Below are 214234 nucleotides of genomic sequence, written 5' to 3'. Positions count from 1 at the left end.
AGCCGTACAGCATTGGTGGTGGTGTGGTTGTGACTCATCGGCTCATATCTGTCCTACAGTGAGACAGTCTGTCTCTCTTCACCTCTCCTTGACCCTGTGTTTGTTATTGGTGTTGCTTTGTATTTCCTCATCTGTGGTTCAGTTGTTTGTTCGAGCTTTGGGCATATTTTGCTCTTGGTGTGGTATCACTTGGGCTACCACAGGGAGCTAAGTCTGCAGTAGACTTCTCCCTACTGGAGTCTTAGTCAGACAGAAATGAACGCAAAACGTAAACAGTATCCTCCCTGTGTGTTGGGTTGACGTCAGTCCTGTGGCCCTGCCTTTGTTCCATTTACACGCGTCCATGAAAAGCTCTGCTGACTTTGGTTTGCCTCGGAGGAAGGGGGGGACAAACGCAGGGGTGACAGGAGGGCTGTGGCCAACTGGAACCCCACCGATATCTGCTGTGCAGGGTCTGTGAGTTGCCTGATGTGCTTGGGGGAGGGAGAGAGAAATCTAGAGTGAGTTTAAGATGAAGAATGGCTGGCCAGAGCAGTTGTCGCTGACATAGATGAAGTTGCTTCATTACAATACGAGCACAAAGAGGATCAACACTGACGACTTCTACTGTAGGTCACTTTCAACTACATGTAATTGATCTATCAAAAGCTCGAACCAAAAAAGAATGGAAGGGAGACAGTGAAAACAAAAGTCCTTCAGGGTAGCTCCCTACGGTCGCAGAAAATGGGGCAGCGAGCAGTTCCTCTGAAGACAGCATCGCTCCCAGGAGAATTTGTTCCGGTCCATTCTGCTCTGGGAGGAAAAAAAAAAGAAGAAAAAACTGTCTCTGCATGCTGGGCTGGGGCGCTGACCCAGCACTCGCTGGGAAGGGTTGTGGTGAACCTTCAAAGCTCACCTGACACTGTGCCACCGGGAGCACCTACGCCCCCCCACACCCCCGCTGTGGAAATCTGTCCTCAATCTAGGTCACGGCTCCCCAGACTACAACATAGATGCTGGGAACGAGATACTCTGTTTCTGATTTAGCTTTTTTTCAGTCAGCCCACTCTGTAACATTTCAAGTCTACAATGACTTACAAATACAACTGAATTACAAAGAGAACATGGTTCATTTAAAGTTGACATCCGATTTATAGCATTAACCCTGATGGAAAACGACGGCGAATAAATGTGTCAAAGCAAATGAAGATCTCTATTTTGATTAGAACTTATGTGACATGTCAGCACCCCAGGCTAGACTGACGTGTGGTCTGAAGTCTTTCCCGTATGGGAACCCCTGACAGATAATGAGGTCTTCAGGGAGACCGAAGCAGTATCTTAACCTTTCACTCCTGAGTGGCTGTTGCCATGGAGCTGACACCAGACTGCCATTAGAGTCTTGACTCGTTCTGATGGCGATGTGGGATAATAGGGTGTTTGAACAGGTAAAGATAACAGTGAGACAGGTCATGACTGGGTCGCAAGCGAGCGGAGAGGATGAGATATCTCTGAGGGGGAGATGGTGACTGATGCAAGGAGGGCTTGACTTTGTCTCAGAGCCATGGGAGTTAGGGCAGGGCTGGATAGTGGAGGGGGTTCTATCATCATGGGAATGTCATAATTATCAAATTTCGTATTACACTGTTGCCGAACCCACTGTACCTTTAACAGGACTGGATGTCAGAAATGTCAAAATGTTATATCTGTGTATCAAGCCAGCACATGTGGGAGGTCTCAGTTGGCACCTCAGCAGGCTTGTTGAAGAGCGTGCAATGTTTACTACGGTCGTCCAATCACATTTTCCATTTGAGCACAGCCCACCACCCATTTAAAGATTCACTGAAGTTTTACAGGAGAGAGGGGGACTATCAGTAACATGATCCTCTTTTCCTCTTTGGAACATAGTGTTTCATCTTCCTTTTGTCCAGCAACCACCCACCTGGACTGTGTGTGTGTGTGTTTGTGTGTGTGTGTGTGTTTGTGTGTGTGTGTGCATGCGTGCATGTGTGTGTATGTCCGTGCGAGTGTCTGCAGTCTGATTTTGTAGTCAGGAACAGAAGGACTTCTGATCTGTGAACCTGATACATGAATAATTGTTCACAAGCAGATATATTCCCTATTAAACCATGGTCGTTTGTGCCTGCATTGTGGAGCCGACATAGCTTCACACTGTTTTCACTCTATGCCTGCCTCATTCTCAACTGCAGAGTTAGACATTCATAACATGGAATTCCCGTAGTACAATTGCTCAGCAGTATGTGAAGAAATGTGAGCGACGCGATCGATTCGTCAAGTGTTTCTAAATCTGCTGAAAACATTTGGAGACCAATGAAGAAAGAAGACGCGGTCGTCTTTTGAAGTTCCGCTGAACGGCAGCCCTTTCTGTTTCGGCCCGACTTCCGGGATTGAAGTGTGTTTCCACTCAGGCACTGAGATGGACTACCGAGACCAGCGGGCAAGGGTCCAAACATGAGCTGCGAGAGCTCGAGGGATTTTCTGTCTTCATTACCTTCTCGTCTTTCTTGCCTCATCTGTCAGGGCTTCTTGGGAACAACAGAACCTTCATGTGTGGCTGGACGGAGCCAGACAACCATCAGCCCCTATTCTGAAGCTCTCCATTCCTCAGGTACTTGGCACCAAGCTGTTGTTATAGGAATTATGCTCCTGTTCAATTTCCTCGCACTGATATCTCGTTTTTTGGCATCAGGGTCCTTGAGACCAGATAGAGAGACAGAGAGAGAGAGAGAGAGAGATGTTCTACGATGTGTCTTGGGAACTGTGCTCTGAGACCCTTCTCTCCTCATTCCTTCCATCCAAGTCCTGTTTTTTTTTTTTTCTTTCAGTGTTCCTCAGAGCTCTTGCAGAACAAGGTCACTTCAGTCCAGCCTGCTCCTCTTGGATGAAGAACAATGGGGCCTTTCATAAAGCCCATGCTGATAAACAATTAAGTTATCGTTGAAAAAGCAGAGACGTTATAGAAATAGCTGAGCCTGTTTAGCACCATCTAGAATTAAAAAAGATACTTTCCGACCTTTAAACAATCAAACTGGAAAGAAGAAATCATCTTTTACTGTAATGGGATTGAGACGTTGGCAATCCTTGGTAAAAGTTTGTATCGGCCGCACATGTGGGCGTGTCTTTTTCTCTGCACATCTCCAAAGACTTGAACAGTGACAACAAAAACACCATAACCAGGAGTCCATAACCAATGACACATGAACAGCCCCCCCCCCCCCTTACCTTGCACAACCCCCACCCATCCTCCTCCTTACTGGCTGGATAAGCCTCTGATGCCGTACTGTGTAACTGTGACGCTCTGGATAAGAGTGTCCGCTCAACGACTGAATGTAACTTCCCAGCTCGCACAGATAAAAAAGGAACTGCATTGCTCAAATCCTCGAGAGGATCCCCGGCGTCAGGGGTGATCCGACTTTGGGCACAGTACAATCCTCATCGGGCGACTGTAGCTCGGTCTAAAAACAGCTAAAGCAGAGGAAGACTGTTTGTGTTTTCTCTCCTCGTTGAAGCAACATAGAATCCCTGTCTCCTCTTTATTTGGCTGTGTATGTGTGGAACGTGGGCTTATTGAGCATTATTTCAATTATGAAATTATCATCCGTTAAGGCGGGAAAAATGTCTAACATTCTGCCCAGATGTTGAATCCCCTTTTACTCTGATGTCAGTCTTTGAATTGATCTGTGGAAATGGGAAGAGTGTGTTTTTTTTTGAGGTACGTCATTTTTTATCCAATGGTTGATTTGATAACTGGCTAATGATGAGGGGAGGAAGTGATCTTGTCCTGACTGTGAGACCAAAGCACTGTCAGAACCCTTCAGCGAGATGGGGAAAACATATTGGAATATGACAGGCCTCCAGCAGTATCCCGCTGTTTCACTGACCCTTCAGATCTCAGTACTTCAGACTGTGCTCTTGAATCCACATGATGAAATAAGCAAGAAAATGGAGTACTCTGGGTGAGTTCTCTGATATTCAGAACCCTCAGCTCCTTTAACCTCTGGACTGGTTATAAGACAGACAGACGGGCATCTTCGTTTTTGCTGAATCCAGACAGTTAGACTATAACAGCTGGCTCGTACTCACATACACACAAACACACTGCTCTGTATTGTTTTCTAACAATCTTACCGTGTCTCTCCTCACAAAGCTACAGCTGTGTCCAATCACAGCGTCGAAGCAGGAAACATGTTGAAATGCCCACACTGTACACCTTCTTATTACTGTGGAAAAGTCCACTCTAACAAGTCTGATTTACTCAAGCTTCAAAATAAAAAATCAGTGTGTTCACAGAGGCTTGTGAGACCTTGAACGGCGAAGACTTGCGTCTCACATCTCCTCAAGACGCCCTCGTGAAGAAGAGAGGCGACATCGATCACACTCATCGACTCATCAGTCAACAGGAAGTGCTGTTTCCACCCGGCCCTGGCCTCTTTGACTGTCGGACTCTGCCCGAGGTGGGTGATTATTCCCTTCTCTAATCCCTCCAAAAGCAGATGCTATTTATTTATCTATTGTATTTTTTGGGTGACACCTTGTTTATCCGGAGTCCGCTATGAAGGCTTTTCTTTCCACGGCGAAAACAAACTCGCTGGACTCTGCTGGGATGGGCAGGTCAGAGATTAGAGGTCAAATGGCTGGAGGTCATGGGATCGTACCACACATAGTGAAGGTCCGTCAGACCCAAACAGAGGGCTGTGGACCCTTACTTTCAAATGCCATCCACAGTGATGGTCAGAGAGGGTATGCTCTGGCAGCAAGGGGGGTGGGGGGTGGGGGGGTCCAGGCCACAGTAAACAGCTCCCTGTTCAGACTTTCTGCCAGGCACTGGAAGCCAGCTCTTTTCTGTTTGGAGAGAAAGGACGGCAGGAAATCTGCGTATTCGTGTCACAGCAATGTGAAAATGGTTGAAAAGTCTGCCGTCATGTGAGCTGAAGACACAATGCCCTCTCGAGTGATCGACATTTTGCCCACAAAAGATGCGCAATTTGGCTCCATGGCTGACCCATATGGTTTTTCAACGTGACGAATGACGGGTTTGATGCAAATGTAAGGGCTAAAAGCCTTTCCGTTACTGTGAGTGTGTACTGTACAAGGGACATTCCCGGATCGCATGTCACCTGGATTGGACATGGAGGCGTTCCAGTTCACAGGTTGTTAGGGACTCAAGATGCCCTGCAGGCTCAGCTCAGGTCACCATGGGAACCAGGTGGTATGGCAACGCTGGAGACACCCCCAGACAGTCAGCCTCGTCTTCCTCTCTGTCTGAGAACAGAGATCTCTCAATTATGGAGAGAGCTCTGGGCTTTAAGAGGACCATGTTCCGTGAGGAGCTAAAAGTTTGAACACATACAAATGACAAATAACAGGAGTTTGTTACACTCTAACTGTCTAAGCTATAACAATAGCGATAAACGTTTTGCCATGGATACTTTTTCTAGCTTCTTCTTCTTTGCCTTGGTACTCTTTATTAACAGCTGTCACGGTTTAGTGAATATCTGTCGAGGAGTGACAAGTTCTGCTTGGGTGTTGCGGGTGTTGTTGTTTTTTTCAGTTGCATTGTTGAATCCCCCAAACCAACATTAATATCCTGCTTTCCCTGGGTGGGGTTGGTATGTGATTTGTTGTCACAATAGTGGTTAAATGACTGATTTGAAGAGGGATATCCCCAGCATCATCATCCCAAGAAGGAAGGAATCCCAAATCGCTCCCATGTCTTGCGCGATACTCTTGACGTCAATGACAGCCCGCAGCATTAGAATCCACTGACGCACAGGGCCTTTCGTAAAGGCACCAGACCAACAAGCCTTCAGTGATGTGTCTACGCATTTCTCTTGGAATTGTCACCTTTTCTGTATTTGTAGCGAACATGAGGTGTAAAAGAAAACTACTTGGAGACTTTGTCAGATGATGGAGGCTGCTACATGCTGCTGCGTGCCCTGTCTATTCGGTCGATTACGTCCATAGTTTAGATGATGCCCCCAGAAGGGGGAAGGAGACTGTTTTACTCGGAAGCATTGGCCCCTTCCTTCTCCATTCGGCAGAGACACATGAAGCCAGTGAACACAATAGTCTATCCTGTTGATTCTTCAAATCTTATGGTCAAGGAGCCCTATTGTTAATGTGATGGTGGAGGTAGAGTTAGAGATGGTGTACCAACTAGATCATGTAGATGAACTGGTAATATGTCCGAAGATAGATGATCTTCTGTGATGTAAGAAACGTGCCAAGCCCAGGGGACAGTAACAAGGTCCATATGTGGTCACTTCCTGCCTTTGGCCCCAGGTCCTGATTAACAGGAGGGCAGTGGCAGGAAAACGAGTGATTTACTCCCCCAGAGAGAGAGAAAAAGAGAGAAAGAGGGAGAGAGGATATTTGCTCTGAGTCAGTTGTTGGGTAGGGTTCAAAGCAGATATCAAACAAACACAAAGCCACTCAGCTATGTCTGTGTAGAATCTGGTGGTTTTATGCGTCTAGACTGATGATAAAGTGAAAGAAAAACATCTAGACTCCCCTGAATATTTGGCTCATGCCATATTTGTCTTCCCAAAGACAAACCTCCTCTGACCCACACCAGATTGCCCACTGATTTCCCATGGTTATTAAGTGATCAATTATTCATTGAGAAGTGCTGCACTGTACCAAGCTATGCTCACAGTAGGCCTTGTGGCCTAGACAATCTCAGTGTCAACTCAAAGATACACGACAGCACCAAATTACAGGTGACATGTAAACAATTAATTTGATTAAGGGCACTTCATCACAAAATTACACAACACTATTTATGGATGTAATAAAGAAGCAGTGCAATATTTAGCCAGGGAAAATAAACCGATGTTCCACCACATCTTTGGGTGAGGCCAAGATTTCACACAATGGATGTCATAATAGTCTCTAGTCTATTAGGCTCTACATATCAACAACCGTTCTTATTTTCGCACGCAAACAAAAGATGGTATAAATTATTGAACGCGTTTAAGGATTTGTGACAGCAACATTTTAAAAATGAAGGCAAGTCTATTTGTTTACGACCTTCGGCTGAGTTCAAATTGTTCCGGCGGTGTAATCATGAATCGAATTAATGGGCTAGACCAATAAAACTCTTGCACAACCAATTCCCTACTGTCTCATTGAGATGGAAGCACCAGAGCCTGAGAAAAGTTGGGTATGACTACAACATTCATCTAAAAGTCAGGACCGTTTTTTATGAAACAAACTAAAGACATGGAATAACGGATAATTGTAAGGGAGGTTCTCGTCCAAAATCATTTAGATAAAAATGGAAGCAAAGACAGTTTTCTACAGGGCTCTGTGGAAGCCTGATAACCACCATTCATTTAAACGCCCCTGCTTTACAATATTCCTCAACAGCACCATAAAAAACCTCAATACATTCAGTAATCTTCCTTTGCCCTGAAAGGACAAGTAGAATAATGCAACGATAATCTTAAACTGTTTTCTGCCCCGGACCCCCATCCCTGCCTGTTAGTCTGGCACCAGAGGATGGGGGGGGGGGGGGGCAGTACTGTTCGTCTGCAGGGAGAGTAAGGCAGACAGTGGGGGCCAAGGTGGCTGAGGGCCAGTTGAACCAGCGGAGATGTGTTAACATTGGAAATGGGGTTTTAATAGCACGTAATCATCCACTGGCTGGCTTTCATGTGTGCTCGTGTGTACATGCACAGTCAGTGGATGCAGCCAGTGGGCCCCGGTAGTGACGAACTGGACGGCTTCTGACCATTGAATGGAACCAGGGCTTTTCACTCGTTTCAATCCATTGGGTTTCACACGTTTTCTCTCCTTTGTACAGACTCGTGTTCCATGATATCCATGTATTCTACAAATGTACTCCATCCTGGAGAATACCTTTAACAAATTAGTCACAGGTCTAAAACAGAGAAGGCTCTGAAACTGTCCCGGGACCAGACCCTGGACCGGGCTACTCTGATCCAGTCCATCTGTTGTGCTCCAACAAAGTGTCTTTAATGAGGAACACATGTCCTGACCACCACGATGGCAACCAAACAAGAGCTGTGTGTGTGTTTGTGTGTACGTGCGTGTGTGTATGTGTTTGAGAGAGAGAGAGAGAGAGAGAGAGAGAGAGAGAGAGAGAGAGGGAGGGGAGAGAGAGAGAGAGAGAGAGAGAGAGAGAGAGAGAGAGAGAGAGAGAGAGAGTAAGGCAGAGAGAAACATATAATCAACTCCCTGTGATCTGCGTTGGGGTGAATAGCTACACCTCATTCAAACATGTCTGTTGTCTTGCCTGTGCACACGTTTGGCCCTGTCCTTCGTAATGCTGGAGGGTTCCCCTGTTACAGTGACTGGGCAGGTCTCTCCACCACATATCAGTCACCCATGTCCTGACAATTGAATTCTTAGACGAGTTCAGTGGCAGCAAAATAATTAAACTCATGGCCACATCATCTGTTCAACTGAAGTCTGTTCCTTTTTCTTTCTAGAAATTGCTTTTCGCCACAACACGTTTGAATTATTAAATATTGGACTTGGAACCACAATATCGTGTGGGTGCGTGACGTCATCCGTTCGGACAAGAGTTATTCCAGCTGCAGCCTTGTGTTTTAGCACCATCTAGTGGCTTAGATTCAAACATCTCCGTGGTTCTCCCTTCACAGAACAGCCATGGCCGCTAGTTCACTGCTACTGTAGTGAATTAAACATACCTTTGCATAACCTCTCATTCTGGGACACATCTGACCATACATGTGTGCAGACAATGTATACATATGCTTGCACAAAATGTCTTTATGTAAATCATTACTGGGTGACAGTTGTTTATACTTTGCGCTAAAGGTGAGCATTTTCCTTTTCAACACACGTACTACTAGCATACCTTAATCTGAGGCTTATTACAGCTACAAAACAAACATGTTTTTTTTATAAAGACAAAAATGTGGTTTAGGAAATACATGCCGTTCTCATTGTCCCCCACAAGGGGGAGGTGTGTTCATGGCTATCTGGAGGGAGAAGGCCACCAGGTGAATGTTATTCAAGGTTACAATTTGCCCCTGGCTGCATCCTCTGAGCAGGAGAAACAGTGCCTCACTCAACAAGGCCTAGATTATTGTGGATGAACGTAGGAGCAAACGTTACCACGATAACTACAATGTCTGCCATCCTCGCAATATCAGGACGGTCATTTTGCTCGTCTGATTGTTCTCAAAAAGGTCCATCTCCAACAACAAACATTTCATTCCGTATATGTTGCTGCGTCGAGAACCCGGTACATCAATGACCTCCACACGCAGTCTATAACCAGCTCCTAACCCATCCTGCCCGTGTGGAAAACGCGAGGCTCAAGTCAGCCGCACTCACACTCACACACACGCACACCGGCGGTGCCTGAGCCCCCATTGGTCGGCCTCCCCCCACCCCACCACGGGAGTCTCTGAGGGGTCTGCTGCAGTGCTGCGCTCCGGGGGCCCGGAAACGCTGGAGCGAGCCTTTTTTTTCTTCTCTCCTTCTCTCCCTTACTTCTATTTTAGGGCCGGATATCTTTAAGCACAAGACCACAGTCTCTCTCATTCCCCGTCCCCCCACCCCCACCCCCCCCACCCCCCCCACCCCCACCCACCCCCTCCTATTCCTAGCACACTCGTTTTCACTGGGTCCTACACTGCTGCACGCGGGACCCAATCCACCGACGGACGACACACAATGAAGATTCTACAGGAGCACACAGCAGCAGCCCAGAGAGGGCCAGTGGGCAACATGACACCGCGCAGTCCACGGCTAGCCGTGCATGAATAAGAAAAAGGAGGAGACATAAATCTTGTGCTCCCCGTGAGGCCTAGGGGCAGCGACCAAGTGCTCACCCAGCCATGGAGGCAGTCACGCCGCGGCTGCAGAATTTTCTGGAGAAACCCGCCCCCCCCCCCCCCTCCTCCACCCCCCCCCCCCCCCCCTCTCTCTCTTTCCCTCTCTGCCCATCCCCCCACCGTGGAGGAACAGGGTTTAGGCTGCCTCCTCCTCGGCCTAAGGCTCCTGGGCAAGGAATCCACGGCCAGGGTTTGTTTTCTCTCTCTCCCTCTCCCTCCCTTTTTTTTTTTTCTCTCGGGCAAATCAGCCTCAGCTAGGCTTTCTGGCCTCCTAGCTTCCTGCCCCCGTTGTGAACTGCACCTCTGTGAAGCTGTAGCAAAGGCGAAACTAGCACCACTACGAAACAACTAGTGCTACTAAAATTAATTACCTGGAATAGCTTTGTCAGGGTTTCCTGTGGCTGGCCACGGGAGCCATTAGTGAATTGTGCATGTGATTGTACGATATAGGCATAAGAGTACGACCGGACATTCACTTTCATTGATCCAAATAGGTAAATAGGTCAACATGGGCAGCACAGGTTAGTTCCAATGTATGTATTATTTACCCATAAGGCGCAGATCTTCCTAAAGTCATGTTGACCGGTGCATTCAGTATCTGACGATTCAGGTGTAAAAGCAGGTATAACAACTCTGCCCTTCGAACGGAACATACCGGAGCTATACAGTGTTTGACTCAATGGAATGCAATATGGGGGTATTTCCTTGTATACACATCAGAACATCTGCACACTATTTTTTGGGGGGGTGGTTTAAATTGCATTATTGCATCACGTCACTACATCTTACAAATGAGATAACTGTTTCTATGTAGTAGACAGTTCAGTAGACAGACATCAACCATAGCCTATCTCAAACATTCCTGTGAAGAATAGGGACAGCCCACATTCATAGAATAGAGGGCCGGCCCAACTTCCCACAATAGCCTATGGGACTTCAGTTTCGTGTAAGAACCTGTTGGAGGAAACATGTTTATGAATGAATGAGCAGGGTTCGTGCTCTGCTTGAACTCTCTGGTGTATTATTATGACTGCAATCAATAGTATGCACCATTGTAGGATGTCATCATTCGTCATTTTGTCAGTAGTACAACTCAATCAAGGTCCATTAATAGGTTATGCGTAATTACGCGGCTACAAAGAAAAAGTCAAAGACAGAAACGTAGTGTTGTTAGGCTCTTATAAGTAAGCGAACTCCCAACACTGATTATGTAGACTACACATCCAATTTCATAGAAACAGAGGATAGCGGTCTACCGTTATTTTATTCAAACAAAGAATGGACACACTATATGAATTAAATAAGTCTTTATTTCTCTCCATGCCCCCTGAGGTAGGTATCCAGCTATTCATAGTGGCGAATGCCAGCGGGCATTACAACAGCAAGCGGCCATCTGCCAGCCTAGCGAACTAGCAACCCCACCAGCTGCAGTCGCAAAACGCCCTACAAAGCAGGACATGCATGCAGCTTCTGACGTCTGCGGCCACACTGCGCTACAAAGCGTAGAAAAACCAAGAGCGGAAACAATGAGAATGAAGCCTATAGAAACAGCGTGGTTAGGGGACCAGTAAGTTTGCGAGGGCGTCTTTAAGTGTACGTCCGTTCATTTTGTAGAAAGGGATAGTTTTGAGGATCATTTCTAAGCCAAAAAAATAAATAAAAGACTCATGCAGGGACAGTTCAATACCCCGACATGGCGGCAAGAAAAAGGAGAGAGCTTTTTACTATTTTGGAAACTAGCGCGGACACAGAAACTACCACGGTCTCCGACAATGAGGAGTCTCCACTTAATCTATCAGCCGATGTGAAGTGGTTTGAAATTCCTTTCAGAAAGCCAGACTCGGACGAGGAGGAGGAAGAAGAAGTACAGGACGACGGCGAGGGGGGGATTGAAGCCGCGGCGGAGACTGCAGACACGGCCAGTTTCATCGCAGAAGGCGGCTGTAATATTATTCTGGTCACTGGTAATGGAATCAAGCACGAGGAGGAGGAGTACGCAGAGGACTGTTTTTATTCTGCCTCCAACAACTGCTCTGACACCACGTCAAACGACTCGGATATTGATTTTTCTGATTTGGAGGAGGAGGAGCGCACGAGTTTTTTCAGCTTTGATGATGACTTGGATGAGGACTGCACTTCTCCCGACTTCTGGGGAGAGCCCGACCAGGTGATTTCAATAGAGCCATTCTCCGCTGTCAGTGGCCCTCAGCATTCGCTGGGGGATGATGCTGATAGCCGTGACTATTTCCGGTTACTCTTCCCAGATTCACTCTTTGAACACATGGTAGAACAAACAAACAATTACGCCCTCTATCGGCAAAGGAGGAGTGGGAAATCAGATCCTCACTGGCACCCCACTGACCTTAGGGAGATGAAAGCTTACATAGGTCTCAACATCCTCATGGGTATCAACCAGCTTCCTGACTCTGGCATGTACTGGGCCAGCGACATCTTCATCGGCAACGCCGGCTTCAAAAAGACAATGACAGCCAGGCGCTTCGAAAAGCTCACCCAGAACCTGCACCTCTGCGACCGCGAGTCGGAGCCGGGCCGCGGTGAGCGGGGCTACGACGCCCTCTTCAAGCTCCGCCCCCTGCTGGACGTGGTGGAGAACACCATGTGGGACGCGTACACGCCCAACCGCTGCCTGACCATCGACACGTGCGCCATTGCTGTGAAGGGCCGCTTTTCCCCCACCCAGTACATGCCCTCCAAGCCCCTGAAGAAAGGCCTGAAGGTGTGGATGCTGTGCGACTCGCGCTCCGGCTACTGCCACAGGGCCCGGATCTACGTGGGCAAGCCCAGCGAAGAGGGGGCGGCCACGGCCCTGAGTCACCGCGTGGTGACCTCCCTGGTTCGGGGGCTGGAGGGCCAGAACCACCACATCTTCATGGACAGCTTCTTCACGTCGGTGCCCCTCCTCCAGAGGCTGCTTCGGGACGGCCTGTACGCCTGTGGCCCCACCCAGCCCTCCCGCCGCGGATACCCCGAGGTCCTCCGCCCGCGCAACGTCGGCAAGCTGGCGCCCGGCGAGTTCTACCAGTGCCAGCGCGGCAACTTGGTCGCCACCGTGACCCGGGACGCCAAGGTGGTCAGCTGCCTGTCGACCAACTCGGCGCCGGGGATTGTGGGGATCAGCCCGGGCCGGCAGCAGAGGGACGGCGAGGGCGACAGCGTGGATTCGGCGGGAGGGGGCGAGGCGTCCTACGTGGCCATCCCCCGGCCCCTTCCCCTGCTGCTGTACCAGGAGAACATGAGGGGCGTGGACTTGTGCGACCAGCTGAGGGAGTGCTACCAAGTGGGGCGGCCTTGCAAGAAGTGGTGGCGCTACTTCCTGTGGTTCTACGTCAACCTCTGCATCGTCAACGCCTACGTGGTGCTGCGGGAGAGCCGCGGGGGCGCGCCGCCGGCCGGCTTCAACGGGAAGCAGTTCACCCAGCGCCACTTCCGGGTGCGCCTGGCCCAGCAGCTGATCGGGGACTACCAGGGGGCCAGGGGCATGGAGCGGGCGGCGCGCAAACGCCACGCCGACTCGCCCATCGAGTACGGCCACCGCCTGGAGCGCATGTCGGAGCGCTCGCGCCGCTGCCGGAACTGCACCAATAAGGGACTGCGCCACGAGAGCGTTTTCGGATGCAAGATATGCAACGTGCACCTGTGTCGAGGGGGCTGCTTCTCCGAGTTCCACAAATAAACCTTCTTTTCTATTTTGGCGTCGAGACTTGTCAACGTGTGTCAAAAGGACATTGTTTTTTGTTTTGTTTTGTTTTTATACTTAAACAATTTATAAAATCCAAAGGTTGTCTCTTACTGGCGCACAGTATAGCCACACTTTATCCAAAGTAGAAGTAGTCTGTTCTAAGTTGTAGAATAGAATATGTATTATTGCACGAATGACTAGAGAAAAGAAACTGAAATACTGTAGTTCGTTTGCATTACTAGAATGTTTTTTGGCATATTGCCTTTTTATAACACTGACAAACTTGCCTTGTGTCACACCTTTTTATACCATGAAAATGTGTCCATTTTTATATGTACATGAGAAAAGCAAAGGTTGAAGACATCTTTTCTGCACTTAACTTCATCAAATGTTTACTGTGGGAAGTTTATCTCTCCTTTTTTCCAAAATAAATACTTCTTGATGAGGTTCTTAATTCTCACACAGCTTGTGTATAAATCGGAAAGAATGGCCGTCTATGAACTGACGAATGGATGTGGGAAGAACAAGGCACGCTGTCATGACATCAAACAGGATTCACATGGGTTTACCAGGATTTAGATGTCTTCCATCTTGATTCTTCAAACCATGTACGTAAAGCTGTTTCCAGACCTTCAAAGGGGGCACAGCTTGGAGCAATTACAGGGCAGAAAAAGCCCCCTGAGTTGTCCTCCCTGCCAGTGGACACTGTTGCCATTTGGGAGACACTCCAACCTCACCCCGGCAAAGCCATCTGTGAAGCAGCCACCCCTTGGTGCTCTACCCAGGAGTGGTGCTTGTCAGAGAGACCGGTTGGAGCGGAGAGGAAAGGTCAAAGAGAGAGGGCTGCTCTTAGCAAACTCCTTCAACCGTATCCTCTTGTTAGAGATGTCTCTCCAAGAGCTCTCCTCGAGAGATTAAACTAAGGTTGAAGAGAGGTTGCGTCGTCAAACCGGCTCATTTACTCTCGTCTTTATTCCAAGAACTTTGACGTGTTTATGTTGGGTAAAAGACAGTCATACTGACTACCAATTTAGAGTAACAGCAGAATCGGATTGTTCAAACTACAACCTTTCGTTTGGCACACTGTCATTATGGTGTTGTTGTCTGTAATGTTGACTGAGAGGCAGGCAGACACAGTGCAGGAGGTGAAAGAGAGACTGTGGTGCCTGTCGTTAGTGCGTGTTGTCATTGTTCAGACTGTCAGGCCGTCCTCTCATGTGGGCTCACCTCTAGGGGGTTCCGTCTCTCTCCCCCCTTGCTTCTCCTCCCCCGGCTCAACCTCCTCTCCTCCTCTCTCCCTCTCTCCCTCTCTCTCTCTCTCTCTCTCTGCGTTCGGTTGCCTGCCTTTTTCCGGGCTCTGCTGTGCCATGCCACACACGCGTGCACACACACGCTCACACACATTTCTGCCATCCAATCTACCCTCCCTCCCTCACATTTCTCTCTCTCTCCCTTCTCGCTCCCGACCTAGTCTCTCTCTGCCTGTCTTCCAGTCTCTCTCTCTCTCTCTCTCTCCCTCTCTCTCTCTCTCTCTCTCTTTCTCTCTCTCTCTCTTTCTCTCTCTCTCTCTCTCTCTCTCTCTCTCTCTCTCTCTCTCTCTCTCTCTCGGCTGCTCTCTCTCTCTCTCGGCTGCTCTCTGCTGCTCCCCAGCTGGGAGAGGGTTAGTCAACTGGACGCCCCTCCCGCTGATCTGCGGGAGCCCCGCGGGGAGTCGCCATGGCAACCCCGACCGGCAAAGACAGGGAGTCGCCAGCAGGCCTGTACGGTTGTCATGGGTACTCTGGCTACGGGGGCGGGAGACGCCAGAGGCCACACCTCCCTCCCCAGACCGTTCCAAAAGCAGGCTGGGGCTGAAGCTAGGGCTGAGGCTGGGGCCGAGGCTGGGGCCGGGGCCGAGGCTGGGGCTGAGGCTGGGGCTGGGGCTGAGGCATGCACAGGGAGCTCTGACTGTAGGCAGCGTGGTTACCAAGCAGGCTGTGCCTCAGTCGAGATCAGCCGTTATTAAAATAGACTGGCGACCAGACTTTCACATGTAGGCAGAAGAGGATAAATGCAGTGTTAGCTCTGTAGAATAAGACCAGAGTTCAGTTTCACTACAGATAATGACACGCTCTTATAATCTCTATGTCAAGCATGCCCATCCATCCTACTGTTTTCTGGTTCACAACCGGTGCGGCGCATTTGGCGTCATCATGATTCATCGTTGTCGCGAGTGATCATCGACATTGTCAATCCAGATGTTGTGTCATGCGGTGACTGTGTTATGGATGAGCACATGCACACTGGAGCAGGATGGGACTGGCTTCTCCGTGTTTATCACGTGGCTCACTTCCTGCCTTTTAGTTTCACGTTCATCACGCTAGCAGACCCACAGACTGCCTGGCGTGCTATCAGGATGACTAAAATGAGATCTAGTGGTCGTGTGGTGTAACAGGATGCTTTATAGACTTGGGTAGACTCGAGAACCACGAACGATCGTCGAGAAATCAATCGGAAATTTGAGCTGCTTCTAATCATTCCCCCCCCCCCCCCCTTTCATCCCCTGCAGTCCTGCGTTCGGAAAACCAGTCCAGCATCAGTACCGACAGGATTTCGAAGCTCCCAATTTGCACCTATTCTCGGAAAAGGGCTCCTGCTCATGTGTTCCCACGCGTGGCCGAAAGGACTATGAACTTGTTATTGCGTAGGGGAGAAATGAGAGTTGCTCCCTCGCAGTTCTCCCCTGCCTTAGTTAGGATGAACTTGAGAGTTAGGCCCCTGTGACTCTTTCTGCTGAGTCAGCAGAGCTCTCGGTGTGTGCGTGCGCGTGCGTGCGTGTGTTTCCACAGTGCTCGTGTCCCAGTTGCCTGATGTGAGGGTTTCAGCATGGAACTGCGCCATAAAATGTTCAGCAACACACTCTCCTTCTGGGAAGAGCTCCCTTAGTGTCTGTCGAGAGCGTTGGCATGGTTTCACCCCAGGACACTTATTGGGTAACACGTGTCATGTGAATCGTGAATATGATTCTTTGTTTCTTCATGATTTTTTTTTAAACGTTTGATGAGATATTTCTTGGACGTGGATGGTTGTGAGAATTTCCCTAGCCAGCCTGTCAATCATTTTGCCATGAGCCGTATTGAGAGACTGTCTTGTAAAACGGTCTTATCTTATCTCTGGGTGCTCCTATTTGCTCCTGTTCCCCTGAACCACCAGCAGTCAGGTACCGGTAAGCCCCATCTCCCCCTTCACATCCATCCACTTGACATGCATCGTTCACACCTCATCCTGGTAAACAAACAAATGCAGACTTGAGGCAGCAGAAGTACTAGCTTTGGGCCTTGTCTGTCTGTCTCTAAGGAATGAGTTGGACACCGAGGTAGGCTCACATTCGTTTATTGAATCTGTGCCTTGCAGGGGAACCAGGACGTAGAGTCCAGCGCTTCCTGTCCCTGTGACATCACACGAACATGCATACCTACAGCACAAGAACGTAAGTCGACATGTTCATGAACAGACTGATGTCGGTCGTGTTGGTCGGTTTGTCGGACTGGCTCCCCCACCGACATACTGCCGTCATCTAGTGGACAAAGGTTGTAATGCAGTACAGTGCACTCGTAGGTGGAGTTCACACAAATGACCTTTGATAAACGTCTTGGTTTGGGACAGTCATGATATCATCTCCTGGTATGTGCGGCACGCAGGAATCTGAAGCAGATTAACCTTATCTGGACCATCTAGATGTCTTCTTAGGTGCCTCTGGTGTTTTGGATTCATTTAGGAAAAGGACCAATGGTAGTACTATTTCCTGGTTTTTGGCCTGTGGTGCATCAAGAATAACCTATGGATAAAACACATTCATGATGAGTTCTTTACAGGAACCAAGAATCATGATCAAAATCATGAATAAACAAATGATACCAGTCCACATTTAAATGGACTTTTAATGTTGGTTAGGTAACGTTGACCTAGAGCCGTTTCAGTGTGCACTGTAAGGAGGTGATTGATGCCAGAGCTGCAAAACCAGTTCGACTGAAATCTGACCCAGAAGAGGGCCTCTAACGTATGGGGGGGGCCTCGCGAAAAGTGACGATAGATCACATGACATCTGCTCTTACCACGCAAGGGAATGGTTAGGGCTTGGCTAAACCAGGTGACAGTCAATTCCATTCATGGAAAACTTAAGTCATAGGATGCTGCGTCAATACCCGTCAACTGAAAAATATAGCGTACCATCAAAGTATGCAGCATCAATTCCTGTCAATGGAAAAACCCTTGAAGTCAAAGGTTGTAGTGTCCACTTACCGACACCAGGTGGCATGGTGTCAGATGGCCTGTATGTGTAATGTATCCCACGATGATTTACCTTGAGTCTGTACTCCACCTTGATCAGGGAGCAGTTGAAAATGGTGGGATGGAGGTGAGAGGGGATGGTCAGGAGTCTGGACACAGCGAGGCTGGAGGAGGCTGGGACAGGGTCACACGCTCCCAACTGGATCTCATTAGTGTGGACGTTGCCTTTGGTCTCGGCTAAAAAGGTCTGCTTTTCATCCAGGTAGATTTTAGGGGTGACTGTACGCGTTGAGCTGTTGTGTACCTCGACCTGAACTTCAAACGCCTCACCTACAAAAATGAGGAGGTTTTGTTACTTTTCATTTATGGAGGTAAAAATAAGTCCCTCAAGCATTCACTCAGAAAAACAAAACTATGTTTTGAAAACTGTTTTCAAAACTTGTACTATGTTGTGTATGTCTTGGCTAGTACAATCCCTCTTCTTCTTACTGTATGGAGCTGATTACAATTCATCATGACCAAACTGCCTTAATGTTATTTATGTAATTACCTTGAATGAAGCCCATTTTCTCAGAGATAACATTCATTGTGACAATTCCAAAAGGAAGGAAAGACATTTTTGTTCCACGCTGCGGTTCCTGTGTGATCCCAGCCAGAAAGCAGAGAGTCAGTATCGTGTTCAGAAACACACAGCATTACAATACAGATTCTGGAGTAACGTTAGAAAGCATTCCATACCTCAAGTCCTAGGATGGTGATGGGTAAGTCAGATTTTGAGACAAAGGTAAACTCTTTTTTGACTTTGTACACCATCCAAATGGTCCGAGTCAACTTTGCTTTCAGACTGTATGTGATTTGACCCCATTTCCCCTTGAAGGACGAGGGCATATTCCTGAGGAAACAAGTACTGTTACTTTATTGAGTTAGACAGAAATGACTGCTGTTACAAATGAATCCAAACTAAAAAACGGCATCACACACTGATAAATTTGGACACATACATTTTGGGAATCTGGAAGGTGAAAGGGTAAACATGTTTACCAGGACGCATGATCTCAGAGCCTACAAAAGTGGGGAGGACAGCAGGATTAGCACAGCATCCACCGTGCAGGTACAGTACTGGATACGGTCCACTGAGGACCACGCCACTGAACCTACCGTCTCCACCCCTTTCCTGCAAAATGATTTGCTCAAAACAGAAATATCTCTTCTTGTTGCAGTGGATAACAGGACCCTGGCCATCTTGTTCAGACCACATGACCTCAGCCTTGCCCTTGATCTTGATCCAAAAACTCTGCACTTTGGTTACTTTCGAAACTTTCACGGTCACTCGTCCAGAGAGTGTGTCGCCAGCAGAGAAAGTACCTTGGCTGTTCATTGTGTCGTAGTCCAACTGGAACTGTTTGATTGGCATGGTGAGGGGACCAGAGGAGCTGCTTGTAGAATAAATAATGATTCTCATACAGGTCCAGACAGTGAGTCAGTGAATGTAGGTCATGTCATCTTGTCAAGGCCTTTTTGTCTTCTATAACATCCATGCTAACTCACTACCGGAGGAGGTGAGTCCAGGAAGTGTGTATCTGTGTCATGTATCATGTGATCAGGGGTACAGGTGTCCATTTCACAAGGGCAAACCAAGCAACATTACTTCACATCACATTTGAGCTCTACCATAACAAGCTACAGTACATTAGAAACTCATAAATGACAAAACATATGTTGTCAGCTGGATGTTTTTTAATATGTAGTTAGACAAGTTACAATTAAACAGCATGAACCTCATGAATTTAAAAATTCAACCTAATTACAATCAATGATTTTCATGTCCTGCTATGGAGTAAATTATGTTTCATAGCTTTTGTTTCAAATACTCATTGTGTAAACTACTTTGCAAGTGTAAAGTTGTCATTTGTAGGATGTACAAAAGAACATCTTTAATAGAAAAACAGTGTACTATACTAATAAATACATATTGCTGTATACATATTATATAGTCATTATTTCAAGCATTGAATTGATATTTAACATGTTAACTTTTAAAATCTTTTAAAACGTTTTTTTGGTTAAGCTTAAAAATACGTTACGGCTGTGTCTATACGTAGGCCTATATGAGGTTTCTGTCTTTTTGTGATCATAAAAATGCCTTCTCCTTTGTGGAAAAATGATGGATGTTGGGAATAATTATGATTGGCAGCTTGATCATAGGGTTTGCAGAGAGCGCCACATCAAGGAACACCTTAAGAGAAGAAAAACTGATGAGTTCTCAAACTAACTAAATAATTAGCAATGATAGATAGCTAGGTAGTACAGAGAAGGCTTTAAGACAACTCAACGATATACTCGCGAATGGGGCCAATGCATTTGGCCTCTACTGCAATGTACCTTCAGTCTGTACTCTAACTTGATGATGGAGCAATTCAGGATGGATGGAGGCAGATCTGGAGGAATGTTGAGACTCTTGGTCACAGTCTGTCTGCAAGAGCCAGGGATCTGATCACTTTTCTCCTTAAGAATGTCTTGAGTGCTGACTCTTCTCTGGCCTTGCGCAAAGAAACTCTCCTTCTTGTACAATAAGAATTTGGCCTTCACCTTGCGAGTTGAGCCATTGCTGATCTCAGCTATGACCTTTAGTTCCTCTCCTGTAAGGTGGTGGACAACACCTTTTGAAATTATTCGGAAGGAACATTGCATACTGTGTGTTTGGTTCAAAATACCTGTTGAACATTAAAAATAAATCTTACCCTGTAGGTAACCCATTTTCTCAATGTAAGCATTCAGCGATATCTTTCCAGAGAACACAACGTCTTTGTCTTTATCCCCATACTGAGGTTCCTTGGAGGAAAAAACATGGTGAGATTCTAATGAACACTGGGAACAGCGCAAAACTTACCATGTGTTTGCATGACAAGTGTTGGGTGTGGTCGAATCTGTTAGCCTTTTTTCCATTACGACAACAAGCAATGTTAGATGTGTTGTGAGTCTTACAGGTTCTTACCATGAGCTTAGGGACGGTCATGTTAGCTTTAGAGACAAACGTGAATTTGGCACGGGCCGTGACCGGCGCCCTCATTGATCGGTTCAGCTGTGCCACCAAGGAATAGACAATCTTGCCCAGGCAGGCTTTGAAAGTCGACGGCATTTCTCTGAGGCACATTGGATGTTATGGTGAGGGACAAGCATACGACTGGACTCTATGTGTACGCAGTCTGTACAGGATAAAACTCCAGATTTACCTGTCAGGTATTTTGAAAGTGAAGGGGAACACATGCTTCCCTGGTCCAAGGACTTCAGAGCCTAACAACGGACAGAATTCTCATTGTCATCTATCACTATGAAATATAAGTGAAACCATTTGAAACTGTCATGAGGAGACAAGCTAGCACATTTGCTAAAACATCAACATTACCATCATCGGTTCTCCCTCTTTGTATAGTGCGCTCAATCCTGTAGTATTTCTCCTTGGCGTAGTATGTACATTGACTGTATTGCCCGTTATATTCAGTCCAGCAGACATTGGCCTTTCCTTTAGCTTTGAAGATTAGAGACTTAATCTTAATTTGTTTTGATAGGTCCACTGTGATCCTCCCAGTAATACTATCTCCGTTGGAAAATATGTTTGGTGTGTTGATTGCATCGTAATCAATTGAGATTTTTTGAATTGACATTTCTTCCTTCCACCTTCCAGATCACTGCTACTACTGCTAACTAAATGTTTCCTCCAAACACATTGAATGAGTAGCACTGAACTACAATAGATATTCACTTCTCATCAAAAGAATGCAAACTGGTTGTACTTCTCAAACAGGTTATGCAGATCACATTTTATAAAAACACAGTGTTTGGCAGTACATATAGACAGCCTCACGCCAGCCAAACATTTGCCTGCCATCTAAACATCATTTAGGTGAGGACCAGTGCAGTACCATCACCCTGCATGTAACCTGTCTTCTCAGTGTGAACATTCATGGAAATCTTGCCGAACGTAAATCATTTCACGTGCTTTTCCGTGTTCCTATTGCTGCAGTAGTGAGGAGATGAGATGGAGCTGCTCTGATCACATTTGGATCTAAGCCAGCGTCCGGGTGCAAAACAGGCATTTGAAGCTATTCACAATATGTTCTTACCAATAGATCGGGGATCGTCATGTCTGCCCTGCACCCAAAGTGACCTTTATATATATATAATTAATGACATAATTCGTCATTTTATATATATACATTTTATATATTTTATATATATATATATATTGACAATTAATGACATCATTCGTCATTGTATTATTATATTGTTTATTTATTAATAATAAGTTAAACGAATGTTTGGCCCATAATGGTCAGTCCACATGACATTTGCCTTCCCCTTGGCCTTAACAGAGTACGAACTTTAGTTTCATGAGAAATCATGAATACAATGTGGCTGGTGATTGATGATCTCCCCTAGAAAACATATTTAATTCATTTTTCGAGTCGTACTGCACAGTCGTACTGCGTAAAACTGAATCTTTAAAACCCTTTCACTGGGCGGCAACACACTTGTCTTTATATTGTCTTTACACTTTCAACCTATGTGTCCCCCAACCCAAGTTCCACCCATGTGATTTTAGTTACAGAGGTCACCAGGTAAGGAAACGGATGTTAAGTCACTCGCAATCTTTTTTCCATGATCAAAGCTTATCTTATCACGTCCTTATGTTTCGAGTTGTAAACATACAGCTCATTCATAGCTAGTAAATAAGTTGTTTTGAAGTTTTACCTAACCCTAATCCCAAATAACAATTAAATCAATTAATATATCATATCACTTGTTATGAATCCATACAAATTGTAAAGCTGCATTCAGTTATGCATGATGACAACTGCAGGTTTATCAACAAGGCTGAACGTAATCTACTTTGAACGGATACATTATTTATTTTGAGCAAACATGTATTCATATTGTCCACAGTATCGAGAGCTTTTCAACACAAAACTTCAGTTCTGAGATGTAGGCTACAACACATCTGATACATATTTAATTTAAATAATTACCACCAAATTTGAATATTCTATTATTTATTTTTTTACAAACCAAGAGTTAATTGGATAACACACACACGCTAAGCTTTATAAGAGGAGATGAGGAAATGAAAACAATGAGGTATAAACAGTGATATTCACTGAAGCGTAAAGGTGAGTAGTTCATTCCCTGAGAACATTTAGGATTAATTTTACTTTAAAAACTTCAGTTCTTATTTCATTATGATTTCTGTTCATAATCAAATAAGGATGGGTAAACAGATCCATAGCTTGGTGGGGGGGCAGATGTGCCTGAGGTTGGGAACTGTGGTGCTGATGGGAACTGTGGGGCTGTTGGGAACACTGTTGCTCCTGGGTACTGCTGCCCTCCTGGGTACTGTGAGGCTGCTGGGTACTGTGAGGCTCCTGGGTACTGTGAGGCTGCTGGGTACTGTGAGGCTCCTGGGTACTGTGGAACAGAAGGTGAGCTGTTCCATGAAGGCTGGTTTGGGTTCCCAAAGGAATCCACACCAAATCCTGGGTAAGGTGGAGGCAGCTCCCCCTGACCAAGAGCCTGGGCTGCAGGGAGGATGACCACAGGGAACTTGATCTCTGGGTCTGAAGCGTAGGGTACATCCAAGTAGACCTAGAACAGACACAGGTCGCGTAGATAGATAATACAATTATTGACATGTCAGTCCTGTGTAATCGTGAAAATTGACTGAAATATTGTTGCATCAAAATTAATAAAACAGATACATTTTTTAATTAAATTAAAAATTAAAAAATTAAAAACTTAATGGCACAGGAATGGAAAAGGCATTTGCTCTAGTTTCCAGGATGACACAGACTGTTGTGTAACAGGTTTTACAATCAATTGACTTCATTTCCACTCCCTCTCTATGTAAACAATGACAAACAGAAAAGGTTTATGTTAAGATTACATTTGACATGAATGTTACATTGACTACCATGTAAGTGATATTCTATCTATTAATACTAAAGCTGGACAAAATGCCAGGCTTCTGGACACTGGCTATTCATTAGGATTCCTACGGGAAGGAAGAAACCTACTGTATTTGTTAGTATTCTTTATTATTATTCAACTAACCTATTTGGCCCAATAACTCATTGGTAAACTTTATTTTATTTTATTCGGCACATTGATAACTGTGCCATTACTAATAATGGACCTTAGGCCACAGGCCACGCCCCAAAAGTAAAGATTTCACAGTGATGCCATTACCAGACTTGTTGGGTCGAATACTCACCCTGAGCCTGTACTCCACTTTGAGGATGCTGCAGTTGAGGATGGAGACACCAATGTCACGAGGGATGTGGAGGACCTTGGTGACGTTCTGGTTGGTGGAAGGAGAGATTGGCTCTCCTTCTTCTTTCAGGACGTCTATAGTGTTGAGCCTCCTCTTTCCCCTTGCAAAGAAGCTGTGCTTCTGGTACAGTAAATATTTAGGCTTAATCTCACGACTGGAGTTGTTCTGAATGGCGGCCATTACTTTTAGGCCTTCTCCTGCAGAGAGAGGTAAAGCAAATATCTTCCAGTATTTTGGGGGGATGCATGCAATTCTCCAATTGTATTTGTAAACATGTCAATTATGTAACTGAACTGATAATATTTTAAACGGTGTTCTCTCTGGTGCTGCATGCAAAAAAGTTAACAAGCAAATGTTTGGTTCAGCAGTGTTCAATAGAATATTTGTGTACGGGAAATCCCAGAGGTCAAAAGACAATCATTCACCAGTTGTACGTTTGGAATGTTGACCAGATTAAACCTAACAATTACGTTCCACCGTTTCGACACTGAGCCTTTCTTATCATAGCAGTGAATGTTCTCGTGCACAAACTTTAGACTCAAATGATAATCTCAATCTCGAATAGTGTTTTAAATGACTTCCCGACCATAATGCAAGTGTTGTAGACAACTACATTAAACTGAATGTGAAATGGATAAAAAAAAAGGGTTGGAGTATTAGTTTGTGTTTTGTGAGTTCTGCTCCATACCTTGGTAGTAACCCATCCTCTCAATGTTGATGTCCATGGCCACTGTGCCTGAGGTGAAGAACGTCATCTTCTTATCCTTTGTGCCATGCTGAGGACTCTGGGATGAATCACAAAAGAACAGTAATATTAGTACTACAAACTGTGTGTGTGTGTGTGTGTGTTTGCATACGTGTCCCTTTAAGAAGAACATACCAGTATCCCCGGAATGCTGTTGATGTTAGTCCTAGAAACAAAGTTGAACTCTGTTACAGCTGTGCTGTCAATCCTCATTGATCTGCTCAACCTGGCTTCCAGTATGTACATAACTTTACCTACGCTGCCCTTGAAGGAGGTTGGCATCTCTCTGGTAGGAAAGAAAAAAATATGAATAAATAGGTATAAAAGGTCCCCAAGCCTATTTCCACTCCCTATCCATGGCAAAAGATGCTTTGACGAATCGGTAGCAGCAGATATAGACACAATGCACATAGTTACAGACAATAATTAGTCTAACTCCATCTTGGTGTGTTTGCACAATCTTACTGTGGAGGGATCTGGAAGGTGAATGGATACACATGGCACCCTGGAGCTACCACATTACAATCTGAAAAGTACAAGTCATTCAACAAGGCCATGTTGTTCTAGAATTTCAAGTTCACATTGATTTGCCTATTTGAAGGCAAGCTTGTCCTTTTATGCATAGTGGTGTTGGGGTGGAACAGTGTACTGCAAGCAATACCATTATGTTAAATTAACTTACATGCTTGTCCACTTTGTCCCGTTAGTAGGGTTTGGTGGTCACTTCCTGGAAAAAGAACAATAGAGGGTTGACACAAATTATCCGTTTTACTTGTGCCAAAATGTATGAATGTGTTTACAGAATTTAAATATTAATAAAACATGGATGCAAACCATTATCAAAAATGTAGTTTCCCTAAATCCGGATAATCTGCAAGGATACTGTGACTTCTTACAACGTCGGCTACCTACCTTGTCCCTTTTGCTCTTGAATTATGAATTGTTTCATACTAAAGTACTTTTCTTTAGCATAGTATGTCGTAGTATTTTTGCCATGCTTCTCTGTCCACCGAACCTGTGCCTTTCCTTTGGCTTTGATTGACAGAGAATTGATCGTGCAGTCCTTTGCTAATTCTACTGAAATCCGTCCTGAAATATAATCTCCGCTGGAAAAGGTTTTGCTTTCATTTATGGGATCATATATCACAGAAATGTTTTTAACAGTCGACAACATGTTCGAAGCAAAGAATATCTTCTGGTTTTCTTTGACAGTTAATGCCTGGTCTCCAAGTCTAAACCCACATAGGCGTGCCGCAGAAAACTAACATATGAACCCTCCCTACTACAGGAAGTTCAATGGTAATGTCAAATATTAACTACGTTTATTTGTCTGGCCCTATCATATCATAATGATCAAGTGAATTGTGCGACTTGATATCGGCTAGAGCGGTTTAACTCTTGAGCTTGAAGTTCTTAAATACATTATTGACCGTCTTTAGAAATGTTGAAAGGCCGTCCCGCCGTGTATGCGTGGAGAGTGGAGACGACATGGTCTGGTGATTCGGAATGAGGAACACATGAAAGTAAACTGATTCCGTTTCCAATTCCGCTCCCTACAGGTGGAAGACAGTCTTACTCAAAACTTGGTTTGTTGATTAAATGAGAACATGACATTTCAGCCTACATGAACTAACATTATGTGATTCGTTTCAGAAACGCCTGAAGGGGATTGTAAATAACCTTGTAAAGTTTCATGCTTAAAATGGTCTTCCAGGAAAACCTGTGTTCTGATATAGTAAACACACTCAGTTATTTGTACGTTTTAAAAAACAATCAGTTGCATTATGAACATGACAAACAAAAAGGAGACAAAGGAAGCCTTGACTTATATGAAATATAGATATACAATATAATATACTCTGTTATACAAGATTAAATACTCAAACATAAATGGCAGGATATTTGTGATAGTTTAAGACATATCGAGATTAATGGTTTGTCCATTTGTGTTTCACAATGTATAGATTATGAAACTACAGTCGGAGCGTTGACACAATATTGTTTTGTTTTTTTATGTTTGACAAAATGTCTAAAAACATCAAAATGAATAGGTATAATTGTACTATAAAACTCGACTATTATCAGACTGACATACTGGACCACTGCAGTGGTAAAGAGTGGGAGAACCACCTTGTTTAGGGAGTCTGTGTCATGCTCAGCAAGGTTCCCTGACTGAGTTAATCAAACAAATGAGTCAGGAGATAGGAAACAGTGTTGTCTCAAGTCTGTCAACTAATCATATTCATTCATCCAGCCCACTACACAGGTATCTAATGTACCAGATTGGACAAAAGCAAACCTTATACCTGCTTATAGGCGGAAGTGGTACAGAAAAATATAATGTATATGAGGAACAGGAAAGGATGCAAATATATTTGAGTAAGAAGGATTCCAAAATGTTAAAGCAGGGCAAGAAACATGTCCTCCGTCTACTGAAAAGCACAGAGGGTGATTGGGAAACCATGTCACAACCCGCTGATGGAAAATCAGCTGAATCAGATGCACTGCTGACCATTCTGTCAAATTCTGATTGTTGGCAATGAAACAGAATACCTGAAAAAAAGGGGAGCATAAATGGCTTTCTGTGAAAATTGATAACCTCAAAGATCATCCAGTACCACTAAAAAGTTAGCCAATGTTTAACTTTGTAGACTTTTAACAGAAGTAAAGATAATTGGCTGATTCTATGGCCAATGTGCCAACATGTTGCACAAAATGTAATGAACCTGCATGGGGAAGTATTTCAAGACACACCAGCTGACTAATTGAAGGAGAATGGCATCACTGGTGACATGTGGTGTGTCACAGTACCCATGCAACCATACAATATAGTGTTTGTACTTAGTGTACGGGTATTGGGATGCACACCTCTGTGGCCTATACATTAGAGTACTGTGAAGTGTCAAATGTATGGAAAAACAAGATGGTTGCCTTTTCCAAAAATAAGAGACAACATTTTTTCAAAATAATAGTTGGATTGTGACAAAATAGTTTGTACACGGGATAAGATTAAAGAGTGAAATGCCGTTCAGATTCCTTTAGAGCTACCATGTGACTTCCGAAAGCTAGACCAAACTTCAGATCTGATGGAAGATGCTGTGCGATTTAGGAAGTCAAACAGTGAGTGGACGTTGCACCTCGTTCATGTCTGGAAAGCATCTGTTGAACTCAGAAAATGTAGATTTTCAATGGCTCAACATGAGAACGTAAATAAAATAAAAAGTACTGTCAAGCAGATGCACAAGCATGATTAGGGAGAAACTGTCTGTTCAGCACAAAGGGCCCTAACTCAGAACTATATGAGGGGCCTAACTCAGGACTCTAAGGGGACTAGTACTGTCTGTTCAGCACAAAGGGCCCTAACTCAGAACTATATGAGGGGCCTAACTCAGGACTCTAAGGGGACTAGTACTGTCTGTTCAGCACAAAGGGCCCTAACTCAGGACTCTATGAGGGGCCTAACTCAGGACTCTATGAGGGCCCCAACTCAGGACTCTGAGGGGCCCAACTCAGGACTCTGAGGGGCCTAGTACTGTTGTTTGAGCATCCCCGGATTGCCCAGGTTCTGGTGTAACCCTGCTAAATTCGCAAGAATTATGTTAATATTCAGAGATTGAAACTTTATTAGGATGACCACAAGGCACTTGAGTATCTGGAACTGCTCTGCAGTGGTCAAGCTAACAACAATGTTAAACTTGCCCTGAATAAATGTGATTTTCAGTGACATTCTTCTGTGATAATAAAAATATATATTTATTTTGTACATGCATACACTTACATATAACGGTATTTTGAATTCCATCACAAACATCATTTCTGAGACGTACATAAACATAGAATCTACAACATGTTATACTTATTGAGTAAGAATATTATGAAAATAACCCTAAACTAACCCTAACCCAAATTTGAACACTTGTACCTATTTCATTATGATTTCTTTTCATAATCATACAAGGATGGGTAAACAGATCCATAGCTTGGTGGGAGTTCAGAGGTGCCAGAGGCTGAAGCTGCTGGGAACTGTGGGGCTGTTGGGAACTGTGGGGCTGCTGGGAACTGTGGGGCTGCTGGGAACTGTGGGGCTGCTGGGAACTGTGGGGCTGCTGGGAACTGTGGGGCTGCTGGAAACTGTGGGGCTGCTGGGAACTGTGGGGCTGCTGGGAACTGTGGTGCCGTTGGGAACTGTGGTGCTGCTGGGAACTGTGGTGCTGTTGGGAACTGTGGTGCTGCTGGGAACTGTGGTGCTGATGAGTACATCGGTGCTCCTGGCTTCTGCTGCCCTCCTGGGAACTGATGCCCTCCTGGATGCTGTGAGGCTCCTGGGTACTGTGAGGCTCCTGGGTACTGTGAGGCTCCTGGGTACTGTGAGGCTCCTGGGTACTGTGAGGCTCCTGGGTACTGTGGAACAGAAGGTGAGCTGTTCCATGAAGGCTGGTTTGGGTTCCCAAAGGAATCCACACCAAATCCTGGGTAAGGTGGAGGCAGCTCCCCTGACCAGGAGCCTGGGCTGCAGGGAGGATGACCACAGGGAACTTGATCTTTGGGTCTGTAGCGTAGGGTACATCCAAGTAGACCTAGAACAGACACAGGTGACTTATGTTCACTTAAGTCACAGGTTTGGGGTCAAGAAAAGCATGTTGTGAATACAATTCAATATTATCCTGTATCCCATTGTTTACATGATAAAAATCTGCCTCAAGGCAAAATCAGCCCTGCCGTTACTGCCACAAGTTAATAATTGTAACTATATTACATTACTTTTCATTAATATATTTATTTTATAATGTCTTCCTATGAGCATATCCTGTGTTTCTTGCCAAATGTTTTGGTGAAACTAGTTGTATGTGCCTGCAATTGCCCATTCTGGGTCTATGAGCTATGCCAACCAAAACCTAGCAATTCAAAGTCACAGGTGGGAACTACTAGATGAGTGGAACTACTGAGAAGTGGCTTTAATCCATTAAACGTAATCAATTAAACTTCACAAAACAATCTAGGGGGCAGGTGTTGTTAAAATAACCCACATGTTAAGTTATATTTTATCGAGCATTTCAAAGTGATCGACAGCAACGTTTGGTGGACAAGAGTATTAGTACTAGGGTTTCTTTGAAATATATTTGTGTTGTGTAGGGCAGAACCCCCAGAGTGCCTCATATAACAGACGTGTTTGGTTCAATACTCACCCTGAGCCTGTACTCCACTTTGAGGATGCTGCAGTTGAGGATGGAAACACCAATGTCAGGAGGGATGTTGAGGACTTTGGTGACGTTCTGATTGGTTGAAGGAGAGATTGGCTCTCCTTCTTCTTTCAGGATGTCTTTGGTGTGAAGCCTCCTCTTTCCCCTTGCAAAGAAGCTTTGCTTCTGGTACAGTAAATATTTAGGCTTAATCTCCCGACTGGAGTTGTTCTGAATGGCGGCCATTACTTTTAGGCCTTCTCCTGCAGAGAGAGGTACAGCAAATATCTTCCAATAGATCTTTGAAATGCATATAATACTGTAATTGTACTTCAATTGTAAACGTGTAAATGATTTAATTGAACTAATAATGGAGGCATTTGTGGTCTCTGGAGCTGCATGTTTGCATGGAAATGTTTGGTTCAGCCACTAAGTGTTCAGTAGAATATTTGTGTATGGAAAATCCCAATTAAGAGACAATCAGTCGTAGATTTGTAATGTTGACTGGATTAAGCCCAACAATTTACTATAAAACATTTAAACACTGGGCCTTTTCTTATCAGACCAGTGAAGGTTGTCCTGCACAAACTTTAGACTAAAGTCAGAATCTCAATCTAAATAGTGTTTTAAACAACTTCCCCACCATAATGCAAGTGTTGTAGCAAACAATATTACATTGTAGGCTTCAAACACATAATGTACATGCAAATTTATCGAGGCATTTCATGGCTTTACTCAAGAAAAGTGAGTGATGTCTTTTTCCGCATGTCACATGAGATCCTGTTGTAGCGCTTCATTGTAAATATATTGTACATATGAAATTGTTTATGATTTTGCACTTAAGATATCATCCTGGTTTTTGATGTGCCACCATGTAATATTGTAGTTGACATGTTGTATTTGCACTGTGCCTGGTAATATACAGATCCATGCACTTTGAATCCTTGAATTCAGTTGTACTTCAAATATATGCACTATTTGTATGTTGCATTGGATAAAAACATCTGCTACATGTAAAATGTACAAATATAAGTGGATAAAGTTAATGTGTCACTCTTCACCTTGGTAGTAACCCATCCTCTCAATGTTGATTTCCATGGCCACTGTGCCTGAGGTGAAGAACTTCATCTTCTTATCCTTTGTGCCATGCTGAGGACTCTGGGATGAATCACAACAGAACAGTAATATTAGTACTACAAACTCTGTGTGTTTTTATGAGTAGTTTGAATAAAAACATACCATTATTTCAGGGATGCTGTTGATGTTAGTCTTTGAGAAAAAGGTGAACTCTGTTACAGCTTTGCTGTCAATCCTCATTGATCTGCTCAACCTGGCTTCCAGTATGTATATGATTTTACCAGAGCTGCCGTTGAAGGAGCATGGCATCTCTCTGGTAGGAAAGAAAAAAGATGAACAAATGGTGTCTTCCAAGCCTAGATTTACACCTACTATCCATGGCAATTTATGCTTTGGCGAGTTGGTAACCGCAGATAGAAACAATGCACATAGTTTTAGACAATACTGGTAATTGTTTAAACTCCATCTTGGTATTTTTGCAATCTTACTGTGGAGGGATCTGGAATTTGAATGGATACACATGGCACCCTGGAGCTACCACATTGCAATCTGAAAAATACAATAACATAAATAAATTTTCTAAATGTAATAACTTCTCTGAAAATCTCTGAACAAGTCCTGTTCAGATTCAATTTTCGATCAGTAAGACGATCTTACATAATGACAAAAAATAAACGAAATAAAAGGAACTCACTGTTTTTAGTTACTTTTTCATGACATGTAATTCAGCTGAATTGCAGAAGGTTATATAACCTTCTCTCTTCTTTTTTACATATTTCTTTTAGTTATAAAGCTTATCATTTTACGCATAGCCTAGGCATAGCCTAGGCTGTGTGTGTGGGCTGTAATCAAAACTATTTTTCACTTACATGCTTTTTCACTCTCATTCGTTGTTAAGGTTTGATAGTCATTTCCTGGTGAGAAAACAACAGCGTGTTGATAATTTAAAAACAAAATGTTCACCTGTAGGTCTACCTGAGGCTATATTTTTCTTCGGATTAGGTTACTTATCAGAGCATACCTTTTTCCCTTTCCTCTTCAATGAAAAAATGTTTCATACTAAAGTACTTGTCTTTAGCATGGTACACTACAGTAGTTTGACCATGTCTCTCTGTCCACAAAACGTCTGCCTTCCCTTTGGCTTTGATTGACAGAGATTTGATCGTGCAGTCCTTGGCTAATTCTACTGTTATCCGTCCCGAAATAGAATCTCCGCTGGAAAAGGTGTTGGTTTCATTTATGGCATCATAAGTCACTGAAATATTTTTCACAGTCGACATGTTCGAGGAGGAAAACTAAAACAAAGGTTGTCTTTGAAAGTCTTCTGGGAAGTATCGTATAACCATGGGTGTGGCGTAGAAAATGTAACGACACCGAACGGCATAGGCAAGCCAATCATCATAGAGCAATCCAAAAAGTAAGTCAGTATGTCTGTCTCTTTCAAATCATAAAAATAAAATGCAAGCTATTGACTTGACTAAAGACTCTGGCTGGAGCGGTTTAACGCTTTAGATTGAAGTTCGTAACACTTTGACTAGGCTATATTGAAAGGCCACGCCCCGCCAGATACGGCATGAAGATTCTGACGGAGTTTCCAAAGACGGTAAATTACGGTACCGGTTATCCACCCATTGACATCATGTCTATTTATCAATCTGAATATTAAGCAATTACCTGAATAGTCCTAGTTCGGATCCCCATGCCCATCTGTAAAGAGCAACAGAAATAGGCACTCATTCATGGCCATTTCAGGCCAGGGGAATAGGCTATGGTGACGCTGATGATCGACAATGTTTCCCAACCTTTGAACTGAGGATTTTGATTGTTTGTTTACACTGTTGCTTACGTGTTGAATTGTATTTATACATCCACGTTGTAGGCCTAATTATATTAGTGACCTATTGATCTTGTAGTACCGCTGCCCTGAAATTGAGCACTTTATTCCTCTAAGCACTTTTCAGAACTTTTTTTTCCTATGATTCCATGATTGGAAGGTCAATTTGGCACTATTGTTGATCTCCCTCAAGCGTAACATTCAGTATATCCCACCTCCGTTTCATGTGGCCTTTACATTTCAGCATTTGTTATTATTGTATATCTGTTTTCTATGTCTTGCTGCCAAACCAATTTCCCTCTGAGACTAAAGTTATAGTTGAATCAGTTTCCAATGACTCTTCCTAGAAGAGTATGACAGAAACTCAAACTGATAGGTAAGCATAAACACATTTGTGTTGGTCTATAGAATAATAACCCCAATATTAAAGTAGTATACAAACATTTCAGTCAACATAAAGTTACATATGATGTTATAAATCTTTTTCAAGACCCGAAGGGCACTGAAAATATCCTGCCATATTTCAATACTTCAAAATTGCTCTCTAGGAAAACCTTTTTAGAGCCAACTGACACAGGCTTTGATATTTATATAGTAAACAGACTCAATTCTTTTCGTGATATAAAAATCTGTTAGAATAATAAAAACGTATCATAAAATAGTATGATTAAATATTATAATAATACGTTTACAATGATACCCTTGAACACATACAATACTCTGGCATATACATGAATAAATACATAAACAGTAGCAGTTTAAGGCATCTTGATTTGTTAAATTGTGTTTACTGATGTATATCATGGCTAACAATAGGAGTGTTAAAGCAATACTGAAATAAATATAGATGTTTGACAAAATGTCGAACATATAGGCATGAATGTACAGTAATATAAACGTGAAAAATGCAAACCACATAAAACTGAGGAGCGCTTCTCCATCATTGACACGCTGGTGCAGAAACAGGAATATCACACAGCACAATGGGAAAGATCACCACGATTTTCCAGGACCAGCGTGGAGACAGAGTCACCTGCAAGAAGGAAGACAAAACCAAAGGCAGGAAGGCAAAACAAAGCACTAAATCAGATTCTCTATTTAAGGAAAAGGTGGTAATTACCATTGAGCTAGATATGCTCCTAATTGATCATATCGTCAATGACACCTTACTGCTTCAACAACAATAGAAGCCCTGTACCACAAAGAAAATTGCAACTAGACTGCTATTACTTCACACTGATACCTACAAGCACATTGTAGTTCACATCGATGATGGAACAGTTGCAGATGGAGAGAGGTGTGTGAGGGATGGTCAGCGTCATTTCACTGGAGGCCCGCAGGGTGCCACTGTTCACAGGCTCTCCTGTTACTGAAACCAGGGTCTTGCGCTCTGTCTTTACGGATTGATCCAAAGCGGAATACTTCTGGTTCTGCACGAGAGTTGCATTCGGAGTGGCACTCCTCGATGAAGAGTTGCTGAACTCACACACGATTTTAATGGTTTCCCCTTAGGTGAAAGGTCAACTTAGTATCAACAGTGTCTGGTTATTTCAGTGTACTCTCATGTTGTTCAATCAAGGTATAACAATGCACCTATCTGACCTATGGACTTTTTGTAAAGCTCTCTCTTGGAAGTCGCTTTGGATAAAAGCATCTGCTAAATGAGTGAATGTAAATGTAACAAGCGTGTGTCAACTGATGGAACATGAAACAATGGCAGTGAGAAACTGGTAAACTGTACCTGGGACGAAGCCCTTCCTGTCCAGGTGCACGGTCATTTCGACAGGCCCAGAGGCACAACACAGACCCCACACCGTGTGGCTATTTGACCCAGACTGAGGTGCCTACATCCACAAAGTCACACAAACATCATTTTCACACTAAATGTCATTAGTTTGTTTTGTTTTTTCACTCAATTTCAGATATTTCAGTCATCATCTCATCTGTCGTGACTTGAAAGAATGTAATGTATTCTTTCAGGTCACAACAGGTAAATAGGACATTAATGAACAACCAAGTGGCTGGCAAACACTTACCAGAAGCTGTGGGTGGTTGGCATCAATGTGACTTGAAAAGTTGAATTCGGTTTCAAACACCTTGGTTATATGCCATGATCTGTGTATCTCAACCTTCAGGAAGTAGACCACACGGCCATGTACCCCTTTGAATGTGGATGGGAAGTCTCTGCAGAAATATACTTTATGGATTATTTATTCCTATTATCTTCAAGACGTTGTCTTATCTTCAATTGTGTTTGTAAGACTATATTGGAGCACGGATGTTAAGATTGCCTACATAAAAAGTCAGGGCGTTCATACCCTTGAGGCAACTGGAATGTAAAGGGGTAGACCTGAGCCCCTTCTTGAAGTACTGTACGACCAATCGCTGTTGATTTAACAGCTGCTTTGATTAGTTGATCAAAGTTGCTGTCGGTCAAGTTACAGTTTGCAAGTTAAATTATCGATAAGATATGCATACCATACCATTGTTTCCTGCGATGACCGTGAACAAATCGATTTCGGCTTTATGGGTATGTGTCCGACTCCTACGACGACGCCTCGTACGTGTTGTCCAACGAACTTCGGCTTTCCCGTTTAGTGACATGAAAATTGACGTAATGTTTATTACTCTCTTAACGTCGAAGGAGATATGGCCGGTCATAGGGTCGCCACTTGAGAAACTGGCCCTTGAATTGAATATGTTAAAATTTGTAATGAAATTTGAAAACGGATCCTGAAAAAAAACAATTTTTTATTCAGACACAACATCCACTGCAACTACAAGAACCCTTCTGAGGATTGTCAAAGTTTCAGAATAAAGGTCCCACTCTACTGCCATACATGTTTGTGGTAGTAAAACATGATTAATGCATGGTCAACAGATATGAGCATAAAATAATTGCAGTAATATGAGAGCACTTTAAATGCAAATATAAATTAATCAGATCGTTTAGTCACACATATTTGTCACTAGAAATTGAATTGCTCAATTTAAATAATTCCACAACAAAACGACATTTTATATGATTGAAATAAACCTATAAAACGGATAAATTATTCAAATTCAGTTTCTCGTGATATATTTAGGCTACTCATGAGAAACATAATTCACTGATATATACTGAAAAGAAAGTATCCAATTGCTGTTAGTTATCTAGCAAGCACATCATCCATAATTATTGCATTATTTTCTGATTCAAACTATTTGGTTGTTAGTTGGGCAATCCCTCCTTTAATCTATCCGTGTTGGATGCCCAGTCCCTTAGGAAGTCCAACAGAAACACCATCTTCGGTAGGCTACCTTTATTTATACACACTAGCAGTTATATTGGAACTCACATTCAAAAGAATTCAGGAAGCATAAAAAGTTATTGTGGTTTAAGACCATTTGATTTATTGATAAATTGAGTAAAACATCTCTGACATTTCAAACGGACACACCACTGTACGTTTCCCTGTAGAATGTTTTATCAACTTAAAAATGGATATCCAGGAAAACTTCAGTTTAAAGAACACTTCAGTTTTTGAGGTAGCTTTGAATAAATAAATAAATAACTAAATACAAAACATCTGACATACACACATGGTAACATTACCGCAAGCGGCATATCTTACATCAGCTGTTAAAAGTGTATTGGAATGAAGAGTTTTCTTCACGGAACACGATACCAGTGACGTTCAAGTGTAACCAGGTGTAAACCAGGAGTGTTGACAACATTGAAATAACATTACTGATTTTTGACTACATGACAATATTTAATTCTACTCTAAAATAAAACCATCTGACATAAATAATGGATAATATGTGACAGCATATCATGTCATAATTTATAAGCCATTTGGAACTTTTTTATTATTATTAATTATGCACCAATATTTAGTAATGACTACACTGCTAAACTAATACTGGTAGGGACAAAAAGATGAGGAATCTACACTAGCTTTCTGGTCTATTTCCTACTCTCTCGCACACACATCTTATAATTAAAAACATCAAAATTAGTCGAGGTCCTCTAGTTTTGATAAACAACAGTGTCTGGTGGTGTGTGAACAGGAACATCACACATCACAATGGGGAGAGTTACCGAGATGTCAGTGGACCAGTCAATAGACAGAGTCACCTGCAAGGAGAAAGGAAGAGTATGAGTACAGCTGTCGAAAAAAGCCCCGAATCTGCTCCCTTTAAGGAAATAGCTGTCCTGAGTTTAGGAATAGAAGTCCTACACCACAAAGCTTCAGAAAATGACAACTAATCTGCATTCATTTCAGACTAACACTTACCAGCACAGTGTAAACCACCTCGATGATGGAACAGTTGGAGATGGAGAGAGATGTATCGGGGATTTTCAGCGACATTTCACTGTAGGCCTGCAGGGTCCCACTCTTCACAGGTTTTCCTGTTACTGAATCCAGAGTTTTGAGATCTATTTTCTTTTTGGATCGAGTCAAAGTGGAATACTTCTGGTGCTGGGTAAGTGATGCGGTTGGTGTGGCATCCCTTGTTGAAGCGTTGCTAAACTCACACATGATGGTGATGGTTTCCCCTGGAGTGAACAGAAAATGAGTATCCACATTCTCTTACACTACATGTGTGTACATCCTACGAATGTCGACTCAATGGCAGCGAGGTGTTTGTTAAAACTGTACCTGGGACAAATCCATCCCTGTCAATGCGCACAGTCATTTCGACTGGGCCAGACGCACACCATAGACAGCAAACCATCTTGTCCACTGAGCCTGACAGAGGTGCCTACAAACCACACAGTCACAGACATGGATGATGGATAACACATGTGAATTTTACGTTTTAATGCATGTAAGGCGTAATACAAAATTTGAATACAGGGGTATTACAGGTAACCCTCAGTCTTACCAGAAGCTTTGGCTGGTTGGCATCAATGTGATTTGCATAGTTAAATTCCACCTGAAACTCCTTGACAAGATGCCATGGTCGTCGTATCTCAACCTTCAGGGAGTAGACCACACGTCCATGGATCCCATGGAATGTGGAGGGGAAGTTGCTGCGGGGACAGAAAATTATTCATGGATTACTGGGAGTGATCTATATAGATTTTTGTATACCAATTGTGTCTGTCTTAAATAAGCCTATGTAAAAAAACATTGCAATTGCAAAACAAAGCTGTTAAAATACCAATTAATCTACGGAACTGGTTTCCAAACTCTGTAAACCCATGCAGTCTGCTGAAATAAAATTGGGTTTGGGAGAAGATATCACAAACAAGCCGAGAAGAAAGGGGGAAAAAAACAGCTGACTGAGCAATAGCCGACCGCGATGGAAATATTCATGGTAATGCAAGGGGAGTTGGTTCCTGATTCACAGTCTACCCAAAATGTGGAAATCTTACGTAAAAACAAAGCAAAACGATAATGCAAAACTCCCACATCAGAGTAATCTGTGTAATAGCCGACAAAAAACTATTAAAAAGTAGGCCTACGTTCGAATGTTTTGCAATTGTTTTTACCCTTCCCCCCATACACACACGGGCTACAACAAAAGGTCAAATGCTACCATTGGTTTATAAGGTTTGGTTCGCAATTGTATTTTATCTCAATCATTTCGTTGTCCAAAATATTTTGAGAAACCCAGGTCTCATTGATACACATACCCTTCTGGTAGATGGCATGTGAAGGGGTAGACATGGGCTCCTGGTTGAAGTATTGTGGGGCCAATTGCTGAAATTTAACACAACCATTGGTTTGTTGAGTTGCAGTAAATTAAGTTAGAATCCAACAAGTTACTTAATTAAATGTACTTAACCCACCTGCGTTTTCCTCCAACACCACCGCTCTGAAATGGAATAAATCCTTATCTGCTGAATATTTTTTTATCTTGCGCCTCCGAAGGCTACCCGTACATGTTCTCCAAAAAACATGGGCTTTCCCATTTAAGGATATTTCTATAGACCTAAGCTTTGTTATCTTCGACAGTACGAAGGATATTTCACCGGTCATACAATCCCCGCTCGAGAAACTAGCATTTTCATTTAATGCATTAAACTTTATGTTAAAATCAGTGAACGTCCCCATTCTTCAGACTTGCACTATCCACATTCACCACTTAGGAGGCCGGCTTGGTGGTAGGATGGTCAATTGAGAGTGTGCGCACGCGTCGTTCGTATCTTCATCCTTAACCCTTTGTCTACCAAACAGGTCAACATTTAAACATTTCTGATAATAACCGTCAATCATACATTCTACATCTACCTGCCTCATCCAGATTCGCATTACAAATGTTGGATCGCTGTGGGATTTCATTTGGTTAATCAAAATGTGTGGTCATAGTCAAGAAACACAACTAATTTAAAAACGTTTGTTGCATGGCCTGCCGCTATCTTAATGAGTTGTATTTTTCAGTTCTCAACTTCTTGGGTTAAGACGTACGAAGCTGGTAAACGGAGACGTTGCAGTCCCCATCACCTTTCCTCTCTACTCCCAAATTCAGCGTGTATCAAAGTGTAAGTCTTGATGTCCATTTGGCAACCTAGCCATTGATGTTTACCACGTGCATATGCACGGACATATGTCCATAATCTTGTCAATTTCAACCAACTCATTTTCTCCTGGGGGTACTAAGGGATCTCGCAACGTTAAGTTGATGAATGTATTACATTTGACGTTTTCTTGTCAAGTCACTTTCAGACAAAACAGTTATGTAGGCTATATATTTGGTTGGCAAGTATCTCCCATCTCACTACCCAGGATTGTAGCAACTCGAAGCAGGCCAGCAGTGATGACCCCCACACCTGCTGGAGCTCCCAGCCCCCAGACCAGAGAGACTGTTCCCCCCAGAGAGGACAGAACCCCACAGGGTCAAAGCGGACGGCGAGGGCACAACCGCCGCCGTCTGCTCCGGTTCGGGGTCCTCCTGATGAGTGTCAGACGCATGGTCAGCAGCCACAACAGGATGGTCCGACGCCTGATCCCCTTCCTGTCTGCCATGTGCTCCAGCCTGGAGCGCATGGCCGGGGCTGCCGAACGCTTTGCCACTGCCAGCAGCCCTTCCTCCACAAACACTCCTTCCATCGCCCCCTCCCCCTCTTCCCGCCCCTCCTCCAACACAAGGCCGGCCGGCCGCAGTACGTACTCCCGGCCACTGGGGAGAGCCACAGCCTCCGCCGCTTCTCAAACCCGCTCCCACTTTCGCCCGGGGTCACGCACCCATCGCTCTATGGTCCATGCTCGGCCAATTAGAAGGATGGGTCTGCCTCGTCTCATGGCCAACCACCTCTCTAGATCCAGCCACTCAGCCCGCCTGCGCCACAGGAGATTGGAGGACTGATGCTGTTTCTCAAGATGCTGGATCTAAAGCCATGTTGCTCCCCTTGGTTTTTGTTAAATGTTCTCTTGGTTTGTTTTGATGGTCTCAGGGATGGTTTTGACTGTTTTGGCATCCCCAGTGTATCTTTGCCGTAAATAAAATAGTCTGCTCTGATCTCTCTTTTTTTACTGGTTAATTCATCAGCTGATGGCGCACATATTGATAGAAAACAACAGTGAAATTCTTGTAATTATCTACTTTTATCTAAGACAATATTTTTGTGGAGGTAGTGGTTGTTTCTGGTTTGATTGAGGCCCCTTAAAGCACTTGGAGTGGTTCCTTTACAAATGCCATTATTGCCTTGAAAGCATTGATGGTGGAAGATGGTGGTGTGCCAAACCTTTTTCCAGTTATAAAGGGTCGTCACACCACAAGGTGGCACTAAGCCCCCATCACTCAATTCTGTGGCGGCTATCTCCATTTTAATACTTGGAAGGCAAAAGTGGGGATGCTTTGAATACATACAGCACACTACACATAAGCATGGCCAAGAAAACAAGGATTCATACTTGAAATATCAGATTATTTGAGTCCATTTGAAGTATACGCTGAATATTAAAATATTCAGTAGAATTTTTTATCAGTTTAATGGGACATATTGAATTTGGGGCTCTACAAGACAACTAACACAGTCTTAGGGGAACCACAGTTGGCTCATATCTCTCCACCCCCACTGTCTGATTATGTGATGGACTTAGCAGAGGGAAATGTGGTCTTGGAGTGCTCTGGTCTAGCCTCAGAGTGAGAGTCATTCTCACTGGGGGGCAGCGAGCCACAACAGACTGAACAAATGACTTGTCAAAGCCCTGAGCTGGTGCCGGGCTTGGCAGGCTGAGGGGATGTATGGGAGCCAGACGTTACACGACGTAGAGCATGTCTTGTTCTTGTAAGAATGAGAGTTCCTAGACAGCCACTGTGATAACATGGCACCTTGCAATCTTCCACAAAGCCTTCAAGCAGCAGGCATGCGCACCCACACTTGACAAGTGCCCTGTACTCTTCCCAGTGTTGGCCCATTTCTTTAATCCTGCACATTTTAATCTGATATGACACCGCAACGTGTGTATTAGGCACAACAGAATCCTCAACCCATCGCAAATATACCTCAGTGAGAGGTTTTACATTTAGTCATTTAGGAGACGCTCTTATCCAGAGCAACTTACAGTAAGTACAGGGACATTACCCCTGAGGCAAGTAGGATGAAGCGCCTTGCCCAAGGACACAACTCATTTAGCACAGCCGGAATCGAACCAGCAACCTTCTGATTAATAGCCCGATTCCTTAACCGCTCAGCCATCTGAGGTTTTCTGTAACAGTAATGGAAAATAGTTTATCAAAGGTAGCTCGACTTCACACACATGACATTCTCAACAAGGAGGCAACCGCATTTCTATGAGGCACTAATTAAGTTCAAAATCTGCTTGGCTATATGGGTTGGTCAGTATTTCATTCTTCAGAGAGTAGACTGCACAGCGATGGACCCCATGGAATGAAGAGGAGTTCCTTCAGCATACCCTTGTGGTAGTTGGGATGTAAAGAGATAAACATGTGTCCCTTGTTGAAGTAGCATACTGAATTGCCAGTCACTGTTGTTCACAGTAGTTCATTTAGCGAAAAAAACTTTCATCAACTACTATTTTCCATGCTGAGATTGAAAAGGACATCCAGTTTGGCTGAATGGGTTTTTATTCTACATTTGATTTGAGATGGGGCTGATTATGGACCTAATGGACTTACCTTACGACACAGGCAGGGATATTGGAACATTCAAAAAGATGTCAGGAAACATGAACAGGTTACTGACGTAAGCCCATTTTATTTATTGATAAAGTGAGTAAACATCTCAATGACATTTCATACTACATAAACTACGTTGTGACACATTTTATTATCATTTGTAACTTATTGAGTGCCCCCGCTGTAAATGTCCCTGTAGGATGTCTCATTAACTTCAAAATGGGCATCCAGGAAAACTTCAGCTTAAGGAACACTTGAGTTTGAGGTAGCTTCGAATAAATAAATACAAAATATCCGAGGCAGACATGGTAAAAATGTTACTACAAAAAGCAGCATATCTCTAACATCAGCTGTTAAAATTGTATTGCAATGAATAGTTTATCCCCACTGAACACAATATCAGTGAGATTCAAGTATAGCATAATAAACCAGGAGTGTTTACCATTGAAACAAAATTACAGCCATTCGACAAAAATGTCCCAATCAAGCAATCCATAATTCTACTCTAAAATTCTACTATAAAACCATCTAATATTACCCAAATATCTGACACATCCTATGATATGTGATAGTGTAACAGACGTGGTCTTGCAAGTTCCGTCAGAGGCACTGTTCGCTCCGACCAGGAGTCGATCTCACCACCTCTGACTTCCCAAGCGCCACCACTACCAACTACGCCAACGAAAAGCTAGCCATTCGTCCACGCGGGTGGCCTGTTACATACTTGAGGAGTGAGTTTCACCACATACCGGCTACATTAGCATACCGTATAATTTCAACAATATGTTGTTATTAGCAACAACAATGTCAATGACCATGCATAAACTCAAACAATGAAACACAATGCTATGGAATTAACCACAAATAGAGTAATGTCTATATTGGTAACAAAACTGTATATCTAATACCAAAAAACGTATATGTGCTTCTGTACTCTTTGCTAATACTGAGTACAGGTCTATAACACTTCACAATACAGACAAAAACAAGAAGAAATTTGAAATATTCTATAATATTTAGTAATAAACAATAATAATAAATAATAATAATAAATACATAAGTGTTGCTTTCTGGAAGTAAACTAATAAATACTGCACCAAAAAAGGCTGTTTTATCATGACCTTGATTTGGTTTCTGCCACGTATCCTACTCACACACAGTCTTCAAAGTCGTCAGTGTCTGGTGAATCAACCGGAATATCACATATCACAATGGGGACGCTTACCGAGACGTCAGAGGACCAGTTGATAGACAGAGTCACCTGCAAGGAGAACGAAGGAGTAGAAGAGTAGAGTTGTCAAAAAAAAAGCCCTGAATCTGCTTTATTTAAGTAAATAGTTGTCCTGATCATAGCGCTTGTAATGATCCTGACTGACCAAATCTTCATGTGCATGCATGAAACCTTAACGAGGAATAGAACTCAAAACTTTTGAAAATTGCAAGTAAACTGCATCTCATACTGATACCTACCAGCACCGTGTAGACCACCTCGATGATGGAACAGTTGGAGACGGAGAGAAAGGTTGTATCAGGGATGGTCAGCGTCATTTCACTGTAGGCCTGCAGGTTCCCACCCTTCACAAGCTCTCCTGTTGCCAAGTCCAGAGATTTGTTATCCATCTTTCTGGATCCAGCCAAAGTGGAATACTTCTCGTGCTGCATAAGTGATGCAGTTGGTGTGGCGTTCCTCGTTGAAGCGTTGCTAAACTCACACATGACTTTAATGGTTTCCCCTGAAGTGAAAATGCAATTAGTATCCACACGATCTCAGCATGTTCTAATTCAAGGCTTGATTTCCCCTCAACAGGAGTGTGTACGTTTGTTTCCTACACATATTGAATTTATTGTGAGGAGGTTGTTCAACTGTACCTGGGACATAGCCCTTCCTGTCAAGGCGTGCAGTCATCGCGATGGGTCCCGAGGCACACCATAGACAACACACCATCGTTTCTTCTGAGCATGAAAGAGGATGCTACAAACCATAGTCACGTAAACATGCATAACAATCAGTAACATCTCAATTAACAAGCGTCACTGCACAACACTAAATGGGACTTTTGCGTTTCGATGTATGAATGACGAAACATTACGCAAGTTAGCATGATGAAATGGATGAATCCAGGTGTATTACAAATCAGACAGATACTGTGCAGACATCCTACCAGAAGCTTTGGGTGGTTGGCATCAATGTGATTTGCATAGTTAAATTCCACTTCAAACTCCTTGACAAGATGCCATGGGCGTCGTATGTCAACCTTCAGGGAGTAGACCACACGTCCATGGATCCCATGGAATGTGGAGGGGAAGTTGCTGCGGGGACAGAAAATTATTCATTGATCAATAGGAGTGATCTAGAATCAATTGTTCTAAATACCACGTGTCTTTGCCTTAAACTGTTTCAAAATACCGCAATTGCAATCAAGGCTGTTGAAACACACAAGACAAAAAAATAATGTATGTCGGTGGTTTCAAAACTTAGGGTCAGGACCACATGGCCGGAGGTCAACCGAAATCAACGGCGTTGGGAGGGGAAAAGGTGCGTCTGTATCTCAAACCAGGCCGAGCTGATCGAGCTATTCTGTGACCGAAGAACATTCACAGCGAAGTGGGAGATAGCGTTCTAGAATCACAGTCTACATAAAACGTGTGAATCTTTAAATAAGAAATTAAGAATCTAAAATTCCCACCCCTCATCCATTATTTTGTGGGAAAAGGCCATTAAAAATTTTATTCGTATATTTCTGATTCGGATACCGATTTAGCAAACGTTCGTCATTGCCCTTCCCCCATAGGCCTAGACAACTCCACAAAAGCATCATAATTACCAATGATTTAATAAGATTGCGTTTGCGATTTAATTTAATTTTTCTAAACGGGTATGTTGTCCAAAATATTTTGAGAAACCCAGGTCTCATTGATACACATACCCTTCTGGTAGCTTGAATGTGAAGGGGTAGACATGCGTTCCTGGTTGGAGTATAGTGGGGCCATCCTCTGTTAATTGAACACAATCGTTGCTTAGGTTAGTTGAGTTGCTGTAAATTAAGTTGTAGTCTAACAAGTTAATTAATACAGTTTACTTAACCGACCTGGGTTTTCCTCCAACACCACTGCGCAAAAATCGAAAAAATCCACTTCTGCTGAATAGGTTTTTTCAGTTATCGTCCGACGGGAGCGCTTACGTTTCATCCAAAGAACAAGGGCTCTCCCCTTTGGTGATATCGTAATGGACCTAATCTTTGTTATTTTCGTAATTACGAAAGATATCTCACCGGTCATTATGTCACCACTTGAGAAACTGCCATTTTCATTTAATGCCTCGAAATTTATGTTTAAATCATTGAACGTCTCTTGATGTATACCCATTCTTCAGACTTGCACCATAAATTCACAACACCGGCTCGGATGTGGGTGTGATCTGTGATGTTCAATTGAAAGTCTGGGCAGGCGCAGTTCGTGTCTTCACTTAAAGTAACCCTTCACATGCCAAACAGAGACAATACTTTCTAATCATACCCGTCAATCATTCGAAGTCACCCTAGTTGGCTATTTGCCTGCGTTCAGATTCGCCTTCAAAATGTTGGATTGCTGTGGGGTTTCATTAGGTTGTAAGCAAAGTAAGAGTTCATGGTCGAGATAATGAAGTGAGTACTTGAATTTTTAAGTATTCAAATGACGTTTGGATTTACATGATCAATTTAGACGAACGATACATATTCATGTAAAATGGACCCAGAGAGACATTTCATACAACATATTGCACCCCTAGACTTAAATTGATGCAGGGGCAGATTTGTTTTGAATGTTTGTTCTTTCTGCACTAAGTCATCTTTTACAAGGAGGAAGGAGCTGGTACTGTGGAAGAATATGAGGTGGGTCAGAAACTATCGTCAGGGTTTGTGTTGACAGACAGCCTCCAGATGGTCTGAAGGAGGGAGCATTGCTTAACTCCCATTCCCTACAGGGCTGTTTGTAACATATGAGACATTTTGGACCTTAGCTGTAATTGACAAATGCCAAAACCATGCTGTAATTCCGTAAAAAAACAAAAAAAAACACGCAGTCATTCCAAAACTGTCGTCAAGAAATGTGCCTCCCATCTCACTACCCAGGATTGTAGCAACTCGAAGCAGGCCAGCAGTGATGACCCCCACACCTGCTGGAGCTCCCAGCCCCCAGACCAGAGAGACTGTTCCCCCCAGAGAGGACAGAACCCCACAGGGTCAAAGTGGACGGCGAGGGCACAACCGCCGCTGCTATGTATTCCTGGATGTTAAAACAGATCAGTATCTACTTTGGGTAATACAATTATTTTGTGATGGTAGTGGTCATTTTTGGTTCAATTTAGGCCCCTCAAAGCACTCGGAGTGGTTCCTTTACACATGCCATGATTGCCTTGAAAACATTGATGGTGGAAGATGGTGGGGTGCCAAAATGGTTTTCACAGTTTTCCCAAGCAATTATGAAGACAAGCCATGATTATGGACCAAGCCATGGCATTTTCATCAAAAGAGCTTTTGTTTTGGTCAAATATGCTGAGCAGGCGTATGGCTTAATGTCACATTTCTGTCTTGTTTACTTGTTTCTGGGGAAAATAAAGCATTGTTGTACCACTAGGTGGCAATAGATCCCCATCACTTAATGATGTGGCCATAGCAAAGCTCCTTTTCGATACAACGCAGCAGTGGGAATGCCTTAAACACATACAACTATCTATACACAAGCATTTACAAGAAAACAAGGATTCATCCTTGACATATGAGATTCGTTGAGTGTCTGTCGAGTACCATCAAAGTATACATTGAATATTGACATTTTCAGTAGCATTAAAGATCCATTGAATTGACCACCATTTATAGAATGTGCGGCTTTACAAGACACAGTAGAACTAACACAGTCTTAGGGGAACCACAGTTGGCTCATATCTCTCCACCCCCACTGTCTGATTATGTGATGGACTTAGCAGAGGGAAATGTGGTCTTGGAGTGCTCTGGTCTAGCCTCAGAGTGAGAGTCATTCTCACTGGGGGGCAGCGAGCCACAACAGACTGAACAAATGACTTGTCAAAGCCCTGAGCTGGTGCCGGGCTTGGCAGGCTGAGGGGATGTATGGGAGCCAGACGTTACACGACGTAGAGCATGTCTTGTTCTTGTAAGAATGAGAGTTCCTAGACAGGCATAGTGCTCCACAGCACACTACACTGTGCTGTCAGAACAGTGCAGTCTTTATAGATCCACATTTACACGGACAAAGCTTCAAACAGCTAAGGTGTGCTCACACACACACACACACACACACAGATGCTTGACAAGTGCAGCGAACCCTTCTTAGTGTATTTGGCTAAGTCTCTTTAATCCTGCACCTTCAGTCTAGTCATTATGACACCGTAACATCGCGTTTTAGGATCAACAGCATCATTAAAGCTGACACAAAAGTAAGTCCCAAGTTCTCGTCCACAGCCAGCATCAGATGTCATCACAACTTCCCTTCAGCTTCCCTTTACCTTACACCCACCTTACACCTCACATACAAAGGAATCGTTTGGATGTTACAACGAAAGCGACTGGTGTTGTCATTGCACAGACAGAGAGAAACCAAGGTTTGCTAGATGCTCCAGGGTGGCTAGATGTTCCAGGGTGGCTAGGTGTTCCAGGGTGGCTAGGTGTTCCAGGGTGGCTAGGTGTTCCAGGGTGGCTAGGTGTTCCAGGGTTGCTAGGTGTTCCAGGGTGGCTAGGTGTTCCAGGGTGGCTAGGTGTTCCAGGGTTGCTAGGTGTTCCAGGGTTGCTAGGTGTTCCAGGGTGGCTAGGTGTTCCAGGGTGGCTAGGTGTTCCAGGGTTGCTAGGTGTTCCAGGGTGGCTAGGTGTTCCAGGGTTGCTAGGTGTTCCAGGGGGTTCCAGGGTTGTATGCCGTGTTCAGGCGTTATTTTGCTGGTAACATCAATTAGTCACGCACAGAAAACCGAACACACTCAAATTTGACTACAGTAATTTTTTTTTACGCTGAATTAAATACCTCTCTCTTGCTGACTGAGGGAAAAGACATTGATTTACTTTCAGTGAGTTTAATTCCACTCAGTGAGAGGTTTTCAGTAACAGTGAAGGGAAATAGTGTGTATCAAAGGTAGCTTAGCTTTGTACACATATACTAATCCTGCAGAAAGGCGATCTGGACGGTTTCAAAGTGGAAGTCTATTTGTTGTGGGAGAGTGCTTGGCACGTTCAACGAGGAGGCAACAGGATCTCTGACAGTGTGCCTGACACAAACACAGACATGCACACGCACGTACACACATACACACACAGCCCCCAACAAACCCAATGCATCCTCCCCTCTCATATATTTGTCTCTTTTTTTACCCCCTCTTCCTCTCTCTGTCTCTCTCTCTCTCTCTCGCTCTCTCTCTCCCCCACACATACACTCTTTACAGTGTGGAGTCGTAAATACTACACACACGAGTGGCTGTGGCATTTATAATGGACTATGTCTCTGATAAGGGTGGTATCAGGTTTATTACAGCTCACTGTAGCTGGTCTTACATGCCAACTCTGTAAACCAACCACCCAGAATATACACACACCCAAACACACACACGCACACGCAAACACACACACCCAAACACACACACGCACACACACACAAACACACACACGCAAACACACACACACTCAAACACCACACACACATACACACACATACATACATTTCTGGATCCGGAGATCCTATCACACAGTGAGGAACATTAAGTCATTGTTAACAATGACGTGTTGGCTATTATGACCTGCTTGGATGTAGTTTGAGTTTCATCTGGAAACGATGAAGTTGTCACAAACTGCATCTTTTTTTTCTGGCCTAACCTGGTTTGGGAAGCATTGCACTCCTCAAACAAACAAAACAACATTCTCTTTGTGCTGGGCTTGCTGTGTGTCCAAAGCTACATTTTTGCTACAACCAAAGTGGTTTTGATTGACATAGTTGAACTGGACATGTTTGTGCATGGCTTAGTGTGTCAGCCAACACATACAGGAGAGACTATGTTTCTCAGTAACGTGTAAATCTAAAGTGAGGTGAAAAACCCCAGAGGGTGAGGGGAGTTATCGATCTGTAGTTTCTTTTTCTGCCCCTCTCCTCTGCTTCATCCACGGGGTTCAGGTCTAATGACATTGAAGAGCTCCTCTGGCAGTGTGCGCCGCTGCCATTTGCAATTCTGATGGAGGGGGAAAGAGAGCAGACAAAAATGGAGGGGGTGAAGCAGAGTGGGAGGGAGGGAGACTGATAGAAAGGAGTAGTGATGACTGTAGGATTGATGGGGGAAGGAAAGAAGAGACAGAACTAAACAAGTGAGCTGAGAAGAGGACCGGTGTGCAGTGAAGGGACAGAGGGGAAAATAATCTTGGATGGATGGATGGATTGAAGGATAGATGGGTGGATGGATGGATGGATGGATGGATAGTTGGATGGGTGGATAGATTGATAGATGGAGGGATGGGTGTGCAGCTAAATGCTGGGAGGGAATAGGGTCAAGCAGCACTCTATGGCACGCACTACCACATTTGCACACATACACACACACACACACACAAACGCACACACACACCCCCGGTGTTGTCTTTCCCTTAATACTCCACTTACAGCAACTAAGAAGGACAACGGATGAAAAGAGGGGGGGTAGAGAAGAGAGACCCACAGGGGGCTTCTTGAAAATATAATCCAGCCACCTGACCGATAACTACAGTGGCGCCGTCATGCGGCACTGTCTCCGAGAATCAGAGAGGGTCACTAATGCATTTCAAAGAAGCCGTTTTTCGCTACTTTCTCATGGTGTTCTGCGAACAGCACTTTGCATAACTCCGTCTAAGAGACGCACGCAAAACAAGCACATTTATCCCTTCCTTGAATTGGATAGACCGGCGAGATATCCTGCACAGCTGGGAAAGGGTTAACTTCGTCAACATGGGGCGGTGGTGGCCTTCAGCGATTCACACCGAGAATTCCTGCAGCAAAACAGGAAGCCACAGAGGGAACAGTTGGCCACCCTAATCTTTTGCAGAGCCTTTGATAGTTGTCTTCGCAAACAATGCTGTTCAGGGCTTTGGTGGACCAAGACGGGTGTTGAAAGATCCGAAAGGCAGACCTCTTTGAACGTTTTTGGACGCCAAAGCTCCGGTCACGAAACAATTACAGCCGAGCACAAAAGTTGAGTTATCTCCCAATACCTCATGTATGTGCTGCCCTTCTGTCACATTCTCTCCCATTCACACACACACACACATTCACACCGGGTCGATTACCAATCATGCAAACTCTTGCCTTTACCATAACTGTACCTTTCGAAACCTCAAGAACTCACCACTCACCAACCAATGGAATAATTCAAATGCTTTCAAGTGTTTGTGTGTGTGCGTGTGTGTGTGTGTGTGTGTGCATGTGCGTGTGCATACGCCCATGTCCACCAGTAGCCTGTTCATCTCATCCGTTGCCTCAGTAATGTGATAGTCAAACAATGAGAAATGAGATGTTTGGGGTTTCCTTGAGCTTACCACATGATGAAGTCACAGTGAAAGAATCCAGACCGTTAAAGGCCAACGCGGTTCATGCGCTCTGCGGTTGAGCTTTAAAAGCCAATACCACCGCCATGATGTCATGACCACAGCGCGAAACACCAGTGCTAATGAGAGTGAGGCACAGCATGGAAGCAAACATGGCAACATGCACAGACATAAACACCCACCCACCCACCAGTAGACAGAGACACACACACAGGCCTACTGCACACAGACGTCACATATCAAACCCTCTTTTGACTTCTGAAGTTTGAATATCTCGCTAATATGATGACTGCATCGCTGTACCCGCTCAGGGTTCAGAGTTACCTTGGTGAAACAAAAGAGAGCTTTTGTTCTGTCTTCAGGGTAAATCCTTCCCTCAGCAATTACCATTCACCTTTCAAAGACCTCGGCTCGGGCGAGGAGGAGAGCAACACTCTCGCTTTTCAGAAGGCGCACTGAAGCGTGAGCGCAGGGACACCACAAGCGGTGCCAAACCCCTCTCACAGTTAGCAACTGGACTGCTCACACACTGCCTTGTCATTCAGGCACTGCAGAAAAGGCCAAACTTAGACCATTTCCTCTCTTGTGCCTTGTTGCACTGCGGGGGGGAATGGCAAGGAATCTTCAGGGGTAATGCTGAGGCTGCAGCACACAACAGGGGATGATTGTAGACATGTTTTATTGAAGCTAGGTCAACTACATGCCTTGGGCTTGCCTGCTGTTTCTAAACAAATCTGCCAGCATGTGGTCATTGCTCTGCCCATATGGAAGGACCTTGGAACCAAATCCAGCTGACCTAACCTTTCAGTCTGTACTTCAGAATCAGTCTTATTCGCCAAGTAAGTTCACACAACCAAGGAATTTACTGTGGCAGAAAGGTAAACATATAAGAATCTGAAATATAAAAAGTGGAAAATATTCAGCAGTCTAAATAATTCGAAACAACACTATTCAATGTAAAATATAAAATATAAAGGAAGAAATAAAATAAGATGCCCCCATCTAAAATAAGTGCAATATGACTGGGGAAATTGTGCACAATTAAGTAAATTGCCAGATGAACTTTATAAATGCATTAGTGACAGTTGGGAGTCCTTAGCATTGTTGAATCATGAGTCAAGATAAACCTAAGATCGTCCAAACTATTGCTATTACATTTAGTCATTTAGCAGATGCTCTTATTGTCCTGAAGCATACTGATGTTTAAATGCACCAGTTTATTCCCAGTAGGCAGACACTGGAAATTATATTTATCAGACAGACAGACAGACAGACAGACAGACAGACAGACAGACAGACAGACAGACAGACAGATAACTTTATTTATCCCCTAAGGATAAGATAACAAATCTTGCAATGTATGTTGCCTAAAATATCTGGTATTGCTTTGTTAATGTTGAGGAAGATTAAATACAATTACTGCTTCTTCTTACCCATGAAAGATTCATATTGGTTTAAGTTATCGTTTTCATCACATCAGTTGAAGGACGGCCACACTTTGTTTAGTTCATTGACTGAAGAAAAAATCGGATCAAGTCTGGTTTGGGTTCAAATGAAGTTCTCTGCCGTTTAGAAAGTCTGTTTTTGGCTGCCAGCACGGAAAGTGTGCCCCCTCTGTCACATTGCCACACACACACACACACGCGCCGAAACAGTCACGCACAATCTCTCACAGTCACACACATCCCCCATCCTGTTTTTTTGGGTCGGACTCATCTGCAGCCTTATTACCCACAGTCCTCAGCGGCAGCCCGACCGGCGCTCCAGCACTCCAATGTTCCGCCAGGCACATCAGCAACCAGCACACGCTCCCACCACCTCAGATCATCAGGAATTTCACCAACGGAAAAACCTGCCCAGAATTCTGAAGAAGTCTGTGCATACATCTAATTGTGATGGGAGGTTTTCCAGCCTGACTCCTACGGTTCCTTTGCCGTCCCAGGACACCTTGCCATTTCATCTCAGCAGTGTAATTAACGAAAGAAATGAGCTCCACGATAACTGGAAGTATTTTAACTTAAAAAAAAAACAAATTTCAACAAGGACACGGATGGAAATTTCAGTCCCCCTGCAAGATTGCGAGATTGTTTCCGCTCGTCACTATCTTTCAGCCGAAATGATTCAGGCCATCAAAGGGTTTGGAAGTCACTTTAATACCTCAAGCACCGGGGGTCAAAAGGTCAATCTTAATGACCTTACCATTATTACAAAGACATGAAGGGTCATGAGATTGGCTGTTGTGCTCACGTTCATCTGATAACTGTTAATAAAAAAATGTGCAACACCTAAAAGATATTTACTTTCTGCATTTAGGGACTCTATGAAACATTTCACATAATTTACTGTCGCATCCATACTGAAGCATCATCAGAGATAAAAAATTATCCCTATAATTTCTAAGCATCTGTTGAGTGGAACCCCCCCACACACACACACACACACACACACAAGTCCCACCATAATGACTCAATGTTCAACACATGCCTAATCACAGTCGGGATTAGCAAGGATGGGTCATACAGTATCACAGAGCAGACGATGCATTTTTGATCCTCAATCCTGCCCTCCTTACCCCGGTATTGAAGCCTGACCTCTCTCTCTACCTCTGTGTGGAATGTTTTGGCCAGTGAAGGAGAACAACAGTTGAAGTGGAGGGGCGATGGTTACCCAACCACACTGAGCCCCTTCAGGTGGATACACATCGGTGTTGCATGGACTGTTCTAGTAAACAATAGAACGTGGAGCGATCCAGACTCTGCCCTCGTCATGTGTTTCTGTCCCGGTTACCACCCGATTGCATCAGACAAGGTTTTGGCAATGATCTGTCATCTGTCAACAGAAGTCCGTTTTTTTTAATTATCGCAGCTAATGTTTGTCTGTGATTTGTGATCGATATACTGCATAGTCCATCTATGGTTATACCCTGTCCCTGTTGTAGTCAGTATATGGGCAACCATGGAAGGAGTCGAGGAAGAGAACAGGCAGACAGGGAGAAGGCCCTGTAACTTTCCTGCTCCTCCAGACCTTCTGTGTGCTGACTGGAGCCGCTTCCGGCTGGGACCCCCACAGCAGAGGGGAGAGGATGGAACAGCAGTTGTTTAGTGCAGGCAGTTTCAAGACGCCCCAGACTGAGAGCTCCGCTTCCACAGCAAGCCACCGCTCTGTCTCTCTGTCTCTGTCTCTCTCTCTCTCTCTCTCTCTCTCTCTCTCTCTCTCTCTCTCTCTCTCTCTCTCTCTCTCTATTTCTTTCTTCTCTCTTTTTTTCTTCTCTTTTTCTCGTACTCCCTTCTCTCTCTCTCTCTCTCTCTCTCTCTCTCTCTCTCTCTCTCTCTCTCTCTCTCTCTCTTTCTCTCTCTATCTCTCATTCTCTCTCTCTTCTCTCTTCTTTTTCCATTCTTCTCTTACTCCCTTCTCGCTCTTACTCGTTCTTAGTCCCTCATCACTGCCCCTCTCTTTCGGTCTCTCTTTCTCGGCCAACTCCTCCTCAGGACTGTACCCAAGAAGAACTTCTCTTCCAGGAGATTCAGCGAGACATACACAGCAGTTCAAGGTGGTGTGGTGTGCACACACATGTAGCAGATGTTGAATGTGCAACAATATCGATTATGAAAACATTGGTATCGCCTGGCACACTGGGACTAAGAATAAACCCACAATGATATATACAGGGTAAATAGGGTCTACATATATCATTTGCATATATTAAAATGCTAATGATGTGTCTTTACCAATGCAAACTGACAAATACATTCAGAGGGTGTTGTGAAGTGAACTTGGCGCTGTTAAAGGCTTCTAGAATTGACTTGAGTCATTCGAGATTGACTGCAATTAATCTAACATCAAAACACCATACACATACATTTCAATGCGGTGCGTAGATACAGCATATGATCAGAATCCATTTCACATTCCAATAAATCCTCTTTATTGTGAACGTGGACCCTTGAGTATGTTTAGCATTTGGGTCAAAGATAGAAGTGAACACAGCGTCAGCTGTCTCTTTTGTGTGTTTCAACAAATAAAGACACGGTGTGACAAGGTGCCTTATTGTGCACTATCAATTATTTACAGAGCATGAAGCTCTTGTAAACTTCAGTGCCAATTAATCTCAAGAACCTCTTTTGTGTGAGAGCCTAATCGTTGTCTAATTAGCATCTTGCTAAGAGTCAGTCTCGGTGGAAATATCTAGTCGCATATCTACCATATCTGTAAATTGGGACAGTTACCCAAACGTTAAAGCAGTTGTTATGGAGCAGTCAATTGTGTGTGCCACTGTGCCCCCACATCTAAATGAACTTGTTTGTGTGTTTATAAGTGACACTGCGGAGTGTCTAGACACCCTGAAATAGATGACCTCAGACTGGGGGCGCCCAGTGCAAAAGAAGAAGGATTTGTTAAAAGTGAAAGGAGAGAGTAAGAGAGACAGTAACAGAGAGAGAGATAGAGAGAAAGACACAGAGTAAGAGAGACAGTAAGAGACAGAGAGATAGAGAGAAAGAGAGAGAGTAAGAGAGAGAGAAAGAGAGAGAGAGAGCTACAGAGAAGCTGGCAGTATGGGAAGGACAGATAAAGAGGAGAGGAAGACAGCCTATCCCTGGATGGTTAACATCCTTGTTTATTTGCTCGTCCCAATGTAATTTTGGAGGGAGAATCTGGCAGGCAAGATAAAGTGATGTAAATACAGATACACAGATGATGTGGGTTTTTTTGTTGAGTATCCTTGCAGTAAATTTCACCGTTGCCATGGTGCCTGACACCATGGCTGCACGATGGATGTTCCATGGCGAATCTGCAACCCGATGTAAAAAATCATCTATAGTAATTCTTAGTCTGACCCTCCCAAGTGAGGTGAAATGATACTTTCAAATCTCACCAGACAGGACAATAAATGTGCTCAACTTTCCTCCCAATTGCGACTGACGCTCTGGGGCTTCACTCAGCGTGGACATTTGACCTCTTTTGGTTTTCTCCTTGACTCCCTTCCTCTGGATGTTAGGACTCCCCCCCCCCCCCCCCCCGCCCCTATCTTGCTCCCACTCTTTCTTTTTCCCGGGTGGCTTCCTGCTCAGTCGGCGGCTCTGTGATGGAGTGTGACGTGCGGAGGCTTAGCTCTGATCGTCACCACAGGCCCGGGGATTACACAGGGCCACATTCAATGGGAAAGGGGCTAAGTCTCTGATGATGGAGTGTATCTGCAGCCCCCAGACACCCGGCCAGCCAGCCAGCCAGACAGCCCGCTAGCCGGTCAGGCAAACCATGCCTCAGACCATTACCCCAACTGCTGTGGGGCCCCCCTAGGATCTCTGAAGGGGTGATGGTGATCCCATCAGACCTGGCTCTGCCTCTTTGTTTTAGTCCCACCATGGAACCTGCTCAGGGGAGCCGGGGCGAAGTAAAGACTGAAGGAGAGAAAGGGATAAAGAGAGGGAGACAGAGAAGAGAGCGGGAGAGTGAAGACAAAGCGAAAGAGGATGCGCACAGGAGCGGCAGATGAGACGGAAGGAGGGAGGGAGGGAAGGTGAGGTGAGAGGAAAAAGGGGAAGGGAAGAGAGAGAGAGAGAGAGAGGTTAATACCAGTGAACCCCACAGAGAGTAACTGTTCATTACCAGTCTGAAGACCGGGCCAGCACATTGTTAACAGGGGCCACCTCAGCAGGGAGAGAAGGTCAGCAAATGATCTCTCCCTCCTTTACTCACTCTCTTCTTATCTATATCTCTCCATCCCTTCATTCCTCCCCTGTATCATTACTCCCCCCCCCCTTATCTCTCCCTTTCCCTTTCCGAATCTGCCCTTTAGCAACATTGTGTCACAGATCTCTCTCTTTCTCTCTAACACACACACACACACACACTCTCAAACACACCCACGCACACAAAAATACCCAGAGAAGATCAAAATATTTGATGCCATTGCAGGCTGGTGTGTCACATCCGAAACTCACAGGTGTGAGATACCTGAGTCGACGGAAGACTGTAGACACTTGACCTTCGACACGCCGCACGGCAGTCTATGAAAACACAGCCACCCCCGGCATTGTCAGGTCTTGTCCTCCCCAGTGCGTCTTTATGTAACACGGAGCCCTCTCTCCCCCTCCTTTCCCCCCCCCCCTCCTCCTCTCCATCTTCTCCAACACATGGCTGTCGCCAATGAGTGGTTGTCATGGCGATCATCCCCGGGGGACTCATCCTAAAACCGAAAGTTTGGCTCGTCTGAAATAGAACCACCATCTCTCTCCTGGGGGGTGGGCTTCACATGACACAGAGCGAGGGAGGGAGGGAGGGAGGGAGGGAGGGAGGGAGGGAGGGAGGGAGGGAGGGAGGGAGGGAGGGAGGGAGGGAGGGAGGGAGGGAGGGAGGGAGGGAGGGAGGGAGGGAGGGAGGGAGATTAGAGGTGAAGGGAGGAAGAAGACAGAGGAAAGGAAAGAGAAAGAAAGAGATGGAGGGAGGAGACAGTGGGAAGGAGAGAGATGAAGGGAAGAAGGAGACAGATGGAAGAGAGAGAGAGAGAGAGAGAGAGAGAGAGAGAGAGAGAGAGAGAGAGAGAGAGAGAGAGAGAGAGAGAGAGAGAGAGAGAGGAGAGATAGATAGATAGAGAGATAGAAGGAGTGAGGCGGTGTGCATCTACTCCAACTGGGTCACATCGCCGGAGCATTACATAAGCATAAACACTGTTGCCCTGTGCTGTGCCCTTGATAACACACACATACACACACACACACACACACACACACACACACAAGCAGAAAGAGAAGAAGGGAAAATCGGTCCACCTCCAGAATCTCCTCTTGGGTTGCAGTAGCAGTTTGGGTCATCAGCCCTCACAGTATTGAAGACTGAAAAGACAACCATCTTTGTCCCTATTAGTGTGTTAGTACAAAGATAGCTGAGAAGGGCTGTTTACCCGACTAAGCATGACTTGGCACTTCCTTCTCGCCAAACATGCAGTAGCTTCTGGTCTGTGCTCAAGTCAGAGATAAAAGAAAAAACTCCTTTAATGCGTCTTCACAATGCCACAACAGCTCATTGCTTGAACTGAATATGAACAATAGCGACCTGCTCTGACTCCACATAAGTGCAGAGCAGAAAGGCAAAGTAACTGGTGGATATCATTGTTGACTTGATTCGAACAACCCGTATTGTGTTTTTCTGACAGGGAAACATGGCCCAGGGCCGCATATGTTTGTTCAGAAAGTACAAATACAACAATGGTACCACGTTTGAGGCTGTTCAACCACCAACAACCACGGTGGTTGACAACCACAGGCCACTTCCACCTTTCCCGTCCCTCTGAGCACCCCGGGTGAGGAGTCTGGGTGGAGGCCGGTGTGAATTGGCCAGGCCAATCCAGTCCAGTCTTGTGAGGGTTGTTTGTGCAATGCGCTGTCTCTGTGTCGGTAGAGGGTGTGATTGTCTAGAGAAGGAACAGCCAGTTGTTTAAAATCCTACTTGGACGGTTTCAAATCCCCCCTTGCACTGGGAGAGGAAAGTAGAGGGAGGGAGAGCGTGTGCGTATGTGTGTGTGCGTGCGCGTGCGCGGGCGAGTGCGTGTATGCGAGTGTGTGTGTGTGTGTCTGTGAGTGCACGCAAGGAGGAACGATTGCAGGCAGGCAGTATGCCTTTCCAGCACACACAGCCAAGGCAGCCGGAACTAGGCAGAGAGAAAGAGAGAGCGAGAGACAGAGAGAGAGAGAAAGAGAGAGAGAGAGAGAGAGAGAGAGAGAGAGAGAGAGAGAGAGAGAGAGAGAGGGAGAGAGAGAAAGAGAGAGATGCAGGGGATGGGGAAGGAGAAAAGGGGGGGGTTACAGGGAAGGGCGTGGCCAGATAACTGTCAGTCAGAGGCGGCTACCACAGCAAATGGGCGTTCCTGAACATCTCAACATCCAATGGCAAGCGACTGCTCGTGTCACCATGGTGACGGGGCTGTGCCCAGGGAGGTTGTGATGGGTTGACAGGTGCGTGACAATCGGAGCTCTCTGCAAGCATGTACGCCAAAGGCAAGAGTAACAACGTGCCGTCCGACAGCCAAGCCAGAGAAAAGTAAGTTTTATTTATGGGGAGGGAAACCGCGGCAATGAGGAAAGTTTACGAGCGTCCGGGGCAGTCGCAAAGCAAGCTGCAAGGGGAGAAGACGTTGCTTCACTCAATGGCATATGTTTCGCTCAACGTAATACGCTACTCCGAGACAAAAAAAGTTCTCGAATTTCTTCCTGAAAGCTTCGTATTGCTCACTATTAACGTTAGTTATTGGAGTAGAATGCGCGTGGGCGGACACGCCGATAATAACTGTGGTGTTTATAAAACTGTAGTTTTTTCACATAATTTTTAAAGCTAAGGATGGCTGTTTATGGTGCTGTGTTCGTCTTTATTATTTCAAGGGTTTTAAGCTTGTGTGCGGAACATGTTCGTTGATAAAATGTTAGTAGCTCCATGTTGTTTTGAATTGCATTGCACATTTCGCATGCTTTCTTCTTTCAGTTCGGCGACTTAGGCTACTTAATATCGTTAGAACCAAAACTACCTTGTTTCAGTAAAACATGTTAAAATGTCTAACAGACTGCGATTTAAATCTACGTGGAAACATCTAATTTAGGCATATTTTGAGGTTCATTGCTTGTTCGTTCCATATCACCGTTAGGCTGCGGACAACATTCGACTCGTGAGATGTGACCACGTTTACCAGTCTCTATGTTAATTCGGAGGTCGCCCGGTACAAGACAATCTCCTAATAAAATCTGCGACGTTAAAACTATGGTTGCAATGTTGCTTTCTGTGCTCCGCTGTCAATAGTCTGCTGAAGTTATGCAACCCTGTCCTTCACAAAACATAAGACTAAGCGCTTTGTTGTGTGTTGTTGTTAAACTGCTCATACTTACTGTGTATACTTACCTGAGTTGATATTGTTCATATTTTCCACAATATTTGTTTTTGTCAGCAGCCATTTCCTGGTGTCTACAATGAAATGTCACTTATGAAACGGGTTTGCATAGCATCAAATTGAGTTCAAAGTTGAGTTCAGGTGCAAGGTTGTTCGTTTTCTCTGAAACCTATTTCACAAATATTGTTGTTTATCATTGTCATTTATTTTGTAGCTTGCTGACTTAACATTCATCAAAAGTCCCAGTTGTAATTGACTGATGGAGCGTGTAGAGGAACTCTTTATCTGCTTCAAGCCACATCACCTTCATGGACACTCTCACATCACTAAATCCCATTCACTCATGTTTATCACCCTCCTCACAAACTAGGGGCCAGACCCTCACTTCTTATAGAGGAACCTTGAGCAGTCAATACTACCAGAGGCATGGGACTGTGCTATACACGGTGGCTCAATCTCTTCCTTATCGGTCAGAGCGAGGGAGAGATAGACAGTGAGTTTCCCCCTCAGATCAGACACTGCTGATAAGTGTGTGTGTGCTGAGTGTGAGTTTCGTTGTTGACAAGCTCTCTCGAATGGGAACGCACCTACCAGTTGCCTTGGTCTCGGTGGTTCCAGCCTGTGACCTGCGAAGACGTGCAGCTCGTTCTGGCAGCAGACCCTCGTGTCACAGCTGAAGCCGTGCTCTCCAGAAGCCAGAGACTCCTCGTCAGGCGACGAGCCCGTTTTTTCAGTTGTCAGAATGCCCTAAGAGACACGTGTGCTCGGAGCTCTCCGGTTGTGGCGGTGGTGGAGTACGGGGGGCGAGCAGAGACGTGGGGGGGGTGGGGTGGGGTGGGGGGGGGGGGTGGCGGGGGGAGGGGGGGTGGGGGTGGGGGGGGGGGGTTCAATGAGGAGAAGGAACGAGAGCGTATGTGCAACACACTCACACACAGACACACACTCACACACACATATACAGCATTTGTGCTGCATCACAGAGACCCAGCTCACCCCGACTCAAGTCGCCTTTAGATGCTTCTCATCTGCTGCGCAGCGGGGGTCCTGAGAGAGGGAGGGAGAGAGGGAGAGAGACAGAGAGAGAGAGAGATAGAGAGAGAGTGGGGAAGGTGGGGGTCGAGGCAGGAGAGAAGGGGGAAGGGGATGGGGTGGACTAAGGGAATTTGCTGGCTCATTAGTTGACAGTGTTGTAGTATTGACCTCCGAATGGCCCCCTGCCGAGATAGCGCTGGCATCCAGCCCATGGAGATGTAGGCTAGCATTAGCCCAGCCCATGGAGATGTAGGCTAGCATTAGCCCAGCCCATGGAGATGTAGGCTAGCATTAGCGTTGGCTTTAGCATGTCAGACTGGCCCGAGTCAGCTGAGAGCATGCACGTATGGCCTTGGCAACGTGTATCTGCTGTGGGTGGTTCAGACAGTGTTGAAAGCTATGTGTGGGATGTACAGAAGGGGCATGAGTTTGTGTGGCGAGTGGCGAGGGGTATAAACGTGTTGTTTTGGAGGGAAAACGAGTGCGTGCGTGGGATGGAGGAGTGCGTCTGGTCCGAGAAGTCAATGATGTATGGTTTTTTTTAACGTGTTTTTTAATGTTGGTATTGTAGCATGGAAAGTTATGAACGTGTTGAATTATCACACTTCACTTCCTCGTTGTTGTTAATGACTTTTTTTGTTGTTTTTGAGGAGCAAGAAACTGAGCCTTTAGGGCTAAGGCCCTAACGTTGCAGTCAGGGTTCAACTCTGGCTCAAACCACTTCTGTTTCCCCTTCTCTCTATCCCCTACGTTTCCTGTACATATCTAGCCTCAAATATATCTTTAAAAATACATTAGGGTTCTCAGGCTTTCAGTCACTTATTTTGTTTCTTCATCCACGTCTATGGGTGTATGTTCGTCTACGACAAGCTCACACGTGTGTCTCTGTGTGTGTTTGGGGGGGTCGAACCAGGGGGGTTTGGGGGTCTCTCTCTCTCTCTCTCTCTCTCTCTGTCTGTCTCTCTCTCTCTCTCTCTCTCTCTCTCTCTCTCTCTCTCTCTCTCTCTCTCTCTCTCTCTCTCTCTCTCTCTCTCTCTCCTTCCCTCTGGTTCTTGATCTTAATGCAGGCTGGCAGTACATGACCACTGGCTGTGGATACAGGCTGCTGTATCTGTGGTCAACCACATTTTGGTAAGATAGTCCAGAACATTTTGAAATCCAACCCCATGCTTGAAAAAGTAGCCGGCTCTGCTTCATTGTCTATGTGATGCAGAAGCAGGTGTTGCGCCCAGAAATACGTTTAAATACGTTTTTAAATAGCAAACAAAACAAAACGCGCAAAAACAGAATTGAGTCTTCTCAAACAACCAACACCGCCTATTACATTTTCGAGCTGCATTCACCCAAAGCCACACGCCCTGGCTTCGTCCCAGGCAGCAAGCTCCGAAGACCCCCCCCAGATCGTGGCAGGAGCCTGCCGACGCAGCATTGTGCAGGCGCGGGAGAGCAAAGCATGCTGGGAGTGTTTATCCCCTCCGACAGACAGAGCCAATTGTGCCTGCCACTCTGTCTGTGATGTGGTGAGTCACGTCCGGTGGTGCTCTGAAGCATCAACCAGCGCGCTGTAGGAGCTGAGGACAGAGACCGTTTCACACCTCGCCGGCGAGTTTTAGGTGGACGGCAGCCCTGGAGAAATAGGGTTCTTAAACATGCGTGTGCTCACTTTTACACGAGAGAAACGTGTCAGTCGATCTCCGAGAAAGACCGATGCAAGTGGCGGGAGGGATGGGGGGGTGGGGTGGAAAGATGAAAAGAATGAGCGTGAGAGAGTTAAGGAAGAAGAAGAAGAGGAGGAGAAGGGGAGAAAGATCTCTCTGTGTGTTTCTGGTCAGGCGTGGGTAGCTGTTGTCCTGTAGGGGCCTTATGGTCTAATGGTTGATAATGGTTGCCCATCAGACCTGAGCACTTAACGGACATATCACCCTCATGGATCGCTTACACTGAGAAGTGACCACACCTGTTTGTGCCGGAGCTAGTCCAGGACTTGCGTGAGAAAAAAGAGAAAAAAAAAAAAAAACCAGGGCAGTGGGAGCTTCTCACTGACACACAAGTCGACCTCAGCTTCCAAAGATGCTTGTCGAGTCAACGGCGGACACGCTGTGTGTAAACTGGCTGGGTAAGACCGTGTTTGCCGGGCTGCCAGGACCACAACGCTTTCTGCTGCTTCGTCCCTGTGGCCTCGCGAGGCCCTCTCCCTGTCTGCCTCGCAGGCTGCGCGTCGTGACGTTGTCACGGCGGCGATGGTGTCCCAGGCTCCCCTGGGATTCGTGCGAGAGTGAGTCACTTCACAGTGTCGTTCACACACACACACACACGCCCCGCACACAAACACACACTTAACAGTCTACGATTCCCATTCAATTAACCCCAGCATAAACGTCGAAATCCACTGACCCCATAGATTACGGCCAATTTGAGATCAGATTTGTAGAAATCCAAAGAAGGGGGGGAAAGAAAGAATTTGAGCATAGTTTATCAAAGCGGCCTTCGATGGCAGCGATAAGACTTTGACAAGGCTTTAATAGAAAACGGTGTTAACTTGCCACGCCGCCTGCCAAAAGGCCTCTTTTAACTGAGAGAGTCTCCCCGCTTGTTTGCCCATCATGTTCCCCTGCCAGCGATGAAGCTTCGGAGCCCGCCATCAAAGTAACCTCCCCTTCACAGATCCAGGAGAGAGGGCTGGCGGCCTGTGATCCACGCAGTCAGAGCAGGCGAGGTGTCAATCACCCAGAGAAGACCTCCCACATCAGACAGGAATCCCAGCAGGACGCCTAAGGGGCTCATGATACTGTGAAGTCAACCCTCTCTTCCCCACGCTCCAGCGCCCCCCCTCCCTCCCCTCCTTCCTCCCGTCGCCATCGGATAGCTCCAACGGATGGGGGGGGGGGGGGGATCACCGGGTGAGTCCCCTAGGACCCTTGAGACGTCCCCGAACGCCTCCCGTTGTTTAATGAGGACACGCTCCGACTACCCTCTCTGTCTCCTGTCTCTCCTCGCTCTCGTCACCTCACCCCGGCGCGGGCCTCGCTCATCGCCAAGGAGGGGGGGAGGGGGGGGGGGCGTAAATATGAGGTCGAAATCCCCCCCCTCCGACTCACATACACTTGGTGGTTTACAGTGCAAGGGTGTAGGTCTGTGTTGTGGTGTACGCCCCCTCGCCCCCCCCCTCCGCGCCCCCGCGTGTGTGTATGTGCGTGTGTACGGCAGCAGGCTTAAGCTTCGCGTGCGTGTTTGCGTATCACTGTCGCCGCTTCTCTCCATGTCGTGACTTCTGAATCCTGATCCTGGGAGTTAGCGGTAGTACTTGTGGTTTTGGCAGGAAGTTTTGTGTTGCCCCTGGTGACACCAAATCCTCGGGGCTGAGCCAGTAACTATAGTACATCGCGGTACTTGAACACTCCCTCGTGCAGCTTCCTGTAACTTGAGTTCAGCCTCGAAGTAAACGCAACACACATGCACGCATACACATACTCAGAGAGACCCACAGATAGCTCAGTACCACGCTTACAGTGTGTGTGTGTGTGTGTGTGGATGTGGAGGTCCATCTATTGTTTGAGTTTTGCAGTGCTGTTGCTGTTGTTGCTGAGTCCTTTGCTCCCCCCTGCAGTAGTTACATGGGGGGGGGGATCTCTCTCTCCCCGGTCTCTCTCTCTCCCTCGTACTGGCTCTCCCTTACTCTCTCTATCTCTCTTGCTTACCGTCACTCTCCCTCCCGCTTTGTCTCCCTCTGCCTCTCCCTTCCTCCCCCTCGCCCCCCCTCGCTCTCCCTCTCCGCTGATATTTCTCCATCATTGATATGCAAGCCGCGTCGCCCGGGCGCTAGCGCAAGGTTAAGCATGCGTGACGGCCAAGCTTAGGAACTGCCTCTGCCTCGCTCTCTCCCTCTCTCCCTCCCTCACCCTCCCTCTCTCCTCTTTCCTACCTACCTCCCTTCCTCCCTCCCGTTCTCTAGCTCGTTCTCACCCTGTTTCCCTTACTCACCTAACCCTTCTCGCTCTCTTTTTTTTTCTTCTTTTTTCCCCCTCTTCTTCCCTCTGTATCTCTCACAAATACTCGCTCGCTCCCCCCCTCCAGCTTGTTTGGCTCTCCCTCTCCCAGTGCCCCCCTCTCTCTGCCTAACTGCTTCTGTTCTGCGGCTTCTTTCCTCTCCTCTCGTCTCCTCTCCTCTCTCTATCTGCCAGTCCCTCAACCTGCCTCCCCTGCTTCCTCCACTCTTGAGCAATATCAGTTCTTTATTTGAATATTCCCGAAATGCCCTCACATGGTCCTGACACCCCAGCATAGAGAAGAGTCACCCATCCCCATAAACTTGTCTATGACGTTTTCTCCCCTTCGAACCAGGGCTGAGGGGCTGTAAATTGCACTGTCTGAGACCCGAATAGCAGACAGAAAGCTTTTGGCATTTATAATATCCACTTAATGTTATTTCTCAGTCAGGGAGAGAAAGAGAGAGGGAGAGAGAGAGAGAAGCAGGCAAATGCGATGACATCATTGGGTAGAGCCGGGAAACATAGAGTATTGTCTTTGATAAATGGCTTCAAGATTAGGAGGAAAGCACACGCTTAAAAAGGTCTTTAGAACATTCTGGATCTCGAACAACGACCCGTTCTTCTCTTTAATTGTGCCGCTCCACCATTGACTTTGACTTGCTGGGATCTATCGCTAAATGATTCTTGTTAAGTGGAATTTCTGCTAGTAGAGCGGCATAGTAGCAGGCAGGTAATCTCTGATCCCACCGGTGCAATGTCTAGGTGCTTCGGTGGAATTTTCTATTGTGGCTTCAACAATGGCCCTCTGCTCCACCTTGGGGCGGTAGGCCTGGCAGGAGAATGTTCCAGCTGCATTCCACGTCTCGCAGTCTAAGACATAGGCGTCGGCTTGGGTCAGGGAGGGGAATGCACTGTAACACGCACGCACGCACACACACACCCCACAGGGCATACACCGGAGGTGTGTGTGAGTGTGTGTTTTCTCCTCCAAGCACGTGTGGGTTGAAGTGAGATGCCGCTGTCAGTTGTGTCTCGTGTTATCATTCACTTTTCATTCGTTTCAAGATGACTCGTGTGGCCTACAGATCTTTCAGCGTGATGTGCCTCCACGTTTCCTGACTCAAGAATTCTGCAGCTTGCAAGGTTGTTCGTACAAGAGTGTCGTACGATGCCTCCAATATCAATAGTCGTAATTAAACTTAAATGATTATGCTGCAAGTTCATATTTATTGGAGTTGTTGGTGCACTAGAGAGTATATTCAAATTGTTTCCTTTACAAGCTTAACAAGGAAGTCGGCGTTGAATTCCTCTTTTTTTTCTTTCTCTCCTCTCTCTTTTCCTATTCTCTCCTCATCTCCTTTCCTCCCCTCTCCTATACTTTTCTCCCCTCCCCTCTCCTCCCCCTCCTCTCAGATAAGCTGGTATTTCCTGTTGTCTCAGACCCAGAGCATTGTTGTCCAGTCTTCTCGTGCAGGAGGGAGATTGAACCAATGAAAAAACAGCAATAGTTTTTCTTTAAAAACCTCTCAAAACTGCATCTCATTCTGCCAATCAAACACAGGAAGGTACTGGTGTTTTATGTTTTCTCTCCCCCCCCCCCCTCTCTCTCTCTCTCTCTCTCTCTCTCTCTCTCTCTCTCTCTCTCTCTCTCTCTTGCTCTCTCTCGCTCTCTCTCTCTCTCTCTCTCTCTCTCTCTCTCTATTTCCCGTTGTGTACTTTTCCTGTTCCTAATTGCAATTGTAGTCATTGGGGCTTTTTTTCGGGAGGGGATGTGAGTGAGTGTGGTTTCCTGCCAACCAGACGTCCAAGACGGAGAGCTGAGCTCCGGCGCTTCATCACGTCGCCACACAGGCCCCTGAGCTACCATATTGCTTTGGATAACCGGCTCCTGAAAAGGCTAGCCTCAGACTGCACTGTCCCTCTGGCTCCGAGTTCCTATCCTCCTCCTTCACCAAATTGGGAACAGATGAGGAGAAGTCCCAGTCTTTCAACTTCCATTTGAAACCAGCTGCAGATGTTCACATGGCTCTCACAGGGTAGGATGTCCATCTGCGTCGCCGCGCATCTTAAGAAGGATCCTAGCCCCGAAAACCGAAATCGAAATCCAAAAGCCTGAAGGTTTACCTCAGACCAGGAAAACGAGTGTGTGTGTTCGACGAGTCTATCGCAAGGGGCGGCGGAGGGTTTCAGCCGGACTAGAAAGCAGTTCTGTAATGAGTCGAATAATGTAGAAGCCCCGTAATTACTGACCTTTGGCCTCCTTTGGGGCGGGCCGTGGAGAGGGGGTGGGGGGGGGGTGGGGGGGGCGGGAATTGTGGGAGCTGGAGTTAATGAAAGGTAAACAGAAGGGCTGTGCTGAGGTGTGCCAAAGAATACAACGCGCCCCTCCCCCCCCCCTCCCCCTCGCTCAGGATATGAGCTCCATTCTCTCGACTTATGTGTGACGTTTAGCTCCTTACCGTCAACATTCCTTGTCCTTTGGAGTCGGGGGTTTGTGGGTTCACGGCCCCTCTGCCGTGAAGCTTTGGACTGGATCTGTCCTCAAAGGGGATGTCCACGGTGCGTTAAACGTACAGTATAGTACACAGACCGTACGCGCCCCGTGACCGTACCCACGTTCGACCAACTCTAATCCGGTCATGCTGGCTTTTTTAAGACGACGGCTATTTGGCTTTGTAGCGAGCTGTGCTCTGCTGCGCGGTATTGAACTGTGTCGAATGTCAAGCACGGTAGCCACGTCTCCTAGCCTGGCCTCCGCCGCGAGTTGTGCGGGGCCTGTTCAGAGGTTCTGACAGGCCAGTTTTAGAAAGCACCAGCCAGCCAGTCATCCAGCCAGTCAGCCAGCCAGTCATCCAGCCAGCCAGTCATCCAGCCAGTCATCCAGCCAGCCAGTCATCCAGCCAGTCATCCAGTCATCCAGCCAGCCAGTCATCCAGCCAGTCATCCAGTCATCCAGCCAGCCAGTCAGCCAGCCAGCCAGTCATCCAGTCATCCAGCCAGCCAGTCATCCATCCAGTCATCCAGCCAGCCAGTCATCCAGTCATCCAGCCAGCCAGTCATCCAGCCAGTCATCCAGCCAGCCAGTCATCCAGCCAGCCAGTCATCCAGCCAGCCAGTCATCCAGCCAGTCATCCAGTCATCCAGCCAGCCAGTCAGCCAGCCAGCCAGTCATCCAGTCATCCAGCCAGCCAGCCAGCCAGCCAGACAGACAGTCAGCCAGCCAGTGGAGTCTGGCAGACAGGCCTTTAGCCTGTTTGCTGCGATTGAGAGGGATGAAGGCTAGTACAAACATTTACACAGCAAAGCAGTGCAAGCCGCTCTCCGCGGAGACAAAACCCCCCCAAAAAACCTGAGTGGGCATCCAGGCTGATTTTTATTTATTTTTATGAAATCAAAAGTCACCGCCTGTTGGGGTGTGAGTGGCTCTCCTCAGGCTGTTTTAAAAGTGGGATTAGGAACGCTTGCTTTGTTAATCTTCAAAGCTGGAAAGTTTCAGTCTTCCAAGTCTCTACCATCAAGAAGATTATATGATTGAGGGTGCGAGTGACCAACTGATGTGAGTACTTTCGTGTTGCATGGCCTCTCTCTCTCTCTCTCTCTCTCTCTCTCTCTCTCTCTCTCTGTCTCTCTCTCTGTCTCTTTCTCTCTCTCTCTCTGTCTCTCTCTTTCTCTCTCTCTGTCTCTCTCTGTCTCTCTCTCTCTCTTTCTCTCTATCTCTCTCTCTGTCTCTCTCTCTCTCTTTCTCTCTCTGTCTGTCTCTGTCTCTCTCTCCTCTCTCTCTGTCTCTCTCTCTCTCTTTCTCTCTCTCTCTTTCTCTCTCTCTCTGTCTGTCTCTGTCTCTCTCTCTCTCTGTCTGTCTCTGTCTCTCTCTCCTCTCTCTCTCTCTCTGTCTCTCTATCTGTCTCTCTCTCTCTCTCTCTCCTCTCTCTCTGTCTCTGTCACTCTCTCTCTCTCTATCAGCCATTAGAGGACCCTACAGGACTTAAGGAGGTTAATGGCGATTATAGATATAACATGTGACCATCAGCAGAAATGCCAATTAGAAATGCATCAACAGACAGCTACCGCCGGTGAAGAATTTGATGGAGAGCCATTACGCTCACGTCGTTACGAGAAGATGCGAACAAATTGCCAAGCCGAAGCATGCTGACGTACCAACAGGCGTCCAGTTTCTACACACGCTTGCTGCGTGGAAATGGAAAGCCTATCATTTCAACATTGATCAGCGTATCGAGTTCTGGAAGCTTGATGATTGATGGATTTGAAGTTGTGTGTGTGTGTGTGTGTGAATATCGTTTTCAGTGTGGTTATTTGTACAGAGAAAGCCGGCTGACTAGATCAAGTCCAACACCGACCCTGGCCTCAGCAGGTATGAACGTATCAGAATACCGTCCTTTACAGGAAACCCATCATCCCAGCTGTTGACCCTCAGCTAACATAACAAAGACACTCACTGCGAGAGGTTTGGAACTGGGCTTCAATACTGGCATATATCAGCTGTAAACACTGCGACCATTCGGAAGATGTCGTGGGTGACAGTTGCGTCCGTTTACTGGTAGCTTCCTGTAAGCCTGATGTGGCGTCGTTGTGGCGTTCGTCTGCGGTGCGCCGTGGTGTCTGGACGCAGATCAGATTCTCCCTGCTCGCAGACACCGTCCCCTGGCCTGTTGCTGTTGTCGTCCTCTGGTTTTGTTTTTCCCCCCGTGCCCCTCCTCCCTCCCTCTCCTCCATCCCTCCCCCCTCCCTCCCTCGCCCAGGTCCCCATCATTAATCATTTACCATCCCTCTCTCTCCCTCTCTCTCTAGTACTTTCTCCCTCTCTCTTGTTTCGCGCCCTCTCACTGGCTCTTGTTTTTCTCCCCCGTCTCTCTCGACGCTCTCCTTTCTGTCTCGCGCATCGTGTGCCCCCCCCCCCCCCTCTCTCTCTCTCTCTCTCTCTCTCTCTCTCTCTCTCTCTCTCTCTCTCTCTCTCTCTCTCTCTCTCTCTCTCTCTCTCCCCCTCCCTCCCTCCCTCTCTCTCTCTCTCTCTCTCTCTCATGCTCTCTGCTCCTCCCACTCTCCCCCTTCCTATCTTACATCTTTCTTCACTCTTATATTACCCATCTTTGTCCTTCCCTCAACATTATCAGCATGGTGATCTTGCTCCTAATCTTCCCATCTCTCCCTTTAACTTCCTTATTGTGGGTTTTTTTTACAGTAATTTCTCACAGTCTTTGCCTCGGCATCTTTTCGCGTCTGCGTCACGTCCTGATACACTTTACTGTGTGTGTGTGTGTGTGTGCGAATCTGCATATGCATGTGTGTGGCAATGTGTGTGAGTGCATGTGGCTGTACAGTATGTGGTGGCGCGTGTGTGCTCGCGCCCGCGGGGGTTCACGCGTGCAGGTTTCCGACGGGCGCGCCCGCGGCTCCGCGCGCGATCGCCGTGGGGAGACGGCCAGGAGAATTTCTCTAATAAGACAAAGGCGAGGCCCAGCACGGGACTAACGATGCATTCAGCGTCTATTTACTCACTTGTTCTCCCCCCCCCTCCCCTCCCCCGCTCCCTCCTGCTCTCCCGTGGAACAGCAAGACAATACTCTTCCCTCATGAGAAGAGAATAGGGATTACCACCACGCAGAATGTCCCCCCTCCACCCCCGTCCCCTCCCCCCACCAGGTGAGCTTGTCCTGCCCCTGTGTGTGGGCGGCAGGACGCCCGCTTGCCGTCCCCCGCACCCGGGGAGGGGTGGGTGCCACGTCAGCCTCCTGTTGATATACCTCGAGCTCGGCGCGGCTGCCGCCGTCAGCCCGTTGTTTCCTCAAGCCCCGCGCTCGATGAATTATTCAGCATCGTAATGGCTCTATATTTGTCGTTGTTTATTGCATCGTACGTCCCCCCCCCACCACCACCACCACCCACCTTCCATCCCTCCCCCGCGCCAACCATCTCCCCCTCCAATCTCCCACTCCACTTTGCTGCCTGGCCGAGCCACTCCGCCCAGAGAGGATGCTCCACTCTAATGAATGAAGTCAAGTCATTTACTGGGCCTCTTAATGGCACATAAAGCAGCCCAGGCCTGATTAATCAAGCAAAGTGTTTGGCTCTCGCACAGGGGGCCATCCTCAGCAGGACTCTCTCTCTCTCTCTTTGCTCCCTCATCTATACCTCTCCCCTCTCTCTCTCTCTCTCTCTCTCTCTCTCTGTCCATCCCTGCTCTCTCCTTTCTATATTTCTCTCTGTCTCACTGGCTGGCCGTGTCTTCTTTAATGAGCAGGGTCCCTCTTCCTCCCCTGGCTCCCAGCCTCGCCCTGCTGCCAGGTGGGAGGGGGGGGGAGGGAGATGGGGAGCCCTGAAATGGTGGGCCCCTGCTGTTCTTGGGCACGATCACGCCCGGGGAGTTTGGACGCTATTCGGGACCTGAGCGACTGGAGGGCGGGGCTATGCTGGCCTCGTGCGACTTGAAAGTTGTCTTATTGAAAGGCGTGAAGGATTAGGGCCCTCGTGCCGTTGCTTACACAGCTTTTGTGGCAGGTGGGAGTCATGCGTCGTTAAAGCTCACATTACACTTTTGCTCGTTTTACAATACCGCTGCACACTCCCATCCAGACTCCAGTATCTCTATAGATGGTACTGTAGCACTCTGATTTCAAGTCACTTCCTTTATCTGCAGTAACGTAAGGTTGGAGAGGCAGCGGAGATTATGACTATCATTCAGGCTATTGTCCGAGACAAAGACCACGGAGGAGGTAATTACAATGTGTTCCAACTGTGGGGCTTTAATGAGAACAGGCGAGGTCCACCTACGAGTTTCCCCTCAGTGAAGGCTTTTTCACCGAGCTCATGAAAACTCTTCATTCAGACCCTGCTGTCGAAATCGAAATCAGAATCTGGGGATCTTCTTCTCATGAGCTGCCCCCCCCCCCAGTTTGTCAGTGGGTGCTTGTGAGTGCAGGAAATCGGGTATTCTTGTGCGAGGGAGGAGACAAGAGAGAGTTCTCCCCCAGTTGTCTGTTCCACAGCAGATTCGGTGCTCATTTGCACCCAGCCAACCCAGCAGGGGTCCGCCCTGATTCGGAGCCCGCTCCCTCAGATCCTTCACCATTACAATATGAAAGTTTCCAGACCTCAGGAGTATTCATCGTGGGACTCCCCCCCTCCCCGCTTCCCCTCTTCCCCTCAGACCTCCAGAGTCTGTCTTCCCTCCCTCCCTCTAATCCCCAACCTTCACCCCCTTTCCCTCACCACAACCTTTCATCTCGTCGGCAAATAAGGGGGGTAATTCAGCAGGCCCTGCAGGGCTTTTCTGAGGCCTGTGATCCAGCTGTTGGGGCTGGGGGGTGTCCAACCACCCCCCCCCTCCCCCCAACAAAACACACATTCCCACGCGCACACCCTCACACATCATTGAACCCATCCTTCGATGGCGAGGGTCACTTGGGTCCACGTGGCGCTGAGGTCCTCATGGCCTCGGCCCTGTGCCGGCGCTTCAATCCTTCTCGTCGACCAAGTTCTCTGGCGCCCCCAGGCATCCTGATATGTGCCTGGTCGAGAAATATCACGTTTGACCCCACGTCCAGGACGTCCAATAAATGTGATATTGGCCCGAAAGAGCCCGCGTCATTCTGTTGTGATGTGTGGGATATCTCTCCTGCCAGCTTCTAATCAGTGTGGCAGTAAATTGCTTAGTAGCGATCCACTGGTCCCGAATGCTGATATTCTAAAGTAGGTTAATTTCTCCCCCCCCCCCCCCCCCCCCCTTGCTGAGATGTGCCGAAACAGCGGGAGCAATCTCTCCTCCTCCTCCCCCGCTCTCTCTCTCTCTTTGTTGCCGTTCAGTGACGAAGACGGTACGAGGAGTCGACGGTGTTTCATCTCCTTCACCTCCGTCGGGCTCCCGGTCGCTAGCGAGCCGCTCTGACTCGTGCACTGCGGCCTCAGGTCGGTCGCCGGGCGAGGGAACAACCTTGTCTCCCAATTAGTAGAGACCGGAGACACAAGCACTTGAATTTGAAGGGGAAGGGGGTCATTGGAACACACACACTCGCGTGCGTGCTTGCGTACACACACACACACACACACACAGGGTATGAGGTCTGAAGCGTTCTTGGAGAGAAATTCAAGTGGAAGTTCAAAATTAGAAGAGATATTTATGTTGACATGTATTGGTTGTTTTTCTCAAAGGATTGCTTCGGGGACGACTGCACGCTTCCTTTCACAAAGACAGCCTCCAATGCACGTACACACAAGGACACAAGCAGAGGTGACAAACACTTGATCTCTTTTCAATCAGGACGGGCACTGTAATTAATGCAAAGTGCTTATTCCCCGTTCAGATTTAGCTGGGGTAGACGTGTCAGGAAAAACAGTGTCTGCCTGGTTTGACAAAGAAAAGACGTCTCCCCGAGCAACTAGAAAAGATGCTTTTGTGCCGATAGGCTTACGTGCGACTCGAAAATGATTTGAATGTGTTGATTGTCTCCAATCACCTCTGGTCTCACGTTTTCCCCTGAAGCAATCTCAGCAGATTAGAAGGTGAGGCTGGGAGAGGACGGCTTTGTGTTTTCGAGAATCGTTGTGCGTTGCTTTGGTGTGGAGCTTTTATCGTGTTCGCAGTGCCAGGCCAACATGGAGGGAGCCTCTCGCTTATCTCTCTTTGACAGTTTGAGGGGCTCTTATCGAGCAGGAATTGAAGTGCGAGCTCGAGAAATTAAAAAGGATAGTTAGACTTTTGTATCCGGGACGCTTCTCGAATTCTTACTTGGGGAGGAAAAGTTTGGTTGAGTTTTTCCACTTTTGGAAGTGACTTCAGCTCCCGTGGTTTTCTGGAAATCAGTCAAACTTTTAATTCCGCCTAAGTTCGTGTCAATGTGTTTGGTGATGTGACTTGAGTGTGTGTGTGTGTGTGTGTGCTGGCATTCTCTACAGAAAGACTCGGAGAGAGCCAGGTTTAATAAGTATGATTTATAGGTGTATTTTTTTGCCAAGCCTCGGTGCATTTAAACCTTTTTAGGTCGGGCGCAGTAGCTCTGCCGGGAGAATTACCACGTCTTCACACTTCTGCGCACCCCCCCCTTCCTGTTCTCTCCTTTCATCTGTGTTCCTCCACTTATATCACTTCCTCCTGATACCTCCTAATCTCCCCCCCCCCCTTCACTCCTCTCGGCTTACCTCCCATCTGCCTTCCCTACCTCTGTCTTTCTCTCTCTCTCTCTCTCTCTCTCTCTCTCTCTCTCTCTCTCTCTCTCTCGCACCTCGCTCTCGCCTCTCGCTTTGATGCGTGTCAAAGGTCAGCGCTGACCCTTAGCTGCTGATCTGAGGAATCTCGCGGGCCAATCAGTGCTCTTCACGACAGCCCCCAGACAGGAAGCTTGCCATTCACACGGCTCGAAGGGGGAAATGGGCCGTTGTCATCAAGACAGCAATCACAGCCAGACACAGGGAAAGACTTCCATGACAGTATTAGCCAGAGTTCAGACTGTATTTGTGGACCCATCATTGTAAGTTTATAAATCCTATTTTAACATATCCTATAATAACAGGTCATTTAGAATTGATACACACACACACACTTTTGATGAACCACTAGAATATACTTGGCAGCACGTTTGGAGTGAGTGTGTAAATCAGGAAAGCGAGTGACAGAAGAATCATCTTGACACTCAGAATAGTGTCAGACAGTCAGGCAGACCCTGCATGTACAGAGACCTAACACAGCCAGGAGAACATGCCATGTTTTATTCATGTGCTGTCGTCGAGGTGTCAAGAGTTTTGTCAAGCTGCTCATTGTTCTGTTAACCTTGTCCCTTTACCACACTCCGTCTCCCACACTCTCTCTCTCTCTCTCTCTCTCTCTCTCTCTCTCTCTCTCTCTCTCTCTCTCTCTCTCTCTCTCTCTCTCTCTCTCTCTCTCTCTCTCTCTCTCTCTGTCTGTCTCTCTCTCTCTCTCTCTCTCTCTGTTTCTCTCTCTCACTCCGTCTGGTTAAACAGCGCGACGGGAGTCTTTCATAGTCCATCCCTTCATCATCACAGAGACAAGGCCTCTCACGAAAGACAACAGCGAGGCCGAGAGAAAGCGGGAGAACACGTCAGGTATAGAGGCCGAGCGAGTGAGCGTGGAGGGAGGCGGGAGAGCGGGACCAGAGAGGCCGTCTGAGAAAGAGACAGAGGGAGAGACAGAGAAACAGACAAAGACAGAGAGACAGACGGAGGGAGGGAGGGAGGGAGAGAAGAGAGAATCGAGTGTTGGAGGGAGAGAGACGGTCACCTGTGCGGAGCCGGCAGAGGTGTGCAGTCCATCATCTCCAGACAGGCAGACAGGAATGTCTGCTGGGTTATTTTTATCCTCAGGAGCCGTCTGGGCAAGAGGGACCTGCTGCACTGCATACACCTCGACCAATCACGGTGTCGCACTGGTCCCTCAACCAACCCTGGTTAGTTGCAAGTCCCTAAACCAACCCTGGTTGGTCACTGGGCTCATAGCCAACCCTGTTCAGAACAAATGTTCCTACAGGGACATGAAAGTATTTCTTATCTGATCTTATCTTTCTTTTTCTTTTTTATTGTCACTGTTTCTCAGGCAGTCCTGGTTAGTCACTGATTTAATTTACATTTGATCCATTCATCATTTATCCAAGCAATGTTCAAATAGTGTATAAACTAAGTACAGCTGCAGATCAAGGATCAGAAGGACCCAGCTCTACAGTGTTTGGGTGGTCAGAGTCAAACAGTCTACATTTATCAACGCAAAGTAAACCACGTGAACAAAAAAAGAATCCCACAGCGAAGAATAACATCTCAATTCCTTAAAGTACAAAACATATGGACGAGCAGACATTTACATTTGAAATACCCCAGTGCATGAACGATGGGTCACAGAGCAGCGCGTCACGTGACTCCAGAGGGGATCCCTCACCGAGCGTCGTCATGAACCTTTTCACGCCAAAGGATCATCCCTTCTCGGTCACCTCAGAACCGCGCTCGCCACACACCCACAGTGGGACCGGACATTCCTATCAAACGGATGACCCATGGCGTAAACGTGCGCCATAGAGTACAACACTCCTGTATCGTGTTCTGCAGGGGGAGGCCGAGGGAACTGTTATCCAGAGGCCATCCGCTCTACGTCGGTGTTGCGTACAAGGATCCAGTAGATCACCCCCCTCGCCTCGCCTCGCCTCTGTCCATAGCCAAGCGCTGGGTAAAGAATCGATAAGAAGAATCAAGACTGCAATTAATCCCATGTGTGTGGGGGGGGGGGCAGTGTGTTTTAGGGATGGGAGGGGGGGGGGCAGTGTGTTTTAGGGATGGGAGGGGGGGGGGGGGAGCCAGTGTGTTTTAGGGATGGGAGGAAGGGCCCGGGGGAGGGTGGGACAGAGATAGCTATCGAGAAAGTGTGCCTTTCTCTCTCTCTCTTTCTTTTTCTCTCACTCCCTCTCTCTCTCTCTCTGTGTAAGGATCTCAGCATGCTTAGTATAATACGCGCCAGCAAGTCTTATCACCCAGGATATTCACTTCCACCAGAGAAGCTGTTATTAATACATTCTACAACGCAAAACTCTTAGGTACAGTAAAAAAAAATTACGAGTTGAGCAAAAACGCTTTAATGAAATGAATAGACTAAACAAACTTTTGCACTTTGATACTGCCACGCAGAGTTCATAAAGAACAGTACTATATGTCAATGCATAATACAAACCATGAGTAGCATATTGGTGTCAGGGTGAACTGACAGTCTACATCTAAAGAGAGAGGATCCTGTCGATGATTCCAGTCTAGGTGTGTCGCTCCTAGAGCCGCGACCTCACCATGTACCCGGCGACCTGCATGTTGTCCTTCCTACGCGACGCCCCGCTGACGTTCTCTCCCTGTCTTTCTCTCCGCGCAGGTTAGCTCTCTACGTGTACGAATACCTGCTGCACGTGGGCGCACAGAAGTCAGCACAGACCTTCCTGTCCGAGGTAAGATTGTGTGTGTGTGTGTGTGTGTGTGTGTGTCCATTGTCAGGGGGCAGGGCCGGTCCATCTCCTATACAGTGTCCGGTAAGCCGCGGTCTGTGGCGCTAATTGAATGAGGCCGCCCCACAGTGCTGAGCCGGCACAGCACGGCAGAGCGCAGCAGGCAGGAAGGGGAGTGTTCAGGCTCCTCTTTCTGGGATTGGGACGGCTCTCACCGCTGCCTCACAGCTCCGCCGGCCTGCTGACTAAGGCGCAGTCTTTTTAGGCAGCGAGTTCTCTCTCTCTCTCTCTCTTTAATGCGCTCTCTCTCTTACCCTCTCTCTTTCGCTCGCTCTCTTTCTCTTTCTTTCACTCTCTATTTCAGTCCATGTCTCACTTTCTCTTTCTCTATTTTGCTTTTTTCTCTCCCTTCCTCCCTCTTTTTGTCTTCTCTCTCTCTCTCTCTCTCTCTCTCTCTCTCTCTCTCTCTCTCTCTCTCTCTCTCTCTCTCTCTCTCTCTCTCTTTCTCTGTACTGGTGTGTCCCTTAAAAGGGAGGAGGATGAAGAGGAGGTGAAGATAGTGGGTGGAGGAGGTTTTCATCTGGCATGCTCCTGTCTCCTCACACAACACACAAAACACACACACACACACACACATACACACACACACACACACACCCTTTCCTCTCTGGCATCCAGTGGCGTATTACCCTGACTCTTTTCCGGAGATGGGAGGAGATGAAAAGGAATGGCAGCAGGGTGGGGAAAGCATTAGCTGAGAAGCAACGTGTATAAACACAACCACCCACATGCACGCACACATACACACAAACACACACACACACACACGTAGCCATGCAGCAGGGTAAACAGTCTGCCTGAGTAGAAGGGAGGAGCAGAGCGTTTTAAGGTCTGTCATCCATTAAATATGTTGTTTACCTCCTACATGTGTTTACACCTCCAGACTGAGGGAAAACCGACAAAAGAGACAGCCATGGAAATAGATGCGGGGACAGAGACAGGGAGACAGGCCTGGAGACAAGCAGAGAGACAAGCAGAGAGACAAGCAGAGAGACAAGCAGGGAGACAAACAGGGAGACAAACAGGGAGACAAACAGGGAGACAAGCAGACAGACAAGCAGACAGACAAGCAGAGAGACAAGCAGAGAGACAAGCAGACAGACAAACAGGGACAGAGCCAGGGAGACAAAGACAGAGAGACACAGAGACATAAACAGTCACTGGACCGGACGGCGCTGTCATATACCGTGGCCGAGATCCTCGAAGGCTGAAGAATCCTCGCGTGAGCAGTCACGGCGGGTCGTTTGTCATTTTCAGAGACCCCCCCCCCCCCCCTCCCTCCTAGCATTTCTAGACGAACGGTCCACAGAACGACAGTGGTTGAGAGGGGGGAGGCCGGGGCACAGTGAGGTCCGGTGGAGGCTGGGTTGGAAGTGCCCGGCCTCGGGCCCTTACGCTGAGGGTGACGTCCCTCCGAGGGCCAGCCTAAACAATCCCACCACAGTCGCTCCCATTGTGTAGCGCTTCCTCCCCCTGGCCTGCCCGCTCACCACCGACGCCCCGTCATGTGACTTTGCCATGTGACGCCGGTGGCGTGCCCGGCTTGAACTGGCCCACCTCTGTGTGTGTGTGTGTGTTGGGGAGTGTGTGTGTTGGTGAGTGTGTGTGTTGGTGAGTGTGTGTGTATGGTCTTTTCAGAGGGTGACGTCAGTGCTTGCGTGTGGGTCATTGGCTCCTCGCCCTTGTGTCGATGCACAGGAGGTGGTAGTCTTCTACGCCTCCTCTCAAGAGAGAGAGAGAGAGAGAGAGAGAGAGAGACCAGGACAAGACTTCTTTGGAAGTGAACACAAGGCTGACTGTGAGTGGGTTCCAGGTGTGTGGGCTGAACCGGGCCCTGGTGGGGCTGCTCAGGCTCGTACATGTCTGCTGTGTGCTCAGCAGCGAACAATGGGCCTTACAGTCTGCGCCTACTGGTGACTGTGCACGCGCACACGCGCACACACATACGCACACACATGCCTAGTGTACAGACCCAAACTCCCACACCGTGTCAGATTGTGTGGATCGAGATGAAGATTAGATATGGAGTAGCTTTGAGGTCGCATGCATTCTTGTGTAGACATCATTCATCTTGAGATCAGTGATTATTCTGTCGGTGTATGACACGTGTGTTGTGGGTGTGTATCCAGTAGCTTTTCACAAGGTTTCTCCAACGATCTTCGTCCTCCACGTGTTCATCTTCTCCTTTTGTTCCCCCTGGTAGATCCGATGGGAGAAGAACATTACGTTAGGAGAACCCCCAGGGTTCCTCCACTCCTGGTGGTGGTAAGTGACCGTCTGCTGTCCCCTTGCTTGACATCCTCTCCTCCCCCTCCCTCCTCCCCTCTCCCCTCCTCCCCCCTCCCCTCCTCCCCTCTCTTCTCCCCCCTCCCCTCCCCCCCTCTCTTCTCCCCCCTCCCCTCCTCTCCTCCCTTCCTCCCTTCGTGTCCCCCTCTCCCCCTCCTCCCCCCTCCTCCCCTCCCCTCCTCTCCCCCTCCTCCCTTCATCTTCCCCCCTCCTCCCCTCCTCCCCTCCCCCCCTCCTCTCCTCCCCTCTCCTCCCCTCTCCCCTCCCCTCCCCTCCCCTCCCCCACTCCACTCCCCAACCCTCGTCCAAACCCGTCACCATGCAGTTGTAATGAGGGTTGCGCGGTGCGTCTGGTGGTCCGTGTGAGCGTGCCGTCACCTGACGGGGCTCCCCGCTCTGTTGCAGTGTCTTCTGGGACCTGTACTGCGCCGCCCCCGAGCGGAGAGAGACCTGTGAACATTCGAGTGAGGCCAAGGCCTTCCACGACTACGTGAGTCCTCCACGGGGCCCCTCTCCCCTCTCTTTTTGTTTCTCCTGTCTGATTCTCCTTCCGTATCTGAACCCTCAACTTCACTTCCTCGTTCCGGGGCGTTCAACGCCGTCGGTCGGACACGCGATTGGTCGGCACAGGCGTGGGTGAACCCGGCATTCTAACACGTCACTGACGCGCGGCGGTTTTCGCCCGATTCATCTGTTAAACGAGCACGAGGGGGTGCTGGCTGGGGTCGCCCACAGACGAGGCAGAAACTGGAGGGTGGGAGTGGGTTGAGGGGGGGAGGAGATGCGAGATGGAGGGAGGTGCAGGAGGGTGCCAGGGTTGAGATGAAGGAAGGAGATCTGGTGGACGGTGGGGTTTTACTTCTTGGTCTTGGTCTGACTGCTTGTGTTTCAGCGTGGTGTGTGTTTATCCAGAGGTCTCTGTGGGGAGGGACCGGGGGACTGCGTTCTGAGAAGCCCTGCAGGTTTGGCTCTCTCTCTCTCTCGCTCTCTCTCTCTCTCTCTCTCTCTCTCTCTCTCTCTCTCTCTCTCTCTCTCTCTCTCTCTCTCTCTCTCTCTCTCTCTCTCTCTCTCTCTCTCTCTCTCTCTCTCTCTCTCTCTCTCTCTCTCTCTCTCTCTCTCTCTCTCTCTCTCTCTCTCTCTCTCTCTCTCTCTCTCTCTCTCTCTCTCTCTCTCTCTCTCTCTCTCTCTCTCTCTCTCTCTCTCTCTCTCTCTCTCTCTCTCTCTCTCTCTCTCTCTCTCTCTCTGCCTCGGTCCTGCTTAAGTGGAGGATCCTGCTCTGTGGACACTCTCCCCTCTTACTGAGGAGATGGGAGTGTGTTGGTGGGGACAGGGAGACACATTGTAGGGGTTTGTGGTAGAGGTACAGTTTGTGTGTGTGGAGTGTTATGTGTGTGTGAGAGGTGACGTGACTGTGCATGCTGGTGTGTGGTATAGCTCCAGTTTGTGTGGCATCAAGGAACAGGGAGCCAAGATGGGTTGTGGTGTTTGTGTATTAGGGTTTGTGTGTGTGTGTCTGTAAATGCTGCTGCTCATGCTATGCGATGATGATCTGAGTGATGAAGAGCCACTTGGGGAACGAGGCAGCAGCACTGTGATGATGTCATCCTGGCTCCGGGGAACAAGCTGGAGGGCAGCACGACCTCAGAGAGGAGGGAGGGAGGGAGGGAGGGAGGGAGGGAGGGAGGGAGGGAGGGAGGGAGGGAGGGAGGGAGGGAGGGAGGGAGGGAGGGAGGGAGGGAGGGAGGGAATGAGAGGGAGGGAAAAGGAGGGCAGGCGACTGAGAGAGGGAGACAAACTGAGAGAGAAAGATAGGGGGAAGTCAGAAGACAGATGGAGGCTGGAAAAAAACTGGGGTGGAGAGAAAGAGAGAAGACTGAGGAGAAATAATGATCTTTTAGAAAGAAAGAAAGAAAGAAAGAGATGGCAGAGTAAAGCAGGTAGCAGTGTGATGTACAGTACAGATCAATTCAACTTCAACAACTCTACAAATAGATCACAGAAATGCCTCAATTAAGAGGAAGGCCGGCTTCGCTTGATGAATGGGGCAAAGGCCACCAAATCCAACCCACTTTCTCGTTTCCTTGTTTGGAATGTAATCAACGCTTTGTAATTGGAATGCGGGTCACTTTCAATTAACTGTTGTGAGGCATTAGAGATTCTCTGATCAAGTCAGGCCCTCCACAAATATATCTGCAGCTCAATTATAGAAAACAATTATAGAGAACGTCGTTGGTAAAAGAACTAAAACACGTTGATTTGATGGGCACATCGTTTGCTCCAGTCTTCTGAGGCTGATGAAGATTTTAATCAGATATTTACTTGTAATTATTTTTAGATAGCTAATTACAGAGTGCACGTCTAATGACTAGTGGGTGACAGTGATGGCAGTCTTTTACGTAACGGATTCAATTTAGTTTGACAAAGGCTTCGGTTTTGAATTGGGACCACTATCTTACGTTATATCACTGAATGGTCGGATATTTGCGTGCCCTCTGTGTGTGTGTGTGTTGGGGTATGTTAAAATGTTTACTGCTTTGGTAGTCTACTGTACAGAATGTTTACAACAGTGGAGACTGTACACTTCCAGGAAGTGGAACGCTGATCAAGTGAAAAGCAGAAGGGACGAAGCCTGATAAATGAGAGGCCGTACCGTATTGATTTTCATTTTTAGACAGGGCTTTTCAGGCAGGGGAAAAAAAGCATTTACAGTTCTGTTAAGTGCCTTGTAAATTGTGTTCTCAAAGCTAAATGAGCTCATTCCCTTTGCAAAGGGCCCATGCGGTCCTAAAAACAAAGCTATGTTTACATTCTTTCACTTGCCCCCGGAAATGGCTCTGCACTGCAGAAATTCTGCGTGTCGATCCCTTTGACGTCGTACGTTTGAGGCCAACGAGAGCGATGGCTGTCGACACAGAACGGTTCCGCCGACAGCGAACCACGTCGTCGACGTGTCGTGAACATGCAGGTGGCTGTCATCCGCCCAGCTCGAGATGTTCACCTCGGAGCCGTCAGGCTGAACGCGTGCCCACGGGCAGCCAGCTCTGGTGTTCCAGGGGACACTTGGCTCTCGTCTTCCTCTCCCTCTCTCTTATCGGGACTTATCTGAACTCGTTTCAGCCCGACTGCGAGGACCCGACCACAAACAGGAGCCGACGAAACCCCATGAAAAGAGAAGTCGTGCCAGCATGAAATTGCCTGTAAGACCTATGAAATCAACCCATGCATGTTAGCAAGGTTATTTTTCTTCCCCAGCTTTGGGTAGAAATTGGCATTTAACACTCCCGATTGCTCACTGGAAAATGCCACATTTTATTAAGGCTATAAGTTACATGGGACAGTGTGTTTATGCTTTTTTGGGGGGGGAGTTTGTTCAGTCCTGTGTTCTGTTGTGTACTATATGTGTTCTGTGTGTGATCTGTTGACTGTCAGCACAAGTACTGAATGTGAGGAGGAGAGCCATTGGGCTTGAAAAGACACAAACAAGTGCTGATCAGGCAGACAAACACAGACAGACAGGCTGGCTGGCAGGCTGGTTTGCAGGCAGGCTGGCTGGCTGGCTGGCTGGTTGGCTGGCTGGCTGGCTGACAGACAGACAGACAGACAGACAGACAGACAGACAGACAGACAGACAGACAGACAGACAGACAGGCAGGCAGGCAGGCAGACACAGACAGGCAAGCAGGCAGACAGACAGACAGACAGACAGACAGACAGACAGACAGACAGACAGACAGGCAGGCAGGCAGGCAGGCAGGCAGGCAGGCAGGCAGGCAGGCAGGCAGGCAGGCAGGCAGGCAGGGTAGTGCAGAGGGGAGTCTCTGTAATCTCAATGTGGTATTCCTTTGTGGTCTCCCTGTTTGGCATCACTGTGTAGTGTTACTTTGAGAGCGATACAAGTGGATGTCACTGCTGACACTGTGCTGCTGTGGAGGAGAGGGGATCAAGAACGAGTGCCAAAGGCAAACCTCCTCTGACAAAACGATCTGCCTCAAAGTGCCACATGGCAAACATGCACACCAACAGAAATATCCATTTACACACACGCGCGCGTACACTCTACGCGTCTCTTTGTTTCTTGCTCTCTTCCTCTCTGTCTCTCTCTTTCTCTCTCTTTCTCTCTGTCTCTCTCTTTCTTTCTGTCTGTCTCTCTCTTCCTCGCTGTCTCTCTCTTTCTCTCTCTCTACCATACACGCACAAACACGCTGATCAGTAATAACATAATGGCATGCATGTTCCACGACAGTAGGTACATATACTTTTTCTGCAGAAAACTAAGCACACACACACACCCCTACACACACACACACACACACAGGTGTGTATCGACCCTTTTGGCAGGCATCCAGGAACACTGGGGTGTGCCAGTACGAAGGGTTTGGTTGTCTGTCTGACAACCGAAACACCCTTCTAACTGAAAACACCCTTGTCCTGAAGTGACCCCGTAACACACACACGATCCACATACACACACTATACACACATATACATTGACACACACTATCCAGGCACACACACACACACACACACACAGGAAGAGAAACTCGAAGACACACACATACTTGAAGTACATATGCACACACACACACATGCACACACACACTCGTGTTCGTGGGGAGGGGCTATTTTGGCCTGCTGTGCAGTTTTCCTGCCTGCGAGAACGTGTCTCTGAGAGCGAGTGCTTTTCTGCAGCTGAGATTGACCTCATCACTGTTCTCCCTCAATGACACCCCCCGATTGGCTACCAGAACCGGCCACCAGTGTTAGAGAACACACACAGACACACTGCACACCTGTATTCACAAACCCCAATGTCTTCCTGTTGGGGAGAAATGTTTACATGAGGTAATCAGAGTGTTGGACATTAAGGTTCGTGTCCTGCACTTGAAAAGGCTTGTTGTGTCGTCATCAGTGTGCAAGCCTTTCTCCAGCAGGAGTGTGTATCTCTGTGTATTTCAGTGTCTGTCTCTCCTCTGTGACTAGCAAAGGGAGACGTTCCTGCCTCAAAGCATTGTGGGTACCAAGCTGATTCCACCCAGCTTTGGACCAATGAGGGGGGGTCAGAGGGACCCCGAGTCTGTTTCCAGGGCAACAGAGCCCATCTTCCATCTCGCCTCTCCTCCCGCTTCCTAGCCAGAGAGAGGAGAGGAGCAATGTGGAAGGTGACTCACAGCAGAATCATTGCCATGGCGATGGGCGATGGGGAGCGGAGCTCGAGGGAAAGAGAGCATTCAGATGGCCGCGTCTGTTGGTGACCACGCTGTAACAGAAAGCAACATTCTGCCAAGTGAAACGCTCACCATCTTCATCTAAACCCGTACATAGACATTGTTTAGTAACCCCTTTGGATCCAGGTGCTTGTAATAAGGGATAGTTAATAGGTTATAAGGGCTTGGTGAGCTAGTTAGTGTTATTAACACGCAATGTGAATGAGCAGCTTAAGAGGGCCTGATGACCTGTATGCTATTATTAAATCTTACATTGTCTTATCACTCATATTCATGTCAAGAAGCATCTTATAAGGGAATAATGATCTATGAACTAAAACGTATTCCAAGCACCTGGGTCTGAAGCCTTACCAACATGTCTGTCTTTATTTTTGTAATTGCAAACGGAGAACGAGAACAGGAAACGGTCCTCGGTTTTTCCTCCCTCTCTCTCTCCCTCTCTCTCTCTCTCTCTCTATTTCTGTCTTTCTATCTGTTTCGCTTTGGCTCTCTTTGTCTCTCTCTCTCTCTCTCTGTTTCTCATTCCTTCCCTCATCCCTTGTTAAGTAGCTCCCAGGAGTGTGTATTTTCCACTGGTGCGCCCTGTCGAGTGGCGTCACACACATGTTCGGACATGTCGCCCGGGCGCGTGCGCGCGTGTCCGTGCGCGTGTGTGGGAGTGCTTCTCAGGGTTGGAGAGTCGGGACTACAGCGGACAAACCGGCACGAGAGGCAGAGGAGGTGGACGGAGGTGGCAAGGACGCAGGCTGGGTGGAGTGTCGTCTCTTGACCCCAACTCACCTCAGGGTGGGGGACCGCCGTAGGAGAAGACTCCCCCGGTCTTATCAGGCTCTGTCCCTGAGGTTAGAGGAGGCCACAGCAAGCCTCTGACACGACGAGCTTGGCTTGGCCGGGCTACTGAGGAGAGGGAGTTGTCGGCGAGGGGGCGCGGAGGAGAACGTTTTCCGGAGGTCTGTCGTCCTGTCACATGCTCTCCCAAAGCCCTGACGCATCCAGTCTCGCGTGTCGGCATACGACACCGTCGTTCTGTAGCTTAGTTGGAGCTGTCTGAGTTAACGTGATGTCGCGTCATGGAGATTTCCAAGCTGGGTCTCCACTTCTGTGGGACGTCTCTCTTCTCTCTCTGCTCTTTTCTGTCAACCTCTCCTCTCTTCTCCTCTTCTTCTTTCCTTCTTCTCCTCTCTCCTCTCCTCTCCTCTTCTACTCTCCAGGAGAAGAGATTTCTTCCTCTCCTCTCCTTTCCTGTCCTCTCGCCTCTCTTCTCCCTTCCTCTCCTAACCTCTCTTCTCCCCTCCGCTCCTAACCTCTCTTCTCCCCTCCGCTCCTTACCTCCCTTCTCCCCTCCGCTCCTAACCTCTCTTCTCCCCTCCGCTCCTTACCTCCCTTCTCCCCTCCGCTCCTTACCTCTCCTCTCTTCTTATCTTTCAAAGGGTTGGATGGTCAGGTCAGATAGGAGAGCAATACTTCTTATCAGCCTTCGTGTGACTATCAGCTGCTGTAAATCTCACTCTGTCTGTGTGTGTGTGTGTGTGTGTTCTCACCAGGTCCATGGCCACACCTCTCATATTATACCGTCCTGGCTTTACGATCAGAGACTTGTTTATGACGCCGGATAATGACATCAGTAATAAAAGTAATGCAGCCAGGGCCCACACCACATCTTTCAGTACTGCTGACACCGGCCTACCAACGATTACCTGACATTGGCCCCGGCACCCATTGTCTTGTCATTACAGCTGCAGTGACTCTAATGACTCTAATGCCTCATAATAACTCCACAGCAGTGCCTGGTGTGTTTGGTGGGGGTTATTATGTGAAGGGAGAGGGAGGGAGGGAGGGAGGGAGGGAGGGAGGGAGGGAGGGAGGGAGGGAGGGAGGGAGGGAGGGAGGGAGGGAGGGAGGGAGGGAGGGAGGGAGGGAGGGAGGGAGGGAGGGAGGGAGGGAGGGAGGGAGGGAGGGAGGGAGGGAGGGAGGGAGGGAGGGAGGGAGGGGAAGCTGGACATCGTTTTTATTCTTTCTGCTGTATGTCTTTCATCTGTCTGTCTGTCTGTCTCTCTTTCTCTCTCTCTCTCTCTCTCTCTCTCTCTCTCTCTCTCTGCTCTGGTCTCTCCTGTTGATCACCTCTGATGGACAGCCAGCAGATATCTCCAGCAACACAATAATGGATGTCCGTTGTGAATGTGCACAACTGTGAATCCCCATTGTAGACCAACGGAAATGCTGCGAATGTACAACCATGCTGTACGTGCGGGAATGTTGACCGCCGGTGTCCGTGGCCACACGGGACAGGACACACATGGGCACTCGCGCGCACGCACGCACACACACACACACACACACGGGCACATGTTCACACACACCCATGACACAGACTGCGGATTCAGCACTGTACACTAAGTCTGTCTCTCTTAAAAGGGTATCACGCCAGGCATAAAAGGCAGACTGCAGTATGTGTTTTTTCAATCATTTCATATTTTATTCGGTAGGTATTTCTTACTAAACCATAGGTTGGAATTCTAATTCGAAGACAGACTCACTCCGGGGGAAGAGAGAGCGGGGAGGGAGTGTTTTTTGGAGGAGAGAAGCTGTGAATGTCTGGGGTTGATATTCAGGCTTTTCTGCCTTGAAATGTGAAAGTGAGTTTGGCTGTGGATCGGAGCGTGGAGCGTGTGCGGAGACCCGACTTGGTCGCCATGGGAGACGCTGAATAATGCATGGTTAAAAGGCCGAGGAGGACTATAATCTTTGGCAGCACTGGCACATGCAGCACCCCTGCCGTCTCCAGACTCCACGGCTCAAAGTTCTCCAGGTTCGGGTCTATAGTCTGCTTCATGTTCTTCGCGAAAGCCTCTCTGCTCCTGTTCACACAGTATGGCGACACACACACACACACACACACACCAATCCATTATGTATGGTGAATCGTTACCCCGTAGTAATTCAATCCCTTTTGACCACAGGTTGTTAGGCTTAACTTGAATCAATGACACCTGCTTCTGCAGTCCTCTTCATAAAGCCAGGCGTGCGTTAGTGTGTGTAACATGTGTGGGTATGTGCATGTCATAGCCTTGTGTGTGTGTGTGTGTTCTGTGTCTGTTTGCGAGTGACAGCCATTTTTTCCATTTCCTTCTCCCTGGTCCAGGAAGCGGACTAATGGCATTTGAGAGGATGGAGGGTGGGAGGAAGGGAGGGGGAGGGAAGGAGGGAGCTGTTATTGAGTTCCTTCCTGTGCTGTGTCATTTGTGTTTTTTCCATGGTAATGGTGGCCTTGAAACCAGTAAGACCACCAACCCACACCCCCGCCAAAGAGGATTCAGTGACCCTCTCTCTCTCTCTCCCTGTCTCTCAGTCCATTTCACAGTCTGCTGTGGACACGCCATGTGGCGCACGCCACCTTTATTGCACTTCTAGAATGTTCCAGGCTGTTTGTTTGTGAAACTCCCACCCGTCTGAAAGAGCCAGAGAGGAGGCGAGAAGCCGAGTGAGATTGAGGCCGAGGGGAGTGCGAACGAGAGGGATTATTTGAGTGAGCACAGAGAGTGCGGGAGAAGGGGAGAGTGAGAGAAGGAGACAGAAATGGAGAGAGAGATGAAGAGAGAGAGAGGGAGAGTTGCAGGGGGAGTGACAGACAGACAGGCGTTCGGGATGCCTCTCACGTCTCTGTCTCTGTCGTAATGAGAGGAGATGACTTTCTCCCAACGCACACACACACACACGTTTGGGCTATTCAGACGCACACGTACACAAATGCATACAGGCACGATGACAGGTTGAGATGCGTTGTCCAGTGATGCTTCCCTTCATCATCGATTGAGGGAAGGTTAGTTTGATGGATTGATACGCGAGTGCGTAAATGAGTGAAGGGGAAGACTGAGAGGGGAAGGGGTAGAGGAGAGAAGGTTGGAAAGCGCCGTGTCCAGCCTGGCCCTAAGAGAGAGGAGGGGAGGGATGGAGAAGAGAGGTGAGGTGTGGGGAGGGGGGAGAGGAGGGCCGAGGAGGGGAGGGTTAGGTGTGGGGCGGAGAGGGGACGAGAGAGGAGGGGAGGAGAGGGGAGGAGGAAAACAGAGGAGGAGATGGGCGGCTGAATTATTTAGAGAACAAATCCGTTTGTCAAAGAGTTCCTCGGGGGGGGGGGGGGGGGGGGGGCGTGGCCACCGATTCAGGTTTTCTCCCAAAGCGCACCGCCTCTCCATCACCAGGGCGGTCGCCCTGCCAGAATCCACCTTGATCCGCAAGGGAATCCAGCCTGGAACTCTCAGAGTTTGACCCTAACCCTATATCTCACTCCCTGCCATCACGGATCCTCCCATTCCTGAATGACTGAATGAGACGGGGCCCAGTCGTGCTATATAATCACACTTCCACAACAACAGACGATCCGGGAAATGGTTTCCAGTGCCTTAGTGGCTCGTTCACCCTAATGACAGAGCTGGTATCGATCAGAAGGACGCTGGAAGGCTTAAGAGATATCGGCTCCGAGGAGCCTACAAATCCGCCATCTGATCTGGTGTCGAGTGACGATCTCTCGCGGCCTGCCCCGACGTAGTGATGTTTCCGGCCCTCGCGGCCCACTTCTGAAGGAGCAGTGTTGCCAGGGTGGGTGTCGTGTGGTGTCTGTCGAAGTGCCGGGGTAGCGCGAGAATAGCCTGGATTTCTTGTTGTTGTTGTTGTTGTTGCTTCTCTTTGGAAAATGCTGGCTCATCAGCGGGTCAGGTAAATCTTTCCTCCCCCTCACATGCACAGACGTGTGTGTATGTGTGTGTGTGTGTGTGCGGAACTAACACGCAAAATACACACACTCCCTTGCTCCCTCCCTCCAGCTTGTTCGCTCTCTTCCTTATCTGTCCCTCCCTCTCTCACGCTCCCTCTCTCACTCTCCCTCTCTCACTCTCCCTCTCTTCTCTCTCTCTCTCTCTCTCTCTCTCTCTGTATCTCTGTCTTCGTGAGAGCACAATCAGCAGACCTTCAGGCTTTGCCAGTGAGTGAAGAGCATTCTGGGTAATCAAGAGTGGAGCAGGAAAGAACAGGGTGAAATAAAAACCCAGAGAGAAAGAGGGGCGGACACACACACGCGGTGTGTGTATATATTTACGACTACAGTCAGACCCCGCTCTGCCCCGTTGGTCGTCGTTGACGATTCCAGCTTGTGTTCAAAGATAAGCCAGTGCTGCTGCAGGATATGACGTGGCACGGCCGCCTCAAGCAAAAGACGCCCGTCTCTCTAAGGGAGTGAGGGGGGAGCGTTGTACGTTAGATGGCTGGGGATTGTGTGAGCGTGTGTGTGTGTGTGTGTGTGGGGGGGGGTTATCTTGGCTCTGATAAAACCTTATTCCAGTCTGACCTAAAAAGTCAGCCAGCGGAAGCTTGAGAGAGTTCCACTGAGCCTCCGCCTCCCTTGTCCCCAGCCTGGGAGAGAGAGGGGCTGGGGGAGGGTCTGGGTGGGGGAGGGGAGGGAGGGGGAAGGGGCTTGTTGGGGATCGGAGGGAGGGGGAGGGGGAGACAGCTAGGTGGGGGTGGGTTGGTTGAGGTGAAGGAGGTGGAGGGGCTAGCTGGGGAGAAGAAGGGGACGAGGTGGGGTGGAGAGAGAGAGAGAGAGACAGAGAGAGACAGCGAGAGACAGAGAGAGACAGAGAGAGACAGAGACAGTGGCAAGCCCAGCCTGTTTACTTCTCCCTTGTGCAAAACATCATCATGTGTTGTTCATTCAATGTTTGGCCAATGAGTCGACTCGGTGTGGTCGTGCGTGCGAGCGTGCGCGCGCCATGTGTGCCATGCGAAGCCAATAGGAAGGGTGGCGTGCTCTCTGCAACTCAGCACCGTGTCTCATGACACCTACGCCCCCCCCCAACAAAAAAAAGAACTACGACCTCTGACCTTTCACCCCCCCCCAAAAAAACACCGACCTCCCCACCCCCTCATACGATCCCAAACGCACAGACAACTCGGGCTGTAGCGCCGTGCATTAGCGAGGGCTAGCGATGGGTCATTATCTTTAAACAAAAGTCAACAACCAAAGAGACTCAGGAAACCGTCGACAGTGGTGATGAAATGTGCCAGCACCGCCTGTCTGAGGCAAACCAAACAAGAGTGTAAAAATAACCTGGGCGGCCAAGCTCAGCCGTCTGTGGAGAGGCAGGAGAACGGCTGGGGAGGTACTGAAGGCAGACCTGCTGCCGTTTGATGGCGACAGGCTGGGGAAGCGGCGACCAATCTTTGCTTTGGCGCCGCGCTGCTCGTCTGTGCCGCTCCGCAGGTGGGGGCGTAGATACGTGGCCCTGCGTCGCTCCTGACGTGTATTTTCTGTGAGGATTGGTGTTGGGGTTAAAGATGGGTGTGTGTGTGTGCGCGCGCGCCTGTGTGGCTGTGCGTTTTCCGCGCGTCTGCGTGCGTTTCTGCGTGCGTTTCTGCGTGCGTTTCTGTGTGTGTGTTTGTACTCACATGCGTCTGTGCGTGTGTGTGTGCGTCCTCCAGAGTGCTGCTGCAGCCCCCAGCCCAGTCCTTGCGAACCTTCCCCCAGGAGAAGGCATGCCGGTGGGACCGGTTCCCCCAGGATTCTTCCAGGTATACGCACACGCGCACACACATTCACACACACGAACAATTAGTAAATGTGTGGAAAACAAGGTGACAGGGAGACATTGAGCCGTCATAAGAGGTTAATGCAGAGGTTAAACAGAAAAGAGTAGAAGAAATGAAATAAGCTGCTTAGCCCTCGGCACTGTGTGTGTGGTGGCCATTTGTGTGAGCGAGTGTGTGTGCGTGTTTGTGTGTGTGTGTTGCTATCAGATTAGTAACCACCGATTTTTGGAGACAGTACCTGTTGTCCCTGAGTAATAACTAACTCCACAACATCAAGCTTTTATCTGTATTAACTTTCTATGTGTGTGTGTGTGTGCGCATGTGTGTGCGCGTGTGAGAGAATCTCCTCTCCTCAGAGTCTGTTCTCTGAATGAGGGGGTCGGCCGTCTTCTGATTGATTAAACGTCATTAGCAGTCAAACTCTGTAGCCGCTGTCTGACGTCCAGATCAATAGCCTTCACGGCCATTTCTTTGCTCCGATTTCCCAAAACTGAGTTGATGCCAAACGGACCCTGTTCTATGTACATTATACCCCCCCCCCCCCCACACACACACACACACACACTACACACACACACATGTTCTTCTGCAGATCGATTATTGTTCGTTGGAAGCCGACTTTGAAGATGGCTTGTCATGGCCAATCCTAAGACCGTGTGGTTTGTTACTGACTCCAGCTTATGCCCGGCTGGAGTTACACTTCAACGTACCCAGATACTGAGAGCCCCCCACCTCCCCCCCCACACACGCGCACACAAACACAGTACACACGCACATTCACCCTGGCAGTCATTCCTGCACTGTAACATTCACCCATTCATGGCGATGACACGTGTGACATATATTTGCCTCTTTTATATCCTTCTTCCTTCGCTTGTTTGTTTGTATGTTGTTTTCTTGCCTTTCTCTGTGATGGGATTTCAGACATGTTTTGGTTTTGAGGGCCATGACAACCACTTGACAACCACTTGACAACCACTTGACAAACAGGGAGAACATCAGCTTTGGAAAACACTTTGTTATCCATTTGTGCACCAGTAGCCAGTCTCTGTCTGACATGTTCAATCGGGGATGAAGCTTGAAAGAGGGGGTGATGGCCCCGGATCAACTATAAGGAAACACTGCTCTCTAGTGGTGAAGCATAGGTAGTGAGTTTTCAAAGTCAGAAGAAGGGTCACTGAATAGGCAGCTAGCTATCCTCTCATCTCATTCACCTCCTGATAACATCATGATAGGCAATGGGCATACCCTCTGTTCACACAAACACACACAGACTTAACCCACATTACAAGGTCGTGTTTGTGGATTGTGCGTTCATGATGTATGGCTTGCTGATGTGGCATTCGCAACGTGCGCGTAAATTGTGTGTCGAAAGATTTAACTGACAGAAGCTGAACATACTGAAACACGTTTGCGTTTGTGAACGCGCTCCTGAGCGTGTGCTCCTGTGTTTGTTTCCTCAGCCGTTCATGTCGCCGCGTTACCCTGCAGGTCCCAGGCCTCCGCTCAGAATACCCAATCAGGTAGCTGCAACACCGCCCTCATGTGACCGAACCGGGAACAACATCTGCTCGATCCTCAACTGACAACCGACCGTCAGTCGTGCGGAACACAAAGTGAACCCATTCTTTCATGAACACACAGTACATCCACTCCTTAATCCACGATGAACGCATGAAGCATTTCAAATGTAGCAGGGGAAAGGTTTTACCATGGCGGGTTGGTGCTTTTGGGTTCATAGTTTATGTTAACATTTGACCCAAGGGCCTGTTTCTGGTCTTAACAGGCTCTTGGGGGTGTCCCAGGCAACCAAGGCCTTCTACCAAGCGGAATGGACCCCAGTAGACAGCAAGGTGTCTATCACACACACACACATACACACCTACACACAAAACTATTGAGATGGCAGCCTCTTCATACGTCCTTGTTATTCCCAGGACATCCAAATATGGGCGGGCCCATGCAGAGAATGACTCCTCCCAGGGGGATGGTCCCGCTCGGGCCGCAGGTATGTGATTGGCTAAGGCCCATGGGCCCTCTCTCCGCCCCCTTCAGAGTCCAATCTGTGACCCAGTGTTTGTGCGTGTTTTTCTCTGGCGGGTTGGTTGTGACGGGAGGGTCTGGTTTCTCTGCAGAGCTACGGAGGGGGCATGCGCCCCCCCCTGAACGCCCTGGTGGGCCCTGGCATGCCTGGTATGAACATGTGAGTAAGCAATCTGCCCAGTCGCGTCGAGACATGCCCAGGCACGCCGCACACATGCACGCAGAAGCTATAACACAAACACACAGGCATGTACACACGTGTATATATTCACGGACACACACTCACTCACAGAGACAGGCACAGTACACGTGCATTTGAGACAAATGAGCAACAACTGTCAGTGTATATATATAAATATTATATTTATATATATATATATATATATATAACTCCCAAATTATCACGGTTATGTAAGAATTACATAAAGACATGACGTTGTCAGTCAGTCACTTACAATAGTCGCTCTGTTCAGTTATGTTCTTGCCCCCCCAGCCCCCCCCCCCCCCCCCCTTCATCATTCTTCCTGATTTGCTCTGGCAACCACACCATGTGTTGATGCCAGCACAGCCACAGAGTGAACCAGAAAGGGAGGCTTGTGAAGAGGTGAAAAGGCTAAATGTGTGTGCGTGTGCGTGTGTGTGTGTGTGCACATATTCATTTCAGGGGCCCTGCAGGAGGGCGACCCTGGCCGAATCCCAACTCCAACTCGGTGAGTGCAAACCCAGCGTACAGGACATGCAGAAACACACTGTCCCAATGTTGCACTTAATGACTCAGCCCTCTCTCTCTCGCTGTCTCTCTCTCTCTGTCTCTCTGTGTCTCTCTCTCTCTAACTGTCTCTGTCTCTCTGTCTCTGTCTCTCTGTCTCTCTCTCTGTCTCTCTCTCTCTCTTGTTCTTTTGTCTCTGTAGATCCCCTATTCCTCGGCGTCTCCTGGGAGCTATGTGGTATGTGACTGCGCTGGTCCTCTTCATCAGAGCCTCTCTGTGGTTGACAGGCCTGTGAAACTCCACGGTGCTTCTCTCCAGAAAGGTTCAGTCTGTCCTCTCTGTGTGACATCATCAAGGGGCTGACCTCTGGCCTTCAATGTCATTCTAGGGTCCACCTGGAGGAGGGGGGCCACCAGGAACACCCATAATGCCCAGCCCAGCAGGTACATAGTGTGTGTGTGTGTGTCTGTATGTGTCTGTCTGTATCTTAATGTGCCCAGTGGAATTTTCTTAAAGTGGAAAATGATTCATGCCTCAGTCAAACGTGTTTTTTGTCCTGCCAGACTCGACCAACTCTGGTGACAACATGTACACCATGATCAACACCGTCCCGCCTGGGGGAAACAGGCCCAACGTGAGACCATCCTTTGTTCACTGAGTGTGTGTGTTTGTGTGTGTGTAGTAGATGCAATATTGCATGCAAGATGCAGCACCATTACGTTTGTAACGTGTGTGTGTGTGTGTGTTACCCTCAGTTCCCTATGGGTCCAGGTGGTGAGGGTCCCATGGGAGGGATGGCTGGAATGGAACCACATCACATGAACGGTTCTCTAGGTAACCATCCCATAATCCTCATAATCTGTATTCTAGAATCGCAGGTATAAACTCCTACACAGAACAGAACACTAGCTATTTTAATTGACCATGTCCCTCCCTCTCTCTCTCTCTCTCTCTCTCTCTCTCTCTCTCTCTCTCTCTCTCTCTCTCTCTCTCTCTCTGTGTGTATCTCTGTATCTCTCTCTCTCTCCCCCCCTCTCTCTCTATCCCTCTCTGTCTCTCTGTCTTTTCAAGGATCAGGTGACATGGACAGTCTCCCCAAGGTAAGAGAAAGACATCCAGATGACTGTGTTAGACGTGTGAGCTCGTCTCTGGGTCGTAGCGCTGTGTAACCAGCCTCTGTGCCCTGAGCAGAACTCCCCGGGCAACCTGAGCATGAGCAACCAGCCAGGCACCCCCAGGGAGGACGGCGAGATGGGGGGGAACTTCCTCAACCCCTTCCAGAACGAGAGCGTGAGTGCCCGGGCCCAGGCGGTCCAGACGAGGGGGGGGGGGGGGGGTGGAATTTGTGGGTTCAAAACGCATCCCGTTTCAAACACGTCGATACACTGCACGGCAGACCCCCTTAACTGGTTCCTCTCTCTCTCTCTTCCCCTCTCTTTCTCTAGTATTCTCCAAACATGACGATGAGTGTGTGAAGGGGGAAAAAGGGACGGGTTGGAGTGCCGGTCTAACAGCAGAGCGGATTGGCTGAATGCACGGAGACAGGATGTGGTGTTGTCATCTAGGCCGGCGTCTCTTCCTGGATCTGGCCTGTCCAATCAACGGACCCCTGGCCCCTCCTCTTCCTCCTCCTCCTCCTGCTGCCCTCTGCCCGTGTCTGTCTCTTCTCCTCCAATCATTTTCCTCCCTTGTTTCAAGGTGTGACGCCCCCCCCCCCCCCCCATACACACACACACAATCCCTCTCTTCCCCATCATCGAAACTCATCAACTCTCCATGTATAAAGGAACCTAAATCCACTGAGCAGGTGACGACAGACTCTCTGTATATTTATGTATGTATGTGACACATTCCTGTGAGCTGAAATCAAAGCAGAAGGCCGTTCCTTTCCTCCTCCGCCATCTTGTGAAAAAAGACTCTGACCTGTGTAGAGACTGGAACCGCCCCCTCACGACGAGTCTTGAGATTTTGGAGGGACACGTGGACGATTTCTCGATTGGCTGATTTACGGGGAAAAAAAACGAAACTGATTGGATCATTTCAGAGCAACCGGTGACCGTCCCAGCAAACCCCTCGCTTCTCATTGGAGGAAGAAGATGAAGATGTCAATTGCGGTCTCTGGTTGGAGAGAGTGATGAGGCAGCGGGTCCCTTCAGAACTCTACTTCTTTTTTCACCACCCGACCCTGATGTAGTATAGTGTCCAGTGTACAAAGAAGCGGAGAGAAAGACGTGAGCTCTCCCTCTAGAGACCGATGGTCAGCTGTTTTCACGTGTGGTCGGCAAACGTCAGCTCGGTTTGTGTTTGTTCGTTTGGGTCCATTTGGTTTTCCTGTGTTGAACGTTCTCATGCCTCGTATCTCGTTGTTGTTTTTGTTGTGTTCACTGCAGCCTATGAGTTTCCCGAGGATTTTGTGCCTAGACATGGCACATAGCAACGTAAAAAAAAAAAAAAAAAAAAAACTGTTCATAGTTGTTCATGTGAGACTGAGAAGTACAACCTGAGCTCAGACCTTTGGGTGTCTTGTCAGAGGAACGATTGTTGATTGAGAGAATAACAGAATGAACCATATCATACTTAGGATGCGATGGCAGTCGGAGCCTAGAGAAACGTGACATTTATTCCTACATGTGCTAGATGCAGTCAGTCTCTTAATTTATTACTGTCATCCGGAGAAACTGTGATCTTACTGTTAGTAAAGGGGAGTACTGTAGACTTGTTTTTATCATGATTGGAAATCCGATTCTCTGCCCATCTTAGATGACCTAGTGAGCAGAAAAAGTGATTGGGAAAAAAAAAAGTCCTCTTCTCAGACTCTTGGAGGAAAATGTACAGTTCACAAATGTAACTCCATGCTAATTGTATGTGCATTATTTAAATGTCGACAGGACTAAGGGGGATGGAGTTTGGCACACCATTACTGAAAACACAAACAGGATATGTTTGTTTTAATGTTCATTTGAAGTGACGAGTGAGATTACCGAGAGAGGCATATGTACATTTGAATCTGCATACTCTGTTTCTTTGTTCTGCTTTTGGTGGAATTCCATTAGTGAGATGTCCATTTCTTTTTTTATCTCATGTTATGTTTTTGTAAATACACTGAGAAGTACTATATGGGTTTTGAATATGCTATAAAGCTTCTCTTCGCTCAAAAATATGGCTATTCCTTTTTTGTGTAACAAAAATGAAATGGTTTTGTTATTTCGATGCACAAGGTATGGCTGTTTTACTTAATGTGCGGTAAGCAAAGTTTCCTCTAAATCCCCCAGAATTCTGTTACCGGGGTGAAAAAATGCAAGCGTGTACACATCTGTGGTTGGTAGGCGTCATCAACTCGCACTTGATGTATCTAGCCGTTAGGAACAGGACACTCGTCATCCAAATGTACCCGGACGATTCAATCCAGGCGTGGGTGGGGGTGGGGGGTGGGGGGCGTGTCAAGTCTCACCCTTTATCTTCATACCCACCTCTCACTCGTTGACAACCTCATGTCGACTTCCCCCGTACCAACAGCAACCCACGGCTGAGGCGCAGAGCCTGTGTGAACTTGCCTAGGCTGAGCCTCCTCTGGCAGGCTTGCTCGTCTCATGGATTCCCGAGATCTGGTCGTTCTCCTGGCGGTCACCTGCGTGGGCTCTGCCCCGCTTCCCGAGTGCGAAGAGCTGCTGAAACCGTTGGGGCTTGACGACCACAGCACGGTAGGAGGGCCCACCCTGGGTCAAATATCCTTTGCAGATCTCATTTAGCGTGCTGTACTGTGGGGGGGGTGCTTCATTGAGTTGACCTATGGTTGTGCAGCCACTGATGTGTTCGGTTTGAGTGTGATATTGTACCTCAAGGATGATTCAATGTATGCAAGCACAAGTCTAAAGGGTAGGCCATGTATTATTCTTAAACAGCTTAAAATCTTACATACTCTGATTCATACATTTGTTTCAGCTATCAGATCATGTAAATGTTGTACAGCAAGTCCTGTTTAAAGTTCCAACCTTGAATGCGAAACATTTTTTTTGTATCTGAACTAAAGGAAAAAACAATGCCAGTACTCAAAATCTATCAACTTGTGTCCCTCGACAATCTAAGTGCAGAAAGTAGCTAAAATGCCCCTTGTTGTTTTCATCACGCACTTCTAAAAGTGGAATGTATGGAATCCAACCCATTTCACCAGAAAATCAATTTTCCTTCTTTAAGTGAATGCAATGACATCCTCATGTTATAATATGTTCTATTCCTCTTTCTATATTTCTGTCTTTCTAATCTATCGAACCAGTGGCAAATGGTTTGTCATCCTGGCACCCTTTGAAAACAGCCAGTCCTCAGCGTCCTGACCACAGGGTCATGACCTGGCTTGTCAGCTGACCTTAACAATCTGTGGACTTACGCGCTCTTACGCTTGCAGATCTACGGGAAATGGTATCTCATCATCTCAGCTTCTGACAGTCTGCCCTTTCGAGTCAGACATATGTCGGTCAAAAGTAGCTGGATCGATGTGAGACCCACGGATGAGGCGTCAGTCTTGTCGCTACGATGGGGAGAGAGGATGTAAGAACCTTCTATTTGAGGCCTCAAGTCATGGACTGACATCCTCTCGATGTTGACGGCCATCTCGGTGGTTTCTTCCCCTTTGACAGAGATGGAACATGCAGCTATGGAACCACAAAAGTGACCATCTCTGACAACCCATCCAGCTGCTGTAAGTCAACCGTGTTGTGTGTCCATTCAAATCAGACATCTTTTCTTCATGATATTTCTGACCATGGCACTCTACCTTTGACACAACTTTTACAGTGACTTTCACCTCATACTCAACCAAACGGGAAGGCTACTATCTAAGGCCATGCCCCGACTGCCTGCTTTGGATAGACACAGTCGATGAAAGCGGTCAAACTGGAAAAAACATTGACATGTACAGTAAGTAGTGACATATGCAGAGGGTTGAATAAATGAACCCTTAACCCGGGTTAAATCAAGTGGAAATATTCAACCACTGTGGATAAGATGAGATCTGTCAAAATGCTGGCCGGAAATATGCACAACAATTAAAAAGAGTTGACTTTGTTTATTAGAACGAGCTTGGATCAAGTAACCAGTCAGGAGAGAATGGTCATATGAGTAAGGAACACGGTTCACAAATGTCCTTATATACAATGAATAGACTGTAAACATAGTTTCCACCGAACGCGTCCTTACAAGACACAGCATGGTCAGCAAATGGGTACGGTAGAAAAGGCAAACAGGGGATGACATCATCACTCATGGAAGTCCTGTTCATACATATGTCCTTACTGTCTCCCGAGAGTCTGCACATCTTCATGACCTCTTGACCTCAGCAAGAGACAAGTCTCTCGTGTACAAAAACTCGGCGTATCAACTGCCCAATGCGTCACCTCCCTTTTCCAATACTCTAACCGCCACAATAGAACGATGTACTTCTGATCCTTCATCTTTTGCTGGTCTCGTTTCAGGAAGGACCCCTAAACTCGAATCCCTTCATCTGAAAAGCTTCCGGGATCATACCACCTGCCTGAACTTACCCGAGACGTACATTTCCTACGACGGGGTCACAGGTCAGATAATCCACACTCCCCTTTTAGTCCAGTAAGATTCTGACATTTGCCAACTGTCATTGCAGCTGTGACAGTATGCAAATGGGTCACCAGTGTAGAATAGAACCCTTCCAAACACTGGACAGAACTTACTAGAATGTCTAGCCAACGAGCCAGCGTTTTGACTGAAGGGATTCTGGGATGTGTCATGTATAGTTTATTCAAACATGTCTCTGTTCTTCCTTGTCCTTGTGTTCTAGAGGTGTGCTCTGACAACAGAGATCGTGACCTTTGTGATGACCTGCCCAAACCCCGGGCCTTGCAAGACCTCATTCCTGTGAGCAAAGAACTCTTTTATTCCTGTCTGAAACTTGCCTCAGAAATGTTTACAGTCATGTTGAGGTGGCGTCCATGAAAGACAGAATCGATGGCCAAAGAAAAACAAATTCTAACAATAAAAAGTTTGATAAGAATGCTTTATCTGCTTCATGGCACTTGGTGGTCAAATGAATGAAGTGGAAAGGTTACAGAGTGACTTATATACCATGAAGTAAACAAGAACAAATACTCTCCAAATTTCCCGTAGAATATGTCCTTCTAGAGTACAGCAAGAGATAATAAAACTTATTTTACGGTATGCAATCCCTACACGTAAACACATATACCATTAGGATGACTCATTATGTAATACAAGCCACCACGATCTCACTGAGGATCCCTAATAATCAAATTCCCTTTCACTTGCAGATTTACGGGAAATGGATTTATGTTATAGGCGTTTCTGACCAGAGCAAGTCCCAGTATTCTCCGGAAGTGACGCAAAGCAGCTGGATCGATGTGTCCCCGACCACTGAGAGCACAGACCTCACCCTGCGCTGGGGTGCACGCATGTACGAGCCTGTCTGTCTATCTGTCACTACTATTCTCTCTCTCTCTCTCTCTCTCTCTCTCTCTCTCTCTCTCTCTCTCTCTCTCTCTCTCTCTCTCTCTCTCTCTCTCTCTCTCTCTCTCTCTCTCTTTCCGTCTCTGTATCTATATCTCTTTTTCAGTCTCTTTCTCCCTTCAAGGAATTCCCCCTTGCAGAAACGTGCAGCTATACCGTGTTTTAACAGACATGTTGGGGCACATCCAAAACCTGGGTGAAATATCATTTTTAAAAATTCATAGCCGCCTGTAAGGTGGCAAGATTTGGTCAAAGGGTGGGTTCCTTTCCCTTTTAGTGACGGAGAGTGTAAACATGGATCAGCAACAGTGGTGGTGAAAGAACAAGGCTCGAACAGATCCTCTCGTAAGCTGCCGGTTCCTTCTTTATTTTGACCGTTTCATGTATTTTGTAGTTGGCCAAACATTTGGATATACTGAAAACGTTTCGTTTTACCCCATTTTTCCCAGTGGAGTACATCAGATCTGATGAGTCATATCCTCGCAATGGGACGTTTCTTCAACCCTGTCCTGACTGTCTTCTCTGGAGAGAAACTTCCGCCGTGCTTGACGTCCCCACCCGACTCCTGTCCTTGTTCAGTAAGCTGACCAGAATCTCCCACGCAGTGCTTCAATACTGACCTACAGTACATGTTTTTGTATGAACATCGACAGTTAGTCATGAATAAAATGTTGTTATTGCAGTGCCATTTACCATTCAGAAGTATTGTGGCAGAAAGGCAGAGAGAACTTTAGACAACCCCATCTGTTTCCTCAGGAAGAACAGCGAAGCTGGACTCGTTTCACCTGGAGATGTTCAGGGCACACGCTACTTGCCTGACCTTTCCTCAGACGTACAATTCCTACGATGGAGTCACAGGTCAGACATGACCCCTTCCCTCATTTACGTTGTGGACAATGACCCTCCCTCCACAGGATCCTGATGAAAATCTGCAATCACTTTGTGCTGCAGCCAGATGGCCGGTCCTGGTTTATTTCCTGAATGTGCGCTGGAGATTAGACGAGTCTACCAAAGACACGATAGGAACAAGTACAAATCATGTATCTTTACAAACACCGAGGGAAATTCACTTAAACAAGACGTAGATGGGTATTGGAAAACAGGAATACGGACAGAGGGTTCTGATATGCAGCGCAACACCAAACAATAACAGTGTTTATTTCTTCTTCCTCTCTCCAGAGCTGTGTCCTGAAGAACGTCCTAAGTAAACAGGTGGAGCTTTTGACATCCACCCAGCTGCAATCCCAGGCATCTACCAAACGGCGTCAACATCACCCCTTGTGACATGAACAGTCGTACGGCTGAATTTGTAGTATCACTGTTGGCAATGCACCATGTGTACAATGAGTTACATGCTAGGAACTTTAATCCCATTATAATGCACTCTCTTAATGTCAAAAAATGACAGTATCTAAATGTAGCAAAATAAAAATGAAATTAGAAACACAGTAAATGTATGTTGATGACCAATATATTTTACAGTCTATTTTTCCATTGACCATAACAACAAATAAATCACCAAACAGTGTACTTGTTAAAGGACTCATGTACTGTGTATATAGTGATTTAGTAACTAGTATTATACCATAACCCCATGTTTTGAACAGTCAGTGTGTCAAAATGAGCAATTTAATCCTGTCAACAAAAACAAGCAAGAAGAGGAGCACATGAGCTCCCGCAGGAGCTGTATTGTGTTCCCTGGATTCTCAGAAGACAGCAGCTGAAACCATTGCTATGCGACAGTGCCGGTTAAAACTAGAGAGGGGAAAGAAACCAGGCGAGGCAATCTTCCGTGAGTGATCTGGCATCTCGAAAGCCAGTTCTCATGGTCGTCAATGAACTTCGCCACATGAATCAAGAGGCCGACTTGTGCAGACTGGTGTGTTTTGTTTCTGCACCCAAGGAAGAACATAACAACCTCCAGCTGGAGTAATAGTTCGCCATGTTACCATGTTACCTAACTGTAGCCCGGAGGCTGAGGGGAAACTTCATTCATGATCACCAGACTTGGCTGGTGCAAACAAGCATTCATTGAAAGACCAGAAAACGACTAGCTTGACTTGTTGTTGTACTCGAGCGTACAGTAAGAGGATGGCATGCAAATGTAGGTAACTTCACACCCTTAACCCCCCTCTGTTGTATAACTCCCTCAGTAGGACCTTTGAATATGGATGCCTCGATCATATTATAGCTGTCCAGCTAGCTGTATCTCTTCTGACTCTGGCCTGAGAGTCCAACTCTTGAAGCGGATCATGTCCTCAGCTTGGGAATTATGGCTTGTAGTGGATGGTGAAAGCACAAAGCGTTGCATCAAAAGCAAACTGCAGGGGTGCATGCTGTTAAGAGTTATTTGGCTTGATGCAGGTTGAGGTTCGTGTTGCCCAGCAGGAAGGATTAGGTCCCATGTCGGGATAGTGTTTCCACAAACACCAGATGGGTGTACTAGTTGATAGACCAAGATTACTGTAGAACAGCAGTGTAGTAACCAGATCTTACTTAACAGTTGGGTGCAGCCCAGTAGGTTAGGATGTGTACATATGCTTTACATATATATATATATATATATATATATATATATATATATATATATATATATAATATATATATACACATATATATATATATATATATATATATGTGTGTACATATATATGTGTACGTATATACATACATACTTACTTTGTACATATATATATACATATACAGCTTTAATATTAACCTACATAACCCACAGGGATGTGTGTATGTATGTGTGTGTGCAGTCGTTCAGTGCAACGGAGGAGAAAAACGAGCAGGGGTTCGACATGTCCAGAATGTTTCTTATGTTCCTCCCTCCCCTCCAGTGCCCTCCCCTCCCCATTGTCACAACCGTTTGGCTCCCGTGTCTTTATTCCCCCCAGTCAGTGCAGCCATGTCTCTCCAGCTGGTAGCATGTCTTCTCGGCCTCGCCTCGCTGAGCGCCGCGGTCCCTTCCGACTGTGGCGACTTGGTCAGACCTCTCGTTCTGGAGGACCATAGCAAGGTAAATCCAGCTGCCTCCGTGTTTGCATGGAAGAAAAGCTCCATGCAAACGTGGAGCTGTGATTTCGACTTGAAATCAAATCCTCCTCCAGGATTTCATAACTGTGTTTGATGTCATTTACTGAAATCAGCTGAACTGTACTTACTGTGGCTTGTTCCAAGTGATAGTGGTAAATTGTAAGAGTGTTCAACTGAAATGTTTTTTTCACAAGACGTTCAAAAAATACTGAGCCTCTGCATTTTAAACGTTTCAAAGTCCGCACACCCTTTTCTGTTCTGGGTGAAACTTGAGTCACTCAAAAGGGTGTGATTTTTTTTTTCCGATCCCTTTTTGTGTCCTCGGCAGATCCAGGGCAAATGGATCCTCCATGTGACCGCATGGGACAGCCCCCCGCTGAAGAACGATCTGGCGACGTTGAAGAGCTCCTGGATTGAAGTGGTGCCCACATCAGACAGCACCATGATGAGACTCTACTGGGCAGACAAACTGTAAGAGACCAACCGGCTCTTTTGTCACGGACGAGCGAGAATTCCTCCTCTCGCCCTTTCTGACTGGAAATAGTGTTGATGTTCACTGCTTCATGTTTTAACTTTCCAGGATAGACGGCAAATGCCTGCAAGGATATGCTAACATGACCGTCTCAGACACCACCACCCATATGACTTGTAGGTCAAACACCAAGTGGTCCACACATGCTTGTGAGTAGCTGTTATAACGGCTGGCTTCAAACACGGTATGATGACGTCATTCTCCCCCATGTTTGACAGTCACTATCCACGGCCACACGTCTTACCATGAAGGGAAATACTACGAGACGTGCCCTGACTGCATGCTGTCAACAGACACCACTCTGCTCCCAGACGGAGAGACCAAGGGCAGCTACATCTTCCTCTTCAGTAAGTCACACCACAGCCCGGATCAGACGCTCAGTGTCTCTACTCCGTGGTGGGGAAAAGAAAATAAATTTTAAAAAACTCCCTCCTGCTTTGTGGTTGTCCACCTTTCATCTTGCGGGGCTTGGTCTGACTCCTCTTTCTCTCCTCCTGTTTTTCTTTCTTACTCATTTATCTCTCTGTCTCTCTCTCTGTCTCTCTCTGTCTCTGTCTGTCTCTCTCTCTGTGTGTCTCTCTCTCTCTGTCTCTCTCTGTGTCTCTCTCTCTTTCTGTCTCTCTCTCTCTCTGTCTCTCTCTGTGTCTCTCTCTCTCTTTCTGTCTCTATCTCTCTCTTTCTGTCTCTCTCTCTCTCTCTCTCTCTCTCTCTCTCTCTCTCTCTCTCTCTCTCTCTCTCTCTCTCTCTCTCTCTCTCTCTCTCTCTCTCTCTCTCTCTCTCTCTCCCATGCTCACAGCAAGGACTGGGCATCTGGAGGAATCTCAGCTGGAGACCTTTAAGAAACAGGCGGAGTGTCTCAACTTCCTCCCAGACTACATTTACCCGAGCACAGGTCAGGTTCCTTGTTTTTTTAATCATCACATCCGACCACAGACCTCACCTCACACTCCCTGAGTTGGGACCCCCGAAAAACAAACAAAACAAACAAACTGTTTCTCCATTATGTCCAACATGAACTGTGTCTCTGTGTTCCAGAGGTGTGCGCTGATGAGAGGGAGACCACCGGCAGCAGTGACCAGGAAAGCTAAGGCAATATCAACCAATCTTGACCAATGCATCCACATTGGACTGCTGGCACATCCAGATTGGAGTCCAGATGCAACTGGATTGGATTGTAGCTCCAGATGTTTGGAGTACTTATGTCCTAGAAAGTGACACTGCTTGTTTGACCCAATGTCTTTTCTGAGGTCTGCTTTGATGAGTTTTGTTGTGCTAAAAAACAATATTATCATCCTATGAGTGCTTGTTATAGTCCTTTTGGAATAAATGTATCGAACACAAAATATTTAACTCAAGATGTTCTCTATGTAACAATGATAAGCTGTTCCTAAATTGATCACACAGTAGACTGTTGTTTTTGCTTTTACTGTGGTGTCCTACACAATTTGAATAGCTCTCTAATGCTCTCTGGTGGTGCTGATTTAGGTGCTCTCGTTACTAACAATTACAAACTTGTCCTAACTTGTTGAGGTTGGTTTAACACAAAATAAAAGTTCTCACCATTTAGTATTTGGCCGTGGTAACTTTATTTGATATATTTTCTGAACTTGGCAAGGGTGGCCTAGTTTGTGAGTTTTTCTAGTTCTGCCAACGTGTTATTTCCTTTTATGCACACTTTGGACATCGGATTTGCAAACCTATAGGATTTAAAAGGGCAAGTAAATAGGCTGTTGCCAGGTAACTCTTCAGAAAGGAAAAGCACATTTGGAGAAAGGGCCACCACTCACTTGGGTGATCACACACACACACACAGACACACACCAACCCCTTTGACTTTGTGTGATTGATTCGCCGTGACAAAAGCAGTTTCCAATCCCTTTGCAATAGCATGACTTAAACAAGATAGGCTAGGTATTCAGTCTGGTTGTTTTCTTTGAAGGGCGCTTGTCAGAGAGAGCTTACTGTTCGACAAGATGCGGTTGGATGCCAGGAAACAGTTGCCGTTACGTAAGAGAGGTCTGGGTCTGCATGTTCATTCAGGCTCTCACTGAAGACTGTTCACTGATCCATTCATGTGGGGAAGCTTCCTTCTCCACATAATGAAATCCGTATGAGCCACACTTGCAGTCGGACTGTCTGTGGTCTGACAGAAGTCTCTCTCACTCTCTCTCTCCCACTCTCTCTTATGAGTTGAGTCATGGCTGTCCAACAGGTTGTATCTCTCCTGGCCTTGGCCTCCATATCTGCTGCATCTTCACCCAACTGCGAAGGACTCGTCAAGCCCTTTCTACCGGATGACCTCACCCCGGTAAGTTGGAATGATTTTCCATGTTGTTGTTGTTGTTTTTTGTACTACAAGTAGAGTGTGCAGCAGCTGCCTGGCTAGGTTCTTGGGGCTGGTAAGCCTGGAACAGGACTCCACAGAAACCTTGGAACATTGGGACCCAGGGGACTCCAGCAGATGGAGAAGCTCAGAGTTTTCAGCCTTCAGCGGCGTCTGTGAGCTCTGTGTATGGGCGGAATGTTCTGGATCAGCGACAAAGGCCCCTTACCCGAGGGAGAGAGGGGAGAACAAGGAGGGCTGGAGGAGGGTTTGCCGTTACTGAATGGCTCCCCCTGAGGTTTCTGCAATTCGGCCTCTTTTAGGGAGTCGTCTATGAGGATTCGAGTAAGATTGGTGCTCATCTGTGGATTTGAGATTAAGCTCATTGTGACACTGCCTGTAAAAAGTGCTACATTCAGAAAGTTAGATTTGATTTGATTACAGTGTGACAGCGTAACATTGTGTTTGAGTCTGGAGGACCTCACCTACTATTGCGGGTGTGGGAAAAGGCAGCCCCAAACAATCTTTGAGGCTTTGCACTGGTCTTGCAAATAGTCAGAAGATATGGACACTGGCCAGTCATACTGTGACTTAGAGTTTGGGCTGTTGCTTGCAGGTGTACGGGAAGTGGTTGATGGTGCTGGGGGCTGCAGACCCAAAGCCTTACCATGAGGCACTGGGGTCAGTGAAAAACTCCTGGATGGAACTGTCTGCTACCTCGGAGAGTCAGGTGGTGACTTATCGATGGGGGGACCGTCAGTGAGTGGCCGTCCACCGAGAGTCAACACAGTAGTAGGAGAAGCAGTTTTCTAACAGTATCGATTGATTTTTCACTGCCATGAATCTTTTGTAAATAACATGGATTTGCTGCGTAATGCAAACGAGCGCTCTTCCATTTGTCGTTCTCTTGCGTTTGTCGTTCTGCAGATTTGGCAAATGCCACTTTGCTTCGACAAACGCGACCATCTCGAGCGGTGCCACGACTTTTACCAGTAAGTGGCTCTTGGTCAAGGAGACAGACCTTCCTCCTGATCTGAGACCAGCCTCCCAACCCTGATCATCCTCTTATTAAATGTCCCCTAAGTATAATATCTGGTCCCGGATCAGTACTTAGAGATACTCAATGAGCATGTGCTTTAACAACCAAGCAGGGAGCCTTAAAATGCCTTAGGTGGCAAAAGTGAAACGTTATTTAATGTGTGTACGGTATGTTGTAAAGTAAATTAGATGTAGTTCTTGTCAGAGAAATCCTGCTTCATAGAACATGTCCCAAAAGATAGTCGATTTGTCGTGTTCTGATATCTTGGCCCCACAGAAAATTTGGCAGTGCACAAAGGTCAGATTCTGGAGACGTGCCCTGACTGTCTTCTGTGGTTGGACAACTTCCGGAACCGGGACTACACTGGCAGGTTCCTCCTCCTCTTCAGTAAGTCTTCTCTTAGAGCCACGGCCAGAGTCATAGGAGAGTCGATGGAACTAAGCAGTCTCACATGCATGATGTCAACTTGGCATGTTCGAAGTCCCCAGAAAGCATCTCTCGCTGTTTTTGTCTCCCCATCTCCCTCAGCGAGGACAGGGAAACTGGATCCAGACTATGTGGAAACCTTTAAACAGCAGGTGGTATGTCTGAACTTTCCAGAACCCCACACCTATGATGGAGAAACAGGTCAGTTGTCCCTCTAGTTTCCTCTACCTGCTGGTTCTAACCAACATTGGTTGTTTAGTCGCAAGCTAAAGCATAACAGTGAAAGACTATCAGAGACGCATAACGGTTCATGAGGTTTTATATTGGAGTATAAGTAAACATATGTAGATTCCCTACATCGCGGAATTAACAATTTATTATCCTATGGTTGTTTTTAGAGCCCAACCGATTTTTCGGACGATATTAGGCATTTTCCAAACTATCGGTATTAGCATTTATAATGGATGATAAATGAATATAAAAAATTGATGAAACATCCTTCAATCACGTTATGAGTGTTGGCGTTGCATAGTTTGCCCACCAGAGGGTTAGACGTTGTACAACGTCTCCCATCAATATGAATTTAACATGAGAAAATGCTGGGGCTGGATCTAGAGCTTGGTATTGTTAAATATTCATAATCCAATTCTATGTAGAAAAAAATGAAGCTGTTATGTGGACCAACAGTCAATGGACTAATGGACCCAAATCTTAGATCCAGACTTAGCACATGTACGGGCTACCTAAACTGGATCATGACACACTAACAACACTTACCTCCAGGCCTGGACCCAGGCCTATTAGCCAAGGCATAACATAATGACGCTAGGCTAGGAATACTAGCTGTCTTGGCTAAGGAATGCCAGCTGATGTGGCTAGGAGCTAGCAGATTATGGCTAAACAATGGTTGCTAATTAACTGGGTAGCAAGGCTAAGGATGAAGAGGGATATGTAGGGTAACAGAGTGTGGAATTAACATTTCTAGAATTCCTTATGTAGCAAGCTCCAACACAGAGGGATATTATATTTACATTTAGTCATTTAGCAGTCGCTCTTATCCAGAGCGACTTACAGTAAGTACAGGGACATTCCCACGAGGCAAGTAGGGTGAAGTGCCTTGCCCAAGGACACAATGTAATTTGGCACGGCTGGGAATCGGTTGGGAATTGATCCGATTCCCTAACCGCTCAGCCACCTGACTCCCAGGTCAACGTATCTTTGTTGTTCGTCTTTAAACTTTTGGTATAAAATGACAAGAAAACAAATACACAAAACATCTAAATAAAAAATAATAAAAACTACTTGAGTTACAAAAGAGTTGACATCAGAAATACAATAAAATCTTCGTCAGAAACTGAGATCTGAATTCTCTGTATGACGCATGGCACTTTTTTAATTATGTCCAATCTAGGATGCCATCCATGACCCCGCCCTCCCCTCGCTTTGTGCCGACTACACACTTTCATGGCACACCACCTGAGGGCGCTAGCTTGATTGTTAAGGCCCGGCATATTCCAACTGAGTCTTATAGCATATTCCAACTGAGTCTTATAGTTTATTAAGTGGCTCCACATAGACTCATTGTTAGAGCTTTATCTGCTAACTATTTATATTCTGGGGATTGTTGCATTAGATATAGGTGGTGTAGTAGTTTTATTCAAACTCTGTATACAGGGTAACAAGTCAGCCTAGAACAGTATGTTTAATTTCAGTATCTAACAACAGAGCAGGCTAAGGCTGGGCTGGTAAGCTTGCCAACAGTCATGGGACGTATCCATCTATGGGCCTGTTCTAGGGGTCTGATTAAGCAATTAGCAGATTGCTCTGTTCCCTCTGATACTTCCACTGGTCAGACTGAGACGGGGAAGCAGCTGTTAGGAGGGGGTTGGAGGTTGCCCTTTATGAAATGAGTCAACATGTATTAAGGGATAGGCCTATCTGTGTATCAGGGTTCCAGGCCGATTGCCAATGAAATATTTGTATGACGTACATGTCTTGTATAAATATCCCTCTCTGCCATGTAAGTTTTTAGGTTTGTCTCTGGAGCTGAGACAGCTCAGTGAATTTATTTCAATCCCGGCACAATAAAGTAAGGCCTTTGTTATAATCGACTACGACTTTCCACATCCATCATTTGTGGTGGGAGGGATAGCTCAGTGGTTAGAGTGTATGACTGCAGAGCAAGGGGTAGGAGGTTCATATCCCCCAAGGTTCTCCCCTGCCTCCTTTCTGTCATGTAAAACATGACAGTATGTCTTTAACTAGAGGAGTTTTTAAGGATAAATGTTACTATTCCAGGTAGGGGGGATATGGGGCCCCGGTGGCGCAATGGATAAGCATGCGAACCATGCAGGTAGGCTGGTCAGACACAGCGGCATGGCATCGAATCCCAGCTCACAGCTGGAATACAGCTGGGCCTCCGTCATGGAAGGTCCGTGGTTCCCAACATGCTTGGAGTACAGTAGGGCCTCCAAAACACAAGCACCCCACTTCCCATCAGTGCTGCACTGTATGCCTGGACTGTTGTAGGGCCTTCTGACACACAGCAGGGTCTCCGACATGCAAGCACCCCAGTTCCCAGTTTTTTTTTTTAAGCCCATTGTAGCCTTCCATGGGATTTGAACCTCAGACCCTTAGCATTCATGGTACACATGCTTATCCATCAGGGACACAAGTATACATGGACTTGTTGAAAATACATCCTTAAGGTTAAGTGCGAGGTCATTAAAAAGAATGTTTCTGCAAGGAAAGGCCATTGCAGCCTTCCATGGGATTTGAACCCAAGAGCCTTAACTTTCATGGTGCATATGTTTATCCACTGAGCCACCAGGGACACAATGAAAAAACTTCCTTAAGGTAAAGTGTGATATTATTGAGGAGAAAGTTTCTGCTTTCATCAGGGTATATCAGAAAATCCATACATTGGATTTGAACCCAAGGCCCTTCTGAAAGGCTTTAGTTTAAAGGAGCCATGCACTTAACCAGTGAGCTTCCAGGGACCCAGTACCACAGCTTACATGACTCTCCCACTACAATGTCTCCCAGGACACAGCAGATGAACTCACCACAAAAACCTATGCCATTAATATGTTTTTATATATATATCGGAATATTGGATTTTTCAATCACCAAATATTTGTATCGATATCGGCCTTAAATATCCTTTATCCGTCAGGCTCTAGGTGTTTTGCAGCCACAAGGGAGAGATGATGTGTTTAAGATGTGGGGAAAATACTGCAGCTACATTTTAAGCCTGTGAGGCTGAAATGATTGAATTTTTTCTTCTGTCGGGTCTTGACATTATCTGAGGGATACCTTGTACTTTCTTATACGGTTGACAAACTTTTAAAACATCTGAAAAAAAATTGTGTCTCTGTTGGGGGAAGGGGGGCGGCCCCTTGAAGCAAGCAGCTAGCTATGTTTGGTGATCTATGCTGCCAATCAAACTTTAGGATGTCAATGTAAATACACCCCATGAAAACTCTTGCCTTTCTCATAATAATTGAACATTATGGACATTTGATGTTAAATAAACTGCCCCAAGCACACTTATTATCAAAAAAAATATGACTTCTCTTTCATATTTTTACCCTCCCTACTGACCCTCTTGCATTGAGAATTCAGCAAGGGGAACGATTTTAAACAATATACAGTTCAGTTTACCTTGGACTAAGAAACAGCAATGAAAGCAATTTCCTCGTCCCTGACACTGAGGAACACTGAGGAACATGCAGCCTACTCGGGTGCCAGCCATCCGTCTCTCTCTCTCTCTCTCTCTCTCTCTCTCTCTCTCTCTCTCTCTCTCTCTCTCTCTCCCCCCCCCCCCTCTCTCTCTCTCTCTCTCCCCCCCTCTCTCTCTCTCTCTCCCCCTCTCCCCCCCCCCTCTCTCTCTCTCTCTCCCCCTCTCTCCCCCCCCCTCTCTCTCTCTCTCTCCCCCCCCCTCTCTCTCTCTCTCCCCCTCTCTCTCCTCTCTCTCTCTCTCTCTCTCTCTCTCTCTCTCTCTCTCTCTCTCTTTCTCTCTCTCTCTCTCTCTCTCTCTCTCCCCCCCCTCTCTCTCTCTCTCTCTCTCCCCCCCCTCTCTCTCTCTCTCTCCCCCTCTCCCCCCCCCCTCTCTCTCTCTCTCCCCCTCTCTCCCCCCCTCTCTCTCTCTCTCTCTCCCCCCCCCTCTCTCTCTCTCTCTCCCCCTCTCTCCCTCCTCTCTCTCTCTCTCTCTCTCTCTCTCTCTCTCTCTCTCTCTCTCTCTCTCTCTCTCTCTCTCCCCTTCTCTCTCTCCCGCCCCCCTCTCTCTCTCTCTCTGTCTCTCTCTCTCCCCCCCCTCTCTCTCTCTCTCTCTCTCCCCCTCTCTCCCCCCCTCTCTCTCTCTCTCTCTCTCTCTCCCTCCCCCCCTCTCTCTCTCTCTCCCTCTCCCCCCCCTCTCTCTCTCTTTCTCTCTCTCCCCCTCTCTCTCTCCCGCCCCCCTCTGTCTCTCTCTCTCTGTCTCTCTCTCCCCCCTCCCTCTCTCTCTCTCTCTCTCTCTCTCTCTCTCATATCACAGTCTATCTCTCTTTTCCTTTGGGTTGCAGAGATGTGTCCATACACCAGCGAGGACACAGACTGACAGCCACATTCTGAAGAGGAGACACTTAAGGGATCGGAACCCCGGACAACCATGATAACCCAAACACTGATGGTGTAGCAGTAAAAACATAGATATAAGTTTTGTTTTTTACTGTTGATACTGGATCAAATGGTATTAACATAACAGCCTGGGGCTATATAGTGCTTTAACACCACCATAACCACAATAGAGAAATGAAACGGTACATTTTAAATTGTATTCTCAAATTCTGGTCACCATACATTGTTGATTTAGGTGAACATGAAATAAATGGTTTTACTGTAAAACTGCCAGGGTTGTACACTAGACAACTCGTGTTATAGTGAATGGTAAAATAAAAGCCAGATATTGCTAATCTTACTGTAACTGCACTTGTTATTTCAACAGTAAAGAAACATATATCAAGGAACTGCAGTGTATAGTACATATGAGTGCATACAGAGAGCCCACAACAGGAACAATTGGTGCATGGCTACAAATATACTTGATATTAAAAGAGTTCACAGCACAAACAATGAGTAAACAAGGAAGATAAATCCTAACAAGTGCAATAATTGAGTGAATTATTTGTGTTAAGCAAATTATTCATTCCAGTCATCGCATAATCCCCAATCTGCTGTACAAACCTAGATCTTCATTTTCACCTTTTCAGTAAGGGTTTGAACTCTGCCCGTTTTACCACTATACCAATTCAGTCATTTAAGACCTGCCAACTAACAGAATGTCCCAGTCTTGACAATGTTGGTGAAGGTGAGGAGGGGAGGGGGGGGGGTCGGGAGTGTGTTTTCAGCCCTCCTTGCAGCTCCGCAGACTCAGCCCGCCAGTTTCCTGTACTGGCCTCCCAGGGTGCTCGCCAGACTTTCCATCCTGGAGGTCCTGGTGCTGCCTGACTGGGAGCCGTCCGCCGCCCCGCCGACCTTGCACCGGAGCAGGGCCGCCACCTGCCTCTGGCACTGGGACGAGCCAAAGTAGTAGATGAGGGGGTCCAGGCAGCAGCTGATGCTGCTCACGCACATGGAGAGCAGGTAGGCTTGGTAGGAGCCGTCGGCGTGGTGGTGGGACAGCTTGATGTAGTGCACCAGCAGGATGACGTTGGTGGGCGCGAAGCACACCACAAACACCACCAGCACGGTCATGGCCATCACCACCGCCCGGCTCTTCCGCGTGCGGTTGTCCACGTTGGCGGCGGCCAGCGCCTGGACGATGCGCGCGTAGCAGACGGCGGTGAGGATCAACGGGACGAAGAAGAACACGGAGGAGTAGATGGGGAAGAAGTACAGGTAGTAGGCGCGGAGCTTGGAGACGTCCTGCACGTCGTGGCAGGTGGTGATGCCCAGGTCGGGCAGGTGGATGTCCTGCCTGGAGAGGAGCAGAGGGGTCACCCCCCCGGCCGACAGCAGCCACATGGCGCCGCACACCGCCGACGCGGTCCGCGGGCAGCGCCATACCAGGGAGTCCATGGGGTAGACCACGGCCAGGAAGCGGTCGACGCCGATGCACATCATGAGGAGCACCGAGCAGTACATGTTGCAGTAGAACGCCGCCGTCACCAGGCGGCACATGCCGCCGCCGTAGATCCAGTCGTTGCCGTGGAAATGGTAGGCGATCCTGAAGGGCAGCAGGGCGCCGAAGAGAAGGTCGGCGCACGCCAGGTTCATCATGTAGATCGCCGCCGGCTTCCGCGGGCGGATCCGCCGCGCGAACATCACCACGGCGACCAGGTTGAGGGGGACGCTGACGAGGAAGACGACGGTGTACACGGCGGGGACGAAGGCGGTCGCCAGCCGACCCTGGAGGAAGGCGCGGGCCCTCTCGGAGACGTGGTAGCTCTTCTTGGGGTGGGGGTGGGGCTGGACCTTCGCAGGCTGCTCGGCGCCAGAACCACTGTCGCCATGGTGATCCCACTGGTCCACGTCAAGGTAGTAGTCAAGGTAGATGGGCTCGTCAGTCACCGTCAGGAAGAACCCTGAGAACGTTCTCGGGGAAAGTTTATCTTCAGAGGCTGAAGGGAGAATGCATGGGATGGGTTTAGTATTGTTGCCTTACCGACACCTGTTCTGTACATAGACTGCCATACAAGCATGAACAAATGATCATTCATTAGAACAGTGATCTACATCTGTCTCCAACCCTGGTCCTCGGGACACCCTGCCCTGCATGTTTTAGATGTTTCCCTGCTCCGACACCACTGGGACCGAATGATTGTGTGTCGTGTTAATGTGTTTCTGACCCAAGTTTGTACCGACTGAGGTTATTCGTTTGGTCAGTAGCGCCGCTTGTGCGTAATTACCAGTCTGTGCGCTGCGCTCATGGTACTTTTACAAGACAATGAAAAATAAAGCTTGAAACGTTGTCAATATGGTTTATCTCATTAAGAAAATGTATTTCATAGTTGCTATAATTCTATCCTTGTATATGAAAATAATTAAGAAATGTTACTTACCATTGTTTTGAGCATATACTGAGGTATGGAGAAAAAGTGCAGACATCGTAAAAAGTAAATAAAACATTTCTAGAAATTATTTCTATATTCCAAATTCTCTGATAAAAAAGGTGGTCTATGTATGAAGCAAAACCTACTGTTCATACAAAACAACTTAATGGCATTCCGTTTTCATATGAGCAACGAAAAGACGATTGTCGAATTAACTTTCCGTTGTCCATTGGTTGGTTGTGACAGCCGCGCCTACCCCCCCGGACACGAGGAGCTCTCAATTTCCAAGGAAGCAAAAATGTACAGCAGAAAACAGCACGGAAATCTTTGTTATGTTGTTGTTCTAAACTTTTATATGACATTTACATATGTGCATATCATTTTTTCTTTGAATAAAGTCTTAAGACATTAGAAATTCCTATAAAAGCATGTTTTACAGTTGCTACTTTTAAATTAAATATTAAACATATTAGCCATTCCTGCTTAATTAACTAATTAAAACGTGCTGAAATCGTTTTTAATTTATACTTCACAATACATTTAAAAGTTGAGTCTACAAAGAATACATGTTCACTAATAATCATGAAAATATTTCTAATGTGTGTGAATTCAAAAGGCACAGGTGACCTTCAGCAGGTCCAGAACTGCTGGCTAGAATGACACTTCATGAAGCTTCCACTGTAAATTCTGTAAAGTTTGACAGTAGTGCATTGAATGAACAGTCGTCCAAGTCATTGAACACTTTACTTTTTTCAAATGTGACAATGGTGTAAATGCTTTCTTTAAATCTTTATAACGTCTACATATAAAAGTTTCATTATGATATCTTTAAAAATATATTCCATATACAATCAATCACTCAGTGGTCCTGAACAAAGAAACAAAGAAAATGAAGCGATACAATTTGACAATACGGGGAGCTAACATTTCATCGTGGACTGGATTTCCTTTATTAAGTGGTGACCATTGACTCGTCACCAACAGCAACAAACTAATATTATGTCTGTTTGATTTCACCACTCTGATGATCAATGAGCAAACTGATAGACCACCTTCAGGCTGTGTTATATCCCACACCATAACAAAATAACACAGAACAAACATTTGTCGAAAGGCACAATCCTTTCGCACAGACTTTCTCCCTTTCTAGTTTGTTTTTTCTGTCCCCAGTTGATCCCTCACTTTCCATAGAACTTCTTGTTGAGGAGGAAGATGAGCAGGTTGACGTTGACTTTGGCCTTGTCGAACATCTTCATGACGGACACCCCCTCGTACTGCAGCTGCAGAAGGTCCTAGATAAGCACACACACACACACACACGTGCCACTATAACCTTTTTATCATGAAGCGAGCAAACGATCACCCTCAGCACCCGTTTGGCAGTCATGGGCCCGATCGCGAGTTTTTACGTGGTCGGCATGAAATGTGGTCGGCTGGTCAACGCTGGATTCAGGGGTTGATTTGTCGCAATGTGCAACGTGGTTACCTGGAAATGCAGCTGGACCTTCTCCATCTCCACCCCCATGAACTTGGCCTTCACCTCAAAGTCTCCCACCTCCTCGCTGGGCGAGATGTCAAACATCACATTCTTGAACCTGGGAGAAAAACAAGCAGAGAGGTGAGGCTTCGATGATTCGGAGAGTGGAGGAACGGGACGTGGGTGCGGGGGGGGGGGGGCATGACCTCCGGTTCCGCGGCCTCCATTGTCCCGAGGTCACCGAAATGTGAAGCAGAAGCCGCTTTTTGCCGCAAACCTTTCGGACCGCAGATTGCGGAGGCAAGCGAAGCAGACAGCATGTGCTACGTCCCGTCTGACACAAAGCCGCGGTCCACTCAGAGAGGGGGTCGCAAGCGCGTTTCGCGGTGGACGCAAAGACACGTCGACTGCACGGCGTGTTGTGTTGTCGTCGTGGGGTTTTCTGCCGTTAAACTTGGCCTACGACTCCCAGAGTGCAGCGAGGGAAACCCAGAAGCTGCCTCGACTCACCTCTGAGCCACTTTTACTGAAAGCTGTCTCACCATAACAGGAAGAGCACCAGAGGCAAACAAGGGGGAGAGAGGAGACAGGACAGAGGTCGGGCGAGAGGAGGGGGGGGAGAGAGGAGGAGGGGGGGGATCTATGAGCAAAGTCCCTTAATGATGTTTTTCCTTCCGGCCCCAGAAACAACACAAAAAAGCTGACAAGGCCTGCTTCGCTCTCACATCAAAGTCCTGGGCGCTGGTGCCGAACTGCCCTGTCACCCACAACACTCCACACCTCCCAGCCCCCCCCCCCCCCCCCCCCTCCACCCCCCCCGGACCAAACCGGACCAGTCTGGAAACCGTGGAAGCACTCACTGGTTGGTCTGCAGTCCCTCTATCTCCAGGATGACGCCCTTTTCATGCAGCCTTGCCGCCGTGTACTTGAGAGACTGCTGTTTCCACTTCTTGCTGCCCTTCTCCTCGCCCTTCCTGTCCACCTTGATGGACCTGCGCGCGTTCCTGAGGAAACGCAAAAACATCCAGATGTAAAAAAAGAAAAAAAAAAGTGGCAGAATGTGACTGGCTCAGGAACTCCATTGAGGACTCCAATAGGTTCACGCATCAACTGGGCTAGCGCTCCTCATTTCGTGGTATGCGGAGTTACACCGTGACAGTGGCGCCAAGCATTCGCCAAGCATCCTCATATGCTTAACTGGGCTGCTTTGGGCGTGGTTCCGCGGCTGTACTCACTTCCTGTTGAGGTTGTCGAGGCAGGTTTTGATGTAGGTGTCGTAGTAGTTGGTCTGGTCCTGGTAGAAGGCCGTCTTGGAGTTGAGCGCGCTCAGTGTCTGCTGGAGCTTGACAAGCTCCGCCTTCCTCCTCTGTCTGTAGCGTCTCTGATACCGGATGTCCTGTCAATCACACACCCATAAATCTTATTGGACGACCTGGGAACTGTATTTAGGTGTACAATGCAAATCAGCAGACATCTGTGTACATGCGCGTGTACCCAAACGCGTACGCCCATGTGCGCGTGCGTCCGGCCCCGGGTACCTTGGCGATGTCGTTGATGAGGTCCTGGTAGCCGTTGGCGCCGCTGGCCAGGCCGGCCTGCTCCAAGGAGCGCAGGTTCCTCAGCACCTTCCTCTTCTTCTGCTCCAGGGGCAACTGGCGGTCCTCCTGCCCCGCCACGCTGGTCTTCAGGCCCTCGGGCGCCTGGGCGTCCTGCGCCGCACGCCGCTCCACCACCCGGGCGTGCTCCGCTTCCTGCGCGAGCGAGCACACAAACACACATCAGGAACTCTTATGGTCACGGTTCAATGGTTGGGTCGTGCGAACGAACGTGGTTCCGGGACCGTCCCGGCCAATCGCGAGGTGTTTTCTTGGGGGCGTTGATGTGCACGACGGTGTGGAAGGTCACAGGAGGTGGTGTGGGGGGTCGTGATCACCTGCAGAGGTGTGGCGGGGGTCTCCAGGGTCTCTGGTAGGGTTTCTCCTGGCTGGATCCTCACCACGTCCACTATCAGCTTCTTGGTCCTGACGCACACACACAGAAGCACACACACAGAAGCACACACACACAGACACGCAGACAGTAATGAGTAGAGGCTTCGTGACCTCACAAGGGGACTACATGGTTGATTAACTGATGTGACAATGACATTTTCCCATTACAGTGTCACTAACATACACCTACTATAGTAGAAATTTTAAAAGTCATGATATGATTGACATGTTCTGAAGAGCTGCCACCCAGCTCACACCCATGCTGTGGAGTGCGATATACAGCATGACATGTTTTCAACAGGATCAGGCAGGGTTTGTCCATACATATCCACTGAGATAAAACCAGCGTCACCAGCAAAGGAAGAGTTCATCCTGTTCTGAGAGACTCTTTTATGAAGGAATTGTAATAAATACATCTAAAACGAGCCCTCGTCTAATAAGCCAGATAACCCCTGACCACCAAACCGCTTCCTGCCTGGAGAGGAAGTGATAAGCGGCAGGAAGCGGCTGTCAGAGAAGGATTGGGAAGTATGCGTCCAGAATGGAAACTTGACATGTTGTGTCGCAGAGCTGAGCAATAATCCTAAAACTGTTCCACTTTCAATGCTTCAGCTTTTTAATAGCAAAATATCCCTTTCTCATTATACACCGTTGTTATTTATATAGTTATAAATATCATTCAAATCTCAATATGTTTTGGGATTCGTTTTTTGGGGCTTTTGGGATACTTGGGCAGTCAAATTAAGATCTTCAATCTACTACCTTAGATCCGGAGGAAATTGAAAATTCCCAGCAATTCCCCTCCTGTATTTACAAAGGATCCGTGTTAACGCAGTGCAAATGTAATTATCCATGACGGGACTTGACGTGACTACTCGTGTTGCTTTTGTCAAATCATGACTAAATATCATCGTCGTCAAACCTTTATTACGTGACGAAAACGAGGCGAGACGTCAATGCTGGTCATGTGACCACGGTGTCTTACTTGGTCAGCAGTCCCTTCATGTCCTTGTCGTCTCCCTCCAGCAGCTCAACCTTGCTGGTGAGGGTCAGGGAGATCTCCGTCTTGGCCAGCTGGCTCAGGGTGCCCTCCTTGTTGGGGTCGTTGGGGTCCACCGCCCCCTCGCCTGGGTACACGACACACGGCCAGGTGAAGGGGACGTGTCACAGCTCCATCTTTGTGTTTAGCTTTTTGGTTTGCTTCTGAGGGTCTGATTGCGGGAGTGTGTGTGTGTGTGTGTGTGTCGTACCAAGCAAAGCCTCTACGTCTGGTGTGTCTCCCAGATCCTGCAGCAGCTCATGCAGAAGATCGTTGTGGTCCGGGGAGATGGCCTCTAGGTGCTCCAACACCAGCTACACACACACACAAACAGAAAGGAAGAGCACTTTATTGACTTCTTCCTCCATCCGGGTCGTCCTCATCAACAACCAAGGACAGAGATGAGGTATACAACTATGTGAAACATTGAACGAGAAATCCAGGAATGTCTGAGGCTAGACTATCCCGAGAACTTGGCACTGTATGAAGGTGAAACGCGGCAGGTGTTTAACTCGGGTTCCAGAGAATGTGCATTGGTGCGTGTGAAGTTGTTTGGAACAGGCCTGTAAATATATCAACTATTTTGCCGTCGTGAGCAGCACTTAGCGATGGAGACATGGTTCTTCTGAATGCACTAGTCAGTTCACTTCAGGGAAATTCCCCTCGTTACTCATCCCTGTGTTCTCCACCACACATCCCGCACAGGAAACCCTCAAATATGGTAGATGGCTGCTGCAAAACAAACAGTTGAGCAGATGTCTGTCGTCGGTGAGCCATTGTTGTTTTGAGGTCCTCTGGGTGGTGTGTGTGTGTGTGGGTGGGTTGCGAGGGGGGGGGATGACGTCCCTGCAGCTTCATGAAGTTCAGACGTCTGGTTGTCACCCGTCCTCAGATACACTGTAACAGAAGAGCCTCGTCACACAGCTCACCGAGTGCGTGTTGATGATCTCCTCGATGGAGATGTAGATGACCGGCTTGCTCAGGGTCACCATGTCCGAGTATTCATCCACGTTGAACTTCTCCTCTGGCTCTGGGACGTCGCAGGCGGCCTTGAAAAACACCCTGAGGAGGAGAGAGAGGAGAGAGAGAGAGAGAGAGAGAGAGAGAGAGAGAGAGAGAGAGAGAGAGAGAGAGAGAGAGAGAGAGAGAGAGAGAGAGAGAGAGAGAGAGAGAGAGAGAGAGAGAGAGAGAGAGAGAGAGAGAGAGAGAGAGAGAGAGAGAGAGAGAGAGAGAGAGAGAGAGAGAGAGAGAGAGAGAGAGAGAGAGAGAGAGAGAGAGAGAGAGAGAGAGAGAGAGAGAGAGAGAGAGAACACATGTATTTAGACATTCACAGGCTAAAAAACCCTGAACAGGTGCGCTGGAATTACTTATCAACTCCAAGGTGACCTAAAAAGACAATACCAAAACATTGTTTTGTTGAGGTTTCCCGTTTGGCACCTGCTCCTAATGACCAAGAATGATGCGTCAACTGAAGGGATGGCAGGAACAGCAGAAGCTTCTGGGAAACTCCCCCCCCCCCTCCTCTCTTTTCTTATTTTATGTGAGGAAAGCAGTAGGAGTTACTGCTGACGGTGCACTCTCATACAAAGACACTTCCTCCCCTCCCCCAGCCCACCTCCGCGCCCCTGTCCCGACCTCCTCACCCCTTGTTGGCGGGCCCGACGGAAAAAGCGGGCTATTAAAGTGCAAGCGCAGTCGAATCAGAAACAAAGGTGACATGACACACCATGACAATAGAGTTCAAGCCAGGAGGGAGGGCCCTGTCGAGAATCAAGCAAGTGAGGCATTCGGAGAGAGGAGTCAGATGTCCTTCAGGAACAGCGCAAACTACAATGTCAAACCCCCACCGCCACCCCACCTGAACTTCTCGTAGGTCTGGGAGATGTAGTTGTTCATCGGGGTCATGTGGGAGTTCTCCCCCTCGAAGAGCTTGTTTGCGGCGGCGTGCTGCAGCATCTTGGCCACCGAGCCCAGGTTCCTGCGCTGGTCCGAGTGGAGCTGGCCCCCCGCCGACAGGTCGATGATGTCGAAGCCGTCCGGCGCCACGATGGCCGGGTTCATGAAGCGGTAGTACAGCAGGTTCCCCACGATCTGACACACACACGCACACACGTACACACACACACACAGTTAACCTTTCATTGGACGAGATAGCAGCAGTGCTACCGCTAACCCATATGCATGTAATCTTGAAGCAGACCCTTCCATCTCCGGCAACGTACGTGGGGACACAAGGCATACACAATAATGCTAATAATAATAATGCTAACAAAGTGACCATCAACTCTACAGCACACTGTTAGTGAGAAGCACCTACGGAAGTCTGAAAGAGAATTGAATTGAATTGAGAGAGAGAGAGAGAGAGAGAGAGAGAGAGAGAGAGAGAGAGAGAGAGAGAGAGAGAGAGAGAGAGAGAGAGACAGAGAGAGTGTGTGAGAGAGAGAGAGAGAGAGAGAGAGAGAGAGAGAGAGAGAGAGAGACAGACAGACAGAGAGAGAGAGAGAGAGAGAGAGAGAGAGAGAGAGAGAGAGAGAGAGAGAGAGAGAGAGAGAGAAAGACAGACAGACAGAGAGAGAGAGAGAGAGAGAGAGAGACAGAGACACAGAGAGACAGAAAGACAGAGAGAGAGAGAGAGAGAGCAGGGGGCGAGAGGCCGCGGGGGGGGGGGGGCGTGTACCTTCAGCAGCTCGTCCTCCGAGGCGTCGGGGAACTTTTCGTGGAGGCAGTTCTTCAGGACCTTAGCTATGTATCTCATGCCATAACTGCATGCCAAACAACAAACACGGGCGACAGCGATGTGAAACGGGACATGCTTAAAAAGACACAGGAACACAAACACAGGTTATGAACGCACATGACGGGGAGGCGAGGTTATAAAGGTATGGAGTCAAGTTGACCCCCGACCTCAAGCTGTGAGGCTCCTCGTCATAGGACGACGTTCATATCCATCTGTATCCAGTCAAATGACAATACTGCTCTCTAGTGGAGAAGACGGAGTACTGCAGCATTGGGTTGAACTCGCGGCGATGGCGTAAAACTCGTTCAGGCTCGGCTGAAAACAGCTGCAGGCCACCCCACTCCTGTGGAGTCTGATAAGCGATGGCTGCCAGGATGGACGACGGGGGGGGAGAGGGAACGGCGGATGGGGAAAGGCCCCTTGGAACTCACGGGATGCTGTCCAGGGACGACACGATGGAGTTGAGGACCTTGTCCGTGGCCGAGCGCAGCGTCTGGTGCGAGGCCTCCAGCTTGGCGCGGACCTCCGGGTGACACAGGGCCTGGTCGGGGGCCACCTCGTAGGGCAGCTTACTGGAGGGGGCGGGGGGGGGGGGGGCAAGAGCACGGTCACTGGTGTGTGCGTGTGCGTGGGCGTTACTTGGTCTAAACACGTGGGTGAGTGCGTGTGCGCGCGTGCGTCTTCATGTGCGAGTGTGTCTACACAAATGTAAGTCTGTGCGTGGGCGGGTGTATCTGTGTGTGTCTAAATACACGTGTTTCGAAACAAACGCAAGTCTGTGTGTGTCTATGTATGCAAGTGTATCTCTAAATAAAAGTGTGCGCGCGTGTGTATAGGACAAGGCCCTGGGAATATATATATACACTATATATACATCGTCAAAATGAGTATGTGTGTGTGTGTGTGTGAGTGTGTGGGGGTAGTTACCTGGCCTCTCCGGTAGCCGTCTCCAGCTGGTTGACCCAGGTCTTGTACACGTCCACTGGGTTGGTGTTGATGCCCAGGGCCTTGTCCTCGATGATCTCCTTCACCGTGGGGGCCAGGAGCTGACGGAGGGAGTTCTGGCCCCGCGCGCCCCGGTTGAAGCTCACCACCATCTTGATGACCGTGGGGTTCCCCGTCACGATGTCCTGGATCTGGTCCACCTTGGACCTGGGGGGACGGGGACGGGGGGACGGGGGGGACGAGAGCAGGAGATCAGACACAACCCTGCCCTATTCTGGACTGGAGCAGACGTTTGAAAAAACAAAGTTTTCATGCATGACACATGACACATACTTTGATTTCCATTTGAAGGGCTTCACATCAGGCCAATAGCACTGTCACCTGAACCCCATGCGTTAGATTAGCATATTCATGTTTGTTTAGGAAAGAAGTGAAAATGTTCTGGGGTCGTGGGGGTCGTGGGGGGGGGGGGGGGGGGGGGGGGGGGGGGGGGGGGGGGGGGGGGGGGGGGGGGGGGGGGGGCGGTCCTCACTTGATCTCTTCCTCCAGGGCGGTCTTGAAGAGTTTCAGCAGCAGGTACTCCTCTCTCTGGTTGGACGCGTAGTTGTACAGGGTGAAGATCACCGTGTCCATGAACTTGGTGGACTTGTTCTGGGGCATCTGGAAGATGAGCTTGGCCAAGTACAAGGGGTGGGTCTGATGGAGAGGGGGAGGGAGAGAGAGAGAGAGAACGCGTCTCAGTGTGGGTCTGTAGATGGAATGCGAGTGTGTGTGGATGTTTGAGGGGGGAGACCATTTCTGTGTGTTTGAGGAGGACTATTCATGATGTGCTGAGGTGAGTCTGTGTAAGCGTGTGTGTGTGTGTGTGTGTGTGTGTGGTCAGACTCACCTGCAGCAGGTAGAAGAGATTCTGGTAGGCCTCCAGCTTCCTCCTCTTGCCCTTGCTCAAACCCTTGATGCCCTGCCTGTCTCCTGCAGCCAGCTCCTCCTTATTCTTCTTAGAGTTCATTTTCTTACTGTGGGACACCACGTCCTGCACACACACACAAAGAGAAGAAGGGCGGAGCACAAGTTAGTACTTCTATCCGACAAGTTAAACTTCATGATTTATCAGACTTCTATTTGCCAAAAAATATATCGCTTTTGCCCCTGTCAAAATCTCTCTTTCTCTCTTGGAAGTTGCTTTGGATAAAAGCGTCTGCTAAATGAATACATGTAAATGTAAAATGCTGACATTGAGTGCTTGTGACTATGCAATCTCTAGTTTGTTTGGATGTTACCTGCAGAGTGATTCTGTTCTTCACCAGCAGACCGATCTTGATGTCCATCATGTTCAGGTCTTTCTCCATCTGCTGGTTGGAGCGGATCTTGGTGACCACTTCCTCCCGCAGACGTGTCACTTCCTGCTCCTCCAGCAGGTCCAGATTGCTCTGCTCCAGCAGGTGGACGAACTTACGCACCACGGAGAGGGGGGGGTCCTGGGCGCCGGCTAGGGATTCACACACATCAGGGATGATGACAGTTCTATTTTTGAGGCATTTTGGCTTTAATGGTCTCTACAGAGAGCCAGGAAATGTTGGTGCATGGCTGTATTCGAACCCAGGCCCCTGCGATAAGCCTACACAGTACACACTCTACCAGATGAAGACTCACTGAGGGTCCTGTAGTCATGCCTGGCTTTGTTAGCCTTGAGGAAGGCCTGGATCTTCACCACGTCCTTCTCCTGAGCACACAACCACCACACAGAATCAGCACATCAGCGCAGAGGAGCCCCGGTAGAGACCTTCACAATAAGAGTCTTGTGGGACCCGCTGTGCTCTCGGGCTGGCGCGTGGGGGTCTGCGGTACTCACGTGTTCTTGGAAGTACTGCAGTCTCTGGGAATATTTCCTTTTGGCTCTCCACATCTTCACCAGGGCCTGGATCTGAAACAGTGAGTGCACAGGGTCGGGTCCCTTTTTTCCTCACAAAAGGAACATTCATGTCATGTAGAGAGATGACTCTAAACAAACAACATATCTCAACGCAACTATTAAAATGACCGTGAAATATTTACAAAATGTCTTAAAAGTCCACGGTCGTGTTCCTTACCTTCACCACTGACATGACGTTGCCTTGCAGAACTTGTTTTCTGTCTTGGTACACCTTTCTCTGCTTGTAGCCCTTCCAGGAAGCCTGCAGAACAGGAAAGAATTTGGATCGAGGACACGACAGCATCCTCAGTCGGGCGGGGACTGTCGGAGCATAAGCCGAGACACCAAGTTCAGCGAACAGCTGGATTTAGAGTAGCACTGGATCTGATGCGTCCTGCCGTCGCTGTACGGTACCTGTAGCTTGACCACCTGGGGTTCCTGTTGTCGTAGATACTCCAGTCTCTGTGTGTGGGCTCTCCTCACCAGGTAACCTCTAACCCGGGCCTGGAGCTGGGTCACCAGGGCCTCGTTGGCCAACCACAACTGTTCCCTGTTGTACTCCGCCGTCACACGGCCAATCACGCTCTAGGGAAGATCCATAATCCGACCAATGAGCAAAAAATGCTTTACGAAACAAGGAAAGGAAAAGACTAATACACAAAACAAAGTAGTCGTTGAAGACAATATTCATGTGAAAAATCTCGGGTGCCTAAGGCTTGTGCCCAGCCTTGTGTGTGCGCGTGTCGGTGTTGAGGTCGTGTCCGTACCTGGATGTCCTCTCTGGTGAGCTGGCTGCTGTTGTGCTGGAAGGCCTCCGGCTCGTCCCACGTCCCCTGCCTGCTCTCCAGGTTGTAGAAGTACTCGTGGCCGTCCTTGACCACGTGTCTCACCCACGCGCTCTCGCCGCTGCCCAGAGCTGCGGTCAAGACACGGCGCATGGGAGATACCACACAGCAGGAAGTGCTTTCACTCTCGAATTTTGTCATGCAGCATATTAGCATTATTACGATTACTATGAGGAGGAGGAGGAGGAGTTGTGGTATTGTCGGTGGTGTTATCAGACATGCTGGACTGGGGGTTACCTGAGGTAGTGTTGAGGTTTTGTTTCTGGGCCAGTTGGCCCTGGTAGGCGTCGGCACATTCCGGCAGCACGCCTCGGAGCCCGGCGCCCGGCGCCTGCAGAGCCTGCAGGGTATCCTGGGAGTCCCCGTCCACCACCCCCCTGTTGATGCCCGCCACCGCCTCGGCCACTGTCGCCAAGGAGACAAACGAGTGACGCTCTCAACCCCACGGAAATGTACATCCGGTTTGACTTATGTTCATGTCATGGAATACAATCGTAGTCTTATTGTGGGAGTTTCGTGTGTGTGTTGAGGTGACAGGTTGTGTTTGCAACAAGCAGAGTTTGGTTTAGCCTACAGGAGAGAGCGTCCACTTCATTTTGATTGGCTGTGTGTATGGCCTCTTGGATCTGGTCCAACCACAGGACTGAAGACTCATCCCCAGAGCTCTAGAACCACACAGTACACAGTCAGTCCAGACTGCAGTCACACACAGTTCACAGTCTAGACTACAGTCACACAGACTACAGTCAAACACAGTACACAGTCAGTCTAGACTACAGTCGCACAGACTACAGTCACACAGACTACAGTCACATACAGTACACAGTCAGTCTAGACTACAGTCACACAGACTAGAGGCACACACAGTTCACAGTCAGTCTATTGTAGTCTACATTTCACAGAAAAGCAATTGGCAGAGGCTACTAACGAAAAGAAAAAAACGTGCGTACATGCTTGCACACACAAAGCAGTACCATTTCCTCTCTGTCCAGGCGTAAGACCTGCAGGAGGGCGGGGGTTCAAACACTGTTGTTACTGTTTCACCAAAACATCCTCACACGCATGCTGCTGACTGAACTTGTTCCAGAACAACCAGAAAAGGAAGACCAAGATCCACAGAGATTCCCCCCCCAAAAAAGGGTCCATGTTAAAACGGCTCATGTCAGACTTGTTCAGGCACCGGTCGGATCTGGTTCAGGGCAGGCGTGATGGTTGAAGGGCCAGGCGTGATGGTGGGGGAGGAGGGTTACCTTGCAGAGCTGCAGCTTGGTCCTCAGCAGCAGGTCGTGGTAGTGTCTGGCCGTGGGGGGGTTGACCGCCTGCAGCTGGGCTGTAGGGAGGAGCAGGGCGGCCAGAGTCTGGAGAGGGTCGCCCCAGTTCAGCGCCTCGTTGATCTCCGCGATGGCTATGATGCCTGGAGGAACAAGAGGGAGGAAGCGGGGGCGTTAGAACAGACTATATCCATTGTATGTGGGTGTTTATATATATTTTGCAAATGTTTTCATGTCGTGACAATATCTGAGTGGATAGTCAAGAAATATTGTTTGTGCAGTTCAATATGCTAATGATTTCCAACGCTAAATTGTGGTCTCATTGGAGTTTGCACATGAGGTCAAAGTTCAACCACGTTCTCCATGCAGGCGCCCTCTACAGTCTCCCGGCGGTACTTACGTTCGTGCTCCTCGTGCACCTGGAGGTTGACCTTGTCGATGCTCTTCTGGACGTCGTTCCAGGTGAGGAACTCCTGTCCCTGGGCCAGCCCCTCGGCTCGGAGTCTGATGAGGGTGTCAGCGTACCTGGGGGAGGGAGGGAGGGGAGGAGGAAGATGAAGGAGAGGACCACACACACACACCGGACAAAAACCCTAACGCTGTTCGTGACAACCCATATGGGGGGGCTGGTGATGGGTGCTCATGCGAGGAAGCGGGGGTGGTTGTATGTATGTGTGTGTGTGTGTGTGTGTGGGGGGGGGGGGGTCTTGCCTGTGCAGGTTGTCCTGGTCCATGTTGCTGAAGCCCAGGGGGGAGTCACACAGTTGCTCGGTGACGGCCTGGGGGTCCTTGGTGTCCAGCACCTCGTTCAGCACCGCCACCGCCGACAGCATCTCCACGGCGACGCACAGCTCCGCGTGGCTCAGCCCCGCCTGCTGAAAACACCAGGGGGTCGGGGGGGAGGACAGATCACCGACCTGCACGTGCTGGGATCAGATGTGGCACGACGCGCGCGCGTGTGTGTCAGTGCAGTACCCGCGTGCCCTGGATCTGCAGGCTGAAGAGCTCGGCCTGGTACAGGTTGGCGGCGCTCTGGTACACGATGGGCAGCCGCGCCTCGGGGTTCAGCAGCTCCGCGGCCGTCTCCTCCGCGTTGCCCCGGCGAATGGCCGCGTTGACGGCGTCCACGGCCGTCAGCTCTGGAGCAGGGAGGGCATCGCGGGGGGTCGGGGTCAGGAGAACCGTCGACAACACTGACACAACAATGGGAATGCCTGGGACTAAGTGCTTTCGGGGTGCCGGGGCGGCGGGGCTCACTTCTCCTCTCGGCCTCGGCAAAGTCGTTACAGGAGCTGACCAGCCTCTGGATCTCCTCCCTGTCCACGATCACGGCACCTCCAGAGTCCTAAACACCAGGGGGAAACATCTGCCTTCATTTCCAGGCCCAGCCTATGGAGATCCACGCTAGATCTGCAGCGCACGGCCAACTGGTGCATCCGTCTGAGGACTGCACAGTCGGGTCTTTGGATGCATTTATTTAGCAGATACTTTCACCCGGGATTTGAACCCGCCGTCTGTTGTCAAACGCTCTAACCGCCGAGCTGTACCCTCCCCCCTTCTACGGTGGGTCACCTGGGTCTTGTGCTTGCGGTGGGAGGAGAGGTGCTCCAGGTACCAGTGGGCGTGGGCCTCCTGCACCCCCAGCAGCCCCAGGGCCGGGAGACGGAGAGCGGCCAGGAGCGAAGCCTCGTCCTGGGCCGAGACCGCCTCGTTCACCTGCCTCACCGCTGCCTGGCCTGGAGGCCGGGGGGAGGGAGGGGGGAGATCAGAGGGTTAAAGGAGGGTCATTTGCCTCCTAGTAATTGTAATTCAATCCTAGTTCATTGGATCCATCCGAGTTCGACGGAACATCAACGGTTACTGTCTCTTAAAGGAGGGGACAGGGTGGTCGTGTGTGTCTGTGTTGTCTCACTGTTGACGAGCTCGACGCTGGCCTGGATCTCCTGCTGGGTCAGCAGCTCCTCGTACACATCCCTCTCCTCCGACGCCACGGACGAGCGCTGGGGGAGGCAGGACGGATGACGGGCGGGGTGACAGGAGGGAGGGACAGACACGCAGGCAATTAGGTGGACGGCTTTGGTGCGCCCTGTTTGTCCAGCAGGGTTTTCTTGCTTGCTGTCGGGTTTTGCACCGCGCTAGCTACATTAATGAACAATGTGCTGACTGGTGCAGAGGCATTGCGCCAGTTATGTTTTCCTAAAGCCAGCTGGAGTATGGGAGGTTAGGAGGAGGGATGCCAGTAGGGGGGGGTGTGTGTGAGTGTGTGTGTGAATGAGAGAGAGAGTGAGAGAGACAGGGGCACGGGGGGGGGGGGGGGGGGGTACCAGAGGTGCAGAAGGAGTTAAGCTAATGCAGCAGCTACAGGACTGTTATGGGGAATCTCTGAGCTAAACGCTAAAGTGCCAACAACCAGATCTCCTTATTATAAGTCAGTTGTACTAAAGGCTCTGAGGTAACTCTTGATCTTGACCCTGTGCAGACATCCACCTCTAATCCAGCCTTCCTATCCAATCCCTATTGACATCCAAAGCCCCGCCCTCCCTCCCCCCAGGAGGAGGGGTGTGGGCTCCCTCACCCTGCCCGAGGCCTGGTCCTCCTTCCTGGCCTTGGCCTGGCTGAGGGTGTCCTGGTAGTCCTGGGCCAGGGGGTCCATGGTGTTCCTCAGCAGGGCGTTGGGGTTCCTCAGGGCCCCCATGGTCCCCTCGGCCTCGCCGCGATCCACCGCCTCGTTGATGGCAAACACGGCGGCGTGCACTGGAGGAGGGCGGGGCAGGAGAGAAGAGGGGCGGGGCAGGAGAGAAGAGGGGCGGGTCATTAAAAGTCATAACAATTGACACCCATGCTTCGTGGGGTCAGCATGTGTGTGCCGTTACAGATTGGTACCGGTCCACTACTACTTTGCTTGGCAGTTGTGCCCCCTCTGCCCAGCTCCAGTACGGTCGTTGGCAAACTGACTGCGGCGCCGGCTTGGCTGGTACTCACGGGCAGCCTCGTCCACGGAGAGCTCGTTGGCCAGGATGCCCCCGATCTTACTGAAGGTGGGCATCTGGATGCCGTACTTATCCAGCTCCCTCCTCATGTTGTTGATCTCCTCCTCTGCGGAGGGACGAGGTGAGAGAACACGTCAGCAGGGGGGTGGGACGAGGGGGGGTGGGATGTGGATGAGTCTGGTTGAGTTTGTCGGAGGGCTCGGTTCTTACCCGTGAAGGCCACTTTACCCAGCAGGTCCTGGATCTGCGGTGCGATGCCCAGCTTGTACAGATATAAGCTGAAAAGGAGCGGGGCAGGAGTTTGCGGTCAGAGGTCACGGTGGACGCTGGCACAGAATTGCGTTGTCCTACAACAGAGGGCAAGCTCCGGGAGTGAAAGGACCCCCGTCTCCCGCCCTCGTTGACGGTACCTCGCCACGCCGCGACTGCACTTCAACATGCTAAATGCTAACCTTCCTCCACACGCCCACGGTGAAGTAGCCCTATCAACCGCCCTGACATCTCCACAAGAGGGCAGCCCCGTGCTCAGGCACAACTCTTAAGGCGGAGACCTGTTTCAAGTCCGCCCAGGCACACACACACACACACACAGGTGGCGGGAAACGGCATTAAACTTTCATCCTCCCGCCGGCTCCCTGATACAGCGGCTGTAAATTATAGATAGCGCTAGCTGCGTGCCATCAGTCCTTCTGAATGAGGGGAGCGCATAGCAGCATACTGCACTGACATTTGACCCGTCAGTGTGTGTTTAGGCGTGTGTGTTTGTTTGCGTGTGTGTGTGTGTGTGTGTTTGCGTGTGTGTGCATAAACAAGGACACGGGCATCTCTCTGACCAGTGACTCCTCTGGGTGGTGCTAGCTGTGCTGACAGGGGGAAGTGGGAAGGCCGAAGACATTTGAGCCCTGGAGCCCAACACACGGGGACGGTTCGCTTCCACTGTGAACTGGAGCAAAACTGCTCTCTCCTCCTCTCACACTCCACACACACACACACACACTCCACACACACACGCAAGCAAGCATATCAGAAGCACCAGCCGATATCGCAAAATCAACATCAGAGCTCGGTGCCATTTCCTTGAATTTCCTCCGGGATTAACAATAAGGGGAATGACTGGAATTCGGCGTGGGGTCGAACACAAAAGAGCGGCGTTGGTCCTCCCTGGTTCTCTTTGTGTTGACGCTCCTCCGAGCCACCCTGCACTCCCTGTCCGCCCGCCCGCCAGGAAGGAAGAGCACGTGTGCGTGAGCGCCCGGCCGGGGAAGGAAGCCGCCGCTCGCGGCCCTGACCAAACACGACGGAGCGCAATGAAAACAAGGCGCTCAGCGGGCCTTGACTGTTTCGCTCTGTCGCTCTGAAGGCCTGGCCCGGCCCGAACGCTGGAAGCGGAGGGCCCGATTCGTTTTCACCGCTCGTTTTAAATAAACAGTGTCAGAGTGTCATTGCAGGGCTGGCATCCTTGGGGTGGATACGAGTTCTGCACTTTGTCCGCTACAGAGCCGAGGACCAGAGGACGTGCTGATTGGCTGGTGCTCTGAGGATGAGTAAATCAGTGTTCAAGAGGCACAGGATTAACAGTCCAATCAGAAGTGGCCAAACCTGTGACAGGACCTTGCAAAACTATATTGGGAACAACACAAGGCTTCCCAGTGCCATAACTCAGTGGCTTATCTATCCATCTATTTATCATCTGTCTATCACTTTCATCTCAACTGTTATAGCTCAGGGCCAACTTTGAACTGCACGTTGCTCGAGTTAGAGTGGGAAAGAGAGAGCCTGGATTCTGCTCCGGGCGTGACAGAGCCAACAGTGAGCGTTCCCCACAGGGACTCTGCTCTGGGACATGTCAGCAAACACAAGAAGACTTAAGAAGCAAACACACTCTGCGCTCGAGTTCAGCTGAACGAATGTTTCACTTCCTCTTTCAGATCACTGTGGACAGAGTCCACATGGCTATTAAAGGTGTTTCGCTTCCCACCTCGGAACAGGGAGGGTGGACATTTGAGAGCCATGAACCGAATACTGCACCGTGAGATGTCGAGAAGGCCCTTGAAGTGAGACTGGGAGGGAAAGGTAAACTCAGACTAAGGGGCCATCTGGCTTCCTTCTGCGGGCCTGATGGAGTGGAGGGACTATGTTGTGAGTGTGACATCATTCCGGAACCCTCCGGCGGAGCACAGGCAGCGCTGTATCATCCGCTCCGGCAGTATAGATAGCAGCTGCCTGTTGACAGGAAATGACTCAGAGCAGGCAGGAAGTTACCCATCTGTCCAAGAGGGGCGGGGTGTCTGGGACGATCCACGAGTATAGATAACATCCAATCACGAAAGCATGACCGCGTTTTGTAATAGCAAAGTGACGGACGCATTCCCAAATTGTTTCTCGAGGTGCGTACGGTCATTTGAAAGCGTCGCATGCCGATTTCGAAATCAGGTTGCCTTTCTATATACGACTTCCTTGGAAATCTTTCCAATATAACTGTTTGTGTTGTGTTATGTGTTTATTGTACCTATGTACTGTATGTGTTTGAGAGGCTCTGTACAGACAGTGGCGACACATTTCCTTGGAAAAGGACTGTAAACACTATTTTTGGAGTCACATGCAGTTTTGAGGCCAACGGGGCAGGTCATCCAAGGCTGTTGATACATCAAGGACTCCTATAATTACCAGCCAGAGGAGATTCCCTGTTGGAGCGCGAGGGGGAACGAGGGATGGAAATACAGCAGGTTTGCCCGACTGCGAGTAGGGGTTCTGGCTGCGGATTGAGTCGATAAATCTTGTCAGTTCTCTCTCTCTCTCTCTCTCTCTGGCTCTCTTACCTGAGCGCGTGTATGCAGTACACCACCTTGGGCATGTTTTTGCGATCGTACACGTCAGTCGTTTCGGGATAAAATATCTGAAAGCAGAAACCAGAGCGGCCATTAGTCATCCTTCTTTTTCTCAGAGCGTCCCTGACGGTCTTGAATGTGCTGGAACAGAGCCGTCTCTCTCATCCTGCCTGGAAGTACATCTAAATGATTTACTTAGGCCTTGCTAACTAGACAGCAGCAATGTAAAAACAATGACTCTTCGTCCCCAGCCCCAAAAATCAAACACTGAGGTCAGCGGTGGAAATCTTGACACCACAACCCCCCTGCAAGGGTTTATGTCACTTCTTCATTCTATGAAGAGTTGTCTTTAAAAATGTTGTTACTTTTGTAGTAAACTCCTGTGAAAGCTCATACGCCCCCATGTGCACACACACACACAGACACTTACAAGCAATGACAGAACCTCGGGTCACTAAGGTACTGAGAGCTTATCTAAGTTGTGAGAGAAAACTTGGGTTGAATTTGGGAACGCATGATGTGACATCGTTGCCCTTGGGTCTTTGCTATTCCTGATGCTTGTTTTTTTATACGCCTGAGTGCAGTCAACACATGTTGTTGTGTTTTGGTTTGTGTGAAAACGTTGACGGCGATAACATAGTCCCCACGTGAACGTGAATGGAATCCCAAATTGATTTGACAAGGTAAAGACAGGTCCCACTGCACTGCAGTAACAACTGGATGTTGATGATGATTGTACGGTAGCATTTTCCCAGCCATGTTAAACTCCCGAGGGAACATCCTTTGTATTTCAGCATCCATATCCAGCCAACAGACAGACACAGTCACAAAGGAGCACTGGAACACAGTGCTTTACTTAACTGGCTTGGTGAAAGTAATCAAAAACAGTGTGTGTGTTTTACGTTTATAAGAAAGGTGCGGCACCCTTCTTACACACACTACTGATAAGATAATGCCAGGAAAGGACATGCATTTAACTTGAATACCCTTGTCAAAACAACCCGACAATACATATTTATGGGTTGTCATCCATAAGGTTAATGGTGTGTTCGGGGAACAGCTTGCGTGCGCGCGCGTGTGTTTGTGTCTACCGCATGTATCCATTAGCCTTACCTTGGGCAGGCCCACTGACTCCATACCTCGGAGCCACTGGACGGTGTTGTCGGTGTGTCTGAAGTGGAGGCCTGTGCGCTGGAGGTAAACAGACGTATTAGATCCTGGCACACACACACACACAATCTTCAGCAAAGGCACTCACGGATCACGAGGGCAACTGGCGAGGTTGTTGCAGTGCAGCAGCAACAGATGTGGTGGTGGAAACATTTGACGAAAACGTCGTTACACTACCTACTGCCTTTTCTTTTAGAAAAATGAAGGAGAAAAAAAGAAAAAGTCTAACGGGGCGACGCGTGTGTGCAAGTGTATTTTAACTGCTGCCGGTTGTAACTTCATGGGTCCAACACCCCCCTCCCCCTCCCCCACCCCCTTCTCTATCTCGCTCTCTCAGGAGGAGCAGTCGACAGGAAGCAGGGATGTCTGCAATGAATCGGGGGATTACTGGCTTCCTGTCTGACACCATGGAGGTGTGGAGGAGACGAGGGGGAGGGGCAAGGGGCCGAGTCTGAGGGAAAACATGCATCAATGAAGTGAAACGGCGTTCCTAATCGAAGCCTCGACGAGACGCAGGTTAAAACCGAAAACAAACCAAATAGAAGAAGTCACCTCCCGATTCTAATACCCCTCGGGTTCAACTGCGAAGCTCCAGTGAGCAGTCTGCCGCCGCGAAAAGGAGTTTTAGAGACGCACCTTGTAGCGGGCCTGGTCTCGGTCGTAGATCCTCTTCTCGGAGACCGTCTTGGGGGCGAAGAACTTGGCCAGTTTGCCCAGGTACACCCCGTTCCTCAGCCCCTCCTCCAGCTCTGTGGTGGGGGGCAGGTCCTCCTCCAGACACGCCTCCATCCACCTGTGGGGGGGGGGGGGTGGGGGGGGGCAACAGCACAGAGGTCAGGGCAGGTCGAGGACGGGGAGACATTCTTGTGGGGTCACAGTACCTGGGTTAGGGATCGCTCAACGTCGACCGTGACCTTCTCGTCGGGGGGTGGGGGAGACGGCTGAGCAACACTCAGTGCTAGCTACTATCCTGTAGGATTATTTTCCTGGTCTGACTCTGAGTTTGCTGTATTGAGTAGTACCTCGAACAAAGGGGGTTAAATCAGTTCAACTAAAAAGGTCACGCTCCCAAACTAGACCCCCAACTTTGGACACGATGCCCAGCTCCTTTTCTTGGCTCCGAGCTAACTTACCCGTCAATAGCTAAAGGCGGTTGCCAAGGATATGGCGGCTACCAAACAAACAGAACCTTGGTCTGTCGATCACCTCGCAGGGCCTGAGACGAGGGAGCGGCGGCGTGCAAGTCTTATCGGACGCCCATGTTGGTCCTTGGCTGGTCAATATTGGCTTCACTGTCCCTGAGCCGTCATGCTGTTTTGTACATCTCAATTTCGTATCTGGATCTCGTATTAGGAGGTTGTGGTCGACTGTGGTCTGGTTAGACTGCTTTACGGCAGCTCTATTATCTATGAATGAATTTTCGGTTTTTCTATATTGTTTGTGTGTTCACATCTACTTCAACAACCCTAAGCAGGTGAATGAACCCTCCAGAATGTCTGCTTGACTGTCAGGGGTGAGGGCAGAGCCTAGGCATAATGTAGCTGCCCAGTGGGCCACTGCGCTGGCTACTGAAGAGATTGTGCGCAAAAGCACGCTCAACGGTTGGATTGTGGTGCATGTTGCGAATGTTGTGAACAAAAGCCATGAATTATCGTCAACCGTGTCCATGACTGTATGCATCATCCTTCCTGTTGCCTTGCAGTGCTGAAGGATTAGGCCAGTGTACATGAGTGTGTGTGTGAGAGAGTGTGTGTGTGTGTGTGTAGAGGGGGTGGGGGGGGGGGGCAAGTGGCTGAGTTTGTCCTCTGGGACTACAGTACAAGGCCAACTTACACACCTGGTACACAGGGAACATTCACATTCACACAAGACCTGCAGAGGACAAGGACTAGCTAACTAGCTAACTAGCTTCTGAGTAAAGTAAGACCGACACAGAGAAAAGTGTTTGAGCAGTTAATGAGACACGGGGGTTCTTATTTGGAGGGACTAAGTGGCTGTGTTTGTTTCCAGGCCTAAAAATTCACACGAGCGCTATGACGACTGAAGCGAAAGCCTCAGATTTAGCGCCAGTTTCACACCGTATGGCGGGAGCCAGCACCCGCTTCCTGGTGTAATGTCTCACTGCGTTCCATCAGGTCAAACAGTGACTTGATTAACACGGGACTAATGATCCAACACAAGGACAACCCAACCATACGACCATCAGCAGACACAGGATCAGGGTAGGGAATATCCTTGTACACGTGTGGACATTCATTCTGCCCGGTGGTCAAAAGCGGGTCTACTGACTACTAGCCTAGTTCAGTAGACTGGTCAACAAGGTATGCGTTTGTACGCCATTTTTTCCCTGCTTTATGGAGATTCACTCTCTGAGCAGTGTAACGGGCATGTTGGCCTAACGTTTTTCTTACCATGTGACTTTCAATTCACTCTTTCATGGAGGGGGGGTGACCTTCCCTCCTGCGAGTGTGTCATGCTCCTGTCTAAACACCCCCACACACACACACACAGCCTTGTTTGTGCTAATAAGAGTGTGCGGAGGATGTGGGGGAGGGGGGGGGCACAGCAGACGTGACACTGTCTAAACACGCATCAGCATGCTCCGACTATCAACTAACACACCCACACAACACACCGTCCCCTCCATCAACACGAACCCATTTGGTTCCTCAAATGAGCCGGTAGGCTAACCACAACAAACGGCGAGGAGAGCCGGTGATGTCAGGTCAGGTCTTCACACCAGTCTCTGCTACACTTCACCGCCGTGGGTTTGTTGTGGTTGATGTCACTCGCTTTTCTTTTTGTCACAATGACTCTTACCTTGATGCCGTGGCCCAAGATATTGGCTTCTACTGTACTATCAAAGGCCAGAGGAAGGACATGAAACATGGATGGACCGGGAGATCCCTCCTGTCCTCAGCCCAGGTCCTCCACACAGCCTGCAGACGAACTGCTGGCACAGTGGGGATCTATGGGATTTCTTGACTTCACTCTGACAGCATGGTGGGATTCAGCCTCGTGGACAAAAGGCTGGGTATAGCAGCCAACTGTGTTGCTGCAGGCATGTAGGGGGCTTGTGATATTGAGAGGAAGGGAGAGAAACAATATTCATGGGGGAAGTGACAAGAATAGCCGTGCCTCTTGACCCAGGCAAAACATGAAAGAAAACAAAGAAAAGAAACTGGAAAATGAAGTTTAGAACCAAACACATGCAGGTCTGTTTTGGCTGAATCAAGACTTTGTAGAACAGCTACCGGGATCAGCTAGACACAGTGAAATCTGATCCCAAACGGCCTACACGATATGCAAGGCCAGTCTGTCCCCAAGGAAATCAACAGTTACCTTGTGATTCTGGAACTAAGTGAAAAAAGCCCTGGGCTTTGGGTCTTTTTCCATGTTTACGTATCCAGCTCCCATTACACAGAGTTGTCAAGCCTTCACAAATCTCAAATGTGGTCTTCACAAATCTCAAATGAGGGCTTAAAGTAAACAGTATCGCTGCCGTTTAGGGAAGGACAAAGGTTCTCCGGGAGGGTAGAGCGTTGGTGTCCCGAGTTCCTCGGGTGTGTCGGGCGGTCGCACTTGAGCGCTGACGCGACGTTCATCGGAGGACCTGGAAGCGGGCCGCGGCCGCTGGCCGGGACACCCGACTGAGAGGAGGAGAGCCCCAACCAGCCTGGAGCTGGCCAAAGGATGACTAAACCAGGACTCTGAATAGGGAGGTTGTGAGCGGGGAGGTTGTGTAGGAGTTTGAAGGGTGAGGTAAAGCGGAATGCCTTCACAGTGCCTGCCTGATGACCCTGAACCCTTTAGGGTGGACTGGCCGGTTGGACACAGAGGGAGAGCACCCACAGGCCTGCTTTGGAAAACAGCTGATGCAGAAAAAGGAGAGAAAGTGGAAGGGTCTTAGAGGGGCTGCAAGCGAAAGAGGGAGGCAAAGAAGGGGGAACAGAAGCGGTTAAGGAAAGAGGGAGAGGACAGGGGAGAGCAGGAAATAACACCACGACAGCTCCAAGTGGGTCTCTCTCTGAAGGTCCACTTCCTGCCGTTGAACAATGTGGCAGGGTTGCAACAGTCTGATGGTGCACAACCACCGCAGCCATGTTTACAGCCCCCCCCCCCCCCGCCAGGCCTTCCTGTCATTGTAAAACCTTGAGCCAGGCCAAACCATTATGTGGGCCACAGGGAAGCTGGAAATGTCAGTCCCACACCAGCAGTATATTAGGAAGCATGTTACACTGCTAAGCAGATTGCCACTACAGGTTGTTAATTACTGCAATTCTGAAAACCCGGATCCTGTTGTGAGATTTTGAACGATTAGCAAGGCTGCTTAGTGGCAATTACAGTTTTATAATGGCAATCGGATTCAACTACCTAAAGCTGGAAACTGTTGCATGAAAGAGAACTGTGTGTCCAAAGAAACTGGTGAAAAATAAATCAATGGAAAAAAAAGAACTTGATTCCCTATCTGAAAAGAAAAAAAACGGACTGTTTACTCAACGCTGCAGGTACAAAGTCTCCGAAGTTGAAACCACAGACCGTTTGTGTGTGTGTGTGTGTGTGTGTGAGAGTGAGTGAGTGAGTGAGTGAGTGAGTGAGTGAGTGAGTGAGTGAGTGAGAGAGAGAGAGACAGACAGACAGACAGACAGAGGGGGAGAGAGAAAGACAGAGAGCGAGAAAGACAGAGAGCGAGAGAGAGAGAGAGAGAGAGAGAGAGAGAGAGAGAGAGAGAGAGAGAGAGAGAGAGAGAGAGAGAGAGAGAGAGAGAGAGAGTGTGTCGTCCAGATGACGGGTAAAAGTCTGCATCACTGGTGGCACACGCCATGCGGCTACCAGCATCCCCTTGCCACTGCACTGAGACCACGCAACCCCTGTGGTCGCCTCAGCTAGCATACTGCCTTCAGTCAGCCTCTGCAGTCAGAGCAGCGAACCCGGGTCGTGCAAGGAGCACATTACCACCAGTTCCAGATGTACAATCATGGAGAACATGTACAAGGGCAAAAAGACACTTTGCGTTCCTCGAACATTGTGAAGCGGTTTCTCTCGAGGTGTACTCTAACCTACCCTTTACCAGTGACACTTCCTGACTTCTGACTCTGAGAGCAGAGCGGGGTTAGGCTGTGTGGGTCCTAATCCTATGCCCTCTCTCGGAATTAGGCTTATTAGTAGCTAGCGCTGTAATCTACAGCTGTAATCTTAATCCCAGATGACAGGCTTCCCAGAATAGAGGCTCGGCCACAGGCTGAGGAGAAACGGGAAGTTGAGTTTTACTGGGAGGAAACAACACAGGAAGTGAGGTGTGTGTATGTGTGTGTTTGGCATGTGTGGGGGAGGGTCGGTGGCCATTGAGTGTACTGGGAAGGGGTTGAAATGATGGTCGGCATGAGGTTAAGCAGGAACTAAAAGGGGTTCACCACGTTGACTTGACACATATGACTTTCTGTGGCAACTTCCTATAGCACTCGCAGTATCGTCGGAGAGATGCAACTATCACACGGGCCGCTGTGAATTGCAAAAAAGACTATCTTGGTGATGATCGGAACAAGGCGCCATGGAGTGAATCCACTAGAACTGCCTCATGGTGCGACACTGTTCTGTGAAGCATAGCCCTGACGGTTATACAGTCTCCAGGTCATAAAACTACAGACATAGTCTTTTAACAGAGTAAAGTCCAAACTGTTCAGTGGAGAAAGGCTAACTTAATGGCTTTTAGCTGAGGAGGGATCGGAGATTTGGAGGCATACAAGATCTCGAGAACTTTGACCTCACCACCCACCGCTCCCCCATTTCCCCAGGGAGGTAACCATGGTGACAGATAGAGCCCGCTCGCTAGATGAGGTTTGCGATTACTCTTTGGTGCATGAAAGCTGCAGAAAGGGTGGGGCGGTCCCAGACACACCGCGCCAAAACGGGCCGCACTTCCTGTCAGGTGACGCGGCGCATTCGTGGGGACAACAGGACGTGGCAACGGGTGAGCATAAGGACTCAAAGTGAAAGCAGAGAAGTTTCAGGCTCGCGGCCTGAAACGAAACCGCGAATCCGTTTGAAAAACGGGGTTCAGCGCGGTCACGCCGGCACGTTTTCCCCCAAACTCACAGACCTCTCCGTCATTCTCCTCCAGCTTCTCTTCCCCTCCCTCCCTTCTCTCCCATCTCATCCCCCTCCACACACACACACACAGAGGGAACGCCCCCCCTTTAGACCCTCCCCTTCCTCCCAGCCCTGTGTGGTGGAGCCCAGCCTTACCGCTTGGCCTCCTCCAGGTGACACAGGTACTCGTAGGCGATGTTCTGCCGGCGCCTCTCGTCCATCTCCTCGGCCGAGAGCCTCTCGTCATCCTGGATGGCTGGCGGGGAGAAAGAAAAGCAAGCTATGGGAACCAGGCGAATGACTGTCAAAGAGTTTGGATGGATTACAGGAGATGGGTTTTAACTGGTTAGTGTCAACAATGCTGTGGTCTGATTGGGCGGATGCGGGGACCGTTGGGCAATCGGACGACTGCGGCGCGGACTGTGGCACAACGCGTTCCAAACATGACAGAAGGGAGGGATGTCTTCATAGGGGGACATGTTTGGTTTCGGCTGAACTCTCCCAAAAGGTTAAAGCCGAGCAGATGCTCAGTTCTGCATCTGTGGGGGGACGTTCAACGTTCCCCAGCACTTTTGAACATTATGGATGTATTAGAAAGTGTCACTGTGGGACCATGCAAAACCACTTTCTAACTTCCTCCCAAACAAACCAGTCTCAAACTCTGGGGGTCTATCCTTCTGTATTTGACTCCCCTAGCCCTGGGTGAAGGTGCAGAGTACGTCGACATCTCAGCGCTAGGGATAGACCCGCATCTGTCGATGCTGCATGGGAAAGAAATCTGGTTCCCGGTTTCACAAGTGACTTCTGCAGAGTTGACCTTTTACGAGATGACTAATGAGGTTCATTCCCCCTGGCTCTCCACCACCCCCTTAATCCAATTAGATCCCTTTATTTCTGGCTGAGTGGAGCCCTAGTCCTGGTTTTGGTACAGCCCCAGGAGTCGAATCCAGTATACCTTGAGGCCAAGTGGCAGTGTCTATGGTATGTTGGGGTCTATGTGAGTTAATGAACAAACACCAACAATTTTAGAGGCTTCCTTGTGAGTTTACAGATCATTATCAGCAATGAAGAGCTAAACTATGGACTGATTGATCAGCACAAGCCTCGGTGATTGGAGCGTGGGTCAAGCTATAGGCTCCTGTTATTCCCTCACTAGTCTAGACTATATTGACATCAAGATTAGCTCTTAGGACAGCAGGGCTCTCAGACACAGCTCTTTCAGTGAAGGTCCACTTCAATACGTGATAAGACAGGATTCTTGCTGACACGGTGCCTCACTGTTCAATGGGCGGAACCTTCATCCACTCCCCCTGGTGTGCCGAGTCGCCTGTTTACACCCTGGCCAGCCATGCCAGGCTAACAAATCCCCACAGACTTAATTAAGGCCCATCAGTTCTGTCATATGAGAGTCAGGGACTCTGTGGCTAACTCCAGTGACTCACTGGAAGGGTACAACCAGGGTGACATGCAGGAAGCTCTGACAGCAGCAATACAACAGACGCCACCACAACTCTACTTCTCGCCAGGTATTATGGCTGGACGTGATGTAGGCTCGGCCTTCAGGTCTCAAAGAGTCCCTGCCGAACACACACCACGACGCACGTGTTCTGTGACAGGCAGACAGTCCACGATACACACGCACACTGAGCCTGACACACAAACACACATTTCCTCACACGCACACGTCCAGTACATAATCCCCGAGCCTCACACATAGTCCCTGACACACACATGCTTAATCCCCGACAAACACAAAGACACAGTCTCGGACGCACACGCATAAAATAGTCTCTGACACACACATGATCCCTGACACCCACAGACATAGACCCTGAAACACACACACACACACAGTTCCAGACACACACAGACTGTGCAACTCAGGGTTCTCCGTCCCCAGGCTGTGTGTCCGTCACCCTGAAGGCCGCTGGCCCAGCTGTGTGACCGAAGAGGACGTGGCTGTGTAAACACTCGCCCCGGAGGCGTGGGATCCCCAGCACAGCCATTGGACACGCTCCACACTGACAAACGGACACATACTTCTTGAAAGGCCTGCACAGCCAGAGCTATGGACGAGGTTTATATTTGATCTGATGGACTAGCTGTCAGAGCATGGCTGGATGTGATTTGTGAGCACCATGTTGACGTGGTCCTTTGTTTGGGGGATGCATTGGAGTGAACCCAAGGCTACAGGGAGCAACAAATCAAGTTAAACTATGCAAAAGTCTAATGAAGGACTCCATAACCCAAGGTTGCCCCTAGCATAATTAGGTTTGCAGTTTAAATATTTTGGGTTAGGGATAAACCTCAGCGTTGCTCTACTCCCTGGTAAGGAGGTTTAGGGTGGATAAGGCCAGCATTGACCCTCATTGGAGTTTTAAAGGCACTCATCAGCACCATAAGAATCCTGCCAATAACAAACAATCCATTTCCATGTATTAAAAAGACACGCACCAATACCTTGGTCCCATGGAGAAAGGCAGGGTTCATGTTAAACCAGTAAACATGTTCTCTCACTCTGACAAGGTTGAGAAATGTGGAGATTTACACTTTGGATCCAAATTCATCTCTTTGTCAAATGATACCATACTGCTGAAGTAGCTAAAGGCAATCGCTTGATTATAGACTGTACTTTGAAAGCACACCTTTGCAATTTAAGACATTTTAACGATATATTGACTCAAATTCCTGGGATAGCCCACTCATGCTGAAGTCAGGTGTGCTTTTCTTAACGAAGGTTATAGACAAAGTTAATGGTTAACATCACAGAAAAGTTCGTGACTGTTTCACATAGTTGACAGATCAACGAACTTTTCTGTGATGTTATCCATTAAGGCTGTCACACGGCACTCGACGGGCAGAAAGGTAATAAATATGTATTTTCTTGAAAGCAAATATTATGTAGCCTAATTCGGCTATGGGCCAATCATCTATTTTAACATCCGTGTGAGTGTTATGGCATTCTAGCATAATCCACGGAGAACTCAACACACAATGAAATCATCCTGAGATGCGACGTCAGTTTAAGAATTTTTTGAAACCGTAACATTGATAATTATGTTGGCCTTCTAGTATGGAAGATGCTTGAACACCTGTGGCTGGTTTGACATTCCGCTACATACTGCGCCTTACTTGATACCTGCGCTTCCTAACAGACTACGTCTATTTGCCATACAATTTATGAAACATACAGACACCCTACCATGTTTTGTACTTACATCCATAATGTGGCTTGAGAGAATTGGCGTTGTCTTCATAGTACATCCTGGCTTGGTTGAACTAAAGCTATTTCCTAATGAGAATCGCAACTAACTTAGCAGCAAACCATATGCGTGCGCGTTTAGTATAATATGTTTAGCTAAATTTAAAGAAAGCGTCCGAAACGAGGTTAGAAAATAACTTTTTAAAGTTAATGTTCAACTGAAAGCACCATATGTCTCATGTCAATGGCAAAGCATATGCCACCTTATCTCGACTCATGACGGAAAACGTCCTCTTGTCAACTTGCTCCAGTCTATGTAGCCTACTGGATCTGTCACTGTGCGCTGCGCTCAGATCAGGAACAGCAGAACCATTATCAACCCTTACACCACCTGGTGGTCACCTCACCTGGTAGTGAACCAAATCAATGGGCGTCTTGAAGAGGGAGAGGAGAGCCCATCTTCACATGTAATAGGCTCTATGCAAGTTATAAGTTGTAATAGTACATTTTGCGTCTTTTAATACATTTTGTGTCTACTAATACTAAACCTATACGTTTATAGGAACCAAAGATAGGCCGACTAACAACTTCGCCAAGACTAGATAAGACAAATCTGCTGCCCACAATGCAGTGTCTTGATATTGGTACTGATTCGTATTTTTAGTTGGATCCTTTGGAAAGCCATATATATCCCTAAATGTAAGTAGGCCTATTAGCTATAGGTGCGGTATTAACAGGGCATTATGTTATTGATGGTTTGGTTTAGGCTACAGTTCTGCCGCGGCATCACTACTTTAATAAACGGGTACAGGTCAATGGGTCAGTGGTAGAGCATTTGATAGACGTTTGCAGATCAAGGTCGCAGGCTCAAAATATATGGAGCTAAATCAGGGCCATATGTTTTGTTAATTCGAAAAATAAATCTTTAGTCGAAAAACTAAAGCTTGACATTAAAAATTTAAGTTTTGGTCTTAAATTTCAAAAATAAAACCATGTATTCGAAAAGAAATTAGTGTACCAATTTTTTTTCATGTTGAATAAAATTTCGATTAAATTCTGGAATTATTTTGAATAAGCTATTAATTTGCATTTTTCACTTTCATATTTTCACATATTTTCACATTTCCAGATTTAAAGAATAATTTTTATTTAGCCTAATATTAGAAAACACTGAGCTATAATTTACAGTTATTTTGCAATGCAGAAAATGTTCTGGGGTAAACAACACTAGGTGGCAGTAGTATGCTTTTACATTCTTGTGTCCCTTTTATTTCGTCCGCTACCAGTCCCACAACCGAGACTCAAAAAACTGGAATTTGGGTCGCGCTGGACAATTATTAGTTATTGAAGTACACAACAGTTTCGTTTCCCTTGGAAATGCCTTCCGTAAAGGATCTACTATTGAGTTACGATGCCATTAATGAACAGAGAACGTTCTCGGAGGGGGATTGTATAACGGGGAGAGTCACTTTACAATTAGAAAAAGAGACCAAGATTCAAAGCCTTTGTATTAAAGCTAAATGCGATGCAAATGTACGTTGGACACAAAAACGTAATGACAAAACCCACAGCTATACTTCGCACGAAAGATTTTATAAGCTTAAAGATTTAATGATTCAAGAAACTTCGAATGGTAAGGATCTGTTGACGCAATCAACCATATGAGGGCGTATCTTGGGTTATGCCATACATAGCCTGTGCAGTAAATATGCTGGAAATGTAGGCTAATGTATGTCTATGAAATACAATTGTCCATGAAAATGCACAGTATTAAAATAACTGAGATTGTGTGAAAGTTTACCACTGGTAGCCTAAAAGCAAAGAGACTTAGAAGACTTAGTATAGTTAGTAGACCTATGTCTTCCAATGCCTATAGATTTCGAAGTCGGATAGGAACCAGTGGTTAGGCGAAGCCAAATAGGATTCCATGGAGAGTTTGGTGTGTGCGATTTGTTTGGACGGCTAATGCACAACATTGAACCTCTGCTAATTTTAATACAAAACTATCAAGTCAAATATGTAGCCTACTATCGGATGTACGCTATTTACCTCGACAGTGACCGGAAAAAGAAAACAGGTGTTATCCGGGCAAACGGAATAAGCGAGGGGTCATCATCATGCAGCAAGAATCAGTGGGCCTATTAAGCTATTCGTCAAGACGATAAGCTTGTTGGACTTGTTGGAATTTTGTCTATTATTTACTGTCAAGCAAATCATGCAACACCTGCCTGCAATATATAAATATACATAACGTTTGTTTCACAGAGAATGTGCTTCCCCGTGGAACTCATGTCTTTCCGTTTAGCCTCCGAATACCCATGGGGTGAGTAGAAAAGTGAGAAGGGATTAGGACAATGATCACTGACAGTAATCATAAATATCATCACATTAATCTAAACCTGATTGGAGGCATTTACACTTGTTTTCCTTAAACCTTGAACGACCAAGCTACAACTACTGTCACCGTTTTTATATTATTTTTTAACAGAAGCATACCATCATCATTCAGAGGTTGCCATGGGAAGGTAGTACACAAGCTAGAAACTGTACTGAGCAGAAGTTGGAAGATGAACCGCACAGAAACTCAGGAATTAAACTTTGTCTCCAAGTCTAACATGAATTACACTGGCCCACTTATGGTATGTACATTATAGTCCTATTAATAACCCCAAAGTGTCTTTAAAAACACACACAAAATATTGAGTGTTTAGATCATTATTCTATGAAGATGAGTGGATCTTTGGACTGTAGTATTTTCTGTAAATTGTAAATAGTCTTACTAATAATGTTGTCCATGCACACCTCTGAAGTCTCCTCAGGTTCTTGCAATAGAAAAGGACTTCACCTTCTCCTCAGGAAAAATCAACATGGACGTCCATATCGAAAAGATGGGTTTTAAACTAGGTAACACATTCGACATCTCCAGAGTTAACATTGAATATCTGTAGTTATTATTTATTTGCATGGGCCATGCAAATAGAATGCGGACACAGTTCCATCACGGATATGTACCGACATCCACTAAAGTGACAAACACAGACTTGTATTTCACATGTCCCAGATCATCAATTCATCCATTGATTCCTTTGCTGCAGGTGAAGTGGTGCATGTCCGTGCCAACATTGACAACTCTTCTTCCAAAGCACTTACACCCAAATTCAGCCTGACTCAGACAGTGGTGTTCATGGCTCAAGGCTCCAGAAATGTTAATAAGAATACAATCTTTAAAGCTGTTGGGGACTGCATCTCCGGAAACACCCAACAGACTCTTAATGTGGCTTTGAAGATTCCTGCTGACCAACCTCTGACCATTCGAAATTGTAACAACATCACAGTAGAGTACAAGCTAAAGGTAAGTTGCACTTAATGGTGGGGGTCTTTAGGAGTTCATTTCCATGATCCATATCTCAATAGATATCAGAAAACTCATACAAAGATAACTAATACCGTATTTTTGTGTTTGTTTCGATTTGATTTATAGGTGTATTTGGATATCAGTTTTCACCGAGATCCAGAGGTGAAGTTTCCCATGGTTCTCATACCTGTTGACTACCAAGCAAACATGGGTGGAGCAATGGGATCAAACCCTTCTGGGGTCCCAATCTACAGTGACTTCTCCACCCTTGCTGAATTTGGACCACACCCTCAACCACAACAATCCCCTTACCCATTGGCCCCCACATCTCATTCACCACGTAAAGTCATTCATCCACCCCCTGCCCCCATGTATAACCCTACCCCGTATGGTCCAGTGTACAACCCTACCCCAACTGCCCCCATGTACAACCCTACCCCAACTGCCCCCATGTACAACCCTACCCCAACTGCCCCCATGTACAACCCTACCCCAACTGCCCCCATGTACAACCCTACCCCAACTGCCCCCATGTACAACCCTACCCCAACTGCCCCCATGTACAACCCTACCCCAACTGCCCCCATGTACAACCCTACCCCAACTGGCCCCCTGTACTCTTCCCCATATGAGGCATCAAATTTGGAGCTACCCCCTTCTTATTCCTTCCTGTTCAGTCCGTCTACACCTCAGTCAGATCCTCCGAGCTACAATGATGCCAAATAGACTTCTGAACCGCCTCAAAAATGTGTCCAACACGCACCTCGGTGTTGTGACTGTTAAGCAGATGTGTATGTGTCGGTTTCAACAGATGTCATGGAGAAGTTACATTCTACATATGCCTTACTGAAAAGCTTGCCATATAACCCATAGTGTCAAATAACTGTAATTGGTACATTGGTATTGGTATCATTTGGTTAATGTTAATACACTGTTCAGTTTCCCATCTTCCTTTAAACATAGGGGAATAGTTTGGGTTGTTTGGGCAATATTAAAACCCCCACACTAATTAGACGTTACATTCTAAATATGCCTTACTGAAGAGCTTGCCATTGGCCAGTAGAATCTGTAGCAGCTTTGCAGTTTACTGGCTTCACTGGGTACTGTACAGTCTGTGTCAAATGTATGTGTTAACAATACTAACAGGTAAAACATTTCAACTATGTATTTTATTTACTAACAACTAACAAAAGTCTACATTGGATCTTAGTAGACAAAACAAACAAAAAAAGATGTGTTGCACTGCAGTCAAACAAAAGCATGTCATGGGCTACATTGTTATATTTCACTGAAATGTGCCTTAGCTGTACAACATATCTGACGTGGTAGTGTAGCATGGAAGGAAACCTGACTGACGATGTACAAATGTTCAATATCACCCATTTCCAGGGGATCATGTGGCACGTGCGTTTGTATGTAAATACCATTTTACAATGCAAAGAGAAATGCAGCTGATAAATATCAGTCCCCACCCACACTGTGTGATGGTGTCTTAGTGTCTCAGCGTACAAATACAATTTCATTTCAGCTACCAAAAGACTGTGGGCTTTTATGTGGTCATTGGTAACCTTGTTTGTAAAAAGGTCTGTCCAAATACATGGTTTTGACCATTGTAATCTTTATCATAATAAAATAAAGCAACGTAGGCCTATATATTCCTCGTGAGATTTTTTTGCTTTACACCCACTGAGAAAAACATCACGTGAAAGACCAAGCTCCTAAAACTGTCACATTCTTCTTTTCGTGGGTGCCTGTTTTTCACATTCAGATGGAAGTGCTGTGTTTTCCCCTCTTAACAGATTTATGTACTTCAGATCTCATTAGTATTCCATGTAGAGGGAGCACTACTCTTCTCTTTGTTCGACATAGACATCCTGTTCACAAACAACCATGACCTAGATGGGCCTGTTGTGGTGTGATGGTTTGAAGCCATGTGTAGCTACCCCCCACCTAGCCTGTCATCTGCAAGGATCTCGTTGTACTCGGAATGGTTTCTGGACTACACATAAATTATCAAGCCCAATTTAACATTCAGAAGCAGTTGCATGGCTGTCTTTTATTGTTAGGAATTGATTGTCTATCCTATTTGCATTTAAATCTAGCTCCACATATTGGAGGATAGGATGGGGTATGCATAGTTTTGTTCACACGCCCACTTGTGCAGAAATAGACAGGTTGCCAAGAGACCACAGACTCCTGCTCGAACGACCATGGGGAACAGGTTGCAGAATTTCCCACTCACTCTTTTTCTATTCGTTGTTTTACACGGTAAGAACTTTTTGGCAATGTAGTGTTGTTTTGCTATTTCGTCATATCACATACTTAATCGTCTGATTTAGAAATGTAACTTTTGTAACTTTAAACTTCTGCTTTAGCTGGTTAGAGTAGCTATTCGGGCTAGCTAACTAGCCAGCATTGGACCTTTAGCGAAACATGAAGCCAATGCCCCCCTCTGACTGTCTGTTATCATTGTGAAGAATATTTACATCCCAAGCTACTGTAGTTAGCTAGCTAGCTAGCCAACTAGCCGAAATGAGCTAATAAGACCAAACTAAAAGGTAGATAACATCTAGCCAACTTTCGAACTATCTTTATGTAACTGAACAAAGGCAAGCTAACTAGCCTTGTTTCTGAAAAACTTCCATTCAAGTTCTATTTCTAACTCCTCATGCCACCTTCTCTCCTGCTACAGGAGTGACTGGCTTCAGCATCAGAAACGAGCTGCTGGGCAAGTGTGTGCAGGTCCAGGATGGTCGTCCCCGAGTCGTTCTGGAGGAGTGTAGCCCAGACTCCCCCCTCCAGGAGTGGCAGTGGCTCCCAGAGACCCAAGCCCTCAGCAGTGTCTACACCGGGGACTGTCTGACCGCCCCGCGGGTCCAGCAGCATGAGAGTGTCCGACTGCAAGGCTGCAGATCTGGGGCCTATTCTGGGGTAGATGCGGGGGTTGCTGGTGGGGAGAAAGAGGAAGAAGACAAAGATGTTCAGTCGTGGACGTGCACCAGAAAGGGCCATCTTGCCCTCCAGGGACAAGGGCTCCACTTGAGTGTGAGGCAGGACTCCAGAAAGATCTTTCTCTCCAAGGAACGAGGACAGGTCAGCCAGTGGAGGTTTGTGGGAAACGGCACAGGGTGCAACGAGAGGGCCGACGGACATCGCCACCACCCTCGCCATCATCATCCTGTGGGGTCCTCACTTATTGAGCGCTCGCTGAGTCTCTCCACTTCATCCAACCAGTCTCATCCAGGTAATACGCTTTGTCTAGGGTCCCTGGGACCACATGTTGAAAGCATGAACATTGTCGTCAATGTGAAATGAACTGAACACTGTCCTCCACGCTTCACACACCTTTAATCCACGTGTGTTTATTTTAGGACGTGAAATCAACGTTTCTAATGTGCACTAATGAACAAAGGTGGTGCCTACGCCCATGTGGTTTCCAATATAAGCTTTCCTGTCTGTTTCCTGTACCAGGGGGAACTGACCACAACACCACAGACCCATGGTCGGAGCGGTTGCCCGGGCCACAGAGCACAGCGGTGTCTGAGGAGCCCTCCATAATGTACTTCAGTATGGACTATGGTAAACTGGGAATCTTAGACTCTTAAGGTTATTTATCTTGGCATACCATTATTGAATACCACTGGATTTAGGAATGTGGACCAGATGTTGAATTAAGGGGAAGAAAATCGCTGCTGTCTTTCTGTGCATCCGTCACAAGGTGGCGGCAGGGTCACAGCAAACACAAGCAAAGCTAGGAGTTTGTGCTGTGGGGGGGTGTGCTCACGTCAGACAACAACATGTGTGTGGAAGGGAGTCAGATGGCTGAGCGGTGAGGGAGTCGGGTTAGTAATCAGAATGCTGCCTGATCGATCCCCGCTGTGCCAAATGACGTTGTGTCCTTGGTCAAGGCACTTCACCCTACTTGCCTCGGGGGAATGTCCCTGTACTTACTGTAAGTCGTTCTGGATAAGAGCGTCTGCTAAATGACTAAATGTGTGCCTGTGTGCGGTCCCCAGGGATGGGCTGGAAGGTGACGATGCTCGTGCTGAGCTCCTTGGCCCTGGTGCTGGGAGCGGTGATCCTCATCGTCAACGTCCACCACAACAGGTGAGAGAGCATGCACTGCCCCTCGACCCGAGACCTACATTTACATTTAGTCATTTAGCAGACGCTCTTATCCAGAGCAACTTACAGTAAGTAAGGATAAGAGCGTCTGCAAAAATGACTAAATGTAAGTACAGGGTACCCCCGAGTCAAGTAGGGTGAAGTGCCTTGCCCAAGGACACAACGTCATTTGGCACGGCAGGGAATCAATCCGGCAACCTTCTGATTACTAGCCTGACTCCCTCACCGCTCAGCCATCTGACTCCATGACCTGAGAGAAACCCCCTCCGAGGTTCACTCGGACGGTTCACACGATGGCTCGCGAGGAGAACGCTTGAGAGGGCACTCTTCATGGTGCCGTGTGTCCCCCCCGTGTCCCCAGGAGGAAGAAGGTGGTGTGCGTGTTAAAATCGTACACTCCTACCGGGGAACTCAGTCCGCCGGGGTCCCCCGTGCCCGGCGAGAGGGCCCCCCTCACCAAGAACGCCCTCCGCCCCCCTCGCTCTCCCGGCCCGCAGCGCGGAGAGATCCTGATCGAATGGAAGGATGGCACCGTCACCCCCCTGTTTGAGAGCTGCCTCGTCGAGTGAGGCCGTGCGTGGGTTTGTGTGTGTGTGTGTGTGTGTGTGTGTGTGTGTTTGTGCGTCCCTGTATGTGATGGACAGGCCGGGGAAAGAGCCATAGAAAGAGAACGAAAGATTAGGAACCCGAGAACGCCTCATTACGTGGGACAGACAACTCCCTGTGCATCTCATCACTTAATACTAAAAAGCATGTGAAGGTTTGTGGATCGTATCGGATCTCCAACAGGCCTGCGTTTCACCCAGGGTAACCCCGATGGAATTTCAGCAATGCCCGTAGGCAAGCTCCCTCTGAAGGATCTTGCCAGGCCGAGATGAAAGGTTTCAAAGTGGGGGCCAGAGAATACTGACGGACCAGAGAGAGTTACAGTGAACCACACAACCCAGATGGGCTGCATTAGCGTGCCGCACCTTGAAGCTACTGAGACCTGTAGCCAAGGGCTCTGCTGTCCAGGACCCCCAAAAATGTGGATGCCGAATTGGTAAACAACCAAAAGGCAGCGATAACAGTGCAGGCAGTACGCCGGAGATGTACGTCAGTTCAGTGTGTGGAGACGGGATGGCGTTGGTGTTAACGCTAATGTTGTCTTTAGAAATGTTAGTTATGTTAATGGTACTCAAGAATGTAGCTTTTGAAGCCTTTTTGGCACAAATGGAAGCTTTTGATATAGATAACTTACTAATGACTTGCATATCATAGGAAATGCTGATCCACTGAGGAATCTATTGTAATTGCTTAATACTCGATGCACTTTCTTACTACTAAAGTAGATTTCTTGTCATTACAGTTTACAGTGTTTTTTTTAACTCATGCTTTGTTAACAGTTATAACTATTTGTTATTAGTCATTTTCATCATCCACCCTGAGAAGTATACGATGTTGCAAAAACTTCAATAAACGAAGTAGTGTGCATGAAGTGCTTTTGTGTATTTTGGTTACTGTGCGTAAATCGCTGCTCTATCATGACTTCTCTATATCAGGTTACTTCCAGTTAGAGTGGTGCAGCTTTTACCGGCATTCTCGTAGTTGGGCATGAGGAAAAGAGGGGAAATGTAATCCCCCCCAAAAAGCTTGTGAGAAAGGTCTTAAAAGAGCTGTAGGTTACGGACATAATCAGGCTGTGGATGAGGTTTAATGAACCGGATATTTTCCAACAGCACATAAGCTCTCTGCGGGAGGTGTATGTTTACAGTTAGTTTGAGGGAGCAGGAAGTAATGTACAGACTATGTCCTGTTTTATGTCTCGGCTTAATACATACCCAAAGGGCGTACAGATCGAAAGATGTACTGTACAATGTGTAGACTGTATAACAGGACACAAGTGGTAAATAGTGTTTGCTCTATATTCGCGTTTACTAGCCATCTATAAACTTTCTCTGGCCAGCTTCCCCTTTGACTCATGCTGTGAATGTGTGTGTGATTCAGGAGGGCTCTACGGGTTGGCAGGTCATAAAACATCACTGGTGATACCAACACACCGGCTCCCCTCTCCATGACAACCACTCTTTACCGTGTGTTCCTGCTCAGTTCGTTTTATGTGGCGTGCTTGATTTGCAGGAAGGCCACATTTTCAGGAAGGCCTAAACGCTAAAACTTGGTTCATTTAACTTTGCAATTACATTTAAAGTTCCTGTAAAGCAGAACTGAAAATGAGTTTTAAGTTCATCACACTACAGAACAATGTGTTGTTAACTACCCATCCGAGTTTGAATGAAAAAAAAAAACACTGACAAGTATGTTAAATTAGGCTTTGAAATCGTGAGAAAATCAGCAGTCTTCTCTGCTTGAGGCTGGGGGGGCGTGTCGCCTGAAGGAGCTGAAGCTCCGCCCCCTCGAATTTATTGAATTTAGCAACAACAGCAACAACTAGCTAAATCAATTGCAGGTATCAGAACAGACTAAACTGCAGTCTCTGAGTGTTTTGTGTCAATTACTTTGTCTATGCATCGTACCAGCTGAGTAATAGAATGCAAGTTATATAAACATTCTGCGACGTAGATGGGTGGCTGTGACGTAGATTAGGTGGGTTTTGCCCCACCTAAACAAAACCTGAGCTGAAAACCAGTGAGGAACTGTTCAACGGTCTTACTCCACATTTCAGTGCGACAAAGTTTTAGAGCTTTCCACATGCTCTCAGCAACTCATTTCACAAGTATTTCCCTGTATCACATCCGGTAAAACTGTCCATTGTCATTTGGACTTGTCAAGGTTGTCACAGGTTAGGCGATAATTATGTTTTAGTGTCACTCCCAGCACACACCCAGTGTTTTCAATTGTGTTACAGATATTGTCATAGTGAGAGGTGTGTCCTGGGCATGTGAATGAGGGGTGTGTGTGTGTGTGTGTGTGTGTGTGTGTGTGTGTGTGTGTGTGTGTGTGTGTGTGTGGTGAAACTCTGGGGTATGGGGAGGGATTCGTTCCGCGTGATGTAGGGTAGGATAGGATATACAAAGCTAGCAATTACCAGCTTTGTGCAGAAGGTGAGCGTGCATCATAGGTTTCCTTATGAGTAGGTGTTAGAGGAACAAGTGCATCCAAGTCCATTCTATTCATTTCATGTGCCAGAAAAATATTTTGCATATCCAAATATATTGTGTGTGAAATACAGTATGTCCAAAAAAATACCAGGAAGTCCTTTTGCATCCATCAAATGCATTGTGCATGCAGCATACTTCTCTGTTTTTTTCTTACCCACAATCCTCTGAACCAGAGCCATGTGAAGATCCTCTTGGACCTGTCCAAACAGTAAAGTAACAGCAGAACTGTCCTGGGATGCTCTCTGACTGCACGTGTGTCTCCTCACCTCTGTTTTGATTGTATCTGTGTTTTGTCTCCCAGGGGAAACATTTACACCTTTTGCTTTTTCACAAACTGTGACAAAATAAGCGGGTCAAAGTTCAAGGCGCAACTTTATGACAAAGTAGTATGTCGTCATTGTATGCATAGTCCATGCATGCAGGGACAGTGTCACAGCCTGACTGCGACACTGTCCCGGACCAGTTTCCTAGCATAAGTTGCCATAGTAACTGAGCGTGACCCATGTTGAATTTGTTCTTATGAACTGAACCAACTGATTATGAGTCAGATGAACTGAAACATGTCAAGCAAAATAAACTTGCTTTATGGAATCACACTGGAATCTGAAATCGGCCCCATTTTAAAAACTGCCTAACCAAAGAATTGTATTGAACTTTAAGACTAGCAGTATGAACATGTTTGTTAAATAAGGCAGCATTTAGGCATTTATTTTTGTCCTTCCCATAGTGAACATTTATACGAGTGATTGATGTCAAAGAACACAGATATTTAAAAGTCAGAGAACATTGTAAATATTTTGTCAGCAGGCTGTTTTTGTAGTTATCTTGACGATGTCAAGATCTCAAAGTATGTAAGGAGCTGTGCATGTGAACGTCATGGAACACATAGACCAGCCAGTCCATCTTCAATGTTATCTCTTGAGAAGGATGCTCTCTTATAAACATACAATTGCTTCAACAATTTCCTCCATTTTCCTAAATGCTTTCTAGGTTTGGTCAAACATCCAGAATTGCCTTTTCCTCTTGATAATTTCCTCTCTTATCTCATAGCTCTTGTCTCAGACCATCTGGTTCTTGAAGAGCAGTGATCACACTATTGTGCTGCTAGATCTACATAGACACTGACTGATACTAGGCAGTTCCATACCTGTCTAAAATATGGGAATTTTCTGTGAGGAAAAAGTTCCAACCATGTCCCTTCTTGTACGAGAATTGTTAAAAAACATTGTTATTTGATCTCGGAGTACATGGACTGATATAAACATAAGACTACTTGACAACCCAAAATTGCTATTTAGTTCTGCCAAACTAAGCACATCAACTTCATTACTGTCAACCCATCCACCATATGGATTCTTCAAAGCACCTGAAACTGATCGTGGACATTCTAGTCATCCCTTTTCAAATTTCACAGAGAAAAGTGTTTAGTCCTTCCAGTTTACTGAGTTTAGACTTATTTGTGCTGGGAATTTTGATGAGACTACCCAGTATGAACAAGAACAGACAGGACCGAAGACTCTGCCAGGTCAATCCTATCCAAGGGAGTTCTGGGAAGAGAGATCTGACCGGTTTTAGAACAGGTACACATGATCAGACCTGCATTGTGCTGGAGCGTAGAGTCAATCTCCATAACAGAACTGTAAAGCGTCTCCATTTGATAAACTAACATGATGTGATGATATGAGTGGAGCTCAAACCCCTTTACACCTTAGCTGCATACCCAATTCAACATCATCTGTTACAAATCACCCACAAGAGGACACAGAAAGGACACATGATTAAGCACTGCAGTATCGACTCCCGAAAACTATTTTGAAGACACTCTCACATCTGATCCTGATTCCGTGAAAGTTCTGGAAAAAGGTCAACTCGACGTTCATCTTCCTGACAGACCCATTTCACCCATGGGCTCGGCTGGAGGCAGCTTCTGTACTGAACGCTGCATCTTCAGAGGCAGTTTGCAATAGGGGTCCATGGGAAGACTGTTTGACTTCAGCTCTGGGGTCATCTAAGGCTACACAAATTACACTGGGAGAGCCTTCTGCCTGTCCCTGGCTGACCTCAGTCCAGATCACTGCACAGATGTGAAAGAAACAAAGGAACCAATTTGGACTAAATTGTACAGCGTTGATCTGTATGGAGGTCTGGAAATTGACTCATAATTATGGATAGGTCAACAATAGGGAACAGCAGTGGGTATTATGTCCCCTGTTTGTCAGCCAAGTTCACACGGCAAGTCCTGGATTGACAGATGTTCGTCCAGCCCTATACAGCCAGCAGTGGGTCCCTGGAGATTCCCTACCATTCCCAGGAAAGCAGTGTAATGCATTAAGTAGCTTAGCTTTTTCACAATGTATGCTTCATGTTTTGGCTGCTTGCAATGTTTGGGATCTCGTTGTTATGATCAGTGACCTATGCTCTTTTGCTCTCTCTTGGAAGTCGCTTTGGATAAAAGCGTCTGCTAAATGAATAAATGTAAATGTAAATGTAAGTAAGCTGGTAGAAGGAACTTCCCACACAATGCTGTAACATGTTTACTTGTAAATCAAGCACAGAGGTGACAGCCAGCCAAATGAATGGATGAGAGCAATCCTCAGGCTACAACAGGAGCAGACAGGTCTGAAGGACTGGCCAGCCCCGTTGTGTAAAGGAATTTTATTGGCACACAATGAAAGCTATACAGCCTTATAATAACCCAAACATGCAAATAAAAGTAATAGTGTGGGTTGTGGTGTGCTGAATCATTCAGGCCATAAAACATATCCTGAAATCAGTCGAGAGAGCTTCGGAGGTTTTAGCTATTATACCTAGCTATTAAATCACACAATTCACCACCCACACAAGTAAAGATATGAAACGGTGTACTATTCAATTCATTCAATGCAAGACAAAAGAAAATCTAATCTTTGACAGGTGGTGAGCAGTAAAAGCTCCTTCTAAAGATGATGTTGAAATGATTGAAGGTGGCCTACCTGGTCACTGCAGTGAGTCACTGGAATAAAGCATGGCAACACTGCAGTGAGACACTGGAATAAAGCATGGCACAATTCAATTGTACAGCATACAGACAAACCTCTGAAATATTACTGGTCAACAGGAATCACCTGTAAAATGTTGGTAACTGGCAAGAGAAAGAGAGAGAGAGAAAGAGAGAGAGAGCGAGAGAGAGAGAAAGAGAATAACGGTTGTTCAGTGTCATGTCAACCTACTTTTTTTTTGCTCTTTCCTTTCAAACAACCCCCCACCCCTTCAAAAAGAAAGATGAAAAAGCAGTTAACTAAGTTAGTTAAGCAGTCATACCATATCATTAAAATGCAGTGTTGTATTACATGTGGGTATCTTAATAGGCTATAGCAGGGAATTACTACTAGTGTCAGAACATTTGAACGACAACAGACATGAAGGTGGGCCGCTGTACAAAAAGACATTTTTGCATTTACATTACATCTTGCTCTTATCCAGAGCAACTTACAGTAAGTACAGGGACATTCCCCCCGAGGCAAGTAGGGTGAAGTGCCTTGCCCAAGGACACAACGTCATTTGGCACGGCCAGGAATCAATCTGGCAACCTTCAGATTATTTGCCCGATTCCGTTCAGCCACCTGACTCCCACCTGACTTTGCTAAACAGGACAATCATTCATGAAATGGGTGTGGTACAGTTAACATGGGGACGAGGAGGCGCGACCTGACATGCACATTCCAACTGCATTGGAGGCACGATAGTGTCACAGCGATACTACAGAACGGCTGGCCCTCCCCGCCCTACAATCAATAGCCTACCACCTGAATTCACGGAATCAATTAGTCATGATAAGTCCGCGTCACAGTGTTTTGCAAACTTGACAACTCCATGTGCTCCACAATAAATACAAATACATAAAAACATGTTTCTTTTTGGTATGTTTGTATAATAAAGAATAAAGAAAATGTTTTCCCTCAAAATGCTGCCTTCAAGAGAAAAATGTCGGTCCAAGCACCTTTTTGAGGAATGTAGCTGTTTCCTCCAAACCATGCCTTCTTTCTTGTTTTTTTTGTGTATTTTAGGTTCACGGCATTGCCTTTCATATCTGTCTTATTGTTGTTTTGGCGGAATAGAGTATAAAAGTAATACATTAAGAAAACATGAGATAACAAACCTGCTGCTAAGTCTTCATGGACCAGCAATGTATAGAACTGTTACTGTAAGGATTTGATAACAGCTGGCATACAGGCTTTCTAAATAGTTTCCTGTAGTGACATGGGGATGTGTATTGAGACTAATTTTGTAGGTATGATTTGTGAACAGGTTCTAAATACTTGATTTGACCTGAGGATACACAATGTGCTAGTGAGATGTGTAAGTGATTAAAAAGAATTCTGTCTACATTTCAAACGCTATGAGTGGGTACAGGAATGCAATATTCCCTAATAAAAAAGTTGAGTACCCAGTTAAGAACAGGAAATGCAACGCCCCCCCCCCCCCCCACACACACACACACACACTGTCGCCAAAAAATTGCATGACCATGACATTTACACAACAATAACAAGGTTTATTATGGCAGGATAATACAGATCTCCTCAGACTGATACGTTCCTCTCGGTCCTTCCAGGCAGGTCATGAGTAGTTTAGGATTACATTTAGTCATTTAGCAGACGCTCTTATCCAGAGCGACCTACAGTAAGTACAGGGACATTCCCCCCAAGGCACTTAGTCACAAGGTCATTTTGCACGGCCGGGAATCGAACCGGCAAACCTTCTGATTAATAGCCCGATTCCCTAACCGCTCAGCCATCTGATCCCCAGGAGAATTATATTTAGTTACAAACCGTGTGTGGATTCTCATATAGGATACTACACGCTAAATCAAAACTAAATTAAAACGTCATGCATTTCATGCTCAAGCCTAACATTGAACAGATAACCAAAGGACTGCTAAATAATATACAAGCATCGTCATCAATCATCTCAAATTAAATATTAATCAGTGAATATCAAAAATACAGAGTAGTCTGCTCAGTCCAAGGAGAATGTAGAGGAGAATGCTGTAAAATCAAATCCTCAAAGATTTAGGCAAATGTTAAAGTATAATAAGCAAAGAAAGGAAAATCTGATTAGGATTTTCATGTACATCTATACAAATAAAACTAAATTAGAGAAACAACAATGTAAAAAAAAAAAGGTAAAAAAATACAATACTGTCCAAATAAGAGATACTAAAATACAAACTTTCATTCTTTTTAAGAATGAACGTAATTCTGTGTTGGTAAAAGTGTGATGCTGTTGTCTTCTTGTGCACGAGTGACTACGACGCTGCAGTGGCCTTTGGGCGGACGGATTTTCATGACTCATTCCATTTCCTTGGAAGATCCTTTCGACTGGTCGTTGCTGGAGGAGACGTTGGTCAGTTTAACCCTTTCGTCGGACATCCTGGACTTGTCGCGAACCTCCCCTTCCTGATGAAATCCTACCATAAACTGGTAGACTATCACTCCAAAGATGGTGCCAAGGAACGGGGCAAAGATCGGGACCAGGAACCAATAGTCATAGGCACTGAAGGAAAACACAAAGAAGGTTATCAATGAGTGCGCCTGACTACGAACACAGATAGGATCAGACAGACGTCAGAGGACAGAGAGGCTCTAAGTGTCCGATAGTAGCGTTGGCTGACTGACCTGAAGACCTCAGAGCCCCACCCTGCTATGGAGGTGAAGAGGCGGGGGCCCAGGTCCCTGGCGGGGTTGACGGCGTAGCCCGAGTTGAGGCCCATGGACAGGCCGATGACCAGCACCACAAAGCCCACAGTGAAAGCTTCCAGGCCCGGGGGGATGGGGTTGTTGTAGGGGTCCACGATGGCCAGGATACACACGATCAGCGCTGCGGTGCCGATCATCTTGAGACAGAGATCGTTTGAACATTATGTTTAGGAACTTTATCCACTAGCTACCACAGTGATATCACTAATGGTACGAGTAGAATATACCGTGCACTGTATATCGTTCCAAATGTTTTTAAGATGCTTTTTTTCGGTATACCTGGTCAAAGAAGCCATTGACGAGAGTCAGGTGTTTGCCAGGGTACGTAGCGAAGATACCAGCCGTAGCGTTAACTCCAGTTACGGCAAGAACTCCTTTAAAGTCCCACAGAGCATCTGGGAGAGAAAGCACACAAATAGTTCAGACATGACCCGACCACACCCGAGCAAGACTCCAATTCACAGATAATTCTGTTGCCCACATCAAACAGATATCTGTTTAAGGCACAGCTTGGCCCTCACCGTAGTACAGGCCGAAGATAACCCCTGAGCCCAGGAAAGCGCCGAGCGTTTGGAAGGCGAAGTACACGGGGAACTTCATCCAGCGCTCTCTCCCCAGGAGGCAGAGGGCAAAGGTCACCGCCGGGTTCAGATGGCCTCCTAGAAAACGCACAATGACAGGGTGTCACCACGAAGGTATGTCGACCCAATATAAATACATACAAGCACAAAAAACTGACATGATTCTTTGTTCACACTATATCTAGTTGTGTTGGGGAATTGGCAAAACATAGGGATAGCAACCACGCCTGATAAAACTAGAAATATTTGAGACTGATGCAAATACTAGTAGATGACGTTGGTTTACATTGGTAATGGATTACGTTGGTTATTCCGACTGGTAACGTTTTACTAGAATGTTCCTACCTGATACCTGGCCACAGACAAGGATCCCCAGGGTGGCAGCAAAGCCGAACGCAAAGTTGACGGTGAGGAACAACCCGTGGGATCCCCCGCTAAGCACCAGCTGGGCCACGGCACCACAACCAAACATCTGGGGGAGGGAGAAACGACATGAGAAGGCTAAATCCACTTCTGGGACACTACCACAGGCCCAGACATTTACACCTGGGAGACTGGATGAAATTCAGATGGAAAACAGATGTGGTTCAAAGACTTCAATGTTTCAATATTGAATGAGGTGAACTGTAACGGAGAGACAGAGTTTTATGACATCCCTGAAGGTCATGTCTAGACTGAGGAGATAGTCAAAGCTGGATTTGCTTGGACTGAGCTCCATTGTTGCATAAACTTGACTGAGGGAAGTAGGGGGGTAATATGAGCCTTGCTGCAACATGTATCTGATCAAACACCTGATTCAGGTGTTCGCTGTCATGATTGTGAACTCCCCTACTTTGACATGACTAAGCGGACCATAGACATTTGAGACAGATGTGTGTGTGTGTCTCTATGTGCATGTGTGTGTGCATGCATGTGTGCATGCATGGGAATAACAGCAGTGTGTGTGGTCTGTGGTGGGGATGACTGGTTTGAGACTTTTGCTGAGAGAGGATATTTTTCTAGTCCAGACCGAGACAAAGATGTTGGCCCCACAAAGAGGCCCACCATCATTGGGCCCAGTCTGTCCTCTGGATAATAAAACACCCGTTCCTGTGTTGTAAAAGAGAGACGGGCCCCCCTGGTCGAACATACACCCTTAGATGTTATCTTTGGAGTTGCTTGCTAGTCTAACTCATGGCTACTCAAGTGCACGGATATTCCTTTCGAAACGATGACAGCCAAAGGGATCAAACGATAAATCTATAGACATCGTTTAAGCGCGTTGGATTCGAGAGGGTTTCATCCCGTCAAAAGGGAAAGTATTTGAAACACGTCTCTCTGCATGAACGTGCAGATGAAACAGGAACACATGGCTTAAGCCACACAGAGTCACCCAGTTCTCATCCTGGTCCCATGTCACATTCCTCTCACTCCCATGCTGTGTCATTCATTCATGCTTTGTCAAGTCAACGGCACCACTGAATCATCCGACACACCTGGTCACTCATGCGTTCCTGCTCTTCAAATGTCACAGCAGCACGGGAGTGGGTCACAGACAAGAAACTCTTTCAGCTTTTGAATTAGGGCCTACAGTGTAGGAACTAGAAAATGTCCCTATATATTGACATCTCTCTCTGTCTCTCTGGCCCCATCTGTCCAACTTTATCCCTCTGTCTTGCTCCCTCTTTCCCTGGTCACATTATGTGCACCAACACAAATGATCCCTCTGTCGACAGGTCCACCATCCCCACAGTGACCCCCAGAGACAAAGAGAGACTGTTGGCTCACCTTGGACCACACACACAAGCACGCACGCAAGTACAGTTGTGAACACACACTGGCAGAAACACACACAATTGTCAACATACCACAGCGACATGCTGTGCCCAAATTGATGATGTGGTTTCTTCAGTGCTAACAGACACCAGAACACCGAAAAATCTGGTCTCCACATGTGCTGGTGGGGTTTTGGAAGGTGTCGCTTGTGAAAAGCATACAGTACACTCTCACTCCCCGCCCCCCCCCCCCTCCAATTATCGTATTTTTCTCCCTTTTTTTAAAATTGAATTCTTTAAGAGAAATACATCCACACTATCCTGCCCTGTGCCCAGTGGCTGTTCTAGACAAGTTTTACTGGGGGGGGCCAAGGTAGGGTCAGCATTTAATCAGAGGGACACATTAAAAACCTGGGGACCAGGTACATTTTTACAGGGGTACTGGCCCCCGTAGGCCCCTGTGTTGAACCACCACTGCCTATGCTCCCCCTTGTGAGTCACCTGACTGTTCTCTCATGAGTCTACAATCCGAGGAAAACAAAGAGGAGGAACTATCAGAGAAAGACACATCCCGTTGAGGTGGGGTAGCAAGGGGTAGGGGGAAGTACAATACGAGGTATGCGAGGCACTTCATGAGCCATTATTGTGTTGTTCCTGTCCTTCCAGTTGCTTCCGTCCACATGGAACATATCTGTTAAATTAGTCTCAGTGCCCTGACCAGAAAAGCCAAACATCACAAACATGCCATATTATCTCTGACACCAAAGCAACAGCTTTGAAAAGGGTATGGTGTACCAGCTGAAGACCAGGCTTTGGGTGCTAAGACAGTAATCCAAAACGGATAACCCTAATGCAGTATGTACTCAGAAACGCTGTGTTAAACCCAGGATAATAGACTCCTGAGTCACCCCAGCTCCACTTCCAGCCACTGCCAAACGGTGAAAGTAATCCCAAGGTTTTATACTGGTCCGATTGTTTTGAAGCTACTTTCAATATCATCCCTCATTTCCACAATAAGTCATCCATAGCCAGTAGACAGGAAGATACAAGTCCCCACATGTAGGGTGGTGTCTCTGCAGAACCCGGTCAAGGATTGTTTACTTAAATTGTTTTTTGTTTGTTTACTTGTTTATCTTGGTGGACAGCCAGCTGTCTGGATTTCTTTATTTTAGTGATAGAGGGGAAAGTAACTTCACCTACAGAGTCGGTCATCCTCACCAGGTGATAATGGTCTGGACAAACTTGGGCTGTAATTCAGATGAACGTTTAGATACGTTTTTCAGAATTTCAAATTCAAGTTCAATTTAAAGTTCAATTTACATTTTATGTCATACTGTAGGTCTGAAAATACTTTAAAGTGTTGGGTGTAATAGAAGAATATAACTAGCACCAACCTGTTAATTACATGAACTGAAGCATATAAAATATGATTTGTTCATAATCATAAGATAACACACAAAAACTCACTATTTTGGTCTCTAAGGCCAAAATATAACTCATGCCTGCATTAGATCATATGAGGTTGCGATGTGAGTCATGTATCCTGGATTGAAGTACCATCTATTATGTGTTTCTTATGTCCACAAATGGATTAAACATACAATTGACCTTTCACTAAACTGTTCTCTCAATACTCCCTGTCAATATTATACTTTGACACACTTGAGAGTATACAAATATTACCTCCAAAGATTTACAGCAAACATTCTCACGCCATTCAAATGTGGAGGTTATGCTTACACTGGCAGTGTAACCTGTATCATAATGCACACAGAACCCTAATCCTAATAGTGCTCAGCCTCTGCTCACATACAAACCACAGTCGGCACCACTGACTTATTTTGTAGTACATGCCACTATAGCCATGTGTTGCATGCTGGAATGTGCCAGAGGCTACACCGATGGGATCTGAACAAGAGAAGTGAAGAGATATTGAACAGCTGGAGATCGCTCTTACCACCAGGATGAGGGTCCCCAGACACTCTGCCAGGGCCTGGCGAAGGAGCAAGTTGCGGATCTGGAAGGACTGAGACAACTTCTCCAGGTAAAACTTCTGTCTTCCCATGATGTCGAGATGCTCAGCGACTTCCAAGGAATATATGGGAATATATATATGCGACAGCAGTGAGCTGCGAGTAATAGCGATCAAGCAGAGGTATGTATGTCCTCCCGAGGCAAGGGGTCTGTGGTGTCTGATGCAGCAGCCATCCTCCTCTTATAGAGCCAGGACCTGTCTGTCAGTCACCGGTAGAACCAGCCTCCTCGAAACCAACCACCCCACCCTGTCGACCAAGCCCAGCTGTCCCTCCCTCTCTCTCTCTCTCTCTCTCTCTAGGTGCCCTCCAGAACATATCCTCCTTTTCTGGCTCTGTGAGAAGGAAGTTTTATTCAGTTGAAATGACAGATATCGAATCTCCCTGGAAGAGCAATCTCTCTCACTTTCTCTCACTCTTCAGGATCTGACTCGTTCCCCAATTTCTTTCATTGTTCAATGTGTGAAATGTTATCACCTTTTTATTCTTGCTTTGTTTGCTTTGAATGGAGTAGAAGTCATTTCCACATTAAAAACTCAACAGTGCTGACCTCCCAACCCAGTTGTATGGAAATTGCTTTATGGTCATCGTTTTTATTCCCTCAAGATTGTTCTGTCTTTTGTTTCAACGTCTTGGGACATTCTACGTTTTATTATGGCGCTGCCACCGTAAAATCGCAGTGTTCTCTTTGTCATCGTGTTTGTGTACAGGTATTCAAATACTAAGAAGAAACAAACAGCATTGTGTTAAAACAATATCAATATCATCTATTACTGTGTCTCCGTGTTACATCAGATATTATGAATGAAGTCTGACTGAGGAGTCATACCAGGAAATGCATCCCATCTCCCTAACAACTGCCAATTTGTTCAGAACTGTCTGGTCCCTAGTTCTTGGGAATAGACGTGCACAACATCAGCAACCTGTGAAAGTATGTCTTATTTCCATGAAACCATTACTCAATTTCCTCTATTCCAGCTTAGTCTTGCCCAGCCCGTTTTAGGAAGCCCAGCCAGATTGGTCTTTCATAGGGGCAGGGCACTGACAAATCCACACAGGTCAACAGAGGTGACCACAAATGCCAAGGGCAAGGGAGCACGAGCAAACGTCCAAAGCTGATTTTTGACCCCCTCAAGGTTATGAAGCAAGCATTCGGGACATCCACAAAGATGCTCGGGTTTCAAGAACACCCTGTACACTCATAAACCCACCATATCATCAATGATGTTGAATGTGTCCAATGTAATTTGTCATTTCTTTAAACGATTCACCTGCAACCTGTTTTAAACTTGATTCATCAGCATTCATACGAGCGTCTGATTGGCGTATTAGTGTGTCCCAGATGTGCCGGGGGTATTTCTTTCTACGGTCTGCAGATGGAATGCTGGATGCAGATGGAATGCAGATGGGTGAGATGCAAATCAACAGTTCTCAAAAGATTTGGCTGGAAGCCCCTGCTGTGACACTTACATCTGCAAATTACATCGGCAATTTGAGTTGCTGGCTGTTGTGTAAACAACAACAGGGCAGTGCAATTTGTTCGGAACAAAGTGTACATTCGGTGTCATGGGACACCAAATCTCCTGTTTGGCTGTTACTCCAAGTTCGGGAGAGATCTTCAGGCATGCAAGTTCACCTGATGTGCTTTAGGCTAGCAGTGAGTCAGTCCAGGACACTGGTAAACAACCTGGGAAAAGATGGGTTTTGTGATACAGTGGGAAAACATTTGTGGGACCTGGATGGTTGTGATAGGAAATTAAACATTTTATTAGGCTATTGCAATTTGCTCTGATTGATTTTGTGGCACATTCCAGGATCAGGTCAGATGACTTGGAAATGTTGTCAGAATACTAATTATTTGGAATTTATTTAAAACGAGTAAAATAATCCATTGGATTAACATTTATATTGATCTAATCTGATATCTTTTGATTAGCCTACTTCAGTAGACTGTTCATTTTGTGTACCCTATATGTTTTCGTTGCTGCTGTTTTATGCAATTTGGCCACTTGAGAAGAGCAATTGATTTTGATATAAGCTATCGTTTGACTACTTTTATTAGGCTAATAGGCATACGACATAAAATCAGTTACTACGCGAGTATAGCAGGCAAAATTGAGGAAGAGAGACAATGTAAGCTAGTGTGCAGCGGCCAGCGCACATATTTATGGATAATAGAATACATGCGTACATTTATTGAGCACAGAATAGATTTTTGCTTGCAAAATTGTCTTATTATATTTATATTATGTGGTCTAAATCTCCCCTTGCTTGCTCAGGAATGATGCTCAAATATAGCGCTAAAGCCATAGTTCATGCAGTTGAAGAGCCATTTTTTGAAAGTTTTGAAATTTGTTGACGGTCCGTAACCATATTTATTGGCTTCCCGTTGCAAAGATCCTTACATCGTTGTTCTAAACGCCGGATGGACATGATGTAGAGTCGGAGAAAGGAGAGAGACTAAACTGGATGTCTGAACATCTGTTGAAAACAACTTGAAACCAAGCCAGGAGTCTGGGTACAGTACAGAACACAACAACAGCGGATGATAAAACGATCCGCTGTTGTTGTGTTCGGAGCAATGATGTTAAAGGAAGAGTGCCCGGCAGAACTAGCATTATACTTGTGCTGTTGCGACCGCGCGAAAAGCCCCCTTTCGCCTACTACTCACGTCTATATCAATGCGACAGCGGTTACAGAAGGCATGATATTGATCTTTGCTGCTCTTAGTGGCAAAGTGGAATTATGAACTCCACGTAGGTTTGAAGGACGTCTTTCTTTTTTGCATATGAAAGCCTACGCGAGTGGTAAATTGCGACACTGGGCAGGAAGGGTAAAAAAGGACAAAAGGGCGAAAAGGAACCAACGCAACAGCGGACAAAGGGCTGGACCCAAACCAAACCAATGTAGGATCTAACACACTAAGAATGCAAGGATACTAGAATAGACTAGGTAAGTTGACCAATTCATAATAAATATACAACAATGCATGTGTCTCCATTTTGCACCTGTATGGTGTTCAAGCCTGCACACTTCAGATGCAGCATCAGTGTTTGTTTTTGTCTGTCATAGGAGGCAATGGATTCATACTTTCACACTCACACACATATGTATGTAAACAGTTACATAGTTTTGTTTTGTTTGTTTCACAGGGTATGTAGCAGGGTGAATTCCCAGGTTTTCAAGGAGCATGGCATCATTCTAGTGGAGTGGATTAACTTTGAAATGGAAACATCTCAGTCCACCAGGAGGTATAGGTCTGTCTGCCTTGAGGAGTGAACTGGGGAGACATAGTCTGGTCTGTGTGTCTTAGGCACACAGACCAGCCATGAAGATGGAAATCTGAAAGTTTGAGGCCCTGGGAAAGTAATGAAGGTCTCGAAACAGTAAAACCTGAAAAAAAAGGAAGCAATCTTTTGAACAGCTTACTACTTGACCAGGAAAATCAGGCCCTTTTCTGATCACAAGTCTTCATTTGTTTTACTAATAAAATCCTTCTAAATGTTTGACATTGTTTTTCTTTGGGGTCAAATCGACCCTGAACATAGGCTACTGTAATACACGTTACCATCCTTGATAATAAATACTGTTTGCCTTTCCAAATAACAAAAACCTGTGCTTAAATAATACAAATAAAACAAAAATCCAACTAAAGAATTAAGGAATAACTGTAGCTACTGAAGTAAGCTCACAATTTCTTCAAATTGGCAGTGCTAGGTTGTTGGGTTGCCTGTTGTTTTCGTAGAGTTAATGCTGTCTGGACTGCACTTGTGCAGAACTTCACAAAAGCCTCTGTAGATGATAAAACAACACTGAGACTAATGCACAAGAGTTTATTAGAATGTGCGGAGTCGTGAATGTCGGTGTGATCTTGGGCTTGATCACACAATACAACGGACCGAGCAACCTGTCACGGAAGCTTTGGAAATGTCACCAATTTATAAACAAGATGAGACACGAAGACGTGTGTAGGGCAATTAATTTCTAGAAATGTCTTTCATTTCTAGGAAAATCTCTCTAAGAACATGTGATTGAGAACTGGTCATACAGGCTGTTCCAATTGCAGTTACACAAGTTGAACAAATTAACCTACCGTAAAACCCAAACAATAACACTTTATAAAACAGGTTCCTGTGAAACGGTGTACTTTCACAACCTTATTCACCCGGCTGAGCATCTTTTCCCTCAGTACCCCTACTATACGCTGGGTACAAACAGTGTACACAGAAAAAATATACCCCCCCCTGCTGGTCACCAAACACATGACCTATACCAACAGTTGACCAAGTCCTTGGTCAAATCCATACTTATATATCTTACCCCTATGGCAATAAGTGTTATTCCATGATATGTACTCAAGAAGTATTTAATGAGATGTTATTATACACCAACATGGCCAAAGATCACATGGTTAGAGGCATGCATCTTCATTATACAAAACGGGAGACCAAGTCTTATATAGATAAGGGATTAAGTCTGCCTGTCTGTGGTGGTATATCAATACCACCCTTACAAATATGTCATTGTGTCAGTGGTCCAAACAGACAAGCAAGGTTTATGTATGCTTGTGTACATCTAGTGAACATGCACACGTATGCTTGCATCTGTTCATCACAGCTGGGTAAGGCATAGCTTCCAAGTCTACACTATCCATTTCTCTGTCCTGGCATCCACTGACTTGACCAGGCCCTTGCCCATGACTTGGAAGTCCTCCAACATGGCCTCGACGTTGGGTACGCTATGGGCCTCGTCCCCGATCACCTCCACGTGGCGAGCGGCTATCAGGGAAGTCTGGGAGAGGTGTTTATATTGGAGGGTTAGCAAAGAGAGAAAGACAAATAACAAGGAAAGAGACGGTAACAAAATAAATAATCTAAGAGAAAATCCAAAACTGATGTCATAAATGTGTCAAGTCTATCATCTATCCTACCTTGAATGGCTGGGGGCTGAAGGCTTTTGGTTTCCACAGGACCGCGATCACTGTGCCGCCATAGGGGTCACAGAAAAACAGAGCCAGGTCCCCAAATGCGTCCTAGGAGAAATTCAGGAGAGTATGAATGGTGGGGGAAGCGGCGGTTCCATATATACACACACAAAACACAATTTCCCTTAAGTAATTGCATATTTCTCCCTTTGTCATTTAGTTTTGGTGGTTTCTGTGGTTCATAACCATTCTTTTGATTCTAATAAAGATTAAATTCATTAAAACTGTGTGGTACTGTAAAATGAGTCAAAACAGGGCTGCCACGTGAAGGCTCAGTACCGCAAACACCTTTTATCGTTATGTGTTTTATTTATTTTTTATATATTTGTTATAGTGCATTTTGTTATTGTGCATTTTGTTTTAAATACTTTTCCTATTTATACACATCTTTTTCAATTTGCTTCAGTTGTTTCCTCTTGTTCTGGTTTATTTTGTATACTTTTTTGCACTGTGACCTTCACTACATTTACTATTAGTCGTCACACTCTTCCTCCCATAGAGGTTGATTATAGTGATTCTCACAATTCCCAACTTGACATGGTCCACAAGCAGGAAAGCATGGTGGTCATATGCCCTGCAACTGCACCATTGTGTTCAGCAGGGAGTTATGCAATTACAGTGGATCATCTGCAGGAGGCTTTCTGGGGCAGCAGTCTTACTGCTCATAATTTGCAGGAAGCAGTTATCCACCAGTTTCCATCCCCAACCCACTGTTTTCATGTCACCTTCCTTTCCAATCCACACCATAATCTGGAAGTAAACCAGTAAACCTTTGGCAGTGGTATTTGGTTGAGGACTCATTTGGAGGCAGACGTTCTGGGGTAACAGATGATTTGGTGGTAACGATTTTCTTGCTAAAAAGGTTGTAGCGCAAAGAGGCAAGTGAATTGGGTACTCTATCCGCCAAACAACACTGCTGCCTTGGTCCCATGGTCCTCTATGACATGCCTTGCTGGATGTGGGAGCAGAAACACATTGGCACAGGACTGGATGGTTGATTCACCATTCCCAAGTTTCTGAACTGTTTGCCAACACAAAAAATGCGGGTAGTTGTATCACTACCTGTGAAGGGGTGAATAAACAGCAACTGTGAACACAAGTCACTACCCAGGACTCGTTTCATCTTGTACGCTAGCTTTGGAAAATAGAGGCCTCCATTGTTCGTCCCAGCATAGTAGAGGAGAAGAATGAGTACGTCTGTATCGTCCCCTATCAAGGTTGTGGGCTGATGTTCTGAGGCCTTGACTGCAGCATGTCCAAGTCAGCGTCACCTGATGCAGTGCAGCCCTTCTTCTCCAGCTCCTTCTTTGCTGCAAGATCTAGAAAGGTAATCATCCTTTCTTCCCACAAACTCAGTCTCTGCATTGAAGTTAACGATGGGGTGAGTGTTTTCACCACGTCTCTGATGCGTATCGTCTTTGATGGAAGGACCTTCACTATAACCATCACTATAACAACGACTGTTGCTTTACCATAATGGCGTATGGTAAAGTCAGCACAGGACGTATGTAATATGTAACTGTCACCCTTTTTCCATGCCAATCGGTGGACCAGGGAGCCACCGTCAAGGACATAAGGCTCAGTTAGTGGGATGGAATCCAGGATAGTTTGGTTAGATTTATTGAGAACTCTGTGACTGCCAGCGCTAGTTGGAGCTTGTTGGCTTTACAGAAGAAGTCCTGGCCTTTGAACAGGGCTGCGGGAAATGAGTTCATAGCTCATTACATCTTCCAGTGAAAACTGTTCAGTTTTCGACATGTTCAGGAACCACTGGAACAGCAAAGTAGGATCAAAAGTTTGGTTTTGGACAACTTTGATGGAGTCATCTGCAAGGGTTTTTGAGCAGGAGTTACATGACATAGGCTAAATTGTTTACCTCTCTGGTTCACCTTAAAAATAAAACCTTACAGTAATCTCACAAAATCATGTATTCCATAAGTATGTAATCATGTTAGTGCAATTTAGACAAGCCCAATGGATTCATAGATGAGGTGGGGTTAGACACCAAGATTACTTGGCTCGGTCAAATAATGAAGGTGTTAGGATATTTTTAGGGCTTCCTGCCCATCTTGAAAATTACACATTTCTAGAGGTCCAATTTTGGTAAACTTTTAGTATGTTATTAACACATGTTATAAACATAATACTACACAAACAGCTGAGAAACCTTTCATTAGAATTTTTTGTAGGGTTAGGTGTTTTTTCATATATGCAGTCGCCTTTGCTGCAAGAGACACAACTAGATGATGAAGAACATTTAGCAGCTGAGGCATAATTGGATTGGTGAGATTTTTTCCTCTTTCAGAATTTGCAACAGAAGGGTTTTGCCATTATCATTATTAATAATAATACTCCATTCAAACAGATAAAAAGTGATAAAGACCATCTTGGCAGATATGTTAACATTAATGGATCTCAATACCATAGGCATTTTTTCCACTCTACTTATCTTATCTTGACCAACATGCATAATTTGAGGAGACTTTTACTGCTTGATAGACCCCCTATGGATAAATGGCCTTTTAGAAATACATTTCAGACCAGGAAGATCAGGGCATTAGCTGCTTCCTAGATGTTTGGCAAGCTTTAAAGCCTACAAAGAGGGATTTCACTTTTTACAATGCACCACATCAGTGCCACACTAGAATTTACTACTTTGTTGTTAAGCTACTCCTGCTACTCCTGTGTGGCGTCCTGGAAGGTGGGTAATATCCTGGTTTTGGACCATGCGGCATTATTTTTTAGAGATATTACCTAACAGTAGTGAGCGCATTTGTGTACACCTAGCATCTTAACTGTAAGTAATCAGACTTAGTTTCATTTATTGTGTTTAGCTAAAACTTGGGTCTCGCGGGCAGAGCTTAAGGGTATAGCAGCCAAATACGTCAATAAGTAGCTAGCTAGCGATAAAGTTTCTGGCTACTTGCCGCCGTGCGAGACCCGGCTTTGTTGACATAATGAGGGTCTTTGTCAGCCGCCCTTAGCATATTTAAGGGGGCTAGTACAGCAGTGTGGAAGCCTTGGTGCACGAAGACTTGGTCGAATAAAGACATGGAGTCTACCTTCGGGAGCATGGGCGTTTTTAGCCCTATTTTGGGGGGCTGGAGCCCCACCAAAAGTTTCATTAGCCCCCCAAAAAAGTATGATAAAACAAACATGTATATTACTATTTTTTTTTCTTCTTCATATTTTAAATCTAAATGTGTTAATTTCTCTTCCTAAAACTCACTAGAGGACCCTATTTAAAAGGATATTTTAACAAATTTCCTCTGGGAGAACATGCCCCCAGACCCCCCTAGTTTTGCTGGGTCACAGGAAAAAGAAAAGATTTTATCTAGGGGCTTAGCTCTCAGAACAACCAGCTTGACCCCAACCCATCGAGCTTCAAGACCAGCCACTCCACATAAACTGCCCTCCTGTCAGTCACCACAGCCCTGCAGTCTGGCTTCAAGGTCATCCGTCATCATTCTGCTGGACCTTTGTGCAGCATTTGATCAGCTAACCATCAGATCCTGCTCACCAGACTTTCTGAGATGGGCATCACTGGCACTGCACTTCAGTGGATCTCATCCTACCTGTCTCATCCTACCCACCCTCTCAAGAGGATTCAGAACGCAGCAGCCCATCTGGTCTTCAATCTACCCAGATGCTCCCATGTTACCTTGCTCCTCATCTCCCTCCATTGGCTTCCCATCACGGCCCGTATCAGATTCAAGACCCTGGTACTGACCTTCCGAGCAGTGAACTGGACTGCACCCGATTACATCAAGTCTCTCCTCCAGCCTTACACCCTCACCCACCACAACCGTCTGGTGGTCCCACACTTGTTGGTTAGTTGTAACTGATTTAAAATGATTTTACTTGCTGTGAAATATATTATTGTTGCTTGCTTTTCTACAGGTACACTCTTGCACTTTTGAGGTTCATGTTGTTTAATTGTAACTTGTTTAACTACATGCTCTTATGGTTCTTCCCTTTGGCACTTATTTGGTTTTTCACAATGTATGCTTCATGTTTTGGCTACCCGCAATGTTTGGGGCCATCTCGTTGTTATGATCAGTGATCTATGCACTTTTGTAAAGCTCGCTTTGGATAAAAGTGTCTGCTAAATGAATAAATGTAATGTACTGTAGCAGTACAAGGAGCACCACGACAGATTAAGACGTGGCGTTTTAATGACAATTTCTTTCTTTTTTCCTTCCTTTCCATAAATTCTACAGCAACAACTAACCAATCCCTCACATGGGAAACCTGCAAAGCATATATTAGAGGGCTCATAATATCATACTCATATATACAGAGCAGAGGCGAGGGTGCAAGACAGAAAATCCTTGAACAAGATTTACATTTAGCAGACGCTCTTATCCAGAGCGACCAACAGTAAGTACAGGGACATTCCCCCCCCCCGAGGCAAGTAGGGTGAAGTGCCTTGCCCAAGGACACAACGTCATTTGGCATCGGCAACCTTCTGATTAATAGCCCGATTCCCTAACCGCTCAGACCTCTGACCCCTTGATTTAGACTTGGACCGAGTTCTCTGCCACGACGGATTCCGCAATACTTGAGAAAATATTTAATATCATGACGTCGTTATATTTGTTATTGCAAAAAGCTAATATGAACCCTTCTCTATTCTAAACAGAAACTGTATGAGCATGGTAATAAACCCAGAATTCCATCGTGTCCTAATAGACCCCCTCTACGACATGTTGAGACGCTCTAGAAATAGGTCTGATGCCTGCTTCCCTTAGACAGACATCCAGCTGATCCTTAAGAAGGGGAAAGATCTAAAAGATTGTGGATCATACAGGCCCACAGCATTGCTTAATTCTAAAATACTCAGACTAGAATGGGTCCAACCAACTGATTCATGCAGACTTATTAAAAAGGTCCAGCAATAACATCCGAAGGCTTTTAAATTGATATTTCTCAAAAATAAATAAACTGGATACACTGATTATATCATGAGTAGTCGGGGAGAAGGCCTATGACCACATAGAGTGGCCTTATTTATTCAATGACATTTGGGCTGGTGGGTACATTCTTGAGATGGGTGCAGTTATATAAATCAGCCTTTTGCTGCTGTTATAACTAATAGGTTCAGACCCAAGAGTTCTCTTCTGGGCTGGAGGGCCATACATGGCTGACACCTCTCACCATGTTACATTTTAGTCATTTAGCAGACCCTCTTCTCCAGAGCGACTTACAGTAAGTACAGGGACATTCTCCCCAAGGCAAGTAGGGTGAAGGGCAAGGCGGGGAATCGATCCGGCAACCTTCTGATTACTAGCCCAACTCCCTCACCGCTCAGCCATCTACCCCCTGAAACCGGGTGAGAAGCTCTTCAAGGGTCTAAGCACCTACGTGCTTCACAGCATCTTTCAACACGCACTCACTCTGAGCTCGGCCAGGTAGCAGCTGACGGGGTTGAAGTCGACGACCGGCATGGCCCCTCCGGATCGCTGGGCTTTGCCCGACAGGGTTCCCCGGCTGAAGGTGGCGCTGGGCAAGTCCACCGCCTGGCTGAGCAGGGGAACCTGCTTGGGGTTCAGGTGGATCAGGACGTCATAGGCGTCCAACGGTGGGCGGATGGCCACCTGCACACACACATTGGAATGAAGCTCTCAAAGTGACTCATGGTTTTGGCAGCGCTTCCTCTGAGGCGATGCGTCGGGGCACGGCCTTTGGTCTCTCTGTCGGGTTGCCACCTACCTTGACGTCCTGTGCCTGACCCGCATCCATCAGCTGTGGTTCCAGGACCTTGAGGCTCTCTGCGGCCACCATCACCACGCGCTGCAGCATCTGATCACACAAGACACACACACACACACATCAGACACACACACACACCGATCTGCTACACAACACCTCCCCCGTTCAGGCCAAGTCGAGTCTTGACGGGATTTGGGATTTCTTTGGAACGAAGCCTCCGTTGCCAGGTGGCTGACGCACAACACGGAACCACAGCTCCACCCTAATTGAAAGCAAATGGTGTTGAACGGCTGTTGTGGCGTTGCCAAGCGTCCCTTTTTTCCCCGCTTGCATGCCGTAAATATAGCGTGGATGGGGTGTAGGCAAAAATTCCTTGTGAATGTCCTAGAGGGTACAAAGAGTTTGGGATGTAAATTGATGCTTCAAGTACACCTACATTTGTCACTTGCTACAGGCTATCCTACACGCTAAGACTAGACGTAACAAGCCATGCCAAGATACACTTTGTATGCCAAGTTGGCACTGCCAACAGTGTTTTGCTGTCTGTTATATTTGAATAGGACTTGCCTGTTTGGGCTTGTATGATTTGAGTGAATTGATACTTTTAATGACAAATACACATTCAGTTCTCTTCTGCGCCACCATCGTTTTGCAGAAAGAATGGAGTGTTGAAGTGTTCTGACTCGGGTAAGAATGACCATTCATCCAAAAAGTTGTACATTTTCAAGGTTGTGTTCCCAGGGAGAAACATGAAAAGGAGGGACGCCCGTCTCCACTTATCGAACATTACGCGAGGCGTCTTCCTCATGCACGGTCAACATGGCCTGGCGACGAGCCGTCTTTCACGGCCGTAAAAAAAAAACAAAAAAAAACAAGGTTTGTCATTTCGTCGTTCCGACACACAAGCGCTGTGGGTCACGTGGACGCGGTCCGACGTGGTTAGTGGGAGTTGGTCAGTGACGGGACTGGCCGCGGTGGCTTGCGCAGCGCTTTATAAATACCCTTGGTCCTGACACGGGGTTCCAGTGTTGATCCAGGAGCCGAGGCAGGGAAGCAGGAAGTCTATCTGGGTCGGGAGCACCATGCTGGGCTGCGGTCGCCACCTACCACTCCTCCTCTGGGTCACTGTGACGGTGGTCAGCGTGCTGGGACGCACTGGCGACCTCAAGTTGAGGTCTCTGACCGGTTTTGCCTTGGTGGAAGAGGGCGACGGACGTCAGCTGGTAAGGATTTGTGTGATGCCATGACTCCAGGGTGTGTGTGTGTGGGGAGGTATTTGTTATGGATAAAGTGACGTCTTTATTTGTGTCTCATTTCACAGATCAACGACCTACAAGGGGTTTTGGCGAGATTGAAAAACAACCGCTTTCTGCCTCACGCAAAGAAACACAGCCTGTTGCCCATGGTGAGTGAGTCGCCGTGTGGCGATCTGGGGGAGAAAAAAAAAAAGATGTAGGTGCATTTTGTATCATCGCAAAACGGGTGAATTCAAACGGCTCTGTTCGAGTCTATGGTAAGAGAGCGTCTTGGTGTTCCAGTGTCACGCAGGAGAGCAGTGCGCGCTGAGGAAAGGAGCCCGCATCGGGAAGCTGTGCGACTGTCAGCAGCCAAGAGCCTGCAGCTCCTTCATGCTGCGCTGTCTATGACGGGACCTGCCGTGCGCTTGTTTACTGTTGGGTTTTTTTGCAGCTTCAAAACGTCCTCAAAACCCGGGAACGGGCGAGGACTGGGTGTAACGCCACCACGCCTCTAACTTAACAGCGGTTATCGTATCCATATGTCCTTCATGACGGTTGCTAAATGATGTGTTATTGCAATCGTTGTGCGATTAAAGCCATATTGACAATGCTGTTTACTTTGAATATGCATTCTAACCTGTACAGAGGGGGCCTGCTTGGTCCAGATAGACAACTTCCTGTCTTTGGGCGTGGCTAAAAACATGACGGGCAGGGACTCCCTGGAGGCCATGAAGTCGTTCTTGATCTCAGTGTGGTCGGCAGCTACGGGGCAAAGCACAGAACGAACGGGTTAACAGCTCTCGCTTCGGGTGTGTGGACGTGTTTTCGATGCTCGTGTCCGTTTGTTGCGCGCGCGCATTTACCAGTTAGCTGGTTGTTTAGGTTGACGACGAGGGGGTTGTTCCTCCAGTCGAAGGAGGAGAGCAGATGGAGGAAACGAAGGAAGCCCACCTGAGGAGAACTGAGAGAGAGGGCGGGAGAGATGAAAAAAAAGAAAAGAAAGGAAAGTGAAGAAAAAAAATAAGAAGTCACAATGGAATTCCGAGGGAGGGAGGGAGGGAGGGAGGGAGGGAGGGAGGGAGGGAGGGAGGGAGGGAGGGAGGGAGGGAGGGAGGGAGGGAGGGAGGGAGGGAGGGAGGGAGGGAGGGAGGGAGGGGATGGAGCTTTACCCAGGAGGCGCGAAGGGGGCGGGCTGCAGGAAGAGCGACGCCACCAGCAGGTCCGCCGTGTCCTCCGAGATGTCATCGCTGAAGAGCTGAGCCCCCAGCCACCGCTTGGCCAGACGACACGTCGCCCCAAAACATGGGTGCTGCTGCTGGAGCCTGTCTCGCAAGCGCATTGCGTGGGGGAACCCGAGCCGAAACAGGGAAACAACAGTCTTCACGTTAGTGGACAGCCTAAGGGGGTTTTATCCCAGCTCCACAACCACAGGACCCAGTGTGGAGGGTGAAAGCCTGTGGTCCTCACCCGTGCAGGGTGCTGGTCAGTAGGGGTTTGTGGATGGTTTCCATCTCCAGGGCCTGGGCCTCCTCGTTGTCCCTGACCACGAGCAGTCCCTCTGGGCTCACGCTCTCCCTCAGCACCTGGGGCTCGCGGTGGTACGCCACCTGGATACGGAACAGCAAGCCATTCTGCGGAGAGAAAAAAAGACGAAAAAAAAAAAGTACAGTTTGTACCTTTTACAGAAACACACAAATCAGCACATCCGTTCAGTTCATCGTGACACCGGAGACGAGGGCTTAACCTGTTGACGCCCGGTAAACACGCCGGCGGCGGAGGCGTGGTTCCTACCTTCCAGACGTCCAGGTGGGTGGGGGCGGGCCGGCAGACGTAGTGGTGCTGCGCGCTCAACAGCTCCCCCAGCTGGACGTGGAAGGCGGCCTTGATGTGACGGAGGGCCTGCCTGTCGTGGGGCCACTTCCCACTGCCTTCCATGTGACAGATCACTGAGGAGGAGGAGGAGGAGAGGGGGGAGACAGTCACTAGGAGAGCCCTGACTCCCAGCTGGAGTCTGGAAGAGGCGTAACTCTCACTTTGACGGACGCACGCTCACATGAACACACACTGTCTGTCTGTCTGTCTGTCTGTCAAAGTACCTTTGATCGGGGTGATGTAGGCTGGACATGGTTTGCCTTCCTGAGGCAGTAGGGATTTGGTCAGCTTGTCTTTGTCAAAGACGGAGTAGTCCAGCACCAGCGGCGTGGGGGGGAACACCTGTGTGTGGGAGGGAGGGAGGGACCACGTCACTCCTGCAAGATACAATGACCTGAACACCCGTATAACTGGTGGTCATTTCAGCACGCTGTCAGAGGATGCCAGGGTAGAGAGAGAGTGTGTGTGTGTGTGTGTGTGTGTGTGTGTGTGTGTGTGTGTGTGTGTGTGTGTGTGTGTGTGTGTGTGTGTGGAGGACTACCTGGGTGTAGCGGAGCGCCGGGTGTGCTCCCTGGACTGAGGTGATGGACAGAGGAAGTCCTCCCAGAGCCCAGAGTTTCCTGCTCAGGTCGTCATACACCTGGACAACCTTCAGACTCTCCTCGTCCCCTGTGCTGCACGCCTGGAGGTCACACACACACACACACACGTTATCAACTTTTAACATGGAATCCAATCAAATGACGCACCGGCGCCCTCTTCTGGGGAAAACCGAAACACCAGAAACTGAGCAATACCTCACGTCCCACTTTGATGACATCGTCCAGCATCCCACCTACGTAGCGCACGCACGCCTCGGGTACGTCAGCATGCCTTGGGACAGGAGAAACATGTGTGTGTGTGTGGGGGGGGGGATTCAGTTACCATGTGATTGTTTGGATAAAGACAGAGTGCACGTGTACCCCCCCCTCTCCAGGTACGTACAGCTGCAGCAGGTGTGTGACCACCTGGCGGGGGACCAGCCTCTTCTGCCAGGTGCTCTCCCCCTCCCACAGGACGGCCTCGGTGATGGCCCCGTCCTGGAAGCGACGCAGCTCCGAGCGAGGGCCCCACAGCTGGCGGAACTCCACAGCCTGACACACACACACACAAGGTATACACACAACCACAAGGTGTACACAAACACAAGGTGTACACAAACACACACAAGGTATACACACAACCACAAGGTGTACACAAACACACACAAGGTATACACACACACACAAGGTATACACACACACACAAGGTGTACACAAACACACACAAGGTATACACACACACACAAGGTATACACACACACACAAGGTGTACACAAACACACACAAGGTATACACACACACAAGGTATACACACACACACACAAAGTGTACACACACACACAAGGTGTACACAAACAGACACAAGGTATACACACACACACACACACACACACACAAGGTATACACACACACACACACACACACACACACAAGGTATACACACACCCACATAAGGTGTGCACAAACACAAACAAGGTGTACACAAACACAAAAGGTATACACACACACAAAGTTTACACACACAAACACACAAGGTGTACACAAACACACAAGGTATACACACACCCACACAAAAAGTGGACACACATACACACACGGATACGAGCTTGAAGTTTAGAGCCAGCGCAGCGACGCCGTCGTCCGTACCAGACACATTGTCCAGGTCACATTGTGCCAGGCGAAGCCGCGTACATGCAGGGGGGAGGGAGAAGGGAGGTTACCTGGGGGCTGTCGGCTGAGGGGCCTCTCTCCAGCACGGACGCAGCGTGCTCCGGGTCCAGCAGCAGGCCGAAGGACAGGGGAGGCTGGCTCTTGTGTTTCGGAGCTTCGCTCTCCACCGACCACTGCCGTTGAAAAGCAACCGGTTGCTACTCAAAATCTCAAAAATTCTCTCTCGGACTAGCCATTTTTAAACCATCTCTTCAGGATTGGTGTATTTGTTGTGTGTTGTAAATAAATCGGCCACCTTCAGTCGGTTTGGTCAGTGGCATTGTGCGCGCGCTCACCTCGGGGTCTGGGAGGAGCGAGTGGCTGAGGAGGTGGATCCTTTGGCCGAGCCCTCGTCGCAGGAGGGACAGGATGAAAGGGAGCGCAGTCTGGACGTAGTTTCCGCCGTGGTCCATGAGCTCCCCGAGGAGGTTCATCTTTTTACAGCTGGACTGCAGCTTGACCGGCTCACACAGCCTGGACACACACAGGGTTAGGGAGGGGACACAGAGAGACGTGACACCTTTTTTTTTTTTCAAGCCACATTTCACATTTTTTTCCACATTTTTTAGTCATTTAGCAGACGCTCTTATCCAGAGCGACTTACAGTAAGTGCAGGGACATTCCTCCCGAGGCAAGTAGGGTGAAGTGCCTTGCCCAAGGATACAACGTCATTTGGCACGGCGGGGAATCAATCCAGCAACCTTCTGATTACTAGCCCGACTCGCTCACCGCTCAGCCATCTGACTCCCTGCTGAGAGTGAAGGCCCTTCAGAAGAGTTTGTGTCTGTTTGCAGAATGAATATGTTCAATTGTGCTTGTCTGAATATTACTGGCATAATGGCGCGTGATGAGCGTTTAGGGAATCGGGCTATTAATCAGAAGGTTTGCCGGTTTGATTCCCGGCTGTGCAAAATGACGTTGTGTCCTTTGGGCAAGGCACTTCCTCCTACTTGCCTCGGGGGAATCTCCCTGTACTTACTGTAAGTCGCTTTGGATAAAAGCGTCTGCCAAATGACCAAATGTAAATGATGAATTATCGAAATATACTAGACAACAATAATAACAAAAATAATAGACGACAACAACAAAGAACACTTAAATAATAATGTTACTTGTTAAACAAACAGACAAACAAACATTAAATGAGAGAATAAAAGGTGATTCTGAACATCAATGCATTTTTACGGACGCCCATAGTGGGTCAGACATCTCTGCATTAGTGCCTTTTAAGCTTTTATGTAACAAGCAGCCTCCTGCCCAGTCCTGAACAGTACTACTGAGCCTTATGGATAAAGTTGTGTGTACGTGAGTGTATGCAAGATTCAGAAAAAGTGAGACACTACGGCGCGCGCGCGCGCGGGGGGGGGGGGGTCTTACTGGAACACGTGGTCTGCCGTTCTGATCAGGGGTTTCGGGGTCATCAGCAGAGCGTGGAACCCGTCCACCGTAGGGTCGTCCCAGAACTGCAGCGAAAGCGACGCCTCGTGCTGTACCTGTGCAGCCACAGAGAGCAAGACCGACCAATCAGGAGGCTTGTTACCGTCGACCGGCCGATAGATCAGCGTCTTGTATTGGGGCGCTCACTTGTTTATAGGTGAAGGTGGTCATGTCGGCGCACATGTTGAGGTGCCCTGAGGGGTCGACGAACACGACGTGGAAGGCACTGTGGAAGTCCGATAAAGACGGCTGGGAAACACAGAGACACGATGAGACAGGAAGAGGGGAATAAAGCATGCGCGTGACCTTTGAAAACGTCTTTATATGATTTGACTCACCGCTGTTGAATCCGGGTCTTTGGCCAGGGTGATTCCATTCACCGTGAGATCGGTGGAAGCTGAGAAATGACAGGGGTCGAGGTTCAATACCGGAAACTTCAGCAAAACAGTTAAGATGTACAAAAATTCGAATTGTGGTGACATGTTCAATAGTCATGCAACAAATTGACGAAACCAGCCCTCATTACCCAGGAAGTGCAGGCTGTTTCGCAGCAGCTGATAGGCTGTCATGGTGTTACTGATTCTGTGCGTGGAGAGAAGATAGGCCAGCAACATGGAGCCCAGGAAGCCACTGAAACACCCAGTGCCCTAGTAGCAACATAGGAGACATGGGACAGTTAGCAACCCTGAGAAACGTGTGTGCTCTCCAGCAGCCTGTACCACCACTGAACTAGCAAGACAGGTGACCAGTTAGCCTAGCCTAGCCTAGCATAGCATAGCATAGCCTAGCCACCTACCTGGTCTAGCTCCCTCTGTCGGAGCCACACCCTGAGCAGGGCCAGGCCCTGGGGGAAGGCTGGGCACTGGGAGCTGACTGCAGACAGGAACTGCAGGTGCGCTCGGGGCAGCAGGTCCCCCAGCACAGAGCTGTTGTAGTGGGGGGTGGGGGGCTCACTGGACTCTGCAGGGCAGAAAACACAGCATGAGGAAACCAATCCCTGCTGCACTTCGGCATCGCTATACGGCACTTTGTTATATAGACTTCTGGGATCTGGTTGAAGCCTTCATTGCACCATCATTGAAAAAGTCATAGCAAATGGTAGGGATGAGTTTTATCCCAACGGTTTTCTATAATATTTTAGGTGTTATCAATGTAATTGTACTACAACTGCTAAAAGAACAGACTTGTACAGTATATGTCTGGGATCTGACCTGACTGGGAGGCCTCCAAGCCGGTGTACCAGCCCGTCCGGATGTTGTTCCTCTGGGGGTGGAAGCGGCTGGGCTTGAAGAAGCTTGGCGGGGGGCAGGCGTGGAGACGCACCGTGAAGCTGGAGTCTTTACCTGGTGAGGCGGCCATGATTGTCAACATCTCTTTGGTATACGTGCACACAAAACTCATAAATCAAATGTATTTGTATAGTCCTTTCTACACGCAAGCCCTTTTTACACGCAAGCACCTCACAGAGGGCATAACACTCCTGTTGCTGCTAATGACAGTGTAGGAAACGGTCATTACCATCAGACACTGCCTCAGTTGGCACTTAGCCGCCAGTACGGATGAAGAGATACGAACCTGGGGGGGTTAGCACCAGAAGCGGGCGAAGGCGGTTGCCGTGGAGACATGAGTAGCTCATGGTCCCGATGGCGGGGGAGGAGGCCAGGTGCTGAGCCAGACCGGCCAGGTAGAGAGCCCTCTTCCGGGGGTAGCGCTGGTTCAGGGCGTCCTTAGGGTGGAGCACCTCCTGACGGAGACAAACAGCAAGAGTTCACCTTTAAGTAGGTATGCAATGCCTGTGAACAGACCAGTATTCCACATAGCAGGTCACCAAACTATAGGGGGGTCTCTTATTGTGTCCGAAGGCATGTTACTACTTACAGCAGGGATGGTGACCGCTAGGTCGATGGCAATCCGTGGTTTGGTGCATGTGCCCAGAGGGTAGCTGCCAATCACATTGATAGAGGCGGGAGGGACCATATGGAACTTGCCCTTGGCAGCCTTAGGCACCAGGAGAAACGGCACCTTTACCCCGCCAGACAACCACGACAGGTCACTCAGCTGTGGAGAAAGGTGAAAAAGATTGAACGGAAAGATTTTCTCGTGAATGCTGGTGACGCATTCACAGAACTTCCCCGGCTTAACAAACTGTCTCACCACCACATAGGGGAGACAACTTAGCCAAGAGGTCACCTTATCCAGGGACAAGTATGAGTTCCACTTCCATCCTCCACCTCTATTCCGAGGAGTGTAGTAATAGTATCACACACACAGACACTAGAAACTCACCTCCACCTCTGGAGACTCAGGAACACCGTGTAGCAGCTCAGTGATCTTCTGGACGAAAGGGTCAATCTGCTGCTTCCTGCGTTCACTCAGGGCGACTTCCTTCAACAGTTCCTCCATCTGTTATCACAGAAAGAACTGAGTTCATAATACTCTGGGAGTCAGGTGGCTGAACGGTTCGGGAATTGGGCTGGTAATCAAAAGGTTGTAGGATCGATATCCCCCGCTGTGCCAAAGAATGACGTTGTGTCCTTGGGCAAGGCACTTCACCCTACTTGCCTGGGGGGAATGTCCCTGTACTTACTGTAAGTCGCTCTGGATAAGACTGTCTGCTAAATGACTAAATGTAAATAATAATATACTCACTGCTGATGCGTTGTGCACATTGAGAAACACAGGATGGTATGATCAGTAGGTCTCATTTATGCTCTGATAAACTCATGTTCTATGGTGAGCCTCACCTGCATCTTGAGAAGACTGCAATGAAACAGGCTCTCTGCCTCCTTCAACTGGTTCAGCTCCTCCGCCGTGGGAGGCCGGTAAAGGTCGCCCCGGGACATCTTCACTGGACGGACGAACCCTTCCTCACCGCCTGTTCCGGGCTTGGTCCTTTTGGCCTTTGCGGGCCCCTCATCCTGGTCTTCCTCCTCGCCATTGGAAGAATCTGACGGATCGTTCTTTATTTGCAATTCATGTGAGAAAGATGTTAGCTAGTTTGTAAGCAAAACACATCCTATGCTGCTTGGCATTTAGCTGATTAATTAATGGACATACAGTATATCCCCAAAACTACTCAGTTGTTCCTATCTTGACAACATTTACTGTACATGACTAAAATAATCTGAAATCGACCAAAAGAAAAGTTACTGTGAACCAAGTCAGCAAACTTGATCTTCCAAGAGCTTGCCAGCTAGCTAACTGTAAGACTTCAGAAACATGCATGGCTAACTAGCAACTTTTCAAGCTATCCTTTTAGCTAGTTAAGTACTGTGTTATTGCAGCATCCACTTTAAATATCAGACCGATTTCAAGTACCTCCTCTGTTTCCTCAGTTGTAGTAGTCCTCTTTTTGTTCATGTTTTCTTAGTACGATTATTAAATATCTGAAATTATGTGCTTACACCTTCAGTCAGTCTTTTCTCACATGTGCAATGGGTCAACTTAACGTGTTTCCAAAACACTTTTCTGATAGGCTACTATCCCTCTCGTAGGTCTAACACCGCCCACATTTGTCAAGATGAGTTGCATGAGCACAAGTGACTCTCTGCCGCCCCTAGCGTTGGAGAAGTGGGAAACCTTTTTACAAATGTAAAAGATATGCAAAAGATATTACAGATGTAAAAACAAATTACAGATGCAAATATTTTCTACAGATGCAAAATATGTTTGGCCCTTATTTGATAACATACTGCACAGGCCAACCTCAGAGCCATAGTATCTTCAGAGCCAACTCATTGCAATACTATGAATCTTACATCGTCAGTATTAATGCAGTGCCCGTCATCAGTAGGCGAAAATATGTTATCAAGTTTGGAGGGGACAATTATATGACATTTTCTCAAGAGCAATTCCTGAGGGGGACACCAACATTACTGCTGTAACACATAGCCTGCATTGTAATGTGTTAAATGTTTAATAACAATATTATTTAAATGTCCTTATGTTTAGAGTGATTTATTGGGGGGGGACCAATCATATTTTTCCAGGATAGGGGGGTCATGTCCCCCCTGTCCCCCTGGGATTTCCGCCTATGCCCGTGATGTCACACTGAAGAACTCCTTGCCACAACCCACCTTTGCAAAGTGCATCAGTGTCAGACAGGGAAAGGGTCTGGAAAGTTGAATTTGTTTTTAATATTTTAAACCTTTATGTTAATATTCCCTGTCACAACCATGATGTCAACCCCCTCTTGCAAATTCTGCGGAAATTATTGAAATGTTTAGATTAGATTTTATTCTCCTAATGTACGTTCTCCTGATTTAGGCCTCAACAAAAAAAACGAAACGTCAATGAATGTCTTTTGTGATAGAAACACCTAATGTGTCAACACCATCCTCACATGTTAAATACATAGGCTACTAATTTGTCTGATCAGGTTTTCTTTTTTCAATATTGCACACTTTTTTTCCTCACTTCTCATGGCACAAGTATATCCAATGGGCCTGGATTGTTAGTGGCCTATATTATTTGTATTTCCTTTTATTTTATCTAACCAGATTTTGATGTAAATTCCTTGTGGAATGTATCGGATTTGCTATATCGCTTGAGGCACAAGGGTGATACTATGTAATTATGACATCATAATAGATTTCATGACATCAGCATACAGTTCCACAAAGCTTTACATGTGCATCATTTTAAAACCAGCAGATCATTGCTGCAAACTTTTTGAAGGAGCCTACATTTCCAGTCAATTGTTTTATGAACTCACTAGATAATAATCATTCAACGATAGCCTGCAAATTAATCCACTCTCCCACCTTGAAATGAGTGAGTATTAAATTATTAACTGCTGTAGTATTTTTTCAAATGCCTTCAAATATTGTACAACATTATCAGATGTCACCACCATCTGATTTACACTCTGTCATGTCACTTATTTAGTATTCAAACATTATTAGAAAACAGTAAACACCATTTTTTTACATCATATAATCAAAATGACTTGAAAACCACAAAAACATGATAACTTCACGATGAATGTCAATGAATGTCCCCCTGTTTATTCCCACTTCTCATGGCACAGGCATTGAACTAATATATTCTATGGAGCTGGATTGTAGGCTACCTATATGATTGTTTTATGTTTTACAATATTAAATAATCTAACCTGATGTGAATGTCACTTTCAATTGGATCGGATTGAACTTGCCATGTTTCAAGAGAAACAAGGTTAATCCTACATCTTTGACATCATAATTGATTCCATGACAACAGCATACCGTTCTACAAAAATCTACAAATGTCTGCATTTTACAATCTCACTGCAAATCAAGGCTACATTGCTTTGAAAAACTCAAATGTTAATTAACTCAATAGATAGTCATCATATCACAATAACGTGTATATCAATGCACTCCTACCTTGAAACATGAGTGAGTATGACGATATTAACAGCTGTAGTATTTCTCAAATACCTTAGAATATTGTACAACACCTTCAATTAAATGACTATAGCTACATAGTGATGCATATAGTAGCAACATAGTTAAAGGCGATAGCTAAGGTAGCTAGATATAAACATGCATAATAATAAAGACAGAAAAAAAGAGATAGGTGGATAGACAAAAATATTCATTATTCATAAATGTGTGTGTACGCTCTAGGGTCGTTTGAGGAGAAGTATGTGGAACTGAGCTGTCTTGGCCAAGGTGGCTTCGGCTCAGTCTACGCTGGACTCCGTATATATGACAATCTGCCTGTAAGAATGATATAACACACATAAAAAAATATACACACAGTCACACACAGAGCAGTATATCATTTTTATAAATCAACATGTTGTATTTCGCCCCACCCATCTCTTTCGATAGGTGGCAGTCAAGCATGTTCCCATTGATAAGGTGATCAATACAACTGTGGTGAGTGGACTAATCCCCCTGTTACAATTCATATATTCCATTTTAGATTCTCATTCTGAATGATCTGTCATACAAAACCAGTCTTCCAACAGATAACATCCCTATTGCAGCATGAACTCTAACTGGTTGTCTGTGTTCTCTGTGTTTAAGACCCTGCGTGGGAAGCTCCGCCAGCTCCCCCTGGAGGTGGTGCTCCTACTGATTGTAGGACAGGGAGGGGCAGACATGGCTGAGAAGGCCAGGGCTGAGGGGGTGAGGGGTGAGGCCAGGTTTGGAGACGGTCAGGCCGCAGTGGAGCTGCTGGACTGGTACGAGCTGGACCAAGAGCTCATTATAGTTCTGGAGAGGCCTGTACCCGCCGTGGAACTGTTTGACTATATCCAGGAGAGAGGAGGATATCTCCCAGAGGATCAGGCCAAGGTGAGTGTGTGCAGACAAGTTCATCACAGCCATCCACCTCCAAAGAGCTATTTGTGAAAGTCAACATTCATCCCCATTTGCCCTCCCTCTCCCAACTGTCCTCCATCTTTCTCTCTTTCTCTTTCTGTAGATCATCCTGAGGCAGCTGGTTGAGGCCATGGTCAATTTTCACTCTTGGGGTGTCCTCCACCGGGATATTAAGCCAGAGAACCTTCTGGTCGAGACCGGATCTGCAGTTCCACGGATTAGGGTTCTGGACTTTGGCTGTGGCTGCATTATTCAAGAAGCACCCTACACCGAGTTCCTTGGTACGTTCCCTACTCTTGTATTTTCTCTCACCCGCCCATCCATATTAAAGAGCAATATATCATCGAAGATTTACCATGATGACAAACACAAGGACTTGAGAGGAAATAAAGAAGGGACTCAGTTGCAATTGCACCCAATCACATGCGGACACACACTTCCATGTGCGGTTTAACTAAGGTTGTTTTGTGTGTGTGTGTCAGGGACCAAAATGTACATCCCTCCTGAATGGTACCTCCATGGCTCCTACCAGGCGGTTCCATCCACTGTCTGGCAGCTGGGGGTACTGTTTTACAACGTGCTGTCTGGAATATTCCCCTTTCGCACACCCGACCAAGTCCTTTACTGCGATCCTATCCCTACCATGGATGGGTTTTCCAGCCGTAAGACACGCATCCACACGCAAACAAGAAAAATAAACATACACACTCACACAGAGGCACACACATGCTTTCTGTCTGTATCTAACTGACCAGAGTTTCCTCCACTTCTCTCATATTCTCTGCTATCTCTCTCTCTCCAGAATGTAAGAACCTGGTGAAAATATGTTTGGCAAAGTGCCCTGAAGACCGGCCTACTCTAGAGGAAGTCCTTCTCCACCCGTGGCTGCATCCAGAGGAGGAGAGGAAAGCAGGGAGACAGAACAAGAGAAAGAGAAAGGAAAGAAGAGATGCAGAGAGCAGCAGAGGAGGGGAGAGGAAGAGAGTGCTGGAAGAGAGACAGGATTCGGGGGAGTCTTCGACGGCACTGTCCCTTGAGGACGCCTCGTCTTCGTCCTCCCTCTCCCTGTCCCAGGGCAACACCAAGAGGTGTAGGGTAGATACCAGGAGCCCCGAGGTGTCCCCTAAAAACACCACTGCCACAACAATGACCCCACATGGTACACATGGAAGAGGTAAGACACACAAACACAGACAGTCACAGCCATGCACCAGTTTGAGTTCTCCTGGTCTTCCTTGCCCCTCGTGTTTTCTGTCTGTCTCCGGGGGTGTGTGTTCTGGTCTTGGTCTCTCTCTCCAGGCTCCCTGCACTCCTGTGTCTCATTCCAATCACCTTTTCTAGAGGTTGGTAAATAACTACTTTGGTTTTATAATCCTGTTTTGCTTTTCCCTGCTTTTGTGTCCATCCTCTACGACTGACAGTGGGATGTGGCCAAGACAAGGACCCAGAGGCGAAGCAGGGATCCATGGAAAGGGAGACAGAACTTGGCAGGTCAGTGGTAAACCTCCTAAACTTTGAACCTCATCAACTGAGTTTTCAGATGAAGCATTGATTCTGAGAAAGGCTGTGAGTGAGTAATGTTGTTCTCCCCAGGGCCCGTGCTGTGTCCACCATCCCAGAAATGAGTGATACAGCACTGCTGCCCAGAGGCCCTCTGCCTTTGCTACCCGAAGGCCCTCTGCCATTGCTGTCCAGAGGCCTGGTGCCCGTGCTGCCCAGAGTCCTTGTGCCCGTGCTGCCCAGAGGCCTGGTGCCCGTGCTGCCCAGCACCGAGCTCTCTGCTCCTCCTGCGCCCCCAGCAGAGTCCTGGTCGACTCCAGCACCCCCAGAGCACCGTGCACATAAGAATCCCAGCCTTGGTCACCACCACCGACCTCCTGAGCACCTCTGCACAGCCAGACGGCCTCCAGGTCTGCCTCCAGAGCTGCCCCGACTTTTCACTCTGCCTCCTGGCCGGCCTCCAGAACTGCCCTGGCCTTCGTCCCTGCCCCCCGGTCGTCCTCCCGACCTCCCCACTGTCCCTTTCTCCCCCCATCGCCCTCCAGACACCCCCCCCCCCCCCCCAAAAAAAAAAAAAAACAACATTCAGGAGAGAGGAGGATATCTCCCTGAGGATCGGTTCAAGGTGAGTGTGTTTATAAGTTTATACTCACAAACCCGTGTCTGGAATAATACAAAATCCTGTAGAAAACAATTACAGATCACAAAGCACAGGATCCAGAAAAGCTGTCAAAGGAAGGTTGGAACAAGGTTCTTATGGAGCCAGATGAACACCGGATTGGACGGGAACAGACGTGTGAATGATGTTGAACAGCATGAATGAAGCTGACAAGTCCATGGAAAATGGACACCTGAATGAATGATACTAGTGGGGAGAAACAGAAGGGAAGACCAAGGAAGACGTCTCCCAGAGGATCAAGCCGAAGATATCTCCCAGTGATTTAAGCCGTAAGACATGCATCCACACGCAGGAAAAAAATATAACATGCACATTCACACGAGACACACATTGCCTGTATCTAGCTGAACACAATCCCCTCCACTTCTCTCATATTCTCTGCTATCTGTCGTTCTCTCTTTCCTTTTCTCTCTTCAGAAGATATGAACCTACAGAAGGAGGCGGTTTGGCAAAGACCTGCCCACTCTGGAGGGAATTCTGCTCCACCCTTGGCTGCAGCGGTCCAGCCCCTCCCCTTCACCTCTGGGAACACACCATGGGTTGGTGTGCAGCTCATCCACTGCCTCACCACCACAGACCACCTGGGACAGCACATCTTTTTTTTTTTTTCAAACATCCCAAGCATATTTACTTCACACTAAATAAATAACGCAATATATGCTTAACTAGTCTGTTTATTGCTGGGAATTTAAATCTCCAAATACTGATTTCAAATGAAAGTGATTTTCTGTCCTTTTGAGCTCATACTAGAATAGTGCCCATGTCCGTGATGCAGACGGTGATTGAGATAGTTGTAAGTTAATTCAATGACACACAGGCAGCCATTATTATCAAGTTGTCGATACAGCGCTCGTCACGGCTCGTGCTACTGCAGGCTCAATCTGTGTCTGTCGTGTGTCTAACCTCTTCCATGTGTGAGATGTTCTATAGTACATTTCCCTAGTTAAAAAGAACTTCCTCCATGGTTGCTCCCGATGGGCAGGCTAGCGCCTTGCATGGCAGCTGCATGGCAGCTGGTGTATGGGTGTGAGCCTTCCTTCCTGACACAGAACTAATGGGACATCTCCTGTCCATGCCTCCACACGATTACTGTGGTTAAAATACAGACATATAACACTGTCAAATCAGTCTGGGTTACTTTTCTGCTTGGTAGAGGCCACTGGCTAATCCCACCTGACTGAGTGACCTCCTGACGTGAAGTCCAGTTTGCCCATCATCTGGGTGTGAAAACCGTTCTGCCGCAGAACGTCCATCCATGTGGTAGCATTGGGATCCAGGCACTTAGTTATTCCATGACCGGGTCAGGTGAACAAAACGGCCACTCCACATAGCTGAAAGCCCACAAAGTCATGTAAGTCCATTCTTCCACTACTGATAGGTGTTGAACATTGGAAACCGTACCTGAACGGGAGGGGCAGCAGATTGGAGAGTTGGTGTAGGCATTGAGGAAGGTAGCACCCAGCTCCCTCATGACGTTTATGTATGGAAGCTGAACCACCCTATTCCCAGGGTCTACAGTCAGTCGGCCGTCCTTTGTATAAAATGGAAATTACGCTCCAAAGAGGAAACTCTTTCTGTTTCAGACCCTCAATGTAACCTTAAAGGGGTCTGAAAATGCAAACCGAGTTTTTCCTGTCATAGTTGAATAACGACAGTTTGGTGGGTAAAATGGACATACAGAAAACCTCAAGTCCCATTGACACCTCTTTCCTATGCAACTCTCACAATTTGTAACTGCCGCTGTAAAATGCGTGGCGGGGTTGGTCTGATTGGCCAGTGGATCTGGAAGAAACAGTTCTATTTGAATGTGAGGTGTATGCAGTGATGAGCAGTAGCCTAACTACATTTGTCAGTAGCTTGGCGGTAACGTCACTATTTACAAAATCAAGTAACTTTTCAGTAGCTAAGCTCTTTCATAGATCTGTGCAGTAACGTCCTAGAAAGCAAATTTCTCCTGGACATATCTTATGTTCATACATAAGGTTGGTGGATTATTGTGTTGACAAAGCACTGAAAAAGCATCCCACATATCCCGTTCTGCAGTTCACGTTACAACCGATCTCACTCGAGCCGAGTACAGCGAGAGCTGTCAACGTCTCATCTCCACTCACACAGCGCCTGCGCGGGCGGCCTGTCTGACTAGACAAGCAATTGTGCAATTAGCATTGTGGATTAGGCTAGTGTTCAATAAATAAATCTTAACATATTTTAGCCTTTATCTGACTGACAATTGTGTTGATCACAAAAATTGCATTGACTTGGCATGCAGTTTGTTTAACTGAAAGTAGCTACTTGTGTATCAAGCTACTTTCGACAGATTTTTTTAACTAAGCTTGCTACATTTTCATGAGCGGTAGCTTCTGTGTAGTGAAGCTGAATTTATTGTAGGGTACGTAGCTTAGCTCACTACACATATCAAGTAGCTTGCCCATCCCTGGGTCTCATCCAATGTTTCTCAGGTTTTTATTTACTGGAGAAACACAACACTATGATAAAAACGTAACCTCTGGCATACAACTCCTCATTGTAGCCTAATGTTTTTTTTATATTTGTTATAATAATTTCCTATATGATTAATTACTACGCAATAAACATTAGGCTACATGTAAATTAACCATAAAATGACTTCTGATTGAATTTAAAAACGGATAGTTACAACATGGAAAATTAATCACGGAATGTTAATGAGCACACTCCACTGCAGCAATACAGAACCCAGGACACTATGACTTCATGCTGCCCCCGAGGGGGTCAAATTAAAGTTAACAAAACTGAAGTAGGCCTACGTACTCACAACACTGTCTGCATCTGAATAACAAAAAATAATATTACATACACTTTTCACAACGTACAAACATTCCCCATTAGTAAAGACAAACAATGAATCTAGCTAACAACACAATGGAAGTAAAGCTCGCTTGCTAGCACCGAAATGAGTTTAATACCAAGCACAAAGTCGCAAATCACGGATACAACGTATAAAGCAACGCATAATGATAACACTTACCTTAATAGCTGTTACAACTGCAACAGAGCTTTGATCTTTAAATACATCAGGTGTTAAAATGTTAAAACGTAGCTACACTTCACTTTACTTTACGTATCTCCATGATAAACTACACTCGGTGTTTCAACTTCATGATCTTCATGAAGCTGATCTTCACCCGCAAGAAAACACCTCAGAATTTCCACAAGCCAAATTATTTCCGGTGAAAATAAGAATAAGAGTTTCACTGAAAGCATTTAATCATTGTATTAACATTGTTAGCATGAAAAACACATAAAACAAAGTAAAATGAAGCACAGAAGTATGATGCAAGGGTATGTGAAATCACCAACACGTGACTAAGTAGGGACACAATTGACTGTAAACGGCATTACGGCACATTGTTCATTGAAAACGTAGGAAGCATGGGCGTATCTAGCCCTATAAGCCCCCCCAAATTGTAAAAATATTTTTTTAATGGGAGGAGGAGCAGTCTAACAGCAGAGGATTTTTGATTTTTTAGTTGTAGGCCGGTAGTTCTTCCAGCTCTCTCAGTTCAGTCAAGACACTCACAGATTGATTTCACCATTTATTCATACACATGACAAATGGTTTTACATTGTCGGAATGTATGTACATAGGGATGCGCTCCCTGCCTTCACTGCAGCATGCATGACATGAGGCAGGGAGCAACAAGTTACATCCCCCACGGGGAGTAGACAGACAACATGGGGGAGAAGGGGATGGTGGCGGGTGGCACAAAGGTAAACGAGGATGCGTGTACGTGCATGTGACGACTTTATAGCGCCGCCTATCAAGCTAAGCCTATGGCTAGGAACACGGCGATGGGTGATGTGACGCACGCTGCCCGAGTGCCATGCCATGAACCTGCTTCGCTCATGTGGTGACTGCTGGGACAGCTTGGCCCCAGACATCACTGCTTTGGGGTTTTTCTGTTGTGAACACGCTGGTGCCTTTTCAGATGGTCAAATGTTTTACCTGAATAGTCACACAGGTCACAGCTGTAGGGCTTCTCTCCAGTGTGGATTCTGCTGTGAACTGTCAAACTGCTATATCTGCTAAAGGTTTTACCACAGATGTCACAGTAGTAGGGCTTCTCTCCAGTGTGGATCCTGCGGTGAACTGTAAAACTGCTGGAACGGCTAAAGGTTTTACCACAGAGGTCACAGCTGTAGGGCTTTTCTCCAGTGTGGATTCTGCAGTGATCTGTGAAACTGCTAGCGTGGGTAAAGGTTTTACCACAGAAGTCACAGTTGTAAGGCTTCTCACCAGTGTGGATCCTGCTATGATCTCTGAAATGGCCAGCCTGGCTAAAGGTTTTACCACAGAGGTCACAGCTGTAGGGCTTCTCTCCAGTGTGGATCCTGCTGTGAACTGTGATACTGCTAGCGTGGGTAAAGGTTTTACCACAGAGGTCACAGCTGTAAGGCTTCTCTCCAGTGTGGATTCTGCGGTGAGCTGTCAAACTGCTATCATTGTTAAAGGTTTGACCACAGACGTCACAGCTGTAAGGCTTCTCTCCAGTATGGATCCTCATGTGATGTCTGAAATTGCCAATCTGGCTAAAGGTTTTACCACAGAGGTCACAGCTGTAGGGCTTCTCTCCAGTGTGGATTCTGCTGTGAGTTGTGAATTTGCTAGCACGGCTAAAGGTTTTACCACAGATGTCACAGCTGTAGGGCTTCTCTCCAGTGTGGATCCTCATGTGCTTCTTGAGGCTACTGGAGGAGGAAAGGCTTTTCCCACATGTATCACAGTGATGTGTCTCCATAACTCAGCTCTCTCTTCGAACTCTGTCTGGTCTCTCTGGATCCTGTCTTGTATCTACTCTCTCTGAAAGCTTGTCTCTCTCTGGTTGATCCTTTGTCTTAGTTACTGCTGTTTCTGGTTGAGTCTCTCTCTGTAGTCTTTCTAGAGCCTTAAGGTGACTTCTCTTACGGGTCTCCGGCCATGATCAAGTATGATTGGTCAGTAGGAGATCTGGAAGAAACAGTTCCAAGTTAAAGGCAGGGTAGGCAAGTTGCACAAAGCTAGCTATTTTAGCTTATTTTTGATACAATTCAAACCAAAATATCCCACCCCATACCTTCAAAGCAACTCCACCAAAACTACAGTAACGAGCATTGAGTGGAGGGGCAGTGCACGCAGGTAGGTAGACAGACTAGTCAGGGTACCCCTTAATGATTGGTCGTGTTTATTACAGTATTGCTACGCCCACTGATGTCGGAATGATTTCATATTACCGTCAAACTTTTAGATATATTGGTTGCTATCAAGACATGTTACTTTTTGGCAAATATGACACAAATTGCTTCTCATCACATGGCCTACCCTACCTTGAATTACTACATAATTGGCATTACATGTAAATTAACAATAAAATGACTTTCGGATTGTAACTGCAAAGTTTTAAATCCAATAATATGAATAAACTCTATTCCATGTGTCTAATTTTGATTTAAAAAACGGATAGTTACAATATAGAAAATCAATCACGGAATGTTTATGAGCACTCAACTTATATTCTCTCCACTGCAGGAATACAGAAGCACAATATCTTTATGCTACCAACGAGGGCGGTCAAATGAAAGTTCACAAAACTGGAGTACGTACCTTGAAACTCACAACACTGTCTGCATCTAAATAACAAAAACGTATATTACATACACTTTTCACAACGTACTAACATATCCCAATTAATAAAGCCAAACAAGGAATCTTGCTAACAACACAATCGAAGTCAAGCTAGCTAGCTAGCTAGCACCGGTGCACAAGCACAAAGGCGCAATTCTTGGATACAACGTCAAAAGCAACGCATATAACGATTGGACTTACCTTCATAGCTGTTAGAACTGCAACGGAGCTTTGATCTTTAAATACATTAGGTCTCAACAGATTAAAACGTAGGGACACTTCACTTTACGTATCGCCATGATAAACTACATTGATTTAGAGTTCATGTAACCGTGGATACAAACCAATGACTGTAAAATACTTAATTTCACATTTGAAACACCAGGTGGCACTAAAACGGTATAAAGGCTAGCTAAGTATTCTCACCAGATCACTGTTGATACAGTTAACAATATGAATCAGTTTACATTTCATACTGGTTGAAGCTGTTTTCTTCAAGATGGTAGCCTTGGTAATCACATTTGAGAAAAAGTTGACCAAATGTGTTCCTTACTGCTTATAGAGTTTATGTGATGGATGGGCTGGTAATAGACCAGTCTGATTGCTGGTCATTCAGTTGGTGTTTAGGAACCCACACCCTGTGCTCTGGGATTTAGGAAGGTCTGGACTGCACAGCAGGAGAGCAAGGGGGAACCAGGGCAAGATGGAGACCAAGGTCCACCAGGGGGTAGAGGGTTCCCAGGTTACAAAGGTGACTTTTTGTTAATGGCAAACATGTTTGTTGATTGATTGGTTCACTTATCTTTCATTCACCTTGTTTAGTATATCATTGATCATTTCAATATAGTACAAAGTTAGCTTTGGGCTTCCTCATCTTCCCCATCACAGCTTTAGTTCCAAATAAAATAGGGAAAGATTCACAAAAACAACTTTTCCCATGCATTTCAGTAGATAAGTCTGCAGTCATCATTGCTACTGCTCACATCTGTTGCAGTGCATGGGGGCGAACACTGAGATGTGTGTGTCCAGGTGTCTGTAGGTAGTGCCAGTGCCTCCTCTACCTGGAGGGCCAGGAAAAAGCTCACCCACAGGACCTTGGTATGTGGCTCCTGCATGGGCCTGTTCAGCACCATGTCCTTCTCCTAGTGCAACATGGGCACCTGTGACTTTGCCAACTTGATTATTATTCTTTATATTTATCCTTGGCTGATTCATTTAAAGGATACAGTAGTATTAGATTCAGAAACTGCAGTATTTTGTTTTGTAAATTGTCTGTAATTGTCTTAATCATGTATTATGTACCCAGGATTTAATATTTTTGTCAGATTACCAAAATGGAAAGGAACAAGTGTCTGTTTGGCAAAGCATCCCAAAGACCTGCCCACTCTGGAGGGAATTCTGCTCCACCCTTGGCTGCAGCGGTCCAGCCCCTCCCCTTCACCTCTGGGAACACACCATGGGTTGGTGTGCAGCTCATCCACTGCCTCGCCACCACAGACCACCTGGGACAGAACATACTTTGTTTTTCAAGCCTCCCAAGTATATTCACTATACACTAAATAAATAACACAGTATATGCTTAACTAGTCTGTTTATTGCTGGGAATTTAAATCTCCAAATACGGATTTCAAATGAAAGTGATTTTCTGTCCTTTTGAGCTCATACTAGAATAGTGCCCATGTCCGTGATGCAGACGGTGATTGAGATAGTTGTAAGCTAATTCAATGACACACAGGCAGCCATTATTATCAAGTTGTCGATACAACGCTCGTCACGGCTCGCGCTACTGCAGGCTCAATCTGTGTTTGTCGTGTGTCTATCCTCTTCCATGTTTGAGATGTTCTATAGTACATTTCCCTAGTTTTTATGAAATAGCCTAACCATTTGCTGAATATCCTGGTTAGTTATTCACTCACTATGAAAAATAAGACAGGGCAGGAGTCAGTACAGGCGTGGCAAAACATCAATTCATATTAGGTTCATAATTCATTTTACAGTGAAAAATAACTTCCTCCTTCATTGGTGCTCCTGATGAACAGGCTAGCGCCTTGCATGGCAGCTGCACCGCTGTCGGTGTGTGAGTGTGAATGGGTGAATGAGGCAAAAGATGTAAAGCACTTTGAGTGCCGCCAAGGTAGAAAAGAGCTATATAAATGCAGTCCATTTTTTCATTTTTATTGTTAAAAAAATGTGATTCCTTTTACCCTCACTGAGACCAGCTACAGTGTCTTGAGACTTGTTCAATATGACATGCTAGTCAAAGCCTGTTGAAACGTCTCGTGAAATTCTGAAAAAAGGAATGGTCCCAGATGTCCAGAGAATATCTATTTCTACGAGTCCATGAGCCACTCATCAATGGCTCTCTCGTTGTTTATGACGTCCTTTTTCCAGTCCACATGCCACCTCAAGTTAGCAATGACTTGGGTATAATTTTCCCCAAGAGTCTTGCGCCAGAGAGCAAACTGTTGCTTGTTGTAGAGACGGACGGATTCAGAAACCTTGGGATAGTCCACTATGGTAAGCAGAAGCTTATCCAGTTGACGACACACATCTGGGAACAGGGACGCCACATTGTGAAGTTCCTCCTTGTCCAGAGTTAGGTCTGGTAAGAAATAGACAGGGATGGACTGTATAAATCAACCTTACGGTTTTAAAATGACATCCGGTCCCTCACGAGGATCAGCAATCCCCACATCGGCCAAACAAAAAGGACTCTTATTTCCCGAGCATGTAGGAACTCACCAAACAGCTGCGGAGGGACACTCCGGCCGTCAGCGTAGGCCACGTATTTCCAACGGCCTGACCTCAGCATGTAGGTGGAGGCGTTGGCATTGCAGCCGTGGTACTCGCTCAGTACCCAGCCTGGAGGGATAGGCCCAGGCCAGCCACCTGACCTCGTCACCAGGGGAACGAGGGAGTGGCCACTCAGACCACCTGGAGCAGGGATGCCAGCTATGTCTGACAAATAAAGACAGCGTGGAATTCAAACATTGAATTTGAATGTTTTCTGATAAGAATATTGGTCCTCATCATGTGAATGGGTTCACATTGTCACAAGTGTTTAAGGAAGTGGATGTTGAGTGTCATTGAAGTCTTACTCGAGACTTTCCATTGAAAACAGTCCACTAATTGACCATGTTTTCCCAAAACAACATTCTGGGCTATGGATGCCAGCTTTCCAGTCCTCACCTAACAGGGTGGGGTAAAGGTCCACCAGGGATACAGGCAGGCTGAGCTGCTGGCCAGACTCCACCCCTGGACCCATGACCAGCAGGGGAACGTGGGAGCTGCCCTCCAGCATGGACATCTTGTAGAACTGCCGGTGCTCCATGGCCAGTTCCCCATGGTCAGCTGTGAACATCAGCACAGTGCTGTCCTGCAGTCCTGAGTCCCGAAGGGCTGACATCACCTGACCTGGGCCCCAACAGAGACACGAGGCATGGATTTGGTGTCTGGAATGGTCAGTATCTGTAAATATCCCCCATCCAACTTACATCAAAACTGTGGGTCGGGTTTACAACAAACCTAGCATGGCATCTGTTTCAGCACACATGGCATAATAGAAGGCTCGTATGCTTCTGACTTCCTCTGTGGAGAAGTTACCAGTGCAGTTCTTAGTGTAGGTGGAGTAGTAGTCAACAGGATGCATGGAGGACAAGGGCAGCCATTTTGGAAGTGAAATAAGGTCAAACATCACCTGCATAAGGAGAGAAACAGAGTAAATCTCCACCAAACGTGACAATCTGCTGTCTGCATTTGAATTTGAGAAATAAACGTGAAATGCTAAAGATATGACCTTCTGAAGCCAGTAAGGGGAGGTGCGAAAGGTGGATCCCCCAGCGATGGGTCCCAGGGACTGTGTTTGGTAGGGGTGGGGCAGATTGAGGCCCACGTAAAGGGCAAAGGGCTGGGAGAGAGAGGCAGCACTGTGGCGGATCCACTGGGTGGCCTTGTCTACAGTCTCCCAGTCCTTAATCATAACCCTGTCAGTGGAGATGTTTCCCACCAGGTCGGTGACTGGCCTTCCTTCCTGACGCAGAAGGAATGGGACATCTCGTGTCCATGCCTCCACACGATTACTGTGGTTAAAATACAGACATATAACACTGTCACAAATCAGTCTGGGTTACTTTTCTGCTTGGCAAAGGCCACTGGCTAATCCCACCTGACTGAGTGACCTCCTGACGTGAAGTCCAGTTTGCCCATCATCTGGGTGTGAAAACCGTTCTGCCGCAGAACGTCCATCCATGTGGTAGCATTGGGATCCAGGCACTTATAGTTATTCCATGACCGGGTCAGGTGAACAAAACGGCCACTCCACATAGCTGAAAGCCCACAAAGTCATGTAAGTCCATTCTTCCACTACTGATAGGTGTTGTACATTGGAAACCGTACCTGAACGGGAGGGGCAGCAGATTGGAGAGTTGGTGTAGGCATTGAGGAAGGTAGCACCCAGCTCCCTCATGAAGTTTATGTATGGAAGCTGAACCACCCTATTCCCAGGATCTACAGTCAGTCGGCCGTCCTTTGTATAAAATGGAAATTACGCTCCAAAGAGGAAACTCTTTCTGTTTCAGACCCTCAATGTAACCTTATAGTATGCTTCATAAATACTGCAGTGAGGTAAACGTATCAAAATTTATTTTTTACAAAATTTTCATTTTTCATTGATAAAGTAAATAAGTGTAAACCACCGACTGCTAGGCAGGTCAACACAATTCAATGGTTACTTACAAAAGCATCCGACATCACCATCACAATGTTAGGTTTTGGGTAGCCAGAACGGTTTAGGTAAAAACCTTCAATACTTTGAGCCAGAAAAACAAAAGCTAAATATAATGCATACATTGCAAAAACGCAGTCCAACTAAATCTATTGTTTTGAAACTTGGTAGACTTGAGATGTGTCCGGACGCAAAAGTTGGTTGTAGCAGCATTCGTGTTCTTGGGCAATCAAATGAATGCTCTTTTCAAAATAAGAGACGCGTTTATTTTGATATTTCTGTCCACCTTCATGTAGTTACGAAACAAACAGTAGAGGGAGATAGTATCCCACAGAATATATGACAAGCCGTTTAGAACGTAATCCTCAATATACTAGACACAAAGAAATATATTCAAGGATAAATAGCTACTTGAACATTTTGAAGATTAAATGTAAAACGGTTTGCCATGATTGCATACCTGTGAGCTTGTATTAACCACATTTCTAATGTGTGGCCCATTGACGGCCCATTGACTCGATGTGTTCAGTTCAACATTTAATAATTGTCTACCTTTTGAGCATTTTCTTTATTTTTAATGCTTTTGAGGAATTGTTTGCGCTAGAGCTCCAAAAATGTATTGGCAGTTGAATGTCACAGTGCATGTCCTTCTTGTTGCAGTGCTTGCTACAGGTGATTTCCTGCAAATTGACGAGATGTCTGGCATCTAATCTAGGTCAGCCAGTAGGTGGCATCTCGTGCAATAAAATAACTGAGCAGTAGGCTATTGCTTGTTGAACGTCTGGAAATCGATATTAGTGAGCTTTGTGTTTTTCACACATTGTGAAGCCGCATGCAGGCTGTTTCTCTTCCATATTTGATATCGTGAGGCCAATTTTAGAAATGGGAAACAACCATTCCAGTTATGTAGACACAATCAGGCTGCACAGCTGTAGAATGACTGTGCCTAATGCCCTGCTTGCTGGCCTTTGTTCCTTGCACTTGAAAGTAAGAGGCTACGGTATCTGTCTATGCATATTGTTACTACTTTGTTCTTGCAGTGTGAAAACGCGTTTTATTATGGACTATGCACATGAAATGCATATTGGAACCATAAACGTTCTTTCTAAACATTCTATTTGTTCAATTTGAACAAAATGCATAAAAAGGCGAGAAAGATACGATTTGCACGCTTGCTTTTGTAATTGTCTACCAGCTGTTTAACCAAACTTGTCAGCTGGCTGAATGCCATAGCCCTCTCCCTTGTTCCAGAAGACGGAAGGAGGGGGCAGATAAAGTTATGCGCATGCTCAGTAGGTTGTTTTTCTCAAAAACCTCGCTTAAAGTGAGCCGAGCGACAAAGTTCCTTGTCTTTGACCAGAGACCATAGCGCGGACGGGCGAACGATAACAGCATCCTCTGCTGTTATTCAGCCTTCACATCTCAATGAACTGTTTGCAGAGAAAGCACTGATCGTGCCTCCTGCTTTGGCAGGGCAGAGATACTGATCAGTGTCTGAATACTACATTATTCGTTTTCTTATGAGATTATTTTCATAGACTTTTATTTTTAGGGCTCTGTATAGGATACCCTCCACCATGGTGCTTGGAAAGGTGAAGAGCTTCATTGTAAGCTATGACTGTCTTAATGACAGCAATGTCCCCGTTTTCTCAAGCGGGGACTCCGTCTCAGGGAGAGTTATCATCGAAGTCACCGGAGAAATCCGCGTGAAATCTTTGAAAATCCACGCGAAAGGATTTGCAAAAGTTCGTTGGACTGAATCACGAAATGCTGGATCCAACACTGCCTATACGCAAAATTACACAGAAGAAGTGGAATATCTAAATCACAGAGACATCCTAATTGGGCACGAAAGAGGTAAGACTCGTAGATGTTAATGTTGTTGAATATCACCTTTATTTGTAAACGAGATGTACAGGATAATGCGTCCTGTCTGAGATCATTACCAGAACAAACCAGCACATTAATTGTACTGATTTAGTATAGTGGTGTAATAGGCCAATTTTGTCTTGTACAAATAAGTATTTAGGTGTTACTTGAGCCTTTATTGATCAAGAGGCTTCAATGAGTTAGAGCTGTCAGGGTTAGAATGAATGACAGAACATGCATACCCTACCACGACACCACCTAAAATGGTATGAATTACCGATTTGAGAGACAATATTCTAAGAGAACATATATCAATTAAGATGATTCAATTCATTCGCAGATATACATTTTGGTCAAGTAGTCGTATTAAGATGTATCATAGCTATAGCTAAGTTTCCACCCATTGTTCAAAGCGGTTCAATCCTGTTCAGAAACTGGATGTGAGGGGGTGAAGAGACTGGTCTTTCTCTGCGCTGATTGGCTGAGGTGCTCGTGTGTGTTCCAATGACCTAATGCTTTCGCATAAAGTGACAGAAAAAGTCCGTAAATTTGAATCCGACCTTTCAATATTTGTTCCAAAAGGTGCATCACGAAAATATTGCGCAAAATCCATGCCAGTTCCTATCTGAGCAGCAGCATTTTAAATGGCAGGTTTAAACAACAGGTCTAAAGAGACTGGAATTGTCTTTCCTAGATATGAATGAATGCATACATTTTCTTTAGCTCACAGTATTTTCTGTTGAAATGTGGAAATTATGAAGGTCTAGTTGACACGAATCTGGTTTGTTAGCCTGTTGCTAAGGTCCTACATTACACTGGATGGAAAGGCCAGAAAAAGTAATAAACTGGGAGCTGGTAGCCTACATAATGTTTTGTTAGTATTAAGTTGATTGATTTTGTTGACAGGTTATCTAGCACAGTTTCTGAAAATGCATATGTAGGATTTTTTATGCCGGGGTTTTGGGGGGCTCGTTTGTTGAATGTGTACGGGGTAGTTTATTTATCAGGATGAAAATATGCTTTGAAATAAGTACCTTATGTATGCATGCTGTTATATTTTATAATGTTGAACCGCTTGTCTCAAGTTTGGTGCTTTTTACCCACTATGTGTAGCAGTGTACGCAGGGATTATATGTAATAAAGGTACGATTGTTTCAATTGCGTCTTTGTCTGTCCTCTTTCTTCACTGTGTTTATTCTTTCTTTCTGTCTTTATACATCGTATCACGCGAACAATGTATAAGCAAATTGTCCATGCTGCATTACACGTGCCAGGTCTTTAGGGGGCTGTCCCGGGAGCGAGCAAGCTCGGTTGAGCCACTCGCTGAATGCCGCACAGTGAATGCGTAAGAGGGAGACCGGCTAGAGGAAGCTGCTTGCACCGGTTTAGGCCGGTCTTCTCCTGCTCGAGTCTGCCTTTGAGTGACAGCTCTGCACTTGTTTACCACGGCTCTGCCGCTGCTTAGGCTAGGAGGGGGTGCTGAGCTGGCAGAAACGGAGCACCGGCTCTGCTGTAGTCATTCAGATAGTACACAGGTTAAAGAAACTATTCACATATTTTCTTACGGATCATGTAATGCATTTATGCAACATCTAAATCCACTGGTGCATCATTAATAAGTGAAAGATAATGATAGAGAACCCCCACCCCCAAAAAAGTATCCTACATTTGGTATATGTATGTGTTCTGTTTGTATGAAAGCCTGTAAACAACTGAAACCATTTATTTATGACATATATAGATAAAGGGAGTCCAACTCTGTCAGAACGTGATTTCTCATTGCACTGAATAAAAATGGAATGTGTGGAAAGGCTAAATGACTCAAATCAATAACAGTTTTTCATGAATGTGTTTGGTGAGAATATGTTTTCAGTGCCATCCTAATGTTTTAACATAAGACACAAAGCCCCTTTGTTCTCCTTGTTCACCCTGTGTTACGATTTCCAGAGGACAGCATACATAATACAATGTTTCATCAGGTATAGTATACATGTATTTGGAATATTGTCCTTCGTGTTTTTCAGATGACGACAACTCGGAAGAAGGACTCACCACTATCCATTCAGGAAGACACGAGTATGCATTCAGCCTTGAGCTTCCGCAGACGTGAGTATCTTTCAACTCTCCCTCGAGACAATCAAAACAGATGAACCAATAACAGGTTTCCCCTTAAAGGTCACTGTGTCTGCCTCAAATAGAAGATTGTGGCCCTTGGCATCACCTTGAACGGACGTATCTTGTGTTTCTCCCTCAGACCTTTGGCTACCTCTTTTGAAGGGAAGCATGGTAGTGTGCGTTACTGGGTTAAGTCAGAGCTACACAGACCCTGGCTCCTGCCCATGAAGACCAAGAAGGAATTCACCGTCTTCGAGCACATCGACATCAACACTCCCCTACTTCTGGTGAGCTCTCATGACTTTCTGTCCGACATCACTTCTGTTGTGCTTGTTCCCCATCCAAACCAACTCGGGTTCTTTCCAAAGTATATTTGCCGACCAAAGACGGCTTATGAATTTGTTGCCAAAGTATGGCTCATGCAGGGGAAAGTTGCGGATTGAAGGGGAATTCTGAGATATTTGGCCTGTATACTATATGGCTTCACATAGTGGTTGTTGCCAAGTGCCATTGAGTTATTGTGTTGGCAGAACTTGTTTGCCACAGAAATTGTAAGAGGCTATTATTGCAAATGACGAATGATGAAACTGAAAGAGAAAGGCTGTCACGTTGTGCACAAATGGTTTATGGCAGCTAATTTGTACTCAGGTGAGTTTACATCTTCTGGGGAAAAGAAATATTGTCTTTTATGACAGTCCCCGGGGCGCTTTGTGTTGTAACGGTGTTAGTATGAAAGCCAAAGAATTTCAAGTGCTCACATTTTCTCATTCTCCTTTCTCGCTTGCACAGTCACCACAGGCTGGCACGAAAGACAAGACTCTATGCTGCTGGTTCTGCACCTCAGGACCAATCTCCTTAAGTGCCAAAATAGAAAGGAAAGGATACACCCCAGGTGAGAAATATATAAAAACACAACGTGAACTAATTAGCTGCTCAGCATCTGTAAGCATGACGTAAGGTCGTCGACCGAGAAACGTGTCATCGCATATTTATTCATCCATCCGCCCGTCACTTGTTTCGCAGGAGAGTCGATCCAGATCTTCGCGGAGATAGAGAACTGTTCCTCCCGCATGGTGGTGCCGAAGGCGGCCATCTACCAGACCCAGACCTTCTACGCCAAAGGGAAGATGAAGGAGGTCAAGCAGCTGGTGGCCAACCTCCGCGGCGAGTCGCTGTCCTCGGGCAAGACGGAGACGTGGAGCGGCAAGATGCTGAAGATCCCGCCCGTGTCCCCCTCCATCCTGGACTGCAGCATCATCAGGGTGGAGTACTCCCTCATGGTGAGTCCCGGGCCCTTCCCCCTCCGATCCGTCCTCTTTACTCGTCCTCTCCACTTCCTGTCCATTTTCGGATGCGCTAACCATTCGTTAGTATCCCACACGTCTCCAAAGAGAGTTTGAGACGTGTGGCCGCGCAACCGAGCGACAAGCACGATGGGATAAAGGGCTGCGAAATCGATTGCTTGGAGCACTTTTGAGCGGTTGCGAGGTGTCGGAAGATTGCAGTGCGACATGGGTTCCTCGACAGCCTCGTACCGACGGGGGTGTGTGACTCATACGGCCACGTCCAAAGTCCCTGAGATTGGACCAGGTGTTCTCAGCATATGCTGCTAAGAGGATCAGCTCAATCTATCTGCAGAACACCTGCCCTGAGTGCTGCTCGCGACCTTACCCTGTAGTGAAGTGACCGGCCTTCCCACTTGCATAAGTGGAACGCCTCAGAAGATTGACCCACATATTACCAAACTGCCGAATCATGACGGCGTTTGTTCTAGATTAGGAAAGGCGCAGAGGACGGGCGCCCTGCTCTTGCACGCGGGAAGAGAGCTCCCCTGTCGGCTTTGCCCGAGCGTCGCCTCACCTTGCCTTCGCTTGTCTCTCCGTCCGTCCAGGTGTACGTGGACATCCCCGGGGCCATGAACCTGTCCCTGAACCTGCCCCTGGTCATCGGCACAATCCCTCTGCACCCGTTCGGCAGCCGCACGTCCAGCGTCAGCTCCCAGTGTAGCATGACCATGAGCTGGCTGGGCATGGCCTTGCCTGAGAGGCCTGAAGGTAGGCACAAACACACACACACACACACACACACACACACACACTGCTCAGCTACATATCCCTGTCACAGAGAACAGGATCACATTCCCCCCCCCCCCACACGTTTGTAACATGTGTGATGCTTTCCTTCCAGCTCCGCCCAGCTATGCAGAGATCGCCACCGAGGGGCACAGATGGAACAGCCGGGAGGTCTCCTCACCCAGGGACGAGTGCGAGGGACCCCTCTTTGCCTACATCCAGGAGTTCCGCTTCCAGCCTCCTCCTCTCTACTCTGAGGTGTGTAATAAAATCACCCACCCACCCACCCACCCACACACAGAATAAGCTACCATAACTAGAGCTATAACAAACAAAGAAACACAAAGGTCTGGAAACAGGAACTGATATAGTCAAAGTTCCGCTTTTCTACCATAGTGATTTTAACGGTTGTTGTATTCTTGTGTCCCCCCCCCCCTTCTAGATTGATCCCAACCCTGACCACATCAGCCGGACAGAGGAGCGCAGGGCCGACACCTGCCCCTCGCGCTGAGAGAAGCCCCCTGACCTCCGCCCTGAGACGTCGGGCGACGATCCAGCAACAGCCAGCTCCTTGTTTATTTCTCCCGGCGATAGGGTTTGGCAGTCCACCGTCGGCGTCGAGAGAAAAACAAACAAACAAAAACAAACTGACATGGACAAACATCGCGGCGGGCTAGACACAGCTCCTCTCCCCTCCCCTCAGTGAGAGGAACAGGAAATCCCTACGGAGAAGAAGCACTTCTGGTCTCCCCACCCTCCTGTGGTATGGGCGCGACAACTTCATCCCCGCCCGAGACAGCCCCGTGTAGTGGAGACAGCCCTGGTGGTAGAAGTAGTGATTAGGGTGAAAAATCGGCAGGACCACCAGGGTTCTCGTCGATCCATCTAGCTCTTCAACTCCTGTTTCTTCTGTAACCACGGCCCAAAAGGACATGGCTCTTTCACACAGAGCAGGACTATCATGTTAAGACCCGAGCAGAATGAGAACCAAACAGGAAGACGAGAAGGCAAACAGTACAACCGCCACCTGTCTGCCCACGCGCTGCAGCAGTCAACAAAGGAGCACATCCTCCTCCTGCCTCAAGAGTTCATATTCTTTTTTTTTTTTTTTTTTTTTTGCACACATTATTCTTTGCTTGAGTTGTGTAGCTCGATTGAGAGAGAGAAAAAAGAATCACTATTTGTTTGGCTCCAGCTTGATGTATAACGCTGGCCCCAAAGAGACTGCAGGCTTATCTCCTAGAATCCCCACCCGCACAACTTTGAACAACGAAGAGAACATATTTGGAGGAACGCTAGACTGAAAAGGACAAACGTGATGCACTGACTTTGTTGAAGCTGTTACGATGTTTTTTTTCTTTTCCTTTTCATCCCTTGACTTTTCCTTAATGACACGTAGACACTGCAACCGCACACTCTCCACCCCGACGCTCTCCTTACCGTTGCCTCTTTAGCTTGGATCCAAGTGTGGCTTCTTATGTTTCTCATTGCAACGTCAATGTTTTTTTTTGTATTTTCTTTGTATCTAGTCTTAAACTTAGCATGCCTTTCAGCCAATCATTGTTTGCTTCGTGTTTGCGTTGTCCGTGATCTAAGGTAATTAGATGCAGGTGTGCACTTGCCCCGCCAGATGTGTTTGGTGCTAGGATGTGTGTGTGTGTGTGTGTGTGTGTGTGTGCGCGCGCGCAAGTGTGACAGAGAAAGGGCAGGACATAGGATGTCCAGTTCCCCCCAAACACCTGCAGCTTCTTCATCTTCAGCTCAGAGCAATGCAGACTGACACAGTCCCTGCCTAAAGAAAAGCACTGTCTCAGGTGGCCTCACTTGCCAAACAGTTAGAAAAGGAAAAAACAAGATGTAGAGTTTGATTTGAAATTGCACTGTTTGAAATAGTGAAAATACTTTCTTTTTTTTCCTTTCCTAAAAGTATACTACCAAATCAAAAGAGGAGAGACACACAAAAGCGAGGCAGCTTTCTAAGACAAACTACATTCCCTTTGTTTTTGTTTTTTGGTCCTGCTGCACTTGCCGAACTCATTCACCAACTATGAGATTTTCCAGACCAGTGAAGCCAGAATGCTTGATATAAAAAAGAAAAGGAGACGATTTGAGCTTCTCCAGAGAAGCAGTGCCAGCCAAGTCATCGCTGAGGAAGACAGACATGCCACATCTCTGCTCAGACTGGCCAGAACAAGTAGTCCTAGGTTGACAAGAGTAATACATTGGTTTTCAAACTCTGTCAACAGTTTAACCAGCAAGAGCGGAGATTGAGCATCGATAAACACGACGCACTTTTTTTATATATAAAAAAAAAAAAAGATAACATAGCATTCATGGTGAAGGTCTGGAAAAGGTTTGGTATCCACATCGATAACGGATAAGAAATTGCAGTTAAGCAGTCGCATGTCGGACACAAATGCATTATTTAATATCCTAAGATTAGAAACAATTTTGTGTTTACATGTTTACAAGCATAAGTAGATGACAAGTGTATATGTCGTGTGTGCGTGTGCTTTGTCAAGATCCAGGTAGCAACTTCGAGACGACTTCTGACCGTAACCGATTAACCATACATTGAAAGTGATCTTATCTTAGTGGCCTTGACACAGGACAGACCTAATTATGATACGTCAGTAATGCACGTGTGTAGAAATACTAATTATCTTCCCATTTTTTTCCCCCTTTCCTTTTACTTGTTTGTCTGAGCGTGTGGGTTTTGTCAGGGTTTTGAAAGGGACTACAAAGGGAAGAAGAAAAAAAGTTATTTTTAAAGCGTGTTAGAAAATTAATGATTCCCTCAGTCAAGCCTCTTTGATATGGTGTTTGAGTAGTGATGACTAGGCTATTTTATGTACTTGGGCATTGATGTTTATTTTCTCCCAGTCAGATAACCGTGTTCAGTTGTGTTGTATTTCCCTCTCAGATGAAGGGGGGTCTACTGTTGATCAGCCACACACCCCTTCAACTGAGAACAAAATGAGCTAATAATATGGAATAGACCGCTATATAATCACTATCATGTAATTCAGCTTGTTTTTTTGTTTTGATTATATGCTAGGGAATCTGTATTAAGCTAAAAATGAATAAGCTTAACAATACGTTTCAGGTAGGTCAATTCCAGGGTCCATTCCTTGGGCTTCAGTGTAGTCCAGTGTTAAAGCTAAACTCCTGACTTGATTAAGTTTGGAACTAGAAAAAATTGAGACAAAGTGCAATATTACTCATTTGAATTTGTTTCATTCACAATTTCTATGTTTATTTTTTCTCTTGTATTTAGTTGATATTGATCAGAATAGATATTGTATGACACACTTTCTGAATGATTTTAACCCTTTTGTCTAGTTCTTCCTTTGAGATGAATAAAATTGTGTTCGCAATTTAAACTGTGTCCATTGATTAAATGTCTTACTCAATCAATAATAAGGTACCAAACTCTTTTTAGATTATTTCACAGACCTACCAACTGCAGCAGTCACAAAGCACCTCTTAACCACTATATGAATATTCTCAAATTGACTTTGAAGGACGCACATTGGACTCAAAATGGAAAGTAATTAAAGTGACAAAAACAGCGGTCCTTGCAGCCTAATCATAATTTAAAGAAAACCAACTGCTGCTGCAACTTCAAAAACTGCCACACCAGACATAATTAGTGCAACAGCGCCCCTGCTGGTTGTTTGTACACCCTACCACTCACTGTGCTGCAAAAAAAACTGCTTGGCATTGGTGAGTCAATGTCACGGAACACTCTTGCAAAATGCATGGACAGAAGAAATTGTGCAATTTGTCTGCGTAGAACACATTGACAAAACGAAAAGTCCTCCATTGTTTCCAATATGATTCGAAACGTGTGCACGTCTTGCTAAGTCACTCACCAAGGTCTCTAGTATCAAGAGCAAAGTATTAGCTTGAGTAGTACTGTCGTGTGACTGTGACTGGAATCTAAATTGATGACGCTGGCCCCTTGGTCTCTCTTTGCTATGCGTGCCCAACCAAACACACGTAAATATTAGACATTCTTTCAAAGAGCCTATCATCTGATCTGTCGTTTGGGCCTGCCGCTGGATTGAGTTATGGGGTGAGCATGTATTAGGTTCTACTGTATCTAGGGTACTGTATCTAGGGTTCTGGAGTGAACCAGCAACCTCACACCTACACAAGAGCTTGGGTCACGACCGCTGAAAAGGTTAGGGGGCTGTTTTAAGCAGACGATTTTAGGGATTGGTTGCATGCCTGATGGATGTACAGTAATATACACCCACCGACTGTGGATCCATGCTCATGGCAGAAGAACAGACAGCAGCTTGTATTATTTATTGATTCAGTCTAAATCATGCATGAGTGAGCAGAGCCGTACCACTGACTTCTCCCACTATTAAAGAGAGGTTGAGTTTGAATACATTGTAATGTAATGACGGGGATTTGAACCTGTGACATCTTGATCAGTGTCAAGTGCTCTAAGCACAGGTTTCTAACAACCCTTCCATGTTGTTCATCACAATGAAAGATATGTGTTTGGTAATTCAAGTGTGACACAGAGAGCATGTTTAAAATTAGCTTAAAAATCTTTCAGGATTCTTGCTGACACTAATTCATCCTTGTGTTCATCCAATATTTGTTTAAATGTCTCGCACACCATAGAGATCGTGGCCTATTTGGAATGTGCATTCATCTATGTGCTAACAAAATGATCAATTTCATTTGTAGAAAAAATCCATTGTGTTGCGTCAACAATACCAGAACAAGTAATGGGGTCTTTCATTTTTTATCTGCAGAAAAAACTGTGATGTCACATGTTCTGCATCAAAGCTGGTTCTGCAACTGGAACCAGCAGCAAACAGCCATGTGTAGCTACAACTCTGGAGATGACTGCGAAATGGGAACAAGTTGGTTCTGTTTTGCCATTTCAGCGGGAGAACTCCACGACGCCTCGCATCGGTTCATCGACAGCAGACTTGTTTGCTTTCGCGCGTCGGGCTGCTTCCTGTGTGTGCATGCACACGTCCGACCGCTATCGGGAACTCATTTCACCATCCCCCCTTTTCAGTGTCTCTTGTCCTGACTCAGCGGCCCAGGCAGCTTTGACCCAGCACTTTACTGTCCCTTTGTAACCTCCCTCCCTCCCCCCATCCACCCACACACTCCCTGGTCTTTTTCACGCTCGTGGGTCTGGTCCTTTGTGACAAGCTGACCCCTGGGGGCCGGGATAAAGGAGGGTGAGATTATTGGGGGGGGGGGGGTGGGGTGGGGGGGGTGCTCTCCGAGTGCTGACGCTACACAGGCCTCAGCTGTTTCCTCTCACCGGCTAATCCTGAGCACCCACAATTCCCTGCTCCAGCCTGTCGGAGCACTGTGACCAGGCATGTTCAGCACGGGGAGGATGTGAAGGCCCTGCCTGCCTCGTCATCACTGTGACAGAATAGAAGTGCACACGCATCTCCGCCCTGAGGTGGGGCCCCGGGCCTGGGCTCCTCTGAGCTAGGCATTCCCTCATCACAATGGCCCACAAGTGATCCTGCTCTGCTATTGGAGGGGGAGGGATAGCGTGACCTGGCAACTTCACGGCCAGTCGTTTTAGGTAAGCATGGAGAGCCCAAAAAAGCTGTACTTTCCAAAACGTCAGCCAGCCAATCAGAGTGTTGATTTCTGCAGGCCGCATGCCGTGATAAGTGTTCAGCTGGTAATGAATTTAGTTTGGTTTGTTGGCAAAAGTACACAACAGAACTTAATTAAATACATACTGATTGGACCTGAACTTGAAATGTGTTTATATTTCATGTTCACAATCAGGCCGATTAAGCACAAATAACGTTTTTGTTTGTCACAAAATGAGTTCCCGAGAAAACAATTGACGATAGAGCTGAAAGGACTCAGTAGTTTTTTTTATTCGTCAGAATCAACCTAGAACTGCAATGTCCTCAATTCTGTACCTAGGGACAGCGATGGAAAATGGAATAGTGAGATGTCATTTGAAAATACACACAAAGCATATTCAAGTTGACATACTGTGCCTTAAAACCTTCTTGGTTTACGTTTTATTGTTGTAAATATGTGCTCAAGTCATGATGAGATAGAGAGGCTGCTTCCTGTTTGCTAAAACAACTCCCACTTATCCTGCTCTCAGCTCATCTCTCAAACTCCTCTGGCAGATACCAGCAGTCTGGTCTTCATATCTGTCATCAACACAGATGTTTGTTCTGTTTTGCTCATCACCCTGGTGGGCCATTATGTTCCATTCCTGCTCGGAACATCCACTTCAAGAGTTCCGAGAGGATGTCCCAGTTTGAAACGCTGACTCACCGGGGGTCACTTCGCTCGGCTAAATCACCAAGGCCCTTGTTATTAAAACACACGTCCCAGCAGACAGGTAGGCGGAGGAGAGCATTTCTCAACAACTTTGCAAAGGGACAAGTTGTTCCACCACATCGCGTGCTGAAGCCGCTCCGCGGAAAGAGGCCGACCGCGTTTCTCGCACAGTTTGACACAGTCCCCCCGCGGACAAACAACAGCCACTGCCAACGAGGGCTGAGATATGGCAACCCTGTCCTCTACAGTAGCCCTCTCCTGCACTGTCAACCCCACCTGTCGCCATAGCGACGCCGCGAAAACACATTACAGTAGACAGCGACAGCTGCGGAGGCCCAAATTGGACAGGCCCGCACACACAAACGCATGCCTGCACCCTCAAGCTCCAGCCACCGCCAGTTCTGCATTCTGCTGGGGAATCTGACAGCCTGCTTGGTCCCGTGTTCCTATCCCTATCCTCCACGACCAGCGCGGGGGAGTTCAACATTTCGTCCCTTGGAGAGGCACGTTTGTCCCTCTGACTCCGTCGTCGGGCAGAGTGACCATGTATGTGTGCACCTCCGAGGATCCTCAGAGGCCCAAAGGGAGTGCTGGTTACAATGAGGGTTGAGGGTTACATTCTTCGCTCTTATCCAGAGCGACTTACAGTAAGTACAGGGACATTGCCCCCAAGGCAAGGGTGCCTTGCCCAAGGACACAATGTTATTTTGCACGGTGGGGAATCGATCCGGCAACCTTCTGGTTACAAGCCCAACTCCCTCACCGCTCAGCGCTCAGCCATCTGACTACGCTGTTGATACAAGTGGCCTGGAATTTCGTGAGTGCTTTTTGGGGGAGGGGACAGTTCGGAATTGGATTTGCATGTACTGAATGCACAGAATGGCGGTGACAAATGACCGCATCGGTGTTTCTGTCCAAAATATAGAGCAACGCAGCTGTGCCCAACTTCTCAATCGCGAGTATGCTGTCTTAATCGCCGACACACACTCTCACACTCGAGATGAATGTTGGTTTGACGTTTGTGCGATTAGCTGTGTGTTGACTTGTGTTCTGCGGACAGCGGGAGGGATTAGACGGATGGCAGTGGCCCATGCTGTTTGACTTCTCCGAAGGCAGGCGAAGGGCTTTAGCGCTCCTGATTAAATATTTTCCCGAAAAGCTTTTCAAGGAGCTAGGCTACGTCACCTTCAAAGTCACTTGGAGTTCACTTGGACAGGAACAGATTTTGTTAGGACAGAGCCGTGTGCCTAGTCGTGCAACCCTCTGTCTCTGACCCACACACACACACTTCGACGCCAGGCATGGTCCGAAAATCCGTCCGCACCCACCCCAGCACTTTGCCGAATTTCATACAAGATGGATCCGTGTGCCCATCATGACCCAGTCGAAAAGACAGATGAGTCTCCGCCCCTAAAATGCCATGCCAGGCGTGTCACGCCAATGGAGGTTGAAAACAACATGCTGTGTTGCATCTCAGTCATAACTTGTGGGCATGTTTTTTTTTATTTTATTTTTTTTATCAGGCAGCCACACTCAGTTTCACTCAGCAACCTCCCACCCTCATTAGGTGGTCCTATTCTAGGATTGGTGTTAGACATTGACACTCACAACGGCTGTTATGGCACGGAGGATTTGCAACATAGACTTTTCTAGGGGGTTCTATGCCAACATATGTAAGGCCCTGAAATGCATTCTGGGATACACCGTAAAATGGCATCACAGTGGCTGTTGAGGTAATGTCCCAAAAGAAGGGCCTATTGTGGGCTGCATGGATTCTAATTTTTCACCAAGTTGATGGAACAATAATTCACGTGCAGCGGTAATGCTGATTCATATGCTCAATTAACAAGGCATCTAATGTTAGTATGCTTATGCATAATGTATGACCTAAAACTGCCCAAAGTTTGCGTCTTATGTAAGTTCTATAAAGGGCTCTTTCTGCGTTCTTCAAAGAATCCCTAAAGTCTGAAGTCACCTACAGAATAGCGTTCTGAGGCTGAGGTGAGCGGGGTCTTCTCCACCTGTGTCTTTATTTGAGCTCTCGGCTGTGCTGCTTCTCCACTCGCTAGGGAAACGCTTTCCTGTTTTAGCCCTGGCTGACTCACATCCTCCCCCCTCTCCCACCTCTCACCCCCTCCTCCCCCCTCTCCCCCTCTCCCCCTCTCCCCCTCTCCCACCTCTCCCACCCTCCTCCCCCCTCTCCCACCCTCCTCCCCCCTCTCCCCTGCTCCCCCCCCCCCCCCCCTCTCCCCCTCTCCCACCTCTCCCACCCTCCTCCCCCTTCTCCCCTGCTCCCCCCTCTCCCCCCCTCCCCTCTCTCCTGCTCCCCCCTCTCCCCCTCTCCCACCTCTCCCCCCTCCTCCCCCTCTCCCCTGCTCCCCCCTTTCTCCTGCTCCCCCCTCTCCCCCTCTCCCCCTCTCCCACCTCTCCCCCCTCCCCCCTCTCCCCTGCTCCCCCCTTTCTCCTGCTCCCCCCTCTCCCACCTCTCCCCCCCCCTCCCCCCTCTCCCCTGCTCCCCCCTCTCCCCCTCTCCCACCTCTCCCCCTCCTCCCCCCTCCCCCCTCTCCCCTGCTCCCCCCTCCCCCCCCCACCCCACCCCCCTCTCCCCT

The 214234-nt window shown here is 47.1% G+C and overlaps 23 protein-coding genes and 4 long non-coding RNA genes across 41 annotated transcripts; 13 read left to right on the top strand and 14 right to left on the bottom strand.

Annotated features, from left to right (window-relative positions):
• Positions 1 to 16883: 16883 nt before the first annotated feature.
• Positions 16884 to 19338, bottom strand: LOC146232790 (arrestin domain-containing protein 3-like). The gene is made up of 6 exons (XM_084690696.1): positions 18955 to 19338; positions 18798 to 18858; positions 18535 to 18688; positions 18347 to 18434; positions 17870 to 18126; positions 16884 to 17344 (listed from the first exon to the last, which is right to left on the bottom strand). Exons 1-6 carry the CDS (start codon positions 19256 to 19258, stop codon positions 17228 to 17230), a joined length of 981 nt encoding a protein of 326 aa, XP_084546822.1. The 5' UTR covers positions 19259 to 19338; the 3' UTR covers positions 16884 to 17227.
• Positions 19339 to 19515: 177 nt separating this feature from the next.
• Positions 19516 to 21508, bottom strand: LOC146232789 (arrestin domain-containing protein 3-like). Its single transcript, XM_084690609.1, has 6 exons — positions 21203 to 21508; positions 21030 to 21090; positions 20792 to 20939; positions 20538 to 20628; positions 20179 to 20435; positions 19516 to 20032 (listed from the first exon to the last, which is right to left on the bottom strand). Exons 1-6 carry the CDS (start codon positions 21459 to 21461, stop codon positions 19928 to 19930), a joined length of 921 nt encoding a protein of 306 aa, XP_084546735.1. The 5' UTR covers positions 21462 to 21508; the 3' UTR covers positions 19516 to 19927.
• Positions 21509 to 22277: 769 nt separating this feature from the next.
• Positions 22278 to 26134, bottom strand: LOC146232788 (arrestin domain-containing protein 3-like). Of its 2 annotated transcripts, XM_084690492.1 has the most exons (8): positions 25779 to 25872; positions 25549 to 25593; positions 25332 to 25392; positions 25125 to 25152; positions 25002 to 25032; positions 24810 to 24906; positions 24062 to 24318; positions 22278 to 23436 (listed from the first exon to the last, which is right to left on the bottom strand). In XM_084690492.1, the coding sequence occupies exons 3-8, from the start codon at positions 25363 to 25365 to the stop codon at positions 23032 to 23034; spliced, it is 852 nt and encodes a 283-aa protein (XP_084546618.1). In that variant the 5' UTR covers positions 25366 to 25392; positions 25549 to 25593; positions 25779 to 25872; the 3' UTR covers positions 22278 to 23031. The 2 variants fall into 2 exon arrangements, with proteins under 2 accessions (XP_084546618.1, XP_084546617.1); XM_084690491.1 differs by having other exon boundaries at positions 25002 to 25152; positions 25779 to 26134.
• Positions 26135 to 28592: 2458 nt separating this feature from the next.
• On the bottom strand, positions 28593 to 32739 carry LOC146232787 (arrestin domain-containing protein 3-like). The gene is given in 8 exon segments (XM_084690490.1): positions 28593 to 29357; positions 29360 to 29443; positions 30053 to 30309; positions 31108 to 31204; positions 31286 to 31436; positions 31612 to 31672; positions 31993 to 32037; positions 32145 to 32739. Coding segments are annotated over 8 exon segments (1515 nt in total). The 5' UTR covers positions 32404 to 32739; the 3' UTR covers positions 28593 to 28796.
• On the bottom strand, positions 31612 to 35752 carry LOC146232786 (arrestin domain-containing protein 3-like). Its single transcript, XM_084690493.1, has 8 exons — positions 35441 to 35752; positions 35276 to 35342; positions 34994 to 35141; positions 34699 to 34801; positions 34205 to 34464; positions 32798 to 33990; positions 31993 to 32037; positions 31612 to 31672 (listed from the first exon to the last, which is right to left on the bottom strand). Exons 1-6 carry the CDS (start codon positions 35616 to 35618, stop codon positions 33898 to 33900), a joined length of 849 nt encoding a protein of 282 aa, XP_084546619.1. The 5' UTR covers positions 35619 to 35752; the 3' UTR covers positions 31612 to 31672; positions 31993 to 32037; positions 32798 to 33897.
• Positions 35753 to 36340: 588 nt separating this feature from the next.
• On the bottom strand, positions 36341 to 38978 carry LOC146232785 (arrestin domain-containing protein 3-like). The gene is made up of 6 exons (XM_084690534.1): positions 38740 to 38978; positions 38584 to 38650; positions 37830 to 37977; positions 37604 to 37706; positions 37238 to 37500; positions 36341 to 37077 (listed from the first exon to the last, which is right to left on the bottom strand). The coding sequence occupies exons 1-6, from the start codon at positions 38927 to 38929 to the stop codon at positions 36970 to 36972; spliced, it is 879 nt and encodes a 292-aa protein (XP_084546660.1). The 5' UTR covers positions 38930 to 38978; the 3' UTR covers positions 36341 to 36969.
• On the top strand, positions 38979 to 40409 carry LOC146232784 (uncharacterized). The gene is made up of 4 exons (XM_084690012.1): positions 38979 to 38990; positions 39059 to 39127; positions 39332 to 39432; positions 39677 to 40409. The coding sequence occupies exons 1-4, from the start codon at positions 38979 to 38981 to the stop codon at positions 40254 to 40256; spliced, it is 762 nt and encodes a 253-aa protein (XP_084546138.1). The 3' UTR covers positions 40257 to 40409.
• A 1700-nt stretch (positions 40410 to 42109) lies between these two features.
• LOC146232783 (arrestin domain-containing protein 3-like) lies at positions 42110 to 45460 on the bottom strand. The gene is made up of 6 exons (XM_084690633.1): positions 45122 to 45460; positions 44960 to 45026; positions 44195 to 44342; positions 43902 to 44004; positions 43503 to 43765; positions 42110 to 43293 (listed from the first exon to the last, which is right to left on the bottom strand). Exons 1-6 carry the CDS (start codon positions 45396 to 45398, stop codon positions 43183 to 43185), a joined length of 969 nt encoding a protein of 322 aa, XP_084546759.1. The 5' UTR covers positions 45399 to 45460; the 3' UTR covers positions 42110 to 43182.
• A 145-nt stretch (positions 45461 to 45605) lies between these two features.
• LOC146232782 (uncharacterized) lies at positions 45606 to 46912 on the top strand. The gene is made up of 3 exons (XR_014742319.1): positions 45606 to 45676; positions 45858 to 45904; positions 46145 to 46912. It is a non-coding gene; the product is annotated as an uncharacterized LOC146232782 (long non-coding RNA).
• Positions 46913 to 58458: 11546 nt separating this feature from the next.
• On the top strand, positions 58459 to 96471 carry LOC146232781 (single-stranded DNA-binding protein 2). 5 transcript variants are annotated; one of them, XM_084690428.1, is made up of 17 exons: positions 58460 to 58615; positions 76341 to 76413; positions 78674 to 78735; positions 79162 to 79246; positions 90453 to 90542; positions 92024 to 92083; positions 92347 to 92413; positions 92498 to 92568; positions 92696 to 92763; positions 93268 to 93313; positions 93515 to 93550; positions 93702 to 93756; positions 93877 to 93947; positions 94069 to 94147; positions 94385 to 94413; positions 94505 to 94603; positions 94759 to 96471. In XM_084690428.1, the coding sequence occupies exons 1-17, from the start codon at positions 58560 to 58562 to the stop codon at positions 94786 to 94788; spliced, it is 1077 nt and encodes a 358-aa protein (XP_084546554.1). In that variant the 5' UTR covers positions 58460 to 58559; the 3' UTR covers positions 94789 to 96471. The 5 variants fall into 5 exon arrangements, with proteins under 5 accessions (XP_084546555.1, XP_084546554.1, XP_084546553.1 ...); XM_084690429.1 differs by lacking the exon at positions 90453 to 90542 and having other exon boundaries at positions 58459 to 58615; XM_084690427.1 differs by lacking the exons at positions 58460 to 58615; positions 79162 to 79246 and adding an exon at positions 75456 to 75653 and having other exon boundaries at positions 94391 to 94413.
• Positions 96472 to 96788: 317 nt separating this feature from the next.
• Positions 96789 to 101339, top strand: LOC146232780 (uncharacterized). Its single transcript, XM_084690843.1, has 11 exons — positions 96789 to 97014; positions 97716 to 97858; positions 97948 to 98009; positions 98105 to 98227; positions 98782 to 98883; positions 99123 to 99199; positions 99610 to 99752; positions 100083 to 100150; positions 100255 to 100383; positions 100562 to 100663; positions 100985 to 101339. Exons 1-11 carry the CDS (start codon positions 96904 to 96906, stop codon positions 101011 to 101013), a joined length of 1089 nt encoding a protein of 362 aa, XP_084546969.1. The 5' UTR covers positions 96789 to 96903; the 3' UTR covers positions 101014 to 101339.
• Positions 101340 to 102626: 1287 nt separating this feature from the next.
• On the top strand, positions 102627 to 104942 carry LOC146232779 (uncharacterized). The gene is made up of 6 exons (XM_084690575.1): positions 102627 to 102827; positions 103173 to 103315; positions 103425 to 103492; positions 103595 to 103723; positions 104173 to 104268; positions 104412 to 104942. Exons 1-6 carry the CDS (start codon positions 102717 to 102719, stop codon positions 104462 to 104464), a joined length of 600 nt encoding a protein of 199 aa, XP_084546701.1. The 5' UTR covers positions 102627 to 102716; the 3' UTR covers positions 104465 to 104942.
• Positions 104943 to 105413: 471 nt separating this feature from the next.
• On the top strand, positions 105414 to 112116 carry LOC146232778 (uncharacterized). Of its 2 annotated transcripts, none has more exons than XM_084690573.1 (6): positions 105414 to 105684; positions 106316 to 106458; positions 106627 to 106692; positions 107007 to 107125; positions 107267 to 107365; positions 111727 to 112116. In XM_084690573.1, exons 1-6 carry the CDS (start codon positions 105574 to 105576, stop codon positions 111759 to 111761), a joined length of 573 nt encoding a protein of 190 aa, XP_084546699.1. In that variant the 5' UTR covers positions 105414 to 105573; the 3' UTR covers positions 111762 to 112116. The 2 variants fall into 2 exon arrangements, with proteins under 2 accessions (XP_084546699.1, XP_084546700.1); XM_084690574.1 differs by having other exon boundaries at positions 105416 to 105684; positions 106627 to 106691; positions 107015 to 107125.
• f2r (coagulation factor II (thrombin) receptor) lies at positions 111855 to 114418 on the bottom strand. Of its 2 annotated transcripts, XM_084690572.1 has the most exons (3): positions 114342 to 114418; positions 114205 to 114222; positions 111855 to 113763 (listed from the first exon to the last, which is right to left on the bottom strand). In XM_084690572.1, exons 1-3 carry the CDS (start codon positions 114346 to 114348, stop codon positions 112574 to 112576), a joined length of 1215 nt encoding a protein of 404 aa, XP_084546698.1. In that variant the 5' UTR covers positions 114349 to 114418; the 3' UTR covers positions 111855 to 112573. The 2 variants fall into 2 exon arrangements, with proteins under 2 accessions (XP_084546698.1, XP_084546697.1); XM_084690571.1 differs by having other exon boundaries at positions 114205 to 114394.
• Positions 114419 to 115121: 703 nt separating this feature from the next.
• iqgap2 (IQ motif containing GTPase activating protein 2) lies at positions 115122 to 143012 on the bottom strand. 2 transcript variants are annotated; one of them, XM_084690568.1, is made up of 39 exons: positions 142709 to 143012; positions 139647 to 139746; positions 134037 to 134193; positions 133344 to 133421; positions 132222 to 132298; positions 129613 to 129680; positions 129395 to 129508; positions 128988 to 129166; positions 128325 to 128412; positions 127985 to 128148; positions 127670 to 127757; positions 127388 to 127551; positions 127124 to 127287; positions 126813 to 126937; positions 126392 to 126555; positions 126116 to 126142; positions 125716 to 125806; positions 125379 to 125546; positions 125064 to 125212; positions 124711 to 124881; positions 124475 to 124558; positions 124237 to 124308; positions 124038 to 124107; positions 123665 to 123873; positions 123274 to 123417; positions 122917 to 123080; positions 122367 to 122591; positions 121871 to 122011; positions 121380 to 121464; positions 120561 to 120793; positions 119632 to 119764; positions 118914 to 119016; positions 118649 to 118790; positions 117606 to 117693; positions 117211 to 117423; positions 116908 to 117068; positions 116533 to 116676; positions 115682 to 115790; positions 115122 to 115487 (listed from the first exon to the last, which is right to left on the bottom strand). In XM_084690568.1, exons 1-39 carry the CDS (start codon positions 142752 to 142754, stop codon positions 115374 to 115376), a joined length of 5016 nt encoding a protein of 1671 aa, XP_084546694.1. In that variant the 5' UTR covers positions 142755 to 143012; the 3' UTR covers positions 115122 to 115373. The 2 variants fall into 2 exon arrangements, with proteins under 2 accessions (XP_084546694.1, XP_084546693.1); XM_084690567.1 differs by lacking the exon at positions 126116 to 126142.
• LOC146232775 (arrestin domain-containing protein 3-like) lies at positions 142284 to 147704 on the top strand. 2 transcript variants are annotated; one of them, XM_084690570.1, is made up of 6 exons: positions 142284 to 142355; positions 144958 to 145015; positions 145181 to 145331; positions 145503 to 145596; positions 145788 to 146044; positions 146174 to 147704. In XM_084690570.1, exons 2-6 carry the CDS (start codon positions 145011 to 145013, stop codon positions 146771 to 146773), a joined length of 1107 nt encoding a protein of 368 aa, XP_084546696.1. In that variant the 5' UTR covers positions 142284 to 142355; positions 144958 to 145010; the 3' UTR covers positions 146774 to 147704. The 2 variants fall into 2 exon arrangements, with proteins under 2 accessions (XP_084546696.1, XP_084546695.1); XM_084690569.1 differs by lacking the exon at positions 142284 to 142355 and adding an exon at positions 143963 to 144325.
• Positions 147705 to 147819: 115 nt separating this feature from the next.
• Positions 147820 to 161413, top strand: LOC146232774 (uncharacterized). 3 transcript variants are annotated; one of them, XM_084690187.1, is made up of 5 exons: positions 147820 to 148315; positions 148740 to 149291; positions 149519 to 149626; positions 150064 to 150154; positions 161305 to 161413. In XM_084690187.1, the coding sequence occupies exons 1-5, from the start codon at positions 148258 to 148260 to the stop codon at positions 161396 to 161398; spliced, it is 903 nt and encodes a 300-aa protein (XP_084546313.1). In that variant the 5' UTR covers positions 147820 to 148257; the 3' UTR covers positions 161399 to 161413. The 3 variants fall into 3 exon arrangements, with proteins under 3 accessions (XP_084546313.1, XP_084546314.1, XP_084546312.1); XM_084690188.1 differs by lacking the exon at positions 161305 to 161413 and adding an exon at positions 150385 to 150527 and having other exon boundaries at positions 147822 to 148315; XM_084690186.1 differs by lacking the exon at positions 161305 to 161413 and adding an exon at positions 150534 to 151638 and having other exon boundaries at positions 147823 to 148315.
• Positions 157784 to 163523, bottom strand: LOC146232773 (aquaporin-3-like). Its single transcript, XM_084690189.1, has 6 exons — positions 163301 to 163523; positions 159935 to 160061; positions 159530 to 159667; positions 159288 to 159403; positions 158928 to 159145; positions 157784 to 158805 (listed from the first exon to the last, which is right to left on the bottom strand). Exons 1-6 carry the CDS (start codon positions 163406 to 163408, stop codon positions 158601 to 158603), a joined length of 912 nt encoding a protein of 303 aa, XP_084546315.1. The 5' UTR covers positions 163409 to 163523; the 3' UTR covers positions 157784 to 158600.
• A 2162-nt stretch (positions 163524 to 165685) lies between these two features.
• On the top strand, positions 165686 to 166882 carry LOC146232772 (uncharacterized). The gene is made up of 2 exons (XR_014742267.1): positions 165686 to 166328; positions 166529 to 166882. It is a non-coding gene; the product is annotated as an uncharacterized LOC146232772 (long non-coding RNA).
• A 313-nt stretch (positions 166883 to 167195) lies between these two features.
• nol6 (nucleolar protein 6 (RNA-associated)) lies at positions 167196 to 183883 on the bottom strand. The gene is made up of 26 exons (XM_084690484.1): positions 183728 to 183883; positions 183154 to 183369; positions 182696 to 182812; positions 182288 to 182467; positions 181985 to 182153; positions 181621 to 181752; positions 181206 to 181369; positions 180936 to 181056; positions 180748 to 180806; positions 180557 to 180658; positions 180350 to 180465; positions 179269 to 179446; positions 178984 to 179106; positions 178167 to 178315; positions 177980 to 178055; positions 177724 to 177864; positions 177407 to 177524; positions 177102 to 177256; positions 176778 to 176941; positions 176480 to 176632; positions 176174 to 176271; positions 175948 to 176072; positions 174073 to 174162; positions 173757 to 173957; positions 168307 to 168408; positions 167196 to 168167 (listed from the first exon to the last, which is right to left on the bottom strand). Exons 1-26 carry the CDS (start codon positions 183767 to 183769, stop codon positions 168018 to 168020), a joined length of 3441 nt encoding a protein of 1146 aa, XP_084546610.1. The 5' UTR covers positions 183770 to 183883; the 3' UTR covers positions 167196 to 168017.
• Positions 174645 to 175910, top strand: LOC146232771 (cocaine- and amphetamine-regulated transcript protein-like). Its single transcript, XM_084690485.1, has 4 exons — positions 174645 to 174948; positions 175099 to 175295; positions 175394 to 175477; positions 175611 to 175910. The coding sequence occupies exons 2-4, from the start codon at positions 175155 to 175157 to the stop codon at positions 175716 to 175718; spliced, it is 333 nt and encodes a 110-aa protein (XP_084546611.1). The 5' UTR covers positions 174645 to 174948; positions 175099 to 175154; the 3' UTR covers positions 175719 to 175910.
• A 1799-nt stretch (positions 183884 to 185682) lies between the features above and the next one.
• On the top strand, positions 185683 to 188749 carry LOC146232769 (uncharacterized; the record flags this gene model as incomplete). Its single annotated transcript, XM_084690005.1, has 9 exons — positions 185683 to 185787; positions 186019 to 186113; positions 186226 to 186273; positions 186424 to 186693; positions 186824 to 187001; positions 187203 to 187382; positions 187523 to 187894; positions 188142 to 188211; positions 188314 to 188749. Coding segments are annotated over exons 1-9 (1653 nt in total), but the record flags the coding sequence as incomplete, so codon positions are not given.
• A 792-nt stretch (positions 188750 to 189541) lies between these two features.
• On the bottom strand, positions 189542 to 191091 carry LOC146232768 (uncharacterized). Its single transcript, XR_014742241.1, has 3 exons — positions 190301 to 191091; positions 190073 to 190230; positions 189542 to 189988 (listed from the first exon to the last, which is right to left on the bottom strand). It is a non-coding gene; the product is annotated as an uncharacterized LOC146232768 (long non-coding RNA).
• A 1370-nt stretch (positions 191092 to 192461) lies between these two features.
• LOC146232767 (uncharacterized) lies at positions 192462 to 194885 on the bottom strand. 2 transcript variants are annotated; one of them, XM_084690240.1, is made up of 3 exons: positions 194742 to 194880; positions 194520 to 194545; positions 192462 to 193886 (listed from the first exon to the last, which is right to left on the bottom strand). In XM_084690240.1, the coding sequence occupies exon 3, from the start codon at positions 193675 to 193677 to the stop codon at positions 192820 to 192822; it is 858 nt and encodes a 285-aa protein (XP_084546366.1). In that variant the 5' UTR covers positions 193678 to 193886; positions 194520 to 194545; positions 194742 to 194880; the 3' UTR covers positions 192462 to 192819. The 2 variants fall into 2 exon arrangements, with proteins under 2 accessions (XP_084546366.1, XP_084546367.1); XM_084690241.1 differs by lacking the exon at positions 194520 to 194545 and having other exon boundaries at positions 194742 to 194885.
• On the top strand, positions 194402 to 196113 carry LOC146232766 (uncharacterized). Of its 2 annotated transcripts, none has more exons than XR_014742242.1 (4): positions 194402 to 194511; positions 195197 to 195291; positions 195535 to 195638; positions 195866 to 196113. It is a non-coding gene; the product is annotated as an uncharacterized LOC146232766 (long non-coding RNA). The 2 variants fall into 2 exon arrangements; XR_014742243.1 differs by having other exon boundaries at positions 195847 to 196113.
• Positions 196114 to 196489: 376 nt separating this feature from the next.
• On the bottom strand, positions 196490 to 199518 carry arsk (arylsulfatase family, member K). Of its 2 annotated transcripts, none has more exons than XM_084690238.1 (8): positions 199275 to 199518; positions 198936 to 199065; positions 198706 to 198865; positions 198337 to 198619; positions 198066 to 198237; positions 197730 to 197954; positions 197283 to 197498; positions 196490 to 197142 (listed from the first exon to the last, which is right to left on the bottom strand). In XM_084690238.1, the coding sequence occupies exons 1-8, from the start codon at positions 199386 to 199388 to the stop codon at positions 196871 to 196873; spliced, it is 1572 nt and encodes a 523-aa protein (XP_084546364.1). In that variant the 5' UTR covers positions 199389 to 199518; the 3' UTR covers positions 196490 to 196870. The 2 variants fall into 2 exon arrangements, with proteins under 2 accessions (XP_084546364.1, XP_084546365.1); XM_084690239.1 differs by having other exon boundaries at positions 198936 to 199033; positions 199275 to 199375.
• Positions 199519 to 200603: 1085 nt separating this feature from the next.
• arrdc3a (arrestin domain containing 3a) lies at positions 200604 to 208702 on the top strand. Its single transcript, XM_084690341.1, has 8 exons — positions 200604 to 201120; positions 203157 to 203238; positions 203387 to 203534; positions 204037 to 204139; positions 204271 to 204527; positions 205139 to 205301; positions 205435 to 205577; positions 205762 to 208702. The coding sequence occupies exons 1-8, from the start codon at positions 200841 to 200843 to the stop codon at positions 205828 to 205830; spliced, it is 1245 nt and encodes a 414-aa protein (XP_084546467.1). The 5' UTR covers positions 200604 to 200840; the 3' UTR covers positions 205831 to 208702.
• The last annotated feature ends 5532 nt before the right edge of the window (positions 208703 to 214234 follow it).

This window comes from Hypomesus nipponensis, chromosome 24, assembly GCF_054491055.1.
Source record: "Hypomesus nipponensis isolate SF chromosome 24, ASM5449105v1, whole genome shotgun sequence".
NCBI lineage: Eukaryota > Metazoa > Chordata > Actinopteri > Osmeriformes > Osmeridae > Hypomesus > Hypomesus nipponensis.
The sequence above is the reverse complement of the archived record's forward strand: the minus strand, read 5'-3'. Positions and strand labels throughout refer to the sequence as shown.

Coding starts and splice junctions, on each gene's coding strand:
- LOC146232790 (XM_084690696.1), bottom strand. CDS start 19,258: ATGAGAATCATTATTTATTCTACAAGCAGCTCCTCTGGTCCCCTCACC. Junction 18,127..18,346: donor GAAAATGGGCTTCATTCAAG/GTAATTACATAA, acceptor TCATTTTTGTAG/GTGAGGCGTTTGAAGTTCAG. Junction 17,345..17,869: donor AGGTGGAGTACAGACTCAAG/GTAAATCATCGT, acceptor TTTTATCCATAG/GTTATTCTTGATGCACCACA.
- LOC146232789 (XM_084690609.1), bottom strand. CDS start 21,461: ATGTCAATTCAAAAAATCTCAATTGATTACGATGCAATCAACACACCA. Junction 20,940..21,029: donor ACTTTCAAAATACCTGACAG/GTAAATCTGGAG, acceptor AATGTGCCTCAG/AGAAATGCCGTCGACTTTCA. Junction 20,436..20,537: donor GAAAATGGGTTACCTACAGG/GTAAGATTTATT, acceptor ACCACCTTACAG/GAGAGGAACTAAAGGTCATA.
- LOC146232788 (XM_084690491.1), bottom strand. CDS start 26,040: ATGTTGTCGACTGTTAAAAACATTTCTGTGATATATGATCCCATAAAT. Junction 25,393..25,548: donor GGGACAAAGTGGACAAGCAT/GTAAGTTAATTT, acceptor TGTACTTTTCAG/ATTGTAATGTGGTAGCTCCA. Junction 25,153..25,331: donor ACCTTCCAGATCCCTCCACA/GTAAGATTGTGC, acceptor CTTTCCTACCAG/AGAGATGCCAACCTCCTTCA.
- LOC146232786 (XM_084690493.1), bottom strand. CDS start 35,618: ATGACCGGCCATATCTCCTTCGACGTTAAGAGAGTAATAAACATTACG. Junction 35,343..35,440: donor GGTCATCGCAGGAAACAATG/GTATGGTATGCA, acceptor TTAAATCAACAG/CGATTGGTCGTACAGTACTT. Junction 34,802..34,993: donor CCAACCACCCACAGCTTCTG/GTAAGTGTTTGC, acceptor TTGTGGATGTAG/GCACCTCAGTCTGGGTCAAA.
- LOC146232785 (XM_084690534.1), bottom strand. CDS start 38,929: ATGACCGGTGAAATATCCTTCGTACTGTCGAAGATAACAAAGCTTAGG. Junction 37,707..37,829: donor CCAACCAGCCAAAGCTTCTG/GTAAGACTGAGG, acceptor TGTGGTTTGTAG/GCACCTCTGTCAGGCTCAGT. Junction 37,078..37,237: donor AGGTGGTTTACACTGTGCTG/GTAAGTGTTAGT, acceptor TTCTCCTTGCAG/GTGACTCTGTCTATTGACTG.
- LOC146232784 (XM_084690012.1), top strand. Junction 39,128..39,331: donor ACCCTTTGTCTACCAAACAG/GTCAACATTTAA, acceptor TGTATTTTTCAG/TTCTCAACTTCTTGGGTTAA. Junction 39,433..39,676: donor AATTCAGCGTGTATCAAAGT/GTAAGTCTTGAT, acceptor CTCACTACCCAG/GATTGTAGCAACTCGAAGCA.
- LOC146232783 (XM_084690633.1), bottom strand. CDS start 45,398: ATGGGTATACATCAAGAGACGTTCAATGATTTAAACATAAATTTCGAG. Junction 44,343..44,959: donor ACATTCAAGCTACCAGAAGG/GTATGTGTATCA, acceptor CTGTCCCCGCAG/CAACTTCCCCTCCACATTCC. Junction 44,005..44,194: donor CCAACCACCCAAAGCTTCTG/GTAGGATGTCTG, acceptor TATGGTTTGTAG/CATCCTCTTTCATGCTCAGA.
- LOC146232781 (XM_084690426.1), top strand. CDS start 75,477: ATGACCCATGGCGTAAACGTGCGCCATAGAGTACAACACTCCTGTATC. Junction 75,654..76,340: donor TGTCCATAGCCAAGCGCTGG/GTAAAGAATCGA, acceptor CTCTCCGCGCAG/GTTAGCTCTCTACGTGTACG. Junction 94,604..94,758: donor ACCCCTTCCAGAACGAGAGC/GTGAGTGCCCGG, acceptor CTCTTTCTCTAG/TATTCTCCAAACATGACGAT.
- LOC146232780 (XM_084690843.1), top strand. CDS start 96,904: ATGGATTCCCGAGATCTGGTCGTTCTCCTGGCGGTCACCTGCGTGGGC. Junction 98,010..98,104: donor TGACAACCCATCCAGCTGCT/GTAAGTCAACCG, acceptor CAACTTTTACAG/TGACTTTCACCTCATACTCA. Junction 99,753..100,082: donor CTGCGCTGGGGTGCACGCAT/GTACGAGCCTGT, acceptor TTTCCCTTTTAG/TGACGGAGAGTGTAAACATG.
- LOC146232779 (XM_084690575.1), top strand. CDS start 102,717: ATGTCTCTCCAGCTGGTAGCATGTCTTCTCGGCCTCGCCTCGCTGAGC. Junction 102,828..103,172: donor TTCTGGAGGACCATAGCAAG/GTAAATCCAGCT, acceptor TGTCCTCGGCAG/ATCCAGGGCAAATGGATCCT. Junction 103,316..103,424: donor CTCTACTGGGCAGACAAACT/GTAAGAGACCAA, acceptor TTAACTTTCCAG/GATAGACGGCAAATGCCTGC.
- LOC146232778 (XM_084690573.1), top strand. CDS start 105,574: ATGGCTGTCCAACAGGTTGTATCTCTCCTGGCCTTGGCCTCCATATCT. Junction 105,685..106,315: donor TACCGGATGACCTCACCCCG/GTAAGTTGGAAT, acceptor TGTTGCTTGCAG/GTGTACGGGAAGTGGTTGAT. Junction 106,459..106,626: donor TATCGATGGGGGGACCGTCA/GTGAGTGGCCGT, acceptor GTCGTTCTGCAG/ATTTGGCAAATGCCACTTTG.
- f2r (XM_084690571.1), bottom strand. CDS start 114,271: ATGTTTTATTTACTTTTTACGATGTCTGCACTTTTTCTCCATACCTCA. Junction 113,764..114,204: donor AGTATATGCTCAAAACAATG/GTAAGTAACATT, acceptor TTCTCCCTTCAG/CCTCTGAAGATAAACTTTCC.
- iqgap2 (XM_084690568.1), bottom strand. CDS start 142,754: ATGTACTATGAAGACAACGCCAATTCTCTCAAGCCACATTATGGAT. Junction 119,017..119,631: donor AGATCATCAACACGCACTCG/GTGAGCTGTGTG, acceptor GTGTGTGTGTAG/CTGGTGTTGGAGCACCTAGA. Junction 118,791..118,913: donor AGACGTAGAGGCTTTGCTTG/GTACGACACACA, acceptor TCGTGTACCCAG/GCGAGGGGGCGGTGGACCCC.
- LOC146232775 (XM_084690569.1), top strand. CDS start 144,070: ATGCCTTCCGTAAAGGATCTACTATTGAGTTACGATGCCATTAATGAA. Junction 144,326..144,957: donor GATTCAAGAAACTTCGAATG/GTAAGGATCTGT, acceptor TTTGTTTCACAG/AGAATGTGCTTCCCCGTGGA. Junction 145,332..145,502: donor ATTACACTGGCCCACTTATG/GTATGTACATTA, acceptor ACACCTCTGAAG/TCTCCTCAGGTTCTTGCAAT.
- LOC146232774 (XM_084690186.1), top strand. CDS start 148,258: ATGGGGAACAGGTTGCAGAATTTCCCACTCACTCTTTTTCTATTCGTT. Junction 148,316..148,739: donor TCTATTCGTTGTTTTACACG/GTAAGAACTTTT, acceptor CTCCTGCTACAG/GAGTGACTGGCTTCAGCATC. Junction 149,292..149,518: donor ATCCAACCAGTCTCATCCAG/GTAATACGCTTT, acceptor TTCCTGTACCAG/GGGGAACTGACCACAACACC.
- LOC146232773 (XM_084690189.1), bottom strand. CDS start 163,408: ATGGGAAGACAGAAGTTTTACCTGGAGAAGTTGTCTCAGTCCTTCCAG. Junction 159,668..159,934: donor TGTCTGTGGCCAGGTATCAG/GTAGGAACATTC, acceptor TGCGTTTTCTAG/GAGGCCATCTGAACCCGGCG. Junction 159,404..159,529: donor TATCTTCGGCCTGTACTACG/GTGAGGGCCAAG, acceptor TTTCTCTCCCAG/ATGCTCTGTGGGACTTTAAA.
- LOC146232771 (XM_084690485.1), top strand. CDS start 175,155: ATGCTGGGCTGCGGTCGCCACCTACCACTCCTCCTCTGGGTCACTGTG. Junction 175,296..175,393: donor AGGGCGACGGACGTCAGCTG/GTAAGGATTTGT, acceptor CTCATTTCACAG/ATCAACGACCTACAAGGGGT. Junction 175,478..175,610: donor AACACAGCCTGTTGCCCATG/GTGAGTGAGTCG, acceptor TTGGTGTTCCAG/TGTCACGCAGGAGAGCAGTG.
- nol6 (XM_084690484.1), bottom strand. CDS start 183,769: ATGAACAAAAAGAGGACTACTACAACTGAGGAAACAGAGGAG. Junction 182,154..182,287: donor TAGCGGTCACCATCCCTGCT/GTAAGTAGTAAC, acceptor TGTCTCCGTCAG/GAGGTGCTCCACCCTAAGGA. Junction 176,272..176,479: donor GCCCCCTTCGCGCCTCCTGG/GTAAAGCTCCAT, acceptor CCTCTCTCTCAG/TTCTCCTCAGGTGGGCTTCC.
- LOC146232767 (XM_084690241.1), bottom strand. CDS start 193,677: ATGGAGACACATCACTGTGATACATGTGGGAAAAGCCTTTCCTCCTCC.
- arsk (XM_084690238.1), bottom strand. CDS start 199,388: ATGTATGCATTATATTTAGCTTTTGTTTTTCTGGCTCAAAGTATTGAA. Junction 198,866..198,935: donor CTGCTGCCCCTCCCGTTCAG/GTACGGTTTCCA, acceptor GTGGGCTTTCAG/CTATGTGGAGTGGCCGTTTT. Junction 197,499..197,729: donor CCTTTACCCCACCCTGTTAG/GTGAGGACTGGA, acceptor TTTATTTGTCAG/ACATAGCTGGCATCCCTGCT.
- arrdc3a (XM_084690341.1), top strand. CDS start 200,841: ATGGTGCTTGGAAAGGTGAAGAGCTTCATTGTAAGCTATGACTGTCTT. Junction 204,140..204,270: donor AAGGAAAGGATACACCCCAG/GTGAGAAATATA, acceptor CTTGTTTCGCAG/GAGAGTCGATCCAGATCTTC. Junction 205,302..205,434: donor CTTGCCTGAGAGGCCTGAAG/GTAGGCACAAAC, acceptor CTTTCCTTCCAG/CTCCGCCCAGCTATGCAGAG.